A 257,419-nucleotide genomic window follows, 5' to 3' on the forward strand; every position below is an offset into this window, starting at 1 on the left:
GAGTTAAGTTCGGCCGGGCCGAACTTTGGTTACTCATCAACAGACTCATCATCATCAGACTCATAATCCGGTGAAAAATTCATAATTTTGCACCTATAGCGGCTATATATAGTCCAATTTTGACTAAATTCGGCACAGATATTTAATAATAAGTACAAGTCATTGTCCAATTTTAAAGACTGTAGCGTGATTTCAACACGTTTTTACTTGTTTCATATAATTTCGACAAATCTCGTTAAGATATCTGTCCTAGATGGTGGATATCCAATTGGTGGTGGATACCCATCTCCACTTAATACGTTATTACTCGTTTTGTTTTTTTTTCTCACCTTTTGAAATGGTCCTTTGTTCGCCGCATACAGACTTTATTCCTTATGAGTCTCCTTTAGTATTAAGGAAAAATTTAATGTCCTCGCTATTTCCTTAATCATTTCCACTTCGAATCCAGTAACACTGGGTTTCTGCCCTTTGGTGATAAATGCATATGGTGGCATTGATCGAAAAATCCCCACCAAAGGACAATTAAAAAAATTCTGGGTCTTAGGCGGAAAGTAAACAGGATGAAGCCATTTCTTTGCCACAAATTGATTGATATGCTAAGGAAGGGAGTCACCACATGTTCTCCCATCGTATGGAAAGTACGTAAACATATGTAACTCATCCAGGGCATTCTTATATTGAATATTACAGTTGATGATGTGATTTTTCCAACAATATTTAAATATTTTCTTCATATCATCGTATAGGTAGAGATCCAATTGCATTAGGAATATGTGATAGTATTCATTGATACTCATTGTCTTGGAGTAGGAGGCGATATCTATGTCACTGAAAATAAATCAAAATTGAAGATTATTAGGCTGAAAGATTATTCGAAAAAAAAGTATATCACTTAAAATATAACAAAATCAAAAATAATTTGACTTAGTAACCCTAACATTTTCGTATCCTCCAAAATAGTAAAGTCTCTCAACCCTATATCATATTAAATTTTTATTATACCCTCCACCATAAGATGGAGGGGTATACTAATTTCGTCATTCTGTTTGTAACTACTCGAAATATTCGTCTGAGACCCCATAAAGTATATATATTCTTGATCGTCGCGACATTTTATGTCGATCTAGCCATGTCCGTCCGTCTGTCCGTCCGTCCGTCCGTCTGTCTGTCTGTCGAAAGCACGCTAACTTCCGAAGGAGTAAAGCTAGCCGCTTGAAATTTTGCACAAATACTTCTCATTAGTGTAGGTCGGTTGGTATTGTAAATGGCCCATATCGGTCCATGTTTTGATATAGCTGCCATATAAACCGACCTTGGGTCTTGACTTCGTGAGCCTGTAGAGTGCGCAATTCCTTTCCGATTGGAATGAAATTTTGCACGACGTGTTTTGCTATGACTTCCAATATATGCGCCAATTGTGGTTCAAATCGGTCCATAACCTGATATAGCTGCCATATAAACCGATCTTGGGTCTTGATTTCTTGAGCCTCTAGCGTGCGCAATTCTTAAACCGATCTTGGGTCTTGACTTCTTGAGCCTCTAGAGGGCGCAATTCTTATCCGATTTGAATGAATTTTTGCACGAAGTATTTCGTTATGATATCCAACAACTGTACTAAGTATAGTTGAAATCGGTCAATAACCTGATATAGCTGTCATATAAACAGTTCTGGGGATTTGATTTCTTGAGCTTCTAGAGGGAGCAATTCCTATCCGATTTGGCTAAAATTTTGCATGACGTATTTTATTTTTACTTTCAACAAATGCGTCAAATAAGGTTCAAATCAGTTCATAACCTGATATAGCTGCCATATAAACCGATCTGGAATCTTGACTTCTTGACCCCTAGAGGTCGCAATTATTATCCGATATGCCTGAAATTTTGTATTATCCGATATGCCTGAAACAAACGTGTTTATTATGGTCTGAATCGGTCTATAGCCCGATACAGATCCCATATAAATCGTTCTCTCTATTTTACTTCGTGAGCCCCAATGGGCGCAATTCTTATACGAATTGGCTGAAATTTTACAGAGGTCTCCAACATATAATTTAATTGTGGTCCGAACCGGACCATATCTTGATATCGTTTTTATAGCAGAGCAACTCTTTTCTTATATCCTTTTTTGCTTAAGAAGAGATGCCGGGAAAAGAACTCGATAAATGCGATCCATGGTGGAGGGTATATAAGATTCGGCCCGGCCGAACTTAGCACGCTTTTACTTGTTACTTATTCATTTATCCAATGTTTAATGTCTATGTTGACCATATGTCATTTATTTTCCAAAAATTCTTATCATTTTGCTTTTTTACAACCTTTTTTTATTACCATAAAACATATTAAATTTTTTCTTCTTTTACTTACAGAAATGCTTCATACGAATCAACTAACAACAGATTATGAATCCTTAAACCTTCAATGTTTTGCATTTTGTGGTAGTCAACAAACTCTATCTGCACTTTCATATCATTGACCATAGTAAATAATTGTTCCAGCAGATTTAAGAAGAAGTAAAACGACCGCTTTCTTCGACAAGACACTATAATCATAAACGATGAAGCCATTTGCATAAAAAACTCTTCTATCACATAACTCAAGGATTGAACCACAACTTCATTCATAGCATCCCCATTGATTTGAGTTTCCTTGACTTTATTTTCATTATAATTTAAAAAATTTGTTAAATTCATATTTCAAGTTTATACCGCGCCTTATTAAACTGTTACTGCTGTGAGTACATTTCAAAATGTCATTCACTTCATAAACGATATACTCTCGAAGATGTCCTCATAAATATTTAAACCTGTTAACGTTTCTATGAAATCAAAAAAAAAAATTAATTGTTTCAGTCTGGCATATTTGTTTAGACAACACAACACTGGTAAGGTCATTATTTAGGCACTGTCATTGGCTTTGATGATTGTCCTTGATTGACCTTTCGAGAGGATTTATGAATGATGACAGTAATGTTAGTATGTTTAGGAAGCATCAATATTGAAATAAAATGTCAAAATAGATAATATAAAACAAGTCAAAACGTCTTAAGTTCGGCAGTGGCGAACTTTGAGTACCCACCACCATGGATATATTAACCCTTTAAGGACGAATGGGACATACATGTCCCACTTTGTATTTTTGTTCTAAAATCCACATTTATTAATTGATTTTTGAAAATTTCGATAGAGAACCAATGAGGGTATAACATTTCGTCACAACTATTGAATATATTTTTACCATTTCGTTTTGGAAAGATGTCAAACACAACAAGTAAAAGGGTGCAAAGTTCAGGCAGGAGGAATCTTATATACCCTTCACCATGGATCCCATTTGTCAAGTTCTTTGACCGATATTTCCTTATGGAGAACCAAAGGATAATGGATAAGAATTGCCTTGCTATTTCAACTACATCAAGTTATCAACCGATTGTGGAAATACTTGGTTTGGTTTATATTAGAGTTATATAAGGTTGTGAACCGATTTAGACCATACTTATCGCAGTTGTTGACGGTGAAGCCGAAACACTTCCATACCACACTTACGCAGTTGTTGACGGTGAAACACTTTATGCAAAATTTTAGCCTAATCGGATAATAATTGCGCCCTCTAGAGGCTCAAGAAGTCAAGATCCGAGATCGGTTTATATGGGGGCTGTACAGGTTATAACCCGATTTGAGCCATACTTGGCGCAATTGTTGATGATCAAACCAAAACATACCATGCAAAATTTCAGCCAATCTGATAAGAATTGCGCCCTCTAGAGGTTCAAGAAGCCAAGATACGATATCGCATCTTGGGATTGTAAAAGGACTGATTTGGCCCATTTACAATCCCAACCGACCTGCACTAATAAGAAGTATTTTTGCAAAATTTCAAGCACCTAGCTTTACTTCTTCCAATGTTAGAGTGCTTTCGACAGACACACGGACGGACATGGCTAGATCGACTTAAAATGACGATCAAGAGTACATACACTTTAGACGCATATTTTGAGGAGTTGCAAACGGACTGACGAAATCAGTATACCGCCCATCCTATGGTGGAGGGTATACAAATTTAACTCACTTATCTATCAAATATTCGAAGTAGACATATTTTAAAGATATGAAAAAACAAGTAAAAAGGCGTAAAAGGCCGGGCCGAACTTTGGATACCCACCACCTCGGGTATATATGTAAACCACCTATCATCAAAATCCAGTGAAAATTGCATACCTTATGTCCCATAACAGTTACATCGAAATACAATATGATCCTATTTGGACCAAATAATAATAAGTACAAGTTAATGTTCAATTGTATATAACAAAATATTGGTCATTTTAGTAGCTATATCTAAAAATAAACCGATCTGAACCATATACAACAAGGATGTCGAAAAGCCTAACATAAGTCAATGTGTCAAATTTCAGTTAAATCGGATTAGAAAGCGCCTTTTTTGGGGCCAAGACTTTACATCGAGATATCGGTCTGTATGACAGCTATATGCAAATCTCGACCGATCTAGACCAAATTGCAGAAATATGTGGAGCGGCTTAACTTAACTCTCTGTCCCAAATGTCGGCAACATCGGACAATAAATGCGCCTTTTATGGGCCCAAAACATTAAATGGAGAGATCGGTCTATATAGCAGCTATATCCAAATCTGGGCCGATCTAAGTCAAATTGAAGAAGGATGTCGAAGGGCCTACGCAACTCATTGTCCCAAATTGCGGCGACATCGGACAATAAATGCGCTTTTTCTGGTCCCAAAACCTAAAACCGAGAGATCGGTCTATATGGCAGCTATATCTAAATCTTCACCGATCTGTGCCATAATGCAGAACTATGTCAAGGGGTTTAACTTAACTCAATGTCCACAATTTCGACGACATCGGATAATAAATGCGCCTTTTATGGGCAAAAACCTTAAATCCAGAGATCGGTCTATATTGCAGCTATATCCAAATTTGAACCGATCTAGACCAAATGGACGAAGGATGTCGTAGGGCCTAACACAACTCACTGTCCCAAAATTCAGCAAAATCGGAAAATAAATGTGGCTTTTATGGGCCTAAGACCCTAAATCGGAGAATCGGTCTATATGGCAGCTATATCCAAATCTGGACCGATCTAGGCCAAATTGACGAAGGATGTCGAAGGGCCTAATACAACTCACTGTCCCAAATTTCAGCAAAATCGTATAATAAATGTGGCTTTTATGGGCCTAAGACCCTAAATCGGAGGATCGGTCTATATGGCAGCTATATCCAAATCTGGACCGATTTAGGCCAAATTGACGAAGGATGTCGAAGGGCCTAACACAACTCACTGTCCCAAATTTCAGCAAAATCGGATAATAAATGTGGCTTTTATTGACCTAAGACCCTAAATCGGCGGATCGGTCTATATGGGGGCTATATCAAGTTAAAGTCCGATATAGCTCATCTTCGAACTTAACCTGCTTATGGACAAAAAAAAAGAATCTGTGCAAAGTTTCAGCTCAATATCTCTATTTTTTAAGACTATAGCGTGATTTCAACAGACAGACGGACAGACGGACGGACATGTCTAGATCGTCTTAAATTTTTACGCTGATCAAAAATATATATACTTTATAGGGTCGGAAATGGATATTTCGATGTGTTGCGAACGGAATGACAAAATGAATATGACCCCATCCTTCGGCGGTGCGTATAAAAATCAATTTGTGTTGTTTTGTTTGTTTGTGTGTTCCTTATAGACTCAGAAACGGCTGAACCGATTTTCTTCAAATTTTCACTGTTGGTGCATAATGATCCCGTGGTGAAAATAGGGTACTACATTTTTTGATATCTGAAGGGGGGCGGACCCTCCCCCTTACCCTAATTTTTAGAAACGTCAGATTTCAGAGATGGGTGGTGCGACCCCAACCCCCAAAACACCCCTAAAACGGACATATATACCGATCATGGCAATATGGGACTCAAATGAAAGGTAGTTACGAGTAAAATACGAATCTGATATCCAAATTTGGGTCAAAGTTTCTGGGGGTACACCCCTTCCCCAAGACACCCCCAAACAGGACTTATTTACTGATCATGGCAATATGGGGCTTAAATAAAAGGTATTTTAGTGTAGAATACGAATCTGATATCCAGATGTGGGACCAAGTGTGTGGGGGGCCGCCCATCCTCGAGAACATACCCAAAAGAAGACAAATTTACGACCATTGCAATATGGAACTCAAATGAAAGGTTTTTGGAAGTAAAGCACGAATCTGATATCAATGTTCGGAGAAAGTGTCTATGGGGCCTCCTCACACCACCCTCACCATTGAAATATGAAGCTCAAATAAGAGGTATTTTGGCGTAGAACAGGAATCTGATATATATTTCGAAAGCCAAGTCACTGAGTCGCCGCCCCATCTCCCAAATCATCCCCAAACCGGTCATGTTTGTCGACTATGGAAAAATTGAGCTCAAATGAAGGGTATTTGGGAGTAGACCATGAATTTGACATCAACATTCGGGACCAACTGTCTAGGGGACATCCCACGACCATAACAACGCCCAAGTAGGACGTATTTGCTCACCAAGACAATTTGGGTCTTCAAGTCTTCAGTGGAGCTCGATATTCATAGTTTTTAGGGCCCATACCGGACATATTTGCCTGCTTTTTCAATAAGGGATTTAGGTGGCATTTGATATTAGAAAATGAATTTTATATCCAATTTTGAGGTCAACGGCAATATGGGGTTCAAATATATGAGAATAGAGCACGTTGCTGATATATTTTCTTATTGTTTGGGGGACCACTCACTCCCCAAAACACCTCTAAATCGGGCATATTTACCGACCATGTCAATGTGGGGCTTAAATGAAAAGAATTATGGGGTAGAGCAAGAATTAATACCCACTTTCGGGACCAAGTTTCTGTGGGTCTACCCCTTTCCCAAAATTACCCACAAACAGCAATTTTTTACTGACCATCGCAATATGGGGCTCAAATAAAGTTATTTGGGAGTAGAATACGAATTTGATATCCAAATATAGCACCATGTGTTTTAGGCATCACCCCTTCCCCAAAACACCCCCAAAGTAAAAGAAGGCGCAGCGGAGCGAGCCCTGTCCAGCTAGTATCTGAATATAATCTGATCTGAGTGATATTTGAGTCGGAAGGCTTAAAAAAACTCTATTTTTCAAATTTTAGCGGAATCTGATAATAAATAGAGCTTTCAGTCTCTAAATCGGCAAATATGTTTTAATGGCACTATATCTAAATATAGTCCGATCTGAACCATATTTGAGTCAAATGTCGGAAGTCTTTAAGCAAATCAATGTTTCAAATTTCAGCGAAATCGGGTAATAAATAATTCTGGGCTTCAAACCCTCAATCGGCAGACCGGTCTATATGGCAGATATATCCAAATATGATCGGATTAACCTGCATGCAGCAGGTTGTTGAGTGACTATAACAGACGGACAACGTTGTTTCGCCTTACAATTTTACGACAATCCGAAATATATATACTTTGTAGGATCGGAAGTGGATATTAATATGTGTAGCAAACTGAATGACTAAATGAATATACCCCCTATCCAAAGGTGGTGGGTATAAAAAAGTACATTCCATTGGCTGTTTTTAATCTTGAATAGTCCGTCAAATACATAAAAAACTACATCTTTTACGGTACAATAAGTCTAGGATAGGTTAAAGGAATCCATGGTGCCTTCTTTTTATACCCTCCACCATAAGATGGGGGGTATACTAATTTCGTCATTCTGTTTGTAACTACTCGAAATATTCGTCTGAGACCCCATAAAGTATATATATTCTTGATCGTCGTGACATTTTATGTCGATCTAGCCATGTCCGTACGTCTGTCCGTCCGTCCGTCCGTCCGTCTGTCAGTCGAAAGCACGCTAACTTCCGAAGGAGTAAAGCTAGCCGCTTTAAATTTTGCACAAATACTTCTTATTAGTGTAGGTCGGTTGGTATTGTAAATGGCCTATATCGGTCCATGTTTTGATATAGCTGCCATATAAACCGATCTTGGGTCTTGACTTCTTGAGCCTCTAGAGTGCGCAATTCTTATCCGAATGGAATGAAATTTTGCACGACGTTTTTTGCTATGGTATCCAATATATGCGCCAATTGTGGTTCAAATCGGTCCATAACCTGATATAGCTGCCATATAAACCGATCTTGGGTCTTGATTTCTTGAGCCTCTAGCGTGCGCAATTCTTATCCGATCAGAATGAAATTTTGCACGACGTGTTTTGTTATGATATCCAACAACTGTGCCAAGTATGGTTCAAATCGGTCCATAACCTGATATAGCTGCCATATAAACCGATCTTGGGTCTTGACTTCTTTAGCCTCTAGAGGGCGCAATTCTTATCCGATTGAAATGAAATTTTGCACGACGTGTTTTATTATTATATCCAACAACTGTGCCAAGTATGGTTCAAATCGGTCCATAACCTGATATAGCTGCCATATAAACCGATCTTGGGTCTTGACTTCTTGAGCCTCTAGAGGGCGCAATTCTTATCCGATTAGAATGGAATTTCGCACGACGTGTTTTGTTATGATATCCAACAACTGTGCCAAGTATGGTTCAAATCGGTCCATAACCTGATATAGCTGCCATATAAACCGATCTTGGGTCTTGACTTCTTGAGTCTCTAGAGGGCGCATTTCTTATACGATTTGAATGAAATTTTGCACGACGTGTTTTGTTACGATATCCAACAACTGTGCCAAGTATGGTTCAAATCGGTCCATAACCTTATATAGCTGTTAATAAACCGATCTTGGGTCTTCTTGAGCCTCTAGAGGGCGCAATTCTTATCCGATTTGAATGAATTTTTGCACGAAGTATTTCGTTATGATATCCAACAACTGTGCCAAGTATGGTTCAATCGGTTAATAATCTGATATAGCTGCCATATAAACCGATCTGGGATTTTGACTTCTTGAGCCTCCAGAGGTCGCAAATATTCTCCGATTTGCCTAAAATTTTGTACGACGGATTCTCTCATGACCAGCAACATACGTGTTTATTATGGTCTGAATCGGTCTATAGCCCGATACAGCTCCCATATAAATTGATCTCTCTATTTTACTTCTTGAGCCCCCAAAGGGCGCAATTCTTATTCGAATTGGCTAACATTTTACACAGGTCTCCAACAAATAATTTAATTGTGGTCCAAACCGGACCATATCTTGATATCGCTCTAATAGCAGAGCAAATCTTTTCTTATATCCTCTTTTGCCTAAGAAGAGATGCCGTGAAAAGAACTCGACAAATGCGATCTATGGTGGAGGGTATACAAGATTCGGCCCGGCTTAGCACGCTTTTACTTGTTTAAATCTTGAATAGTCCGTCAAATACATACAAAAACAACATCTTTTACGGTACAATAAGTCTAGGATAGGTTAAAGAAATCCATGGTGTCTTCTTTTTTCTTCTTTTGTCGTTCCTTACTTGCTTTCAAATAAAACACAATTTCATAATTTTATTTCAAATTCTGTTATATCCTAATTTCAGTTTTTTTAGATGTTTAGGTTGATGTTTCACTTTTGTCAACATTCCAAAGGCTTCAGTAAATTGTTGAGCGTTTACTCAAGGGCAATATTTATCACTTTGTGAATGCATTAATCTTTCCTTAGAGTTTACAAGATTTTTTCTTGTAGGAGAATCCACAAGCCAGACATACGCAATAAGATTTATTACCAGCGAAATTTTTTTAAAATTCATTTAACTCCGATGATGAAGACATCATTAAGCGTTTGCATTAAAGTTGAACCAAGAAATAATCCTTATGATGCGCTATGAATATCTTTATGTGTTTTCCCTTTGTGACTGCTTTCGGCAATGACCAGTTGTAGACTTCATTAATTTGCTTAAATACAAAAAGCCACATTATTCGTTTGGAGTTACCAATCAATATACATTTTTGCCTTTTCCTTACTTATACTACGAAAAGAAACAAGGACCCAAATGTTAAGGAAATAAAAAGGACGACAGTTGGATTATAATTAATAAGGACAATTGTATAAAGACAATACATCATATATTGTTTACCAACAAACAGTTGAAGCAAACGATTGTAATTAATATTTACGTAGACAGCAACATATTGACTGCCTCCTATGAATTAAGGTAATTAAGAAAATAATCCTGCAGTTAGGTAATACAAAAACTATTCTTACAATAAATGAGACATTGAAGTTCAGAAACTCATATGGAGTAATGGTGTACATGTGATACTATTTCACTCAGACCGAATAAGGTTTTTTATCAACACACACCCTAGTGTCACTACTAGCTATTCAAGCATAATTCGAGAAGAAACTCACACTTAAAGGACCTCCAAGTACATCTAACCCATATACATTTCTCCCAGCTGCTTGTATTCGATATAGGCAGTGACAACAATATCCATGAAATAATTCCCAATGAAGGTATAGAATGTAAACGCCTGAGGAACATCAAGGCAGCTGGAGCCGATAGGTTGCCAGCTGAAGTGAAGGGTATTTTATACCCACCGCCGAAGAATGGGGGTATATTCATTTTGTCATTCCGTTTGCAACACATCGAAATATCCATTTCCGATCCTATCAAGTATATATATTCTTGATCAGCGTAAAAATTGAAGACGATCTAGCCATGTCCGTCCGTCTGTCCGTTTGTTTGTTGAAATCACGCTACACTCTTTAAAAATAGAGATATTGAGCAGAAATTTTGCACAGATTCTTTTTTTGTCCATAAGCAGGTTAAGTTCGAAGATGGCCTATATCGAACTATATCTTGATATAGCCCCCATATGAACGGATCCACCGATTTAGGGTATTAGGCCCATAAAAGCCACATTTATTATCCGATTTTGTCAAAATTTGGGACAGTGAGTTAAATTAAGCCCCTTGACATCCTTTTCAATTTGGTCCAGATCGGTTCAGATTTGGATATAGCTGACATATAGACCGATCTCTCTATTTAAGGCTTTGGGCCCATAAAAAGCGGATTTCTTGTCGGATGTCGCCGAAATTTGGGACAGTGAGTTAAATTAAGCCCCTCGACATACTTTTGTAACATGGCACAAATCGATCCAGATTTGGATATTGCTGCCATATAGACCGATCTTTCGATTTAAAGTTTTCAGCCCATAAAAGGCGTATTTATTGTCCAATTTCGCCGAAATTTGGGACAGTGAGTTGTGTTAGGCTCTTCGACATTTTTCTGTAACTTGGCCCAAATCGGTCCAGATTTGGATATAGCTGCCATATTTATAATACGATTTTACTGAAATTTTACACAGTGACTTATGTTTGGCTTTTCGACATCCGTGTCGTAAATGGTTCAAATCGGTTTATTTTTAGACATAGCTACCAGAAAGACCAATATTTTGTTATACACAATTGAACAATGATGACAAATTATTAGTATTTGGTCCAAATCGGAACATATTTCGATATATCTGCTATGGGGCATAAAGTATGCATTTTTTCACCGGATTTTGACGAAAGGTGGTTTACGTATATACACGAGGTGGTGGGTATCCAAAGTTCGGCCCGGCCTTGTTTTGGCTATTATCTTTTTGGCTACACTTGTTTAAACAACCCACGAACGTTGCATGTTTTGTTTCACTGTCAAATATCTTCAGTTTGGTCTATAATTTAACCACGAATGCATGCTCTGCTAAGAAAGTTCATCGCGCGCTTCTTCCATTTTACGACGGAACTCATTTTTGGCTCAATGGGTACGCAATGCATTCAAAAACAGTCACAGTTTGGTGCGGTTTATGGGCTGGTGGCATCATTGGACTGTACTTCTTCAAAGATGATGCGAATCGTAACGTAACTGTGAATGGTGAGCCCTATCGTGAGATGATATCCAACTTTTTTTTTGCCCAAAATGCAAGAGCTTGACTTGCATGAAATGTGGTTTCAACAAGACTGTGCCACCTGTCACACAGCACGCGTAACAATAGACTTATGGAGAGGCGAGTTCGGTGAACATTTTATTTCACGTTCGGGACGTTAAGCATTGCAAGAGCTACCAATGCATTCAGAAAAAGTCAAAGTTTGGGGCGGTTTATGGGCTGGTGGCATCATTGGACTGTACTTCTTCAAAGATGATGCGAAACGTAACGTCACTGTGAATTGTGAGCGCTATCGTGAGATGATATCCCCCTTTGCCCAAAATTTAAGAGCTTGACTTACATGACATATGGTTTCAACAAGACTGTGCCACAAAGCACGCGTAACAAACGGACTTATCGAGAGGCGAGTTCGGTGAACATTTTATTTCATGTTGGGGACGTGAAGAATTGCAAGAGCTACCAATGCATACAGAAAAAGTCACAGTTTGGTGCGGTTTATGAGCTGGTGGCATCATTGGACCGTACTTCTTCAAATATGATGTGAATCGTAACGTAACTGTGAATGGTGAGCACTATCGTGAGATGATATCCAACATTTTTTCACCCAAAATGCAAGAGCTTGACTTGCATGACATGTGGTTTCAACAAGACTGTGCCACATGCCACACAGCAGGCGTAACAATGGACTTATTGAGAGGCGAGTTCGGTGAACATTTTACTTCACGTTCGGGACCGGCCAATTGACCGCCTAGATTGTGCGATTTAACGCTCTTACACTATTTTGTGCCGATTTCGTGGCACAGTTGTTGGAAGTCATAACAAAACAGTACATGCAAAATCTCAGCCAAATCGGACAAAAATTGCGGCTTCTAAGGGCTCAAGAAGTCAATTTGAGAGATCGGTTTATATGAGAGCTATATCCAAATCTGAATCGATATGGCCCATTTGCAAAATTTCAATTAGTTGGCTTTACGCGTTCGACCGCTATCGTGATTTTGACAGACGAAAGAGCGGACGGCCGGATGGACATGGCTATATCGACTCAGAATGTAGAGACGATCCAGAATATATGTACTTTATGGGATCGCAGATCAATATTACAAACGGGATGACTAGATTAGTATACCCTCATCCTATGGTGGTGGGTATAAAAATGGAAGCAAGTCAGTCACTTTTGAACAGATGGAAAGAGACAGCACGTAAATCACTGAAAAAAAGCAATTCTCTTCCAAAAAAAAAGCAAATGCAAAAAAAACAACAACAAACATGATGTCTCATTCATCTGCTTGCTTTGGCTTCATATGACACTCATCTGAGTGGTGCTCATTTGCTCATGAGAAGGAATTTTCAGCGGTGGTAATCCTCTATTAATGCTGGTGACGTCTGTGGAGTACTATGCCATGTTAAAACTTCTCCCAAAAGGGGTGTGGCACTGCAGCAAGCCGTTCAGAAAGGAGATATCGGACGGCACTCATTGACATGGGAGAAGTTTGCCTCTGTTCCCTAATGCAATTTGCAAGGGCAAATTTGCGTTTGGATTTAAAAACAAGTAGCTGGCCCAGTATGTTTCGCTACACTCATAAGTGTTTGCGGCCCCACTTTGATATGTTTAAAATTTGAAAATTATTTACATTCGCATTTAACTCTCAGATTAGAATCCCATATTGTCCCGTTTGGTATTCTACTCTCAAGTACCTTTCGTTTGAATACCGTCTTGCCCCCTTTGGTGTACATGTCCATTAGGGGTATAAGTTTGTGTTGAGGAAATCCCTCTTTTATATAAATTTCATATTCTACTCGCAAGCACCATTCGTTTTAATTGTCGGCCTACAACTTGACCGACATATTGCCTCAATTGGGAAACATGTAATTTTTGGGGGGTAGGGCCTGCCCCCATCAGTGAGCTCGAATTGTTATATCAAGTTCGTACTCTACTCTTAAATACATTTCATTTGATAACCATACTGTCCCAATCCGTAAACATGTCAGTTTGGATTGGTTTTGCCATTTAAACCGATCTGGGGGTCATGACTTCTCGAGCCTCCAGAGGGCGTAATTATTATCCGATTTGACTGAAATTTTGTACAAAGGCTTCTCCCAAACGTGTCAACTATGGTCCAAATCGGTCTATATGGCAGCTATATACAAATCTTGATCGATCTAGACCAAATTGCAGAAAAATTGGGAGAGCCTTCTTAACTCTCTGTCCCAAATTTCGGCAACATAGGACAATAAATGCGCCTTTTATGGCCCCAATACCTAAAACGCAGAGATTTGTCTATATGGCAGCTATATCCAAATCTGGACCGACCTGTGCCATATTGCAGAAGTATGTCAAGGGGCTTAACTTTACCCACTTATCCAAATTTCGGCGACATCGGACAATAAATGCTCCTTTTATGGGCCCAAAACCTTAAATCGAGGGATCGGTCTGTATAGCAGCTATATCCAAACCTGATTCGTTCAGGGCCAAATTGAATAAATACAGGGTGGCTGATGAAAGCCGCTACCAAAAAAAAATGTAATAACTTTTTTTCTATTTAATAATAATAATTTAATAATTAATTTAATTAATTAATTAATTAATTTAATTAATAATAATTTAATAATTAATTTAATAATTTAATTTAACATGAATAAAAGAAAAATGTATTCCATACACCGAAAAAAAAATGTAGCAATATTCATCATTGTAGCAATATTCATCAGCCACCCTGTATGTCGAATGGCCTAAGACAACTCACTGTCCCAAGTTTCAGCAAAATCGGATAATGAATGTGGCTTTTATGGCCCTAAGACCCTTAATCGGAGGATCGGTCTATATGGCAGCGATATCCAAATCTAGACCGATCTGAGCCAAATTGAGGAAGGATGTCGAAGGGCCTAACACAACTCACTTTCCCAAATTTCAGCAAAATCGGATAATTAATGTGGCTTTTATGGCCCTAAGACCCTAAATCGGAGGATCGGTCTATATGGCAGCTATATTCAAATCTGAACCGATCTGGGCCAAATTGACGAAGGATGTTGAAGGGTCTAGCACAACTCACTGTCCCAAATTTCAGCAAAATCGGATAATAAATGTGGCTTTTATGGGCCTAATAACCTAAATCGGAGAATCAGTCTATGTGGAAGCTATAACCAAATCTAGACCGATCCGGACCAAATTAACGAAGGATGTTGAAGGGTCTAGCACAACTCACTGTCAAAAATTTCAGCAAAATCGGACAATAAATGTGGCTTTAATGGGCCTAAGACCCTAAATCGAAGGATCGGTCTACATGGCAGCTATATCCAAATCTGGACCGATCTAGGCCAAATTGAGGAATGATGTCGAAGGGCCTAACATGACTCAGCAAAATCGGATAATATATGTGGCTTTTATTGGCCTAAGAGCCTAAATCGGCGGATCGGTCTAGAGTTGGTAGTGTGCTCGGTTTACCAGCGCGGAAGTTGTGGTTTCGATTTCCACTCTTAAAATTTGTCTAAGGGAGTCTGTAAATGCTGGCGTTATATGAAAGGTATGCAGCCACATTAAAGCTTCTCTAACAAGTAGCGTCACTAAGCGGTAAGCCAATCGGACTCGGCATAAAAAAGGTGGCCCCATGTCATTGAGCTGATGGGACTGCACTCTTTGATATGAGAGAAGTATTCGCTGTTCCTTAATGGAATATTCATGGGAAAATATGTATGAGTCTGAAAAGGACTGCTACTCTAATTTAATCTAACCTAGATAGTTATCTCCTTCTGATCTTTTCACGTTGACTAAACTTCACAAGGTGTGTTTGAATTGTCTACAGGAAGATTTTGATTTATACTTTGCTGCATTAGGACTATTCGATCCCTTCTAGTATGGCATCCTCTCCATCTACAACTTTGTCTTATTCGGTTCCAAGTTTTGAACCTTCCCCAGCAGCACGACTTCCTTCGACTTCATCTGTGTATGCACCTCGCTAGATATTGAATACATTGCAAAATAAAACAGTTCTTTTAGGGAGTGCTATGATCAATGTTGTTCACAATGGTGTTACATCTATTGCGCGAGCATTGATTGATCCTGCTTCGGAGTTGTCTTTTCTCACTAAAAAGTTTTCAGAATAGTTTGAAATTTCCAGTTCGGTCGACTAGTGGTATAGCATCAGGTGTAAGTGGCATTGTTTCGGCTATGCCACAAAGAATTTGTGGTTTAAGAAACGTTTCACCATGAGATGCATCAATTGTGATTGGAACTATGGCTTTGGTTTTACCATCAATATCTGGTAATTTGACGTCATTTATAGTTTCTGAGAACATGCAACATCATAAGCTGGCTGATCCGGATCTTTTTGTATCAAGTCTGGTGGATATTTTGCAAGAAGCACATTTGTATCCGAAAATACAATACTTGTCAATGGTTGGTTACAGAATGTGGCAGTCTCGTTAATAGCACAGAATAGTATTTTCGATAGGCTTATGGCACGGAAAATATTAATTCCTTCTTAACTACAATACAATCGGTAGAAATCTTATGATAAATCAAAAATGCGCATTTGTAAAAATTTATTAAGAACAACAAACTTTTTACCCCAAAAATGTGTACTCCATAAAATCTTGAAACAATGATCTAAGGTGAATGACTTTATATGCAATCGCCATGGCTATAGAAGTTGAACATTAATCAATCACCCAAAAAAACAACCTCAAAAACTTTTCAAGGTTTTCTAAGCAAAAGTTTATATAGCAAACAAAAGTTTGGCCAAAGAAAGACGCTTAAGCTATGACATGTGGCTATCATAACCATTTTATGGCCAACACTTTCCAAATTTCCATTCACTGCGTTAGTCAAATTTTTCATTCAAAATGACAAGAGATTTAAATATAACCAACCTTTTCAACTTTCAAATGAGGAAACTAAAAGAAACTGAAATAAATTTAGACAAAATGAATGCCTTGGTGGCTCTGTCATTGCAGTTGATCATAGTGGAATTCTTTATGGAGGTGGCAGCATCCTTTGTAATCGTGGTATCCAGTCGTACCAAACGTCCATATAACTTATTCCTACACATCCTTCAGGACATTCTAAACTTGGTGGATTACATGAACGTTCAGATTGTGTTCATCGATCACAAGCAACCGCAACGCGTTGAAGGGCCCAGAAGGCATAATCTGCTGTTAATAGATTCTTATGAAGCTTTTCTGTAAGTATTCCTTCAAAGCTAATGAAGAAACTACTATGAGAGTATTTTTTTTTTCCAGTGACATTGATATGATCTCCTATACCAAGGATTATGATGCCAGTGAATTCTATCACATATTTCTTATGCAAAAGGATGAATTGATAAACGAACATATGCAGAATATATTCAACTATTGTTGGAGCAATCAGATCATCAATTGTAATATTCAATTTCAAAATGCCCGAGGAGACTTGCATTTGTACACCTATTTCCCTTTTGATGAGGTGAATACTTGTGGCAATACGCAACCTCAACATATCAATCAATTTGTCCAAGATAATTGGCTGAATCGACCCTACTTTCTGCCCAAAACCAATAACTTCTATGGATGTCCTCTTTTGGGTGTGATTCGATCTGTTGCACCCTATGTCTACATAAATCCCAATAAGAACGATACCTACGAGGGCTTCGAAGTGGAGATGGTTAAGGAAGTGGCAAGAATTTTAAATTTTACCTTGGAGCTGAAGCTGGCACTGGCAGATGATAGAAGTAATCCAACCGAAAATGGAGCTTTATCTATGGTAAGGATAATTTTTATACCCACCACCGAAGGATGGGGGTATATTCATTTTGTCATTCCGTTTGCAACACATCGAAATATCCATTTCCGACCCTATAAAGTATATATATTCTTGATCAGCGTAAAAATATAAGACGATCTAGACATGTCCGTCCGTCTGTCTGTTGAAATCACGCTTTAAAAATTGAGATATTGAGCTGAAATTTTGCACAGGTTCTTTTTTCGTCCATAAGCAGGTTAAGTTCGTGAGTTGTGTTAGGCCCCTCAATATCCTTCGTCAATTTGGCTTAGATCGGTCCAGATTTGAATATAGCTGCCATATAGACCGATCCTCCGATTTAGCTAAGACCCTAAATCGGAGGATCGGTCTATATGGCAGCTATATTCAAGTCTGGACCGATCTAAACCAAATAAATGCCATAAATGCCACATTTATTATCCGATTTTGCTGAAATTTGGTACAGTGAGTTGTGTTAGGCCCTTCGATATCCTTCGTCAAATTGGCTCTGATCGGTTCAGATTTGGATATAGCTGCCATATAGACCGATCCTCCGATTTAAGGTCTTAGGCCCATAAAAGCCACATTTATTATATGATTTTGCTGAAATTTGGGACAGGGAGTTGTGTTAGGCCCTTCGACATTCTTCGTCAATTTGGCCCAGATCGGTCCAGATTTGGATATAGCTGCCTTATAGACCGATCCTCAGATTTAGGGTCTTAGGCCCATGAAAGCCACGTTTATTATCCGATTTTGATGAAATTTGGGACAGTAAATTTTGTTAGGCCCTTTGATATCCCTCATCAATTTGGTGCAGATCGGACCAATTTTGGATATAGCTGCCATATAGACCGATCTCTCGATTTCAGGTTTTGGGCCCATAAAAGGCACATTTATTGTCCGATGTCGCCGAAATTTGGAACAGTGAGTTAAGTTAAGCCCCTCGACATAATCCTGCAATATGGCACAGATCGGTTAAGATTTGGATATAGCTGTCATATAGACCGATCTCTCTTTTTAACGTTTTGGGCCCATAAAAGGTGCATTTATTATCCGATGTCGCCGAAATTCAGGTATACAATTTTCACCGGATTTTGATGAAAGGTGGTTTACGTATATTCCCGAGGTGGTGGGTATCCAAAGTTCGGCCCGGCCGAACTTAACGCCTTTTTACTTGTTTACAAATCTTATATAGAAAAATCAATTTGTATTTGTTTGTTTGTTCCGTATAGACTCAAAAACGGCTGAACCGATTACATTGAAATATTCACAGATTGTGTAGGTTGGTCTGGAACGAAACATAGGCTATATAATTTTTTGATATGTGGAGGGGGGCGGACCCTCCCCCTTACCCTAAAAGTACTACCCAAAAATAAGAGTCGACAGATCGGGACAATATGGGATTCAAATGAATGGTATTCAAGAGAAGAGTACAATTTTAATTGTAAAAGTAGGTTTCAAGTACATGGGGGGCCGCTCCTGCCCCAAACCCCTTAAAATTGATTTATTTGACGATCATGACAATATGGGACTCAAATGAAAGGTATTCGGGAGTAGATTACGAATATGGCCAGGAAATAGGAATAGGCTTTATAATTTATTGCTAACGGAAGGGGGCGGACCCTCCCCCGTTACCCCAAAAACACCACCCAAAATCAAAAGTGGACCGATACGGACAAAAATCAAATGAAAAGTATGCCGGAGTAGATAACGAATCTGACATACAAATTCATGTCGAAGTATAGGGAGTCAACCCACTCCCACAAAAACGCCCAAAATGGGCACATTAGCACAATCACGGATGTATGGGATTTGGTTTGTTTGTTGCGTATGTACTGAAAAACGGCAGAAACGATTTTCTCGAAATTTTATATAATTTTTCGATATAGGAAGGGGGACGGACCCTCCCCCTTATACCAAAAACACAACCCAAAATCAAAAGTGGACCGATCGCGACAATATAGGTATCAAATGAAAGGTATTGGAGAGTGGAATACGAATATCATATTAAAATTTGAGTCTAGGTACCCATCGGACCGCCCCAACCTCAAACAAACATATTGGACGCTCATCAATCAATATGGGGCTCAAATGAAAGGTATTCGGCAGTAGATTACGAATATGGCCAGGAAGTAGGAATAGGCTTTATAATTTACTGCTAACGGAAGGAGGCGGACACTCCACCGTTACCCCAAAAACACCACCCAAAATCAAAAGTGGACCGATAAGGACAAAAATCAAATGAAAAGTATGCCGGAGTAGATAACGAATCTGGCAAACAAATTCATGTCGTAGTATAGGGGGCCAACCCACCCCTACAAAAACGCCCAAAATGGGCACATTATGATACTTGGCTGAATCGATTTTCTTAATATTTCATAGTTTGTGTACGTTTGTCTGGAAGGAAACATAGGCTATATAATTTTTAGATATCTGTTGGAAATGGACCCTCCCCTTTACCCCCACCCATATCCGAAAGTGGTCCGATGGGCACAATAAGGGGTTTCAAATGAAAGCTATTGGAGACCAGAACACAAATATGGTATTAAAATTTGGGTTCAAGTACCCAGCTGTCCCCGTTCCCTCCAACCCCAAAACTCCTCTAAACAGATATATTCGAAGTTCATGTCAATATGGGACTCAAATGAAAAGTATTAGGCAGTAGATTACAAATATGACATAAAACATTAGGTTCAAGTAATGGAAGGTCGCACATCCCCAAATGGGCATATTAGCCGACCATGGAACTCAAATGAAAGGTATAAGGGAGTAGATTACGAATATGAAATTGAAATTTGGGTTCAAGTCTAGGTGGCGCTTTTCCTCCTAAAGATACGTCAAATGGGTTATTTGACCCATTATGACAATATGGGACTCAAATGAAAGGTATTTGAAAGTAGAAATCGAATTTAATATCCACTTTGGAGCCATGTGTTTTGGGGTACGCCCTAAAGCACTGAACTTCTATTCCTCAAATAGCAGATTTTTTACTAGTTTTTTTTTTTTTTTTTGATTCTATCCCACTGTGCGTCGTCTTTTACCATATGTCTGGCGCGGTTTCACCGGCTTAATACCAACCTCATTTTGGGAAACATAAACTCCCTCGCCACCGCTCTTGCGTTACTTTGAGGTGGTTGCCCTCTACAAATAGCAATCGCTATATCATTAATATCGCGTTAAGGTTTCTTTTCTTCGACAAAACTTCGTCATTTTCGTATCAAGTCGGAAACCTTTGTATTTCACGTGCCTTCTAATGGGTAAGACAAAGTCCTAAAAAACTCTGGTGGAATGTTTTTTCTCTTAAGCAGTAGCAACTCAGTCTTTTTCATTGCCAGCTGTAGTCCATGGGATTCCAAACAATGTCCAATTCCGATCATGACCATCTGTTGTCTTCGTTGCGCTCCGTGTTTTTTGCTATGATGACAGCGGCGATTTCGACTGAGTCTCCGACCATAAATGTATTTTCTGTCATCTCCATCCTCAGTATTCCCTTGTAGCTAACGTTCCAGAAATCGGTCCCGAATATGGCACATTGGGCACCATCCGACGTCATTTATACCCTAGGTGGATGCGTACAAGAGCTCCCGGTCTTTCAAATAGCTTCTCATGATCCTCATCAGATGCTCCTGCACTTTAAAGTCTATTTTAAGGGCTCGTAATACGTCTACCCGTCTGAAGCTATTGATATGCAGCGTTGCTAGCATAATAATGGTACTTACGATTACCAGTTGGCCTTGCTTGGCGAGTTAACTGGATGGAAGCCAGCGCAAAGGTTAGGATGTCCGCCCATAATGCAGAAGGCCTGAGTTCAAACCCGGGGGAAATTATCGGAAATCTTAACTATGTATCACTTCTCTATTTAGTGGTGTCTCCCTACGGCACTCCGTTCGGTCTCGGCCATAGAAAGGAGGAAATTGAACGCATGTAACACTGTGGACCTGCGAAAATCCTATAGGGAGAACCGGATTGTGAGAAGACTAGGCTATTACTGAAAGGAAGTAATAAGGAGGTCAGTATAGGTTTCGGTATCATAACGGGACACCTAGTAGTATCAGCTCACTTATGCAAAATCGGCAAGTGATAGCTTGTGGGGAAGATGATGAGACGTTCGAGCATTTTGCTATGTCATTGCCCAGCTTTCGCAGCTAACAGACACCGGCCTTTAGATGGGAACACAATAACACACATGAACCAACTTAGGGGCGTGACATGGAAAACAATTAGGGATTTTGAAAGTCGCACGGAATTCCTGACTTTTTTTCGATTTTACTTTTTAGTATTTACAACGCACAACAAGCCGATTACTGGCTTAGGTGTAAGTCCATAATGACGGATTTATATCCGCACCCACTTTTGAACCTAACCTATCATTGAGCCTAAACTTCACTTACACTTACAGATAAGAGAGAAGTATTCCCACTGTCCATGGGTCGATTTGAACCATACCTTGCGTTTCCTTCCTTAGTTTGTTTATACCCTACACCACCACTGTGGTACAGGGTATTATAATTTTGTGCATTTGTTTGCAACGCTAAGAAGGAGAAGAGCTACACCCATTGATAAGTATACCGATGGACTTAGAATCACTTTCTGATTCGATTTAGACATGTCCGTTTGTGAATCCATATATTCTTGTAATCAAAGGTCAGGTCGTATGCAGGTCGTATTTATTATCCAATCATCGCGAAATTTTGCACATATCACTTTTTTGAGCCCAGGACAAGCGCTATTGATTTTGGTAAAAATCGGTTCAGATTAAGATATAGCTCCCATATATATCTTTCATCCGATATGGCTTTTTAAGGCTGTAGAAGCCACAAATTTCGTCCGATCTTTATAAAATTTGACACTGGGTATTTTATTCGAGGTCTACATATGTGTGCAAAATTTCATAAAAATCGGTTCAGATTTAGATATAGCTCCCATATATATCTTTCATCCGATATGGCCGTTTAAGGCTGTAGAAGCCACAGTTTTAGTCCGATATTTAAAATATTTTGCGCGAGGTGTTTTATATGACGTCCTAATGTGTGTGCAAAATTTCATCAAAATCGGTTCAGATTTAGATATAGCTCCCATATATATCTTTCATCCGATATGGTCGTTTAAGGCTGTAGAAGCCACAGTTTTAGTCCGATCTTTAAAATATTTTGCGCGTGGTGTTTAATTTGACGTCCTAATATGTGTGAAAAATTTCATGAAAACCGGTCCAGATTTAGATATAGCTCCCATATATATCTTTCATCCGATATGGCCGTTTAAGGCTGTTGAAGCCACAATTTTTTACCGATCTTTACAAAATTTGGCATGGGGTGTTTTATTCGACGTCTCCATATATGCGCAAAATTTCATAAAAATCGGTTCAGATTTAGATATAGCTCCCATATAAATATATGTATCGCCCGATTTGGACTTAAATGGCCATAGTAGCTACAATTTTCAACCGATCTGCCCAAAATTTAGCACGGATTGTTTTGTTACTGATTTCAACATATCCGGAAAATTTCATCAAAATCGGTTCAGATTTAGATATAGCTCCCATATATACAGGGTGGCTGATGAAAGCCGCTACCAAAAAAAAATGTAATAACTTTTTTTCTATTTAATAATAATAATTTAATAATTAATTTAATTAATTAATTAATTAATTTAATTAATAATAATTTAATAATTAATTTAATAATTTAATTTAACATGAATAAAAGAAAAATGTATTCCATACACCGAAAAAAAAATGTAGCAATATTCATCATTGTAGCAATATTCATCAGCCACCCTGTATGTATATATATATATATATATATATATATATATATATATATATATATATATATATATATATATCGCCCGATTTGCACTTAAAAGGCCGTAGTAGCAACAATTTTCAACCGATTAGCACAAAATATAGCACGGATTGTTTTATTACAGATCTTAACATATCCGCGAGATTTCATCAAAATCGGTTAAAATTCAAATGTAGCACCCATACATAATTATCGCCGGATTTGCACTTATATGGCCGTAGTAACAACAATTTTCAAATGATATGTTTGAAAGTCGGTTCAAATTTAGATTGCAAATTGCAAATTTTGCCCATGAACATTCCACTAAGGAACAGGGGCAAACTTCTCACATATCAATGAGTGCAGTCCGTTTCAAGTTTTAAGTTCAATGATAAGGGGCCTCCTCTTTATAGCCGAGTCCGAACGGCAAGCCGCAGTGCGACACCTCTTTCGAGAGAAGTTTTACATGGCATAGTACCTCACAAATGTTGCCAGCATTAGGAGGGGAAAACCACCGTTGAAAGTTTTTTCTGATGGCCTCGCCAGGATTCGAACCCAGGCGTTCAACGTCATAGGCGGACATGCTAACCTCTGCGCTACGGTGGCAAATTTAGATATAGCTCTCATATACATTTATATTTATATATTGCCCGAATTTAGAATTGTAGCGTAGGTGTAGGGTGTTATATGGTTGGCTCCGCCTGACTTTTGCCTTTCCTTACTGGTTATTCGATAAATTTATTCTCTCTATTTCTCTCTTTCTTTCTCTCTCACTCTCACTTTTTCTCTCTTTATTCTCTTAATTTCAGCTTAACAGTCGTTCAGCTGACTTCGTCTTTGGTTATTATCGCAAACACTATTCATTATCTCTTCTCTACACCAATACCAATCCACACTATCAAAGCACTGTACTGGCAGTTATATGTCTGCGTGCCCACCTCTTTAATACATTTCAAGTTTTATTCTATCCATTTCGAATCTACACATGGTGCATCATAATTTTTATGGTCCTACTTTCGCTAATCATAACGAAGCTTGCGCATGCCTATTTTCCCAAATCATTGCCCACTTTTTCGATGATAAGCATAGCCTTTGGCATACCCATTAAGGAAAAGCCAAAATATTGGTATTCCCATCAAATGTTCACGGCATGTGTATGGGGTGCCTTGCTGCTGCGTTCAATCTACGTGGGTCTGCTGTATCATTTCTTTAGCAACGACATCTATTTACCCATGCCCAAGACTCTAGAAATGGCAACAAATGGCAGCTATGCAGCGGTGAGCAATATTTTTACAGCTCACGATCTACAGGATATCTCCTATTTTAAGCATAAACACCATGGGGCAACCACCGATATTGTCATCAACTCGACCAATGATTTTGTGGCCCTGGAATATTTAGAGAAACACACTGATAGCAATCTCTATGCCGTCATCTCCGAAGAATTGCTGATGTACTACATAGTGGCCAGTGGCAAGATCAATCTGTTCTATGTCATACCGGATGTGATAATGCAGGAGCAGCTATGCATTTATTTTCCCAAGCACACAATATTGGCTGAGAAATTCGATGTTGTCATTTCAAATCTTCAGTCGATAGGCTATCGACTGCTGTGGAAGAAGCGTTTATTCGATTCGAAAATTCTCTCCAATCTGAATAGGGAGAATCTTAAGATGATAACGCAGCAAGATCTCTATGGAATCTATATAATATGTGGCGCATGTCATTTGGCAGCATTGATGGTTTTACTCTTGGAAATGTTGTCCATGAAAATAGAAGCATTAAAAATTATCTTTAAGTGAAATATTGGGTTGCCCAAAAAGTAATTGCGGATTTTTCATATAGTCGGCGTTGACAAATTTTTCACAGCTTGTGACTCTGTAATTGCATTCTTTCTTCTGCCAGTTATCAGCTGTTTCTTTTAGCTTGCTTTAGAAAAAAAGTGTAAAAAAGTATATTTGATATAAGTTCATTCTAAGTTTTATTAAAAATGCATTTACTTTCTTTTAAAAAATCCGCAATTACTTTTTGGAAACCCAATATGTTTAATAAAATTGTAGATTGCTTGGAATGTTAGAGCTAGAAATAAATTTTTAACTTGATTTTGATAAAGGATGTTTGATTTAAGCGTAACTCAGCGAAGAAGGGAAAGTCCTCCATAGAGGACACTATTCGAGCGCAAGAGGACATAAAGGTTACTCTTGTGAAACTGACTGTAAACGAGCCACAATAACATACGAGTAAGTAGAAAAGTCTATTTAACTCCGATTTCTTGTGCCTTGACTATTCTAGCACTACCCGAAGAGTGAAATACTCTAAAGGAGTCCCTCAGTTATACCTTCGGTACTATCTCAACAGGTCAATTAATTTACAATCGCAATGTCCTTTAAGCAGTTGCTCAATTATTTGATCCTGCAGGACGGTAGGTATTCCGATTGAAGATGGTAATACAACAACTTTGGTTGAAGGGCCTTGAATGGGACTATAAACTCATCTCGGAGACTTTGGCTAATCAATCTAATGTTCTCACAGGGATTTGAACCCAGGCGTTCAGCGTCAACAGCGAACATGCTAACCACTGAGCTAGTTATTACCTTACCCCCAGCAATGCTATTGGCGAATTTCAGTGCAAATTTGATACTATCGAGGTTGCGCTGTGGTAAAAGTGGTAAAGTTCCTACATTCAGATGTGAAGGCACAATTCCCAACATAACGCTTGTAACTGAGAGAATCGCGTCTCAGTGTACAACGCACTGCTACAACAACAGAATCGCAGATAGGATCGACAACTGACGGGTACTGGAGACATGCACTGCAAGCGATCACCAGTACATCGACCTTTAAATAACCAATGGTCACCCTATTTCCGCGGCGATCGGTCATTTGAACCGGAACAAGCTTGCTCACTTACAGGAGCTTGACGTGGATCGCCTCCTCCACATGAAAATGTGGCTACAACAACAACCAGTACATCGACTTTTCTTTTCGGCCCAGAGATGCCATGTCAGGAAAAAGGACGAAGGTAAGCACCGAAAATTGAAGGCGAACAAGTTAGAACCATGCCTGCCCCTAGCCGAAATCGACCGATTTACGCAGGAATTCAAATCCAGCGGAAACGCCTCAATAACAGCGCACCACATTTTGTACATAATTTCTAAGGGGTGTGATAAGGCAATGCCTAGGATTAGGGGCCCAGGAAGGAAGGAAGGAAGCGGCAGTACACTGATGTAATGACTCAATCGTTGAACACAGACGTGATTGCATGCGAAAAAGGGGAAAGTTCGCCAGTGCTATACCCAGGGGCGCAACAGAAGCAGCGTATACCCAATATAAGGAGGCAAAAAAGATACTCGGGAGTGAATTCCAAATGCAAATTTGCCCTTGAACATTACTTTAAGGAACTGGGTCAATGAGTGCTGTCCGATTCAATGATAAGGGACCTCCTTTTTATAGCCGAGTTCGAACGGCGTGCCGCAGAGCGACACCTCTTTGGGGAGAAGTTTTCATATGGCAAAGTACCTCACAAATGTCACCAGCGTTAGCAAGGGATAACCACAGCTGAAAAATGTTCTGATGTTCCAGCCAGGATTCGAACCCAGGCGTTCAACGTCATAAGCGGACATGATAACCTCTGCGCTACGGTGGCCTCCAATGGGAGAGAAATGGGAAGAATTAAAAGTAGACTTCAAACGAGACCCCTGGGGACTTGGATACAAAGTCGCAATGAAAAAGCTTAGAATGGAAAGCCCAAATATGGAGATGGATGATAAAACAGTGCGGAATATTGTGACCACTACTGTAAGAGCAAACCAATTTGCTGGTTTGACAGAAGTTTGGCATGTAGAAAAGTATTATGCCCTACAACTTAATTTGTATACCCTACACCACTACTGAGGTACAGGGTATTTGTTTGTAACACCCAGAAGTAAGAGGGACAGACTCATTTATAAGTATACCAATCGAGTCAAAATCATTTTCAGATTCGATTTAGCTATGTCTGTCTGTTTGTCTGTCTGGCTGTCCGTCTGTTCAAGTTTATTTTGTGTACAAGTACAGGTCGCAGTTTTCATCCAATCGTCTTAAAATTTGGTACAGTTATGTTTTTCGGACTAGAGACAAAGCCTACTGAAATTGGAAAAAATCGGTTCAGATTTGGATATAGCTTCCATATATATGTTCGTCCGATTTGCGGTAATAATGCAATCATGTGGTCATTTGTTAACCGATTCTCTCGAAATTTGGCAGGAAGGATTTTCTCTGTACACTCGACATTACTGGTGAGTTCCATGGATATCCGTTCAGATTTAGATATAGCTCCCATATATATATCGTCCGATTTTCACTCCTAAAACCACAGCAAGCGCATTTATTGACCAATCTTCTAAAACTTCGTATGACGCTTTCTTCAACGACTCACACAGTATCTGAGAAGTTTGCTCGAAATCGGTTTAGATTTAGATATAGCTTCCATATGTATGTATCGCCCGATTTTCACTCCGAGAGCCACAGCAAGCGCATTAATTGACCAATCATCCCAAAACTTCATATAAAGCTTTCCTTGATGACTTCCACAATTTCTATAAGGTTTGCCCGATATCGGGTCAGATTTAGATATAGCTCCCATATATACGTTCGACCGATTTACAGTAATATTGCAATAAAACGGTCATTTGTTAACCGATTCTCTCAAAATTTTGCCGGAAAGATTTTCTCTGTACCCTCAACATTACTAACAAGTTTCATCGAAATCCGTTCAGATTTAGATATAGCTCTCATATATATATCGCCCGATTTTTACTCCTAGAGCCACTGTAGGCGCATTTATTGACCAATCATCCCAAAACATCGTACAAAGCTTTCCTTGTTGACTTCCACAGTGTCTATGAAGTTTGCCCGAAATCCGTTCGGATTTATATATAGTTCCCATATATATGTTCGTCCGATTTTGAGGTATTGCAATATATTGCAATAAAGTGCTCATTTTTTAACCGATTCTATCGAAATCTGGCAGGAAGAATTTTCTTATGACTCTCGACATTACTGGTGAATTTCATAGAAATCGGCCTAGATTTAGATAAAGCTGTCATATACGTATATAGCCTGATTTTCACTCCAAGAGCCAATGCAAGCGCATTGTTCGACCAATCTTGCCAAAACTTTACACAACGCTTTCCTTGACGACATTATCTGAGAAGTTTGCTCGAAATTGGTTCAGAATTAGATGTAGCTCCCATATATATGTTTGTCAGATTTTGGGTAATTATACCCTACACCACCACTGGTACATGGTATTATAGGTTTGTGTATTTGTTTGCAATGCTAAGAAGGAGAAGAGCTAGACCCATTGATAAGTATACGGATTGGCTTAGAACCACTTCCAGATTCGATATAACTATGTCCGTCTGTCTGTCTGTCTGTCCATGTATTCTTGTAATCAAATTACAGATCACATTTGTTGTCCGATTTTCACAAAATTGTGCATAAGTGTCTTTTTTGGTCCAAGGACGAACGCTATGATGATTTTGAAAAAAATCAGTACAGATTTATACATAACTTCCATATATATCTTTCATCCGATGTGCCCTTTTAAAGCTGTAGAAGCCACAATTTTAGTCCAATCCTTGCAAAATTTGGCACAAAGTCTTTTTTTTTAGTGACCCAAAATGTTTGCAAAATTTTATTGAAATCGGTCCAGATTTTGATATAGCTCCCATATATATCTTTCATCCGATATGCCTTTTTAAAGCTGTAGGAGCCACAATTTTGGTGCGATCTCTACAAAATTTGGCACGAAGTACTTTTTGTGACGTCCTAATATGTGTGCAAAATTTCATCATAATCGGATCAGATTTTTATATAGCTCCCATATATAACTTTCGTCCGATTTGACCTATTAAGGCTGTGGAAGGCACAATTTTGGTCCGATCTTTACAAAATTTGGCACGAAGTGCTTTTTGTGACGTCCCAATATGTGCGCAAAATTTCATCATAATCGGATCAGATTTATATATAGCTCCCATATATATCTTGCATCCGATATGGTCTTTTAAGGCTGCAGCAGATACAATTTTAGTCCGATCCTTGCAAAATTTGGCACGAAGTGTTTTTTTTTAACGACCCAAAATGTTTGCAAAATGTTATTGAAATCGGTCCATATTTAGATATAGCTCCCTTATATTACTTTCGTCCGATATGCCCTTTAAAAACTGTATGAGCCACAATTTTACTCCGATCCTTGCAAAATTTGGCACGAAGTGTTTTTTTTAACGACCCAAAATGTTTGTAAAATTTTATTGAAATCGGTCCAGATTCAGATATAGCTCCCATATATATCTTTCATCCGATATGCCCTTTTAAAGCTGTAGGAGCAACAATTTTCGTCCGATCTTTACAAAATTTGGCATGGAGCGTTTTATTCAACATCCTCATATGTGTGCAAAGTTCCATAAAAATCGGTCCAGATTTAGATATAGCTCCCATATATATTTTTCATCCGATCCATTTTTGGTATAACCAATCAGTTTTTTAGAAGTTCATGCTCTTTTAGTAGACACACGCCCTAAGAGACTGCTCTGAGAAACTGCTCTAAGAGACTGCTTAAAGAAGTGGCCGTACAATAACATAACGAAGCAACATCGTTCAACGTGCCCAACATACCCTACCCACCATACTGGTCTAAGTAAAAACAAGTAAAAAGGCGTTAAGTAACTTTGGATACCCACCACCTCGGGTATAAACGTAAACCACCTTTCATCAAAATCCGGTGAAAATTCCATACCTTATGTCCCATAGCAGTTATACCGAAATATTGTCCGATTTGGACCAAATACTAATAAATACAAGTCATTGTTTAATTGTGTATACCAAAATATTGGTCTTTTTAGTAGCTATATAATTTCAGTTAAATCGGATTATAAATGCGCCTTTTATGGGGCCAAGACTTTAAATCGAGATATCGGTCTATATGGCACCAATATGCAAATCTTGATCGATCTACAATAGACCGAATTGCAGAAATATGTGGATGGGCTTAAATTAACACTCTGTTCCAAATTTCTACAACATCGGAAAATAAATGTGCCTTTTTTGGGCCCAAAACTTTAAATCGAGAGATCGGTCTATATGGCTGCTATAAAAAACTCTGGACAGATCTGAGTGAAATTGAAGAAGGATGTCGAAGGGCCTAACACAACTCACTGTCCAACATTGCGTCGATATCGGACAATAACTGCGCTTTTTATGGCTCCAAAAACTAAAACCGAGAGATCGGTCTATATGGCAGCTATATCCGATCCGTGCCATAATGCAGACGTATGTCAAGGGGCTTAACTTAACTCACTGTTCCGAATTTCGGCGACATGGGCCAATAAATGCATTTTCATGGGCATAAGACCCTAAAGCGGAGGATCGGTCTATTTGGCAGCTATATCCAAATCAGGTCCGATCTGTGCCATATTGCAGAAATATGTCAATGGGCTAAACTTAACTCACTGTCCCAAATTTCGGCGATATCGGACAATAAATGCGCCTTTTATGGGCCCAAAATCTTAAATCGGAGGATCGGTCACTGTCCCAAATTTCGGCGATATCGGACAATAAATGCGCCTTTTATGGGCCCAAAATCTTAAATCGGAGGATCGGTCTATATGGCAGCTATATCCAAATCTGATCCGATCAGAGCCAAATTAAAGAAAAATGTCGTGGGGTCTAACACAACTCACTGTCCCAAATTTCAGCAAAATCAGATAATAAATGTGGCTTTTATGGGCCTTAGACCCTAAATCGGAGGATCGGTCTATATGGCAGCTATATCCAAATCTGGACCGATCTGAGCCAAATTGACGAAGAATGTCGAAGGGCCTAACACAACTCACTGTCCCAAATTTCAGCAAAATCGGATAATAAATGTGGCTTTTATGGTCCTTAGACCCTAAATCGGAGGATCAGTCTATATGGCAGCTATATCCAAATCTGGACCGATCTGAGCTAAATTGACGGAGGATATTGAAGGGCCTAACACAACTCACTGCCCCAAATTTCAGCATAATTGGATAATAAATGTGGCTTTTATGGGCCTAAGACCCTAAATCGGCGTATCGGTCTATATGGGGGCTATATCAAGATATAGTCCGATATAGCCCATCTTCGAACTTAACCTGCATATGGACAAAAAATGAATGTGTGCATAGTTTCAGCTCAATATCTCTATTTTTGAAGACTGTAGCGTGATTTCAACAGACAGACGGACGGACACGTCTAGATCGTCTTAGATTTTTACGCTGATCAAGAATATATATACTTTATGGGGTCGGAAATGGATATTTGGATGTGTTGCAAACGGAATGACATAATGAATATACCCCCATCCTTCGGTGGTGGGTATAAAAATCCAACGTTTTCACCAAACCAAAAGCTTCAGTTTCGCAGGAAAAATTCAACAGGATCCAACTCTGCCGTCAATGAAAAAACCACTCGAGCACATCAGGACTCAAACCAAGCCAATACCACCAATCGAAATTCCAATCCCCACTGCAATTGGGTTCACGATCCGGGGTCTATCCAGAATAATTTCCTGCCCAAGGACTGCCTCCCTTTCGCAAAGCTGTGGCTACAACTCTAATTAGGGCAACAAACAACAAAAATCCACCAAAAACAAGCGAATGGCTTTAAGAAACGACAACAAAAGCCTACCGCGAAGCAAACATCAACTCGTCGAGCAAATTGTCTATTTTTATATTAAAGGCCAAAATTTTTTATTATTGTAATTTTGACAAACCCTTTTGTGACTCCAACCAAAAGATAAACTATTGGGATAAGATTGAAATTGGGCTCACTAAGTTACCAAATTAAAAGTAAATATCGTTTATCTACAGGATCTTAGCCATCGTCCATCCTTTCAATCAAACATATACCAAACATAGAAGAGAAAGGGTAGATATACAAGTGCTCTCAGTCATAAATTTCTATTTACCTATTCCTAATTAAAAGAAAAACAAATCAACCACCAAGGACCTTCAGCATAAAAGGGCATTATAAATAGCCCCTAGATGTGAGCAGTCCATCATTCTGATCCTTAACATTAACGTAGTTGTAATGAATCAAACACTGAATCATACACTGTTCACAGCAGATCCGCCGCGCTTTGATAAAATTCCTCAAGATGGGGACATTGATTTTTTTGTAGCCGACTCCTTGAGGTATCTGATACAACATGTGTTAAGAAATATTGCCAACTCGTTTGTGGTGACCATATCCACAACGTTTCCAAGACCTGAATTGTGGTTTCACGATGTCATGGCTATGCTCTTTGCCACTTGGGGCTTTATGGCCGTTCAAATTGTGGTGCACGATAGGAAGTATATGGATGTCGAAGTCCCAGGAAGACGTTTCTGCAACATGATCATGGTGGATTCCTATGACAATCTGCGACGCACCAACATCTCCAAACACAATAGCCTATTCGATAGTGAGGAATATTACATTATATTCCTACAAATCCGTGACACTTGGATGCCACTGGAGAGAGAGCTGATTTTACAGCATTGCCTCGATAACTATTGGCTGCATTGCAATCTCATGACTCAGAATAGACACAAGGAAGTTTTGGTGCATACCTACTTTCCGTTCCAGGAAAACAATTGCTACAATACCGAACCGGTGTTGATTAATAAATTCGATGGCGAACGCTATGTGAATGATGTAATGTTTCCAGATAAACTAAGAAATCTACATGGCTGTCCTTTGAAGTTGAGCACCTGGGAAGTTCCTCCGTTTATCATCTATCAACCGAATGCCACGGAAACTTTGAGTGGCTTGGAGATGTACATTTTGCAATCGCTGCGAAAGGATTTGAATTTTACTATGATTGCGGAAACAGTAGCAAATGGTATCAATTTGGATACGAATCGTGTGGAGGCTTTCGAATTGGTAAGTCAAACTAGGAATTTTGAAAAAAGTTGAAATTATTTCATAGAAAATTTCGTGAAGTTTTGAATTTTTTGGAAAAAATGATAGTTTATGGATTTTTATAGAAACTCAAAATTTTATTTTTACAGTAATTTTTGTGGGTCACGGTTTTTTTAATAAAAGTCATGGGTTTTACCATGATCTCGGTAAAACCCACTTTGGCTTAGATTAGGTTGAATAAGTTGCCCACCAAGGGTGATTTCACTCGAAGGCAGTTTGGCCCATTGTGCTACCCTATAGAGAGAAAATGTGAGACCTTGTACTAGAGGTTATACACGAATGAAAACAAGCAAAAAGCCAAAAGCCATTTCGTCACAATCCGATGAAAATTGGATTAACTTATACACCCAAATTCGGCACGGACATTGAGTGGTCTTATTAATATAAGTCACTGTTGAATTTTGTATTTCAAATTTCAACATAATCGGGGAATAAATAAAGCTTTTCTGAGCTTCAGACCATCGGTTTATATGGTAGCTATATCCAAATCTGAACCGATCTGGACCACATTGAAGAGGGATGTCGAAGGGCCTAACACAACGCACTGTTCCAAATTTCGGCGAAATCGAACAATAAATGAGCATGTATGGACCCAAGACCTTAAATCGAGAGATCGGTCTATATGGCAGCTATATGCAAATTTGAACCGATCTGGACCAAATTAAAGATGGATGTCGGGGGGGGGGCTAATACAACCACTGTCCCAAATTTCGGCGACATCGTATAATTAATACACTTTTTATAGTCCAAGACCTTAAATCGAGAGATCGATCTATATGACTATTTACAAATCTGAACCGATCTGGACCAAATTGAAAAAGATTGTCGAAGGCTCTGACACACATTTCGGCGACATCGGACAATAAATTCGCTTTTTATGGGCCCAAGACCCTAATTCGAGAGATCGGTCTATAAAGCAGCTATATCCAAATCTGAACCGATCTGGGCCAAGTTGGAGAAGGATGTCAAAGAGCCTAACACAATTCACTGCCCCAAATTTCGGCGACATCGGACAATAAATTCGCTTTATATGGGCCCAAGACCCTAATTCGAGAGATCGGTCTATATAGCAGCTATATCCAAATCTTAACCGATCTGGGTCAAGTTGGAGAAGGATGTCAAAGAGCCTAACACAATTCACTGTCCCAAATTTCGGCGACATCGGGCAATAAATGCGCTTTTTAGGGGCCCAAAAGTTTAAATTGAAAAATCGATCTATATGACAGCTATATCCAAATCTGGACCGATCTGGGCTAAGTTGGAGAAAGATGTCAAAGAGCCTAACTCAACTCATTGTCCCAAATTTCGGCGACATCGGACAATAAATGCGCTTTTTATGGGTCCAAGACCTCAAATCGAGAGATCGGTCTATATGGCAGCTATATCCAAATCTGGACCGATTTGGGCCAAGTCGCAGAAAAATGTCGAGGGGCCTAACACAACTCACTGCCCCAAATTTCGGCAAAATCGGACAATAAATGCGCTTTTTATGGGTCCAAGACCTCAAATCGAGAGATCGGTCTAGTAGTAGTAGTAGTATCTTTATTCATTTCATTTTAAAAAAATAAATCGTACTTCGAATATTAGATTATGAAATAAGATATACGGCTTTGACTTAGTGTCGTCAGCCGGTAAATTTAATACAAACATTTGAGATTTGGTAAAGAGAACATTATGTTTAAATTTCATGTGAATTCAGTGATTATTAATTTTCTATACTTCAGTGCATTTTTTAAATATTTCACTACGTTTATCCAATCCAAGGCTCCTCTGCCATCTAGAATATCTATGATTTCTCTGTCAGTTAAACTAATTTTGCCAAAAAATTGCATCCGGTATCCTCGCAGTATTGGGCATATTCCTAAGAAATGCTGAATGTTTTCTTTTGCTCGCATATTACATAATGTGCATTCGGTAATTTCATTAGAATTGGCAGTGTATTGGCTTCCATTGAGGTATATCAAATCGCATCTTGCCTTTAGTATCCAAGTTATATCATCTTCAGTGTAGCGATCGGATATATATTCAGAACCCCTAGTGTAGTCTAGGTGTTTATAAATTCTTTCGTTGCTTTGTGTTGCCTTCTGTTCATATTTTGTACGACTGCACGCATTTAGATGGTTAGTGAGCGATGTTATTATTCCATTCCAGGTAGTTTCATTGATGCTTGCATCGATTACGTGGATGTCAAACTCATTTAATTCTTTAACCCAGAACAGTTGTTTGTTCAGTAGAATTTTAGATAGCTGATGCGGTAGTCGATCTCGATTATATTTAAACATAGTTCTGCCCACGTATTTCATATGCAGTTGTAGCGTATATATATGACTATTTTCTATGCAGGTTTCAAGAGCGATAGCATAATTTGGGGTGTTTTCGGGTAGCTTCAGAACTCGTTTCAGAAAAAAACGCTGTAGCTTATCTACTTCTTCAAAATTTCCAAATCCCCAGACTTGTGCGGAGTAGGACTGTATGGATCTGCTAACCGCCAGATATAAATTCCATTTTTGGCTCAAGGAAATATCTTTCTTTTGAAGAAATGCTTTCCAAGTCATGTTTATTGCACTTTTTGCTTGAGCATTACGACTTTTAACATGCTTTTGGAATTTCATTTGCGGTGTAATTATAACACCAAGATAATTATACTCAGAAACAATTTCTATCGCTTCTCCGTGAAAATACCATTTTTCGTGGTCAGATAAGCGTCCGCCGTTTCGAAAAATAATTATTTTGGATTTGTCCATGTTGACCTCCAGATTCCATTTTGCGCAATAGTATTCTAAGTTGGATATCATGTTTTGTAGTACCGTCTTGTCGTCGGCCAGAATTACAATGTCGTCCGCATATAGTAATACTCTTATGTTCAGCCATTCTATATTCAAGCCTCCTCCCAGACTATCATGTAGGTCGTTGACGTAAAGTGCAAACAGCAGTGGAGATAAAAGGCAGCCTTGTTTTACTCCCGAGATGGTATGAAAATAATCCGATAATTCTTCTCCTGTCCATATAGCTGATTGGGTGTTTTGATAGATATTTTCTATTATTGTAACAAATTTATTTGATATGCCCATTTCGTGCAATTTGTAGATAAGTAGGCTTCGGGATATCTTGTCAAATGCGGCTTTGAAGTCCACAAAAAATGCGTATACTTTTTCTTTTTTTGCCAGCTTAATGTGAACTATTGACGCTAGGTTGTATATGTTATCTGTAGTTGAGTACTTTTTTCGGAAGCCTGCCTGATATTCGACTAAAATATTTCTTTCCTCTATCCACAATTGCAGCCTTTCGTTAAGAACTCCCATGAATATTTTTGCTACAGAGTTCATGAATGATATTCCACGATAATTTTTCGTCTCATTTACATTGCCCTTTTTGTGAATTGGGAAAATTACCGTTTTGATAAAAGACTCATCCACTATTCCATTAGTATACATTGTGTTGTACACCTGTACTAGTTCCGAAATAAACTCGTCTGTAGCATTAACAAAAAATTCATAAGGAATCCTGTCCTCTCCTGGAGCTTTGTTTAGTTTAACCTTTTGTAACATTCTCTTTACTTCTTCGACCGTTATTTCCTTGTCTAATAAATGAACTGTGATAAATGAGGGAGCGTACAGAATATTCGACGTTGTCTGATCTGTATTGAGTAGCTTCATGAAGTAGTCTCTAAAAGATGACGCAGATATATTCGGGCCTATATGAAAGTGGTTATTATTAATCTCCCGTACTAATTTCCACCATTCTTTACTGTTTTTAATATTGTTGATTTGTTCGCTAATCATGCTGTAATAAGCCTTTTTGCTCGTTACGCATATCATTTTATATATACGTTGTGCTTGCAGGTATTGTTGTTTATTACATTCATTGCTACTTTTCTTAAATTTCCTCAAGCTTTTAAAGACTTTTTTCCTCGCCCAATGACATCTTTCAGTATACCACTTCTCCTTTGGCTTGTAGCTATGATTATCTGTGGTTACAGATGATTTTACTATGATGTCTGTCAGATCCTTAAGGTTGTGAACTTCGTGGGTATTCAAGACATTTTGAAGATTTATGTTCAGCATTGTTTGGTAGTTGTTTTTGTCGTTGTCTTTCCAAGAGAGTTTTGGTAAGAGCTTTAGTCTGTTTGTAACAGTTCCGTTTATATTAAATTTCATTTTCAAAGAAATGGGGAGATGGTCAGACCAAATGTTTTCTTCGACAGCAAAATTGTCCACATATTGTAGTAAACTGGAAGACATAGCACATATGTCATTAACCGACTCGCCAACCGTACTCACAAAAGTAAAGTTGCCATCTTCATCTCCTTTTGTCTGGCCATTTAGTATTACTAAGTTGTTGTCATTGCAGAACTCCAGATATGTGCGCCCTTTGCTATTAATTTCCTTATCCATCGATTTTCTTATCTTCATGCCTGCAGAGAAAGATTCTCTAAATAGCGAAACTATTTCTTGTTGACTGCTTCCAATGCGGATATTCATATCACCTATCATTATCACATCTTTGCATGGGTCTTCTTCAATTATTCGTTTCACTGCAGTAAAATCGTTGGTCCAATTTACACTGCGTAAATACAATGGTAGCATCCAGAATTTAAGTTGGCCTAGCTTTAAATATAATGCTTTTATTCCAGAAAACATAACGAATTCATATTGTAGATAGTTTCCCTTGATTGACCGTTTGATAGCTATCATTACCCCACCAATTGCTCTTCCATATCTACTTGCCCTTGTTGCATATACCCAGTCAATATCGTGATTTGGAAAATATTTCTCTGCTTGTTTAGTGTTTTCGATTGTGAGATGTGTTTCCAATAGAATAATTATATCAAAATCATTTAAAAAAGTGAAGAATATTGGGAACATATATTTGTTTGCCAAACCATTTATATTGTAAGATATTATTTTTAGCTCTAAATTACAATTTTTCTGCTCGACAGTTTGGCTAATCTGATTAGAATTTAATCTTAGTAGTTTTTTGACTGAATCTCATCAAAAATTGTGTCAAAGTTGGTTCTGGATAATTCTTCGCCATAGAGTTCTTTGAGAACTATTTCAGCATTCCTTTTTCCACACGTTAAAATGTTGTTGTTGTTCCATGTGAACCAATAATCTTTTATTTTCATTTTATCATCTCTTACTATTATTTTATGTTTTTTAGATTCCTGGAGAATATCCTTCCGTACTAAAAGCATTGCAACCTTGTTTCGCTGTCTTCTTGGACATAGATCTCGATCTACATAGATTGAAGTTCCGGATAAAAATCTTGTTTTTTGAAGTACTTCTGATGCAACAGTTTCATTATCGAATTCTACTACCACCGTTTGCACATTTCCTCGTTCAAATATAGTTTTAGCTGATTTTATGGCTGGTGTTATTTGCAGTTTTTCAGTGCACAGCTTAACAACCGGGTTTATTGCGGGTTTTTCGTTCACAATTCCCTTAAAAACAAGTTTTGTATTGCTGACCTGATTCTCTAACCATCTTATGCTACGGTCGTTATTCTCAATTTTATTTTTCAGAAGCTCTAATTCCATTTTCAATTTTGCATTTTCCGCCTTGAGATCTGAAATCTCTGATGTTGCCCATGATATGCCCGCCTTGACCTCCTCAATATCTTGTTTTGTTGGTAGATTTTGCAGTTTGTCTTCAAGCAATTCGCTCATTGTGCATTTCATCAGCTCGACTAAGTCGCTCACTTCCATATTGCCAACGGGTTTCTTCGACATATTTTGATATTCTGGCGATGTTTCCTGGAGTTTTCTTTTTGTTTGTTGGGTTGTCTGTAACAAAGTTTTCTGATTTTCTGACATTCCTTAATGACCAATAATTTGGTGGTTACTACTTTCTTGTTGATAAGATGTTACCAAAGCTATAGTCGGTTTTTATAATTTTCTGTAGTATACTTTTAGGGTTGTATATTTAATCTAATGCTGTGGTAGCAGTGGTGAATTTCTATTGCTAGTTATTTAAATCCAAACTCTGACTTTCTTTTACAATGTAAGCTCGGCCTCAAACGTAAAATACAACACTATCAAAACTGTCAAAACGTACCAGCTGTTTTCTGTTGTGCCGATTGCTGAATTTGTGCAAAACATTGACCGGTTAACATCAACAGATCTTCCTTCCAGTGATTTCACAATCTGTTTTACAAAAATTAAAACTTCTCGCAAAGAAACAAGCACTTTTCCGAACAAGGGCAGCCTCCCGAACTCGTCGCAAGATGCACAGCTTCCTGAAGTATGGATTACACGCCTCCTCCTTGCCAGAAATGTATCGGAACAGTGAATACCAGTCGAACTTATGGAGCCGCTCAAAAACACGTCTGCTCTCTTTAACAGTGATACACATCGGTCTATATGGCAGCTATATCCAAATCTGGACCGATTTGGGCCAAGTCGCAGAAAAATGTCGAGGGGCCTAACACAACTCACTGCCCCAAATTTCGGCAAAATCGGACAATAAATGCACCTTTTGTGGACCCAAGAACTTAAATCGAGAGATCGGTCTATATGGCAGCAATATCCAAATCTGGACCGATCTGAGCCAAATTAAGGAAGGATGTCGAAGGGCCTAACACAACTCACTGTCCCAAATTTCAGCAACATCGGATAATACATGTGGCTTTTATGGGCCTAAGAACCTAAATCGGCCGATCGGTCTATATGGGTGCTATATCAAGATATAGTCCAATATAGCCCATCTTCGAACTTAACCTGCTTATGGACAAAAAAAGAATCTGTGCAAAGTTTTAGTTCAATATCTCTATTTTTAAAAACTGTAGCGTGATTTCAACAGACAGACAGACAGACAGACGGACGGACATTTCTAGATCGTCTTAGATTTTTACGCTGATCAAGAATATACAAAATGAATATACCCCCATCCTTCGGTGGTGGGTATAAAAATAAGGGTATGAAGCCTATAAACTTCATACCCCTTTCCGGGAGATCGGTCTAAATGGCAGCTATATCTAAATATAGTCGTATCTAAACCATATTTGGGGCGGATGTCGGGACCTAAATCTACCCACTGTATAAAATTTCAGCGAAATCGGGTAATAAATAGGGCTATTATGGGCTTCAGACCCTTTATCGGCAGATCGGTCTATATGGCAGCTATATCTAAATATGGCTCGATTTGAACCGTTCAAGAACTTAAACAGCATGCATCAAAAAGACGTCCCCCCATCGGAACCATCCTGTTCCCTCAACAAACCTCAGGAGACATACCAGAGGTACATTTGTAAGTTCACCCAAATCACAGAAAAAAAGGCTCCCCAGAAAGGAGAGCCTACGTCCCTGCAGACCCGGACAGAAACACAGCAAGTGCTCAATACTCTCATCCTCATCGAGGCAACTCTTACAGAAGTCATATGGCACAGTGTCCCGTTATGGCCCTTGTTAAAGTTCTCATCGACTCGTTATCGAACGCCAGCAACTCCCATGTCCTCCTCCAGTCGCTGACCGGCCATAGCGTCTTCGCAGTACGGCAACCATCTACCGAGTCCAACATCGCCACCAACAATGTTGGACTCGGTAGAGTCCATAAAGTATAATTATTCTTGATCGTCTCGACGTTTTGAGTCGATCTAGCCATGCCCATGTCGAAAGCACGCTAACTTTGGAAGGAGTAAAGCTAGGCGCTTGAAATTTTGCATAAATACTTTTTATTAGTGTAGGTCGATGGGGATTGCAAATGGGCCAAATCGGTCCATGTTGTGATATAGCTGCCATATAAACCGATCTTGGGTCTTGACTTCATGAGCCTCTACAGGACCCAATTCTCGTCCAATTTGACTGATATTTTTCACGTTTTTGATATCACTTTCAATAACTGTGCTAAGTATGGTTCAAATCGGTGAATAACCTGATATAGTTGCCATACAAACTGATCTTTGGTCTTGACTTCTTGAGATTTTAGAAGGCGCAATTCTAGTCCGATTTGACTGAAATTTTGCACGTGGTGTTTCCAACAACTCTGTTAAGTATGATTCAAATCGTTTCAATACCTGATATAGCTGCCATATAAACCGATCTTGAGTCTTGACTTCTTGAGCCTCTAGAGGGCGCAATTCTTATCCTATTAGGCTGAAATTTTGCATGAATTTTGCACTGTGCTAAGTGTGGTTCTAATCAGTACATAACCTGATATAGCTGCTATATAAACCTATCTTGGATCTTAACTTCTTGAGTCTCTAGAGAACGCAATTCTCATCCGATTTGGCAGAAATTTTGCACAACGACTTCTTCCATGACCTTCAAAATACGTGTGTAATATGGTCTGAATCGATCTATAGCTTGATACAGCTCCCATATAAACCGATCTCCCGAATTTGCTTAATGAGCCCTTAGAAGGCGCAATTCTTATCCGAATGGACTGAAATATTACACAATAACTTCTACAATGTTCAGTATTTAATTCATTTATGGTCCGAAGCGGACTATAACTTGATATAGCTCCAATAGCATAATAGGGAGGGTGGGTATCTAAGATTCGGACCTGCCGAACTTAGCACGCTGTTACTTGTTATACCAACCACCAACACATAGAAATATTCATTTCCGACCCTATGAAGTATTTATATATATATATATATATATATATATATGATCAGCGTTTACAATCTAAGACGATCTAGCCATGTCCGCGCTACAGTCTTTAAAAACAGAGATATTGAACTGATACTTTGCACAGATTCTTTCTTTGTCCATAAGCAGGTTAATTTCGAAGATGAGCTATATCGGACTATATCTTGATATAGCCCCCATATAGACCGATCCGCCGATTTTGGGGCTTAGGCCAATAAAAGCCACATTTATTGCTGAAATTTGAGGCAGTGAGTTGTGTAAGACCCTTCGACATCCTTCTTCAATCTGGCCCAGATCGGTTCAGATTTGGATATAGATGCCATATAGACCGATCCACCGATTTAGGGTCTTAGGCCCATAAAAGCCACATTTATTATCTGATTTTGCTCAAATTTGGGACAGTAAATTGTGTTAGGTCATTCCACATTTTTGTTCAATTTGGCCTAGATCGGTCCAGATTTGGATATTGCTGCCATATAGTCCGATCTCTCGATTTAGGGTGTTGGGCCCATAAAAGGCGCATTTATTGTCCGATTATGCCGAAATTTGGGACAGTGAGTTGTGTAAGACCCTTTGACATTCTTCCTCAATTTCAGATCGTTCCAGACTTTAGGCCCATAAAAGGTGCATTTATTGTCCGATTTCGCTGAAATTTAGGACAGTGGGTCGTGTCAGATCCTTCGACATCCTTCTTCAATTTGGCTCAGATAGGTACAGGTTTGAATATACAATAGCTGCCATGTAGACCGATCTCTCGATTTAAGGTTTTGGGCCCATAAATGGCGCATTTATTGTCCGATGTCGCCGAAATTTGGGACAGTGGGTTGTTTTAGATCCTTCGATATCCTACCTCAATTGGTCCAGATTTGGATATAGCTGCCATATAGACCGATCGCCGATTTAAGGTCGTGGACCCATAAAAAGCCACATTTGTTGTCCGATTTTGGTGAAATTTGGTACAGTGAGTTGTATTAAGCCCCTTGACATCTCTCTGCAATTTGGCCAAGATCGGTTCAGATGTGGATATAGCTGCCATATAGCCCGATCTCACGATTTATGGTTTTGGACCCATAAAAGACGCTATTATTGTCCAATGTCGCCGAAATTCGGAACATTGAGTTGCGTTAGGGCCTTCGACATCCCTCTTCAATTTCGCCCAGATCGGTCCAGTATTGGATAAGGCTGTTATATAGACCGATCTCTCGATTTAAAGTCTTGGCCCCCTAAAAGGCGCATTTATAATTCAATTTCGCTGAAATTTGACACAGTGACTTATGTAAGGTTTTTCGACATCCGTGACGTATATAGTTCAGATCGGTCTATATTTGGATATAGCTACCAAAAAAAAAATTTGTTCTTCAAAATTGAGCAATGACTTGTACTTATTAGACCACTCAATGTTGGTGCCGAATTTTGTCCAAATCGGATCATATTGCGATATAGCTGCTATGGGGGCATACATTATGCATTTTTCACCGGATTATGAGGAAAATTGGTTATAACCGAGGTGGTGGGTATCCAAAGTTCGGCCCGGCCGAACTTCACGCCTATTACTTGTTTTTTGTTAATTATAAAATTTATTAATGTTTTTTTTCCGCAGTTTTTTTCATACATTGTTTTCGTATATAACTCCGTTTTACAGCTCAACGATCGTAAGACCAACATTACTGCTGGCTTCTTTCGACGCACTGCCGAAAGAGATGCCATAGCCAGCCCCACCTATGTGACCTTCAATCTACCAGTGGTTGCTGTTATACTGCGCCGCCAAAACGAATATCAATCACTGGAAGTTTTAACGTTCCCCTTCGACACCACCAGTTGGCTATTGTTGATACTGAGTTCCCTTATACTCATGGCCATTAATAAGATTAAGCGACGACCCCGTCGTTCTTATGTCAACAGTTGGCAAATTGTGGAAGCCCTACTGGGAATGCCATCACATGAAATGCCCGAACGATTATCTCTACGAGCTACTCTGATGATTTGGACATTGTCAACTTTGATACTTCGTTCTGTGTATCAGTCTCTGCTGTTCTATCTCTACCGCACACGCTTCTATCGTGAACCCCCAAATTCATTGTCGGAGTTGGCTGAGTCTGGCTACAGGGCTGTGTGCACCATACGATCTGAGCCAGTTCTGGATTTTATTCCCCAATTTATGGACAAATCTTTGCACCTGACCGTGCTCAACACCACCAATGAAATGGAGCCTTTGCTGTATTTGGAAACACATCCTGAGGAAAATATTGTGGCCATATCGGTGGCCGACACTGTCTACTATTATGTGCAGAAGATGTTAAGCTTGGACAATGTATTTCTCATACTCGATTTTAGAATCAACGATCAGCAGGTTAGCTACTATGTACCGAAGCATTCCTATCTCATCGATAGGTTCAACAAATACATACTGACCTTTCATCAGACGGGTTTTTTGGAATATTGGCGAAAAATGTCGCTGGAGTCATATCGCGTTTTGAGTGGTTCTGATGGTACCGAATATGAAAATGAGTTGCTTATCGATATGAAACAATTTATGGGTTTCATGTCAATTCTTTTGTTTATGCATTCGGTGGCCTTAATCGTATTCATCCTGGAAATGCTATCGAAGAGATATGCTTTTTTGCGGAAGTTTTTATAAAAAGGTTGCTTATGTATGTTGGTTTGCACAGCTTCTTTGTAAAAAAAAAATAAAAAATATTTGTTAGTATCTATTGGTTGCCCAAAAAGTAATTGCGGATTTTTTTAAAAGAAAGTAAATGCATTTTTAATAAAACTTAGAATAAACTTTAATCAAATATACTTTTTTACACTTTTGTTCTAAAGAAAGCTAAAAGTAACAGCTGATAACTGACAGAAGAAAGAATGCAATAACAGAGTCACAAGCCGTTGAAAAAATTTGTCAACGCCGACTATATGAAAAATCCGCAATTACTTTTTGGGCAACCCAATATTACAGTTATTGTCGTTGTTGTTGTAGCAGTGTGTTGTAAACTATGCCGGCTGTCTTTGCGATGAAGGACTCCATCGGGTCAGTTCGGTACATACATCCGGCTGCTATGGGGCTGCCGTCCTAGTTAGTATCTTAAGCACATACGCAAAGAATTTTAAATAAAATGTACGCAAACAATTTTCCTGAAAAACTCTGGCATACTAATTCATCTTGCAAAACATGGAGCCATCAATCTGCTCCGACGAAGCATTATTCCTTTGGTTATGGCCTAGGACTGAATGTCAAAAAGCCCAGTATGCAGCTCTGGTGAAATTTTCGTTACCATAAGAAATGCATTGAAATATCCTAAACGAAATTTTCGTTACTGATACCGTTACCGAAATTTTTGGTTTGCAGGTACGCAGTTCAAATGAAATTTTCTTTTGCGTAACAGGGTGACATAATAGGCATTGGAGTATTTTTTCATGGCGAAACAATAGCTGTGTTCGGGAACTCAAAAATTTGTGCAAATTTACATAAATTTTTAATGGAAGTCGTTCGCTTACCATTTTTGCCAGCAGAAGAGAGCGCGAGAGAGAGAGCATATTTTGACAGTTCGAAATTGGAGAACCTGCAAATTTCTACTGGGACTTTTTTGCCAGCAAAAATTTGCAACTTCGAACAGATGTTTTGTAAAGGTCAGCTGTTTTATGACAAGCACCGTTGCATGAAAATACAAAAGCTAACACTGAAATTGATCAAAAAGGCAAAGGTAGTAAAAACAAGTAAAAGCGTGCTAAATTCGGTCGGGCCAAATTTTATATACCCTCCACCATGGAACGCATTTTTCGAGTTCTTTTCCCGGCATCTCTTCTTAGGCAAAAAAGGATGCTCTGCTATTAAAACGATATCAAGATATGGTCCGGATCGGACCACAATTAAATTATATGTTGGAGACCTGTGTAAAATTTCAGCCAATTTGTATAAGAATTGCGCCCATTGGGGCTCACGAAGTAAAATAGAGAGAACGATTTATATGGGATCTGTATCGGGCTATAGACCGATTCAGACCATAATAAACACGTTTGTTGATGGTCATGAGAGGATTCGTCGTACAAAATTTCAGGCAAATCGGACAATAATTGCGACCTCTAGAGGCTCAAGAAGTCAAGATCCCAGATCGGTTTATATGGCAGCTATATCGGGTTATGAACCGATTTGAACCTTATTTGACACACTTGTTGAAAGTCATAATAAAATACGTTGTGCAAAATTTCAGCCAAATCGGATAGGAATTGCTCCCTTTAGAAGCTCAAGAAGTCAAGTCCCCAAATCTGTTTATATGACAGCTATATCTGGTTATGAACCGATTTGAACCATACTTGGCACAGTCGTTGGATATCATAACAAAATACTACGTACAAAAATTCATTCAAATCGGATAAGAATTGCGCCCTCTAGAGGCTAAAGAAGTCAAGACCCCAGATCGGTTTATATGACAGCTATATCGGGTTATAGACCGATTTAAATCATTCTTAGCACAGTTGTTGGATTTTATAACGAAACATGTCGTGCAAAATTTCATTCCAGTCGGATAAGAATTGCACACTCTGAAGGCTCAAGAAGTCAAGACCCAATATCGGTTTATATGACAGCTATATCAGGTTATGGACCGATTTAAATCATTCTTAGCACAGTTGTTGGACATCATAATAAAACACTTCGTGCAAAATTTCATTCTAATCGGATAAGAATTGCGCCCTCTAGAGGCTCATGAAGTCAAGACCCAAGATCGGTTTATATGGCAGCTATATCAAAACATGGACCGATATGGCCCATTTACAATACCAACCGACCTACACTAAGAAGAAGTATTTGTGCAAAATTTCAAGCGACTAGCTTTACTCCTTCGGAAGTTAGCGTGCTTTCGACAGACAGACGGACGGACATGGTCCGATATGTGTGGTGTTCATTGCTGTTACGAGAAGCTTAGCTGCGAGCTACCGGGGCGTCCACAGGTTGCGGATAGTGGAATGCTCCATACGGAGTAGCAGCAACAGCAGTCGCTGTCACCCAACGGTATTGAGCGGAGAGTCTCAGGGGGAAGCCGGGCGGCACCTGCTCTTGCACAAATACTGAGTGCCTATGATGCTCGATATGACAAGGCGAGCTATTAACGCCTTTAAATAACCAATGGCCAACCTGTTCCCACGGCGATCGGTCCTTTGGACCGAAACGAGCTTGCTCATGCACAGAAGCATGACGAGGATCAATGAGTATTAGACACCATATGGTATACGAATAAAATTCTTTAAATGGTTTGTCGTATAACCGTTAGAAAATCCGAGCGCTTTTGCCTTCTGTTGAATGACTAATGAAAAAACGACGTTTCCGACCACTTCCTAAATAATGACAGGCGGTAACAGGAACAAGAAGAAGCATAGCTGACAACATAAAAATTTGCAGATTCACGCATAGCAGAATTAAGAAAATAAAATAAAGTTTATTTAGGGAATAATTTGTTGTATTGCAAAGCATCAAAAAATAAGACATAATGACGACAGGTACAGTTCCTGCTGACGGAGTACGCGAAAAGGCTCTCTTTGAATATCGCAAAAAATTATTGGAACACAAAGAAGTAGAATCCAGACTGAAAGAGAGTAAGCTGTGAATAGATGGCAGGCTTTAAGACTTTTTGTTAATTAAAATTTCAAAATTTTACAGAAAGAGAAGAAATCAAAGAGCTTACGAAGCAGTATGACAAATCAGAGAATGATTTAAAGGCTTTACAAAGTGTGGGTCAAATAGTGGGCGAGGTATTGAAGCAGCTAACAGAAGATAAATGTATGTATGGCATGAGGAAATCGCACTAGGGTTTGTGATATTATTTTCCCCTTCTCTCTCTCTTATTGCAGTTATTGTCAAAGCCACCAATGGCCCCCGCTATGTGGTTGGCTGCCGCCGTCAGTTGGACAAGACCAAATTGAAGTCAGGCACTCGTGTAGCCTTGGACATGACCACTTTGACCATTATGCGTTATTTGCCCCGTGAGGTAGATCCTTTGGTCTACAATATGTCCCATGAAGATCCTGGAGATGTTAAATACTCTGCCATTGGTGGTCTTTCGGAACAAATTCGCGAATTGCGTGAAGTTATTGAACTGCCTTTGTTGAATCCCGAACTTTTCCTTCGTGTTGGCATAACACCACCCAAAGGTTGCTTGCTGTATGGACCACCTGGTACGGGTAAAACATTGTTGGCTCGTGCTGTGGCCTCACAACTTGATGCCAACTTCCTAAAAGTTGTCTCCTCTGCCATTGTGGATAAATATATTGGTGAATCTGCACGCTTGATACGCGAAATGTTCAACTATGCCCGTGATCATCAACCCTGCATTATATTTATGGATGAAATTGATGCCATTGGTGGCAGACGTTTCTCAGAGGGTACTTCAGCCGATCGTGAAATTCAACGTACACTCATGGAATTGTTGAATCAAATGGATGGTTTCGATGCTTTGGGTCAAGTGAAAATTATCATGGCCACAAATCGTCCAGATACATTAGATCCTGCGTTGTTGCGTCCCGGACGTCTAGATCGTAAAATTGAAATCCCACTGCCCAATGAGCAAGCTCGGTAGGAGATTTTTTTATAATTGTTATTAAGACATTTTTTTAATATTCTTTTGGTTTACAGTATGGAAATCATGAAAATCCATGCCCAAAAGATAGCCAAGCATGGAGAAATTGATTATGAAGCCATTGTTAAGCTATCAGATAATTTCAATGGCGCAGATTTGCGCAATGTATGCACTGAAGCTGGTCTTTTTGCCATAAGGTGATGTTCTATAGCTACCAAGAAAACTTTTTTTATTTTAACTGTCGTTTTTACAGGGCCGAACGTGAATATGTCATCCAAGAAGATTTTATGAAGGCCGTCCGCAAGGTTTCGGACAATAAAAAATTGGAAAGCAAATTAGATTATAAACCTGTTTAAATTTAAAATGCCTCATTTATTATTTTTACACATTAAAAATTAAAAAAAAAAGAAAACAATTATATAAAATCGCTTTTTCTTATAATTAATATTAATATTCAAAATGTTCCCTTCAATGTTCTCACTTTTGTTTTTCTTCGATGCGTCTTTTCTTGCGCTCCAAATACTCGCTGACATTATCGAATTTCTTTTTAAACCATGAAGAAATATCCTCTGGTGTCCAAGTTAATTCTTTAAACTGTTCTTCAACCATATTCAGCCAATTTTCTGGGGCAGCTGGACTATTTGCAGTAAGCCTTAGGGTCAAATGATCATCTACAACTCCCACAACATACAGACGTTCTTCGGCATATGTGAGGCCACAACAGATGACATCAGGAAAACTTAGTACATCTCCGGATGAGAAACTCCATACACCTTCCTGATCATGGCTTATCTCATATTGCACGACACATTCGTTGGGTTGATGTAAGAGTACAGATACTTCGTACTTCCCTGGTGCTTTCGTTTTAACCGTCATCTTGATACCCGGTGCAGGTAAATTTATGCTTCGCAGTTCTTCACCTTTCTCAAAGTCCCATAATTTTAAAGTTTTATCACCGGATATAGACATTAGAACATTTTCATTCAGCAACTCCATGGCAGCCACAAACTCCTTATGACCCAAACAGTAGGTGTGTATGTCAACAGTTTGGGGATAGTTGGTAACTCGTATTTTATCATCTCTATCACAAGTTATTATGTACTTTTCAGCTGGGGACCACAAAATGTCATAGACAATACTCAAATGGCCCAAAAGTAACTTGGGTGCCGCCACATAGTCCTCACAACTGTATTCATAGCAATCACCAGTTTTATCGCTTACCAATAAACGTTTGGAATCCTTGCTAAATGTTAAAGCACTGGAAGCCCTTGCCAAACCTCTCACACTTACTAATTTCGCATGCTCAGGTCTCAAGGTATACAGCAGTACTGCTTTTTGACCAGCTGTGGTCAACGCCAGTAATTGGCGATTTGGTGACATTTTCACATGTTGTATGGTGGGCATTTCCTTAGTTTTATTTTGCTTGGTCTTCTCGTCATCCTGATCTTGATCCTCGCCAGCGCCTTCTGTTAAACCGCATTTCGTCAAGTCCTCGGGCAGAAGAATTTCCTTAAAAATTTGCAAATCATTAGGATTTACAAAGATTACTTTCTTATTTAGGGCAATGACTAATTCTGGATCCACATAGAAAATAGTCGTCATTTTGGAACTTTCAGAGGCCGCGAAAGATAAACAAAAATAATGAAATCACGTTGCAGTTGGCAGCGGCTGACATCACAAGCACAGAGTACCCATATGTCATTGTAAAACAGAGTTGCCAGGTACTTTATCAAAAGCTCATATGTTCGTGCACTTTTTTGGCCTAAACAAATTTTTTCTTTTTGTCCCTCGATTCATTCGCCAGTTGATTGACAGCAATTTTCAACGAATCGAATGACAAAAAGAAAAAAGTTCGTCGACTACGGCCGAAAGAGAAAAAAGGTATAAACAGAATGACCGCGTTGAGAAGCGTCGCGTTGAAAAATGCAACTCTGTAAACAAATGTGAAAAGCAACTCACTAAAGTTGAACAATTTTTAACTTTGACGACCTGCTTCTACACCGAATGACGCACGGTTACAAGCAGGATTCATCTTATGAGGTATTTAGAGTCTAATGGCCTTCTTTGCGACCAACAGTATGGATTCTGCAGAAATCGCTCTACGGGAGACGTCATGATACTTCTATCGGAACGTTGGAGTCGCTCAATCCACCAGTTTGGTGAAAGATAGGATGTGGCTCTGGATATCTCCAAGGCATTTGATAGGGTCTGGCACGGTGCACTACTAACTAAGCTTATCCCATTTGGTGTCGGTAATAGCTTTCTCAGAGATCCCACTATTCGGTTCATTATAGATGGGTTCTCATCCAATCAGCATAAATTGACCGCAAGTGTACCCCAGGGCTCTTTTCTCTCTCTTTCTCCTTCTCTTTTTCTTATTTTCATCAACGATCTGTTGGGTCACACATCGAATTCGGTCTACTCATTTGCGGATGACACTAATCTCTGTCATTCGTACTCATTCGACCATAGGCCGAGTCTTCGAGAGATTGAGGACAAGAGGCGGGTTATGGACGATACACTCTGCCAGGATTTGCTGGCCATTTCCGAGTGGGGTACATTTTAATGCACGGAAGACTCAGTGCTGCTTGTCGTCACACAAACGATTCGATGACCCATTACCATCATCTTTGTCTATTAACGGTATAGATGTTGAGCAATCAGAAGCTGTTGTTAATTCATTTGTAGTTTATTCCAGACTGACTTGGTAAATTTGAATATGAGTACAATGTAATAGCGAATACAATAAAGAATGAAATATCAAAAAGGAATAGTAAAAACTAATATACACAAAAGGGAATAGAGAACACAGTGTTGCAATACAAATAATGGTTGTGACTACTTCGTACTTTCCAACACCTCCCCTCGAAGTAGGACGTCCTCTATAGAATCTCGGCCACGCCCAGTTCTCGAATATGTTGTTGATGCTTACTGGAACCAAGGCCCTTCGTGAGTACGTCAGCTGTCATATCTTCGGTCCTCTTGTACTCCAATTTAATATAACCAGAATTTCGGTACTGTTGCAAAAACTGATGTCGGACGTCGATATGCTTGGTACGAGAGTGGTATCCGACGCTTTGTATCAATTTCTGGGCACTCTGACTGTCGTTGAAGATCGTAATGCAGTTTTTCGGCAGTCTGATTTCCTCAAAGATTCGTCGAAGATACAAGGCCTCCTTTGAAGCCTCTGTAATAGCAAGGAGCTCTGCTTCTGTGCTCGATAAAGCCACGGTCCTCTGTTTTCGAGCTTCCCAACTGATTGCTCCGGAAGACATTATGAAGGCAAATCCTGAGTAGGAGCGTCTATCGGAGAGATTGGAACCCCAATCAGCGTCCACAACCGCATACAATTGAATGTTGCCTTTGGTATACTTTAGTCCATGATCGATCGTCCCTTTAAGATAGCGTAATACCCTCTTGGCGGCCTTCCAATGTTCAGTATTGTAATTCGAATTAAACTGGCTTAAGAAATTTACGGCGTACGCTATATCAGGCCGAGTGCTGACTGCTAAATACATAAGGGCACCGATCAAGCTTTGGTAGGGATGTTTTCGCATTATTGTCGCATCAGGTTCTAAAGGCTTATCCAATTTACATTGTTGTTCTAAAGGTGTCACAACCGGTTTGCAATTTTGCATGTTGAAACGTGCAAGAACGGATTCGGTATATTCCTTCTGCTTTAATGACATTTGACCATTCTCCAAATCCTGGTCAAATTCTATGCCCAAACATCTGCTGACCCTCCCAAGGTCCTTCATCTCAAAGGATTCTGCCAAAGACTTCTTTATGTGGCATAGCTGTTCCTTATCGTCCGTGGCTATTAATAAATCATCAACGTAAACAGTGACTAGCGTGATCTTCTCACCTTTCCTGTTTATGAATAAGCAAGGGTCCTGTTTCGATGGTATTAATCCAAGTTGTTGTAATCTGTGACTCAGTTTCTGGTACCACAGTAGGCCTGATTGTCGTAGACCATATATTGCCTTGACGAGTCTGCATACTGGATTTTTATATTTCTTCAAATTCCTGAGCCACGCTTCCGCAATTTCAACGGCTTTCTGATTCTTCTCCTTGCTTGTTCCAACCGTTTCTCCTCGTGACAATTTGTGCAAGACTTCCTCCAAATAATCAGGTACATGCATGAAGACTCTTTCCTTAAGATCTCCATTCAGGTATGCTGTCACAAAATCCATCTGATGGATTTCCAGGTCATTTTCGACAGCTACAGCAGACATTAGTCGAATGGTCGACGATCGAACGACGGGTGAGTAGGTGTCCGAAAAATCCTCCCCTGGCCGTTGGGAGCACCCTTTTGCGACTAGACGAGCTTTCTTCTTATCGTCCATTTTAGTGCGAAAAACGAATCTATTGGCAATCACCTTCTTGTCATCTGGTTGTTCGGTAATTTCCCAAGTACCATTTAATATCTGTGCTAAAAATTCGTCTTCAATTGCCAGTCGCCATTTGAGACCATCTGGGGAATTCATCGCCTCGCCACAGGTAGTAGGTTCGTCGTTAAAAACGGCATTAATGAATTCGCAATCTTCAAACCCCTCGAAATCATCCATGTCCTCTTCACTATCCTCTATGGCGTCAGCATTTGTGTTCTGGGTCTGAAATGTATCATTCGCGTTTTGAGATGATGTCTGGGACTGTCGTTCTCGCTGTTCCGGGTACTCCTGTTCTCCTATTGGCATTTCATACTCGTATTGTGGCTCCAAGTCTTCTCTGATTATTGGCTCAAACGCTTCTCCATAAAAGTCTTCTGTAAACTTGACGTCACGGCTAATAATTACATGACGTTTCTTTGGCGACCACAAACGATATGCTTTCGCCTCTTCAGAGTAACCCACCAAAATACATTCATCAGAACGCGAATCCAATTTCCCATTCGTCTTATCCTTGATCAAAACGTATGCCCGGGTGCCAAAAGTTCTCAAGTGTTTAATCGATGGAGTCTTACCTGTCCAAATTTTTATTGGTAATTTTCCATTCAATGATCTAGTGGGACATCGATTTCTTAAATAATTAGCGGTGTTTACGGCCTCCGCCCAAAATACCGGAGGTACTCCTGCCTGTTTCATCATGCACCTAGCCATCTCTAGCAACGTCCGGTTTTTCCTCTCCGACACGCCATTTTGTTGCGGCGTATGAGGTGCCGTCAACCTTCGTCTAATGCCGGCCTTTTCCAGGTAATCATTGAATTCTTTATTTAGATATTCGGTGCCGTTATCCGATTGGAGAAATTTAATCTTTTTGCCAGTTAATAGTTCCGATGAACTCTTAAATTTCTTAAAAGCACCCAGCACGTCAGATTTCTGCTTCAAGAAATGGACTTCACAGTATCGAGAATAGTCGTCGATGAAAGTGACAAAGTACCTTGCGTTCGAATGTGAATTAACTCTCATGGGGCCACAGACATCACTATGAACCACTTCCAATAATTCACTGGTACGATTATCACCTCGACTGCTGAAACTATTTCGTGTCTGTTTCTCACTCAAGCACACCGCACATGTTGACAATCGTTGGCCTTTCTTGATTTCAATCCCATGTGCGCCCTTAGTATCGGCAAGCAATTTCAAATCATGTTCATTAAGATGGCCTAATTTCTGGTGCCACAGGTCGATCTCACCTATTTTCTCTTCAGCTGAATTAACAGAGTCAATCGAGTTTATAAAGTAAAGATTACCTTTACGAGTTGCTCTGCAAACTTCATTTTTACCGTCCATTATAAAGGCTTCATCCCTATGGAAGTGCACCTGGTATCCCTTATTCGTCAGTTTTGAGATGGACAGCAAATTGGTGCGTAAATCTTTAACATACATTACGTCTCTTATTATAAAAGGTTGCATTTGCCCTTTGTTAGCAACTTTTATTTTGACGTCACCAATACCAGATATTTCGCTCATCTCACCGTTTGCCAAACATAAGCTTTTCCTTATGCTTTTCATTTCAACAAACCCTTCTTTGTATGCGCTCATATGAGAGGTGCAGCCGCTATCCAAACACCATTCGCTAGAGATGTCAAAACAATTTAATGTCACATCAACACAATTAAACAGCGACTTCTCTTTTCTGCCCTCGCTCTCCTCAGCATGGTTTGCGTTTGATCTGCAGTTTCTGGCATAATGCCCAAATCTTCCACATTTGAAACAACCCTGTTTTTGCCTTTGCTTTTGTGCCTTTGCATTTTCGACTTTATCCTCTCTCGCTACTCTTTCAAATTTTCCGTTGACGTTGTTTTTCTTTGGCCTTACATACATTGCATTTTGCTCATCTCGTTCTGTTTTTGCTTTACGTGATTGGTCCTCTTCGAGTATTTTCACTCTCAACACATCGGGCGTTGGCAGTGCATCCCTTGTCTCCAATGCACATCGAAATGTCTCGAACGAGTCTGGCAAGCTGTACAGAAGCAAAATGGCCAGTAAATCATCTCCGATGGTTACATTGATTTCTTTGAGTTTGGTCACTGCGTCGAAGAATTCGTTCATATGATCGCGAGCACTCTCACCCTCCTTCATACGTGCCAAAGCAACACGCTTTAGTAACGTTGCCTTCCTGGCAGGCCCCTTCGACTGGAATGTGGACTCCAATTTCAGCCATATATCCCTAGATGTTTTACACTCGGATATGAGCCCCAATTCCGATGGTGCCATTGATAACAAAATATCCGCGCTAGCTTTCTGGTCGGCGATCTTCCATTTCTCGATTTCGGCAGCTTCAGCTAACGGGCATTGTGATGCGCCACTGACATATGCCCACAAGTCATTTCTTATAAGAATTGCACGAATTTGCAATTTCCATGTATCGTAATTCTGGGAATTTAAAGGCTCAATCCGTATTACGTTGCCCGACATATTTATTTTTCATAACCGTACTCTTCGCAAATAAAAATCGATTTAATTCTTTACGCGTCTTCTTGAAAACGGAGCCTGGGCCCATAACCTGTTGTTAATTCATTTGTAGTTTATTCCAGACTGACTTGGTAAATTTGAATATGAGTACAATGTAATAGCGAATACAATAAAGAATGAAATATCAAAAAGGAATAGTAAAAACTAATATACACAAAAGGGAATAGAGAACACAGTGTTGCAATACAAATAATGGTTGTGACTACTTCGTACTTTCCAACAGAAGCTCTTGATGTTCTGGGCATGAAAATACAAAGTGATGTCCGTTGGGCTAAACATGTATTTGAAGTGTCGAAAGAAGCATTGAAGTGTTTAGGCTTCCTTAAACGGTGTAAGAATTACTTCTCTCCGTCTGATCTTCTTAACATCTTGATACGTAGCGTTGTCGTAATAGAAAATATGTGCATTAGGATTATAGATGCCCCACTTTACGTCCCATAAAATACAACCCAGATTCTGAAATGTTATCGATTGAGCTTTTAGTGAGAGTGTGAGAGAAGAACTTATTTTTGAGGAGTGGAGGTTGCTGTGACTTGATTTTGAGGAGGGATTTGAATGACAAGTGGGACTGAGACACGTGTGAAATCTGATCGAACCTCTAAGAAGGAAAGCCAAGAAAAAGTCGAAGACCTACATAACCTAACTAAAAAGAAAATATTATAAATATATTAAATAAACTTATTAATATATTAAATATAAAAAAAAAAATACATATACCTTCTTTAAAGAATAAGAAAAAAGAAAAAAAAAATTTCAAACGGAATAAACGCAAAAAACTGTTTGAGAACAATATTTAAGCACTGGGAAGCATGTGATGAACATTGAAGCCTCAAGAGGCCTTTAAAGCTAATGTTAATTTGTTAATGTATAAAATAGACGTAAAAAAAATTCATATGTTTAAAAAGAAGAAAAATATCACAACAGAAAAAGAAATAATAATTAAACAGATAAAGGTGGACAATAGTTTGTGTAAACTCCTCTAAAACATAAAATTTCCAAAAAAAAAAAAAAAAAAAGGAAAAAGAAATCAGCACTGTGGCCTGTTTCATCACCTAATAAACAAATGCTATCGACATCAAACAAAACAGTTACGAAATTATTGTTAAATTAAATTGAGCGGAATGTGTAACCCCAAAAAAAAAAAAAAAAATAAAGTAAGAAAAAGAGCTTAAAAAAAAAAAAAAAAAAAAAAAAAAGAATAACGAAAGAAGTGATTGAAGCAAAAACAAAAATGCATTAGACTACCTATTTATCACCTATGCTAAAGTATCCCCAACTTACGAGATGTGAAACCAGAAAAGAATGCCTAACTATTGCTCCATCCCCGTTGTAAGATGATCAAGGCTGTACCTAGATGGGCTGATCCGAATTTATTTTAACAAGAATTTAAATCATTAACCCATGTACATATTTACAAAAGAAAAAAAACATATAGAAAAATTAAATGTCATTTATACCTACTTATCTTTATATACATATAATTTTAGTTTATTGAATTATTTATTTTTTTTTTGCATGCATCAAATTCGCGTATAAATTTTACAAAGGAACAAAAACAAAGATGAATTAATAGAGAAAAAAAAAAGAGAATTTGCCAACGTAATATGATTTTTAAATCTCTTTTGGTTAAACTCACATAATATAGCGCTGTATTGTGGGTGAGTAATTACTTTAGGCTAAGAGAATCTAAGTGAGATTTGTTTACATAAAGAAGTTTGAAGAAAGAATGTAAAAAAAAAGGAATTACATTAATTAAGAGTAAGAATTTGTACTAAGAGAAAATTAGGAAAAGAGCAGGAATTTGAAGAAAAAAAAAAAAAAAAAAAAAATAATAATATTGAATAAGTATAATTAAGAGATTCATCTCACACTTAGATAATAAACCCAAAACAAAAATTATCAATTTTTATGCTTATCTATTGTTCTCATTTTTTTTCTATCATTTATCATACTGCCTCCTTTAAATGAATTAAATATATATATAATGACATTGAGTGGCGAATTTATGTCTTCTTCTTTTTCTTAATCATTGAGATAGAGATGTGGGAGTAGACTTCTACGGTCAAAGAGGGGGGGTGCTGGATATGGTAGGTAACAAAAGAGAGTAATGGATAATGGAACCTGTTTAATCTAAACACCATGTGAGGTGGTGATCGAAAGCATGTACGATAGGGTGCTGCCGATTTATTGCATTTTTTTATGGGCCAGGCAGTACATAGGCTGTATGTTCGCTGAACTGCAGGAGGGGTGGGAGGCTCAGTCACACAGGGGAAGACAAACAGATTGATTGGTACTACTTGGGTGCTCTCTGTTTACTTCACCTTCGATCTTCTTTGAGCAGGTTCTTGTTTTGTGTTTTTTTTTTCCTTTTGTTTTGGTTCGTTTTCTCTCTTCTATATATTTTTTTTTGTTCCTTCAAATCTTTTTGTCGCATGAAACAAAAAGGAATCTACACTTTTCTGGCACGAAAGTTTATGTTATGGTTGATACAATCTCAGATTTTGAAAGATCCCCCCCCCAAAGCTGACGAGTAGCCGGCTCAGCCACCGTGCCAAAACTACACCTTAGAGATTTATACCCTACTTTAGGCAATCGTAACATATGGCGCCCAACGAAGGAATTGTGTGTAATATTGTTTATAAACTTTCATATATCTGGATTGCATTTGAGATTATTTAGTTTTGGGTCTTAGATATGAGTTCAGAGTCTATGTTTTGATGGAATATCCCCTCTACGCCTCTGTGGTTTAGAAGGTGTGAGTTTCATATATACGTATTTTATTTGTTTCAATGGGTTCTTCTGGATATAACACAGTTGTGCCAGAGTGCCTCGTTGTGATGTGTGTGCTTTTTATGGGAATTGAGCAGCCTTGTATAATTTCTATCTAATGGGACTACCTGATGTGTTCAACCCAGGTACTTTTTGCGATGTTGTGTTTTATGTATAGATCCGAAACTTCACGATACTCAAACATTTTCCAGCACCTACCTTTGACATATTGAACTTTTTTTTAGATATCATTTTCAATCGACAAGCCATAGGCTCGTTGTGAAATTTTTGGTAACATTTACATATATGCATGAGATAATTAATATAGATAATTTTAGTTGACAAGTGAATTGAGTTTTATAAAGTGCATGGAAAGAACAGGAGCTAATCCTGAAAATCCCGTAAGTGGAATTGTTGCACATAGTAGGCGTGTGACTAGAAGTATAGCTCGCGCTCTTGAGAACCAGGTCGTGGGATCAATTCTGACACAGATAGATACGGGTATTGAGAGACCAGTAGATTTTGTTCCAACGGACTATCTGAATAGATGCGCTGATCTGATATTTGGCAGGACATCCGATTCCATAGTGAGAGTTTCCGAAGAGGTTTTAGTCAGTTCTGGTGATAATTCTTTAAGTTTCTCTAGGAAATTGGAAAGGGTGTTAGATATGTCACAAAATCAAGCCGGGGTTTCGGAGCAGCCTCAGACTTCGGCCCAAAATGCTGTGGGGAAAGACGCACCTGTTGACCAGATTTCCCAGATGATGGCAATGTTATATCAGCAAAGCCAAATAATGACAAACTGCATGAGTGAGTTGCGTCAGATGCGCGGAGATATGAATTCACTGAGTCACAGGATTGCAGAGGTCGAGCAATCAGAAAACGCGTCTGCTATTCGTCCTCCTGGGTCGAGTTCGACTCCTGAGAGAGGGACCGGTGATAAAAATTGTGGTACTGGCGTTACTGATCGTGCGAGTAGTAGGCCTGATCCCTGTGATGGAAGGGGTGCGGCAAGATCACAAGCTAATGAGGGACTGGGAGTTTCTTATAGTCCAAGGGAACTGCATACGAGAAAGCCTGTTGATTTGGATAAGTGGCATATTAAATTTGACGGCTCGGGACGGGACATGACTGTAGAGAGTTTCATCTTTAGAATTGAGAGGATGAGAGAGCACCACAACATCTCTTACGATCAATTATTTTGCGATTTTTCATCCCTATTAACCGGAAGCGCTGCACAGTGGTACTGGCAGATCCTTGAGGACAACGCAGATGATGTCGATTTCGGATATTTTTCCCTTAAAGAGGAGCTCCTCAGTCACTTTAAATCATCAGATTCTGATTATGAGATAATTAGAGAAATTATGGAGCGAAAACAGCTTCCAGGAGAGCCATTTGAAGTGTTTTACTCCGACATCCATGACTTGACATTCCGACTACGTAAAAAGATTCCCGAAGGAGAGTTAGTAAAGATTATAAGAGGCAATTTGCGCAACAACATAGCTAGCCTTATATTTTCGTCGACCATTTCGACTATGGCGGACTTAAAAAAAGAATGTAAACGGGCTGACAAGTTAATAAAGGAAGGTCGACAGAAATCTAGACCAGTAAGTGAAATATCTAATCAATGTGAAGAGGATCTGGCCATCGACGCTATCAATATTTCAAGTCGGAGTATGGATAGGACCAGACCAACATTTGGAGGACAGCCTAAGACTTTTCAGAGCGGTAATTCCAATGCCGGAAATGCGGGACAGAAAACATTTACTGCCCCATCGGAACGAAAACCTGAACTCATGAATTCTAAGCAAAGCTTTTGTTCCTCGCCATTTCACCTCAACTTATGCTTTACATGTGGAATGCCAGGAGATTTTTATAAAAAGAATGTTCAAATTATTAAACCAGAGAACGTATGCCGATCCAGCTTTCACGAGATGAAATGCTTTGCATGCGGTAAAGATGAGTCCTTTTGTGATTTCGTGTTAAAAAATCAGAATGTGGCAGAGTTATCCGGGAACCCCTGTCAGACGCCGCAAGTCCCGGATACCACAAAATAGAACTATTAAAAAGAGAGAAGCCCACGAAACCGGATGATACTAACTTCCATCCGGCTCAAAAATCGTTACATCAACGAAAAATCGAATATGAGGCTGCAAGAGCACGAATTTTTTGTGACGAAATAAAGGGTAATGGTAGAAATTATAAAAAGATTAAAAAGTTAAGAGATAAACAATTAATAATTAAGAAGGCAAAACGTATGGCAGTAGAGACTATAGTTACTGTCGGTAGTGATAATAGATTTTTCGCAAAAACCTTGGTTGGCGGAAAAGAAGTTATGGCATTATTGGACTCAGGTGCAGCTGCATGCTGCATAGGACGGAATGGATTGGAATTTTTAGAAGGTATCGGAAAGACTGTCATTAAATTACGGAATCAAAGTGTCAAGACAGCTAATGGTGGCATAGTATCTGTATTGGGTGTGGTTGCATTACCAGTGGTATGGAATAATCGCACGGAATGTTTGGACTTTCTGATTGTACCTGGCTTGGAACAGGAATTCTATTTCGGTGTGAATTTCTGGCGCGTCTTCGGTTTATCCGTGGTTGGTGAAGTTGGGTTAAAAAATGAGAGGCACGTGGATATCTCCGAGATCATTGATACTGACGGAGTTACAGAGACCGGAAACATACATGTGTTGTCAGCGGAGCAGCAATCAAGGCTACTGGAAGTTAAGTCGAAGTTTCCTTCATTCGCTGTTCTCGGTTTGGGCCGTACTACTCTTGAGGAGCATATAATTGAGGTAACCAATGAGGACATTCCGATAAAACAGAGACACTACCCCGTTTCCCCGGTCATTCAGAAACTTTTATTTGAGGAACTTGACCGTATGCTCGCCTTGGGGGTTATCGAGCCCAGTAACAGTAGCTGGAGTTCACCTGTTACACTGGTTCGGAAAGAAACAAAGAATAGGCTGTGCCTCGACGCCCGCAAGGTTAACTCGCGAACCATTAAGGACGCCTACCCTCTCCCCCACATAGAGGGTATACTGAGTCGGCTGCAGAACACGAAATTTATATCGGCGATAGACTTAAAGGACGCATTTTGGCAGATCCCGCTTGAAGAGAAGTCGAGGGAGAAGACTGCCTTTACAGTCCCTGGGCGGCCACTGTACCAGTTTACGGTCATGCCGTTTGGACTGTGCAATGCCGCCCAGAGAATGTGCAGGCTCATGGACAAAGTTATTCCTGCAGCAATCAGGAATAACGTCTTCGTCTACCTCGACGATCTTCTCGTGGTATCTGCCGATTTTGATGCTCACCTGATTCTCCTTTCGGATGTTGCCAAGAATTTATCCCGTGCTGGTCTTACTATAAATTTGCAAAAAAGTAAATTTTGCCATAAGGAGGTCCGCTATTTGGGCTTTGTGGTCGGAGAAGGTTGTATTCGGACGGACGAAAGAAAGGTGGAGGCCATTACGACTTTTCCAGTACCAAAAACACCCCGGCAGCTCAGAAGATTTTTGGGAATGTGCGGGTGGTATCGCCGATTTATTCGCGATTATGCGTCTATTGCAGCACCGCTTCACGATTGTTTGGGTAAGGAGAGAGTCAGAAAATTTTCACTTTCAAATGAGGCTTTGGAGTCGTTCGACATACTCAAATCGAGTCTGACGTCAGCACCGGTTCTGGTCAACCCGGATTTTGAACGGAGATTTTTCGTGCAGTGCGACGCATCCACTCTAGGTGTTGGAGGTGTCTTGTTTCAAGTCGACAGTGAAGGACACGAGCATCCTGTGGCCTACATGTCCGCAAAATTAAATAAAGCCCAGCGGAACTACACGATAACTGAGTTGGAATGTTATGCTGCTGTGTTAAGTGTGAAGAAATTTCGTCCATACATTGAAGGCTTGCCCTTTACGGTGATAACGGACCACGCCAGCCTTAAGTGGCTGATGGGCCAGACAGATTTGTCCGGAAGGCTGGCGAGGTGGAGCTTAAAACTTCAAAGTTTTGAGTTTGATATCCAACACCGTAAAGGATCGTTGAATGTTGTTGCTGACACCCTTTCGAGGATATATATGGAGGAATTCCAACTACAGCGGGCATTGGATGTTGATTTAAAAAGCCCATATTTTCAGTCTGAAAGCTATGAGAAACTTAAAAGTAATGTTCTGGATCGCGAATCTAACCTGCCCGATGTTTGCGTGTCCGATGGCTTCGTTTATAAACGGACATGCTTTGCGACTGGTGATGCCCTTCAGGATGAGAAGTCCTGGAAATTGTGGGTACCGGAGGAGCTCCGTGAAGGACTAGTAGTTTCCGCTCATTTTTTACCATCTGCTGGCCACGGGGGTATCCAAAAGACACTGTCGCGCCTGCGTGAACGCTACTTTTGGCCGAAAATGGTAAAGGACGTCCAGGAAGTGGTGAGAAATTGCGATGTTTGTAAAACATGCAAAACATCGAATGTTTCAAGGAGACCATTAATGGGCCAACAATTTGTAACTGAACGTCCCTATCAAAGGATATATATAGACTTCATGGGTCCCTACCCTAGAAGTAAAACCGGTTACACAGTTATTTTTGTTTGTTTGGACCACTTTAGCAAATTTGTCCATCTTGAACCCATGCGTGCAGCTACTGCTGTTAATGTGGTGAATTTTCTGGAAAAGGATGTATTCCATATTTTTGGAGTGCCAGAGTACGTCCACTCGGATAATGGAAGGCAGTTCACCTCCGACCTCTTTCAGGACTTTCTGCGCAAGTATGGTGTGAATCATATCCGGACTGGCCTATATGCACCTCAATCGAATGCAGCAGAACGAGTTAACAGATCCATATTGCAGATGATAAGGTCTTATATAGGAAAGGATCAGCGGCAGTGGGATCAGCACCTCAGCGAGGTTGCATTTGCCCTTAGAAGTGGGTATCACAGCTCAATTGGCGTCGCTCCGTACTACGCCCTTTTTGGAATAGACATGGTGCAGCACGCTTCGAAATATGACATTATAAGAAATATTGGGTCATTGAAGGACATTGACTTTACCATTGACAACACGCCAGATCGACTCCAGATTATAAGGGACAACATATTTGAGAATCTAAAGTTAGCTCATGACCGCAGTACCAAGAACTATAACCTAAGGGCAAAGGACATTAAATTTCAGAAAGGGCAGATGGTTTATCGGAAGAATTACAAACTAAGCAAGAAGGTATCCAATTTTAATTCAAAATTAGCACCGACCAGGATAAAGTGTATAGTTCTAGAAACTCTAGGTAATTCATTATACAAATTAGGTGGTTTGGATGGAAAAGTTATGGGAGTATTTCATGGACAGGACTTATTTGCTGTGTAATGTGCCCGGCTTAGAGGTGAAGTCGTGGGTCGAGGCCACACGTTTCTATTGAGGATCTTTTTGTTGGTCAATTTTTTTTTACGCACGCGTTCCATACCAGTTTCGGTATCGACGGGTGCGAGCCTGATACGTAGCGTTGTCGTAATAGAAAATATGTGCATTAGGATTATAGATGCCCCACTTTACGTCCCATAAAATACAACCCAGATTCTGAAATGTTATCGATTGAGCTTTTAGTGAGAGTGTGAGAGAAGAACTTATTTTTGAGGAGTGGAGGTTGCTGTGACTTGATTTTGAGGAGGGATTTGAATGACAAGTGGGACTGAGACACGTGTGAAATCTGATCGAACCTCTAAGAAGGAAAGCCAAGAAAAAGTCGAAGACCTACATAACCTAACTAAAAAGAAAATATTATAAATATATTAAATAAACTTATTAATATATTAAATATAAAAAAAAAAATACATATACCTTCTTTAAAGAATAAGAAAAAAGAAAAAAAAAATTTCAAACGGAATAAACGCAAAAAACTGTTTGAGAACAATATTTAAGCACTGGGAAGCATGTGATGAACATTGAAGCCTCAAGAGGCCTTTAAAGCTAATGTTAATTTGTTAATGTATAAAATAGACGTAAAAAAAAGTCATATGTTTAAAAAGAAGAAAAATATCACAACAGAAAAAGAAATAATAATTAAACAGATAAAGGTGGACAATAGTTTGTGTAAACTCCTCTAAAACATAAAATTTCCAAAAAAAAAAAAAAAAAAAAGGAAAAAGAAATCAGCACTGTGGCCTGTTTCATCACCTAATAAACAAATGCTATCGACATCAAACAAAACAGTTACGAAATTATTGTTAAATTAAATTGAGCGGAATGTGTAACCCCAAAAAAAAAAAAAAAAATAAAGTAAGAAAAAGAGCTTAAAAAAAAAAAAAAAAAAAAAAAAAAGAATAACGAAAGAAGTGATTGAAGCAAAAACAAAAATGCATTAGACTACCTATTTATCACCTATGCTAAAGTATCCCCAACTTACGAGATGTGAAACCAGAAAAGAATGCCTAACTATTGCTCCATCCCCGTTGTAAGATGATCAAGGCTGTACCTAGATGGGCTGATCCGAATTTATTTTAACAAGAATTTAAATCATTAACCCATGTACATATTTACAAAAGAAAAAAAACATATAGAAAAATTAAATGTCATTTATACCTACTTATCTTTATATACATATAATTTTAGTTTATTGAATTATTTATTTTTTTTTTGCATGCATCAAATTCGCGTATAAATTTTACAAAGGAACAAAAACAAAGATGAATTAATAGAGAAAAAAAAAAGAGAATTTGCCAACGTAATATGATTTTTAAATCTCTTTTGGTTAAACTCACATAATATAGCGCTGTATTGTGGGTGAGTAATTACTTTAGGCTAAGAGAATCTAAGTGAGATTTGTTTACATAAAGAAGTTTGAAGAAAGAATGTAAAAAAAAAGGAATTACATTAATTAAGAGTAAGAATTTGTACTAAGAGAAAATTAGGAAAAGAGCAGGAATTTGAAGAAAAAAAAAAAAAAAAAAAAAAAATAATAATATTGAATAAGTATAATTAAGAGATTCATCTCACACTTAGATAATAAACCCAAAACAAAAATTATCAATTTTTATGCTTATCTATTGTTCTCATTTTTTTTCTATCATTTATCATACTGCCTCCTTTAAATGAATTAAATATATATATAATGACATTGAGTGGCGAATTTATGTCTTCTTCTTTTTCTTAATCATTGAGATAGAGATGTGGGAGTAGACTTCTACGGTCAAAGAGGGGGGGTGCTGGATATGGTAGGTAACAAAAGAGAGTAATGGATAATGGAACCTGTTTAATCTAAACACCATGTGAGGTGGTGATCGAAAGCATGTACGATAGGGTGCTGCCGATTTATTGCATTTTTTTATGGGCCAGGCAGTACATAGGCTGTATGTTCGCTGAACTGCAGGAGGGGTGGGAGGCTCAGTCACACAGGGGAAGACAAACAGATTGATTGGTACTACTTGGGTGCTCTCTGTTTACTTCACCTTCGATCTTCTTTGAGCAGGTTCTTGTTTTGTGTTTTTTTTTCCTTTTGTTTTGGTTCGTTTTCTCTCTTCTATATATTTTTTTTTGTTCCTTCAAATCTTTTTGTCGCATGAAACAAAAAGGAATCTACACTTTTCTGGCACGAAAGTTTATGTTATGGTTGATACAATCTCAGATTTTGAAAGATCCCCCCCCCAAAGCTGACGAGTAGCCGGCTCAGCCACCGTGCCAAAACTACACCTTAGAGATTTATACCCTACTTTAGGCAATCGTAACAATCTACACCATTTTCATAAGGCCGAAAATGGAGTACAACTCACATGTATGGGCTGGAGCTTCAAAATCATCCCTGGAGCTAGTGGACCGTGTACAGAGGAGAGCGATGGCGGTGATTGGGGACAGTGGGGTATCCAAATCTATTGACTCCCTTCATCATTGTCGCTATGTGGGTTGTTTGGCGCTGTTCCATCGGTACTTTCATGGTGTGTGTTCGTCTGATATTCGTCTTCATGTTCCCGATGTAAGGATGTATGTCAGGGATACTAGACATTCCAGGAACTCACACTCATTTGTAATTGATTGGTCAGCGGACCACACAATCCATTATAGAGAAAATTCTTATTTTGCCCGAACCGTTGTATGTGTTGGCTGCCAGAAAAACAAAGGGTGGAATGAACAGTGTAGGAGGATGGATCACTGAATCATTGATATTGAGCTGTCACGCTCTTGAGATTCTGGGTATGAAATACAATGTGTTGGTCAGATAATGTATTCGTAGTGTCAAAGGAAGCATTCAATTGCGTGAGCTTTCTTTAAAGATGCAAAAATTGCGTCACTTCTTCAAATCTTCTTAATATCTAGACTATCTACATTAGGCCGAAGGTGGATAAAACTCACATAATGGGATAGGTTTTTCCAAATAATACTTTGAACTGCTGAAGACGCTGTTCGATCTATGGTTTCATGATGTGTTTCACGGATATCTGTTTTCTTATTCCTGATGAATAGGTGTTCGTTAGAAATGCAAAACTTTCGTTGAACTCACGCCCGTTTATAACCGATTGGCCAGACAACAGTTTTTTTGTTTAAAAAATTAAATTTCCGCAGCATAAACCAAACTTTATAGCACACAAAAAAGTTTTGAAAGTAAAAATGATTCGAAATTTGTAAGTGAGGAACGCTTTTCGAAATTGCCAATATATTGACGTAGTTGCCATTAAATTGTCATAATTTTGGCAAATTTTGACCACCTTCTTGATTTGCACAGCTGTTTATTTCCGACATAACTTTACTCAGCTTGCAAATATACTCTTGGCAACCCTATGCCACAATCAAAACAACACATTTGCCCATTATATCAATACGTCATATTCCAAAAAATAAAACACTTGAAGATCCTCTTAAAAATGGAGGATATTCATCCAGTGTGGTGCATTCTGGGCTCGGGTGGTCACACAGCTGAAATGTGCATCATTCTGCAGGGACTGCTGCGACAAACCAAAGATATTAGCAAGTACAAACCAATGAAATTTTTGGTAGCCAATACAGACCAAACATCCAAAGACAAAGTTCAGCTAACCATGAGTGAGCTGGAGCAGCCGGCAACAGAGGATGACTTTATTTATATACCAAGAGCGAGAGAAGTTGGCCAGAGTTGGTTTACCACAGTTTTCTCCTTCCTCTACGCCTTGTTGTGGAGTTTTTGGTTGGTGTTCAAGGAGAAGCCCCGTCTCATACTGTGTAATGGACCGGGCACATGTGTACCCTTTTGCTTGGCAGGTTTCGTGCAGAATTTGGCACGTCGATCGAAAACCAAACTCGTGTATGTAGAGAGTTTTTGTCGGGTGAACGATATTTCAATGTCCGGCAGGATATTGCTACCCTATCTGGATGTCATGATTGTTCAGTGGGAACCTCTAACGAAAATAGAATATTTGGGTTGTAAGAAAATTAAATATTTTGGCAATATTTTGTAAGCAAACACACACACACACACGCAACACGTACGAGACAAACAACAAAGATTTATTTTGTAAGGTTAACAAATAAAAATATAAAAATTCCGTTTTAACTCAAAGATATTATTGATTAATATTAATATTATAATAAATAAGTTACTTCTATGACGATGTAGCTAATGTCGTTTACTTGTTAAACACTCATCCAGATGCTCATTCATTTCTTCCTCCTCTATCTCTTGGGCACACACCGGACATTGCCGGGTAGTTTTGTAGACATTGCGCAAACGATGACGTCGGGTATTCTCATCTTCCGAAGAGGAATTCAAATCTTGCGGTGAGGAGGAGTTGGTTGGCGCATTGTTTTTGTTGCTATGGCGCTTTGTTTTAATGCCGGATCTTTGGAGAAACTCCTCCTCTTCTTCGTCCTCACTCATACTGCTGGCCGTGTGGATTTGAGACAAATCAGCTTCAGAGTAACCGGCATTGCGCAAAATATCACGTGTGGAATGAAACGAAGGTTTTGCTGGTCTTTTGGGTCTTGCCTCTTTGGAGGTAGCTGCAAGCGATTTCAAAGCTTTCTTAGAGGGTAAGTTAATTTTCCTAGCAATGCCAGTGCAACCATTGAGATGTTCCGCAAAAACAGCCCTAGCCATTTTGCCCTGACAAATGGGGCAGGTAATTATATCACTATCGGGATCAAGTTGATGACGTGAGGATGATGGCTTGCAATCATTCTCTCTTTTGAATTCCTTCAACAGAGTATCTTCGCCAAAGAACTCATCAATGATACTCGTATCGGCTAGTTCAGTTGCAGCATTAAAGTTATCATCGTACTCATCGTCGATCAGTTCTATATCGTCACCACATAAATCTATGGATTCATCCATTATTTCCTTCTTAATCATTGTCTGTCTTTGATCCATGGTCATGTTTTTATTGATTTTTGGCTTGTATGACTCGTTATCTGAATCTCCGTTGCCGTCGTTGTCATCATCATCATCATCGTCTGAAGACAATGTAATAACAGTTTGTGGTTGATCCTGCAGCATGACATCATCGTCCACCACTTCCCAAGTGTCTTTCGATACATTCTCATCAGCCACATAGCAAATTGGATTTTCGGAAGAGCTGCCATCATTAGATATACGACGTCGTTTGGCATCTCCTACAAAAGAAGGTGAGGTAACATTTTTTTCATTATTTTTTACAGAAAAATTAAATGTGATAGTAAGGTTGATTTTAATGTCTCGTCTTAAAGTACCACAATGTTCGACCACAAATCGACATAGTTCCCGCTAACATTAAGGAACAGTTAGAATGAAGCATAGCTTCACATAGAGTCAGCATTAATAAGGCTTTAGCTACAAAATTACAATGGCATAGTTCTCGCTCTGAGAACTGCTTGGACGCTACCACCTTAGACATCCTAACCAAAATATTGTAGATAGGCCACCCTAAACCCCGGGTTCAATGCTATACAAAAAGAGCCTCTAGAATCATCTTAGGACAGCCGGTTATATGCCTTGGATTAACCCGAAGGAATCCTCGTCGGCCAGGGAGAGGCTCATCCTAGAGTGTCTATTCTGGTTTATCCCGGAATTGAAAAGAAACCCGGACCCTGCTTCTGTTTGCCGGAACCTTCAACATCAACGCTCGTTGTTAGTTGTTGTAGCAGTTTATTGCGTTCTATCTGTTGTCTGCTTGATTCTGTTCAGTGTCAAGACCCAGGAACTTTGTGACTAAGACTTAGTGGGTCTGGCTGGGTAGTTAAACAGGTGACGTATACCGTGCGGTCCCTGGTTACGATTATGGCAATATGTTGTGTACTGAGGCGGCAGCGCTTGCCGATGAAGGACTTCATCGCGTCAATCCGGTACGTACAACTGGCTGCCACGGGATTGTCTATTTCTTAGCAATGTTTGCCAAAAATCGAGCATTTTTTCCCTTATTAGTACACATCGCATTACCGACTCGTAGCCACCTACTTTGTATCCTGTTTGGTCACATCAAATTTGTATCTCCCCCTCCTTATTAGGACTACATTGTGAGTTTCATGTATTCGGTTTTGCATATCCAACTCACCTGTAGGCTTCTCGTTACTTGTCCTCTTATCCCAAGAAAATTTCGAACCGCTACCATTGCCAACACCACCCCCAAAGCGTTTAGCCCAAACATCTCTCAAATGCTTTCGATCAACCTCTGCTTCAGGGCTTGATACTGAGCCGCTTGTGCTCGAGGTCAAGGACATGCCACGGCCCCAATCACCAGATGTGTTGGCATTGCTTTTAAAACCAGATACAGCACGACCAGGATTGCCGCCGCCACTTCCGTTGCCAGAGGAAGAACCACCCAACCCCCCAATATCTTTAAAGCCTACAACGTTGCGTAAATTACCCACAGGGGGTATAGCCCTAGAAGTGCCGGTATTTCGTGAAGCTGCCGTAGTACTCGTATTTAAATTTACATTGAAAGGATCAGAGGACAAGCCTGGATAAGACGAGGGTGGAAAAGCTTTTGCAATGGCAGATGTGGGCGCCTTGTTGGTGGCGGTGTTGTTATTGGTTGCTGTGGAAGTTTTGGTTTTAGGATTTAATAGCATTGTACCCCCACCATTGGTTTTGACAGGACCTGTAAGAAATGCAATTTATTAAAACCATATACCATAGATACGGCATACTAGCATAACAAAACCAACCTTTGAAGCCATTGTTTAAATTTCCAAAACCCTTGACATTTGTAGTAGTTGTTGTTGTTGTCTTTGGTGTAAAAAACTTACGTAAATCTGCAGATCCTGCCGTTGATTTTGAAGCATTTTCTTTTTCTTTATTCGAAGACTTCCCCTTTTTCATTTTCTCTGGCTCTTTTATTTTCATGAAAGTACCTCCACAGGATGCATGATGACTTGCCCACCATTGATCATTGGGACCAGGTGCTCGGTTAGATGTTCTCTTCACATAGCCAAAAAAGGGAGATCTATCCTGGCAGATGCCATTACAACGCCACCAGTGTTGTTTGTAAAGTTCCACTTCGTCATGGAATGTATGGTACACAGTTATGTTTGTGCCGGCCACCATATTTATGCCCTTCATAATCTTTTTGAAATTTGGCCCATGCCCGCCATTACCTTCACGTATATTAAGTACAAAGCAATAGGCGTGTATCATTTCGTGCAACATGGTCTCCACTAAATCTTTCCTTGATCTCAATTTCAATAAGGGTTCGCTCAAGCGTATGGTAATGTCCATGCCAAATCTATTTCTTCGGGAGTAACAAATTCCAGCACAGCTGTACATACGTTTACTCCATTCCAGAGTGACACATTTCAAACGGCTCTGAAAGAAGCGCGTATCGAATTGCCCGAACAAAGAGAATATGTCGGGAGTTGGATCCAGTGTCTCCCATTGGGGATGTACCAGATTCTGTGTGCGATTAAGGAAGTCTTCATCTAAATTAGAACGTGGATTACTACGTTTAATTTGTAATGGCTTTTTGCTGGAGGCATCGAATTTAACCGCTGGTGGCTTCTTAAAGTCTACTTCCTCGATGTCACTGTCGCCCTCACCATCCAGAGCATTGAGACGTCTTTGCATTTCCAATGCATAGAGATAGTCTGAGTCTTCAGACATTTTGTTTTCTTTTACAAATTTTTATTTTGTCAGAAAAACATAAAACAAGCCACAAAACAATTTCAATGGACAGCACTAGATCGAAAATATAAATTTTTAACGCAAAGCTGTTGTTGTGTCTAAGAATTTGGCGCATTTACCAGCTGTTTGAAAACAAAAATTTAAGTGGCTAGGGTTGCCAAGTTAGGTAAAGTTGGATATTAATAGGCTCAAGATGTATTTAATAGGGTGGCCGTATCAGCATGTCTGATGGAACTTGATATGTTAATTGATTTTTGCATTCGCCTTATAATCTCAATCGTTATCAGCTTCACTTAGAGAATATAGGTTCATTGTATCGCCCCCGAAAAAGGTTAAAAAAATCACTGAAATCATATGGTGCAATTCGCCATCTTGACATCAAGCTGATCGACGTTTTGCCAACACACTCAAAGAAATTTGTGTGCGTGCGTACATGAGCTGAAAATATGAGAGAAAGAAGATGACACCAAAGAGAACTTGGCCGGCTGCTAACAGCTGTTCACGTGAGACCACCTTTAGAAATCCGCCTTGTACCCAACATGCATGATAATAATGGGGGCCAGGCGGGCTAGAGAAGTTCCCTCCAATCTGTCATTTTAATCCCCTATTATAGTCAAGAATGACGAAAGGACTAGAAGCCAGAAAATAATTTAGATGGGAAAAATGTACTCGTTTAGCCATAATCCTGCGACTACACCCGCAATTTAAGGGCAGTGCCACAATAGGTGCTCAACCATCTATAACTCCTTTCATGATTAAAGGCTACAACAGAATGAGCTTCGCGATGAAAAATGTAATTCTGCAAACAAATACCAAAAAAGCAACGCGCAAAAGGTCTATATTCGGATTGCCATATCCAAATATAGACCGATCTGAACCATATACGACAGGGATGTCGAAAAGCCTAACATAAGTCACTGTGCCAAATTTGAGCAAAATCGGATTATTAAAGCGCCGTTTATGGGGCCAAGACTTCAAATCGAGAGATCGGTCTATATGGCAGCTATTGGGTTGCCCAAAAAGTAATTTTACAGATAATTACAGAGTCACAAGCTGTGAAAAAATTTGTCAACGCCGACTATATGAAAAATACGCAATTACTTTTTGGGCAACCCAATATATCCAAATTTGGACCGATCTGGACCAAATTGTAGAAAGTTGTCGAAGAGCCTAACGCAACTCACTGTCCCAAATTCCGGCGAAATCTGTCTATAAATGCACCTTTTATGGGCCCTTTGCAGAACTCGTTAAATGGTAAAACTTTCGGCAATGATGAGGCTATAAAATCGCACTTGGTTCAGTTTTTTGCAGATAAAGGCCAGAAGTTCTATGAGCGTGGAATACATAATTTGCCAGGAAGATGGCAAAAGGTTATCGAACAAAATGGCAATTATATATTTGATTAAAGTTCATTCTAAGTTGTATTAAAAATGCATTTACTTTCTTTTAAAAAATCCGCAATTACTTTTTGGGCAACCAATAGTTCGCGCCATTTTTCGTTGTTTGTGTATCTTAAGGTTCTTAATTATTATGCACACACACAACCTAAGCTCGTTGACAGATAGTGCACTTTGCGAGAAAAATTGTACTCAGATGTTTACGGTACACTACCTGGTAATTATGCCATATTTCTCTTTATAAAATTAGCTGTCGAGAGTCTTGAATCCGTATTTAATGAGTAGTGTAAACGGGGTTCTAGTACTGACTTCTTTCATATAGAAAATGCCTATTAAATTATTGCCAAATCTTTTGGACATTCATGACTTTTCGATTTTGTTTTTACTTCAATGTCGATTATACGACTTTTTTATTCAGTAAAAGTCGACTTAGACTTTTTTACACAAAAAGTCGATTAATCGATTAGTCGAAAATCGACTTTGGGATCCCTACATTTTACATCAATTTAATCGCATGTATGGATGTAGGAGAGATTAATCGTAAATGGAATAGGAAGAAATTTCAGTGCGTGTACAAATCGTGATAAAAAGTTTAAGAAAAAAATGTCCGGCCTTGTAAATTACAGTAGTGAGGAGGAACAGGATGATTATCCACATTTAAAAGCGGTAAATACACCAATAGATAAGAATTTTTCCATTGTTTTGAGCGTATGAAAAAAGAAAAAAAACAATGGCTGTCCAAATTATGTGATGCCTATAGTATAGAGAAAATATATCTGATTTGTACAACAAAATTAGCAATACTCATACTCAATCTTAACATATATTAACTTAAACAAAAAAAAAAAACATAAATACTAAGAGCTTATTAAGATTTTTGTTTTAAAATTAGTTTGTACTTTTTGAAATAACACCATATTTGCTGTTTCTGAATAGTTGCCAATTCCTTTAGGGTGAACAACGTGAAAGAATCGGCCGAAATCCATTGGCCGATGGCAAAAAGCTGAAACATCGTCGACGATGCTCTAGTTCTTCTGACACGGGCAGTGACAGTGATAATAAAAATGTGACACCACCTCCTTCACGCAAGGAAAGGGGTGGCGGTGGCAATGGCAGTCTAGGCAGTAGCGGCAGCAGCAGCAATAGAAATGAACGTGGAAGTGGAACCACCAACAACAGCAGCAGCAGCAGCACTTTTCACCACGATGAGGTAATAAGATTTTTATTTATGTCTATACATATAGTACTAAAAAGTATTTTTTAATTTTCAAAATCAATTTGTCAATATTTTGTTGCGAGGCGTTTCTTGTTATTGTTGCTATTTATTATTGCATAGCTTTTCTGGTCTCTTTGTCATAGTAGTTTTCGGTTTTTTTTCGTATTGTAGGAACTCAACCATAAATGGCAGGGTTATATTATTTTGCTTTAGACTGAATATCAAGGGTTGTTTTGTATTTTTATAACAATGTCTTACATTGATTTTATTTATGGATTCCCCAACATTGATGTCAAGTTCGATATCTAAGATAAATTAACATATTGATTTGTATGACTATGTAGTAATTCTTGTGAGTAATTTTACAGCCGCTGAAACATGTTCTCAATGTTTTTGCCGGTATTTGACAACACCACAGCCAAATTCAAAACAAGTCTTCTACGACATGCACCATCTAGCAGAGTAAAAGGAAGACTGGTTGTTATGGAGGCTGTATGCGATTGTTGACTGACTGCGCGACCATACTCTACACATGTTTTGGAAGTCATAACTGAAGTCTTTAAAAGAAATGTCAGCCAAATTGAAATTAAATGCCGAGAAGCCCCAGTTTTCATCAGATTTCGTTGAAAATTGGCACCAGGATTTCTGGTCAGCCTTTCAACATCAGTGACGAGTTTGATCCGAACCGGTCAATAAACTGATATATGTACCCCCATATAAACCGGTTCTCGGATTTGACTTCTTAAGCTCCTTGAAGTCTCAATTTTCATTTAATTTGGATGAAATTGGTATAAAAACTTCTGCTATGACCTCCAACATACGTGTCAAGTCTGATTCGAAACGGTCTATTGATATAGCCCCCAGTCATTTCAAGGTCCTAGAGGCCAAAATTTTCACCTGATTTGGCTGAAGTTTGACACAAAGAATTCTGCTATGAATTCTAGCATCCATGGTATGATCCGAATATGTCTATAGACTGATATAGGTCCCTCGAATACTGATTACCCTATATGACTACTTGAAACCATAGCAGCCGCTACCAATTCCGCATGATCCCAATAGGTCTATAGACTGCTATAGGTCCCTCTAATACCGATTACCCGACATGACTACTTAAAACCATAGCAGCCGCTACCAATTCCAGGTTTGATTGTTGCACAAAATTTAACTGAGTAAAGAAAGGCAAATTTGTAGCGGATTCATTGGTGGTGGGTAACCAAGATTCTGCCCAGCCGTTTTTATTTGTTAAGTTTAGGTAAGGTTGGAACAAAGGTGCAGATATTAATCAGCGCCATGCAACTATAGACATACACCTATGCCAGTAATCGGCTTGTTGTGCGTCCTAAAAACTAACAAGTAAAAAGGCATTAAGTTCGACCGGGCCCACCTCGGGAATGTATGTAAACCCCCTTTCGTCACGTGAAAATTGGATAACTTAAGCACCCAAATTCTGCACGGACATTGAGTGGTCTAATACATATGTCACTATTAAATTTTGTAGAACAAAATATTAGTCTTTTTGGCAGATATATCCAATTATAAACCGATTTGAACCATATTAAGTTCGAATATCGTGAGGTTCAGAAAACTCACTGTTTTAAATTTCAGCGAAATCGGGTAATAAATAAAGCTTTTATGGGCTTCAGTCCCCTTTTCGGCAGATCAATCTATATGGCCGCTCGATCTAAATATAGTCCGATCAGAACCATATTTAGGTCGGATATTGGGAGGTCTTAACCTACTCACTCTTTCAAAATTCAGCGAAATCGGGTAATAAATAAAGCTTTTATTATTTTATCTAAATATAGTCCAGTCTGAACCATATTTAAGTCAGGTGTCGGGAAGCTTAAAATAACCCACTGTTCTTAATTTCAGCGAAATCAGGTAATAAATAAAGCTTTTATGGGCTTCAAAACCTTTATCGGGAGATCGGTCTATATGGCAGCTATATCTATATATAGCCCGATCTTATCCATAATAAGGTCAGATGTTGGGAAGCTCAAAATGACCCACTCTTTCAAATTTCAGCAAAATCGGGTAAAAAATAAAGCTTTTATGGCCTTCAGACCCTTTATTGGGAGATCGGTCTATATGGCAGCTATATCTAAATATAGACCAATCTAATCCATAATAAGGTCAGATGTTGGGAGGCTTAAAATAACCCACTGTTTTAAATTTCAGAGAAATCGGATTAAAACTAAATATTTTATGGTCTTCAGACCCTTTATGGGGAGATCGGTCTATATGGCAGCTATATCTAAATATAGACCAATCTAATCCATATCAAGGTCAGATGTTGGGAGACTCAAAATAACCCACTCTTTGTTGTTGTTATTGCAGCAGTGTGTTATACACAGGCGGCAGCCATTGCCGATGAAGAACTCCATCGGGTCAATCCTGTGCGTACAACCGGCTGTCATGGGATTGATATATACTTTGTAGGGTCGGAATGATTTAATGAATATACCTTTTTGAGCCCTTAAGGGGCTCAAAAAGTAAAATAGGGAGATCGGTTTATATGGGTACTGTAACGGGCTATAGACCGATTCTGACCATAATTGGTACGTATGTTGAATGTCATGAGAAAAGTCGTTGTACAAAGTTTCTGCCAAATCGGATAAGAATTGCGTCCACTACAGGCTCAAGAAGTCAAGATCCCAGATCGGTTTATATGGCAGCTATATCAGTTTATATACCGATTTTTACCATACTAAACGCATTTGTTGGAAGTCATAACAAAACTCTTCATGCAAAATTTCAGTCAAATCGGACGAGAATTGCGCCTTCTAGAGGCTCAAGAAATCAAGACCCAAGATCGGTTTATATGGTAGCAATATCAGAACAAGGATTGATTTGGCCCATTTCCAATCCCAATTGACCTACACTAATAAAAAGTATTTGTGCAAAATTTCAAGCGCCTAGCTTTACTCCTTCGAAAGCTAGTGAGCTTTCGATAGGCAGACGGACGGACATGGCTAGTTCGACTTAAAATGTCATGACAATCAAGAGTATATATACTTTACTAGCCGAACCGGGCCCGCTCCGCTGCGCTTTCTTTAACTCTCTAATATCTCTTTAGGGTGGGGACACTTCGTCCTGAATGCGGATATCGAATTCGTGCCATTGTAGCCTATGACGCTGAACGTGTTCGAATCCTGGCGAGAACATCGGACAAAGCGGTGTTTATGGCCTCTTAATGTTGGCGACATTTGGGAGGTACAATGCCATACATGGTCATTTAAAAAATATTCCGCAACAGGGTGTGGCACTGCTGGACGCCATTCGGACTCGGCTATAAAAAGAGGTCCCTTATCATTGAGTTTAAACTTGAATCGGAAAGCACTCATTGATGTGTGAGAATTTGCCCTTTATCGGTTTCTGGTGGTAATGTTCTTCCTTAGGGTGATGTTATCATTAGGGGAGGGGTGGCACCTCAGACATTTCGACACAAATATGGATATTGAAATCGTTCTTAATTCCCAACGGAAATGAAGTTCAGTTTAGGGGGTGCTTTAGGACGTACCCCAAAACACTTGCTCCAAAATTGCATATCAAATAGGTTTTCTACTCTCAAATACCTTTCATTTGAGTCACATATTGTCATAATGCGTCAAATAACCCATTTGACGTATCTTTAGGAGGGAAAGCGCCACCTTGACTTGAACGCAAATTTTAATGTCATATTCGTAATTCGTTTTCTACTCTCAAATACCTTTCATTTGAGTCCCATATTGTCATAATGGGTCAAATAAACCATTTGACGTATCTTAGGAGGGAAAGCGCCACCTAGACTTTAATGCAAATGTTAATATCATATTCGTAATCTACTCCCTAATATCTTTCATTTGAGTCTCATATAGCCATGGTTGGCTAAAATGGCCATTTGGGGGTTGATATCTTGAAGGGGAAGGGCCCGCCTCCACCCGATATTTAAAAATGATACAGCCTATGTTTCATAATCTATCGGTACACAATCTATGAAAATTTTAAGAAAATCAGTTCAGCCAAGTATTATTTAGTCATAATGGGTCCAAAGGCGTTTTTGAGGGTTGGCGTGACCCGCTATACTTCGATCTGATTTTGTATGCCAGATTCGAAATCTACTCCCGAATACCTTTCATTGAAATGAACGTCCAATATGTCTTTTTGGGGTTGGGGCGGCCCGATGGGTACCTAGACTCAAAGTTTAATACCATATTCGTATTATACTCTCCAATACCTTTCATTTGATATCTATATTGTCCCGATCGGTCCACTTTTGATTTTGGGTTGTGTTTTTGGCATAAGGGCGAGGGTCCGTCCCCCTTCCGTTACCGAAAAATTATATAGCCTATGTTTCCTACCAGACCAACCTACACAATAAGCGAAAATTTCGAGAAAATCGGTTCGGCCGTACAGTCTATACGGAACAAACAAACCGAGTCCCATAAATCCGTGATTGGCTAATGTGCCCATTTTGGGCGTTTTGTGGGGGTGGGGTGACCCCCTATACTTCGACATGAATTTGTATGCCAGATTCGTTATCTACCTCCGCATACTTTTCATTTGATACCCATATTGTCCTTATCGGTCCTCTTTTGATTTTGGTTGGTGTTGTTGGGGTAACGGTGGAGTATCCACCCCTTTCCGTTATCAATAAATTATAAAGCCTATTTCTACTTCCTGACCATATTCGTAATCTACTCCCGAATATCTTTCATTTGAGTCCCATATTGTCATGATTTTCAAATAAACCTATTTTAAGGGGTTTTGGGGCTGGGGCGGTACTTGGAACCAACTTGTATTATGTAATTCGTACCCTACTCTTGAAAACCTTTCATTTGAATCCCATATTGTCCCGATCGATCCACTTTTATTTTTGGGTAGGACTTTTGGGTAAGGGGGAGGTTGCGCCCCCCTCCCGATAACAAAAAATTATATAGCCTATTCCTTCCAGACCAACCTACACAAACTGTGAAAATTTTCCAGGTAATCGGTTCAGCCGTTTTTGAGTCTATACTGAACAAACAAACAAACACAAATTGAATTTCATATATTAGATGGGGTCTTCGACGAATATTTCGAGGAGTTACAAACAGAATTACGAAATTATTGGGTTGCCCAAAAAGTAATTGCGGATTTTTTAAAAGAAAGTAAATGCATTTTTAATAAAACTTAGAATGAACTTTAATCAAATATACTTTTTTTACACTTTTTTTTAAAAGCAAGCTAAAAGTAACAGCTGATAACTGACAGAAGAAAGAATGCAATTACAGAGTCACAAGCTGTGAAAAAATTTGTCAACGCCGACTATATGAAAAATCCGCAATTACTTTTTGAATAGTATACCCCCCATCCTATGGTGGAGGGTATAAAAAATTATTAAAAAAATCTACCCATATAAGACCTATAAACAAATCGGCGCCCTTAACCACCTAAATCAACAAGAATTTTTTAAGCATCTCCATTTTTGGGCATTTTTCACTCATATTTCGTTAATGAACCAAATTGTCGATGATGTGTTGTTGTCTCTCCCCTTTCTCTTTCTTCACTTCGATGGGCCTTCGTGGTAGGGCGTTGTTTCTCCCATTTGTTTGTTTGCTTAGGCATATTTACATATACTACATACAAATACATATTTTATAATGTTGTTTATTTAGTTTTACTCATTTTTACATTATTAATTAAATATCCACTTTTGTTATTATTGTACAAAAACAACCATAAATCGAAAAGTTTTTAAACCCACAAAAACTCAACTTAAAAAAATTAAACCAAACCAAAATCTGCTACGATCACCATATTGAGATGTTCGAACATCAATCACTTCCCTATAAAATGAGTTAAAAAAAAACCATTCGATTGAAAGAAAAGAAAAAGAAACATTTTCCGTATGAGGGCCAACGTGTAAAAATAGTAAAGAGGCGCTCACTCATGGCCCGTTATTCCACGCCCCCTCTCTCTCTCTTTGAATACAAAGTCAATCACAAAGAAACACACAGACAAACTCCTTCCGATTGTGAGAGAATGAGTAGGAGATTTTTACCGAAATGACGTATGACTGTGTGAGCGGCTTCGAAACGTGAGTATGATCAATTTTATAACTAATACACATACATACACATGCCATGTGTTGTTGTTTTAATAATTCTCTTGCAGGAATATACTCGTATATTTATTAATCTAAGAACAAAAAAAAAAAACAGAAATAATAAACACACATACACATATGTATACATACATATAAGTTTAATTTTGTTGTAAATGCAAAACAAACCAAAAACAAAAAAAGAAATAGTCAAAAGGTAAAGGAGTAAAACTAAATTATTATAAATTTCATTTTGTTTGGTTGATAAAAAAAAGCAAACTCTTTATTACTAATAGACTTCGAAAGGTTGAGATTAGTTTTGTTTTAGAGAAGAAAGAGACAGTTTCAACTTTTGCAGAAAAGAATTAATACCTTAAGTATCCTTTCACTAACGTTTCTCTTACAGGATAAATACAAGTCATCAGCAGACAGGCGTGCCGACAAATACAGCAGAGATCATTCAAGAGACCGCAGAGACAACAACAACAGAGAGACGAGTAAACACTCTCGCGAGAGTCGTGGCGGCTATCGTGAGCATAGAGATGACAAGAGTTATGATAACGGCAACAATTGGCATGACAAGAAAGTAAGTGGGCAATTTTATAATTCAGCAATCAATTTGTTGGTGTTAATTCATTTTGTTTTTGTTACAGTATGATGATGGCAAACGCCACAGCAAAGATCATAAGCGTGACAACGACTACCACAGAAGCGAGAAACGTTCTCGTTATGATGATAAGAAACTTCAAGCATCTGGCTACAGCAAGGACCGTTCCTCAAATCTCTCAAAATCTCGCTATAATGATAGAAAACCCTGCGACGAACGCAAAGAAGAGCGCCGTGAAGATAAGCGAGCCAACGATGACAGGCGTAATCACAGTGGCAGCAGTTCAGCACACCGCAGAAGCGGCAATGATTACAATAATGAAAGAAAAGATTATCGTTCATCTGATGACCGTAGCACACCACGTTCCTCTGCTATGGAGAGACCCAATTCCTATTATCGTTCTAACAGCAAATACTCTCTAGATCGTCGCGGACTAGATGAGGAAAGAAAATCTCAACCACAACACTCGCGCTCCGAAGAGTCACCTGATAAATGCCAAGAGCGTAATAGCAGCTCACAACGTGAGCACCCCGCAGAAGCAATAAACACCACAACCACCACCATCATCACCCGTCCAGAAGAGCCTAATAATAAGTCCTCGTCGCCTGCCGAAGTTGTTGCCAAGAAAGTTTTACCTACAGCACGTAATTTTGAAGCCCTCTTATCTCTGCCCCTAAGCGAAACAGCACCCAAACAACCAAATGTTGTAACAGTTCCACCCATCACCGAGGCTGGTGAGGCTGAAGCTTTAACGGTACAGTTACCTAGCTACTATAATCCCAAAGTCATAAATCCCAATAAATACGCTCAGCAAATACAAAAGCGCAAACTTATATGGGGTGCCAAAAAGGCTGAGGATTCTGCTTCCAAATGGGGACATGCACAATTTTCACAAGACTCCGATGGCAAAGTTGCCTCGAAATTTATGCGTCTAATGGGCATTAAAAATGTTCCTCCACCTACGGAATCTGCGAATCCGGCCGAAACAGCAGGTCCCAGTGGTGATCAAAAGAAAAGCGATGCCGCCGCAAATCCCGACTTTAAATCCCGCGAAGCCATGTTCTCCACTATGGAACAGCAATATGAAGTTGCCCGTCAAGTCACCCATACAATGCGTGGTGTTGGTTTAGGTTTTAGTACGCAAAGACCATATTAAAGAGCTCAGTACAGAATAAAACCGAGTTCATAATAAGTTTAATTGATTGATTGATGAATGGATGAATAATACATACATATGAGAATACTAATATGTATTTATTTTAAACAGAGAACTTTTATTTAAGTACACACTACTAACAAATGACAAAAACAGAGAAATTGTATTTTTAGTTTTACATTGTAAAATTGATAAAATGTAAAGAAATCATACACACACACACACACAAAAACACAAAATAAATCAACCAAATTTAGTGAATTTAAAAATAATTAAAATAGAATTTTTATAAATGTTATTTTTTTATAGTGTCAAAATAGATTACTATCTAAGGAACTTATTTAAAGAAATTTGAACACCGCAACGGATTCATTCAAAGAATTTGGTCAAGGATCGCTGCCCCTCACATACAAATATGTGGCTATAACAATGGCTAGAGCACTGTAACTTTACTGCTGGCATTGATCCAATGGCAAATCATTCTCGAACCTTCTCAGAGGTGGCGGTGGTATCTCAGTCACTGAATCTAAGAAAATATCTAAAATGTTCAACTGAGCATCCCGATAGTGATAGAGTGAGCGAAAGGGAGAGAGATAGAGTATGCCAACACTACAGGGAGGGAGAGAGAGGTAGAGTATACCTCTACTACAACACCAACAACAACCCTTTTTGTCGATTTGTCATAACAGATCTGTAGTTCACTCATGGTCGATTTCATCTCGCTCTTTTACCACTCTGCGGAACCTAGAGACCTCGTTTACCTTTTGCCGCTACGCAAAAAAAGGCCCATAAGACCCTCTTGTACCATCGGTACGATATTGTATCAATGAGACTCGATACAATCCGGGTTTATCGATCCATTGAGAATATATTTTGCACCCAGGCAAATGAGACACCATTTTTGTCGATTCGCCATAACGAACCTAAAGGTCGCTCTTGGCCGATTTCATCTCGCTCTTGTACCACTCTTCGGAGCCTAGGAAACTCGTTTAACCTTTTGTCGCTACGCAAAAAAAGGCTCGTGAGGCCCTCTTGTACCATCGGCACGATATTGTATCAATGAGACATCGATACCATCCGGGTTTATGGATCCATTGAGCATATTTGTGCACCCAGGCAAATGTGTCACTGATTAAAATCGCCCATGTTTCTCTGTTGCTGTTGTTGTAGCAGTTTATTGTGTTCTATCTTACGTCTGCTTGATTCTGTTGAGTGTCAAGACCCAGGAACTCTGCAACTAAGATGGGGTGCGTCCACAGGAATCTGGGTCTGAGTCGAGTGGGTGTGTCTGGGCAGTTAAACAGGTGGTTACAATCGGGACATACAACTTGCACGTCGGCATCAATCCTAGCTCTGTAGGAGTCGAGTCGGCTGCATCTGCCGGAACGTAATTGAGCAAGAACTACTCTGGTTTGCCGGAGGAGGTCAATTTCTTCAGGTGCAATGTGAGGCGGTCGTTCTCCAAGGACTACATTCACCCGATAGCTATTTACCGTGTCTGCATGAATGTTGTCTAGACTCGCTTGATATGCCGCTTGACCTGGAGGTTCTCTCTTGTAGCGCTGAACCTCACGCTCTAGATTATGTAGACCTACCTTAAGGCTTCTGGGCGGTGAATATCTATCCACAAGATGATGATTTGGATGGTCTCTGCGATAACAGCCCAAAAGGTATTGCTTAGACAGCATGTAGTTATGTCTTCGCACTGGTAGGATCTTTCTCTCCTGATGGCACCTCCATCAGAACTACGGAGTCAGCCCATCGCAGTTCTGAGGGCGGCATTCTGACAGAACTGAATATTATTCCACTGCGTGTCACAGAGTTGACGAAACCACACTGGTGCTGCCTAACTTACCACATACCGGCCAATTGCTTTGTACGTGGTCAACAAGGTTTCTTTGTCTGCACCCCAAGTGCTACCAGCAAGTGACTTGAGGGCCTTGTTTCTACTTTTGACTTTATCGCAAATTGCTGTGGCATGTGGAGAGAATGTGTAAGAGCAGTCAAATGTGATGCCAAGTATTTTGGGACACTTGATGGTCGGAATCATTTCTCCATCGACCATCACTGTCAGCTCAATAACCACCGCGTATTTGTAGTGAACAATGTGGCTGCACAGTTGGTGGCAGATATCTTCAGATTTCTTGCAGCGAAATATGAGGCAAGTTCGTTGAGGTAGACGTTCAACCTATTCGCAGATGTCTCTGTTGTATCAATGTATTGTGTTTCATCCATTTATCTGCTGGTTTCTGTAAATAATCAGTTAAAGGAACATTGCGACTAATTTGGCATGCTTCCATAGCAAGGGCGTCACCAGCTAATTTGTGTGTTGGGGTGGGGGAAGCATAAAAGAGAGCAAATTTTGACAAATTCAAACATTTCTGGGTGTGCTTAGCCCACCCCCAGAGGCCTTTCTCATGATCATGATCATGATCCATAGGGATCTAGTACCAGATCGAGTACGATTGGCTGTTAAGTAAAACAGATGGTACGTGTCTTGAGGTTCCAGCAAGGCGGATTTAAAAAGGTTATCTTATACGCAAACAGCTGTTAACAGCCAGCTAGGTTTGACGGTATTGGCGTCAGATTTTTGTTTGCATTCTCTTTTTACCTTCTTTTCGATATATACTCTGCTCATATACGCACACGTATACACACACGCAAGAGGTCACCGTAGCGCAGAGGTTAACATGTCCGCCTATGACGCTAAACGCCTGGGTTCGATCCTGGCGAGACCATCAGAAAAAATTTTCAACGGTGGTTTTCCCCTCCTAATGCTGGCAACATTTGTGAGTTACTATGCCACGTAAAACTTCTCTCCAAAGAGGTGTCGCTTTGCAGCACGCCGTTCGGACTCGGCTATAAAAACGGAGGCCCCTTATCATTGAGCTTAAACTTGAATCGGACTGCACTCATTGATATGTGAGAAGTTTGCCCCTATTCCTTAGTGGAATGTTCATGGGCAAAATTTGCAATTTGCATACACACGCACACAAATTTCTTTGTGTGTGTGTTGGCAAAACGTTGATCAGCTTGATGGCAACATAGCGGATTGCACTATATGATTTGTGGTACACATGAGACCACCTTTAATTGTTTCACCACGAGGTCTCAGGCTAAAATCGGGATTCACATCCAACACTCTGGTATCAATCCTTGACTCGCTTTGTAGGAATTAAGACGGCTGCATTTGTCACAACACAATTTAGCCAGAATTATGTACTTATAAAGTACACTTTATCTTTAAATATTAAGTATTTGACGCATACACTAGCCCCTCGATTCTAATTGCATTTTAATATGGCCATATTACTTTCTATCTTCTCTTTCCCTTTTCAAAATCATTAACTAAAAAAATCCCCAATTCCGCGAACTTCAATCTGAAATAACACCAACAGTGTGGCATCTCTGCAAATGTGCTCTTTGCGCTCAGCTGTTAGCGTAAATGACATATTCCAAAATGCTGTCATCTTGACAACAACAACAACAACAAACAACAAACCAAAATAATAAATACAAGACGAATATTTTGCCATCATCATCAGAAAAAAAAAAGAAAATTGCTGTAATATTGTTCTTAAATTACAAAATTCATTGAATTAATTGTCGGGAAATCAATGTGAAAGTGCCTAAAATTGTCATTGTGCAAATATGTCGTGGTTAAATAACAGTTTAAACACCATTAAGGGTCAATTAACTACATTGGCCAATGAGATTTTGGAAGAGACCGCTGGTCCGGGCGATGCAGAATACCGAGGTGGTCCAGCGCCAAGTCTTGACCAGAAAACGGCCATTGAAATGTTGGCCGATACCCAACGGGAAAAGGAAGAATTGGATAAATTGTGCACCGACAAAGAAGTGGAGGTAAGTGCTATTTGTGGCGGAGAGGAAACTGTGTATGGAGGAAAAGTGCGTATGTGTGTTGCGCCCCCAAGTTGCAAAATATGTGTAGATAGAAAATTCGATTTTTCATTTTTCCCGAGGAACATTGAAGAGCGAGTTGTGTAAAGTAAATGTTAATTCTCGAAAAAAAAATTGTGTTTGTTGTTCCCATTCCAGCAAAAAGAAAGGTGTGCAAAGAAGTGTATCTTGGGTAAGATTTGTTTGTGGTTTGGCGCAGAAGTTTGTGGTTTTATCTTGGTTTGGTTTGAAAGTGATGTACTTTTTCAAATAAATGGATACCAACATATAAGAACACATCTGCTATATAACGCCTTAAGAAAATATTGATAGTTTCATTAAAATTTGGAGAAATCCATCTATGGCCTTTGGCAAATGAATATGGAAGTCTGAGATAAAGAGAAGGAGAAGTTTTCAACATATTGTGATTTTTAAAATTTGCCTCATAGTTCTTCAAAATCAACCCCTTCAAATCTAATTTGATATCAAATAAGAGTTCATGGTCATATGGAACTGGAAGTGACACAGACGTGATAAGATGTTTTCTTTATAAAATCCTTGATGCCTTGAATGGAAAAAATTAAATTTATTGATGGCAAAATGTCTCTTTATGATTTTAACACATCTGTAATCCCTTAAAAAGAAACTATTTTAAGGAAGGCTAACGCCAGATCGATGCGTGACTTGCTTATCACCATCGCAAGCTAATCAAGAAACTACTAATCTTGCAAAGTCGTAATGTGTGAACATTTTTCTTTTGAGCGAAATAATACAGCATACTACATACCAAACTCGGCATAATAGCACGATATCTACATATGTTGTGATTGTAACATTGTGAGATGTAACAGCAAATTTTGAAGTTGAGTTAGAACTTTGAAATGCCTAATAAGGAAACGTTTTAGCATTAAGAAGGTAGACAGGTGAAAGAAATACGGGCTAAGCGCAACGACCTTTCCATTAAGAAGGAGACTTCAGGCAAATCAATCAGTACTTTCCGCTCATAGTCTAAGCTCAATGATAGAGAACAGCTTTTCCATTCTCAATGTCATCGATAATAGAAAAGGGATCATCCCAATCCAACGGCATTCGGTTTTATGCGGCGGATTGGCTCGTCAGAGTTGTCATCGATCAGTGGCTTTCATCTCAGTATGCAAATTTAAAATTTTGCCCATGGACGTTCCATAAGGAACAGGCCCATGAGGGCTGCCGCCTCAGTGTACAACACACTGCTACAACAACAACAACCATGGAATCAAGCTCTCCTCAGTGTGCCGGGACCGCCTCCATTATTGGTCGGTGTCAATCACAGATGCGTAGGGTGGGTCCAATCCGGACGTACTCTGACCGATATTTGAAAGTATTATCATACTTACTACATTGCAATGGATCATAAGCCGAGAAATGCACCATTCCATGCATAGAATGTATGGGGTTCGCATTACACTTAAGTATAGCGTAATAAGACTGGCATATTTGTTGTGGAAAAAGATAGGTAGAGGTTAAACAGTGCCGGAGATATCAAACCGCCTTGAGGAACTCCCTGTTTCACTCTACGATGCTACGATTTCTTATCCCTAAATTCCACATATGACTGGCGACCACACAGATAATTCGCAACCCGGCGTATCAGGCCTGGCTAAAGGGACGTATTGGCGATGTCCTCAAATAGTCGAATAGTGTCGAATGCCTTCGATAGGTCCAGTGCCACGAGGACCGTTATATCACATGGCCTGGGCTGATTGAAGCCACGGCAAATGTGTGCGGTGATGGCATGCAAAGCAGTTGTTGTGCTATGCAGTCTTCGAAATCCATGCCGATGCTTCGGCGAATGGAAATTCTCCAACGAGTCTCGGGAGGAGTAATGCCTCAAGCGTTTTGGCTACTGGTGAGAGAAGGAAGATTGGTCTGTACGATTTCCCAAATTCGGGTCCTCTCCAGGCTTTAGTAGCGGGATCACTCTGCCCATTTTCCACACATTCGGAACTATAAGGGTGTTTAAAGACAAGTTGAGGATATTAGTAGATAGATAAGTAGATCCAGATTCTTCAGCATCAGTGTAGAGATTCCGTCGGGGCACAATGCCTTGGATCATATGGCGCCACGGATGACATTTGTAACTTCGGCCACGGTAAATTGTGATGGCTGCTCATCGGCTCGGAAACCGCGGATGCGACGAATGGCCTTGCCCTGTCACTCTCGGGATGCACAATGAATTTACGATTACGTCGCCAAAAGTGGCTGTCATCCCGTCTACTGGGGTTCGAGAGTGACTTAACAGTAGACCACAGCTTGCCTTAACCGGTGCCTGAGTTACACTGCTCCAAGTGTTCCATCCACAAATCCGTTTACGTTCGTTGACTATCCTGTTTACTTCCAGATTCAGCTTGCTGATTATGGGGTTATTGGGGTCCATACAACGAATCCCATCACGCTCGTCTGCGAATACCACTGCCTGCGCCGGGAAATTTGGCCGCACTTGGGGTATTCGATCCGCTGGTATAAATCGAGCGGCTGCTGCGTTAATGATGTCTCGGAATTTCTTCTCGGAAACTAGTACATCCGAGGGTGGTGGCAGTTCACTGAAGCGGCGATGGGTATACTCTCTGAAGCCAGCCCAATCGACCTTCTTCTGATTGATAAATGTCCGGCCCTCACCATGGGGAGAATTATGGGAAGGTGGTCTGACCCCAAAGAGATGTCGGCTTGCCAGGATGCGTCACTCTGGAGATCAGGGGATGTAATGGAAATGTCTGGCGAGCTGATGCACCTCTTTGTAATCCATGTGGGGGCATCCCCATTCACCGTGCAAAACGTGGAGCCTTCAATCTGCTCTGCCAAAGCTATGCCACGCTGGTCGTTACCTAGGGGGGAGAATGGCATGAAGTGTGATGCGCATTTAAGTCGCCTAGAACCAGGCGATTACGGCCAGATAGTAACCCACTTATATCGGGGTTGTAAGCTTGGCCATTAATTGGGACACAGCTACCAACCGGCGGTATGTACACGTTGTATAGCTCTATTTCGGCAGTACCAGACCTGACTGCTATCCGCATCCACTCCATGTAGCGGTCACTAGCGTCAGGCGCAGGCGAGATGAGTCTATACTGCACGGAATGGTGTATTACCAAGGCCAACACGTGTGATGCGCATTTGTGACACGCAGTGGAATAATAGTCAGATCTGTCAGAATGCCGCCCTCCGAACTGCGACGGGCTGTCTCCTCAGTTCTCATGTGGACCACCTCCATCAGGAGACAAAGATCCTACCAGTGCGAAGACATAACTACATGCTGTCTAAGCAATACCTTTTGGGCTGTTATCGCAGAAACCATCCAAATCACCATCTTGTGGGTAGATATCTACCGCCCAGAAGCCTTAAGGTAGATCTACACGATCTAGAGCGTGAGGTTCAGCGCTACAAGAGAGAACCTCTAGATCAAGCGGTATATCATGCGGGTCTAGACAACATTCATGCATACACGGTAGCAGATGCGATAAATAGCTACCAGGTGAATATCGTCCTTGGAGAACGACCGCCTTCAGTTGCACCTGAAGAAATTGATCCCCCCCGGCAAACCAGAGTAGTTCTGGCTCAATTACGTTCCGGCAATTGCAGCCGCCTCAATTCTTACAGAGCAAGGATTAATGCAGAAGTGCAAGACGTATGTCCCGATTGTTACCAAAGACCGCACGATGCACGTCACCTGTTTAACTGCCCAGACAGACCCACTCAACTCAGACCCAGATCTCTGTGGACTACCCCATCTTAGTCGCAGAGTTTCTGGGTCTTGACACTCAAGAGAATCAAGCAGATGAAAGATAGAACACTACAAACTGCTGCAACAACAACCTTCAATTGAGCCCCATATTGACAAGAACTCCTATATGTCTCTTTAAAGGAGTTTTGAAGTTGAAGCGTTCCCCTAGGCACTTGAAACCAAGTGCTGGTATCATTTTCGTATTATACTCTCCAATACCTTTCTTTTGATATCCATATTGTCTCGATAGTTTTACTTTTGTCTTTGGGTTTTTATACCCACCAGGATGGTGGGGGTGTACTAATCTAGTCATTCCGTATGCAACACCTCGAAATACTCGTCTAAGACTCCATAAAGTATGTATATTCTTGACGTCTCGACATTCTAAGTCGGTCTAGCCATGTTCGTCTGTCGAAATCACGATAGCGGTGGAACGCGTAAAGCTAGCCGCTTGAAATTTTGCGCAGATACTTAATATTGATGTAGGTCATTGGGGATTGCAAATAGGCCATATGGGTTAAGATTTAGATATAGCTGCCATATAAATCAATCTCCCGGTTTGATTTCTTGAGCCCTTACAAGCCGCAATTTTTGTCTGATTTGGTTGAAATTTTTGCACGTAGTATTCTGTAATGACTTCCAACAACTGTGCCAAGTACGGTCCAAATAGGTCTTCAACCTCATATAGCTCCCATATAAACCGATCTCCCGATTTGACTTCTTGAGCCCTTACAAACTGCAATTTTTTCCGATTTGCCTGAAATTTTGTACGTGGTGTTTTGCTAAAACTTCCAACAACTGTACCAAGAACGGTCCGAATCGATCTATACCCTGCTATAGCTCCCATATAAACCGATATCCCGATTTGACTTCTTGAGCCCTTACAAGACGCAATTTTTTCCGATTTGCCTGAAATTTTGTACGTGGTGTTTTGTTAATACTTTCATCAAATGTGCAAAGTACGGTTCGAATCGATCTATACCCTGCTATAGCTCCATATAAACCGGTCTCCCGATTTGACCTCTTGAGTCCTCACAAGTCGCAATTTTAATCCGATTTGGCTGAAATTTTGCATGTAGTGTTTTGTTATGACTTCCAACCACTGTGCCAAGTACGGTCCCAATTGGTCTATAATCTGATAAAGCTCCCATATAAACCGATCTCCCGATTGGACTTCTTGAGCCCTCACAAGCCGCAATTTTTGTTCGATATGGCATGCAGTCTTTTGTTATGACTTCCAACCACGGTGCCAAGTACGGTCCAAATCGGTCTATAACTTGATATAGCTCCTATGTTAACCGGACTCTCGATCATCTTTGTTCGATTCCTAGAAGCTTTAATTTTTGCTGGTTTGACAGAAGTTTGGCCCTTCAGATAAATTTATTTTGTATACATTTTTAGCAGAATCCATGGTGGTGGGTTCCCAAGGGTCGGCCCGACCAAACTTAGCACTCTTTTACTTTCTTTTTCAAAACGATCCATTTCGAGTTATTTTTCCCCGTAAAGATCACTTTTGTAAGAATCGCAAACGAAAAAATAGTTGAATAGCGGCGGCAAAAATCGAATTGAAACTAAATCCATTTCGACTTCTTCTGACTTTTGACTCCAAAGTCGATTATTCGACTTTTTTAAAACAGTAAAAAAAAATGTATAGGACTTGAACGCCGTGCCAGTAGCATGGACCACATCAACCTCTGAGTATGATCTAAACATATTTGAATGCAGCTGCCACATAGGCCTATTTTTCCGATTGTAGGCATTGAACGCACAAAAGATGCGTTTCCTACAAAAAATTTACGCTCGTACCAGTCACAGACAATATCTGAACTTACACCCTTCTGAAATTTGTAGCAGTGAGACCCGATTTTTTTTCGACTTGTTACTACTTTTTCAACTTGTTGACTTTTTTCGACTTTTCGGCTTCAAAGTCGATTATTCGTCATTTTTAAACAGTAGAAGTCGACTTCGACTTTTTTACACAAAAAGCCGATTAATCGATAAGTCAAAAGTCGACTTTTAGATCCCTATTTTCGACCCTACAAACTACTTAATTTATATAGGATCTAGACATGTTTGTGCTTCTGTTCGATGAAATCACTCTACAGCCTTACATTCAAAGATGCCCTATACCTTGACGTAGAACCCTTTATAGCGATCTCTCGATGATAAATCTTGAATTCAAAAAGTCGTAATTTTTCCCCGATTTTAATGAACATTCGTGCCGAGTTTGGGTAAAGCTGTTTCCCGATTTGTAGGATTTGAGCTCAGAAATGCACTTTTTCCAAAGCGCTGTGCCGGGGGTCCATGCAATCGATCCCTCAACGTCTGAGTATGGACCAGATCGAACCATATTTGCATGTAGTTGCCACATAGGCCTGTTTGTCTGATTGAAGGCATTGAACGCACAAAGCGCCGTTTTCTACCTGAGTATGGACCAGATCTAACCAAATTTGCATGTAGTTGCCACTTAGGCATGTTTATCTGATTGCACGCATTGAACGCACAAAGCTGCGTTTTCTACCCAAAATTTACGCCATTTGGAAGAGATCCCTTAACACTTGTGCTAGTAACAGTCAATATTTGAACTTATGCCCTCTCTCCTGAAATTTGTACCCCTTGTTACAGTATTTGGCCCCGTCGGTCGAATCCAAGGTTTTGTTCTGCACTTTCTTTGACATTTTTTGTTAAGGGAAAATTTCTTGAAAATTTTGTCTTTGGGAACATTTCTTGATTTTCAGTTGGGTTTTACTGTCCTGGTTTTTTCCTGTTATTATTCTTGAATCACTTACACTTGAGAAGCATTGCGCCAAGATTTTTTTTGTTTTTTTTTTGGAATTAACATATTTGCTTTTCACTCGCATATTTATGCATTTTTTGAATATTTAATACTCGTATTCACCATTGCATGCAGCATGTATTTGAGAATGAATGTGGCTCATGTCTGTTATTTACTCTTTGATTTGCAGATTGTAGCACTTCGCAAACAAATCGAAACACTATTACAAAATCAAATTAGCGACTCGGGAGGCGGCACTGGCAGAGCAAGTGGCAGTGGCAGTGTTGTTGGAGGCGGTGGCGGCGCTTCAGGCAGTGGACGCACATCAAAAACGGTAAGCTCTTCCTTTTTCTTCAAGTTTTGCATAAATTATTCAAATCCATGCAACGCCACAGACTGAGATGACGCCATGACTTTGTGACCAATCGACAGACTGAAAAAAATGAAGAAAAAATCCAAGCCACACCATGGAGACTTTATTTGGATTTGTCTATGCCATCGTTCTACAGAGCATACATGAAAATAGTGGAGATTGTGTATATTTCCGGATGGTTTTGTGATGCATTATTTAAACACAACCTACATACGGTTATGTTTGAACAAAAAAGGACACCCAACCAAAATTCAACAAAAAAACCTCAACTTTTACCTGGGCTCGAAGTGTGCATAAATATTTACACTTTGATAATGAACCACAACAAAAAATGAAAAAAAAAAACGAAATATCAACAGCGCCGATATGTAGTTCATCTTGCGTGGCATACACTCGCACACACTCCTCCCCGTGCGCACCTACTGATAAATGTACAATAATTTCAAACATGGGGATTATCTTTTCTTATCAGTGTATGATATGGAGTTTTTGTTTTCTTTCACTGAAATACCTACCTACCTACCTATATGGAATTTATAAAAATATAAAACAGGGGTCTCTAAGGGTGTTATGTGAGTCTAGGCTAGTAGCCTTAGAATTCAGGGGAAACTAATTTTTTAAAATGAAGGGGAGGCTAAAATTGGGTTTTTGTTGTTGTTGTTGTAACCACATTTTCATGTGGAGATGGCGATCCTTGTCAAGCTCCTTTAGGGGAGCAAGCTCGTTACGGACCGATCGCTGCGAGGTTATTTAAAGTCGCCAATAACTCGCCTTGTCATAGCGAGCATCGTAGCCTTGTCATAGCGCATTTGTGCAAGAGCCGGTGCCATCCGACCTCTCACTGAGACTCTCTGGTCGATATCGCTGATTGTCCGCGACTGCAGTTACAGCTACTCCGGATGCAGAATTTCACTATCCGCAACCTGTGGACGTGGCCGGTAGCTCGCAGCTAAGCTTCTCGTGACAGCACACAGATCGGACCTCAATGTTCCAGCTTGTGTGGTGCTCACAGCTATCCCTTGCCGGGTTTTTTGCTGTGGTGCTTAATTTTTTAGTTTCAGAACTAAGTTCTGTTTTATATCAAAATCTAGGAACTCTGCAATTTGGAAGGGTTGCGTTTAGGTTAGCTTAGTTTAAGTAAGCTCGCAGCTAAGCTTCTTATGATAGCAATGAACACCCAAATATCGGACCTCAATGTTCCAGCTTGTGTGGTGCTCACAGCTATCCCTTGCCGGGATTTTTGCTGTGGTGTCTTCATGCTTAATTTGTTAGCTTCAGAGCTAAGTTCTGCTATACGTCAAAATCTACGAACTCTGCAATTTGAAAGGGGTGCGTTTAGGTTAGCTTAGTTTAAGTAAGGTTTCTAGCCGCTTCCCTCGGGCTACTTAGGCCCATTTGCAAATCAACAGATCGGTCTATATGTCAGCCATATCCAAACGTGAACCGATCTGGGCTACACTTGTCGGGGATGTTGAGAGGACTAACAAAATTCCAAAATTCACTGCGCTTAATTTCAGTGATAGGGTAAAAATTGTTCGCTTTATGAGGCCCGTACCTTCAATCGGGAGATTGGTCCATGTAATTCAAATGTGGTCCGATCTAGACTATTCTCAGCATGGAAGTTGAGGGGCCTTAACCTTTGAATAGCTTAAAATTAGCAAATTTTGTTGAAAATTATGTAATTTTTATACCCACCACCATGGTTGTTGTTGTTGTTGTTGTAGCAGTTTGTAGTGTTCTTTCATTCGTCTGCTTGATTCTGTTGAGTGTCAAGACCCAGGAACTCTGCGACTAAGATGGGGTGCGTCCACAGGGATCTAGGTCTGAGTCGAGTGGGTCTGGCCGGGCAGTTAAACAGGTGACGTGTATCGTGCGGTCCCTGGTTACAATCGGGACTTACATTTTGCACGTCGGCATCAATCCTAGCTCTGTAGGAATTGAGGCGGCTGCATCTGCCGGAACGTAATTGAGCCAGAACTACTGTGGTTTGCCGGGGGAGGTCGATTTCTTCGGGTGCAATGGGTGGCGGTCGTTCTCCAAGGGTAACATTCACCCCGGAGCCGTTTACGGCATCTGCTACCGTCAAACTTGTTTTAGTGTCGTGCTTACATCGTAGACACATTGTCGCGTTATAAGTACGACCTACCAATATATGGCCCTTTAAGCCTCCACACCTAATATGGTTGAAAAGCCTTCCAACCAAAGACGAAACGCGTTCCAGTGGTTGGTGTCTTGTGATCTCTGGCTTTCCTTTTCCATAGCAAAAATCTCCGACTATTAAGCCATTTAGAGACCTAAAGAGAAACAAACGGAAAAAACCTTATTTTAAACGAAAGGCAATATGTTTGCTTTGTAATAGCATTCGCAATTTCGTTTGGCACCATACAAACTCATTGGTAGGATCTGCCAATCTCAATGATGGTCGTACGTCAAAACATTCTGAGTACGATTATGCTAGAAAATGTCAAACTTTTCAATGGAAATGTAAGATTGCACCTGCCAATACTTGGTATTGCCTAGGCCAGAAACTTATATAGCAGCCCTCGTAGTCATGCAAAACTTAACAAATCGTATGGCATACGTTTCTGCTCTTTGTAGCATAGCAGTCACTAAACCTTCCGGTCCCGACTACTTTCCCTTCTGTTATTATGTCTTCAATCAAGGGCAGTGACTAGGTACTGTGCGGTATCAAAAGGTCTTCGATAGTATCCGGGTACGTAAACCCTCGGCTATGCCTGAGCACGAAGATGATTGAGTGTGGCAGAGCTAGACATCATCCAACTTTCGTTGTCTGAATGCTGCCTAAGACATTTGTCGAGTTCTTTTCCCGGTATCTCTTTTTAGGCAAAAAAAAGGATAAAAGAAAATAATTGCTATGCTATTGTAGACCATAGTAGAAGTCATTAGGTAAAATTTCAGCCAAATCGAATAAGAATTGAGCCCTCTAGTGGCTCAAGAAATTAAGATTCAAGATCGGTTTATATAGCAGCTATATCAGCTTATGGATCGATTTCGACCACACTCAGCATAGTTGTTGGAAGTCATAACAAAACACCTTATGCAAAATTTTTGCCAAATCGGATGAGAATTGTACTTCTAAGGGCTCAAGATCCAAGATCGGTTTATATAGCAGCTATATCAAAACTTAAACCGATATGGCCCATTTACAATCCCAACCGACCTTCGCTAATAGGAAGTATTTGTGCAAATTTTCAAGCGGCTAGCTTTACTCCTTCGAAAGTTAGCGTGCTTTCGACAGACAGACGGACGGACAGACATGTCTAGATCGACTTTAAATGTCATGACGATCAACAATAAATACACTTTATGGGGCCTTAGACGAATTTTTCGAGGAGTTACAAACAGAATGATGAAATTAGTATGCCCCCATCCCATGGGGGAGGGTATAATAAGCATCGAAAAATAATAGGAAACATAGAGTGACTATACTCCCGAATTTATGATGGGCTATAGCAATTTCAGAAATGCATCCCCACCTAACAGGTACAGATCGAAGATGGATCTGAAATAGAATAGAACGAGAGTTTTGAATATAATGCCACCCCAGCATAGTGTCCCGAGCAGATATTCAGGGGCAGTTCTCTTCAATTACAAAAAGGTGTTAAGTTCGGCCGGGCCAAACTTTGGATACCCACCACCTCGGGTATATATGCAAACCACCTTTTGTCATAATCCGGGGACAAATGCATACAAGTATGCTCCCATAGCAGCTTTATCGAAATATGATCCGATTTGGACCAAATTCGACACGGATATTGAGAGACACTGTTAAATTTTGTAGAACAAAATATTGGTCTTTTTGGTAGCCATATCCAAATCTGGACCGATCTGGGCCAATTTAAAGAACGATGACGAAGGGCCTAGCACAACTCGCTGTCCCAAATTTTGGCAAAATCGGACTATAAATGCGCCTTTTATGGGCCCAAGACCTTATATCGAGAGATCGGTCTATATGGCAGCTATATCCAAATCTGGACCCACCACAAATCACTGTCCCAAATTTCGGCGAAATCTGACAATAAATGAGCCTTTAATATGCCCAAGACCCTAAATCTAAAGATCGGTCTCTATGGCAGCTACATCCAAATCTGGACCGATCTGTGCCATATTGCAGAAGTATGTCGAGGGGCTTAAGTTAACTCACTGTCCCAAATTTCGGCGACGTCGGATACTAAATGCGCCTTTTATGGGCCCATGGCCTTAAATCGGGAGATCGGACTATATGGCAGCTATATCCAAATTTGGACTGATCAAATTGAAAAAGGATGTTGACTGGCTTAACACAACTCATTGTCCTAAATTTCGGCGAAATCTGACATTAAATGCGCCATTTATGGACGCAAGACCTTAACTCGAGAGATCGGTCTATATGGCAGCTATATCCAAATCTCGACCGATCTGGGCCAAATTGAAGAAAGATGTTGACTGGCTTAACACAACTCATTGTCCCAAATTTCAGCAAAATCGGACAATAAATGCGCCTTTTATGGGCCCCGGAACTTTAAATCAAGAGATCGGTCTATATGGCAGCTATATTCAAATCTGGACCAATCTGGGCCAAATTGAAGAAGGGTGTCGAAGGGCCTAGTACAAATCACTGTCCCAAATTTCGGCGAAATCTGACAATAAATGAGCCTTTTATGGGCCAATGGCCTTATATCGAGAGATCGGTCTATATGGCAGCTATATCCAAATCTGGGCCGATCTGGGCCAAATTGAAGTAAGAAGACGAAGGGCCTAACACAACTCATTGTTCCAAATTTCGGGGAAATCTGACAATAAATGAGCCTTTAATATGCCCAAGACCCTAAATCTAGAGATCGGTCTATATGGCAGCTATATCCAAATCTGGACCGATCCGAGCCAAATTTAAGAAGAATGTTGAAGGGCCCAACACAACTCCCTATCCCGAATATCGGCGAAATCGGAAAATAAATGCGCCTTTTATGGGCCCATGACCTTAAATCGAGAGATCGGTCTATATGGCAGCTATATCCAAATCTGGGCCGATTTGGCTCAAAAATGAAGAAGAATGTCGAGTGGCCAAACACAACTCACTGTCCCAAATTTTGGCAAAATCGTACAATAAATGTGGCCTTTGTGGGCCCAAGACCTTAAATCGAAACATCGGTCTATATGGCAGCTATATCCAAATCTAGACCGATCTGACCCAGATTGAAGAAGAATGTCGAGTGGCCAAACACAACTCACTGTTTCAAATTTCAGCAAAATCGGATAATAAATGCCCCTTTTATGGGGCCAAGACCCTAAATCGGTGGATCGGTCTATTTGGCAGCTATACCCAATTTTGAACCGATCTGGGCCAAATTGAAGAAAAATGTCGAGTGGCCTTACACAACTCATTGTCCCAAATTTCAGCAAAATCGGGTAATAAAAGTGGCTTTTATGGGCCTAAGACTCTTAATTGGTGGATCGGTCTATATGTCAGCTATACCCAATTTTGAACCGATCTGGACCAAATTGAAGAAAAATGTCGAGTGGCCTAACACAACTCACTGTCTCAAATTTCAGCAAAATGGGGTAATAAATGTGGCTTTTATGGGCCTAAGACCCTAAATCGGCGGATCGGTTTATATGGGGGCTATATGAAGATAAAGTCCCATATAGCCCATCTTCGAACTTAACCTGGTTATGAACAAAAAAAACGAATCTGTGCAAAATTTCAGCTCAATAGCTCTATTTTTAAAGACTGTAGCGTGATTTCAACAGACAGACGGACGGACATGGCTAGACCATCTTAGATTTTTACGCTGATCAAGAACATATATACTTTATAGGGTCGGAAATGGACATTTCTACTGCATCTTTATCCCAAGATATTGGGATAACAAAAGAAAAGAAATTCGTCCAGAATCGTGATTAGTAACTCTGTTAAAACTTATTCAAGCTGGTACAGTTTTATTTGAATTCACATGCACATGGTTTATATGTTCATTGTAACAATTTTGTCAATTTATCTGTAAATTTGATAAGACACAGATATATTATCGCCAAAACAGACACCAACCCTAACAGCTAATTAATGTACAATTCATATCAGTTCCATATCACCCACAAAAACGAACAAAAAAAATCCAATCACTTCCCAGGTTATTTTTTTATGGTAAATTTATTAGAAATGCAAAATATGTCCTCATTTTGTATCTCCTCGGTTCACTTCATGCATACATATATATGTAGGTTGGTGGATGGGTATAGGATTACTATCTCAATATTGATTGATCTTATCTCTGTGCCACATTGTTGCTGCTGCTGCTTATCACCTGTCTAAAAATAGTAGACTTTACTAGCAGCAAGCCATGGATACATGGCGGTTGCTATAATTTTGAGGTGTTATATTGCTATACCACCCCCTATCTTTGGGGTACTTCCACTTGGCGGAAATGCCTATATAAGAGGGATCTTTACAGGGATTACATTCATTTGCATATTTTTAGCCGATTCAAAAGGACTAGCTGATTTCATAGATTTGTGGTTTCGTTCAAAAGAAAAATATATAGCAAGGATTTTGGATACAGTGTAATTGAAATATAGGCCGTCTATTGAAATCAACGAATTGGAAATTAAATATACTGGACTATTTCAACACAGTTTAATAAACAACATTTTATATTTTTTTTAATTAATTCTAATTGTGAGTGATATTTCTAAATTGTGACAAATTACATTAAAAAAGAGGTGAGTTCGAACCATGATGATACATTTACTTAAGGAACTATTTTTGTGTTAGAAAATATATTTTTAGGTTTTACTCTCACTGAGTGACCAATTATAGTTAATTTGCTTATAGCTTACAAGGGAGTTCAACTAAAAACATACATTTTCTATGTATTATTATCACTATTACTATTATACAAAAAATCATTCTGGATTTTTTAACATGCTCCCTAAAGTATGCTACATTTTTTGTAATGTGATAACATAGCACATCCTTATGTCAATAGTCAGCCATTTTAAGCTAAACTACATTCAAAGAAAAAAACATTCAAAATTCTTAGGAGTGATATTTCTGCAACTGTCACACATTTTGATGTCATATTTCCGGAAACAGTTTTGGAGTTTTGTTGCATTTGATGGTTTCTACTGGGTTTTTCAATAAGAGCGCTACAAAAGTTTTTTTTATACCCTCCACCATAGGATGGGGGCATACTAATATCGTCATTCTGTTTGTAATACCTCGGAATATGCGTCAGAGACCCCAGAAAGTATATATATTCTTGATCGTCATGACATTTTAAGTCGATTTTGGCATGTCCCTTCGTCTGTCCGTCCGTCTGTCCGTCCCTCCGTCCGTCTGTCTGTCGAAAGCACGCAAACTTTCCAAGGAGCAAAGCTGGCCGCTTGAAATTTTGCACAAATACTTTCTATTAAAGTAGGTCGGTCCATGTTTTGAAATAGCTGCCATATAAACCGATCTTGGGTCTTGACTTCTTGAGCCTCTAGAGGGCGCAATTCTCGTTCGATTTGACTGAAATTTTGCAAGTGGTATTTTGGTGTCACTTCCAATAACTGCGCTAAGTATGGTTCTAATCGGTCAATGTTTTGATATAGCTGCGATATAAACCGATGTTGGGTCCTGACTTCTTTATCCTATAGAGGGCGCAATTCTTTTCAGATTTGACTGAAATTTTTCACGTACTGTTTTGGTATCACTTCCAACAACTGTGTTAAGTATGATTCAAATCGGTTCATAATCTGGTATAGCTGTCATATAAACCGATCTTGGATCTTGACTTCTTGAGCCACTAGAGGGCGCAATTCTTATCCGATTTGGCTGAAATTTTGCATGAGGTGTTTTGTTATGACTTCCCATAACTGTGCTAAGTATGGCGCAAATCGGTGCATAACCTGATGTAGCTGCCATATAAACCGATCTGGGATCTTGACTTCTTGAGCCTCTAGAGGGCGCAATTCTCATCCGATTTGGAAGAAATTTTGAACAAATGCTTCTCTCATGACCTTCAACATACGTGTCTAATATGGTCTGAATCGATCAATAGCTTGATACAGCTCCATATAAACCGATCTCCCGATTTTGCTTCTTGAGCCCCTACAAGGCGCAATTCTTATCCGAATGAACTGAAATAGTACACAATGACTTCTACAATGTCCAGCATTCATTTATGGTCTGAATCGGACTATAACTTGATATAGCTCCAATAGCATAACAGTTCTTATTCAATATTCTTTGTTTGTCTAAAATGAGATACTGCGCATGGAACTCGACAAATGCGATCCATGGTGGAGGGTACATAAGATTCGGCCCGGCCGAACTTAGCACGCTCTTACTTGTTTTTTAAATAAAACAAAAACGGTTGTGGTTATCAATGAAATTCTTTATTTCTATGAAAGTACAGTATTTCTATAAAAGTGTATGGCCACAACAGGCACGCTTGCAGAGGTCCAGACGCTGAACCCAATTTTCGTCGGTTTTTAAGCATAAATCGGCTGACTCGGCCGAATTTCGCGTTCGATATTCGTGCGAAGTTCATTAATCGTCGCTGTCATGTAGGCATAGACCATAGATATGACGTAGCCCCACAGGAAATAGTATTGGGTTGCCCAAAAAGTAATTGCGGATTTGCGGAAGAAAGTAAATGCATTTTTAATAAAACTTAGAATGAACTTTAATCAAATATACTTTTTTTACACTTTTTTTCTAAAGCAAGCTAAAAGTAACAGCTGATAACTGACAGAAGAAAGAATGCAATTACAGAGTTACAAGCTGTGAAAAAATTTGTCAACGCCGACTATATGAAAAATCGGCAATTACTTTTTGGACAACCCAATATAAAGGCGTCAAAGTGACCAATCGGCGACCAATGCGGCCAATCGACTGGACCATTTTGTGAAATAACACGTTGTCCAAACTTGGTTCCCAATTGATTGTGACATTGTGACATTCGCTGTGTGGCTTGTGGCGCCGTCCTTTTGAAACCACATGTCCTTCAAGCCCATATCATCCAATTGGGGTCAAAAATATTCTGCTATCATTGAACAGTAGCGATTCCCTTTCACAGTAACGTGCCGGTCTTGATCATCACGGATGAAGTACGTCCCAATGACGCCGCCGGCCCATAAGCCGTATCGAAGCGTAATTTTTTTTCGGGATGCAATGATGACTCATGGAGTACGTTTGGATTGGTGTCTGATCAATAACGCATGTTTTGCTTACTGAGGAAGCCATTCAGCTAGAAATGAGCCTCATCGCTGAAAATGATTTTTCGATGAAAACAATAAGGCCACTGACTTCGAATTTCTGTAGTCTCGATTCGTCGTTGTCTCATATATTTTTTCCTCATGAAATGGACAACCTTACTGAAGTTAATTGTCAAAGGAGCGCCAAAAAAATATGGCGTCATTTGCTGTCCCTATCGGTCTTTTGTAGCGTCCCCGAAAAAAATCCCTGTATATTAAAATAACTAAAGAGTGCTATGTTCGGCCGGGAGGAAACTTATAAGCCCTCCACTATGGATGGCATTTGTCAAGTTCTTTGCCCGGTATCCCTTTATAGATAAACGAAGAAAAATTGGAGCCATATCAGGCTATGGACCGATTCGGGCAATACCTGATTTGGATGCTGGAGACCATAGTATGGGTTGCCCAAAAAGTAATTGCGCATTTTTTAAAAGAAAGTAAATGCATTTTTGATAAAACATAGAATGAACTTTAATCAAATATACTTTTTTTACACTTTTTTTCTAAAGCAAGCTAAAAGTAACAGCTGATAACTGACAGAAGAAAGAATGCAATTACAGAGTCACAAGCTGTGAAAAAAATTTGTCAACGCCGACTATATGAAAAATCCGCAATAACTTTTTGGGCAACCCAATAGAAGTTATTGTTCAAGAACTAAAATCGGGAGATCGGTTTATATGGGAGCTATATCAGGTTTTAGACCGGATTAAGCCACACTTGACACGCATGTTGAAGGTCATAGGGGAAGTTAGGAAAAGCAAAATTTCAGCCGAATCCGATAAGAATTGCTTACAATAGAGGCTTAATAAATATAATCGGAAGATCGGTATATACGGTAGCAATACCACTTGAATGTCAATGAAAACGTTGCTTTTCGAATGATATTTGGATATAGCTGCCATATATACCGGTCTTCCGATTTACGGTCTTGAACCCACAAAGGGCTCACCTATTACCCTATTTCACAGAGTTTTGGAATCTTGGGCTACGTTAAACCCTCGACTCTCGTGCTGGGTTTGGCATAAATCGGACCTGCCTGTGTAAAGTTTCAGCTCATTATCTTAATTTTTAAAGACTGTAGCCTTATTTCAACGGATAGATGGACGGACATGGCTATAAACACCCTATACAAGAATATATAAAATTTCATTAAAATTGGGCAAGAGAATCTAAGAAGAATCTATCCATGAAAATCTTGCCAGTGTCGAATAGGAACAGAACAGAGCTTCTATAGTTTCATTCTCACAGTTTCTGTAGAAATATCGTTGCTTGCCTATTAGGGAGCATTCGGAGAGACGAAGGAACCTAAACGGAGTCTAGCTGTGAGACGCATCCCCTTGGATGCTTTGACGTAGTCGGAGGATCGAACCAGCTGGATGATATCTTTAATATTTTAATTTTGTTTGTCTGTTAGGACGGTGGGACCAGTTTTTCTAATTTCGATCTGAGCTTAATGATCGAAAATGTTATACAATATTTTTTCTCTGTTTTCTCTTTGCCCTGAAAATAGATATCAATTTCGTTTTTTACTTCCAAATATCGTTGATTTGAGCTGCATATTGCTACAGTCGGAAACGAAGTTCAGTTTAGGGGGTGATTTTGGGCTTACCCCCAAACACTTGGCTCCAAAATTGGATATCAAATTCGTTTTCTACTCTGAAATACCTTTCATTTGAGTCCCATATTGCCATAGTGGGTCAATTAACCCTATTCGAGGTGTTTTTAGAAGGAAAAGCGCCACATAGACTTGGACGCAAATTTTCAAGTCTAAATCGTAATCTACTCCCAAATATCTATCATTTGAGTCCCATATAGCCATGGTCGGCTCATATGCTCATTTGGGGGTATTTGGGGGTGGGGCAACCTCCCATTACTTGGACCTAATTTTTTATGCCATATTTGTAATCTACTGTCGAATACTTTTCATTTGAGTCCCATATTAATAGAAACGTCGAATACATCTGTTTAGAGGAGTTTTGGGATTGGGGGGCCTTCAGGCTACTTGGATACTACTTGGATTGAATACAATATTCGTTATCTAGTTTCCAATAACTTTAATTTGATACCCATATTGTGCCCATCAGTTCACTTTTGGTTTTGGGTGGCGTTTTTGGGATAAAGAGGAGGGTCAGCTACCATCCGATATCTAAAAATTATATAACCTATGTTTCCTTCCACAAAAACCTGCACAATCTGTGAAAATTTTAAGAAAATCAGTTCAGCCGTTTTTGATTCTATGCAACAAATAAAGATGGGTCATATGCCCATTTGGGACGTTTTTGGGGGGTGGGATGGCCCCCTACACTTCGATCTGATTTTGTATGCCAAATACTCAATCTACTCCCGAATACCTTTCATTTGAGCCCCATTTTGATATGAACTTTAAATTTGTCTGCTTTTAGAAGTTTTGGGGTTAGGGCGACTTCCTGGGTACTTGGACCCAATTTTTAATACCATATTCCTTTTCTACTCTTCAATATCTTTTATTTGATATCCATATAGTCCTTTTCGGTCCTATTTCGATTTTGGGTGGTGTTTCTGACATATGGGGGAGGGTCCGTCCCCCTTCCGATATCAACAAATTATAAAGCCTATTCCATCTTCCTGACTATATTCGTAATCTACTCCCGAATACCTTTCATTTGAGTCCCATATTGTCAGGCTCGTCCAATAAACCTATTATAAGGTGTTTTGGGGTTGGGGCGGCCCCCCAGTTACTTGGACCCAATTTTTAATATGAAATTTGTACTCCACCCCTGAATATCTTTCATTTGAGTCCCATATTGTCCTGATCGGTACACTTTAATTTTTGTGTACTGCTTCTGGAGTAAGGGGGAGGGTCCGCCCCCCCCCTTCCGATATCAAAAAATTATGTTGTCTATGTTTCCTTCCAGACCAAATTTCATGGTAATCGGTTCAGTCGTTTTGAGTCGGTACGGAACATTTAAACTTCAATTGAGGATAATTTTTGCATGCTGTCTTTAAGTCTCTTTCGAGATGAACTTTAAGATCGAAAATTTGAATCCAATGGAAAATGAAAACTTGAGAATACCACACACCAATCATGGTATGACGAGTTTCGACCTCTTTGCAAAGGAGGTCATTATCAGTTACTGTGTTGGTTAAGAGACTTCTTAAAGGCGGTACATTGAGGGGTTGTACTTACATCGAAGACATTTTTCTACGAATTATTTCTTTCTGTGTCTAGTTTTCACATTGCGTAAAAATATATCCATGACACCACCGTCATGTCACCCCTCTACAAATTGTTACCCGTAGCAAAAAAAAAAAAAAAGTTTTGCAATGGGAATTTTTCTATTTAAAATTTCCCACCAAATATTTATCCAATGTTTGTTTTTCTACTAAACTTGATATCAAATGTTACGTAAAAAAAAAAATTGCACTCTTCTGATTTGACCGATGGCATATTTCCGTTCCATTGCTAGGGGGGGCTTTGAAAGTGACTAGAAATTGTACGTCTGCATTTGGGTTTCTTAATTGCCAATGGTTGTGGCTGGTCTTAGGCACAACTCGAAAAAAAAAACACTAAAACCAACTGAAACACGTTGACATAAATTTAAAGTAAATAAGGTTGTGTCTGAGAAGCAAACATATCGCCCATATCGACCTTCATTTAATTACCCCTTATGTAATACATTAGGGGTAATCACTTTGAACAGCTTTAAAATGGACATAGAGTAGGTGAAGTCTAAATGATTGAAGTGAAAACAAGTAAAAGCATGCCAAGTTCAACCGGGCCGAATCTTGCGAAGCCACCTTCATATATTCTGTTAAAATATAGGAGCTATATCTAATTATAGACCAATTTGGACCGTACTTGGCACAGTTGTTGAGGCGTATAACATAAAATTTCAGCCAAATCGGATGAAAATTAAGGCTTCCAGGGGCTCAAGAAGTCAAATTGAGAGATCGGTTTATATGGGGGCTATGTCATCAGACTCGTACAGTGAGTCTGATAGCAGATTGCCGTAAATTAACATAACCTAACCTGGCAAAATTGTTGGGAGTCATAACAGGAAACCATGTGCAATATTTCAGGCAATTCGGGTGAAAATTGAGGCTCAAGAAAATAAATCGAGAGATCGATTTATATGGGAGCTATATCAGTTTATAGACCGTTTCGGACCGTACTTGACACAGTTGTTGGAAGTCATAACAGATCACTATGTGCAAAATTTCAGCCAAATCGGATGATAATTGAAGCTTCCTGGGGCTCAAGAAGTCAAATCTTGAGATCGGTTTATATGGGAGCTATATCAGGTTATTGACCGATTTGGACCGTACTTGACACATTTGTTGGAAGTCGTAATAGAATACTATGTGCAAAATTTCAGCCAGACAAAAATTGAGGCTTGTAAGGGCTCAAGAAGTCAAATCGGGAGATTGGTTTATATGGGGGCGACTAGCTTTGCGCGTTCGTGATTTTGACAGACAGACGGACATGGCAAGTTCGACTCAGAATGTCTAGAAGATCAAGAATACATAAACTTTATGGGGTCCTACATCAAAATTTCGAGGTGTTACAAACAGAATAACTATTTTTATACCCACCATCCTATGGTGGTGGGTATAAAAATCTTTGAAATACTTACGGCCTTATTCACAAAACTTAATGAAGCCTTAAAATAGGATTACTTGACAGTTCTATAAAGGAAAACTGTCAAATAATTTTTTTTTAAATTTGTACATTTACATAAAGTTTTGTGAATAAGGCTGTTAAAATTTAAGATTTTTTAAATTTAACACCACAACAAAAAAAAAAACAACAAGTAAAAGCGTGCTAAGTTCGGCCGGGCCGAATCTTATATACCCTTCACCATGGATCGCATTTGTCGATTTCTATGCGCAGTATTTCTTTTTAGGCAAACAAAGAATAAGAACTGTTGTGCTATTGGAGCTTTATCAAGTTATAGTCCGACTCGGACCATAAATGAATGCTGAACATTGTAGAAGTCATGGAGTAATATTGCAGTTCATTGGGATAAGAAGTGCGCCTTGCAGGGGCTCAAGAAGCAAAATCGGGAGATCGGTTTATATGGGAGCTGTATCAAGCTATTGATCGATTCACACCATATTAGACACGTATGTTGAAGGTCATGAGAGAAGCATTTGTTCAAAATTTCTTCCAAATCGGATGAGAATTGCGCCCTCTAGAGGCTCAAGAAGTCAAGATCCCAGATCGGTTTATATGGCAGCTACATCAGGTTATGCACCGATTTGCGCCATACTTAGTACAGTTATGGGAAGTCATCACAAAACACCACCTGCAAAATTTCAGTCAAATCGGACGAGAATTGCGTCCTCTATGGGCTAAAGAAGTCAAGATCCAAGATCGGTTTGTATCATACTTAACACAGTTGTTGGAAGTGATACCAAAACACTACGTGCAGTCAAATCGGACGAGAATTGCGCCCTGTACAGGCTTCAGAAGTCAAGACCCAAGATCGGTTTATATGAAAGCTACATCAAAACATGGACCAATTTGGCCCATTTACAATCCCAACGGACCTACACTAATTAAAAGTAAATTGCAAAATTTGCCCATGAACATTCCACTAAGGAACAGGGGCAAACTTCTCACATATCAATGAGTGCAGTCCGATTCAAGTTTTAAGCTCAATGATAAGGGGCCTCTTTTTTATAGCCGAGTCTGAACGGCGTGCCGCAGTGCGACTCCTCTTTCGAGCGAAGTTTGACATGGCATAGTATCTCACAAATGTTGCCAGCATTAGGAGGGGAAAACCACCGTTGAAAATTTTTTCTGATGGTCTCGCCAGGATTCGAACCCAGGCGTTCAGCGTCATAGGCGGACATGCTAACCTCTGCGCTACGATGGCCCCCACACTAATTAAAAGTATTTGTGCAAAATTTCTAGGGGTTAGCTTTACTCCTTCGAAAATTAGCGTACTTTCGACAGACAGGCAGACGGACATGGCTAGATCGACTTACAATAACATGACGATGACCAATATATATACTTTATGGGGTCTCAGACACATATTTCGAGGGTTACAAACAGAATGGCAAAATTAGTATACCCCCATGCTATGGTGGAGGGTATAAAAAAAAAAAGAATTCAAAATTAAAAAGTTTATTTACAGCCCAAGTTCAAAATCGATTTCTTTTAAGGAAGTTTTTAGTAGAAGTAAGTTTATCTTGGCAGACTCACTTAGACAATTTTTATCCATTGTAACTATGGGTGTCCCGGTGTCGGTTCGGTAGAGTGCTCGGATTTCCAGAGAAGGGGTCTTGGATTCGATTCCCACCATATTGTCTAAGTGAGTTCGAAAAGCTGACCTTACACCACAGTAGAGACAGACTAAAGCATCTGATGGGAATCGAATCAACGATTACCGCCCTGAAGATTTGAGCTCGCTACCAACGCTCATAGTAAAGTACAACGATGTCTGTTAATTTTTCTTTTAATTCCAGTTTTATTACACTTGCCTTAAAATTAACCTGCCAGTGAATACCCCTTATTTAAATGTTTCCTACACGCCCTGCCTAAACGAAAAGGAGTTGTGTTGGCCTGTTTGCACCGTTCATACACCACTATGCACAAAAGATGCATTTGTTCAGTTTAATTTGCTCATTAGATGGGCATGCACGAGTCTAGTCAAGTAGATATCATCATTTTATGTGTCATTTTCACAAGACACTTATCGCATAATGTTCGCACACACACACACACACACACGCGCATATGTACATTACCACATACTATGTATGTATGTATGTATGGTGTACATACTTCTTAATTGTATGTTTCATACCAAACCTGCATAGTTTTAAACTAGCTTACGCGATGCAGGTACTAAACACAACATTAAAGGTGTCACTAATGCTCCAATATTTAAATAACCACTTATAAACACACCTTTGTGGCGAAATACTAACAACAACTCTGCCACATGTTTTGAATCGACCTACAAACTTACATTATTAAGTAGAACACGAAATTCCAGAATTTCTAATTTGGAACGGAAAAATTCAAAAATTTTCTGTTTTATTAAAATTTAACAAAAATTTCTTGTCTTGAATACTATTATGATCAATTTGTTACCAATATAAAATTTTTCCAATTGATAAAATTTTAAAATTTTACGAGATTACCTATCCTTACGATATATTGACAAAATCTATTATATAAAAATTAAATTGTTGCGCTTTGTTTATCTGTTCCGTATAGACTCAAAATCGGTTGAACCGATTTTCATGAAATTTTCATTACTAAATTTTTTGATATCCGAAGGGGCGGGCGGACCCTCCCCTATATCCCGATTTTCAAAAACGCCAGATCTCTGAGATGCGTGCATCGATTTAAGCGAAATATTGTATGCCACCTAACGGTACCCCAAAAACGACATTGGTAAAAAAAATTTGGGGTCAAATAACCTGGGGGGACGCCCCATCCCAAAACCCACCCGAACGGACATGTGTACCGATTGCGACAATATGGGTATAAAATGAAAGGTATTTAAGAGCAGAGTACGAATTTGGTATACAAATTTCACTCTTAATTTTCGGGGGGGTCCCCCACCCCCAAAAAAGCCCCAAGAGGACACTTTCACCGCTTTGGGCAATATGGGTGTTTAAAAGTAGAGTACGAACTTGGTATTCAAATGTTACCCGGGGGGCCCCCGGACATGTGTACCGATTGGGACAATATGGGTATCGAATGAAAGGTATGAATGAAATGTTACCCAAGTGTCGGGGACCCCACCCCCAGAAACGCCACCCATCCGCACACTTAAACCACTTTGAGCATTATGGGTATCAAATGAAAGGTAACTAAAAGTAGAATACACATCTCACACAAAAATTTGTTTTTTTGGTGTCTGAGGGCCCTCTCCACCCCCCAAAACACCCAAGCAGGACAAATTTTTCTGATTGGGACAATATGGATATCAAATGAAAGCTATTTAAAGGTAGAGTCCAATGTTGATATAATCATTTATTCCTTGGTGTCTGAGGCGCCTCCCTACCCCCCAATACCCGTCAATAGGACATATTTACCAATTGGGATAATATGGGTATCAAACGAAAGATATTTGGAAGGTAAGTACATATCTGTTATAAGAATTTGGTCCAAGGTGTCTACGGGGCCTCCCCAACCCCAAAAACCCTCAAAAACGGGCATAAATGTCTAACGTCACAAAATGAGTATCGAATGAAAGGTCTTTGGGAGTTGTCTACGAATCTGATATGCACAATTAGGACAGAATCTGGGATCGGACTACTCACTAAATATCCTTCAATAGGACGTGTAGTTCGATCGGGATAATATGTCAATTAAAAGAAAAATCTATGACAGTATATTCGAATCTTGAGTTGGTATAAGTATTCACCAATCCTCAGGACAAGTAGATCGCGACAATAAAAGACTCAAATAAATCGTCGTTTGGTTCTTAGCGGTGGGGGGGATCGACCCTCTCCACCCAATAAATACAACGTCAAACTGTCATGTAGAATATATTGCACTCAAATGAAAGGACGTGTCAGAGGGCAATTCCCCTCCCCCTATCCTATCCAAAAAAAGGTATTAAAAATAATAATTAAGATAGAAATAAATGGTCTTTTCTGCCAAATCAGATGAGAATTGCGCCCTCTAGAGGCTCAAGAAGCCAAAATCCCAGAACGCTTCATTGGCCGCTATATCAGGTTATATTCCGATTTGCGCCATTCTTAGCACGTTTATTGGAAGACTCCAATTGGAAGACCTCATGCGAAATTTCAGCCAATCGGATGATAATTGCGCGCTCTATTGGCTCCAGAAGGCAAGATCCCAGATCGGTTTATATGGCAGCTATATCAGGTTCTATACCGATTTACGCCATACTTGGCACAGTTATTGGAAGTCACAACAAAACACCTCATGCAAAATTTCAGCTAAATCGGATGAGAATTGCGTGCTCTATTGGCTCAAGAATTCAAGACCCAAGATCGGTTTATATGGCAGCTATATCAGGTTATTGACCGATTTGAACCATACTTAGCACAGTTGTTAGAAGTCATAGCGAAACACGTCGTGCAAAATTTCATTCCAATCGGACAAGAATTGCGCACTCTAGAGGTTCAAGAAGTCAAGACCCAAAATCGGTTTATATGGCAGCTATATCAAAACATGGACCGATTTGGCTCATCTACAATCTCAACCGACCTACACCAATAAAAAGTATTCGTGCAAAATTTCAAGCGGCTAGCTTTACTCCTTCGAAATTTAGCGTGTTTTCGACAGACAGGCGGACGGACGGACATGGCTAGATCGACTTAAAATGACATGACGATCCAAAATATATATAGTTTATGGGGTCTCAGACGCATATTTCGAGGTGTTACAAACAGAATGAGGAAATTAGTATACCCCCATCCTATGGTGGAGGGTATAAAAATGATACATTTCCCGGCACTGGTCTGGCAATATATGGGCTGGGATGCTGCCGTTGCGTATATTGCCGTACGGGAGAGGTCGGGTCGACAGCACCTTGCGACATATCAAGTATAATCATCTCCCGTAGTGAGGTGAGGCCAGAGCAAGATCGGAAATGTACCCACTCTATGCACCGGTTACACCTCATCGACACCGACTGATGATGGAGGCGGTTCTGGCAAACCGAACAGAACCAAGGTCCGGGGTTCTTTTCAATCCCGGCACGGACCAGAAGCGTGCGGAGAAGGCACTCCGGAATGCGCCTCTCCCATGACGAAAAAATACGAACACGTATATTGAGGCGGCAGCCCTTGCCGATGAGGGTTCCATCAGGTCAAACCGGTGCGTGCAACCGGCTGCCTAGACGGCGTGGTTTTCATAGCCTCACTCCATTGAATCTATTGTTTCGTCATTATGTTTGACTTTTTCTCTTAGCCCTCCACCATAGTTATGTGAAGTCGGTAGTCCTTTTGGGATCTAGGCCCTATTTCGTGCCTATGCACAGGGGCCAAAATCTATAAAATCTCCGCATGCTTTTGAATCATCCAGTCATCTGCTAATAAACTCTTCCATATTGAGATTTATACCCTACACCACTACTGTGGTATTATAACTTAGTGAATTAGTTTGTAACACCCAAAAGGAAGTATACCGATCGACTCAGAATCACTTTCTGATTCGATTTAGCTATGTCCGTCCGTCTGAAATGACAGACGGACAGTCCATGTTAATTTGTGTACAAACTACAGGTCGCAATTTTCATCCGATCGTCTTCAAATTTGGTATGGGCAAGTTTTTCGGCCTAGCGACGAAGCCTATTGAAATTGGAAAAAATCGGTTCAGATTTGGATATAGCTCCCATATATATGTTCGTCCGATTTGCAGTAATACAGCAATAAAATGGTCATTTGTTAGCTGATTTTCTTGAAATTTGGTAGGAAAGATTTTCTTATGACTCCCAATATAACTATTAAATTTTATAGAAATCGGTTCAGATTTGGATATAGCTCCCATATATATGTTCGTCCGATTTGCAGTAATACAGCAATAAAATGGTCATTTGTCAACCGATTCTCTCGAAATTTGGCAGGAAAGATTTTCTTATGACTCCCAATATAACTATTAAATTTTATAGATATCGGTTCAGATTTGGATATAACTCACATATATATGTTCGTCCGCTTTTGCAGTAATACAGCAATAAAATGGTCATTTGTCAACCGATTCTCTCGAAATTTGGCAGGAAAGATTTTCTTATGACTCCCAATATAACTAGTGAATTTTATAGAAATCGGTTCAGATTTGAATATAGCTCCCATATGTATGTTCGTCCGCTTTTTCAGTAATACAGCAATAAAATAGTCATTTGTTAGCCGATTCTCTCGAAATTTTGCAGGAAAGATTTTCTTATGACTCCCAATATAACTAGTGAATTTTATAGAAATCGGTTCAGATTTGGATATATATGTTCGTCCGATTTGTAGTAATACAGCAATAAAATAGTCATTTGTTAACCGATTCTCTCGATATTTGGCAGGAAGGATTTTCTTATGACTGCTGGTGGTCATTAGTTAACCGATTCTCTCGAAATTTGACAGGAAGTATTTTCTTACGACCCTCAATTTTACTGGTGAATTTTATAGAAATCGGTTCCGATTTGGATATAGCTCCCATATATATGTTCGTCCGCTTTTGCACTAATACATCAATAAAATGGTCATTTGTCAACCGATTCTCTTGAAATTTTGCAGGAAGGATTTTCTTATGACTCTCGATATTACTGGTGAATTTCATAGAAATCTGTTCAGATTTAGATATAGCTCACATAAATATATATCGCCCGATTTTCACTCCTAGACCCACTGCAAGCGCATTTATTGACCAATCTTCCCAAAATTTTGTACAAAGCTTTCCTCGGCGAATTCCGCAATATCCATAAAGTTTGATCGAAATCGGTTCAGATTTAGATATAGCTCCCATTTCACGTCATTTGTCAACCGTAGTTATTAGACTTTGAACCAATCTGAATAGATCCGCCGAGGTCCATCAAAATTGGTTCAGAATTAGATATAGTCCCACTTTTGTATTTAAAGCGTAGGTCTGGGGTATTATAAAGTCGGCACCGCCCAAATTTTGCCTTTTCTCACTGGTTCTATTTAGAAAGCACCTATGGCCCTCTTACTGACCCCTGGTTCAAAACTGCAAATTTTGACCATGAACACTCTACTAAGGAACAGGGTCAAACTTCTCACATATCAATGACTGCAGTCCGATTCAAGTTTAAGCTCAATGATAAGGGGCCTTCTTTTTATAGCCGATTTGGAGAGAAGTTTTACATGGCATAGTACCTCATATATGTTACCAGCATTAGGAGGGGAAAACCACCGTTGAAAATTTTCTCTGATGGTCTCGCCAGTGCGACACCTCTTCGGAGAGAAGTTTTACATGGCATAGTGCCTCATAAATGTTGTTAGCATTAGGAGGGGAAAACCACCGTTGAAAACTTTCTCTGATGGTCTCGCCAGGATTCGAACCCAGGCGTTCAGCGTCATAGGCGGACATGCTAGCCTCTGCGCTACGGTGGCCTCCTCCCTGGTTGTGCGCCTTTGAAATGTTATTGTCAAAACCCTCTCATCACCCTACAAAGTTATAATCCTTCCCCTAGAAGGATTATAATATTGCCTGTGTGACAGACTGGTTCAAACCCCATCACTGCAAGGATACTAAGCCGTAGTCGCAACGAAACGAGTAGTCATCTTCGGGAAGCTGTGATACCATTCCCTCCTGCTGGCATGACCTGTGGTATCCTGCTTCCCATCTTTATATTGCAAAGTTTATTCTGTGAATCTTTTTTCCGGAAAATTGGATCAGCGATAGAAATCTCCTTATGCAAATGGTTTTAATACCGATTTGGTTTCGATTTTCACTCGACCTTGACTTAAAACTAAAAATTTTTCATATAAAATATTTAATTTTTTTGTCCAGCGAATGTGGTTCGAAAAAGATTCTTATCATCTTCGGCAGCAATTACACGCAATACAAAACGCGACCTCAACAGTTTGCAGTTCACGTGTGACGATCAATCTGCTAGTCCGGTAATCGTTGAGAAATAATTTGATTTTTTTTTTTGGTGGTGGTGGTGGTGGTTTTTAGGTCAGTATGTTGCACATGTTGTTGGTGACATGCCACAATTACCTTGAATCGTTTACCTATGTGCTTAACATGCATTTGTAACTCCGAAAAGGGGGGAAAAAACCAACCATCAAACAAACGAAAATTTCTATTGTTTCGTTTCGCTAAATTATTATTAAATAATTATTAAACGGAAAACCCTGCATGTTTTTGTTGCTGATATTCCAAATGTGTTCTCAAAATTATTCAAACCCTATATGAGTGGTACTAACAAGCTGCCTATTTCATAGTTTTGGTTTTTTTTTGTTGTTTTCTACAAATTGCCACAATTTGTGGCAATTGCTGTGTGTGTTATGGACTTTGGCGCTGGGGTGGGGGCGGAGGAACTTCCATTGTTCGAGTTGACCAAGTTTTAGAAAATACTGCCATTGCTCTATGGGGCCTAAATGCGATGACGCTTTTTTGACGTTTAAAGTACTTCATAGCTGTTGCTTGCTATCGTTGTTGCTGTTGAGCTGGAACCAAGCTCATAGTTGTAGGTAAACCTTCAATGATGCCCTTTTGTTGGTTGGTCGGTCGGTCGGTCGGATATTATAAAACGACAATTTTTAACTTTTTTTTAATTTTTTTCAGCATGTGCATGTCTAATGCCATTCATTGCCTTGCCTTTGTGGAAAATGCAACAAATGCAGGTGTATATGTAGTCATGTTTCTGTGGGTGTTGCTTCGTACATCTGTATGTACCAGTATATGTCGTTTTCATTTTCAAAATATTGTTTTATTGTCATATAATTGCGATTATTACAAAATTTTCAATGTACTTTTCCATTGTAAAGACGCGTGTATGCCATCAGTTAGCTTAGTACGTATTCATGGAAGAGGCCATTTTTTACGCTTGACCGACCGCCACAAATGTTTTGTATTGTGTTTGCAGGTATATGACTCTTATATGTGGGTGATGAATAGATGCAACGATCATCTGTTCTAGCATCTTGTTTTGAGTAAACAACTCACAAGAATCCCAGTGTGACAATTTCACAAAAATCTAATTTTTTTATAAATAACTAGGTATACACGGCCCGCTCCGGGTACAGCTTTTAGTGAAATACTTCTTTCTTTAATTGGCTATGCCAGAATATTTGTTCCATTAGCCGAACGTAGAATAGCGTTCCAAGCGCCTTGATCTTCTGCGCTTATTCTAAAATCTCTGACACCAAGTTTCGAGGTGTCTCCCACAACTTGATCTTTCCATCAGGCTTTTGGTCTTCCCGGTTTGCGTGTACTACCGTGTTTGCCTTCAAAAGACTTCTTTGCTGGAGCTTCTTCATCCATTCTGACAACATTATCTATCCAACGCAGCCGTTATATTTGCTATCATCGTCATACAGCTCAAACAACTCGTGGTTCTTACGTCGCCTATATGCTCCATTAACGCAAACTGGTCCATATATTTTATGAAGAATCTTTCTCTCAAATACTCCAAACACTGCCTCATCTGCTTTCACAAATACCCATGCCTCAGAACCATATAACAGCACTGGTAGTATTAGTGTCTTGTAAAGTGTAGTCTTCGTCTGTCGAGAGGTGGCCTTGTTTCTAAACAGCTTACTTAGTACAAAGTAGCATCTGTTTGCCAGTATTATTCTTCGCTTTATCTCAAAACTGGTGTCATTCGTTTCGATTACGGCGATGCCGAGGTAGATGAAGTTACTGTCTGTCTCAAAGTTGTGGTTTCCAACTTTCTCCATTTTCTTTATCTGCTCCGTTGTGCAAGGCTTTTTGGGAGTTGAAACCATTCATTTCGTCTTATCTCCATTTACTGCCAGTCCCATTTTCACTGACTCTCTTTTGATTCTTTCAAAGGCGGCAGTTACTACTTCCAGTGACCTACCTATGATATCGATGTCGTCGGCATAGGCGAGTAACATGTGTTCTCTTGTGATTAGTGTGCCATATCTATTCACATCTGCATCTCGTATAATCTTCTTCAGCAGGATATTAATGAGATCACACGATAGGCTGTCTCCTTGTCTGAAACCTCGTTTGATACTGAATGGTTCGGAGAGATTCAAGTGTCATCCTGCAGAGTCTTATTAATTTTGCAGGGATACCAAACTCAGACATGGCTTGAAATACCTTTGAACGTAAAGGCGCTATGTAGTCAACAAAGAGATGGTAGGTGTTGATTTGTCCTTCTCGGGTCTTTTCCAGGATTTGGCGCAGTGTGAATATCTGGTCCAGTGTGGATTTACCATTGGTAGGGCCCAATTATCTCATTGACTTTAGGTTTTAATCTTTCACACAGTACGCTCGAGAGTATCTTGTATGCGATGGGGAGGAGACTTATTCCTCTGTAGTTGGCACATTCCGTCTTGTCTCCTTTCTTGTGTACGGGACATAGTATGCTGAGGTTCCAATCATCGGGTATGCGTTCTTCTAGCCAGATTGCGCAGATGAGAAGTTGATGCATTCGCCTTATCAGCGTGTCGCCTCCGGTCTTAAATAGTTCAGTGGATAACCCGTCGGTTCCTGCTGCCTTGTTGTTCTTCGGTCTGTCGGTTCACTGCTACGTGGACGTCATTCTGACTAGGAGGTAAACGTTCTATACCATCATCAGGGATTGATTCTGCGGTATTCTCTTCGTCGCCAACGTCGGACACTAGCAGTTGTGTAAAATGTTCCTTCCATATCCTCAGCATGTTATCTGTGTCAGTTACCAGATTTCCTTCTTTGTCTCTGCAGGAGGATGTGCCTGCACCAAAGCCATCGGTTTGATGTTTGATTCTTTGGTAGAATTTCCGGATTTCATTCTGACTCCTGTACATCCCAATTCGCTCACACTCACGTCTCTCCATTTCCATTTTCTTTCTGCGGAATAGACGTTTCTCCTCTCTCCTTTTCTCCCGATACTTCTCCTGCATTTGGCGCATTGCTACTGATTGTAGGGTTGCTCTATATGGCGCATTCTTGGCTTCAGTAGCATCTCGACACTCTTGGTCGTACCATGGGTTTCTTGAAGGAGGCTTCCTGTACCCAAGTACGGATTTGGCGGCATTTTCCATGGAGTGGGCAATAGTTTGCCACTGCGCCATTATATCATCGGAACAAGGAGTGCTTTCATCAAGCATTTGGGTCAGTCGAGTATAGTATGCCGCTGCCATTTGTTGTGTTTGCAGCTTTTCAATATCCAGCTTTCGTTCAGTGTCAGATCGTGCTTTTCTCACCATGTTCAAACGGGTGCGAACCTTTGCTGCAACAAGGTAATGATCCGAATCTATTGAATATTCGCTCCACGGATCGATCGTACATCTAACACGCTGGATGAATGCCTTCCATCTATCACAACGTGATCAATTTGGTTTCTCGTGTTTTGATCGGGTGACAGCCATGTGGCTTTGTGAATATTTTTATGTTGAAATCTGTTGCTACTAACTACCATGTTTTTTGCCGCCACGAAATCTATCAGGGGGGTTGGCTGGGGTCCGTTTTTACTATTCCTTTGTTTCTCTTAATAACCGCGCCGTTCCTAACCTGGGAACAGACGCTGATGTTGGTTATTTGAAGACGCCAATAACTCGCCTTGTCATCTCCAGTATCATTGGCACTCAGTATTTAATTAAGAGCCAGTGCCATCCGACTCCTCACTGAGAAGACTCTCCTCTCGAAAATCGCTGACTGCCCGCGACCGCATTCGCAGCTACTCCGGTTTGGACCACAATTACAGTTGATGTTGGAGACCTGTGTGAAATGTCAGCCAATTCGAAAAAGAATTGGGCCCTTTAGGGGCTCAAAAAGTAAAATAGAGAGATCGATTTATATGGGAGCTGTATCAAGCTATAGACCGATTCAGACCATAGTAAACACGTATGTTGACGGTCATGAGAGGATCCGTTGTACACAATTTCAGGCAAATCGGATAATAATTGCGCCCTCTAGAGGCTCATGAAGTCAAGATCCCAGATCGGTTTATATGGCAGCTATATCAGGTTATGAACCGATTTTAACTTTATTTGGCACAGTTGTTGAAAGTCATAATAAAATACGTCATGCAAAATTTCAGCCAAATCGAATAGGAATTGCGCCCTCTAGAAGTTCAAGAAGTCAAGTCCCCAGATCGGTTTATATGACAACTAGGTTATGAACCGATTTGAACTATACTTAGCATAGTTGTTGGAAGTCATAGCGAAACACGTTGTGCAAAATTTCATTCCAATCGGATAAGAATTGCGCCCTCTAGAGGCTCAAGAAGTCAAGACCCAAGATCGGTATATGTGGCAGCTATATCAGGTTATGGACCGATTTGAATCATACTTAGCACAGTTGTTGTATATCATAACGAAACACGTAGTGCAAAATTTCATTCTAATCGGATAAGAATTGCGCCCTCTAGAGGCTCAAGAAGTCAAGACCCATAATCGGTTTATATGGCAGCTATATCAGGTTATACACCGATTTGAACCATACTTGACACAGTTGTTGGATATCATAACAAAACACGTAGTGCAAAATTTCATTCTAATCGGATAAGAATTGCGCCCTCTAGAGGCTCGGGAAGTCAAGACCCAACATCGGTTTATGTGGCAGCTATATCAGGTTATGGACCGATTTGAACCATACTTGGCACAGTTGTTGGATATCATAACAAAACACGTAGTGCAAAATTTTATTCCAATCTGATAAGAATTGCGCCCTATAGAGGCTCAAGAAGTCAAGAACCAAGATCGGTTTATATGGCAGCTATATCAGGTTATTTATCGATTTGAACCATACTTGACACAGATGTTGGAAGTGATACCAAAACACGTAGTGCAAAATTTCATTCAAATCGGATAAGAATTGCGCCCTCTAGAGGCTCAAGAAGTCAAGACCCAAGATCGGTTTATATGGCAGCTATATCAAAACATGGACCGATATGGCTCATTTACAATACCAAGCCACCTACACTAATAAGAAGTATTTGTGCTAAATTTCAAGCGGCTAGCTTTACTCTTTCGAAAGTTAGCGTGCTTTCGACAGACAGAGAGACGGACGGACATGGCTAGATCGACATAAAATGTCACTACGATCAAGAATATATATACTTTATGGGGTCTCAGACGAATATTTCGAGTAGTTACAAACAGAATGATGAAATTAGAATACCCCTATCCTATGATGGAGGGTATAAAAATATATATAGCTTATTGCTCCTTCCAGGCCAACCTACTCAATGCTTGTCTTTAGCAAAAAATTTTATAGGTTTGCCCAAAAAGTAATTGCGGATTTTTCATATAGTCGGCGTTGAAAAATTTTTTCACAGCTTGTGAATCTGTAATTGCATTCTTTCTTCTGTCAGTTATCAGCTGTTACTTTTAGCTTGCTTTAGAAAAAAAGTGTAAAAAAAGTATATTTGATTAAAGTTCATTCTAAGTTTTATTAAAAATGCATTTACTTTCTTTTAAAAAATCCGCAATTACTTTTTGGGCAACCCATAGAAATTTACTCCTTTGAGAAAAATTTCATAAAAATTTAGTCTTTAGAGATAATTTTATAAACATTTTGTCTTTAGAGCAAATGCCAAAGAAATGTTGTCTTAGGGCAACATTAGCATTAACAATAGTTAGGTAAGAGATAGGTTATAGGGGCAGCCCGCAAAAAAATTTCGTTCAATACAAGTGTTAACAAGCAATTTCATATAATAAACTCATTTGGAATGAACGATCGAATGAATGCACATTGAACATTTGAGCCACAAGAAATGACAATGACAACAACATATTGTTTTGTATATAATTGATCAATTTAATAACAATGATTTGGCATAAAGTCAGATCGTCAATGGAAGACAACACAATTAGTTTTCCTTTTTGCCTGCAGCATAGCTTCAAATAGTGAAAAGATAGAAAAAAGTGATATTGAAATTTCATTCATTCATAGGTATGCATGTACAATGTGTGTATCTATGATCTCTGGGCTGAAAATAGCACGAGTCAATTGTAATTCAACCTTAGAAACACTGACCAAAAAGGTCAACCAACACACACAAATGGATAGGCAGACAGACAGACAAACAGATGGCTAGAACCTGCTTAGTAATTCAACTAAAGAGTGCTCATGTCTGTGTTCGCTCCAAGTCATTATTTTCGGTAAATGCATCACTAGATGCCAAAATTGGTGCAAACTCATTCAGCCATTGATGTGGACGAGCGACCATTTGATGAACATTAGAATACCCTGATAATCGTGATCGCACACACCACGCGCTGTTACACTCTTCAGGCGAGATAATCAGCGGCCGCCGTCAGTAGTAGTACAAGGTAACAAAAAAACCGAGATGTGTTCATGGATAACACTTAAATGTACACACGTAACAACTCATACACCTGCATACCCGTCTAAGAGTGTATCCAGTTGAATGGTTATGTTGATCTAAAATTAACACAACTAGGGGACAAAGGTTGCTGAACAGTAGTTTAGAGAGGTACAGAGAGAGAGAGGGAGAGAGAGAGAGAGAGGGAGAGAGAGAGAGAGAGAGGGAGAGAGAAAGAGAGAAAGAGAGAGAGAGGGAGAGAGAGAGAGAGAGAGGGAGAGAGAAAGAGAGAAAGAGAGAGAGAGAGTATAGAAGTATTGCCTATCACGAAAAACAGTGGAAATAATTCTGCCATTTAAGAACGAATAGAGATACTTTTATGTTGAATTAGGAAATGAAATAGCTCAGGTGGTATGATGATGAGATAAAACCTTAGTAGTGACATATTGTTCGAACTATGCATAGAAAAGGAGGCCCCTTATCCTTGAACATAAACTTCATTTTCAAGTTTTTTTGCCTGTTAGGGCGAGATCATTAAATTTTACAATTTTTGTTTGTTTCTCTTTCGAGATGAGCTCAATGATCGGAGATGCAAATGAGAAAGGAAAGCCAAAGATGGCAACACACACCAACCACTATGGGACGCATTTCGTCATTGGTTAGAAGACTTTTCAACCATACTAGGTGTAATGGCCTCAAGGACCGTGCGTATTAATAGCGAAAACGCATCTATGATAAAATTACCACATTAAACACGCTCGACAACCCTGTCTATTAGCTGTACTTTTCCCAATGCATGTATTTTTGTGTAATGCGTATTAATAGCGTGCGTATTAATAGCGAAAACGCATCTATGATACAATTAGCACATTAACCACGCTCGACAACCATGTCGATTAGCTGTACTTTTCCCAATGCATGTATTTTTTGTGTAATGACAGACAATGTTTCTGTGACAAATTACACTTTTTCCGTACTACACATGATTTTGTGCATCTAATGGAAGTTGTATTGATGGCTTCGTACGCTAAGGCAATGGCTCTCGCCGTTGCTCCGTGTGTCCACGTTCGAATCCTGGCCGGGATCTGCCGAATTTTTCATTTTTCAAGTGTTTTGCGTATTAGGGCGGCCCAGATCCGTCCAGATTTAAATATAGCTGCCATATAGACCGAACTCTCGATTTGAGGTCCCATAAAAGGCGCATTTATTGTCCGATTTCGCCGAATTTGGGACAGTGAGTTGTGATAGGTCCTTCGATATCCTTCTTCAATATGGCCCTGCCATATAGACCGATCTCTCGATTTAAGGTTTTGGGCCCATAAAAGGCGCATCTATTGTCCTATGTCGCCGAAATTTGGTATAGTGAGTTGTGTTAGACCCCTCGACATCTTTCTGCAATATGGCAGAGATCGGTCCAGATTTGGATATAGCTGCCATATAGACCGATCTCTCGATTTAAGGTCTTGGGCCCATAAAAGACGCACTTATTGTCCTATGTCGCCGAAATTTGGTATAGTGAGTTAAGTTAATCCCCTCGACATACTTCTTCAATTTGGCCCAGATCGGTTCAGATTTGGATATAGCTGCCATATTGACCGATCTCCCGATTTAAGGTTTTGGGCCCATAAAGGCGCGTTTATTATCCGATATCTCCGAAATTTGGGACAGTGAGTTGGGTTAGGTTCCCCGACATCTTTCTGCAATATGGCAGAGATCGGTCCAGATTTGGATATAGCTGCCATATAGACCGATCTCTCGATTTAAGGTCTTGGGCCCATAAAAGATGCACTTATTGTCCTATGTCGCCGAAATTTGGTATAGTGAGTTGTGTTAGGCCCCTCGCCATCTTTCTGCAATATGGCATAGATCGGTCCAGATTTGGATATAGCTGCCACATAGACCGATCCGCCGATTTAGGGTCTTAGGCCCATAAAAGGCGCATTTATTGTCCAATGTCGCCGAAATTTGGTATAGTGAGTTGTGTTAGGCCCCTCGACATCTTTTTGCAATATGGCCGAGATCAGTCCGGATTTGGATATTGCTGCCACAAAAAAGACCGATCCGCCGATTTAGGGTCCTAGGCCCATAAAAGGCGCACTTATTGTCCTATGTCGCCCAAATTTGGTATAGTGAGTTGTGTTAGGCCCCTCGACATCTTCCTGCAATATAGCATAGATCGGTCCAGATTTGGATATAGCTGCCATATAGACCGATCTCTCGAGTTTAGGTTTTGGGCCCATAAAAGCCGCATCTATTGTCCTATGTCGCCGAAATTTGGTATAGTGAGTTAAGTTAAGCCCCTCGACATATTTCTGCAATATGGCACAGATCGGTCCAGATTTGGATATAGCTGCCATATAGACCGATCTCTCTATTTAAGGTTTTGGGACCATAAGAGGCGCATCTATTGTCCGATGTAGCCGAAATTTGGGACAGTGAGTTGTGTTAGGCCCTTCGACATCTTTCTGCAATATAGCATAGATCGGTCCAGATTTGGACATAGCTGCCATATAGACCGATCTCTCGATTTAAGGTCTTGGGCCCATAAAAGATGCACTTATTGTCCTATGTCGCCGAAATTTGGTATAGTGAGTTGTGTTAGGCCCCTCGACATCTTTCTCCAATATGGCACAGATCGGTCCAGATTTGGATATAGCTGCTATATAGACCGATCTCTCGAGTTTAGGTTTTGGGCTCATAGAAGGCGCATCTTTTGTCCGATGTAGCCGAAATTTGGTATAGTGAGTTAAGTAAAGCCTCTCGACATATTTCTGCAATTTGGCCCAGATCGGTCCAGATTTGGATATAGCTGCCACATAGACCGATCTCCCGATTTAAGGTCTTGCGCCCATAAAAGGCGCGTTTATTGTTTGATTTCGCCGAAATTTGGGACAGTGAGATATGTTAGACCCCTCGACATCTTTCTGCAATATGGCACATATCGGTGCAGATTTGGATATAGCTGCCATATAGACCGATCTCTCGATTTAAGGTCTGGAGCACATAAAAGGCGCATTTATTTTCAGATTTTGCCAAAATTTGGGACAGTGAGTTGTGTTAGGCCCTTCGACATCTTTCTGCAATATGGCAGAGATCGGTCCAGATTTGGATATAGCTGCCATATAGATCGATCTCTCGATTTAAGGTTTTGGGCCCATAAAAGGCGCACTTATTGTCCTATGTCGCCGAAATTTGGTATAGTGAGTTGTGTTAGGCCCCTCGACATATTTTTGCAATATGGCACAGATCGGTCCAGATTTGGATATAGCTGACATATAGACCGATCTCTCGATTTAAGTTTTTGGGCCCATAAAAGGCGCATTTATTGTCCGATGTCGCCGAAATTTGGTATAGTGAGTTAAGTTAAGCTCCTCGACATATTTCTGCAATTTGGCCCAGATCGGTCCAGATTTGGATATATCTGCCATATAGACCGATCTCTCAATTTATGGTCTTGGGCCCATAAAAGGCGCTTTTATTGTCCGATTTTGCCAAAATTTGGGACAGGGAGTTGTGTTAGGCCCCTCGACATCTTTCTGCAATATGGCACAGATCGGTCGAGATTTGGATATAGCTGCCATATAGACCGATCTCTCGATTTAAGGTCTTAGACCCATAAAAGGCGCATCTATTGTCCGATGTAGCCGAAATTTGGGACAGTGAGTTGTGTTAGGCCCCACGACATCTTTCTGCAATATGGCACAGATCGGTCCAGATTTGGATATAGCTACCATATAGATCGATCTAAGGTTTTGGGCCCATAAAAGGCGGGTTTATGGTTTGATTTCGCCGAAATTTGGGACAGTGAGTTATGTTAGGCCCCTCGACATCTTTCTGCAATATGGCCCAGATCGGTTCAGATTTGGATATAGCTGCCAAATAGACCGATCTCTCGATTTAAGGGCTTGGGCCCATAAAAGGCGCATTTATTGTCCGATTTTGTCAAAATTTGGGACAGTGAGTTGTGTTAGGCCTCTCGACATCTTTCTGCAATTTGGCAGAGATCGGTCCAGAGTTGGATATAGCTACCATATAGATCGATCTCTCGATTTAAGGTTTTGGGTCCATAAAAGGCGCATTTATTGTCCGATGACGCCGAAATTTGGTATAGTGAGTTAAGTTAAGCTCCTCGACATATTTCTGCAATTTGGCCCAGATCGGTCCAGATTTGGATATAGCTGCCACATAGACCGATCTCCCGATTTAGGGTCTTAGGCCCTTAAAAGGCGCACGATTGTTGGAGGTCGTTGGGGATTGTAAATGGGCCACATCGGTTCAGATTTGGATATAGTTCCCATATTAAGTGGTCCTTCGACTACTTGAGCTCCTAAAAGCTTTAATAATTAACCGATTGGTCTGAAATTTACGACCTTTACGACTTCAAACAATCGCCTCAAGTATGGTCTGAATCGGTTTATCATCTAATATAGCTCCCATATAAACCGATCTCCTATTTGATATCTCGAGCAACTAAAATCGGCAGTTGTTATCCGATTTAGATGACATTTTGCACGCAGGGTTCTGTTATGACTTCCAACAATCGTGACAAATATGATCCAAATCGGTGTATAATCTGATATAGCTTCTTTATAAACCGATCTTCTGATTTTACATCTCAAGCCCCTGGAAGCCTTAATTTTCGTTCTAAGGGGCTAACATTTTGTACGAAGTGTTCTGTTACGACTTCCAATATTCGTGTCACATACGGTCCAAATCGTTTGTGTAAACTTTGTGTAGCAGAAACCATGGTGGTGGGTTTCCAAGTTTCGGCCAAGCTGAACTACGCATGCTTTTACTTGTTAAAGACTGTAGCGGATAGATAGATGGATAGTCGGAAATCTAGGTTAGGTTGAAAAGAATGTAAGCCAGTAATCGTCTTGTTGTGCTCTCTAAATAACCTCGAAAAAAGAAAATATAATTTAGGAATTCCGTGCTACTTACAAAATCCTTAATTGTTTACCATGCCACGCCCCTAAGTTGGTTCATCGCTGGCATTGTGTCCCCACCAAAGTGCCGGTATCGGTTAGATGCGAAAGCCGGGCAATGACATAGGAAGTGCTCCAATGTCTCATCATCTTCCCCGCATGCCCTACACATGCCATCACTTGCCGCACCGACTTTATATGACACATAGGACTGCGAGCTTACGAAGTCCTATGCGCCCCGTTATGATACCGAAAGCTATACTGACCTTATTCTAAGATCCTTTCAGTAATAGCCTCGTTTTCTTACGATCATGATTTCCCCATATGATTTTCGTCGTCCTACCGATTGAACGCTGTTCCACAGGTTACATGCGCATTCGTCGCCCACTCCCTTAAGTCGGACTGCTTCGAACCGAAAGGCTTTGGGTTAATCAAGTTTATTGGTGGAAACAAATACGACCTGTACCTTGATTATAAGAAGACATGGACTCACAGACGGACATGGCTAAATCGAATCAGAAAATGATTCAGAGTTCATCGGTATAGTTATCAATGGGTCTAGATCTTCTCCTTCTTAGCGTTGCAAACTAATGCACAACGTTATAATAGCCTGTACCACAGTGGTGGTGTAAGGTATAACAAGGCAACCCGCCTTCTTTCTTCCCTCCTTGAAGGACAGGAGAATTTCATTGATAGCAAAGAAACCACAAAAGAGGGTATATTAATCCCTTTTGTGGATTTTTTTTGGTCAAAATTTTCCTAATCGACCCGGTGTCAGACCTCGCAGCTTTAGTATAAACCCAATTCAGTACAATAGAGAGGGGATTTCCTCATGTCCACCCCAGACTGTATAGACTCCAACTTCACATTACTAAAATCAGTTTTCAACAATTTGCCCCTCGACACCACTGTGCTCTCTTGCCACTCGCATGTTTAGCATGCAACTATAGCTCTACATACTTACGTATGTATGTAGATTGAAGTACATAAATTTTGTGCGACAACCAATGATTAAATGATGATGAGTGGTGTGAGCGATTGATAAATGCCACTGCAAATACCTACCGCCGGCAAAGCGACAAGCTTGCTCTTCATTCATTCATTTAGGCCATACAACTGAAAAATTACAAACATTCCTAGCTTGCTGAGAAGCCGTCATTACTAACAATAATCCCAACGACTAATACCATCATAAAACCAGACTGCCATCTTCAACATGCGGGCTGTAGTCAACAAGTGGTCAAAAACTCCAATTCTCAAATAGAAAATGAAAACGTGTACTTTGTGGGGCTCGTATGACAACGTTGATGACTACGGCAGACAACGCAATGACGAGTGTTTTTGTTACTCTGCTATAACAACAACAACAACAAATGCGCTTTGCACATTTTACATTAGGTTTTTAGCCGAAATGCAATTGCACGTGTGTGAGTGTATGGCGTTTTTTTAAGTTTCCTAAACCGGAAACACGCCATGCTGGTATTATACGATTTATGTGTGTGTGTGTGTGTGCGTTCGGGCAGACTAACACACAGTAATTTGTTTGCTCTTGATGGGAACAACAAATAGTTTTATTTTTTTTTTATCTCTAATAAGTTCTTGCTCTCTCTCTGGCTTCCTCTTTCTTTTTTGAGTGTTTTTAGAGGTAGGGGGGCTCTTGATTAGAAGAGCATGAAACACCTATGGGACACTGTTAAAGTGGATTTTAATGAAAATTATGGAAGTTTACACCATGTTGTCAAATACTCATTTTGTTATGTTGTAATTTATAATTATCATCATTTTCTGTACTGTTGCCATTGTAGAGTCTAGCACAGGTTGTTGTTGGTGTTGTTGTTATTGTTTTGGACTGCCATATAATTATAAATGTTATTGGCTAAAGTAATTAGAGGAACGTGGGCGAAATATTTATTTCAAGATCTGGGGATGAGATGTACCATTTTTGTTTGTTGTGTTTGCCATGAAAATTTACATTTAAAACTTTTTGTTTTTTCCAAAAAGTTTGCTACGTTATTAGAAATTTGGTAAAATGGTGTAGGGGAAGTTTATCAACTTCCTGTTGGATGTGTTTATAGACGCGTGAAATTTTTTATTTACACTTTTTCCATGTGGTGAGAAATTGAGGTACACTCATGGCAGTTATAATGGGCACTTACTTTTGTAAAAAGTTCAAATGAGAAACTTAAATATTGAAGTTTATTTTTTTAGGCAAACGTTATATGAACTTAGTAAGTTTAGATGACTTTTACACAATATTTGATTTTAGGGACGTATTTGGAGAAAATAACTTTGTCTAAAGACAAACTTGCAAATATAAAATTTAATTTAAAATTTTTCCCTTAAGACAAAATTTCTATGAAATACCTTCTAAAGGCCACCGTAGCGCAGTGGTTAGCATATCCGCCTATGACGCTGAACGCCTTGGGTTCGAATCTTGGCGAGACCATCAGAAAAAATTTTCAGCGGTGGTTTTCCCCTCCTAATGCTGGAAACATTTATGAGGTAGTATGCCATGTAAAACTTCTCTCCAAAGAGGTGTCGCACTGTGGCTTGCCGTTCGGACTCGGCCATAAAAAGGAGGCCCCTTATTATTGAGCTTAAACCTGAATCGGTCTGCACTCATTGATATGTGAGAAGTTTGCCCCTGTTCCTTAGTGGAATGTTCATGGGCAAAATTTGCAATTTACCTTCTAAAGACAAGGTTAGGTTAGGCTTAAGTGGGAGTCTGCCATCAGACTCACTTAGACGTTTTCGTCCATTGTGATATCACAGGAACAGAAGAAGGAAGATGCCTTCTAGTTCCTACTGTTGGAACATCCAGATAGCTTTAAAAATGCCCATTAACTTGTGAGTGTTCACATCCCCTAAATCAGACAGGTTCTCAAAGAAATGAGAACCTAAAGTGGAACTCCTTTTGACTGCTAGTGCGGGACACACACACAGAAGGTATTCTATTGTCTCTTCTTCTTCGATGTCCTCACAGCTTCTGTAAAAGTCGTTGCTGGCAATCTTCAGTCTGTCAGCATGTTTTCCGATTAGACAGTGTGACCTGTCATGATGGACACAATGATTGAGACGTCTGTTCTAGCCAATGACTGCAAAGCGGTAGACTTCTTCAAGTCTAGATTAGGCCACATAGTTTTGGAATGCTCACAGCCCCCTCTTTGTAATCATCTAACATTCGTTTTCCTTCGGGCCTGGTCCCGAAAACCCAAAGTTACTCTAGGCGTAAATTCGTGCAAGACAGAAGTAGTTCTTTTCACCAGGAGATACAAGTTGCCTACAGTGGCACCTGTCTCCTTGGGAGGAGAGAATGTTCCATTTACTGAAAGCACAAAATACCTGGGTGTTTTGCTGGACAGGAAATTGAACTTCAATTCCAACATTATGGTAAGGACAAGAAAGGCAACTCGTGCCCTATACACCTTTAAGAAAGCTATTGGCAAAAGTTGGGGGCTTAGACCGTGCGTCATGCATTGGATATATACTGCAGTTGTCAGACCTATAATGCTATATGGTGTTGTGGTCTGGTGGACGGCGCTTCAAAAGTCCACCTACTATTCAATACTCAACAGAATTCAAAGGATGGCTTGTTTGTGCATCACAGTTGCACTGAGGACGACACCATCTGATGGACTGAATTTAACATATGGACATACACCAATGCCAGTAAGCGGTTTGTGTTGCGCTCTAAATACTAAATGTTAACCTCGAATAAGTAAAAGTGTGCTAAGTTTGGCCGGGCCCAACAGAAATCTATACGCAAAATTTCAACCAAATCGGATAAAAACCATGGCTTGGAAAGGCTCAAGAAGTCAAATCGAGAGATCGGTTTAATGGGAGCTATATCAGGTTCTTGACCGATTGAGGCCGTACTTAACATAGTTGTTGGAGGTCATAACGGAACACAGTGTGCAAAATTTCAGCCAAATCGGATGAAAGTTGAGGCTATCACTTGCCACGCCGATTTTGAATATGTGAGCTTGTATTCCTGAGTGCTGTTATGATAACGAAAGCTGTACTGACCTCCTTCTCTCTTCCTTCAGCAATAGTTTCGTCTTCTCACTATCTGAATCTTCCCATAGGATTTTTGCCGTCCTACTGACCCTTTTGCCTTGTAGCCGATTGTTATAAATATCTTCTCAGATAGCCAGGCAGTTATTAAATCCCTGGATAATGTATTTTTGAATTCCGAAACCGCTCTCAACTGTCTCAGATCTCTCAATGAGATGGCTGAACAATTCAATATTCAACTGTTCTGGGTTCCGGGTCGCACAAATATCCCAGGAAATTGTAAAGCGGACGAGCTTGAGAGACTAGAGACTGTCTTACACATTCCAGGGGGAACTGAAATTTTGTGGGCATGCCTCCAGCGACTTGTAGCTACGTTTTCAGAATCAGGTCAACGAATTATTAAAAGGCCAAAATTATGTGGCCCAATCTAGACTTGAAGAGGTCTACCGCTATGCTGTTACTGGCTAGAACAGACATCTCAGTCATTGTGCCCGTCATGACAGATCACTGTCTAATCGGAAAACATGCTGACAGACTGAAGGTTGTCAGCAACGACTTTTGCAGAAGCTGCGAGGACATCGAAGAAGAAGAGAAAATAAAACACCTTCTGTGTGTGTGTCCCGCACTAGCAGTCAGAAGGAGTTCCACTTTAGGTTCTCATTTCTTTGAGAACCTGTCTGATTTAGCGGATGTGAACCTTCGCAAGTTATGGGGCTTTTTAAAGCGATCTGGATGGTTCAACGGTAGGTACTAGAAGGCAACATCCATCTTCTGTTCCTGTGGTATCACAGTGGCAGACTGCCACTTAAACCTAACCTTACCTACTGAAGACCATGAGACAATATATTTATAAAGCCAAAACACTTAAAGTTTTTTGTTTTAGAACAAAAACACTTGGAACTACAATACTTTGTAAAAAACTCCATATCATAGCTTGGGATAAACTCAAAATTCACAACAAATGCAAATGTCAAGTTGCAGTAGCGAAGCAAAAAACCCCCATGGTCTTAGTACAGCTGTATTAGCGTGTCAAAAAGTAACGAAATTAATTAAGCGAGTCAACTACATTGGGCAAAGTAGACATACCCGTACCCCAAGCTACCAGGCCAGCAATCCAACAACAATTATTTATAACCAACCACATAGCAGTTAACAAAATTGACAATGTTTTACAACTCAAGCTGGGCAGTAATTTTGAATGTACAAAACCAAAGCGAAAAAACGGAAGCAATTTAATTTGAACGCTTTGAGGTTGGTTGGTTGGTTTGTTGCTTTGATATCGAGAAATCGATCAAACTATTGATCGGATATGGTGAGGGTAAATCCCCGCCACAGCTACTCAATCATGGCATCGTGCAATGGGAAATTGGCCACAGAATCTAGAAAAGCAAGCATGTGTTTGCATGTGGAGAGGCCAACACCACCACAACCACTTTACATTGTCAAAACCGAGATTATTTCTTACTTTTGTTTCTCATCACAAGCCACTCAAAAACACACACACACACACGAGCATACGTTCATACACACACTAAGCTGTGAGGCAGAATGCATGCAAAATTAATGATTTTTAAAATGCTGATGTCGTTTCGCATGGACGTGGCTACTCTGACTATAATGCGAATTGCTGTCGTGGCGTTTTGGAGTTGTAACAACAGCGTTTAACATACATTTGCCGGTAATTTGAATATGGAAATCTAACAAATAGACAAACAGACTAACAGACAGACAGACAGACATATTGAAACCGATTATCTTAGACATGAATGCGACTGGCTATATAGAGACGATCAATAGTCATGGCTCTGAGCAATTGTTGTGGTCTAATGTTAGATTGTTACACTTTTTTTTTTCATTTGTAGTCCATATACATCAAACTCAGAATTCATTACCTTGCAGTTGATTGGTTAAACTCTTAAATCTTGCCATAAATCAGTCACAGCTCTATTCACAAATGCACTTTTGCCAATTGATAAAATATGCAAAATAATTTTTAAAATCCAGATAAAGTTTATTGGCCAATTTGGAGTGTGAAAATGTTATGCAAATTTGAATGATATCGTAATTTATGTGGGGGCATGGGAATATGATAGACAACCAATTGGAAGCTAACTTGTAAATAGGCAATAAGTTCGACTATGGCGATACTTGGATACCCAACACTCAGGTTTCTTATGTTAACCACCTTTCGTCATAATCTCATGAGGAATTCATCACTTTTGAACCCATAGCAGCTATAGCGAAATATGGTCCGATTTGTATCAAATTCAGCAGGGATGTTAGGGGGTCTAATATAATTCACTGTTCAAGACGGCAAAACAGAATATTGGTCTATTCAGACGCTATATTTAAATTAAGTCCGATTTCCACCATATTCAAGAAGGATATGTTAGGGTTAAATACAACTCATTGTAACAAATTTCAGCGAAATTGGTTAAAAATAGCACTATTTATAGGCCCAAGAGCTTAAATCGAGAGATCGGTGTATATATATGGCAGCTATATCCAATTATAGATTGATCTTCACCATATGGTACAAGGATGTCCAAAAGCCTAGCGGCTCTAACTGTGCCAAATTTTAACGAAATCGAACAGTAAATGCGCCTTTAATGAGTCCAAGACCCTAAATCGAGAGATCGGTCCATATGGCTGCTATATCCAAACATGAAACGATCTGAGCCATATTAAACATGGGTATCAAAGAGCTTAACACAGCTCACTGTGTGGCAGGTGATGAAGGGAATGTGGGGAAGATGATGAGACGCTGGAGCAATTCCTATGTCATTGCCCGGCTTTCGCGGGTAAATGTCACCGGTAAATGATCGTCTCGACGTTCTGAGTCAGGGGACATAACGCAACTCATTTTGACCAATTTCAGCGAAATAGGTTAATAAATACGCCCTTAATGAGCCTAAAACATGAAATTGGGAGATATATAAAATTCTGCACCGATCAGGGCCGTATTGAACAAGGGTGTAGAGGGACCTTACACGAGACACTGTACATAATTTCAGCGAATTCGGAAAAAAATCTTTCTATTATGGGCCCAAAGCCATAAATTGAGAGATCGGTTTGTATGAAGGCAGCATAAGGACAAAAAAAAGTATCTGTGTAAAGTTTTTGCTCAATTTATCTACAATACTTTTAAAGACTGTACCGTGATTTCAGCAGACTGATAGACAGACGGACGGATGGTTAGACGGACGTACATGACTAGATCGTAGGGTTGGTAAACAAGTAGAAGAGTGCTAATTTCGGCTGGACAGAATCGTATATACCCTCCATGGATCACATTTGTCAAGTTTTTTGAATGTCCGCCTGTGGCTCAGAGTGTCAAATTGGGAGATCGGTTTATTGGCACAGTTGTTGGAAGTCATACCAAAATGACCTATGCACTCCTATGCGCTCTCTAGAAGCTCAAGAAGTCTAATCGGGAGATCGGTTTATATGGCGGCTATGTCAGGTTATGGACTGATCTGGAAGTCATACCAAAACGGCCTATGCAAAATTTCAACCAAATTGGATAAGAATTGCGCCCTCTAGGAGTTTAAGAAGTCTATTCGGGAGATCGGTTTATATGGCGGCTATATCAGGTTATAAATCGATTTGAACCATACTTAGCACAATTGTTGGAAGTCATATCTAAACACCATGTGCAAAATTTCAGCCAAATCGAATAACAATTGCGCCCTCTAGAAGCTCGAGAAGTCTAGATCTAGACCATACTTGGCACAGTTGTTGGAAGTCATTCCTCGATATGCGCAAAATTTTAGCCAAATCGTATAAGAATTGTACCCTCTAGAAACTTAAAATGTCATGACGATCAAGAATGTATATACTTTATGGGGTCTTAGACGAATATTTCGAGCCGTTACATATGAATGAGGAATGACGAAATCAGTATGCCACCATCCTATGGTGGACGGTATAAAAATTATTTGTGACAATGCTGTAGAGCGATTGTAAAAGGCAGTGTAATGGATGAACATACTAAGAGAGTGATAGATGGCCAGGTAGACGGGCGGACAGATAAACGGATGGACAGATTGGCGGACGCACAGAAAGACGGGCGGACAGATATGCATATCAACAAATAGACGAAAGGTCAGATAGACTTTCGGACAGTAAGACAGACGGACAGATAAGAAGAAGGCAGACTGACGGGAAAGTAGACGGACGGACACGTAGACAGACGGAAACGTAGACCGGACAGATAGTCCCATAGAGAAATAGACGGACGGACAAAAAAAGGACGGAAAAATAGACGGACAGGCTGATAGACGAACAGACAGTTAGACAGACGGACAGATTGGCGGGCTGACAGATAGACAGACACACAGATAGACAGGCGGACAGATAGGCGGACGGACAGATAGACAGACGGACAAATAGGCGGACGGACAGATAGACGGACGGACAAAAAAACGCACGGTCAGATAAACGGACGTAAAGATAGACGGACAGGCGGATAGACGAACGAATATTTAGACGGACAGATAGGCGAACGGACAAAAAGACGGACGGACAGAGGGAGGGGAGGACAGACAGACAAGTAACAAGTAAATAGACGAAAGAACAGATAGACCGACGTTCCAGATAGTGGGTCGAACAGAAAGACAGACGGACGGACCGACGGACATATATTCAGGCAGACTGAAAGACAGACGGAACAACAGATGGACGAAAAGACATATAGAAGGACGGGCAGATAGTGGGACGGATTGATATACTAACGGAAAGACATGCGGACACGATAATCATTCTTTGTAAATGCGAAAATGGATTTTCCATTTCTTTGTATACAAAATGATAAAAATTAAGGAAGGGGGTATACCCTTTTTTTTCCAAATTTCAAAAGCGCCAGCTCTCGTTGGTGTGTGAAGTGATGAGGGGGGAATTTTTGTTTGAATACCTATAACAACCCAAAAACATGAATCTGATCCTATTTGACAGTAGAGTACGAATATGACATTAAAAGTTTAATTGACATATCTGAAAGGTCACTTCACAACCTTAAACCTCATATCCCAAGAGCACACTACATCTCAACCCCTTATCCCGACTAAGACCGGTCGGCCCTACATGCAACTTTGGCGTCTGAAGTTTGTGTTTTGTGTCTGGGATTCCGCCCGCCCCTAAAAATCCCATTAAGAGTTAAGTTTCAGGGCAGCCTACTAACTCCTAGATTTACTATATACCGGTGTTAACAACATTTGTATACCCTCCACTATAGGATGGGGGTATAATAATCTCGTCATTGCGCTTGTAACACATTGAAATATTGATCTGAGACCCAACAAAATATATATATTCTTGATCTTCTTGACATTCTAACTCGAGTTAGCTCCATTCATCCGTCTGTCTGTCGAAAGCAGGCTAACTTTCGAAGGAATAAAGCTAGGCGCTTAAAATTTTGCACTAATACTTCCAATTAGTGTGAGTCGGCTGGGTTTGTAAATGGGCTATATTGGTCCATGTTTTGATATGGCTGCCATAGAAACCGATCTTGGGTCTTGACTTCTTGAGCCTCTAGACTACGCAATTCTTATCCGATTGGAATGAAATTTTGCACGACGTGTTTTGTTATGATATCCAACAATTGTGCCAAGTATGATTTAAATCGGTCCATAACCTGATATAGCTGTCATATAAACCGATCTTGGGTCTTGACTTCTTGAGCCTCTAGAGGGCGCACCTCTTATCCGATTTAAATGAATTTTGGCACGACGTGTTTTGTTATGATATCCAACAACTGTGCCAAGTATGGATCAAATCGGTCCGTAACCTGATATAGCTGTCATATAAACCGATCTGAGATCTTGACTTCTTGAGCCTCTAGAGGTCGCAATTCTTATCCGATTTGAATGAATTTTGGCACGACGTGTTTTGTTATGATATCCAACAACTGTGCCAAGTATGGTTTAAATCGGTCCATAACCTGATATAGCTGTCATATAACCGATCTGGGATCTTGACTTCTTGAGCCTGTAGAGGTCGCAATTATTATCCGATTGGAATGAAATTTTGGCACGACGTGTTTTGTTATGATATCCAACAACTGTGCCAGGTATGGTTGAAATCGGTTCATAACCTGATATAGCTGTCATATAAACCGATCTGGGATCTTGACTTCTTGAGCCTCTAGAGGTCGCAATTATTATCCGATTTGAATGAATTTTGGCTCGACGTGTTTTGTTATGATATCCAACAACTGTGCCAAGTATGGTTCAAATCGGTTCATAACCTGATATAGCTGCCATATAAACCGATCTTGGGTCTTGACTTCTTGAGACTCTAGACTGCGCAATTCTTATCCGATTGGAATGAATTTTTGCACGACTTGTTTTGTTATGATATCCAACAATTTTGCCGAGTATGGTTTAAATAGGTCTATAACCTGATATAGCTGTCATATAAACCGATCTTGGGTCTTGACTTCTTGAGCCTCTAGAGGTCGCAATTCTTATCCGATTGGAATGAAATTTGGCACGACGTGTTTTGTTATGATATCCAACAACTGTGCCAAGTATGGTTTAAATCGGTCCATAACCTGATATAGCTGTTATATAAACCGATCTGGGATCTTGATTTCTTGAGCCTGTAGAGGTCGCAATTATTATCCGATTTGATTGAATTTTGGCACGACGTGTTTTGTTATGATATCCAACAACTGTGCCAAGTATGGTTTAAATCGGTCCATAACCTGATATAGCTGTTATATATACCGATCTAGGGTCTTGACTTATTGAGCCTCTAGAGGTCGCAATTCTTATCCGATTGGAATGAAATTTGGCACGACGTGTTTTGTTATGATATCCAACAACTGTGCCAAGTATGGTTCAAATCGGTCCATAACCTGATATAGCTGTTATATAAACCGATCTGGGATCTTGACTTCTTGAGCCTGTAGAGGTCGCAATTATTATCCGATTTGCGTGCAATTTTGTACGACGTGTTTTGTTATGAAATCCAACAACTGTGCCAAGTATGGTTCAAATCGATTCATAAACTGATATAGCTGTCATATAAACCGATCTGGGATCTTGACTTCTTGAGCCTCTAGAGGGCGTAATTCTTATCCGATTTGAATGAGTTTTGGCACGACGTGTTTTGTTATGATATCCAACAACTGTGCCAAGTATGGTTCAAATCGGTTCATAACCTGATATAGCTGCCATATAAACCGATCTTGGGTCTTGACTTCTTGAGACTCTAGACTGCGCAATTCTTATCCGATTTGAATGAATTTTGGCACGACGTGTTTTGTTATGATATCCAACAACTGTGCCGAGTATGGTTTAAATCGGTCCATAACCTGATATAGCTGCCATAGAAACCTATCTTGGGTCTTGACTTTTTGAGCCTCTAGACTGCGCAATTCTTATCCGATTGGAATGAAATTTTGCACGACATGTTTTGTTATGATATCCAACAACTGTGCCAAGTATGGTTTAAATCGGTCCATAACCTGATATAGCTGTCATATTAACCGATCTTGGGGCTTGAGCCTCTAGAACCTCTAGATGGCGCAATTCTTATCCGATTGGGATGAAATTTTGCACGACGTGTTTTGTTGTGATATCCAACAACTGTGCCAAGTATGGTTCAAATCGGTCCATAACCTGATATAGCTGTCACATAAACCGATCTTGGGTCTTGACTTCTTGAGCCTCTAGAGTGCGCAATTCTTATCCGATTTTAATGAATTTTAGCACGACGTGTTTTGTTATGATATCCAACAACTGTGCCAAGTATGGTTTAAATCGGTCCATAACCTGATATAGCTGTTATATAAACCGATCTGGGATCTTAACTTCTTGAGCCTGTAGAGGTCGCAATTCTTATCCGATTTGAATGAATTTTGGCACGACGTGTTTTGTTATGATATCCAACAACTGTGCCAAGTATGGTTCAAATCGGTTCATAACCTGATATAGCTGTCATATAATCCGATCTGGGATCTTGACTTCTTGAGCCTCTAGAGGGCGCAATTCTTATCCGATTTGAATGAATTTTGGCACGACGGATTTTCTCATGACCATCAACATACGGGTTTATTATGGTCTGAATCGGTCTATAGCCCGATACAGCTCCCATATAAATCGATCTCTCTATTTTACTTCTTGAGACCCCATAATGCGCAATTCTTATTCGAATTGGCTGATATTTTACACAGGTCTCCAACATATAATTTAATTGTGGTCCAAACCGGACCATATCTTGATATCGATCTAATAGCAGAGCAAATCTTTTCTTATATCCTGTTTTGCCTAAGAAGAGATGCCGGGAAAAGAACTCGACAAATGCGATCCATGGTGGAGGGTATATAAGATTCGGACCGGCCTTCTTCTAGTGTTAAAGAAGAACCTGGGCGCTTGGTGTATTATTTCCAGAACACTTCACTCTGTTTTTGCCTACGATTTCTTCAGACGCAAGGGCGTAATCCCGTATGGTACCATTGCAACCAGGGCGCCCAAAAATGGGTACTTTCCAATGTTTACAACCAGCTATCCAGTTCCAGCGGCCATTTCTACAACTTGTCTTTTGAGTAAGTCATTAGCATACCCCATTCTATAGCTCGGGATTGAAATCGCCAGTTATATGTGATGTTGCTTTTAAATTTTCAATCCAAAAATTTCCAAAACATTTTCCATTTACACCCTAGATTTGACCCACAGCTTGTTAAGTATGCCTCATTTTTGTTGTAAAGGTGTTAGATGCTCTTAATCCATACATCAGGCTACGTTTGAGAGAATGTTGTAAGTTCTACTTCTGTTTGAGTTTTACATCATGGGAATTAGAGCTCTATGATAATATTTGAATATTTGAACACTGTTTACAAAACTTTTCGTGTCCATCTGCAGCCTAGATGATGGATAGATTCCGCTGCACTGCAATGCACTGCACACTCCGTCTGTATTCTTTTAACTTTAATTAGAGGCATTTGTTTGATATTTGGTCTCTAGTTTGTTGCTGACCAACAATGCTGCTGCTGCTGCTGCTGTTGCTTGCCGCTGATATTCTTGTATATTCCAAGCGTCCAATGTTTAGCCTACCTTCCTCTAGTCGAGTTCCAACAAGTATGTGTTGAAATATATTTTTAACACCCCAGTGTTAAATGAAAATCTTGAAATATATATTTCGCGCTCATAACATATGCCGGACTATGTATAGTATATACGATGGTCATAGCTAAAGAGTCTTTTTGTTTCCTTTTCTTCGCCTTTGGTCATGGGAGATGTTAGCAATGTGACGAAATATCGGTTGCCTGGGTTGTTATATACTCCACTTATAATGGAAGTGGTCTTAGTTGTTTACTTTGTTTTTGCTGAAGAAGAAGAGGATGAGAATGCCAAGAGAACTTTGTATCCAAGTTGTGTTTAGAGAAGAAATTGGATCTACGGAAGCATGATTAGGAGAACAAGGCATTTGTCATACTTGAACATTTGTCTTTGGTTCAAGACCAATACTTTCAAAGAGTTCTTGTTGTTGTTTATTTTTAAACATTTTTTTTTTTTGCTAGTCTATGTTTGAAACTTTTTGCTCTACAGTGGAGTTGAGTAAAGGAAAATTGGCTAAAATTTATTTTCATAGATGGTTAGTTTATACTGAAGTAGCCTACTAATAAGGTGAGTTTACTCGCAGACCAGGAGAACAAGTAAAAAGGCGTTAAGTTCGGCCGGGCCGAATTTTGGATACCCACCACTCTCCGTCATAATCCGGTGAAAAATGCATAATTTAAGCCCCCATAGCAGCTTTATCGCAATATGATCCGTTTTGGACCAAATTCGACAGAACAAAATATGGGTATTTTTGATAGCCATATTCAAATGTAGTCCAATCCGAACCATATACAAGAGGGATGTCGAAAAGCCTAACATAAGTCACTGTGTCAAATTTCTGCGAAATCGGTTTATATGGCATCTATATCAAAATCTTAACCGATATGGGCCAAATTGGAGAAGGCTGACAAGGGGCCTAACATAACTCACTGTCCCAAATTTCGGCGAAATCGGTCAATAAATGCGCCTTATATGGGCTCAAAACCGTAAATCGAGAGATCGGTATATATGGCAGCTATATCCAAAACTGCACCAATAAGAGCCAAATTGAAAAAGAATGTCAAGGGGCCCAACACAACTCACTGTCCCAAATTTCGGCGAAATCGGACAATAAATGCGCCTTATATGGGCTCAAAACCGTAAATCGAGAGATCGGTCTATATGGCAGCTATATCCAAAACCGGACCAATCGGAGCCAAATTGAAGAATAATGTTGAAGGGCCTAACACAACTCACTGTCCCAAATTTCGGTCACATCGGACAATAAATGCGCCTTATATGGGCTCAAAACCTTAAATCGAGAGATCGGTTTATATGGCAGCTATATCCAAATCTGGACCGATCTGGGCCAAATTGAAGAAGTATGTCGAAGGTTCTAACATAACTCACTGTCCCAAATTTCGGTCACATCGGACAATAAATGCGCCTTATATGGGCTCAAAACCTTAAATCGAGAGAACGATCTATATGGCAGCTATATCCAAATCTGGACCGATCTGGGCCAAATTGAAGAAGGATGTCGAAGGTTCTAACATAACTCACTGTCCCAAATTTTGGAGTAATCGGACAATAAATGCGCCTTATATGGGCTCAAAACCTTAAATCGAGAGAACGATCTATATGGCAGCTATATCCAAAATTGGACCAATCGGAGCCAAATTGAAGAAGAATGTTGAAGGGCCTTACACAACTCACTGTCCCCAATTTCAACAAAATCGGATAATAAATGTGTCTTTTATGGGCCTAAGACCCTAAATCGGATAATCGGTCTATATGGCAGCTATATCCAAATCTAGACTGATCTGAGCCAAATTGAAGGAGGGTGTCGAAAGGCTTGACACAACTCACTGTCCCAAATTTCAACAAAATGGGATGATAAATGTGGCTTTTATGGGCCTAAGACCCTAAACCGGCGGATCGGTCCATATGGGGGCTATATCAAGATATAGTCCGATTTAGCCTATCTTCGTACCTAACCTGCTTACGAACAAAAAAAGAATCTGTGCAAAATTTCAGCTCAATATCTCTATTTTTAAAGACTGTAGCATGATTTCAACAGACGGCCAGACGGACAGACGCACGGACATGGCTATATCGTCTTAGATTTATTCCCTGATCAAGAATATATATGGCTAATCAACTTTATTCGTCCCTTGCCGTAGCCTCTCAGGGGTGTGTTTGAAATATCATTTAGATGGAAGAAGAACCGTATCCTCACCAAGAAAGCTTGAACAGTTATCAGTATGAGAGCCCTATAGCCTGACGCGTGGTGTCCGGCTATTACACCCGCTTTAGTACTGGAGGCGACCGTAGCGCAGAAGTTGGCATGCCCGCCTATGACGCTGAACACCTGGGTTCGAATCCTTGCGAGAACATGAGAATACATTTTCAGCGGTGGTTATCCCCTCCTAATGCTGGCGACATTTGTAAGGTACTGTACCATTTGGTATGGCAGCCATGTAAAAACTTCCCACAAAGAGGTGTCTCACAGCGGCACGCCGTTCGGACTCGGCTATTAAAAGGAGGCCCCTTATTATTGAGCTTAAACTTGAATCGAACCGTATTCATTGATATACGAGAAGTTTGGCCCTGTTCCTTAATGGAATGTTCATGGTCAAATTGGAAATTTCCAATAGTACTCGACGATCTATTGCACGCAAGTCATGACAACCCAGTGCAGATTTCCTGCTTACAATGCAGCCACCGCATTAGAAGGGATTCCCACCAATTTTTTTCAAAATGTAATTTTCAGAGCTCAGTTTTTCCTTTTTGCGGATTATCTTACTTTTGCCCTCAGCATTACTTTGTGAACGTGTGCAAGTACATGCAAATAACAAAGCTCTTTGGCTTGTTTGAGTTCTTTCTTTAAGTTGTATTTTTGTTCGCAATTTGTTTATTTTGCTTTATGTCTGCAGTTCATTAGCATCCTCCTTAGTCTGCCGTTAAGCCATTGGGACACTTGTATATGGGACGCTTATTTCATGTGCATTGACTTTGTTCGGAATTCTATGCAACTTCTGTTATGTCAACAGATCAAAGTGTTTGGTCGTAAACGGATTACTTGGGCGTTGGAAATTTTTGGCAATTGTCAATGATAAGGGACCTCCTTTTTATAGCCGAGTCCGAACGGCGCCCCGCAGTGCGACACCTCTTTGGGGAGAAGCTTTTACATAGCATAGTACTTCACAAATATCGCCAGCATAAGGAGGGGATAACCACCGCTGAACATTTTTTCTGATGTTCTCGCCAGGATTCTAACCCAAGTGTTCAGCGTCTAGGCGGACTTGCTAACCTCTGCGCTACGGTGGCCTCCAATGGGCCATTCTGGTCCATATAGTGATATAGCTGTCCTATAAACCGATCTCGGATCTTGACCTTTTTAGCCTTTAGAGGGCGCATTTCTTATCCGATTTAGCTGAATTTTGTATGAAATATTTTTTTATGACTTCTAAAAACTGGGTCAAGCATGGGTTCAATCAGTTCAAGCTTGATATAGTTGCCCTATAAACCGATCTCCGATCTTAATTTCTTCAGCCTCTAGAGGGCGCAATTATCCGATTTGGCTTAAATTTAGCCTAAAGTGTTTCGTTTTGACTTCCAAAAACTGTGCTAAGTATGGTTAATAACATGATATAGCCGCCTTATAAACCGATCTCGGATCTTGACGGATCCTCTAGAGGGCGCATTTCTTATCCCATTTGTTGAAATTTTGTATGAAGTGTTTCGGTTTGATTTCCCTCAACTGGGCCAAGCATGGGTTAAATCAGTTCATTACCTGATATAGCCACCATATCAACCGATCTCGGATCTTAATTTCTTGAGCGCAATTATCCGATTTGGCTGAAATTTAGCATTTCGTTATGACTTCCAAAAACTGTGCTAAGCATGGTTTATAACCTGATATAGCCGCCCTATAAACCGATCTGGGACCTTGACGGATCCTCTAGAGGGCGCAATTCTTATCCCATTTTGGTGAAATTTTGCATGAAGTATTTAGTTTCGATTTCCAACAACTTGGCCTATAATGGGTTACATCGGTTCATAACCTGATATAGTCGCCATATAAACCGATCTCGGATCTTAATTTCTTGAGCCTCTAGAAGGCGCAATTATCCGATTTGGCTGAAATTTAGCATTTCGTTATGACTTTCAACAACTGTGCTAAGTATGGTTCATAACCTGATACAGCCGCTCTATAAACCGATCTCGGATCTTGATGGATCCTCTAGAGGGCGCAACTCTTATTCCATTTTGGTGAACTTTTGCATGAAGTATTTCGTTTTGATTTCCAACAACTGGGCCTAGCATGGGTTAAATCAGTTCATAACCTGATATGGCTGCCATATAAATCGATCTCTGATCTTGATTTCTTGAGCCTCCAGAGGGCGCAATTCTCCTGAGCCTCTAGAGGGGGCTTTCTCATCCATCCAAGCATGGGTTAAATCGGTTCATAAATTGCTAAAGCGGTCACAACATTTTATCTCGATTTTTTGACTTCTTTTACCTCTACAGGACGCAATTTTCATCCGATTTGTGTTTTGACTTCCAACAGCTGTGCTAAGTATGGTTTAAATCGGTTTATAATCTGATATAGCTGGCTTATAAACCGATTTTCTGACTGGTCTTCTTGAGTCTCTAGAAGGCGCAATCATCACCCGATTTGACTGAAATTTTGCATGTAAAGTTTTGCTTTTACTTTCAATAGCTGGGCCAAGCAGGGGTTAAATCGGTTCATAACCTGATATGGCCGCCATAAAAATCGATCTCGGATCTTGATTTCTTGAGCCTCTATTTGGCTGAAATTTAGCATGAAGTGTTTCGTTTTGACTTTCAACAAGTGATTCACCCGATTTGACTGAAATTTTGCACTTAAAGTTTTATTTTTACTGTCAATAGCTGTATCAAGAGTGGTTCAAATAGGTTCATAACCTGATATAGCTTCTATATCCACCGATTTAGGGTCTTAAGCCTATTAAAGTTGCATTTATTTCCCGATTCCGCTGAAACTAGTCACAATGAGTTGCTTTAAGCCTCCCATCAACTGACCCCAATATGATCCAGATTGGATCATATTTAGAAATAGCTGCCATATAGACCGATCTGCTGACATAGGATCTAAAATCTGCATTTATTATCTGATTGCGTTGGAATTTTTAATAGTGAGTGAGATGATTTTGGGTCTATGTGATACAGGGTTGCCATACTGTCAGGAATCAAACTACTCAACAAAATAATTTTCGAGCAGCTATAACATTCAGGTTTGTTTGGAAAAAATCGTAGAGACCACAAAGGGTTAAAAATTAAAAAAAAAAAATGTTTTTAATTTTTGATATATAACTTTAAAATGCAGCATATTCTGTGGAAAAGCTCTTTCGTGCCATACTGCCAGGATGTTCTGCAGTGACGTTCTATTTTTAAAAATATTTTTAACTTTTTTTATTTTTGTTTTCTATTTTCAGGTAAGAAAATAAAATATAAAAACTGTATAAACGAATTAAGGTAAACATATATAATATTTTTCTATGCCATTTTAAGGTAAACATATATAATATTTTTCTATCCCACAACTGCTTATCGAAAATAGCACAAGATAAGCTGTTTTTTTTGTTCAAATGAGAGCTTATACGGTCTAGGAATGCCAGTCTTATACACAATAAATTAAAAAATAAAAAAAGTATTAAAAAAAATTAAAAAAAAAGATATAAAACAGGCAACCCTAAAATAGAAATGAAAAATTCGGCTGAGACAGGTTGTGGTTTGAAAGCAGAATTTTCGGCACCAATGATCGGTTGCCGTCATCTTAGCTTTCTAAGTCATCAACACAAGTAGTTGGACGAAGTGTCGAGCTTGGTTAGTTTTGTATGCATTTCATAGCCGTGCTTTCGCAATCAAGCTAAATATAACCTACCAGCTGTGCGGCCTTTGAAGCTCCCCACACCTAAAGATGTCTGATGTTGTTGTTGGAGGTAACATAAAAAGTCATTGTACAAAATTTCAACCAAACCGAATAAGAATTACGCCTTTGCCAAAGTTAGGGGTTGAAATCACCTCTCATGCACTGACTGCGTACTACAGTTGTTAGATCAATAATGGTGTATGGTGTTGTGGTCTGGTGGATGACGCATCATATGTCCATCTACTGTTCAATATTCAGTTGGATCTCAAGGCCGCATGAGTCGCTATTTGATAGAAAAAAGAATTGATTTGAACCATACTTAGCACCGTTGTTAGAAGTCATAACAAAACAAGTCATGCGAAAATTTCAGTTAAATCGGATAAGTATTGCGCCCTCTAGTGGCTCAAGAAGTCACGATTCAAGATCGGTTTATATGACAGCTTTACACGTTGTGCAAAATTTCAGCCAAATCGGATAGTAATTGCGCCATCTAGACGCTCAAGAAGTCAAGACCCCAGATAGGTTTATATGACAGCTATATCAGGTTATGAATCGATTTGAACCATACTTGACACAGTTGTTGAAAGTCATAGCGAAACACGTCGTGCAAAATTTCATTCCAATCGGACGAGAATTGCGCCCTCTAGTGGCTCAAGAAGTCAAGATCCAAGATCGGTTTATATAGCAGCTATATCAAAACATGGACCGATATGGCCCATTTACAATCCCAACTAATAAGAAGTATTTGTACAAAATTTCAAGCGGCTAGCTTTACTCCTTCGACAGACGGACGGACGGACATGGCTAGATTGACTTAAAGTGCCATCACAATATACAATACTTATATAGCAGCTATATCTAAATCTGGGCCGATTTCTATGAAATTCACCAGTATCGTCGAGAGTTATAAGAAAGTCCCCCCTGCCAAATTACGAGAAAATAAGTTAACAAATGAGCATTTTATTGCAATATTTCTCAAAATCCGACGAACATATACATGGGAGCTATATCTAAATATGAACCGATTTGGAGCAAACTTCTCAGATTTTGTGGAAGTCATCGAGAAAAGCGTTGTACAAAATTTTGGCAAGATGGGTCAATAAATGCGCTTGCAGTCGCTCTAGAAGTGAAAATCGGGCGATATACTTATATAGCAGCTATATGTAAATCTGGGCCGATTTTTATGAAATTCACCAGTATCGTCGAGAGTCATAAGAAAATCCCTCCTGCCAAATTACGAGAGAATTGGTTAACAAATGAACACTTTATTGCAATATTTCTCAAAATCGGACGAACATATGTATTGAAGCTATATCTAAATCTGAACCGATTTTGAGCAAACTTCTCAGATATTGTTGAAGTCGTTGAGGAAAGCGTTGTACAAATTTTTTGGCAAGATGGGTCAATAAATGCGCTTGCAGTGGTTCTTGGAGTGAAAATCGGGCGATATACATATATGGCAGCTATATCTAAATCTGAACCGATTTCTATAAAATTCATCAGTAGTGTCGATAGTAACAAGAAAATCCCCCCTGCCAAATTACGAGAGAATCGGTTAATAAATGAGCACTTTATTGCAATATTTTTCAAAATCAGACCAACCTATATATGGGAGCTATATCTAAATCTGAACCGATTTGGAGCAAACTTCTCAGATATTGTGGAAGTCATCGAGGAAAGCGTTGTACAATTTTTTGGCAAGATGGGTCAATAAATGCGCTTGCAGTGGTTCTTGGAGTGAAAATCGGGCGATATACTTATATAGCAGCTATATGTAAATCTGGGCCGATTTTTATGAAATTCACCAGTAACGTCGAGAGTCATAAGAAAATCCCTCCCGCCAAATTACGAGAATTTTAGTTAACAAATGAGCACTTTATTGCAATATTTCTCAAAATCGGACGAACATATGTATGGGAGCTATATCTAAATCTGAACCGATTTGGAGCAAGCTTCTCAGATATTGTGGAAGTCGTCGAGGAAAGCGTTGTACAAAATTTTGGCAAGATTGGTCAATAAATGCGCTTGCAGTGGTTTTTGGAGTGAAAATCGGGCGATATACATATATGGCAGCTATATCTAAATCTGAACCGATTTCTATAAAATTCACCAGTAATGTCGAGAGTCATAAGAAAATCCCTCCCGCCAAATTACGAGAGAATCGGTTAATAAATGAGCACTTTATTGCAATATTTTTCACAATCGGACCAACCTATATATGGGAGCTATATCTAAATCTGAACCGATTTTGAGCAAACTTCTCAGATATTGTTGAAGTCGTCGAGGAAAGCGTTGTACAAATTTTTGGCAAGATGGGTCAATAAATGCGCTTGCAGTGGTTCTTGGAGTGAAAATCGGGCGATATACTTATATAGCAGCTATATCTAAATCTGAACCGATTTCTATAAAATTCACCAGTAGTGTCGAAAGTTACAAGAAAATCCCACCTGCCAAATTACAAGAAAATCGGTTAATAAATGAGCACTTTATTGCAATATTTTTATACCCTCCACCATAAGAAGGGGGGTATACTAATTTCGTCATTCTGATTGTAACTACTCGAAATATTCGTCTGAGACCCCATAAAGTATATATATTCTTGATCGTCGTGAAATTTTATGTCGATCTAGCCATGTCCGTCCGTCTGTCCGTCCGTCTGTCTGTCGAAAGCACGCTAACTTCCGAAGGAGTAAAGCTAGCCGCTTGAAATTTTGCACAAATACTTCTTATTAGTGTAGGTCGGTTGGTATTGTAAATGGGCCATATCGGTCCATGTTTTGATATAGCTGCCATATAAACCAATCTTGGGTCTTGACTTTTTGAGCCTCTAGAGTGCGCAATTCTTATCCGATTGGGATGAAATTTGGCACGACGTGTTTTATTATGATATCCAACAACTGTGCCAAGTATGGTTCAAATCGGTGTATAACCTGATATAGCTGCCATATAAACCCATCTTGGGTCTTGACTTCTTGAGCCTCTAGAGAGCGCAATTCTTATCCGATTGGAATGAAATTTTGCACGACGTGTTTCGTTATTATATCCAACAATTGTGCCAAGTATGGTTCAAATCGGTCCATAACCTGATATAGCTGCCACATAAACCGATCCGGGGTCTTGACTTCTTGAGCCTCTAGAGTGCGCACTTCTTATCCGATTGGAATAAAATTTTGCACAACGTGTTTTGTTACGATATCCAATAACTGTGCCGAGTATGGTTCAAATCGGTCCATAACCTTATATAGCTGTCATATAAACCGATCTTGGGTCTTGACTTCTTGAGCCTCTAGAGTGCGCAATTCTTATCCAATTTGAATGAATTTTGGCACGTAGTATTTTGTTATAATATCCAACAACTGTGCCAAATATGGTTCAAATCGGTCCATAACCTGATATAGCTGTCATATAAACAGATCTGGGGACTTGTCTTCTTGAGCTTCTAGAGGGCGCAATTCCTATCCGATTTTTCTGAAATTTCGCAAGACGTTTTTTTATTGTTACTTTCAACAACTGTGTCAAATAAAGTACAAGTCGGTTCATAACCTGATATAGCTGCCATATAAACCGATCTGGGATCTTGACTTCTTGAGCCTCTAGAGGTCGCAATTATTATCAGATTTGCCTGAAATTTTGTACGACGGATTCTTTCATGACCATCAACATACGTGTTTATTATGGTCTGAATCGGTCCATAGCCCGATACAGCTCCCATATAAACCGATCTCCATATTTTACTTTTTGAGCTCACAAAGGGCGCAATTCTTATTCGAATTGGCAGACATTTTACACAGGTCTCCAGGTCTCGCTCTAATAGCAGAGCAAATCTTCTCTTATATCCTATTTTTTGCATAAGAAGAGATGCCGGGAAAAGAACTCGACAAATGCGATCCATGGTGGAGGGTTTATAAGATTCGGCCAGGCCGAACTTAGCACGCTTTTACTTGTTCAAAATCGGATCAATAAATGCGCTTGCAGTGGCTCTAGAAGTGAAAATCGGGCGATATACATATATGGCAACTATATCTAAATCTAAACCGATTTCTATAAAATTCACCAGTAGTGTCGAAAGTTACAAGAAAATCCCCCCTGCCAAATTACGAGAGGATCGGCACTTTATTGCAATATTTTTCAAAATCCGACCAACTTATATATGGGAGCTATATCGAAATCTAAACCGATTTTTCCAGTTTCGATAAGCTTCTTCTCTAGGTCGAAAAACATGCATGTACCCAATTTCAAGACGATCAGATGAAAACTGCGACCTGTACTTTGCATACAGATTATCATGGACAGACGGACAGACAGATAGACAGACGTGAGTCCGATATACCACCACAGGCTCTGGTCTGTTGTTACAAAACAAAGACTCTGGCATCACATTGGAATGAAATAGTCAAAGTAAGTCTCTTTAACCACCCCTTTAAGAAACTCTTTAACTACACACAGACCACATAAAAAAAGTTTGAAGAAAATGCGTTTTTTTTGGCCGATAGAAACACCTGTATTTCAACAACATATCTTTGGTCGATGTTGAATGAACTGCATCACATTTCTTTGTTCTTTATAGAATTTGTTTAATATTTACCTTTCGTGGCAGCTAACAATTAAAAGATATTTAAAAAAACATATTGTTTTTCATCTTTGCGACTCAATAAAACGATAAAAGTTTGTATAAAGCATTTGTGTATATATATTTGGTCGTTATACGCTACAATATTCTGTTGTTATTGGATAAAAAAAGAGAAAAAACGAAAAATTTAATACAAATTTCAATTATGAACATTCAAAAGATGGTAGGAAATATGGCTATTGGCCCAATGGACTGACATTTATTCATACATGTGTAGATTATTGAGAGAAAAAAATGCCGAGTGCAAAGTTAATTAACGCCTAGCTAACATTGGTGATGTTCGTAATGAGTTCTATTCATACACACACACAAAAGAATTTGACACACACATACAAGTGCAGATAGACAAATTAAAAAAAAAAGGAGAAAAAAACTTTTTAATAAGAGTTGCCGTTGCCACTGACTGGCATAGCTGCCAAAATACCAGCAGATTACATTCGTGCAGGTGGCATCTCGTTTTTTGACTGAGTCAGAGCAATAGCCAAGGCAATAGGTGGTCATATCGCGTAAAAGTGAATGGATTCTGGAATTTAGGTTAGGTTAGGTTTAAGTGGCAGTCTGCCATCAGACTCACTTAGACGGTTTTCGTCCATTGTGATACCACAGGAGCAGAAGAAGAAAGATGCCTTCTAGCTCCTACCGTTGAACCATCCAGATCGCTTTAAAAAGCCCAGTAACTTGTGAATGTTCAGATCCGCTAAATCAGACAGGTTCTCAAAGAAATGAGCGCCTAAAGTGGAACTCTTTCTAACTGCTAGTGCGGAACACACACACAGAAGGTGTTCTATAGTCTCTTCTTCCTGTCCCTACAGCTTCTGCAAAAGTCGTTGCTGGCAACCTTCAGTCTGTCAGCATGAATTCCGTTTAGACAGTGACCTGTCATGACGGACACAATGACTGAGACGTCTGTTCTAGCCAATGACAGCAAAACAGTAGACCTCTTCAAGTCTAGATGAGGCCACATAGTTTTGGAATGTCCCCTCTTTGTGACCATCTATCATTCATTGTCCTTTGGGCCTAGTCCTGAAAACTTAGCTTTCATGTCGCTAGAGGCATACCCACAGATTCCAGTATCCCTGGAATGTGTAGGGTAGTTCCTTCTAGTCTCGCAAGCTCGTCTGTTTTAGAATTCCCTGGGATATCTCTGTGGCCCCGCACCCAGAACAGGTGAATTTTGAACTTTTCAGCCATCTCGTTGAGAGATCTGCGAGAGTCGGGGGCGGTTTTTGTGTTCAGAAATACGTTCGCCAGGGATTTAATGGCTGCCTGGCTGTCTGAGAACATGTTTGTCGATATGGCATTACATCTTAGCCATTCCACCACTTCCTTAATTGCAAGGATCTTCGCTTGATACACACTGCAGTGGTCGGGTAACCTTTGTCGATACGACCAGTTCTAGATGTTTAGAGTACACCCCAAAGCCCACTTGGTCGTTTTGTTTGGAACCATCCGCATAGAAATCTATGTAACTTCTGTTACCAGGCATATCGTAGGTCCAATCGGTTCCATCAGGAATAGTGGTACAGTAATTTTTATCAAAAAGCGGCTCAGGTGGGGTTTAATCCACACTGCCTGGGACATCGGATATTGTATCAAGTATAACACAGTGTCCGTGGCCGCCACATGACCAAAGAAAAAGCTTCCTTTGCCTCACGGCAGTGGACCCAGCAATTTGGGTAGCCACAATGTCCAGAGGCATTAGATGTAGCATTAAATTCAGTGCATCAGATGGTGTCGTCCTCAATGCGGCTGTGATGCACAAACAAGCCATCCTTGGGATCCGGTTAAGTATTGAACAGTAGGCGAATTTTTGAAACGCCGTCCCCCAGACCACAACACCATATAGCATAATAGGTCTGACTACTGCAGTCCGGAGTCCGATTTCGCCGAAATTTGGGACAGTGAGTTGCGTTAGGCTATTCGACAACTTTCTGCAATTTGGCCCAGATTTGTCCAGATTTGGATATAGCTGCCATATAGACCAATCTTTCGATTTAAGGTTTTGAGCCCATGAAAGGCGCATTTATTGTTCGATTTCGCCGAAATTTGGGACAGTGAGTTGTGTTAGGCCCTTAGACATCTCTCTTTAATTTGGCCCAGATCGGTTCAGATTTGAATATAGCTGCCATATACATCGATCTCTCGATTTTAAGTCTTGGCCCCATAGGAGGCACATTTATAATCCGATTTCGCTGAAATTTGACACAGAGACTTGTGTTAGGCTTTTCGACATCCGTGTCGCATATGATTCAGATCGGTCTATATTTGGATATGGCTTCCAAAAGAGTTGTACTTATTAGACCTCTCAATATCCGTGTCGAATTTAGTCCAAATCGGACCATATTTCGATAAAGCTGCTATGGGGGCATACATAATGCATTTTCCCCAGATTATGACAAAAGGTGGTTTACATATATACCCAAGGTGGTGGGTATTGGCCAGGCCGAATTTAATGCCTTTTTACTTGTTATAATTTGATATTTTGTTACACTGCGTATCAGCTACCCTGTATAGCCTTATGACCTCCATAAAGTCATTATAAACATTCAAAGTCCTCTAGTCTGCCCAACACCTTGTGTCTAAATATTTTTAAATATTGGGTTGCCCAAAAAGTAATTGCGGATTTTTCATATAGTCGGCGTTGACAAATTTTTTCACAGCTTGTGACTCCGTAATTGCATTCTTTCTTCTGTCAGTTATTAGCTGTTACTTTTAGCTTGCTTTAGAAAAAAAGTGTAAAAAAAAGTATATTTGATTAAAGTACATTCTAAGTTTTATTAAAAATGCATTTACTTTCTTTTAAAAAATCCGCAATTACTTTTTGGGCAACCCAATATATGGGCCAACACCAACATGTTCCTGGAAGCAAATTTCCTCCTTTACTAGAACATTTTGTATTGTTCAGATTCGTGGATCAAAAGTTGTGGACTTATTTTCGTTTTTTTCCGTTTGGACCCCTATGCGATGCCATATGAACCAATCCTCCAATTTAGCCTTCATTCATGGCAGTGATATAGAAATGTAACCCAGTCAAACTTAGTGATGTTGTTATACCCACCACCATACCAAGGGGGTATACTAACCTAGTCCTTCCGTTCGTAACACCTCGAAATATTCGGCTAAGACCTCTTAAAGTTTATATATTTTTGATCGCCTCGACATTCTGGGTCGATCTAACCATGGCCGTCTATCGAAATCACGATAGCGGTCGAACGCGTAAAGCAAGCCGTTTGAAATTTTGCACAGATACTTACTATTGATGTAGATCGTTGGGGATGGAAAATTGGTCATATCGGTTCAGATTTGGATATAGCCCTTATATAAACCGATCCCCGGATTTGACTTCTTCACCCCTTGGATATAGGCCCCATATAAACCGATCCCCGGATTTGACTTTTTGGCCCCTTCGAAGCTTCAATTTTCATCCGATTTGGCTGAAATATGGAACCAAGACTTGTGTTATGAATTTCAACATGCATGCCAAGTATGATCCGTATCGGTCTGTAAACAGATATAGCCCCCATATAAACCGATCCCCGGATTTGACTTCTTGGGCCTTTGGAAGCTGCAATTTTCATCCGATTTGACTGAAATTAGGAACAAAGACTTGAGTTATAATTTCTAACATCTATGTCAAGTATGATTCGAATCGGTCCACAAACAGATATAGCCCCCATATAAACCCATCCCCGGATTCGATTTTTTGGGCCTTTGGAAGCTTCAATTTTCATCCGATTTGGTTAAAATTTGGAACAAAGACTTATAGTATGATTTTCAACAACTGTGCCAAGTACGGTTCAAATCGGTCTATAACCTGATATAGCTCCTAAATAAACCAATCTCCGCATTTGACTTCTTAAGCCCTTACAAGCCTCAAGTCTTGTCCGATATTGCTGAAATTTTGCATGTAGTGCTCTGATATGATTTCCAACAACTGTGGCAAGTACGGTCCAATTCGGTCTATAATTTGATATAGCTCCCATGTAAACCGATCGCCCGATTTGACTTTTTGAATCCTTACAAGCCGCTATTTTTATTCGATTTGGCTGACATTTTGCATGTAGTGCTCTGATATGACTTCCTACAACTGTGGCAAGTACGGTCCAAATCGGTCTATACTTTGATATAGCTCCCATGTAAACCGATCTCCCGATTTTACTTCTTGAATCCTTACAATCAGCTATTTTTATTCGATTTGGCATGCGGTGTTCTGCTATGACTTTCAACACCTGTGCCGAGTACGGTCCAAATCCAAATAGCTTCCATATAAACCGATATCCGAAATTGACTTCTTTAGCCCTTAGAAGCCACAATTTTTGCTCGATTTGGCTGAAATTATGCATGTGGTGTTCCGTTATGACTTCCAACAACGGTCCAAATCAATCATAACCTGATATAGCTCCCATATAGATCTGTTGCTCGATTATCCATGTTCGGTTCCTAGAAGCTTGAATTTTTGCCGTTCATGCCCTTAAACTAAATTTATTGGGTGGGTTCCCAAGATTCGGTCCGGCCCAACTTAGCACGCTTTTACTTGTTTTTTTTTATAAATTTCTGTGTATTTCCATTAAATTTTTTTTGTTCTTATTCAAAAACATTTTTTTTGCACCAAACACTACTTTGGCAACTCTATTTCCCATATACCATTAAGCCTTTTTTGTATTTAGTTATTCGAATAAAACACTTCACACAATTATCGGTGTTTATGGGAAATATGAACGAACGCTCTCGTATTTCTTTTGCCAGTCCCTATGTACATACGTGTGAATTGTATTTATTGGTAATGGTTATCTGTTAATTAAACATTTACAACTGGAAAGAAAGATAGCAATACAAAAATAATAACAACAACAACAACATCATCAACAAAAACAAACACTGAAAGAGACTCTAGAAAATGATTAAAACCACGTTAACTAAACGTTTGTGCTCCCTCCCAAACCCAACACCCGTTGCAGCAAAGATAAACAGTGAATGCATGCACTCACTCATTTAGTTACAGGCTTGGGAGTACACATGTAGCAATGCACCAACCATAGTACAGCTGTTGGGTGGCGGTGGTGGTGTATTTGTGTGTATTCTCACCTTTAGCTCTCTCCCACTCTTTCTCTGTGCATTAAATTGCCGGCGTTTTTTTTGTATGGCAACCTAGGCCCACCACACACGCACAGACCTTAGCTCTCATTCAAAATTCTTTTTATGATCTCTCTTACCTTCATCAAATATCAGAGAGTAGCAAATGCTGCTGGCATATGGGTTTTTCCCCTTCCCTTATTTCTTGAGGGCTTTATATGTGTGTGCGTGTGTGTGTGTTTTGTACTGAGTTGGAGTTGTGTTTGGTGTGGTGCATTTGTTTTGTTTGTCTGTTTCTTATTTGTATTTGTTTTAATTTAAACCTGATAAGTGTGTTGAACGTTTAAGCATGGTTTCGTCCTATATTTAACAAATTTCCACAAAAAACCAAAACCAAATGAATTTTTTCTTAAAAAAAAGAACTCTGGTATCTTGGCTTGGTGTTTTTGGTTCGATGGCAGAGTTGTTTTAAGAGTGTTTTCAGTTTATGAAAGCATTCCAATTTCTTGTAATACAGTCAAACCTTGCAATAGGGGCATTATAAGGTGTATGGGCTGTTTCACTATAGAGGGCTCCGACTTAATATCCCTAAATACCTAATAGGACTGGCGGATATACAGAAAATTCATAATTCAACGTTTTAGGCCTGGCTCGAGAGAGAGTGGGAGTGGGCAATGTCCTTAAAATGCGTGGCAATGCTGAGCGTTTTGGAGACTTTCGATCGACAAAGAGTAGGAAAGAGCGTCCTATGACATGACTTGACCTGGTTGAGATCTCGGCCAAAGATTAAATGTCAGTGTAATTTTCTCTAAAGACAAAATTTCAGTAAAATTTTCATTAAAGACAAACTATTAGTGAAATTTTCTCTACAGACAAAGTTTTATTGAAATTTTCTCTGCAAACCAATTTTTATTGAAATTTTTTCTTTACTTTAATTGGCTCTGACAGAATATTTGTCCCATTAGCTGAACTTAGGCTAGCGTTCCAAGCTCCTCGATCTTCTGCGCTCCCCTTAAAAATCTCTGACACCAAGTTTTGAGATGTCTTTCACCCACTTGATCTTTTCATCGGGCTTTGGTCGTCACGGTTTGCGTGTATCACCGTGATCGCCTTCAAAAGGGTTTTTCGCTGGAGCTTCTTTATTCCTTCTGACAACCTAGCCAAGTCACCGTTGTATTATGATACGTTAAACTATACTGACGTTATTCATACAGTTCGTGGTTCATACGACGCCGATACTCTCCATCCATACAAACTGGTTCATCAATTTTACGAAAAATCTTTCTTTCAAACACTCCAAGCACTGCCTCGTCTGCTTTCTTGGTACCATATAACAACACGAGTAGTATAGGTGTTACGTATTGATTGTCGGCAATATTGTCGGCATAGGCGAGTATTTTGTACGTGATGGGGAGAAGACTTATTCCTCTGTAGTTGGCACATTCCGTTTTGTCTCCTATCTTGTGTACGGGACAAAGTATGCTGAAACTCTAATCATCGGTTATGCGTTCTTCCAGCCAGATTGCGCAGACAAGCTGATGCATACGCCTTATCAGGGTGTCGCCTCCAGTCTTAAATAGTTCAGCGGGTAACCCGTCGGCTTCTGCTGCCTTGTTGTTCTTCAGTCGCGTCATTGCTACTTGGACCTCATTCTGACTAGGAGGTAAACATTCTATACCATAATCAGGGATTGGTTCTGCGGTATACTCTTCACCGCAATCGTCGGACATTGGCAGCTGGGTAAAATGTTCTTTCCATATACTCAGCACACTATCTGTATCAGTTGCCAGATTTCCTTCTTTATCTCTGCAAGAGGGTTCACCTGCACCAAAGCCATCGGTTTGGAAGAATTTGCGGACTTCATACTGCCTCACCAACATCTCAATTCGCTTACACTCACATTCTTCCATTTCCTTTTCCGTTCTGCGGAATAGACGTTTCTCCCCTCTCCCTTTATTGCGATACCACGCCTTCCGCTGGCACGTTGCCACTGATTGCAGGGTTGCAATATATGCCGTATTTCGGCACTCTTGGTCGTATCATGGATTTCTTGGCAGAGGCTGCTGGTACAAAAGTACGGATTTCGCGGCATTTTACATGAAGTGGGCAATGGATTGCCGCTGCTCCGTTATATCATCGAGACAAGGAGTGTTTTCATCAAGCAGTTGGTTCAGTCAAGTGGAGAATGCCGGTGCTTCCAGCTTCCGTTCAGTGTCGGATCGTTTTTTCTCGGTATACTAAAATGAGTGCGAATCTTTGCTGCAAAAAGTTAAAGATCCACTGAAACTTTGTCGTTACGAAACGTTTCGTTAGAGAAAATGTCACTGAAATTTTTTCGTGAGAGAAAATTTCACCGAAATTGGTTTTTAATTAAAATTTTTCTCTAGAGAAAAATTCACTGAAATTTTTTCTTCTGAGAAAATTTCACTGAAATTTTGTCTTTAGGGAAAATTTCACTGAAATTTTGTCTTTAGAGAAAATTTCACTGAAATTTTGTCTTTAGAGAAAATTTCACTGAAATTTTGTCTTTAGAGAAAATTTCACTGAAATTTTGTCTTTAGAGAAAATTTCACTGAAATTTTGTCTTTAGAGAAAATTTCACTGAAATTTTTTCGTTGGAGAAAATTTCACTGAAATTTTGTCGTTAGAGAAAATGTCACCGAAATTTTTTCGTTAGAGAAAATGTCACTGAAATTTTTTCGTGAGAGAAAATTTCACCGAAATTTGTTTTTCATTAAAATTTTTCTCTAGAGAAAAATTCACTGAAATTTTTTCTTCAGAGAAAATTTCACTGAAATTTTGTCTTTAGAGAAAATTTCACTGAAATTTTGTCTTTAGAGAAAATTTCATTGAAATTTTGTCTTTAGAGAAAATTTCATTGAAATTTTGTCTTTAGAGAAAATTTCATTGAAATTTTGTCTTTAGAGAAAATTTCATTGAAATTTTGTCTTTAGAGAAAATTTCATTGAAATTTTGTCTTTAGAGAAAATTTCACTGAAATTTTGTATTTAGAGAAATTTCACTGAAATTTTGTCCTTAGAGAAAATTTCACTGAAATTTTGTCGTTAGAGAAAATTTCACTGAAATTTAGTCATTAGAGAAAATTTCACTGAAATTTTGTCTTTGGAAGAAATTTCACTGAAATTTCGCCTTTAGAGAAAATTTCACTAAAATTTTGTCTTTAGAGAAAATTTCACTGAAATTTTGTCGTTAGAGAAAATTTCATGGAAATTTTGTCGTTAGAGAAAATTTCACTGAAATTTTGTCTTTATCGAAAATTTCACTGAAATTTTGTTTTTAGAGAAAATTTCACTGAAATTTTGTCTTTATCGAAAATTTCACTGAATTTTTTTTTTTAGAAAATCCTTTTGCTTAGCTGTTGAAGGGAAGTAGAATCTACGCCCTTGTCTTCCGTTTTTGTTGGCGGCTCGCTAAATCACTTTAACTCTAACCTAAATAATCCACTTTTGAGTTCAATATACCACTGTCCAACTTATGCCTTCCAAAAAGAAAAAACACATTTCCTTTCCGACCAACACTATCGCTTAGCGGTGTGGCTTATTATAGTCGTTCCAACCAACTATTATTCCGAGGAAAAGATAACGCTTTGCCATCGTTCTGGTCGTTGTTGTCTTTTTAACGAAAAGCTAAGCAAACAAACAAATAAATACCAGCTCAGAGGAGTAAAAATTAAAAAAAAAGTCAAAAAATACCTACGTAAAACATAAGCAAATAATAAGGCCGTTCGTTGTCGGCCGGCCGATCGTGCAATTGGGTAGTTAGCCTTATGTGTGTGTGCGTGTGTGTGTGTGTTTCAGACTGATACGATAGAGTAAACAAACACGGTTACGCCGTCATTGCGTTTGTCGCCGGTCCCATGCAAAAGCATTGGGGCATTGTCGTACCCCAGAATTTGGTGGATATGTCTTAACGAAACGGTATATGAAAAAAAAAAAGAAAATTATAATGGTATTATCTTTAGTTTCTGTTGTCTCTGTGTAGTTTAATGCACTGTGCAAATACTAGATATCAATGGGGACAAAAAGGAAAACGTAAAAGAATGTGTGTGAGAGAGAGAGAGAAACAGTGTTGCCATGTTTACTTTTCCAAATGTAGGGACATTTACACGTGCACGTTCTATCTAATCTGTGTTTAAACGCCTATGCTGTGGATATTTAATGGCTTGTAAACAAGAACCTATTAATCATAATGTCAATGGACAGTCATACCTGTTGTAGGGATAGTTGTTTGACAAAATGTTATTCTTGGTGGACAATGTAGGAAGCATGTTAAAAATGTACTTGAAATGGAGAATTATATAACGAAATGATCGTAATTAACGAAAAAAGTTGATTTCATCAAACTTTGCGGGCTTGTAAGCTTTAACTACCGATTAGTATCCATTTTTTGGTCTTCCAGTCTTTCTTACATAAAAAAATCGATATTGTTGTTGTTGTTGTATACACATTTTCATGTGGAGGTGGCGATCCTCGTCAAGCTCCTGTAGGTGAGCAACCTCGTTCCGGTCCAAAAAACCGATCGCCGCGGGAACTGGGTGGCCATTGGTTATTTAAAGGCGCCAAGAACTCGCCTTGTCATATCGAGCATCATAGGCACTCAGTATTTATGCAAGAAACGGTGCCACCCGGCCTACCACTGGGACTCTCTACTGATTGTACGCGACTGCCGTTGCAGCTACTCCGTATGGAGCATTCCTTTATCCGCACCCGGTAACTCGCAGCTAAGCTTCTCGTGACAGCAATAAACCTCACATAAAATGAAGCTCAATGTTCGGGCCTGTCTGGTGCTCACAGCTATCCCTTGCCGGGACACTGATTCTTAAATAATGTGAGTTGCCAAGTATCTGGAGGTAGACCGATCCCCAAAAACTCTTGAACAGACATGTATGCCGATGGAGAACTTATGAGACTAATGTAAGATTTGGTTGCCTGGTAGCCGAGTTGGCAGCGAGCTTGGATTGCCAGTGGGGGATTTGTGGGTTCGATTTCCACCATAGGCATTGGTCTGTCGCTACTGTGGTATTACAATGGACTTCAAATTGTCTAAGTGAGTCTTTAAAGGACTGCCACTCTTACCTAACCTAGGGTACTTGTCTAGCACCATCGTTTGTTTTTCGCTTGGCTCGGCCTACAAGAGAAGATATAGTTAAGAAGTGGAGATAAGATCGCAAAGATGATTAGAAAAAAGAGAAGATCAGAGAGAAGATCGGAATAAAGAGAAGATCAGGTGATGAGACGATCAGAGGGAAGAAAAGATTACGGAGAAGTTAAGATCAAGGAAAAGAGATCATTGAGAAGAGAAGATTAAGAAAAAGAGAAGATAAGAGATAAGAGAAAAACAGAGAGAAGGGAATATCAAAGAGAAGTAAAAATCAAAGAAAAGAGAAAATCAAAGAGAAGTGAATATCGTAAAGAAGATTGAGTGACGAAAATGAAAGAAAAGGTCACTTGCCCTTCAAGAGAAGAGGTAAGAAGTGAAGAAAAGATCGGAAAGAAGGTCAGAGAGAAGAGAAGATCGGAGCGATGAAAAGATCACTTCACTAGCCCTACAAAAGAAGATACAAAAAGTGAAGATACGATCAGAGAGATGAGAAGAAAATATCATAGGGACGAGAAGATCAGAGTAATGAGAACATCAGACAGATGTGAAGGACTAAGAGAAGATAAGAGAGAAGAGAAAAACAAAGAGAAGGGAATATCAAAGAGAAGTGAAAATCAAAGAAAAGAGAAAATCAAAGAGAAGTGAATATCGTAAAGAAGATTGAAGTGACGAAAATGAAAGAAAAGGTCACTTGCCCTTCAAGAGAAGAGGTAAGAAGTGAAGAAAACAGACAGATGTGAAGGTCAGAGATGAAAAGACCAGAGAAAACGGAATATTAGGCAAAAGAGAAGTTCAGAGAGAAGAGAACAATAGAATTGTAGGCCAATTGAAACAATAAGAGACTAAAGTAAGATTAGGTTGCCTCGGTAGCCGAGTTAGTTGTGTTGTCGCTACTGTGGTATCACAATGGACTTAAAATTGTCTAAGTGAGTCTGCCATTCTTACCTAACCTAACCTAAGATTAGGTCACATTTGTAGGGCACTCATCTAGAATCATCGTTTGCTTTCCGTTTCACTCCGCTTCAGAGAAAAGAGAAGATCAGAGAGAAAAGAAGATCAGGTGATGAGACGATCAGGGAAAAGAGAAGATTAGCGAGAAGTAAGATCAGGGAAAAGAGAGGAGAAGTTTATTGAAAAGAGAATATTACAGAGAGGAGAAGAACAGAGAGAAGAGGATATCTGAGAGAAGTGAATATCAGAGGAAAGAGAAAATGAGGGAGAAGAGAAAATCAAAGAGAATATTGGAGTGAAGAAAATGTAAGAAGAAATCACTTGCCCTTCAAGAGAATTGGTAAGAAGTGAAGAAAAGATCGGAAAAAGGTCGGAGATAAGAGAAGATCGGAGCGATGAAAAGATCGGGCAGAATATCAGTATTTATGTCAGAAATACCCCCAGGTATTCAAATAAAGTCTTTGGGGGCAGAGTACAATTCATACACCCAATTTTGCCAAGTATCGTTTGAGGATTCTAAAAAATCATGAAGGCCGATCGAGATAATGTGGGCCTAAGGTAGGGTTAGGAAACATTGCAAGGAAAGTCGTCTAACAGCCTCGTTTCCTATCCCCCTTATTAGCCCTACGAAAGAAGACATAAGAAGTGAAGATAAGATCAGAGAGATGATAAGAAAAAATCAGAGGGACGAGAGGAGGAGAGAAATGAAAGATCAGACGGATGTGAAGGTCAGAGAGATAAAAAGACCAGAGAAAACGGAATATCAGGGAGAAGAGAAGTTCAGAGAGAAGAGAAGAACAGAGTGTAGGCCGATTGGAAAAATATGAGACTAAAGTAAGATTAGGTTGTCCCGGTAGCCGAGTTGGTAGCGTGCTCGGATTACTATTGCGGAGATTGATTCCCACCATACTCCTTGGTCTTTATAGAATCAAAGTCAAGTTCTTTGGAAGGTGGAGATAAGATCGGAAAGATGATTAGAGAAAACAGAAGATCAGAGAGAAGATCGCAGGGAAGAGAAGATCAATAGGTGAGACGATTAGAAAAAGAGAAGATTAGGTAAAAGTTAAGATCAGGAAAAAGAGATCATAGTCAAGAGTAGATTTAGGAAAAGAGAAGAGAAGAGAATAACAGAGACAAGATAATATCAAAGAGAAGTGTATATCAGAGAAAAGAGAAGATTAGTGAGGAGCGAAAATCAAAGAGAAGAAATTGAAGATGGTACAGAAGATTGGAGTGAAGAAAATGTAAAAGGAGGACACTCGCCCTTCAAGAAAAGAGGTACGAAGTGAAGAAAAAATTGGAGAGAAGGTCAAAGAGAAGAGAAGATCGGAGAGATGAGAACATCAGGCAGGAGATCAGTATTTATGTCAGAACCGCCCTACAGGGAGTCAAGTAAAATCTTTGGGGGCAGAGTACAATTTTTACACCCAATTTTGTCAAGTATCTGGGGCAAACTGATTCTCAAAAACCCTCAAACGAACATGTAGGCCGATTGAGGCAATATGGGCCTAAAGTAGGATTAGGTTACATTAGAAGAGCAGTCGTCTAGCAACCTCATTTCCTATATGCTTCACTAGCCCTGCAAAAGAAGATATAAGAAGTGAAGATAAGATCAAAGAGATAAAAACATCAGAGAGATGAAAACATCAGAGAGAAGAAAAGATCAGAGTGATTAGAAAATCAAACAGATATTAAGGTCAGAGAGAAGAGAGGACCAGAGAAAAGGAAATATTAGGGGAAAGAGAAGATTAGAGAGAAGAGAAGATCAGGTGATGAGAGGATCAGAGAAAGAGAAGATTAGGGAGAAGTTAATATCAGGGAAAAGAGATCATAGAGAAGAAAATATCAAGGAAAAGAGAAGCACAGAGAAGAAAAGAATAGATCAAAGAAATGTTCAGAGAGTAGTAAAGATCGTAAAGAAGAATGGAGTGAAAAAAATGTAAAACGAAATCACTTGCCCTTTACGAGAAGAGGTTAGAAGTAGGGAAATGATCGAAGAGAAGAAGATTCAAGAGAAGAGGAAAGAAGTAGAGAAACAATCGAAGAGAAGGTGAGAGAGAAGAGAAGATCGGAGATATGAGATCAGGCTGAAGATCACTAAAAAGTCTTGTGGGATAGAGAATAAATCTTTCACAAATTTTGCCTAGCCCACTCTCCGTTGGCCTTTCTACGCTTATGGCCAGAGGTGAAGAGAAACGCAGAGAGAAGATAAGATTGGAGGGAAGGTCAATTAATTCTAATGTCAAAACTTCCCCCAGAATGTGACTATGGGGGTAGAGTACAATTCTTGGTAAAAAAAATTTATGCGGGAAACTGTTGGCCCTTTTAGTGTTATAAGACATGCGAGGGCTGCTATATAAATTTCTGGCCTGGCAATGAAAATGCAAATGGTTTTATTGTCATACGGGAAACTGTTGTCCCTTTATTGTTATAAGACATACGAGGGCTGCTATCTAAATTTCTGGCCTGATAATGAAAATGCAAATGATTTTATTGCTTTATTGTTATCCAGAAAGCTGTCGGCCCTTTATGGTTATAAGCCATACGAGGGCTGCTATATAGCAAAGAAGAGACTGAAGGCATTAGCGAAGCCAGCCCAGCTTTCTTGGGGGGCTAAAACCCTTCGAATGGCAACAGAATTAGGAAATTTTTATCAAAAACATGAAATTTTTAAAATTCTAAGTGGGCTAAAAATTTTCTGAAGATCGCTTAGCCCACTTCTCAGGGGCATTTCTACGCTTATGGCTAGAGGTGAAGAGAAAACCAGAGAGAAGATAAGATTGGAGAAAAGATAATTCTATTGTATGAACATCCCCAGAATGTGACTATGGGGGAAGAGTACAATTCTTGTTTAAAAAAAATGCATCCAGAGAACTGTTAACCCTTTATAGTTATAAGACATACAAGGGCTGCTATATTTCTACCCTGATAATGAAAAATAATAATCTTCGCTTTGACAGGGAAAAAAACTTGAAAAACTAGATTCGGCGGAGCCCGACCAGAATTCGAACTTGGGCGAGAGCCGCTGTCGTTGTCTGGCGTTCGAAGCCATTGACACAACTTCTGAGAGATGCACAAAACATGTGTATGCCATGGGAGTAGTGTAGTTGAGTAGACAACAAATTTGCAACTATACACACAAACACATGCATTGGGAATAGAACAGCTACCAGACAAGGTGTCGAGCGTATTAGTGTGGTACTTATATCATAGAGGCGTTTTCCCAAATAATTCGATATAAGTAGTTGTACTTATATCGAATTATTTATACCAACGCACGGTCCTTGAAGCCTTCACCTCTAAAAGTACCGATGAGATTTCCACCAAGTATCGAAATGCGTCATGCTATGGTTGGTGTTGTGGTATCTTTTGGCTTTACTTTTCTATTGCAAAATACTTCGAACATACTAACCTAGTCTTTCCGTTTGTAACATCTCGATATACTGATCTAGCACCCTCGACCGACTCGATATTTTGAATCGATTTAGCCATGCCCATCTTATCGTCTGTCGAAGTCACGATAGCGCTCGAATGAATGAATGAAGATATCCGCTTTAAATTCTGCACAGATACTTTTTATTAATATAGGTAGTTGGGGATGGCAAATGGGCCATATCGGTTCAGATTTGGATATAGCTCCCCTATAATACGATCTCCCGATTTGACATCTTGAGCTCAAGGGAGCAGCAATTTTTCTACGATTTCAATGAAATGTTTTGTTATGATTTTCAACAAATGTGTCAAGTACGATGAAAATTGCCCAATAGACTCATAAGCGACCCTATAATCCGATCTTCCAATGAGTCTTCTACGGCCCTTAGGATCTACATTTTGTACCTGATTGGGCAGAAATTTGGTACGTAAAATACACATATGTCTTCAATTAAGTTCATTTGTGGAAAGTTTTTGCAGATTCCTTGGTGATGGGTTCCCAAGATTCGGCCCTGCCACATTTTCACTTGATATATGCACTTTTGCTTTCGCTCAAACCAATTGCCGAAGCACTTTTTCCACTCCAACTGAGACACCTCCAAAACATGGTTATTGAACGCTTCAACAGAATTTTCTGGCCACAAAAATCATTGACCACACATTTTTAGCTTTATGTGGGGGAACAAAAAGCAGTCATTCAGTGCCAAGTAAGAGCTGTGCGGCAGATGATCCATCAATTCAACATTTTGGCCGAACAAAAAAGCGCTGGTTTGAGACGATGTGTGAGAACTCGCATTGTTATGTTGAACAATGATTCGTCTTGTTGGTTTTTCGAATTTCTCACAAGACTTCAGGCAATCCAATTGTGATGTACCACTCACAATTGACCTTGCTACGTTGCCTAATCAGAACATTTGTCACATGACCAGTTTTGCCGAAGAAACAGGCGACCATTTAAAATGGTCGCCTGTTTCGTTGGATTTTGCTCGACTTTGAAGACTTTAATAGACGTATCAGTCATTGTGTCCGTCATTACAGGTCATTGTCTAATCAGAATGTCAGCATGTTTTCTTATTAGACTGACCTGTAATGACGGACATAATGACTGATACGTCTATTCAAGCCAGTGACAGCAAATCGATAGGCTTCTTCAAGTAGAGATTAGGCCACATAGTTTTGGAATGCTCACAGCTCCCTCTTTGTGACCATCTATCATTCGTTGTTCTTCGGGACTGATCTTGAAAACTTAGCTTACATGTCGCTAGAGGCATACCCACAGATTCCCGTGTCCCTGGACTGAAGGTTGGCAGCAACGACTATTGCAGAAGCTGTGAGGGCATCGAAGAAGAAGAGACTGTGTGTGTGTGTCCCGCACTAGCAGTCAGAAGGAGTTCCCCTTTAGGTTCTCATTTCTTTGAAAACCTGTCTGATTCGGCGGATGTGAACATTCGCTAGTTATTGGGCTTTTTAAAGCGGTCTGATTAGTTCAACGGTAGAAATTAGAAGGCATCTTCCTTCTTCTGTTCCTGTGGTATCACAATGGACGAAAACGTCTAAGTGAGTATGATGGCAGACTACCACTTAAACCTAACCTAACCCAGCTAAAATATTGCACATAGTCTTCTGTTACGACTTCCAACAACTGTGCCATGAACGGTTCAAATAGGTTAGTGGAGTATTTTGAGAAAATTGGTCCCCAAAGTGGGTATCAGTTCTTGCTCTGCCCCCCAATACCTTTCATATAAGCCCCACATTGACATGGTCGGTAAATATGCCCGATTTAGGGGGTTGGGGTGGTCCAATCACTAAACCCTGAAAATATATCAGCAACGTGCTCTATTCTCGTATATTTGAATCCCATATTGCCATTGGCACTGGATATTAAATACGTTTTCTTATCTCAAATACCATTCACTTAAATCCCTTATTGAAAAAGCCAGCAAATATGTCCGGCTTGGGGTATGGGCTCTAAAAACTATGAATATCGAGCTCCACAGTCTTGAAGACCCAAATTGTCTTGGTTAGCAAATACGTCCTACTTGGGGGTTGTTATGGTGAAGGGACGTTCCCTAGACAGTTGGTTCCGAATGTTGATGTCAGATTCATGGTCTACTCCCAAATAGCCTTCATTTGAGCTCCATTTTTCCCATAGTCGGCAAACATAACCGGTTTGGGGGATGGGGCGGCCACTCAGTGATTTGGCTTTGAAAATATAATCAGATTCGTATTTGAGCCTCATATTGCAATGGTCAGCAAATAATTACTATTTGGGTGGTGTTATGGGGGTGGGGTGGCCCCATAGACGCTTTTCCCAAACATTGATATCAGATTCGTGCTTTACTTCCAAAGACCTTTCATTTGAGCCCCATATTGCTTTGGTCGTAAATTTGTCTTCTTTAGGGTATGTTCTCGGGTATGGGCGGCCCCCCAAACACTTGGTCCCACATCTGGATATCAGATTCGTATTCTACACTCAAATACCTTCTATTTAAGCCCCATATTGCCAAAGTCAGTAAATAAGTCCTGTTTGGGGGGTGTTTTAGGGAAGGGTGGACCCCCAAAAACTTAGTCCCCAATTTGGATATCAGATTCGCATTTTACTTGAAAATACCTTTCATTTGAGTTCCATATTGCCATGGTCGGTAAATATGTCCGATTTAGGGTTGTTTTGGGGGTTGGGGTGGTCTCCCAAACACTTGGTCTGACAATTGGATATCAGATACGTTTTCTTATCCTAAATACCTTTCATTTGAGTCCCATATTGTCGTGATTGGTGTATATATATATTTGGTAGATTTTTGGGGTGGGGCGCCCCCCCTAGGTACCCCATACAAAATCGGGATATCAAATTTTTTTTGTAGGTTACTATAAGAGGGCATACAAAATTTCGCTTAAATCGCACCACCAATTTCCGAGATCTGGCGTTTTTAGAAATTAGGGTAAGGGGGAGGGTCCCCTCCCCCTTCAGATATCAAAAAATTTAGTACCATATTTCCACAACGGGATCATTGTGCACCATCTGTGAAAATTTCAAGAAAATCGGTTCAGTCTATAAGAAACACACAAACAAACGCAAATTGATTTTTATAACCTCCACCATAGGTTTGAGGTATACTAATTTCGTCATTCTGTTTGTAACACCTCGAAATATGCGTCTAAGACCCCATATATTCTTGATAGTCGTGACATTTTAAGTCGAACTAGCCATGTCCGTCCGTCTGTCTGTCGAAAGCACGCTAACTTTTGAAGGAGTAGAACTAGCCGCTTGAAATTTTGCACAAATACTTTTTATTAATGTAGGTCGGTTGGGATTGTAAATCGGCCATATCGGTCTTTGTTGTGATATAGCTGTCATATAAACCAATCTTGGGTCTTGACTTCTTGAGACACTAGAGGGCGCAATTCTCGTCGGATTTGACTGAAATTTGGCACATAGTGTTTTGATATCACTTCCAACAACTGTGCGTAGTATGGTCCTAATCCGGCTATAACCTGATATAGCTGCCATATGAACCGATCTTGGGTCTTGACTTCTTGAGCCTCTAGAGGGCGCAATTCTCATCCGATTGGAATGAAATTTGGCACATAGTGTTTTGTTATGATATTCAACAACTGTGCCCAATATGATTCAAATCGGTTCATAACCTGATATAGCTGCCATATAACCGATCTGGGATCTTGACTTCTTGAGCCTCTAGAGGGCGCAATTCTTATCCGATTGGAATGAAATTTTGCACATAGTGTTTTGATATCACTTCCAACAACTGTGCGAAGTATGGTCCTAATCGTTCTATAACCTGATATAGCTGCCATATGAACCGATCTTGGGTCTTGACTTTTTGAGCCTCTAGAGGGCGCAATACTTATCCGATTGGAATGAAATTTTGCAAGACGTGTTTCGCTATGACTTCCAACAACTGTGCCCAATAAGCTTCAAATCGGTTCATAACCTGATATAGCTGCCATATAAACCGATCTGGGATCTTGACTTCTTGAGCGTGTAGAGCTCGTAATTATTATCCGATGTGCCTGAAATTTTGTACGACGGATCCTCTCATGACCATCAACATACGTGTTTATTATGGTCTGAATCGGTGTATAGCCTGATACAGCTCCCATATAAATCGATCTCTCTATTTTACTTCTTGAGCCCCCAAAGGGCGCAATTGGGTGACATTTTACGCAGGTCGCCAACATATAATTTAATTGTGGTCCGAACCGGACCATATCTTGATATCGCTCTTAGAGCAGAGCAAATATTTTCTTTTATCCTTTTTTTTTTTGTCTAAGAAGAGATGCCGGGAAAGGAACTCGCCAAATGCGATCCATGGTGGAGGGTATATGAGTTTCGGCCCGGCCGAACTAAGCACGCTTTTACTTGTTGTATAATAGATATAGCTCCCGTGTCGCTCGATTATCCTTGTTCGGTTCGTAGAAGCTTTAATTTTTGCTAGTTTGACATAAGTTTGATATGTAAAATAAAATTAGGCCCTTCAATTGAATTTATTTTGTATTCATTTATAGCAGAATCCATGGTGGTGGGTTGCTTAGATTTCGCCCGGCCGATCGTACCACGCTTTTACTTGTTATTCAAAAAAATTCATTGAAAGGATTTAACCCCACAATTTGCCATGTTGCCAAGTTTTCTTGCTTATAAAAATTCCAAGTTTTCAAATCATGCTTTATCTCCTTGCGGTATTTTACGATCCGATTATGTTCTATGTTTACTTGGTGCGTTGCCGAGCATTTCTAAGAATCAATGAACTCTTTCTAATAGAGTAAAAAACAAAGAATTATAAATATTTTATTATATATAACTATAAATAAATATGTGTGAGTGTGTGTGTGTGAGTGAGTTTATTAAGAAGCATAAAGCCTTATCATGAAAAAAAAAAAAAATTTAAGGAAAATGTGCTCCCCATACATAATTGACCACAAATAAAGACGTCCAGCAATGGAACTTCTTGGATTTATATATGAGTGGGTATAAAAAAAAAACAAGAAACCGCAAAAAATTATGAGACGACTTGGGGGAGAGTTAGAAGGAGGGGGTAGTAGGAGGACTAGAAGAAACAAAATGCAATTTGCCAAAAATACACAAAAAAATCTTTGTATGTGTGAATCTATTTTGATTTCTGAAAATATAATGAAAATTAAATATAGTTTCGAACCAATACTTTTACCGAAACAAGCTCTTCCCCATAGCTTTGCCTCTCTTGAATGGTAGTGTTTGAGTGTTTTTAGCTGATTAAGGCTTAAAACAACATTTTGCTGTTTCATTCATATTGTCATTTTACCGGCAAGTCTTTGCTCTTAACAATGCCATGACTAGTTTTTTGCCGCCGCCGCCAAGAATAATTTAAATTTGGACGGCGTGGCAGTTTTTCGCAGTTACTATTACAAGTGCTACGCTAGATCAGCAACAATAACACTTTGATCATACACACGACAAGCACTCTTGGCACACTTACACCAACACACACTTTCAACACTCTCATGACCAATACCAACAGGGGCCAAGCGCTAAGAGGACTTGTTGCATTCTTTTATACAATAACTGTGAGTGGCGGAGAGAGCATTGTGATATAATAGAACCTAAGCAACATCTCTCTCTCCCTTTCTCTCTCACACACATCTACCTAGGCCTTATGGGCTCTTATCATCATTCTCTCCTGCTATTCGTAAGAGTCTGGCATGATGAGTGTAAACCCTACTCATACAGTTACACTGGGTATGGTGGTGAGGTAGCTGTAGTTAAGCCACAGTTTGGTTTTGTCATTCGTCGATCACAAGAGCAAACGTTAACAACGTGTGCCACAAGGGCTAAAATAAAACAAAAGCGCGCGTTTAAAACAAAAATTAAGAATTAAAAAAAACATCAACAATTGTTTGATATAAACTGAACCGAAAAAGCAACTCAAATTATAAACAACAAAAATGTTGTGTTCAAAAAATCTGAAAAAACGAGGTCTATAAACAATCTTATAAGGAAAAAAAGTGTTTTAATCAAATTTTCTGCCATTCAAGTCAAACAACTCATTTGCTCCTGTTTTTAGACTGTGTTCTTGTTGTCGCTTTCAATTTACATGTCTTTGGTTCGCCTCGTTTTCGGCAACATTTTTGTTGAATTCTGCGGTTATTTGACACCAGTCCGTCTCAACCAGCAACGCTCGTTTATTCGTTATTCTGCATTTAGCACTTTAGACTTTTGTAAAGCGATTTTTTGCTGAATCAACAAACTCAGCTTAGACAGAAGAAGTCTTCAGCCAGCGAAAAAAGAGGCCAATAAGATTTTTAAAGTTGTATAAACTTTTCCTAAAGTGATTTCTCAAAAAGCAACAACGACAAAAAATTGACTCAAATAAAAACTGAAATAATTTCTTGCATAAGTTTTAATTATACCACCTGTGTGACTGTGTGTTTGCTCGTGTTTTTTTTTGCTTGCCTCGATTGATTGCATCTATAATTAATTTGTATATTAAAGTATATGACGTTTGATTAAAAACGAAAAAAAAAAACAAAACCAAAGACACCAGCCGAGAACAAAACCAACCACCTCTAATTACGAATCAAACAAAAACAATGAAAATAATCTAAAATATCAACAAGTGGCTTTTTGACAAACATTTCAAGTTTATAAAGGTAAGATTGCTGTTAATTTTTTTCTGCTGCTCGAAACCATAACTTTTTTTTAATAGCCTATATCAACGGTAAATGAAATTTTTTTCAAAGACATGTTAGGTATTAGCGAAAGTTTTCTGCCAAGAGATCTATAAGACCCAATTTTTCTGAAATTTACCTAAAGGACATGTATAAGACCCCGGAAAAGCTCGATACGGTCAAAATCAAACGGCATTGGAATATAGTATAAATGCCATATAAGTAGGTCGAAAGACTTTTTGAGGTCACAAAAGTAGTGCAGGAACCAAATGCCACCCTAATGTTTTAGTTTCCTTGTCCTGTAGACCCATTTTTTAGAAAGACAATCGAAATAAGACCAAATTTGAATATAGCTTCCTTTTCTCGATTTTTCGATTTCTCTACACAACTCTTGGCTATGGTATAAAATCTGGTGGTAGATATTTCAAGTACCGCCCAGCACATTTTACTGTAATTTTTTCTTTACCCTCGTTTCTCACACCTTGTCAACTACCAGTCGGCCACTACTAGAAATTCTGCTCTATTTTTAATGGCTAAAACCTTGGGATCCTGAAGAAAAATAATATAAAAGAGTGTTAAGTTGGAACGAGCCGAACCTTATGTTCCCACCAGCCAGAAATGAATAAAAGTTTAACGAGACCCCTTCTAAATGCTGGCAACATTTGTGAGGTAATATGCCATGGAAAACTTCTCTCCGAAGAGGTGTCGGCACCCTATTCGTACTCGGCTATAAAAAGGACGCCCCTTATCATTGAGCTTAAACTTGAATCGGACTGCACTCATTGATAGGTGAGAAGTTTGCCCCTGTTCCTTAATGGAATGTTAATGGGCAAATTTGCAATTTGCAATTTTTTGCAGTATAAATTTGCCCATGAATCTGCTCGGTTGTACAAGGCGTTTTGGATGTTGAAACCATCCATTTCGTCTTATCTCCATTTACTGCCAGACCCATTTTCACTGATTCTCTTTTGATTCTTACAAAGGCTTCAGTTACTACTTCCGTTGACCGACCTATGATGCCGATGTCGTCGGCATAGGCGGATAGCATGTGTTCACTTGTGATTAGTGTGTGATATATATTCACATCTGCATCTCGTATAATCTTCTCCCGCAGGATATTAAAGAGATCACACGATAGGCTGTCTCCTTGTCTGAAACCTCGTTTAAATGGTTCGGAGAGATTCTTTCCTATTCTTACTGAGGAACGCGTATCGGCAAGTGTCATTCTGCAGAGTCTTATTAATTTTGCAGGGATACCAAACTCAGACATGGCTTGAAATACCTTTGAATGTAAAGAGGTATCGATAGCGTCTATGTTGTCAACAAAAAGATGGTAGGTGTTGATTTGTCCTTCTGGGGTCTTTTCCAGGATTTGGCGCAGTTTGAATTTTTGGTCCAGGGTGGATTTACCAGGTCTAAAGCCGCATTGATAGGGCCCAATTATCTCATTGACCTTAGGTTTTAATCTTTCACACAGTACGCTCAAGAGTATATCGTATGCGATGGGGAGGAGACTTATTCCTGTAGTTGGCACATTCCGTCTTGTCTCCTTTCTTGTGTACGGAACATAGTATACTGAGGTTCCAATCATCGGGTATGCGTTCTTCTAGCCAGATTGCGCAGATAAGCTGATGCACATGCCTTATCAGGGTGACTCCTCCGGTTTTAAATACTTCAGTGGGTAACCCGTCGGCTCCTGCTGCCTTGTTGTTCTTTAGTCGGGTCACTGCTACTTGGACCTCATTCTGACCAGGAGTTAAACATTCAATACCATCATCATTGATTGGTTCTGCGGTATCCTTTTCGCCGCCAACGTCGGACACTAACATTTGGGTAAAATGTTCTTTTCATATCCTCAGCATGTTATCTGTGTCAGTTATCAGATTTCTTTCTTTGTCTCTGCAGGAGGATGTGCCTTTACCAAAGCTATTGAGTTGATGTTTAATTCTTTGGTCGAATTTCCAGACTTCATTCTGACTCCTGTACATCTCAATTCGCGCACACTCACCTGTTTCCATGTATTTTTTCTTTCTGCGGAATAGCTGTTTCTCCTCGGCTTTGTAGTCAATAAAGAGATGGTAGGTGTTGATTTGTTCGTCTCGGGTATTTTCCAGGATTTGGCACAATGTGAATTTTTGATCCAGGATGGATTTACCAGGTCTAAAGCCTCATTGATAGTGACTACAATTCGGTGTTTTGGCCGATCAAAGAGGCGTTGGTTCGAGCCGATTTGTGAGAGCTCGCATTGTCATGGTGAACAATGATTCATCTTCTCTTTTTAATTCGAATTTCTCACTAGACATCAGGTAATAGAATAGTAGGTATCACTTAGAAATGACTCCTTACAAAAGTCGCCACATGACCAGTTTTGCCGAAGAAATCGACGGCCACTTGCTTCGAAGTGCTTCTTCCACGAACAACTTTCGTTGGATTTGTTTCGATTTTAAAGACCCACTCTGTCGATTGTTGTTGTTTTTTTCGTTTCTCCACTTGTGACCATCTTATCTTGTAAACGTATTTTGAAGCACCGGGATCGTTTTTTTTTTGAACTTTTCTTCGCACTAATCAAAGAGCGATTGTCATTTTGTGGGGCAACAAACCTTTTTTGCTGCCAGATGTTCATGCAATATCGAATGTATGCTGGTGGAAGAAATGCCCAAGGATGCCTCTATGTCACGGTTTGTCACATGGCGATCTTGGATTATAAGTTGATGCACGGCATCAATGTTCTCTAGTACACCGGCTTTTTTGGACGACTTTCACCTTTTTCACTTTCAGTTTCAGTTTTTACAGTGCTATATTGGTGTTGGTTAGCATGGTTGGTTGGTTGATTAGCATGTCCGCCTATGACGCTGAACGCCTGGGTTCGAATCCTGTTGGTTATCCCCTCCTAATGCTGGCAAAATTTGTGAGGTACTTTGCCATGTAAAAACGTCTGTTTGTAACTCCTCGATCGTCATGATATTTTAAATCGATCTAGCCATGTCCGTCGGTCCGTCTGTCGAAAGCACGTGGTGTTTTGGTATCACTTTCAATCCATGCGCTAAGTAAAGTTCAAATCTATATATAGCTGCCATATAAACCGATCTTGGGTCTTGACTTCTTGAGCCAATAGAGGGTGCAATTTTCACACGATTTGGCTGAAATTTTGCATGAGGTGTTTTGTTATGACTTCCAATAACTGTGCTAAGCATGGCGCAAATCGGTACATAACCCGGTATAGCTGCCATATAAACCGATCTGGGATCTTGACTTCTTGAGCCAATAGAGGGCGCAATTCTCATGCGATTTGGCTGAAATTTTGCATGAAGTGTTTTGTTATGACTTCCAATAACTGTGCTAAGTATGGCGCAAATCGGTACATAGCCCGATATAGCTGCCGTATAAACCGATCTGGGATCTTGACTTCTTGAGCCTCTGGAGGGCGCAATTCTCATACGATTTGGAAGAAATTCTGTACAACGGTTTTGACCTTCAACATACTTGTCAATTATGGTCTAAATCGATCAATAGCTTAATACAGCTCCCATATAAACTGATCTCCCAATTTTGCAAAGCGTTAGTCTTATCCGAAAGAACTGAATTATTACACAATAGCATATTCCTATTCAATATTCTTTGTTTGCCTAAAAAGAGATACCGCGCATAGAACTCGACAAATGCGATCCATGATGGAGGGTATATAAGATTTGGCGCGAACTTACAAACTCTTGCTAGTTACTTATTATACTGATACTGCTTCTAATGTTATTAGAAAATATTTTAGTTTTTATATATTGAATGACAAAAAACCTTTTAAATACATTACATGTATAGTGGTTGGTTATTATAACTATTATTGTACAATCTCCAGTGGAGGTAGTCAATAAATATTTATTTTTATTAGGCTTTTCCCGGTAATACGACGATTAAATAATCTAACGTCGTCTGACTTAACTTTAAGCCATATAATCATTGTGATTATCAATTGAATGAAAGAAAAAAAACTACAAAAATTGTTTAGTATCAGATAACCTGTCTTTCTTCAAAATACCTTAGGTTGTTAGTTATGACGAAGGTTTCTCTTTCCATTATGTGTAAAATTTAATAATAAAATAATTACTTTTATTTTCCATCAGATAGAACTTTTCTTAGTGTCGGTATCTCATTCATTAGATAAGATAGTATGTAATTAATGGGCAAAAAATACAAAAGAAATCAATAGAAGAAACTCAACTTGTAAATTATCAATAAGTGGGACAATTTTTCCGTCATTCAATTGAATAAGTGGTTAATATTAGCTACAGACATTTAAAAAAAAAACGTAATAGCTTTTAAAATGAAAATTAAAACACTAGGTAACCAGAATAGAACTCTGAGGAAGCCATAACATGGTACAGGTTTAGATAGATCTAAGAGATTAGCAATTCGTAGTAAAGTTGAAGATATCATATCATATCATTGTATCATAGTTAGAGAAAAGCCTTTTCGATGTCAATGCATAGCGTCAATGTGTAGGTCTTGGCATGGAAGGATTCTTCTATTATTTACGTAAACTCTTGCAGGGCATTCTCCACCGACTTTCCTTGACATAGGCATGCTGTTTGTATTTGAGAACTTCGGTGGATGTACTACTCTTTATCATGGTATTCACAATACCTTCTGTGGTTTTAAGTAGAAACGACTTAAGACTTATAGGTCTACAGGCCTTTGGTGTCGCATAGCATGTCTTTCAGAGCTTGAGTAAGAATACTACCCTTGGCTCCTGCCAGGCTTTCGGAACATATGCAAGTCTTAGATACGCTGTGAAAATAGCGGCCAGATAGTCGATCTCCTTTTGTAGTAACATCAGGTCCAGGTAACTTTTCTGTAGTGATAAACCTGCAATCAACCTCATTATTCCAAGATTCCGAGTCTCATCGTCTCCGTGAGACCCATTGTATACGTTTTTTTCGGAAAGCCTCAACAAGTCCTCCGTTGTCTTTCTTCTTACATGCCAATATCGTCTACTGAAGTTTCAGTTTGGACTTGGGTTTTTGAGAACAAATTTTTCATCTTGCCGGCATCGCTAACGTTTTGCCACTCTGATCATCTTATTGCATTCCTTGTATCGTGTGTAATACACATCCCAATAAACTGCCGCTTTATTATGACTTGCTCTGTTATAAAGTCTGCGGACCTCTTCCACAATGTTGTGAATCTCCCTGGTCATCCAGGGTTTTTCTTAGACTGATTTCCTTTACCGAAGAGAATAACTATCTTCGAAAGACCCCACTATTGCTCTGTTATAAAGTCTGCGAACCTCTTCCACAATCCCTCCCCGGTCATCCAGGGTTTTTCTTAGGCGGATTTCCGAAGAGGACAACTATCTTCGAAAGACCTCACCATTGCTCTGTTATAAAGTCTGCGAACCTCTTCCACAACCTCTCCCCGGTCATCCAGGGTTTTTCTTAGGCGGATTTCCGAAGAGGACAACTATCTTCGAAAGACCTCACCATTGCATTTCGTAATCCTGTGGGCATTGTCGTCAATGTCTTCCTTTCTTGGACAATTTAAAGTATATTGCCCAAGTATTCCTCTGAGTAGTCTTCCGAATTTGGTCACATTGATTTTCAACTTATTGTAGGATTCGGGGATGGTCAGGCCATCACTAAATCTCATATAGTGATGGCCTGAGAAGGAGTGCTAGATGAAAACTCTCCAATTCCTAAACTTCATCGGTGAGATTTTCCGAACATATTGTCACATTTAAAACCTCTTCCCTAATCCTACAAAGATAGCGGTGTTACCACTACGCATTACGGCAAGTTTGGGGTCTGTGGATCTAAAAAGAACTCCCCTAGGAGGTTTACTGTCTCCTCTACTTTGGAATATGGCCTTTAACAATACATTATTGTCTCTGTGGAAGAAAAAGGTGTAAAATGGTAGCGTTTACTGATGACATGGCTATGGCGGTTAGGGGAAAGTTTTTCAACACTCTAAGAGATATACTTCAGGAAGTTCTACGTGCAACAGCGAAGTAGGCTACCGACTAGGTAGCTAGGGGTAAATCCGTGCCAGGCAGAAGTAGCACCTGTTTCCTTGGGAGAAGCGAATGTTCCATTAACTGAAAGCGCAAAATACCTGGGTGTTGTGCTGGAGAGGAAATTTAACTTCAAATCGAACACATTTTTGAAAGGAAAAGAAAGGCAACTCTTGCCCTATACACCTGCAGGAGAGCCATTGGCAAAAGTTGGGCGCTTAGACTCGCGCGTCAGACCTATAATGCTATATGGTGTTGTGATCTGGTGGACGGCGCTTCAAAAGTACACCTACTATTCAATAGTCATGCGCATCCAAAAGATGGCTTGTTTGTGCATTACAGCCGCCCTGAGGACGACACCATCTGATGCACTGAATTTAATGCTACATCAAATATCTCTGGACATTGTGCCTAGAAAAATTGCTGAGACCAATGCCGTGAGGCTAAGGGAGCTTTCTCTTTGGTCATGTGGCGGCTACGGACAGTGTGTTATCTTTGATGCAATATCCGATGTTCCAGGCAGTGTGGATTACACCTTACCTGAGCCTCATTTTGATAAAAGGTATTGTACAACTATTCCTGATAGAACCGATTGGAACTACAATAACCCTGGTAATAGAAGTTTCATAGACTTCTATGGTTCCAAACTAGACGACCAAGTGGGCTTTGGGATGTACTCTAAAGATCTAGAACTGGTCATATCGAAAAGGTTACCCGAACACTGCAGTATGTATCAAGCGCAGATCCTTGCAATTAAGGAAGTGGTGGAACGGCTGAGATATTTTGTCATAACGACGAAAACAGGAAATCATTAAATCCCTGGAGAACGTCTTTCTGAACACCAAAACCACTTCGACTGTCGCAGATCTTCCAACCAGATGGCTGAACAGTTCAATATTCATCTGTTCTGGGTGTCGGGCCACAGAGATATACCCGGGAATTGGAACTATCTTACCCATTCCAGGGATACTGGAATCTGTGGGTATGCCTCTAGAGACATGTAAGCAAGATTTTCAGTATCAGACCCGAAGGGCAACGAGTGATAGATGGTCACAAAGAAGGGGCTGTGAGAGTTCCAAAACTATGTGGCCTTATCGAGACTTGAAGAGGTCTACCGCTTTGCTGTCACTGGGTAGAGCAGACGTCTCAGTCATTGTGTCCGTCATGATAAGTCACTGTCTAGTCGGAAAACATACTGACAGACTGAAGGGTGCCAGTAATGACTTTTGCAGTTGTTGTGAGGACATCGACTGGCCCGCACTGTCAGTCAGAAGGAGTTCCACTTCAGTCTTTTGTATTAGCTTTTAAATATTTGTTAAAACATATTTAAAGAAAAAAATTTTTTTTTGACTCTGAATGCCTGGGTTCGAATCCTGGCAGGAACGTCAGAAAAATTTGCAGCGGTGGTTATGCCCTCCTAATGCTGGCGACACTTGTGAGGTACTTTGCCATGTAAAAACTTCTCTCCAAAGAGGTGTCGCTCTGCAGCATGCCGTTCGGACTCGGCTATAAAAAGGAGGTCCCTTATCATTGAGCTTCAATTTGAATCGGACTGCACTCATTGATAGGTGAGAAGTTTGCCCCTGTTCCTTAGTGGAATGTTCATGGGCAAATTTGCAATTTGCAAAATTTTCCTAAATGCCAGAATAGTGGATCCTTAATCTTACTTTACAGTTTTTTTACTAAATTAAAAAAAAGGATTTTTTTAAATTTTTAAGTAAATTTTGCTTTGTTGAAAGATTTTTTACTTGGAATTAGGGAGTATTTTCTTAAATGCTAGTATAGGGGATTCCTAACTTTGTCCAAACTTTAAGGATTTGTTAAACTAAATATAAAGAATAGCATTTTTTTCAATTTGTTACGTTGAAATATATCTTTTACTTAATATAAGGGAATATTTTCGTAAATGGTAGTATAGTGGATCCTTAACTTTGTCCTTACTCTAAAGATTAGTTTACCTAATTTGAAAATATGTTTTTTTTTAATTTTTTAAGTAAAATTGGTTTTGTTGAAAAGTTCTTTGTTTAATGTTAGTAAGTATTTTCCTAAATGTTAGTATATTGGTTCCTAAACTCTGTCCTGACTTAAATGATTTTTTAAACTTAATTTAAAGGAAAGCAACTGTCCAAATGTTAAAGTAAAATTTAATTTTTTGAAACATTTTGTACTTAATATTAGGGAGTAGTTTACTAAATGGTAGTATAGTGGATATTTAACTTTTTTCTAGCTTTAAAGTTTGGTAAACTAAATGTAAAGACAACCCTTTTTTTAGTTTTTAAAATAAAATTTACTTTGTTGAAAATTGTTGTACTTTATTTTACGGAGTATTTTCCTAAATGGTAGTAAAGTGGATCCTAAACTTTGTTCTTACTTTAAAGATTAGTTAAACTAAATAAAAAAAAAACGTTTTTATTTAATTTTTTTTATTGAAATTTGTTTTGTTCAAAGATTTTTTTCTTAATATTAGGGAGTATTTTCCTAAATGTTGGTATAGTGGTTCCTAAACATAGTCCTGTCTTTGAAGATTTGTTAAACTAAATTTAAAGAACAGCGTTTGTCCAAATTTTTAACTAACATTTACTTTGTGGAACAATTTTGTACTCTATCTAAGGAAGTAGTTTACTAAATGTTAATACCGTGGATCCTAAGCTTTGATCTAACTTCAAAAAGATTTGTTAAACTAAATTTAAAGAAATTTTTTGTAAATTTTATTGTAAAATTTACTTCATTGAAAATTTTTTTACTTAATATTAGGGAATATTTTCCTAAATGGTAGTATTATATATCCTTAACTTTGTCATAACTTCAAAGTTTTGTTAAACTTAATTTAAAGAACCCATTTTTCCCATTTTTTAATTCAATTTGCTTTGTTGAAACTTTTATTACTTAATATTAGGAAGAATTTTCCTAAAGGGTATTATAGTAGATGCTTAACTAGGTCCTAACTTTAAAGGTTTGTTAAACTAAATTTAAAGAATAGCATTGTACAATTTTTTAAGGAAAATTTGTTTTGTTAAAAAATTTTTTGCTTAATATTAGGTAGTATTTTACTAACTGGTAGTATTGTGGGTCCCTATATCTAAGTTGTAATATTACTAAAAGTAAAAATTTTTAAGTAAAGTTCATAATAAAGTATTTCCATTTTTTTAAAGTAAAATTTACTTTGTTAAAAGATTTTTTGCTTAATATTAGGGAGTATTTTACTAACTGGTAGTATTGTGGGTCCCTATATCTAAGTTGTAATATTACTAAAAGTAAACATTTTTAAGTAAAGTTCATAATAAAGTTTTTTCCAATTTTTGAAGTAAAATTTGCTTTGTTAAAAAATTTTTTGCTTACTATTAGGTAGTATTTTACTAACTGGTAGTATTGTGGATCCCTATTTCTGAGTTGTAATATTACTAAAAATAAAAATTTTTAAGTAAAGTTCAAAATAAAGTTTTTCCATTTTTTCGAAGTAAAATTTGCTTTGTTAAAAGATTTTTATACCCTCCACCATAAGATCCCCCATCTTATGGTGGAGGGTATAAAAATCTATACTAATTTCGTCATTCTGTTTGTAACTACTCGAAATATTCGTCTGAGACCCCATAAAGTATATATATTCTTGATCGTCGTGACATTTTATGTCGATCTAGCCATGTCCGTCCGTCCGTCTGTCCGTCCGTCCGTCTGTCTGTCGAAAGCACGCTAACTTCCGAAGGAGTAAAGCTAGCCGCTTGAAATTTTGCACAAATACTTCTTATTAGTGTAGGTCGGTTGGTATTGTAAATGGGCCATATCGGTCCATGTTTTGATATAGCTGCCATATAAACCGATCTTGGGTCTTGACTTCTTGAGCCTCTAGAGTGCGCAATTCTTATCCGATTGGGATGAAATTTTGCACGACGTGTTTTGTTATGATATCCAACAACTGTGCTAAGTATGGTTAAAAACGGTTCATAACCTGATATAGCTGCCATATAAACCGATCTTGGGTCTTGACTTCTTGAGCCTCCAGCGTGCGCAATTCTAATCCGATTGAAATGAAATTTTGCACGACGTGTTTTGTTAGTATATCCAACAACTGTGCCAAGTATGGTTCAAATCGGCCCATAACCTGATATAGCTGCCATATAAACCGATCTGAGGTCTTGACTTCTTGAGCCTCTAGAGGGCGCAATTCTTATCCGAATGGAATGGAATTTCGCACGACGTGTATTGTTATGATACCCAACAACTGTGCCAAGTATGGTTTAAATCGGTCCATAACCTGATATAGCTGCCATATAAACCGATCTTGGGTCTTGACTTCTTGAGCCTCTAGAGGGCACAATTCTTATCAGATTTGAATGAATTTTTGCACGAAGTATTTCGTTATGATATCCAACAACTGTGCCAAGTATGGTTGAAATCGGTTCATAACCTGATATAGCTGTCATATAAACAGATCTGGGGATTTGACTTCTTGAGCTTTTAGAGGCCGCAATTCCTATCCGATTTGGCTGAAATTTTGCATGACGTATTTTATTTTTACTTTCAACAACTGTGTCAAATAAGGTTCAAATCGGTTCATAACCTGATATAGCTGCCATATAAACCGATCTGGGATCTTGACTTCTTGACCCCTAGAGGTCGCAATTATTATCCGATATGCCTGAAATTTTGTACGACGGATCCTCTCATGACCATCAACAAACGTGTTTATTATGGTCTGAATCGGTCTCTACCCCGATACAGATCCCATATAAATCGTTCTCTCTATTTTACTTCGTGAGCCGCAATGGGCGCAATTCTTATACGAATTGGCTGAAATTTTACACAGGTCTCCAACATATAATTTAATTGTGGTCCGAACCGGACCATATCTTGATATCGTTTTAATAGCATAGCAACACTTTTCTTATATCCTTTTTTGCCTAAGAAGAGATGCCGGGAAAAGAACTCGACAAATGCGATCCATGGTGGAGGGTATATAAGATTCGGCCCGGCCGAACTTAGCACGCTTTTACTTGTTTTGCTTAATTTTAGGGCGTATTTTACTAACTCGTAGTATTGTGGATCCCTATATCTGAGTTGTAATATTACTAAAAATAAAAATTTTTAAGTAAATTTCAAAATAAAGTTTTTCCGTTTGTTTGAAGAAAAATTTGTTTTGTTAAAAGATTTTTTTGCTTAATATTAGGGAGTATTTTACTAACGGGTAGTATTGTGGATCCCTATTTCTGAGTTGTTATATTACTAAAACTAAAAAAAATTTTAATTAAAGCTCAAAATAAAGTTTTTCCGTTTTTGAAGTAAAATTTACTTTGTTAAAGGATTTTTTGCTTAATATTAGGGAGTATTTTACTAATTGGTAGTATTGTGGATCCCTATATCTGAGTTGTAATATTACTAAAAATAAAAATGTTTAATTAAAGTTCAAAATATCGTTGAAGGATGGGAAAGTGACTAAGATCAAGATTTGGGGATTTTGTAAGCAACACGAAGTTCCTGACTTAAATTTAGTTTGCTTTTTAGTGTTTAGAGTGCCTAACAAGCCGATTACTGGCTTAGGTGTATGTCCATAATGGCAGGGGGCGTGATTAATATCCGCACCCTCTTTTCAACCTAACTTAAACTAACCTTAGTATGATACGTTTCGACTTCTTGGTTAAGGAAGTCTCATCGGATACTTTTAGGTAGGAAGACCTCAAGGGCTTTAAGTTGTTAGGTTGTACTTATATCGAATTCCTTGCGAAAACGCCTTTATGATATATAAGTACGACACTGACTAAGCTCGATAACCTGTCTTCTATAGATGTTCTTTTCTTTTTCCAATGCAAGTGTTTGTGTGTTGTAGTGATAGATTTTTTTTTGTCCACGCAACTACAATGACTTCCATAGCTAAAGAAACGGAACAAATAAACTAACATTAAGTTAAGGAAGAAGGAAAAAATTCTTAATTTTTAGTAAATTTTTTCTTGTATAGAGGAGAGGCCATCGTGGTGCAGAGGTTAGCATGACGCCGAACGCCCGGGTTCAAATCCCGGCGTGAAGATCAGAAAACTTTTCATCTGTGGTTATTCCCTTACTAATGCTGGCTACATTTGTAAGGTATACCACCATGTTAAAACTTCTCTAGCAAGTGTTGGCTCTAAGCACCGGCACACCGTTCGAACTCGGCATGAAAAAAGAAGGCCCCTTATCATTGACCTTAGCTTTAATCGGACTTCACTCGTTGATATGAGAGAAGTTTGCTCCTGTTCCTTGGAATGGAATGTTCATGGGAAGTTTGGTAGTTTCTTGTATTGAGGAATACTTGATTGCAAGTAGTGAGCATTTGGGGAATTTTACCATTTTTGGGTAGGTTAGTGTAAAAATTTTTCCATTCCACCAAAAAAAAAACCAAAAAAATGTTATCAATTTTTATCAATGATGACTCAATCAGTCTGAGTTTTTTGTAAGTTCGTAATATGACTTTTTATGATTCCTTCTAATTAACCACCTGAACTACAGTGAAGTGTTTGTGTGTTGTTGGTTTTTTTTTCATGTGCATTGCTGTGTTTTGTGATAAGTCTTATCGCTCATAAAAGTAATATTGGATTTTTGTTTATTAGAATTGTTTTTTTTTTTATATACATATGAACACCTTGTTTAATTCTCACACAAATATTCTAATGAAAGCTTTTAGAGGGGACTTTATCTTATCTAGATAAAGTGCAAAGAAAGAAAAACAAAAACAAAAATGAGCCTCAATATGGTGGTGCCATATACACGAGGGTTTTACCATTCAGGTCATGAAACTGAAAGTTGAAGGAAAAGCTGTTATATATGAGCTCACATATATACAAAAATTATAACCCTCCCCATATGAGTAATTAAGGGAATTTTATTTATTTTTTACTGTGTTTTTTTTTTTATATACAAAAATTATTTCTGTTTATTTTGGGACTTTTATTTAAAGTTCTTTGTCATATTTGAAACTTGTTCAAACCTCAAATTGGGTTAAATACCTAAATGTGTCACACGCTTTTTCCAAATAGCAACCGAATAACAAAAAAAAACTGAATAACATATTTGAAATGAACAATTGACACCTTTATGCTCCATTACTGGCACTGTACTTGACGGTGGAGAAGAGTCAATAAATGATGAAGGCAACAACAACAACCGCAGCAACTATCAACCAACACCTGTCTAATCATACAATATTTAGTTAACAACTCAGACTACAACGACCGAAACGTAGTAAAAAACTCATTGTTTCATTAGTCATTTTATTGGGTTGCCCAAAAAGTAATTGCGTATTTTTTTAAAAGAAAGTAAATGCATTTTTAATAAAACTTAGTATGAACTTTAATCAAAAATACTTTTTTACACTTTTTTTTCTAAAGCAAGCTAAAAGTAACAGCTGATAACTGACAGAAGAAAGAATGCAATTACAGAGTCACAAGCCGTTGAAAAAATTTGTCAACGCCGACTATATGAAAAATCCGCAATTACTTTTTGGGCAACCCAATAGATACTTTGGAGAAATATTTTCCAGAGTCCTATAGAAATTTAATGTTAGAATTCCCCGGAATAAAACTGTTGTAACACCATAGGCAGTTGTGAATCATACGTTTTGATAAGTTGGGAAAAATAGTCTGACAGCTACTTGAAGGCTATCGAAACACAGCGATAACATGGCTACAGTTTCTAAGAAAGTTGAGATAATTTAAATATTCATAACTAGTTTTGTCAATAGATAAACAATCTTATGATAAAAGCTTCATGATAAGGGGTAAACTTTTTATACAATAGCAGCACCTGAATGCTCTGAGGCGTATTAAAAATTAGTCTGATTTTTACCATTTTTAAGAATACCAGTTTAAGGCTGTTTAACCGCTGGATTCCCATCTAAATCCAGTGTCATATATATTTTTATACCCACCACCGGATAAATGGGGGTCTATTCATTCTATCAATCCATTTGCAACACATCGAAATATCCATTTCCGACCCTCTAGAGTATATATTGGGTTGCCCAAAAAGTAATTGCGGATTTTTTAAAAGAAAGTAAATGCATTTTTAATAAAACATAGAATGAACTTTAATCAAATATAATTTTTTTACACTTTTTTTCTAAAGCAAGCTAAAAGTAACAGCTGATAACTGACAGAAGAAAGAATGCAATTACAGAGTCACAAGCTGTGAAAAAATTTGTCAACGCCGACTATATGAAAAATCCGCAATTACTTTTTGGGCAACCCAATATATTCTTGATCAGCGTAAAAATCTAAGACGATCTAGCTCTGTCCGTCCATCTGTCTGTTGAAATCACTCTACAGTCTTTAAAATTAGAGATGCAAATGGCAAATTTTGCCCATGTGACATTCCACTAAGGAACAGAGGGCAAACTTCTCACCTATCAATGAGTGCAGTCCGATTCAAGTTTAAGCTCAATGATTAGGGGGCCTCCTTTTATTATAGCCGAGTCCGAACGGCGTGCCACAGTGCGACACCTCTTTGGAGAGAAGTTTTACATGGCATAGTACCTCACAAATGTTGCTAGCATTAGGAGGGGAAAACCACCGCTGAAAATTTTTTTCTGATGATCTCGCCAGGATTCGAACCCAGGCGTTCGGCGTCATAGGCGGACATGCAGACCTCTGCGCTACGATGGCCTCCATTAAAAATAGAGATATTGAACTGAAACTTTGCACAGATTTTTTTTTTGTCCTTAAACAGGTTAAGTTCGAAGATGGGCCATACCGGAGTATATCTTGATATAGCCCCCATATAGACCGATCCGCCGATTTAGGGTCTTTGGCCCATAAAAGCCACATTTATTATCCGATTTTGGTGAAATTTGAGAGAGTGAGTTGTCTTAGGACCTTCGACTTCATTCTTTAATTTGGCTCAGATCGGTCCAGATTTGGATATAGCTGCCATATAGACCGATCTGTCGATTTAGGGTCTTAAGCCCATAAAAGCCACATTAACTATCCGATTTTGTTGAAATTTGGGACAGTGAGTTGTCTTAGGCCTATAGACATCTTTCTTTAATTTGGCCAAGATCGGTCCAGATTTGGATATAGGTGCCATATAGACCGATCCTCCGATTTAAGGTCTTGGGCCCATGAGGGCGCATTTATTGTCCGATTTCGCCGAAATTTGGGACAATGAGTTGTGTAAGGCTCTTCGACAACTTTCTTCATGTTGGCCTAGATCGGTCCAGATTTGGATATAGCTGCCATATAGACCGATCTCTCGATTTAAGGTTTTGGGTGCATAAAAGGCGCATTTAATGTCCGATGTCGTCGAAATTTGGGACAGTGAGTTGTGTTGGGCCCTTCGTCAGCCCTCTTCAATTTGTCCCTGATCGGTTCAAATTTGGATATAGCTGCCATATAAACCGATCTTTCGATTTAAGGTTTTGGTCCTATAAAAGGCGCACTTTTTGTCCGATGTCGCCAAAATTTAGGACAGTGAATTAAGTTAAGCTCCTTGACATACTTCAGCAATATGGCAGAGATCGGTCCAGATTTGGATACAGGTGCCATATAGACCGGTCCTCCGATTTAGGGCCTTAGGCCCATAAAAGCCACGTTTATTGTCCAATTTTGCCAAAATTTCGGACAGTGAGTTGTGTTAGGCCCTTCGTCAGCCCTTTCCAATTTGGCCCAGATCGGTCCAGATTTAGATATAGCTGCCATATAGAATTGCAAATGGGCCATATCGGTTCAGATTTAGATATAGCCCACTACTACTTGCCTCATCGATTTTGTATAAGTGAGCTCGTAGTCCTATGTGTCCCGTTATGATACCAAAAGCTATACTGACCTCCTTTTCACTTCCTTTTAGTAATAGCTCGTCCTCTCACGATTCGGATCAACCCATAGGGGTTTCGCCGTTTCACCGACTGTTTTGCTGTTCCACAAGCGTTCGTCGCCCGCATCCTTAACGCCGACTGCGTCGATTCGAAAGCCTTCGGGTTAATCAAGTTTATTGACGGCGTTTCTCTGGCCCTCACCGCCAAATCGTCTGCCCTTTCATTCCCCTTACTCCGTTATGGCCCGTCACCCAAACAATGCGGATTGTGCCATCTCCTTCCTACACTAAAATACTGTTCATGACCCTACCGTCCTGGTTTTTATTGGCCTTTTGGCCATTTTACTGTCCGTAAAGATGTTTACACTTGACGTCCTTGCGCTAGCACCACACCACCTTAAGCATTCCGTGATCGCCCGGATCTCCGCCTTCAGGACCGTTGTATGATCAGGCAGTCTAAAACAGATCTCAGTCTCTGGGGTTCTCAATGAAGACCCCCAGGCCCACTCTGTCCTCTAGCTTTAATCCATCCGTGTAACATGATCTTCCAGATGGCAATACTAGGATTCCGTCAGTTCAGGACTGTGCCGCTGGCAGCAGTGCCTTGCACTTGAGCTTAATTATCGTCTCAAGTATTCGATCGGAAACCTCTTGCCTTCCTTCCAGGTTTCCTATCGTCACCTCGATTATATCGCTGTGGTATGAACTGCTCCTATCCTTAATCCCATTCTCCCATCGCCTTAAGTCTCATAGCCGCAGTGGCTGCCTTGCACTTAGTCTGTATGTCAATGGGTCGGATATCTAGAATGGTCTCCAGTGCCCTAATGCGCGTGATCCTTGTCGCTCCGCCTATGCAACATGTTCTCTGAACCTGTTGTCTGGTCCTTAAGTTGCACTTTTTCTCCATAGCAGTCAACAAAACTGCTGAGGCGTAAGTATTGGTCTAATCACGTTCCTGGAGAGCTAGTGGACCATTCTTGGATTCAGGCCCCATTTTGAGCCTACGACCCGTCCAACGTCCATGCCAAGTATAATCCGAATCGGGCTATAAACAGAAGTAGCCCCATATCAACCGACCCAGCCGCGCTTTATCCTCATCCCTTAGGAACCAAATCCAGGAACCCAATCCAGTCACACCGAGGAAGATCTTCGATGACCAAGACGAAGTGAATACCTAAAGAAAGAAGGTAACAGAATAGTTCAACCTTGGGCATCTACACAAGATAAGCCAGCGATGCTGTATGCTGTGTCAGTAAAAGGTTCTTCATTTACAGATAACACGCCTATGGCTAAGGTCAGTAAGGACTATCCTACATGAGATAGTGCAGAGGATAGAAGAGTCCTTCAATGTTAAAATCTAAAAGTTTCATGCGTTCATTGACATTGAGGGGGTAAACCACTTCTAAGACATAGATGGATGGAAAGACTAATGAAGGATAGGCCGTAGGGGGAATTGACTACTAAAAATTGTCTGAGGGAAAAAATCGTAATAATTTGGTGTTGTTTAATGTCTTGTCTTGAAGGGAAATATGTCGCCAATATTTTTTAGGAGACCACCGTAGCGCAGAGATTAGCATGTCCGTCTATGGCGCTGAACGCACGGGGTTCGAATCCTGGCGAGAACATCATGAACATTTTCAGCGAAGATTATCCCGTCCTAAAGCTGGCGACATTTGGGGGGTACTGTACCATTTGGTATGGCAGCCATATAAAAACGTCTCCACAAAGAGGTGTCGCACTGAGGCATACTGTTCAGACTCGGCTATAAATAGGAGGCTCCTTATCATTGAGCTGAAACTTGAATCGGACAGCACTCATTGTTATCTGAGGTGTTTTCTTAACAGACAAAATTTTAAATTTTGAATGAACCCTTTCTTAGGCAGTATATTTTCTCCGTGCACTTGTCTACCTCCACAAATAACTGTTTATACGTTGTGTATAACGGGCACATAGATAAATATACAACAACAATAAACTACGTCTACTTGAAGTATGAAACAAAAAAAAACAAAAACTTTGACAAACACTTGACTAAACAGCAATGATAAAAGGGGAATTTTGAAAATAAACAAAAGAAATGAAACAAAAACAATGCAAGCACCTAATTTTCTTCAGAAAAAAATCATTGGTCCCGCTCCCCACCACATACCGATAACAATTTACACATATATTCACTTGCGGTTAAGGTACTTTAATCTACAATTATAAATTATAGGTTGCCCAAAAAGTAATTGCGGATTTTTTAAAAGAAGGTAAATGCATTTTTAATAAAACTTAGAATGAACTTTAATCAAATATACTTTTTTTACACTTTTTTTCTAAAGCAAGCTAAAAGTAACAGCTGATAACTGACAGAAGAAAGAATGCAATTACAGAGTCGAAAGCTGTGAAAAAAATTTGTCAACGCCGACTATATGAAAAATCCGCAATTACTTTTTGGGCAACCCACTACTGTGATATGTATGTAGGGCTTATATGTCTACGATGCAACACAATCAAGTTGTTGCAACATTTTATTAAAATTACTTTAATTAAAACAAAAAAAAGTTTGAAGTGGTAAAATGGCAAGAGATCAGCATATTGCCTTACATAATTTATTGTTAGTAGTGTGGTAATCTTGCTTGGTTCCTTTGAAAATCGAGAGTTACTCTCTTTCTTGAGAGAGAATGAGATTTCATTGTTTATTTTATGAATTAGCTAGCCGAACCGGGCCTGCTCCGCTGCGCCTTCCTTAACTCTCTAATATCTTTTTTGGGTGGGGACACTTCGCCCTGAACGGGGATATCGACTTCGTGCCATTGTAGCCTATAACGCTGAACGCGTTCGAATCCTGGCGAGAATATCGAACAAAGCGGTCTTTATTCCCTCTTAATGTTGGCAAAAATTGCGAGGTACAATGCCATGCGTGGTCATTTAAAAAATTTTCCCTAAAGAGGTGTCGCACTGTGGTATGCCGTTCGGACTCGGCTATAACAAAAGGTCCCTTATCATTGAGTTTAAACTTGAATCGGAAAACACTCATTGATGTGTGAGAATATGCCCCTTCTCGGTTCCTGGTGGCAATGTTCTTCCTTAGGGTAATGTTCTCAGTAGGGGAAGGATGGCACCTCAGACATTTCGACTGAAATATGGATATCAAATTCATGCTGCACTTCCAAATCCCTTTAATTTGAGCCCCATATTGCCATGGCTGGTAAATATGATTGTGTTTTTGGCATAAGGGGGAGGGTCCGTCCCCCTTCCGATACCGAAAAATTTTATAGCCTATGTTTCCTTCCAGACCATCCTACACAATATGCGAAAATCGGTTCTGCCGTTTATCAGTCTTTAGGGAACAAACAAACCGAGTCCCATATATCCGTGATTGGCTAAAGTGTCCATTTTGGGCGTCCGGGTGGGTCCGCGCCCCTCCCGATATCAATAATACCAACCTACACAATCTGTGAAAATTTCAAGGTAATCGGTTCAGCCGTTTTTGAGTCTATACAGAACAAACAAACACAAATTGAATTTTATATATAAGAAGATGAGGAGAGGCTCTCTCTTTCAGCAAATGCAGGCTAGTTTTTATACCCACCACCATAAAATGGTAGATATGCTGATCTTGTCATTCTGTTTGTAACACCTCGAAATATTGATCTGCGACCTCATAAACGATATATATTCTTGATCGTCTCGACATTATAAATCGATCTATGTCCGTCCGTCCTTCTGTCCCTCAGTCCATACGTCTGCGGAATTTACGATAGCGATCAAAGCTAGCCGCTCGAAATTTTGCACAGATGCTTCTTATTGATGTCGGCTGTTGGGGATTGCAAATGGGTCATATCGGTTCAGATTTGTATATATCTCCAATATAAAGTGGTCCTTCGACTTTAACTTCTAGAGCTTTTGGAGGACGCAATTATTATCCAATTGGGCTGAAATTTTGCATGTAATGTTCTGTTATGAATTTAAGCAATTATGACAAGCATTGTCGACATCGGTATACCCTAATATAGCTCCCAGATATTACGATCTCCCGATTAGTCTACGGCAGAGATATTCAATTGAAATGTTTGCCCTTTGTTTGTCTTTTCCGTATAAACTCAAAAACGGCTGAACCGATTTTCATGAAATTTTCCCAGATGGTAGAGTTTGAGCCCCCGCCTGAAAATAGGCTACTACATTTTTTGATATCCGAAAGGGGGGCGGACTCTCCCCTTAACATTATTTTCAAAAAGGTCTGATCGTGGAGATGGCTGCACCGATTGATGCCTAAAAAACTCGAAATTGGTATACAAATTTGGGATCAAATAACCAGGGGGGACGCCCCATCCTAAAAACTACCCGAACGGACATGTTTACCGATTGGGACAATATGGGTTTCAAATGATAGGTATTTAAGAGCAGAGTAAGAACTTGGCATAAAAAAGTCAAACTAAGTGTCGGGGGGTCCCCCCTCCCCCCAAAAAACACCACCCACTTTTACCGTTTTTGGGAAATATGGATTTTTTGATATACGAAGGGGGGGGGGGGGGGGCGGACCCTCCCCCTTACCACCATTTTCAACAACGTCAGATCAAGGAGATGGCTGCACCGATTTACTCGAAATTTTGTATGCCCCAAAATCACGAAATTGGTATCAAATTATGGAGTCAAAAAAACGGAGGGGAGACGCCCCATCCCAAAACCTACCCAAACGGACATGTTTACCGTTTACCGGGGCAATATGGGTATCAAATGAAAGTTATTTCAGAGTAGAGGACGAACTTGTCATAAAAAAGACACACAAAGTGACGGGAGGGTACCCACCTCCAAAAACGCCAACCAACAGGACACTTTTACCGCTTTGGGCAATATGGATTTCGAATGAAAGGTATTTAAAAGTAGTGCACAAATCTGACATAAAAATGTATTCCTTGGTGCCTGAGGGGCCTTCCCACCCCAAAATCCTCCAACAGGACTTATTTACCGATTGGGACAAAATGAAACTCAAATGAAAGATTTTTATGAGTTAAATACGAATATGGTATTAAAAGATGGGTTCAAGTACTTAAAAGGAGGAGGATCGGGACAAAATGGTTCTCAAATAAAAGGTATTTGGGAGTAGAGTATAAATATGATATTTAAAACTGGGTCCAAGTACCTAGCGAGATGCCCAAAGCCCAAAATCACCCCACAAATACCACCAAAAATCTAAGTGGACCGATCGGTACACTATGGAACTCAAGTCAAAGGTTTTCCGGAGTAGAATATGAATATGGTGTCAACATTGGATTCAAGTAATTAGGGTGACGCTTTAAAAGTACCGCCCAAAATAAAAAGTGGACCGGGATCGGGACAAAATAGAACCCCAATGAAAGGTATTCGGGAGTAAACTACGAATATGATTATCGACTATTAAAAATTGGGAATAAATACCAAGGGGGCCGCCCCAAACCAAAACCGTTCCAAGTGGGCATATTAGACCATCATGACAATATGTGACTCTAATAAAAGGTTTTCGGGAGTAGATTACATATATGGTTAAAAATGAGGGTCAAGTTGTAGGAGGTTGCATTCTCCTCAAAACACCTCCCAAAATGTGAACATATATCAATAATGGCTATATGGGATGCAATAAAAGGAATTTGGTAGTAGATAAACAAATTGTACTGGAGAGATATGGCTGAGATGATATGTATGGAGAGATATGTAGGAAACTTTTGTTCGCGTGGTGCTAATAAAGGCGCAGCAGAGCGGGCTGGGTACATCAAGACTTCTTATATATCAAAATCATTTTTTGTGTTTGTTTGTTTGTCTGTTCCGTAAAGACTCAAAAACGGCTGAACCGATTTTCATTTCACAGATGGTGCATAATGTTCCGGGGTGAGAATAGGATAGTACATTTTTTGATTTCTGAAGAGGGGGCGGACCCTCCCCCTTAGCTCAATATTCAGAAACGCCAGATCTTGGAGATCGGTGGTGCGATTTAAATTTTGCGCAATCTCTTATAGTAACTTAAAAACAAAAATTTGGTATCCAATTTCCGGATAGGGTACTTAGGGGGGACGCCCCACCCCAAAACCTACCCCTATAGTTGGTGGGTTTTGGGGTGGTATAGACCAATCACGACACTATGGGACTCAAATGAAAGGTATTTAAGATTAGAAAATATGTCTGATGTCCAATTTTCTGTCCAAGTGTTTGGGGGACCACCCCAACCCCACAAAACACCCCTAACTTTACTGACCATGGCAATATAAGGATAGTTTTGTTCCATATAAAGTAAAAGAAGACACAGCGGAGCGGGCCGAGTTCAGCTAGTTTAGTATATAAAGTACGCATATGCGCTTCAATTAAGTTCTAACTTTAGAGAACATATGTCCCATTAACCGAACTTAGAATAGCGTCTCAAGCGCCTCGGTTTTCTGCGCTTTTTCTAAAACCTCTGATACCAAGCTTAAACATGTCTTTCACCACCTGATCGCCTTCACAAGACTTCCTCCCTGGAGCTTCTTCATTCATTCTGACAACATGACCTTACCAACGCAGCCGTTGCATAGTGATACGTTCACCTAAGTTCATTAAGGCAAAGTTTTTAGCAGAATCCATGGTTGCGGGCCAAGATTTGGCCCGACCGAACTTTGCTGAGGCAGCGCGACATGCAAATAGAGGATTGGCATGGCCTCAGTTCTATTCTAGATGAGGAAGAGAGGCTAAGAAAGGTCTTAGACTAACTGGGACCAAAGCGATATGGGCCACTAATTCGGTAGAAGGTTGTAGATAGAAATAGGCGTTTTAGGGCGTTAGAGTAGTTCTAACCAGTGAACAACGAAGACGGAATCACGCTGAGGCTAACACCAACGACAGACGTGAAAGCGATGCTCAATATAAGACTGACTGAGATTGCCGAACATGTGGTGGACTTCTGGCAAAGATTTATGCTTATTTCATAGCAACTATTGAAATGCTGGGAACAGATTTCCCACTCTTGGAATTCAGAATTTAAGTCGTCAGTATAGCGACGCTTAAGGCCTAGGATTGGAGAACATTGAGGTCTAGGTGCGTTTCGGAATGTTTAGCCTGGATCATGATATATTGCTGTGTAAGGTTACCGAATATGGCCATATAAAATATCGTATCTTGGTGAACTTGTAATTGTATCTCTAAGAGCCTACTTGAGAAAGTGAGAGAGCGAGAAAGGGGAGAGAGAAAGAGTGATAGCAAGAGGACAGAAAGAGAGACAAAGAAAGATAGAAAGAGGGAGAGATAGAGAAAGAGAAAGAAAGAAAGAAGGAGAGAAAGAAATAGGGAGGCAGGAAGAGGGAGAAAAAAAGAGGGGAATAGAAAGAGGGTGAGAGAAAGAGAGAGAGATAGAGAAAGAAGGAGAGAGGGAAAGAGAAGAGATAGTGAAAGAAATAGAGGGAAAGCGAGGGAACTATAGAGTGAGGAAGGAAAGTGTGAGAAAAAGAGAGTGTGAAGAAGAGAAAGAAAGTGAAATAGAGAGAGAGAGAAAGAAAGTGAAATAGAGAGAGAGAGAAAGAAAGTGAAATAGAGAGAGAGAGAAAGAAAGTGAAAGAGAGAGAGACAACGAAAGAAAAAATTAAGGGAAAGAAAACGAGAGAAAAAGGAAGAGAGAGAAAACAAGAGAAAACCAAGTAAAAAGGCGTTAAGTTCGGCCGGGCCGAACTTTGGATACCCACCACCTCGGGTATATATGAAAACCACCTTCCGTCAAAATCCGGTGCAAAACTCATACCTTATGTCCTATAGCAGAAATATGTGGAGGGGCTTAACTTAACTCTTTGTCCCAAATTTCGGCAACATCGGACAATAAGAGCGCTTTTTATGGCCCCAAAACCTAAAACCGAGAGATCGGTCTATATGGCAGCTATATCCAAATCTAGACCGATCAGTGCGATAATGCAGAAGTATGTCAAGGGGCTTAACTTAACTCACTGTCCCAAATTTCGGCGACATCGGACTATAAATGCGTGTTTTATGGTCCTAAGACCCAAAATCGGAGGATCGGTTATATGGTAGCTATATCCAAATCTGGACCGATCTGAGCCAAATTCACGGAGGACGTCGGAGGGCCACACAATGTCCCAAATTTCAGCAAAATCGGATAACAAATGTGGCTTTTAAAGGCCTAAGACCTTAAATCGAGAGATCGGTGTATATGGCAGCTATATCCAAATCTAGACCGATCTGAGCCAAATTGACGGAGGATATCTAAGGGCCTAACACAACTCACTGACTCAAATTATAGCAAAATCGGATAATAAATGTGGCTTTTATGGGCCTAAGACCCTAAATTTGAAGATCGGTCTATATGGCAGCTATATCCAAATCTGAACCGATCTGAGCCAAATTGAAGGAGGATGTCGAAGGGCCTAAGACAACTCACTGTCATAAATTTCAGCAAAATCGGATAATAAATGTGGCTTTTATGGGCCTAAGACCCTAAATTGGAGGATCGGTCTATATGGCAGCTATATCCAAATCTAGACCGATCTAAGCCAAATTGATGGAGGATGTCGAAGGGCCTAACACAACTCACTGTCCCAAATTTCACCAAAATCGGATAATAAATGTGACTTTTATAAGCCTAAGACCCTAAATCGGCCGATCGGTCTATATGGGGGCTATATCAAGATATAGTCCGATATAGCCCATCTTCGAACTTAACCTGCTTATGGACAAAAAAAGAATCTGTGCAAAGTTTCAGCTCAATATCTCTATTTTTAAAGGCTGTAGCGTGATTTCAACAGACAGACGGACGGACATGTCTAGATCGTCTTAGATTTTTACGCTGATCAAGAATATATATACTTTATAGGGTCAGAAATGGATATTTCGATGTGTTGCAAACGGAATGACAAAATGAATATACCCCCATCCTTCGGTGGTGGGTATAATTAAGAGAGAGAATAAGAGAGAAAAAGCAAGAGAGAACGGAGAAAAATTATGAGAGAGTAAGAGAGAAAGAGCACCACCGCAGCGCAGAGGTTAGCATGTCCGCCTATGACGCTGAACGCCTGGGTTCGAATCCTGGCGAGACCATCAGAAAAAATTTTAGTTTTCCCCTCTCAATGCTGGCAACATTTGTGAGGTACTATGCCATGTAAAACTTCTTTTGAAAGAGGTGTCGCACTGCGGCATGCCGTTCGGACTCGGCTATTAAAAGGAGGCCCCTTATCATTGAGCTTAAAACTTGAATCGGACTGCACTCATTGATATGTGAGAAGTTTGACCCTGTTCCTTAGTGGAATGTTCATGGGCAAAATTTGCATTTGCAAGAGAGAAAGAGTGTGAGAAAGAGAGAGGGAGAAAAAGAGAGCACGAGAAAGAGAGAGAGGAAGATAAAGAGCAAAAGAGGGAGCAAGAGAAAGAGAGAGGGAGAGAGAAATTTGTCTTAAAAGAATTCTAGATCCTGTTGGAAAAAGTCATTCCAATGCGGTTTCTATTGGCATAAAGTGGACGAATTAAAAAACATAAAAAAAATGTTGCCCTCATAAATGGTCATGTTTTGGGACAAAATTTGGCAAACATTTGGGTAAAAGTCAGAAATTTTAGAAAGCTTCAAAAATCCAAATAAAATTTTTCTGTAAACTTTAGGACGAATTTATGTCAGAGATAATAAAATCGTATTTGATAATAACATTTTTTCTACAAAAAAATTTCGTTTTCGATTTGCTTTTTTTTATTTCAAAAATTAAAAAATTTTAAAATTTTTTTACATGTTTTTTTTTGTCAATTTTTGTCTTAAAAACTTTTTTTTTCTAAATTTGCAACAGACAATTTTTGTTGTCTAAAATTGTTTTTTTTTTTTACAATTTTTTTAACAGAGGTGAGAGGACTTTGGGCATGACAGTTAGCATATTATTGGGTTGCCCAAAAAGTAATTGCGGATTTTTTAAAAGAAAGTAAATGCATTTTTAATAAAACTTAGAATGAACTTTAATCAAATATACTCTTTTTACACTTTTTTTCTAAAGCAAGCTAAAAGTAACAGCTGATAACTGACAGAAGAAAGAATGCAATTACAGAGTCACAAGCTGTCAACGCCGACTATATGAAAAATCCGCAATTACTTTTTGGGCAACCCAATATATGCAATCCAAAAATTTTTAAAATTTTATAAATTCTTTACAAATGTTTTTCTATTTTTTTTTTAATGTTTTCAATGTTATTTTAAATATTTTTTAAATTTGATAATTTAATAATTTTTAATTTTTATATTTCAATACGTACCATAGGATGGGGGTGTACTAATTTTGTCATTCCGTTTGGAACACCTCGAAATATGCGTTTAAGAGTCTTCATGACACTTTAAGTCGATCTAGCCATGTCCGTCCGTCTGTCTGTCAAAAGCACGCGTACTTTCGAAGCATTAAAGCTAGGCGCTTGAAATTTTGTACAAATATTTCTTATTAGTGTAGGTCAATTGGGATTGTAAACGGGCCAAATCGGTCCATGTATTGATATAGCTGCAATATAAACAGATCTTGGGTCTTGGCTTCTCGAGCCTCTAGGGGGCGCAATTCTCATTTGATTTGACTGAAATTTTGCATGTCGTGTGTTGGTTTCATTTTCAACAATTGTGCTAAGTATGGCTCCAATCGGTCAATATCCTGATATAGCTGTCATATAAACCAATCTCCCGATTAGACTCTAGATTAGCTTCTTGAGGGCGCATTTATTATCACATTTGGCTGAAATTTTGCACATATCGTTGAGGAATGTCTTCCAACAACTGTACCATGTGTGCTCTGAATCAGTCCATAACCTGATATAGCCGTCATATATACCCATATCCCGATTGAACTTCTTGAGCATCTAGAGGGCGCAATTCGTATCCAATTTGATTGAAATTTTACATACGTCGTTTTGGTATGACTTCCAAGAGTTGTGCAAAGTATGGTCTAAATCGGTGGATAACTTGATATAGCTCTCATGTAAACCGATCTCCAAATTTGACGCTCTAGCCGCTGGATTGTGCAATTTTCACTCGATTTGCCTGAAATTTTGGAGGTGATATTTTTCTATGACTTTTAACAGTCAAGACAAGTATGGTGCTATCGGTCAATAACTCGATGTAGCTCATATATTGTGTTGCCCAAAAAGTAATTGCGGATTTTTCATATAGTCGGCGTTGACAAATTTTTTCACAGCTTGTGACTCATTCTTTCTTCTGTCAGTTATCAGCTGTTAATTTTAGCTTGCTTTAGAAAAAAGTGTAAAAAAGTATATTTGATTAAAGTTCATTCTAAGTTTTATTAAAAATGCATTTACTTTCTTTTAAAAAATCCGCAATTACTTTTTGGGCAACCCAATATATCATTCAAAGAACTTGACAAATGCGATCCATGGTGAGGAGTATATAAGATTTCGCCCGGAGAGTATATAAGATTAAAGTAAATAAATAAATATGAAAAAAATAAATAATAAAATATTACAAAAAAATTTTAAATAAAAAAATTAAAAATATATAAAATAAAAAGAAACTGGTTAAGGCGTGCTTAATTCAGGCTTTAACTTGTTTCTTTTTATTTTATATATTTTTAAATTTTTTTATTTAAAATTTTGTTGTAATTTTTTATTATTTATTGTATATATATGCATATATTTTTCCAAATTAATTTTTTTTTTAATTTTTTTTTTAGTCCAAAAAATTAAAAAAACGCTTCAATATAAATGTTCTAAACCATTAAATTTCAACAAAATCAGACATGAGAATCGAGTTAACCAAAGTAATATATGGTGCCATATTTCAATCTCTTAATTTGTAAATACTTTTGTATATTACAACAGACAAATGGACGTACATTAGTCCCAATTAAAAATTATTTTTAATTGGCACAAACTTTATTGTCATAGGTCTCCCTATATACTACTTGTTCCTCATTTGTTTATTATTTTTTTTTTATTATTGAAAGATTACACAATGACTTTTATATTCTCCCCGTCACCCCGCTGTGGGTAAACCACTAATTTTACCTGTTAAAGATGCTGGTAATACGAGTATCTGCATATACGTTTTGATTTTTTGCTCTTTGAGCAACCTGTGTGAATTCATTGTTAATTTAAACGTCTGTCACATGTAGAAATATACACAAACACACATACATTTATCTTTCAATTAAAATATTTAATTTATAATGCAATTAAGTTTTTCCTTTTGTACTCAATGCCCCCCCCCCCCGAATGTAGAAATGTTTGTTGTTGCTGCTCATATGCAAAAGTGTTTCTCACCGCCTCGCCGGCGATAGTGGTTTGTCATTAATTTTTGTTTTATTTTCTAAACTTTTAACACTGACCTGAATGATATTTTTCAGAAGCAACAACAAATGCTGCAGTTTTGTTGTTTCATCAGCCGCACCACGAACGCATGTGAGAAGAATACGAATGTTATGCTCTTAAGCAAACAGCAGCCGGCTGCTGTGTGTGCATTTTTTTTTTTTTTGCCTACAATTACAACTGTCAGTTAGTTGCTAGCTTGTTATTGTTGTTGGCAATAATTATGATCCAACATTGTGTTTTATTATTGCCACCATGGTGGCTCTTGTTGTTATTGTGCGTTATGAGCTAGCCAGCAACCTGTTGACTTGCAAACAAAACAACAACACAGCCACCATTAATATTAAAGTTAGTACAAAGAGATCTTTGCCATAGAGCAAAGGTGTAAAGTTCACATGAACAAATGCACCAATGTGGTGCTCGTATATCTCTGCACATATGTGTGTGTGCGTAGTATTATGCATTTAATTGTGATTTTATTCTCTTAGATGTACGTGACCTCAAAGTTGTTTGGGTGAGTGGTATCTTAGAGAATAAATTTTTCTGGGGGGGTTTGGAGCATTGTGTGAGGTCATAAACAGAAGAGTCTGTAGGAGAGAGAGAGAGAGAGGGAGGAATGCACTGAGATAACCATATTTTTGACAATATAATTGTTGAACTAGATATCCAATGAGTGTTGAATACTTGTTGAACAACTTGTTGAATAACAAATTCTATACTTCTTGAACAGTTGTTATTTTAATTTAAAGCTTTGCTTGTTAAAGCTATTACAATTTAAACCCAATTACTTGGAAACTGTTTAACGATTGCCTAACAAAATAGTCTTGTCAATAAAATTCAAGACTTTCTTTGGTTAAAGGGCAAACCCCCTCTCACTGTCTCTCTTCCCTTTTTTGAATTATGACAATTACGTTGAGTGCTTTACTTTGGTGTCCAAATAAGGAATGTATGAAATGACGCATCAACGGCCCAAGCATTACTGTAAACTGTAAGTTACTGTAACTGTAAGTTACTGTAAACAACACAAATAGCGCTCGTATGTCAAAACGTTCTAAGTACGTATAACCTCAAAAATGTCAAGCTTTTCGATAGAGCTATCAGTTGGCAGATTGCAACAAAAGGGTTGTCCAATCCCGAAATATTGGGTTGCCCAAAAAGTAATTGCGGATTTTTCATACAGTCGGCGTTGACAAATTTTTTCACAGCTTGTGACTCTGTAATTGCATTCTTTCTTCTGTCAGTTATCAGCTGTTACTTTTAGCTTGCTTTAGAAAAAAAGTGTAAAAAAAGTATATTTGATTAAAGTTCATTCTTAGTTTTATTAAAAATGCATTTACTTTCTTTTAAAAAATCCGCAATTTCTTTTTGGGCAACCCAATATAATAGGCAATTCTTGTATGGGAATGATCGTAACTTCAATGAAAAGTAAATTTCCTCTGCTTCGCCTTCCTTGCGGATTCCAGACTAGAATATTTCTCGCTATTTCATCGCGGTCGTCCAAGACCCCACGAAGTATTCTTGATCGTTATGACATTTTATGTCGATCTAGCCATGTCCGTCCGTCTGTCTATCCGTCTGTCTGTCGAAAGCACGCTAACTTTCGAAGGTGTTATGCTAGCCACTTGCACAATTTTGCACAAATACTTCTAATAAGTGTATGTCGGTTGGGATTGTAAATGGGCCATATCGATCCATGTTTTTATATAGCTGCCATATAAACCGTTCTTGGATCTTGACTTCTTGAGCCACTAGAGGGCGCAATTCTTATCTGATTGGGCTGAAATTTTGCGTGAGGTATTTTGTTGTGACTTCCAACAACTGTGCTAATTAGGGTTCAAATCGGTTCATAACCTGATATAGCTCCCATATAAGCCGATCTCCCGATTTCCATTCTTGAGCCCCTGGAAGCCGACATTTTTGTTCGATTTGGCTGAAATTTTGCACGTAGTGTTCTATTATGACTTCGAACAACTGTGCGTAGTACGGTCCAAATCGGTTTATAACCTGATATAGCTCCCATGTAAACCGATCTCCCGATTTGACTTCTTAAGTCCTTACAAGCCGCAATTTTTGTCCGATTTGGCTGAAATTTTGCATGCGATGTTCTATAACGACTTTCAATTACTGAGCCAAGTACGGTCCGAATGGGTTTATAACCTGATATAGCTCCCATATAAACCGATCTCCCGATTTGGCTTCTTGAGTCCTTACAAGCCGCAATTTTTGTCCGATTTGGCTGACATTTTGTATGCGGTGTTCTATTACGACTTTCAACAACTGAGCCAAGTACGGTCCGAATGGGTCTATAACCTGATATAGCTCCCATATAAACCGATCTCCCGATTTGGCTTCTTGAGTCCTTACAAGCCGCAATTTTTGTCCGATTTGGCTGAAAATTTGCATGCGGGGTTTTATTACGACTTTCAACAACTGAGCCAAGTACGGTCGGAATAGGTCTATAACCTGATATAGCTCCCATATAATCCGATCGCCCGATTTGATGTCTTGAGCCCTTACAAGCCGCAATTTTCATCCGATTAAGTTAACATTTAGAACGTGGTGTTCCTTTATGACTTCCAACAACTGAGCCAGTTGTAATTAATGTCCGATTTGGCTGAAAATTTGCATGCGGTATTTTGTTGCGACTTCCAACAACTGTGCCAAGTATGGTCTAAATCGGCCTATACCCTGATATAGCTTCCATATAAACCGGTCTCTCGATTATCCCGGTTCGGTTCCTAGAAGCTATAATTTTTGCTGGTTTGACAGGAGTTTGCTATGTATAATAAATGTATGCCCTTCAACTAAATTTATTTTGTGTAAAATTTTTTGCAGAATCCATGGTGCTGGGTTCTCAAGATTCGGCCCGGCCAAACTTTGCACGCTTTTACTTGTTTAGATTTTTTTATTTAATACCATTTTTTGTCACAAAAAAATTTCATTTTCTTTTATTATTCCTAGAATTACCTTTTGCTTTCTTAACAGCTCAAACATTTGTTTTCGCTTATTTAACCCAAATAATCACATTTTCTCTTGGCCCAATGAGATTTAATAGGCTCTTGATGGAGTAGCCATTCCACTCATAACTGCAATTCAATACTAATAACAAGCAAGCGCGCATGCGTGCAACTGCATACTAAATATTTGTGTGCATTTTATGAGCTCAACTCGTCATATGTCAACTAAAACGACGTTTAATGTTGTCCCAGTTGCTACTCGGTTTAGTGATGATCATGACTGGCTGCCCGGTGGCGATGTTGGTTAATGCATACGCCCGCCTCTCTGAACTTGTGTTTAACAAAACCATTGAAGCACATCCAACTTACTTAACAACATAATCATCAGAAACATAAACATTTGAAAACTCTATAACATAAAATCTTTAAAAATTGGAGAGCATTATTCTCGTGGAATTGTAGGGTGATGGTATTCAATGGGTTTGGGCATTATCCCAAATGAGTTTTGAAAAGAACTATTTTGAATTACTTTTTTCTGACACATATGTTGAAGGTCATAAGAGAAGCCGTTGTACAAAATTTCAGCCAAATCGGATAATAATTGCGCCCTCTAGAGGCTCAAGAAATCTAGACCCCAGATCGGTTTGTATGGCAGCTACATCAGGTTATTGACCAATTTAGTCCATATTTGACACAGTTGTTGAAAGCCATAACAAAACACGTCAAAATTTCAGCTTTATCAGATAAGAATTGCGCCCTCTAGAGGCTCAAGAAGTCAAGATTCAAGATCGTTTATATGACAGCTATATCAGGTTATGTACCGATTTGAACCCCACTTAGCATATTTGTTGGAAGTCATAACGAAACACGTCATGCAAAATTTCAGCCAAATGGGATAGGAACTGCGCCCTCTGGAGGCTCAAGAAGTCAAGACCCCAGATCGGTTTAAATGGCAGCTATATTATGTTCTTTACCGATTTGGACCATACTTGGCACAGTTGTTGGGAGTCATAACAGAAGACCATGTACAAAATTTCAGCTAAATCTGATGAAAATTGAGGGTTCCAGGCGCTTTAGAAGTAAAATGGGGAGATCGGTTTATATGGGAGCTATATCAGGTTATAGGCCGATTTGGACCGTTTATTGCACAGTTATTGGAAGTCATAACAGAGCACCATGTACAAAATTACAGCCAAATCGGACAAATATTGAAGCTTCCATGCGCTCAAGAAGTAAAATCGGGAGATAGGTTTATATGGGAGCTATATCAGGTTATAGACCAATTTCGACCGTACTTGGCACAGTTGTTGGAAGTCATAACAGAACACTATGTGCAAAATTTCAGCCAAATTGGACAAAAATTGTGGCTTCCATGGGCTCAAGAAGTCAAATCGGAAGTTCGGTTTATATGGGAGCTATATCAGGTTCTTGACCGATTTCTACTGTACTTGGCACAGTTGTTGGGAGTCATAACAGAAGACCATGTACAAAATTTCAGCTAAATCTGATGAAAATTGAAGCTTCCATGCGCTCAAGAAGTCAAATCTGAAGATTGGTTTATATGGGAGCTATATCCAAATCTGAACCGATATGGCCCATTTGTAATCCCCAACGACCTACATCAATTTTAAGTATCTTTGCAAAATGTCATGCGGCTAGCTCTACGCGTTCGACCGCTATCGTTATTTCGACAGACGGACGGATGGACGGACATGGCTAGTGTATGGGGTCCAAGATCAATATTTCGATCTAGGATCCCATAGGTGTATATCCCCATGTTATGGAGGTGGGCATAATAACCTTCCCTCTGTTTCTTAATGGGACGTTCCTGGCAAAATTTTCTAAATTTATATAAAATTTGGTACAAATTTTACCATTTGGTGTGGGGATATTTATAAAAGTATCCCCGTTGTTCCTTTAGGAATGTTCATGGGCAAATTTTCAGTATCTTAAGGTATGACATGGAGGCCGCCGTGGCACAGAGTTTATTTTCCGGCGTGAACATCAACAAGATTTTCAACGGTGTTTTATCCCCTTACTTGTTTGAACCGTTGAGTAGAGCGGACGTTTTGTTATTTCGCTCCGCAAGAATTTTCCTGTAACTCGTAATAGGTCATTATTTTTGAAAGAGAAAATTTAAGTCACTCCAGCATAGCTGCGATAGAGGTATCCATTAGACGGTTGATGATCTGCGTCTGTTTCGAGTGGAGTGGCAGATCTAGAGACCGGGAATAGGCTTAGAAACGGTCTCCAAAGACCCAACAGCTGTGGTGGTGGTATCAGGCCGTAGCATGTTGTCAGCTACTGAAACCTCGACTGGTGGAGCGGCTGTTCCAGGCTCCACTAGCCGACACACGACTGGTCAGCAGGGGCTTTTGACGAATACATCTGGTTCGAGTCTAAAGGACAAGGCCGAACCTATTCTTTCTTCGCATGCCTATAATTTGCCTAGGACATCGGCCTACCCCGTTACGTTCTTTAAGAGGTTGGAATAATAGAAAAAGCATCGCTCTCAGGTTTACCAAGAGGCTTGAAGCGAATGATCCTAAAACTCTCACTAATAGGGAGAGAGACTCCCTAAATTGGGCTCGGGAATTCGCTGCATAGGCTACCCCAAGGACTACACGTCTAGATTCGGAAACTGCACCGCGGTCAGTCAAGAGGCTGCGGTCATCTGGAGGGCATCCCATGCTTAAAAGGACTAGGGCGAACAATAGTAGGATGGGTCACAGAACCTTTGCTAATGATGGTAGTTGTCGACTTGGGAGAAGTACAGTGCTGCATACCTAGGAATAGTTGGAGTGGGATAGTCCATACCTGGGGTTTTTGTTTTAGAAAGGGCAAGTAAGGCAACTTTTGCCCTATACACCTGTAAGAGAGTCATTGGCAAAAGTTGGGAGTTAAGACCGCGTGTCATGCTTTGGATATATACAGCATTTGTCGGACCTATAATGCTATATGGTATAGTAGTCTGGTGGACGGCGCTTCAAAAGTCCAACTACTGCTCAATACTTAACCGGATCCCAAGGACACAAACGCATTGAGGATGATACCATCTGATGCACTGAATTTATTGCTACATCTGGATGGTTCAACGGTAGGAACCAGAAGACATCTTCCTTCTTCTGTTCCTGGACAATGGACGAAAACGTCCAAGTGAGTCTGATGGCAGACTGCCACTTAAACCTAACCTAACCTAACAATGGCTAGACCAACAAATGCAAATTTTGTATTTTGCAAACTTAAACCTAACCTAACCTTATCCCCTTACTAATGCTGGCTACATTTGTAAGGCATCCTGCCATGTTAAAACTTCTCTACCAAGTGGTGTTGCTATGCGGCTCGCCGTTTGGACACGGTCGCTACTTAACGTTGAACTTAAACTTTGATCGGACTGCATTTATTGATATGAGAAAAGTATCCCCCGTTCCCCAAGGAAATATTCATGGGAAATTTAGTATTTAGTATAAGGTACGAAGGAGGCCACCGCAGCGCAGAGGTTAACATGCACGCCTATGACGCTGAACGTCCGGGTTCGAATCCTGGCAGGACCATCAGAATATTTGTCGGCGGTGGTTATCCCCTCGTAATGTTGGCGATACTTGTGAGATACTTGCCATGTAAAAACGCTTGAAAACGCTAAAGCGCTTGAAATTTTGCACAAATACTTCTTATTAGTGCAGGTCGGTTGGGATTGCAAATGGGCCATATCGGTCCATGTTTTGGTATAGCTGCCATATAAACCGATCTGGGATCTTGACTTCTTGAGCTTCTAGAGTGCGCAATTCTTATCCGATTGGATTAAAATTTTGCCCGACGTGTTTTGTTATGATATCTAACAACTGTGCCATGTATGGTTCAAATCGGTTCATAACCTGATATAGCTGTCATATAAACCGATCTTGGGTCTTGACTTCTTAAGCCTCTAGAGTGCGCAATTCTTATCCGATTGGAATGAAATTTTGCACGACGTGCTTTATTATGATATCCAACAACTGTGCCAAGTATGGTTCAAATCGGTTCATAACCTGATATAGCTGCCATATAAACCGATCTTGGGTCTTGACTTCTTGAGCCTCTAGACTGCGCAATTCTTATCCGATTGAAGTGAAATTTTGCACGACGTGCTTTGTTATGACTTTCAATAACTGTGTCAAATAAGGTTCAAATCGGTTCATAACCTGATATAGCTGTCATATAAACCGATCTGGGATCTTGACTTCTTGAGCCTCTAGAGTTCGCAATTATTATCCGATTTGCCTGAAATTTTGTACGACAGATTCTCTCATGACCATCAACATACGTGTGTACTATGGTCTGAATCGGTCTATAGCCCGATACAGCTCCCATATAAATCGATCTCTCTATTTTACTTCTTGAGCCCCCAAAGGGTGCAATTCTTATTCGAATTGGCTGACATTTTACACAGGTCTCGAACATCAACTTTAATTGTGGTCCAAACTGGACCATATCTTGATATCGGTCTAATAGCAGAGCAAAGCTTTTCTTATATCCTTTTTTTGTGCCTAAGAAGAGATGCCGGGAAAAAAACTCAACAAATGCGGTCCATGGTGGAGGTGGGTATATAAGATTCGGCCCGGTCGAACTTAGCACGCTTTTACTTGTTTTTATACCCTACACGACTATTGTGGTACAGGGTATTATAAGTTAGTGAATTAGTTTGTAACACCCAAAAGGAAGAGAGATAGACCCATTGATAAGTATACGGATCGACTCAGAATCACTTTCTGATTCGATTTAGCTATGTCCGTCTGTCTGTCTGTCCATGTTAATTTGGGTACAAACTACAGGTCGCAATTTTCATCCGATCGTCTTCAAATTTGGTATGGGCGTGTCTTTCGGCCTAGAGACGAAGCCTATTGGAAATTGGAAAAAATCGGTTCAGATTTGGATATAGTTCCCATATATATGTTCGCCCGATTTGCAGTAATACTGCAATAAAATTGTCATTTGTTAACCGATTTTCTCGAAATTTGGTATGGGCATGTTTTTCAGCCTAGAGACGAAGCCTATTGAAATTGGAAAAAATCGATTCAGATTTGGATATAGCTCCCTTATATATGTTCGACCGATTTGCAGTAATACTGCAGTAAAATGGTCATTTGTTACCCGATTTTCTCGAAATTTGGCAGAAACGATTTTCTTATGACTCCCGACATTACTAGTAAATTTCATGGAAATCGGTTCAGATTTGAATATAGCTCCCTTATATATGTTCGTCCGATTTGCAGTAATAATGCAATAAAATTGTCATTTGTTAACCGATTTTCTCGAAATTTGCTATGGGCGTGGTTTTCAGTCTAGAGACGAAGCCTATTGAAATTGGAAAAAATCGATTCAGATTTGGATATAGCTCCCATATATATGTTCGTCCGATTTGCAGTAAAAATACAATAAAATTGTCATTTGTTACCCGATTCTCTTGAAATTTTGCAGGAAGGATTTTCTTATGACTCCCGACATTACAGGTTTATTTCATAAAAATCGGTTCAGATTTGGATATAGCTCCCATATATATGTTCGCCCGATTTGCAGTAATACTACAATAAAATTGTCATTTGTTAACCGATTTTCTCGAAATTTGGTATGGGCGTGTTTTTCAGCCTAGAGACGAAGCCTATTGAAATTTGTAAAAAATCGATTCAGTTTTGGATATAGCTCCCATATATATTTCGTCCGACTTGCAGTAATAATGCAATAAAATTGTCATTTGTTACCCGATTCTCTCGAAATTTTGCAGGAAGGATTTTCTTATGACTCTCGACATTACTGGTCATGGAAATCGGTTCAGTATTAGTTAAAGCTCCCTTATATATGCTCGTCAGATTTTGGGTAATTCGCAATAATGTTGTCATTTGTCAATCGTAGTTATTACAGTTTGCACATATTTTTGCTCGCCGAGGTCCTTCAAAATTGGTTCAGAATTGGATATAGCCCCCACATTGTACTTATAGAGTAGGTGTAGGGTTTTATACGGTCGGCACCGCCCGACTTTTGCCCTTCCTTACTGGTTTTTTTTTTCATGTAATAAGTTCTTCTCAACTCATTGGCCAGTGGCTGTCATTGTGACTATGGTTAATCAACCATCACCAAGCATTTAACCATTCAGGCGACTGACTGACCATTGCTTTTCATACTCTAACTCTAATGGATGACCATTCAAAATGTAGTTCGTCACAGGCCATTGTGCAGAATAATTTCATACAGAGGAGTAGTAGCAAAAAATTTTAAGTTTAAAATCCAACAAAACACAAAGTTGTAATACAAAGCTCACAATAATTGAAAACCAAACTAAATTTTCGAAAAAAAAACACAACCAGTAGCAAAATCACATTCACAAGTGGTTTTCCATAAAAAAACAACAACAAACAAACCACAACAGCATTATGGAATGACGTGGTATTCACTAATCTGAACCAACCAGCTGCATGTTCTAAATTGTGAAACAAAAAGCAGAGCAGAGATCATCTTTTGATAAAGCTTTTCGAAAAAAAAATTGAAGTTGTGTGCAAAAAAAAAAAAAAAATCCATTTTAATGCTCAACAATAATTGCCTGTCAACAATTTGTTAATTTTATTATCTTTTCGTTTTTTTTTTGGTTGAAGCTACCAAATCCCAAACCAGTGTCGCCAGAAACCGCAGCAACAATTTAATTATTTTTTTTTTTATTTGAGACTGCTTCAGTTTATATTTTTTTTTATTTAAATTATTTATGTTTTCGTTTTATTTTATACTGATTTTGATTTATAAATAATTAATTGTGGTTTAGCTGAGTGGTATTGCACATGTCGAAGACACTTGGATAAAATCTGAGATTGTTTTTCTCAGCTCAGTTCAACTTTGGTGAACTAAATTTTTCCCGCCCTTCACCATTGGGGTATTCCCCATTTCCTAAATAATCAAGATATCGGTTAAACATTAGCATTTACATATTTTTTTTTTTTGTATTAGATGTTTAAGAGGTGTGGTTAATGATTGCTGCTACAAAAAAATGTGGTTATGAGCTTATGATGTAAATAATTACAAAAACGTGTTTCAATGCGAACTTTCTGTTTGAGAAGCGAAAAAAAATAATATTTTAAAAAATTTACTCAAGCCGATAATTGTGAAGAATCTAAAGAAAATTGTGGTGTTAGTAGTAACCCTAGGGGAAATGTGTAATCATTTGCTCCAAATATACCGGCACTCAACTGGAGAATTACTTCCCTGTCACCGGACATATCCTACAGGGAATGAAAAGTTTCAATTGTCATAGCTTATGATTCTTAATTATTTTTTAAAAAGTCGCTTAATTTGCCTATCCCTTAAATATATTTGCCAGCTAATGTTATATCCCTTAAAAATACTTGCAAAGTATGCGCATCCTTTTCGAACTGTCCCAGGACCTATCCTACGGTGTTAGAATGGTGGCAAATTCGTCACCTCGAACGACAAACCCTTACAAAAGTGATAGGTTTTTTCAACGAAAGGGAATGAGAACTGGGACCGGTCCCTATCACCAGAGTACCTGTCCCATTTCCTGTAGGGAACCTGTATGATACCTGTCCCATTTCCTGTTGGGACCTGTCCCATTTCCTGTAGGGAAGAAACAAGAGGCGTATTTTATGTTATCCACCATTTTGTTGGGATTATGTATTGTACTTTCGAAGGACAGTGGTAAAAAGGAGAAAAAAGAGGAAATAGGCTACAACTTTAAATCCATTGATCCGACAAAATATTCTAAACATTCATAGATGAAGACACAGCCCTCCATTTATAGATGAGAATACAGCCCACTTCTTACCTCTCTGGAGACAAGGTTAAGTTATGTTAGGTTAGGTTGAAAAGAGCTGCGGATGTTTATCCACACCATGCTACTATGGTCATACACATAAGCCAGGAATCGACTTGTTGTGCGCTCTAAGTACTAGCAAGTAAAAAGGCGTTAAGTTGGGCCGGGTCCAAAAATTTGGAAACCCACCACCTCGAGTATATATGTAAACCATCTTTTGTCATAATCCGGTGAAAATTGCATGCCTTAAGTCCCATAGCAGCTATATCGAAATATGATCCGATTTAGACCGAATTCGACACGCATATTGAGTAGTCTAATAAGTACAAGGACAAGATGGAGGCCAACGTAGCGCAGAGGTTAGCATGTCCGCCTATGACGCTGAATGCCTGGGTTCGAATCCTGGCGAGACCATCATAAAATTTTCAGCAGTGATTATCGCCTTTAGCCTCTTCTTAAAAGAGGTATCACACTACGGCAAGCCGTTCGGACTCGGTTATAAAAAGGAGGTCCCTTATCATTGAGCTTTAACTGGAATCGGACTGCACTCATATGTGAGGAGTTTGCCCCTGTTCTTTAGTGGAATGTTCATGGGCAAATTTAGCATTTTGCAAAATTTTTCCAATGTTCTCGCCAGGATTTGAATTCACGCGTTTAGTTTCATTGGCGGACTTGCTTACCTCTGCGCTTCAATGGCACGAATTCGATTTTCACATTCGGGTTGAAATGTCCCCATTTTAAAAGTTTGCCAAATCAGGACTTATATATCGACCATGGCAATATGGGGCTCAAATAAGAGGTAAAAAGACATTAAAGAAGGCACTGTGGAGCAGGATCGGTTTGGCTTGTACCATATAAGGGTTGCCAGTTGTTATACAGATCAAGAGAATATTGAATTACTCCCAGGAATCAAAAATACGGTAATTAACTCTTTGGAATTATATAATGGCTTTGACTTTGGCTCCTAGCATTTCTAGTTGATGTATTGGGTTGCCCAAAAAGTAATTGCGGATTTTTTTTAAAGAAAGTAAATGCATTTTTAATAAAACTTAGAATGAGCTTTAATCAAATATACTTTTTTATACCCTCCACCATAGGATGGGTGGTATACTAATTTCGTCATTCTGTTTGTAACTAGTCGAAATATTCGACTGAGACCCCATAAAGTATATATATTCTTGATCGTCGTGAAATTTTATGTTGATCTAGCCATGTCCGTCCGTCTGTCCGTCCGTCCATCCGTCTGTCGAAAGCACGCTAACTTCCGAAGGAGTAAAGCTAGCCTCTTGAAATGTTGCACAAATACTTCTTATTAGCGTAGGTCGGTTGGTATTGTAAATGGGCCATATCGGTCCATGTTTTGATATAGCTGCCATATAAACCGATCTTGGGTTTCGACTTATTGAGCCTCTAGAGTGCGCAATTCTTAACCGATTGGAATAAAATTTAGCACGACGTGTTTTCTTATGATATCCAACCACTGTGCCGAGTATGGTTCAAATCGGTTCATAACCTGATATAGCTGCCATATAAACCGATCTTGGGTCTTGACTTATTGAGCCTCTAGAGTGCGCAATTCTTAACCGATTGGAATGAAATTTTGCACGACGTGTTTTCTTATGATATCCAACCACTGTGCCGAGTATGGTTCAAATCGGTTCATAACCTGATATAGCTGCCATATGAACCGATCTTGGGTCTTGAGTTCTTGAGCCTCTAGAGTGCGTAATTCTTATCCGATTGGGATGAAATTTTGCACGACGTGTTTTGTTATGATATGCAACAACTGTGCCAAGTATGGTTCAAATCGGTTCATAACCTGATATAGCTGCCATATAAACCGATCTGGGGTCTTGACTTCTTGAGCCTCTAGAGTGCACAATTCTTATCCGATTGGGATGAAATTTTGCACGACGTGTTTTGTTATGATATCCAACAACAGTGCCAAGTATGGTTCAAATCGGTTCATAACCTGATATAGCTGCCATATAAACCGATCTGGGATCTTGACTTCTTGAGCCTCTAGAGTGCGCAATTCGTATCCGATTGGAATGAAATTTTGCACGACGTGTTTTGTTATGATATCCAACAACTGTGCCAAGTATGGTTCAAATCGGTTCATAACCTGATATAGCTGCCATATAAACCGATCTGGGATCTTGACTTCTTGAGCCTCTAGAGTGCGCAATTCGTATCCGATTGGAATGAAATTTTGCACGACGTGTTTTGTTATGATATCCAACAACTGTGCCAAGTATGGTTCAAATCGGTTCATAACCTGATATAGCTGTCATATAAACTGATCTGGGGTCTTGACTTCTTGAGCCTCTAGAGTGCGCAATTCTTATCCGATTGGAATGAAATTTTGCACGACGTGTTTTGTTATGATATCCAACAACTGTGCCAAGTATGGTTCAAATCGGTTCATAACCTGATATAGCTGTCATATAAACCGATCTGGGATCTTGACTTCTTGAGCCTCTAGAGGTCGCAATTATTATCCGATTTGTCTGAAATTTTGTTTCATACATGTTTATTATGGTCTGAATCGGTCTATAGCCCAATACAGCTCCCATATAAATCGATCTCTCTATTTTACTTCATGAGCCCCCAAAGGGCGCAATTCTTTTTCGAATTGGCTGACATTTTACACAGGTCTCCAACATATAATTTAATTGTGGTCCAAACCGGACCATATCTTGATATCGCTCTAATAGCAGAGCAAATCTTTTCTTAAATCCTTTTTTTTTTTGCCCAAGAAGAGATGCCGGGAAAAGAACTCGGCAAATGCGATCCATGGTGGAGGGTATATGAGATTCGGCCCGGCCGAACTTAGCACGCTTTTACTTGTATTACACTTTTTTTCTAAAGCAAGCTAACAATTACAGCTGATAACTGACAGAAGAAAGAATGCAATAACAGAGTCACAAGCTGTGAAAAAATTTGTCAACTATATGAACTATATGAAAAATCCGCAATTACTTATTGGGCAACCCAATAGCAGTGTGTCCAATGAGTCCATCGGGTTTCTTGTATACTGTCTGCTGCCTGCTAATATGGTTACCATTGTCGATCTCATATTCACCATCGCTATGGGAATTTGAGAACAAGAATTTGCTTAAAGGCTTCTAACATTTCTGTCGCTCATAGTCTCTTCCGCTTTGCATTTAATGCCATCTGTTGGAGTTTCTGAGAAACTTAAACTTTTTGATAGGTTTAGAAACACATTTCCACATTACTACTAAAGTTTTTACAGCTTCTCCCCAACAATTTCCAATGATGATGTCACTTTGCACTGAACTCCATTTAAAATCAATTAAAATTAGTCCAAAGGAAATGGAAAATTTTGAGACATTTGCCTATATTTAATGATTGGAAACATTTGCATGAAAAAAAAAACACTGCAAACAAACAAAAGCTTGGCCATAAAATTAGCAGAGAATATTTTACAGTTGACAGAAACCTGACAATGCATTTTAAATTTGTAATAATTTTTGCCATTATCTTCAGAAGATGAGTGGGTTGTAATAATGAATTTGAGATTTTATGTCTCACGGCAGACGCTTAAATGCTATGCCAAGAAAAGTCATAAAAATCAGCCATAAAAAAAAAATTGTAAATAAAAAAATTAAAATTATTAACATTCATGTCCTCAGTCTAGTGAAAGCTAAAGTTTCTCTTCTCCCTCTTCTTATCTCTTTGCGCAGCCCACCGATAACAATAATGCCACAAATTTGGAAGACAGTTGGTGCTGGGAGCCAGATAATGCCAAAAATGACAATGATCACAGTTCGGAAACCTCGTCGGGTAATGGCAATGAAATCGTCAACATTACCTTGGAGGAGGTACCACTGGGCGCCACCGCCAAGCCAGGGGGGAAAACCAAAATCCATCGCCTGGGTGGTGGTGGCGGAGCCTCTGCTGATCAACAGAAGCGCATACGCGAGCTGGAGGAGGAGAATAGACAGCTGAATAGCTCTCTGGAAGAGTTGGATACCCAACACAATGTGGCCATGCAAAATATGTTGGAGCTAAAGACAGAGCTTCAGGAAAAGCTCAATAAAGTCTCACATGACCACGAAGCTTTGAAGAAAGCTCAAGAGGATAAATTCATAGCCACCGAATTGGAAATGGCTAAGCTGAGAAGGCAGCAAGAGGCCTCGCAAAATGAGAAGCTCATTGTACTTACTGAGAATCAAGAGCTACGACAAAAGCTGAACGAAAGCTCTGAGGAGGTAAAGCGAGCCCTAGAAGAAATGGCCGATTTGCAGAGCTTGTTGGAGAAGAAGAGCCACGACAATCAGGAACTTATTTTAAGGATTAAGGAAGTGACGCAGGAGGCCCAACAGGACAAAGAGGATTTAAATCAAAAATTAGATATCATGGCCCAAGAATTGGAGCAGTTGAAAATGAGCAAAGCCAAAAAGACCTCAGAGTCCTCGAACAGCAGCTCCACGGGCAAGCAAAGTGAGGATGAGTTCATAGTGGTCACCGAAAAGGATGCCAATTCCTCCACGGCAGTCACTCCACCTTCCCAGGAGGGTCTTAAGGATCACATGGTTGAGCTGGAGAATCGTGTCTCTGAACTGACTTTGGAAAATGGCAGCCTTTCGCTCAAGCTGCAAGATCGTGAAATGGAGAAGGAAATAGCCTTGAAAGCTTTAAAAGAGAACATGAAAGCTCTGCAAGAGGAAAATGATGAGCTTAATGAGAAGCTTAGAATGTCCTTGATGGACATGGAGGATCAGCAATTGAAAATAGCCGACTTGAAAGAGAAGGCGGCCGATGCCCTCATAGCCCAAGAGCAATTGAAAGCTTTAAGTGAAGAGAAGCTGAAAATAGCCGATGAGATAGCCAAGATGAAGGAGAGCATTAAGAACTCCTTGGAGTTGGAGAAACGTTTGCTGATCTCCGAGCAAGAGAAGGAGGCCTTGCAGGTGGAATTGCAAAGCGTTAAGAACTCCATGGGGCGCATCAATGGCTTGGAGCAGAAGATACAGACATTGACCTATGAAAACCAACAGCTCAAACTCAATGCCGAGGCTGAGACTGAGACTCTCAACAACAGCAATGAGTTGGAGCAAAAGCTCAAGGAGATGAGTGTGGAGAATGATAGTTTGAAAACCGAATTGGAGAGGCTCAACGAGGGAGGCTTCTCTCGCTCCTCCCTTAGCTCCAAGAAGCAATGCGTCACCGACTTGGATGAAGATGATGATGATGACAGCTTCTCGCTGGATAGGCTAAAGAATCTACTCAAAGTTTTCTCCTCTGCTGAAGATCCAAAGGATCTTAACGTGGAGGAGCATGAAAAATTCTATCGAAATTTGAGAGAAAAGCTAACGAAAATCGACTCTTTGCAACGCGACTTGGCCCACATGTCTGCCGAGGTTATGGATCTGCAGGACAGCAAGCTAATGTGGGATCATGAGAAGAAAACCCTGGAGGCTGATATCTCGCAATACATTCTACAATGTGATGAACTAATGAAGAACAACGAGATACTGCTCAACGAATTGGAGAACTACAAACGCAACAAACTCGAGACCATACACGAAAACAATGAAGAGAATGTGGTGCAATTGGAAACCCAGCTGGATGAGTGCAACAAGCTGAATCGCACTCTGGAGCAGGAGTACATAGAACTGAATGAGAAAATCGAAGAGTTGGAGAAGGAGAATCAGGCGCTTAACGCAAAGCTGAGAACGGCCCAACAACAGCAAGAGAGCCTCCTAACCAAAGAGAAGGATCTCAATCTGCAGGTGGAGACTTTGGAGTTGGAGAAATGCAATCTCTTGCTGAAATTCAATGATTTCGATTGCCAGCGTGAGCAGAGTGCCAGAGAAACCAAAGAGCTGCTAGAGTATCGTGAGAAATGCCTGGATCTGGAGAAACAATTGTCCAGCTTGGCCAAGGATCATGCGGACTTGGTGAATGCCTTGCAAAAGCAAAAGGACACTCTCAGGGAGAACATACAAGCCAAGGAGGAGGCTGAAAAATTGGTTCGCATGCATGAAATGACCATGCGAACAAAAGTGGAAGTTGATGCTTCGGCAAAACAGGAGTTGGAACAGAAACTCAAAACCTCTCAGTCAGAAGCCCAGAAATATCAACATGAACTAATGGCCAAGAATATAGTGTGTGATAGCTTAAAGGAAGAAATAAAGGTTTTGCAGACCTATGTCCAAGGGGCCGAAACACTGGCCAATGAGAAACTGCTGCTGGAGGAAAAACTCATGGAAAAAGAGCAACATATCAAGGAGTTTAACGAAAAGTTACAACAAGTTGCAGAAGAAAAACAAACATTGAGCAAGCAACTGGAGGAAATTACAACAGAGAAGGAGAAATTGGAAACCTCTTCGTCCTTAGCCGGTAATGAAACGAAAACCGAAGACATTAACCACATAAGCCGCATTGCTGAGTTGGAGGCTAAACTTTTGGCCACGGCAGATTTGCAAAATTCTCTGGATACCTTGAATTTCGAGAAACAAGAGCTCATCAAAGCCCTACAACAGAAACATGCCGAAAATATGCAATACTACATGGAAATTCAGCGACTCACTCCTTTGGTCAATCAAACGGCCACTCAGAGTCAGGGACCTTGTGAGAAATGTCCTCAATTGGAGCAAACCCTCAGTGAGCTTAGGAAGCAACAGGAGAAATTCCAAGACCAAATCAATTTCCTTAAAGAAAAATCCGATATTCTAACCACCAACCTATTGACGGAGCAAACCAATCAGAAATTGGTGCAAGAAGAGAAGGCCGATGTTATGGAACAGAATGCCACTTTGCGTAAAGATGTTGAACGCTTGCGAGCCCATCTATTGGAAATCGAAGATATGCATACTCAGGAAACGGTGGAAATGCAAAAGGAATTGGATGAGACCAAGGCGAGAATGAATGCTCTGGCAATGGAGGTGTCCAAGTCCAGTAATGCCTACACATCGGCAAGGTAAGTTAAACAATGTGGTGTTAAATATGAGAATCTAACTTGGGTGGGGTGAGCACAGATTGATTTGGTTGTTAGTCGAGTGTAATTGACCTGACTGATATGGGAGAGAGGTGTGATCAATCTGGCCGTCGCATACCTGAATAACTTCTCACAGACCGGCCAATTGTTTTGTACGTGGCCAACAAGGTTTCATTGTCGGTGCTCCAAGTGCTGCCGGCAAGTGACTTGAGGTCGTTGTTTCTATTTCTGACCATTTCAGTGGCATGTGAGGAGTATGTGTAAAAGCTGTCAAATGTGACACCAAGTATTTCTGGACACTTGATGGTCGGAATCGTTTCTCCATCGAACATCAGCATTCACCTCACACGTATTTGTAGTGAACAATGTGGCTGAAGATATGGAGGTACATATTGGGTTGCCCAAAAAGTAATTGCGGATTTTTCATATAGTCGGCGTTGACAAAATTTTTTCACAGCTTGTGACTCTGTAGTTGCATTCTTTCTTCTGTCAGTTATCAGCTGCTACTTTTAGCTTGCTTTAGAAAAAAAGTGTAAATAAAGTATATTTGATTAAAGTTCATTCTAAGTTTTTTTTTTAAATGCATTTACTTTCTTTTAAAAAATACGCAATTACTTTTTGGGCAACCTAATATCTTCAAATCTCTTGCAGCGAAATAACCTATCACAGATGTTCAACCTATCGCAGATGTCATCAATGGGTGGGGGGTCTGATGCCATGACCCACATATGATGCGATCTCTATGCCTTCTGGAGGGGGTGGAATGGAGGATAGGTAGAGGTTAAACCGTGTCGGAAATATCATCTCGCCTCGGGGAACTCCCTGTTTCACTCTACGAGGTTTCGATTTCTTATTCCTGAATTTTACATACGACTGGCGATCACACAGGAAATTCGCGACCCAGCGTTTCAGCCCTGGCTGGAGGGACGTTAAGGCAATGTTCTCAAATAGTTTGGCATGGCTGACCATGTCGATATGCCTTCGATAGGTCCAGTGCCACAGACACCGTCCTATCACATGGCCTGAGCTGATTGAGGCCAAGGCAAATGTGTGCGGTGATGACATGCAAAGCAGTTGTTGTGCTATGCAGTCTTCGTAGTCCATGATGATACTCGTCGAATGAAAATTCTCCAACAAGACTCTGGTGGAGTATTCCCTCAATCATCTTGGCTACTGATGAGAGAAGGCAGATCGGTCTGTACGACTCCCCCTTATTCGGGTCCTTTCCAGGCTTCAGTAGAGGCATGGGCAAAATATCTTCCACTATTCTATTCCCTCAAGCGTCTTGACTACTGATGAGAGAAAGGAGATCGGTCCATACGACTCCCCCTTATTCGGTTTTTTTCCGGGCTTCAGTAGAGGCATCACTCTACCCATCTTCTATATTTCTGGAAGATATTCTGCCCATGCCCCTACTGAAGCCTGGAAAGGACCCGAGTATAGGGGAGTCGTACACGCCGATCTCCCTTCTCTCACCAGTAGCCAAGACGCTTGAGGGACTAAAGTTTTTAAAGACAGGTTGGGGACAGTTGTAAGGTACTCAACTCCAGTTTGATCCAGATTCTTCAGCATCTGTGTAGAGATTCCTTCGGGGCTCAAGGCCTTGATTTGGTGCCACGGATGACATTCGTAACGGTAATTTGTGATGGCTGTCCATCGACTCGGAGACCACTGATACGACGAATGGCTCTGCCACTCTCGGGATGCACAATAAATTGGTGGTTGAATAATATGGCGCATCTTTTCGGATCAGCCACTGTGACTGAGGTCCCGTCACCCGGTCTACCGTGGTTCGAGAGTGTCTAAACAATAGACCACAGCTTGACTCAAGCGGTACCTAAGTTACATTGCTCTAAGTGTTTCAGCCACAAATTCCGCTTATTTCCAGATTCAGCTCGTTGATTCTTAGGTGAGTGGGGTCCGTGCAACGAATGCAATTACGGTCGTCTGCGAGTACCACTGCCTGCGCCGGAAAATTGGGCCTCACTTGGGGTATTCGACCGGCTGGTATAAAGCGAGCGGCTGCTGCGTTAATGCCGCCGAAATTTGGGACAATTAGTTTTGTTAGGGCCTTCGACATCCCCTTTCTTTTTGGTCCAGATCGGTCCAGATTTGGATATAGCTGCCATATAGACCGATCTCTTGATTTAAGGTTTTGGGCCCATAAAAGGTTTATTTACTGTCCGATGTCGCCGATATTTGGGACAGTGTGTTGGCTTCGGCTCTTCGATATCCTTCTTCACTTTGGCCCAGATCGGTCCAGATTTGGATATAGCTGCCATATAGACCGATCTCTCGATTTAAGGTTTTGGGCCCATAAAAGCGCATTTATTGTCCTATGTCGCCGAAATTTGGGACAGTTAGTTGTGTTAGGGCCTTCGACATTCCTTTTCTATTTGGTCCAGATCGGTCCAGATTTGGATATAGCTGCCATATACACCGATCTCTCGATTTAAGGTTTTGGGCTTATAAAAGGCGCATTTATTATCCGAAATCGTCGAAATTTGTCCCGATTTGGATATAGCTGCCGTATAGACCGATATCTCGATTTAAGCTTTTGGGGCCATATTGTCCGATTCGGCGGAAACTTAGGACAGTCAGTTGTGTTAGGCCACTCGATATCCTTCTTCAATTCAGTGACAGCTACTCTGGATGGAACATTCCACTATCGGCAACCTGTGGACGCGCCCGGTAGCTCGCAGCTTAGCTTCTCGTGACAGCAATAATCACCACACATATCGGACCTCAATGTTCCAGCTTGTGTGGTGCTCACAGCTATCCCGTGCCGATTTAGATATAGCTCCCATATAAACCGATCTCCCGATTTGACTTCTTGAGCCCCTAGAAGCCACAGTTTTTGTACAATTTGGCTGAAATTTTACATGTAGTGTTCTGTTATGACTTTCAACAACTGTGCCAAGAATGGTCCAAATCGGTTTATAACCTTGGGTCTTGACTTCTTGAGCCTCTAGAGGGCGCAATTCTCGTCCGCTTTGACAGAAATTTTGCACGTAGTGTTTTGGTGTCACTTCTAACATCTGTGTTAAGTATGGTTAAAATCGGTCCATGTTTTGATATAGCTGCCATATAAACCGATCTTGGGTCTTGACTTCTTGAGCCTCTAGAGGGCGCAATTCTTATCCGATTTGGCTGAAATTTTGCACGACGTGTTTTGCTATGACTTCCAACAACTATACCAAGTATGGTTCAAATCGGTCCATGTTTTGATATAGCTGTCATATTAACGGATCTTGGGTCTTGACTTCTTGAGCCTCTAGAGGGCGCAATTCTAGTCCGTTTCGACTGAAATTTTGCACGAGGTGTTTTGTTATCACTTCCAACAACTGTGCTAAGTATGGTTAAAATCGGTCCATGTTTTGATATAGCTTCCATATAAACCGATCTTGGGTCTTGATTTCTTGAGCCTCTAGAGGGCGCAATTCTCGTCCGTTTTGACTGAAATTTTGCATGAGGTGTTTTGTTATGACTTTCAATAATTGTGCTAAGTATGGTGCCATATAAACCGATCTGGGATCTTGTCTTCTTGAGCCTCTAGAGGGCGCAATTCGCATCCGATTTGACAGAACCTTCACCATGCGTTTCTAATATGGTCTGAATCGATCAATAGCTTGTTTTCTTTTTAGTTTTTTTTTTTATAATTTTGTTTCATGACATTTTATTTTTTTATTCATTATTTTCTTTAATTCTTTGCCTTTCTTTGTTTTTTTTTTAATTTAAATAACCCTATGAGGGTAATAGAACTCTTTTTTATGAATTATCTCCATTTTGTTTTTTTTTTATCATAAAACGAGATATCTGCTACAAATACACCCACATGTTTACCCATAAAAAAAAATGAGTATACAAAAAAAATTGACGTTAATTAACCGCAGCAAAGAGCTACGAATTCGTTTGGCTTTTTGGCTGCATAGTAACGGCATACCATCTCCCTAAACCATAGCTAAGCAACCCACGAGCCAGTCAACCAACCTGCCTTCAGCACCTGCCAACTGGGTAAATTTTCAAAAACTATTATCGTCTAATTATAGCAAATAGTTAAGGAAAATGGCACAAAGAAGCCAACCGGCATGACCCAAAAACAAAAACGAAAAAAAAGCGATAGACTTGACTATAGGAACAAGAGCATTTTTTTTTTTCAAAATTATTGACGCCATATTGTCGGCCATTTTGCTGTCGCAGTCGTCATCAACAGCATGACTATTTTGTGGAGACGTGTATTTGACATAAAAAAAAAAGTTATTAGCATTTTTGTGCATTAACGAATTCCTTATCGCGTCCACTAACAAAACTGCCAGCGAAAAAAAAATCTATTATTCATTTAAAGCGTTTCGCAGCAGAGGTGTTAAAAACCCTAAAAAAAAGAATAAAGATTTGGTTTACATTTTTTTACGATTCTCCTGCGACACATGAAACTTATATGGGAATTATTTAAATTTCAATGAATTTTTGTTTTACAGCATTCGTGCCAATCAGCATGCGGAAACGTTACAGGCCCAATATGCTTTGGTGGTACAACAGCGAGACCAACTGTTGCATAAACTATCGCAGGCCGAAGATCGCGAATCGAAAAATCAAGCCGCCTTAACGAATTTACAATGTGCCCTGGAACAGTTTCAGAATGGTGAGTAAGAAACAAAAAGAAAACCTAAAATCTTTGTAGACTTGAAGAATTTTGTCTCTTCTCTCCTATAGACAAAGAAAACGATATTAAACTATCCACTCAGCGGCTGCGCAAGGAATTACAACAACATGTGGACAAGGAATCCCAACTGCATTTGGATATTGAACAATTGCAACAACAGTTGGCCGATGCCACTCAAGGTCTGAATGCTGCCGCCCGTCTCTCCGATCAATTGGAATCATGTCAACAGACCATAAATGTCTTGCGTGAAGAGGGTGAGTTAGTGCATATAAAGAGAGAATTGGATAGAGAGAGAGAGCATAACTAAAGGTTAAAGGGTATTGAGAATGTAACTAAACTACAATCATTGTTTTAATGTGTGAACTAACTTTTCAACTGTTATCCACCAATCCACCAAACAAAAAAAAAAATGAGAGAAAGAGAGAGAGAGTTTAAAAATCTGAGTATGAGTATGAGTATGTGCAATGTATAAAAGAGATGGCAATAGTGCAATGTGGAGAGATATTGAAACTCTCCACCGTATAAAATTAGATACTAAGTGGAGCAGAAAAGTTTCAGTGCGGATTGGAAAAGTTTTAGAAACTTTTAGGCTCCTAATAAACAATATTTATATAACGACTGCATTTTATAACAAGTAAAAGCGTGCTAAGGTCGGCCGGGCCGAATCTTACATACCCTCCACCATGGATCGCATTTGTCGAGTTCTTTTCCCGGCATCTCTTCTTAGGCAAAAAAGGATATAAGAAAAGATTTGCTCTGCCATGAGAGCGATAACAAGATAGGGTCCGGTTTGGACCACAATTAAATTATATGTTGGAGACCTGTGTAAAATGTCAGCCAATTCGAATAAGAATTGCGCCCTTTGGGGGCTCAAGAAGTAAAATAGAGAGATCGATTTATATGGGAGCTGTATCGGGCTATAGACCGATTCAGACCATAATTAACACGTATGTTGATGGTCAAGAGAGGATACGTCGTACAAAATTTCAGGCAAACCGGATAATAATTGCGACCTCTAGAGGCTCAAGAAGTCAAGATCCCAGATCGGTTTATATGGCAGCCATATCAGGTTATGAACCGATTTAAACCTCATTTGACACAGTTGTTGAAAGAAAAAATAAAAAACGTCATGCAAAATTTCAGCCAAATCAGATTGGAATTGCGCCCTCTAGAGACTCAAGAAGTCAAGACCCAAGATCGGTTTATATGACAGCTATATCAGGTTATGAACCGATTTGAGCTATACTTGGCACACTTGTTGGATATCATAAAAAAACATGTCGTGCAAAATTTCATTCCAATCGGATAAGAATTGCGTCCTCTAGTGGCTTAAGAAGTCAAGACCCAAGGTCAGTTTATATGGCAGCTATATCAGGTTGTGAACCGATTTGAACCATACTTATCGCAGTTGTTGGATATCATAACAAAACACGCCATGCAAAATTTCAGCCAAATCGGATAAGAACTGCGCACTCTAGAGGCTTAAGAAGCCAAGACCCAAGGTCAGTTTATATAGCAGCTATATCAGGTTCTGGACCGATTTGAAATATATTTGACACAGTTATTGAAAGCCATAATAAAACACGCCATGCAAAATTTCAACCAAATCTGATAAGAATTGCGCCCTCAAGAAGCTATAGAAGTCAAGACCTAAGGTCGGTTTATATGGCAGCTATATCAGGTTATCAACCGATTTAGACCATACAGTTGTCGGAAGTGATATCAAAACGCCACGTGGAAAATTTCAGCCAAATCGGATTGGAATTGCGCTCTCTAGAAGCTCAAGAAGTCAAGATCGGTTTATATGCCAGCTAAATAGAAACAAGGACCGATTTGGCCTATTTACAATCCCAACCGACCTACACTAATAAGAAGTATTTGGGCAAAATTTCAAGTGCTTAGCTTTACTCCTCCGAAAGTTATCGTGCTTTCTGACGTACGGGCGGACAGACTTGATCAGCATAAAAATCTAAGACGATCTAGTCAAGACCGTCCGTCTGTCTGTTGGAATCACGCTACACTCTTTAAAAATAGAGATATTGAGCTGAAACTTTGCACAGATTCTGTTTTGTCCATAAGCAGGTTAAGTTCGAAGATGGGCGATATGGGACTATATCTTGATATGGCCCCCCTATATACACGTTCGGCCGATTTAGGGTTTTAGGCCCATAAAAGCCACATTTATTATCCGATTTTGCTGAAATTTGGGATAGTAAGTTGTGTTAGGACCTTCGACATCCTTCGTTAATTTGGCTCAGATCGGTCCAGATTTGGTTATAGCTGCCATATAGACCGATCTCTCGGTTTTAGGTTTTGGGGCCATAAAAGGCGCATTTATTATACGATTTTGCTGAAATTTGGGATAGTGAATTGTGTTAGGCTACTCGACATCCCACTTCAATTTGGCCCAGATCGGTACAGATTTGGATATAGCTGCCATATAGACCGATCCTCCAATTTAGGGTCTTAGGCCCATAAAAGCCACATTTGTTATACGATTTCGCTGAAATTTGGGACAGTGGGTTGTGTTAGGTCCCTTGACATACTTCTGCAATATGGAATAGATCGGTACAGATTTGGATATAGCTGCCATATAGACCGATCCCTCGGTTTTAGGTTTTGGGGCCATAAAAGGCGCATTTACTGTCCGATTTTGCCAAAATTTGAGACAGTGAGTTGTGTTAGGCTCTTCGACGTCTTTCATCAATTTGGCCCAAATCGGTCCAGATTTGGATATAGCTGGCAAATAGACCGATCTCTCGATTTAAGGTTTTGGGCTTATAAAAGGCGTATTTATCGTCTGATGTTGCCAAAATTTAGGACAGTGAATTAAGTTAAGTTCCTTTACATACTTCTGCAATATGGCAGAGATCGGTCCAGATTTGGATATAGGTGCCATATAGACCGTTCTCTCGATTTAAGGTTTTGGGCCCATAAAAGGCTCATTTATTTTCCGATGTGGCCAAAATTTGGGACAGTGAGTTGTCTTAGGCCTATCGACATCTTTCTTCATTTTGACCCTGATCGGTTCAAATTTGGATATAGCTGCCATATAGACCGATCTCGTGATTTAAAATTTTGGGCCTATAAAAGGCGCATTTTTTGTCCGATGTCGTCAAAATTTAGGACAGTGAATTAAGTTAAGCCCCTTGACACACTTCTGCAATATGGCAGAGATCGGTCCAGATTTGTATATAGCTGTCATATAGACCGATCTCTCGGTTTTAGGTTTTGGGCCCATAAAAGGCTTATTTATTTTCCGATGTGGCCAAAATTTGAGACAGTGAGTTGTGTTAGGCTCTTCGACATTTTTCTGCAACTTGGCCCAAATCGGTCCAGATTTGGATATAGGTGCCATGTAGACCGATTTCTCGATTTAAGGTTTTTGGGCCTATAAAAGGCGCACTTTTTGTCCGATGTCGCCAAAACTTAGGACAATGAATTATGTTAAGCCCCTTGACATACTTCTGCAATATGGCAGAGATCGGTCCAGATTTACATATAGCTGATCCATATAGACCGATCCCTTTGTTTTAGGTTTTGGGGCCATAAAAGGCGCATTTATTGTCCGATTTTGCCAAAATTTGAGACAGTGAGTTGTCTTAAGCTTGTCGACATCTTTCTTCATTTTGGCTCTGATCGGTTCAAATTTAGATATAGCTGCCATATAAACCGATCTCTCGATTTATGGTTTTGGCCCTGTAAAAGGCGCATTTATTGTCCGATGTCGCCAAAATTTGGGACAGTGAGTTGTGTTAGGCCCTTCGACAGCGCTCTTCAGTTTGGCCCAGATCGATTGAGATTTGGATATAGCTGCCATATAGACCGATCCTCCTATTTAGGGTCTTAGGCCCATAAAAGCCACATTTATTATACGATTTTGCTAAAATTTGTGACAATGAGTTGTCTTAGGCCTATCGACATCTTTCTTCATTTTGGCCCTGATCGGTTCAAATTTGGATATAGCTGCCATATAGACCGATCTCTCGATTTAAGGTTTTGGGCCTATAAAAGGCGCATTTATTGTCCGATGTCGCCGATGTAACTTGTTTTATGTAAGATTTATTTTTAAAACAAAGAGTTTTAAGGATTGTAAAGAGTGATTAAACGTTATATAGTGATAGAGTGTTATAGGGAAACATATTACAGCGAATTTGGCTTATTACGAAAGACTAAAAATTGGAGATTTTAGGAGAAAAGGAGGCTTTTTTTTATTGCCTTAGGATATTAAGGGTTATGTGTACTACACCGTGGCGCAGAGGTTAGCAAGTCCGCCTGTGACGCTGAACGCCATGGTTCGAATCCTGGCACGACCATCAGAAAAAATTTTCAGCTGTGGCTTTCTCCTTCTAATGCTGGCAACAATTGTGAGGTACTATGCCATGTAAAACTTCTCTCCAAACAGGAGTCGCACTGTGGCACGTAGTTCGGACTCGGCTATATAAAGGAGGCCCTTTATCATGGAGCTTAAACTTGAATCGGACTGCACTCATTGATAGGTGAGAAGTTTGCCATGTTCCTTAGTGGAATATTCATGGGCAAAATTTGCATTGCATTGCATTTGTGTGCTATAAGATCATCTCTATTATACATTGCACTCTCAATATAACTCCAACAAAAAGGGTAAACAAATATATAATCCCAAAAAAAACATTATTTTATAAAGATAAAAACATATGCACTCCCCTTTCCACCATCACCAACGATTGATCCTTTTGTTCTAATAATCACCATTTCATCACCATTAAGAAAATACACCATTACCACCATCACCACCACCACCAAACCCACCTCCACTGTTACAAAAATATAAAACAATACAAAAGGAAAAGCAAAAACGCAAAAGATCCAATGCAAAAAACCTATATTTATACATATATATGTTTATGATGTGATTCTTAAAAATAAATATCAGCTGGTAATTCTGGGATTTATATACGTTTGCATCCCCCGGAATTTCAGTTGGTATCAGTTTTTTCGAATTAATTTCTTACACCATAATTAATCTATACAGCAAATGCAAAAAACATCCATGATGCAAACGTCAATCAGCGATTAATAAATTGTGAATTATTTTAAATCCATTGATAATAATTTGGTTTTTCTAAAAAAAAGTTGCAAACATTTTCTATAATATTTTTGTTTTAGTTTTATTAACATTTATTTTTTTTTTTAATTTTTTTAAATTTATTTCCTTGATTTTTCGAATGTTTATATATGTGTGTTTCTTTTCTCCTTTAGATTTTAATTATTATTTTTATTTGTGTTGTACATTTTCATATAACCATGTTTACTAATATTTTTGATAGTTATATTGGTTGCCCAAAAAGTAATTGCGGATTTTTCATATAGTCGGCGTTGACAAATTTTTTCACAGCTTGTGACTCTGTAATTGCATTCCTTCTTCTGTCAGTTATCAGCTGTTACTTTTAGCTTGCTTTAGAAAAAAAGTGTAAAAAAAGTATATGTGATTAAAGTTCATTCTAAGTTTTATTAAAAATGCATTTACTTTCTTTAAAAAAATCCGCATTAACTTTTTGGGCAACCCAATCACAGAAAATTGAAAATAGTTTGGGGTAATTGTACGATTTTATAGATTTTAGGTGAAATTGTTTAAAACAAAATTGCCATGAAATTTTCTTAAAAGACAACATTTCTATGAAATTTTCTCCAAATACAAAATTTCTATGAAATTTTCTCCAAATACAAAATTTCTATGAAATTTTCTCTAAAGACAAAATTTCTATGAAATTTTCTCCAAATACAAAATTTCTATGAAATTTTCTCTAAAGACAAAATTTCTATGAAATTTTCTCTAAAGAAAAAATGTCTATGAAATTTTCTCTAAAGTCAACATTTCTATGGAATTTTCTCTAAAGAAAAAATGTCTATGAAATTTTCTCTAAAGACAAAATTTCTACGAAATTTTCCCTAAAGACAAAATGTCAATAAAAAAAAACCATAGCCTTAGCTTGAATGGGTAACCCACCACAAAGGTGAGTTCGTCATGCTAGGACCACTGCAGTACCATAGAAAGAAATGAAATATAGGTGAGAAGGGAAAGGAAAAGTATAAGTCCCCTGATAAGACGTGACGACGAGTCCGAGAGATTTAAAACAAGTGAAAGCGCTTTAAGTTTGGCCGGGCCGAATCTTATAAACCTACCCTTCACCATGGATCGCATGCGACAAGCCTTTTGAATGGCTTTTTCAAATATATAAGAGCTTTATCAAGGACCGTACTTGTCTTGGCTCTTAGAAGTCATAGAAAAATACCACCTCCAAGATTTCAGGCAAATCGACTAATAATCGCGCCCTCCAGAGGCTTAGGAAGTCATGTTCGGTTCGGTTTATATGGCAGCTATACGAGGGTTGCCTTTTATATTTCGGGATTGGACAACCCTTGTGTTGCAATCTGTCAATTGACAGCTTTATCGTAAAGCTTGACATTTTTGATGTTATACGTACTCAGAACGTTTTGTTTACAATAACTGAAAAGATTCATCTCGCGCATAAATTTAATTAAATCGTGAACATTTTTGTGCGATTATTTTTTACAACTTTCGACGTGGTTTAACTCAACAACAGTGTATCGATGAACTTTATTCAGTTTTTTAATATGAAACTCCTTCAAGGACCAGTGTTTATTGATGGTATGTTAAATTCAACCGAGTTCGTAGTTCATTTCAAGACGAATTTCGTGAAGGTCGTCCAAAATCATTGTCATGTGACCTATTGTGAGATTGAGACAATCGTAGGCACCCGTCTTCTTGGGTGTATAGAATGTTCCATTTACAGAAAGCGCAAAATACCTGGGTGTTTTGCTGGACAGGAAATTGAACTTCAATCCAACATTTTAGAAAGGGCAAGGCAGGCAATTCTTGCCCTATACACCTGCAAAAGAGCCGTTGGCAAAAGTTGGATGATTAGACAGCACGTTTTGCACCGGGTATATACTGCAGTTGTCAGACCTGTAATGCTATATGGTGTTATGGTCTGGTGGACGGCGCTTCAAAAGTCCACCTACTGTTCAATACTCTCCCAGATCCAAAGGATGGCTTTTTTATGTATCACAGCCGCACATAGGACTACACCTTCTGATGCACTGAATGTAATTGCATAAATATCTTCTCAGACAGCCAACGGCCATTAAATTACTGGAGAACGTATTTCTGAACATTAAAACCGCCCTCGACTGCTGCAGATCTCTCGAAGAGATGGCTGAACAGTTCAATATTCACCTGTTCTGGTCGCCGGGCCACAGAGATATCTTAGGGAATTGTAAAATGGACGAGCTTGCGAGACTAGGAACTACCTTACACACTCCAGGGACATTGGAATCTGTGGGTATGCCTCTAGCGACATGTAAGCTAAGTTTTTAGGAATGTTCAAATTTGCATTGATAACTGCAGTGTGCCCCTGTCCAAAGACGGAAGTCTAAAATCCGGCATTTGATATCTTCGATGGAACAGGCTGGAACATTGAGGTCCCATTTGTGTGGTATTATTTGCTGTCACGAGAAGCTTAGCTGCGAGCTACCGGGCGCGTTCACATGTTGCAGATTGTGGAATGCTCCATGCGAAGTAGCTGCAACGGCAATCGCGAACAATCAGCGGTATCGAGCGGATAGTCTCAGTGAGAGGTCGGGCGGCACCGGCTCTTGCACAAATGCTGAGTGCCTGTGATGCTCGATATGATAAGGCGAGTTATTGGCGCCTATAAATAACCAATGGCCACCCTGTGCCCGCGCGATCGATCCCTTGGACCGCTTGCTTGCTCACCTACATAAGCTTGACGAGGATCGCTACCTCTACTCGCAATGTGGCTACAACAAGTATGAAGTATGCGTGTTGTGCCCCACTAAAGTTTTCCGTTGATAGTCTCTCCCTCGCCTTCAGGTCTTTCACTCTTCCAGAGTATTGAGTAAAAAAGATGACAGATTGATGGGCCTTTGTCGTGCTGGAGAGAGATCGATTTATATGTGAGCTGTATCAGGCTATAGACTGATTTAGATCATAAAAAACACGTATGTTGATGGTGATGAGAGAATCCGTCGTACATACGTAGGCAAATCGGATAATAATTGCGACCTCCAGCGGCTCAAGAAGTCAAGACCCCAGATCGGTTTATATGGCAGCTATATCCGTTTATTGACCGATTTGAACCTAATTTAGCACAGTTGTTGCTAAATTAGGATAAAAGTTGCGCCCTCTAGGGACTCAAAAAGTCAAGATTCAAGATCGGTTTATATGGCAGATATATCGGATTTTGGACCGATTTGAACCATACTTGGCACAGTTGTTGAATATCATAACAAAAGACGTCGTGCAAAATTTCATTTCAATCCCACCAATTTGATCCCAATTTAGCACAGTTGTTGGAAGTCATAGCGAAACACGTCGTGAAAAATTTCATTCCAATCGGATAAGAATTGCGCCCTCTAGAGGCTCAAGAAGTCAAGACCCAAGATCGGTTTAGTGGCAGCTATATCTAAACATGGACCGATATGGCCCATATACAATCCCAACCGACCTACAAAGTATTTGTGCAAAATTTCAAGCGGCTAGCTTTACTCCTTCGAGAGTTAGCGTTTTTTCGACAGAGAGACGGACAGGCAGACGGACGGACATGGCTAGATCGACATAAAATGTTACGACTATCAAGTAAATATACACTTTATGGGGTCTCAGACGAATATTTCGAGTAGTTACAAACAGAATGACGATATTAGTATACCCCCATCCTTTTTATACTCTCCACCATAGTGGAGGGTATAAAAAGGACGAACGGACAGACAAATGAACGGAGAGACAGACATATAAACGGACGGATAGAAAAGAAATACGGACGGACAGAAATACGAATGGACAGACAGGGAGCGGATGAACAGACAGAATTACAGACGGGACATACGTATAGGCAGACAGACAGGCAAAACTGATAGCCAGAAAAACAGAAGGACTGACTAAAAATTAGACGGATGGACAGAATAGAAATACGTATGGATAGACAGAAAAATAGACGGACAGGCAGTAAAACTGATGGATAAATAGAAAAAAGGACGAACGGACAGACAAATGGGGAGAGACATTTAAAAGGACGGATAGAATAGAAATGCGGACGGACAGAAATACGAATGGACAGACAGAAAAAAAACTGGACATACGTATAGGCAGACAGACAGGCAAAACTGATAGCCAGAAAAACAGAAGGACTGACTAAAAATTGGACGGACAGACAGAAAAGAAATACGAATGGATGGATGGATAGACAGAAAAATAGACGGACAGGCAGAAAAACTGATGGATAAATAGAAAAAAGGACGAACGGACAAACAAATGGGGACAGACATATAAATGGAGGGATAGAAAAGAAATACGGACGGACAGAAGATGGACAGGCAGAGAAACGGATGGACAGAGAGAAAAACAGACGGGATATACGTATAGGCAGACAGACAGGCAAGTATAAAAAAAAACGGATAGCCAGAAAGACAGAAGGACTAACTAAAAATTGGACTGACGGGCAGAAAAGAAATACGGGCGGACGGACAGAAATACGGGTGGATAGACAGAAAATTAGACGGACAGACAAAAAAGGACAGATAAATAGAAAAAAGGACGGACGGACAGACAAAAAAGGACAGATAAATAGAAAAAGAACGAACCGACAGACAAATGGAGACAGATATATGAATGGACGGATAGAACAGAAATGCGGACGGACAAAAATATGAATGGACAGACAGGGAAACGGATGGACAGACAGAAAACAGAAGGAACATACGTATGGCAGACAGACAGGCCAAACTGATAGCCAGAAAGACAGAAGGACTGACTAAACATTGGGCGGACAGATAGAAAAGAAATACGGACGGACGGCCAGAAATACGGATGGATAGACAGAAAAGTAGACGTACAGACAAAAAACGGACGGATAAATAGAAAAAAGGAAGGACGGACAGACAAACGGATGAACAGACAGACATATAACTAGAAGGATAAAAAAGAAATGCGGATGGACAGAAATACGAAGGTACAGACTGAGAAACAGATGGTCGGAAAACCGACGGACAGACAGAAAAACGGATGGATAAACTGAAAAATGGACAGATAAATGGAAAAAAACGGATGGAGAGACAGACGGACGGATGGATAGACAAATGGACGAACAGACAGAGATTTAAACGGGCGGATAGAAAAGAAATGCGGAAGGATAGAAATACGAAAGGATAGACAGAGAAACAGATGGACAGAAAAACCGACGGACAGACAGAAAAACGGACGGATAAACTGAAAAATGGACAGATAAACGGAAAAAACGGACGGAGAGACAGACGGACGGATGAATAGCCAGACGGACGGACGAACAGACAATCATATAAATGGATGTAATGAAGGATAGACGGATGGATGGACGGGGGGACGGGCAGAAAGACAGATTGGCACAGACTTACAGATCAACATTGTCAGTTCGTCTTGAAATATTTCAACGATGATAATATAAATTCTATATGGGATTGGAAATGAATATTTCGATGTGTTACAATGGGAATGGTAGGAAGTGTATACCCCATCCTATTTATGGTGGTGGCTATCAAAAGGATTTTTTATTAAATTGTAAAATAAGTTTCATTAACGGGAAATGGGTATTACTTTATATGTAAGGCTATTACTCTGTAGCTCTAACCAGGTATTAGGTATTCCTACATTACATACATACATATGTACATTAAACATCAATTTGCTACTCATCTGTTCATGCTTCATTATAACTACCTTACCAAACATAACTTTTTTAATTTTTTTTTTATAAAAATCAGTTACAGTTTGTATCATTATTTTTTTTTTGAATTAAACTTTGTTTCGATAATAACTCTTCTTCGACTTGAAAAAAAAAAAAAAATGGTATATTATTTATCTCTAAAACCAAATGTCCGTTTTCAAGCAATCTCATTATGTAATGTGATGATACCAAAATTTTTCCGATCACGTTGCATGTGGAGATTACTTGGCCTGACATTGAAGACTTCATTTTGTTTTGAGTTTCGTTTGTATTTTTTTCATTAGTTTTTTCGCTATCCTCTAATTTTGGTTTTTGAAATTGTGTTTGTCCCCCTTTTTTTTTGTAAAATAAAAATTAAAAAAAAAAATTAATTATTAATTTAATTTTTGTTAATTTCTGAGCATGATTTGAAAAAAAAGCTTTTCTTTTTCCTAATATTAAAAAACAAGCAACTTTGTGGGTTAAGCCCTTAGGCAGTGTTCGTGTGATGACCCGCTACCGGTTGGAGAAACTGCTTTCGTCTGGGAGAGTATTACATTAGGTACTGGTGTGCTATTGTTCAAAGTTTGTTTGTACAACAAAATCTAAACTGACCAGTACTTATGTCATACTTACAGTCAGATGGAATGTATATAACAACGCATGGAATCGAACTTCGCCCCCCCCCCCCCCAAAAAAAAAAAAAAAAAAAAAAAAAACCAAGTGAATGATATTTTTAAGAAAATATAAAAAAAAGTGTGCAACGAAAGCATGAATAGTCATCCAAAAAGAAAAAAAAAGTGAAGTTTCAAAAAAAAAGTTTTTCCATCCCTTATTTCCTCATTGATAAACTCTCCTTGATTTCATCCATTTAAAATTAAATTTTCTTTCTCTCCCCTTTTTCTTCTATTTTCTTTAGTGGAAACCCTGAAACACCAAAATCTGACCTTGGAACAGAAATTAACCTCTGCGGAATCTAGTCAATCGGATAAAATTGAAAAAACCCTCATTAAGAGTCTCTTAATTGGCTATGTGGTCAGCACGAATCCCAATGACAAGCAGCAGATATTGCGCATGATATCCTCTGTGTTGGACTTCAATCAAGGTGAAACCGATAAAGTGGGTCTCAACAAACAGCAGGGTGGTTGGTTGGGTTCACTGTTGGGAGGAGGCGGAGGTGGTTCATCAGGTAAATATTCAAATTTTGTATTAGCAAAAATTCCAAGAAGTTGGAATTTAAATAAAAATTTCTTGGAATGTGTGTTAAAGAAATAAAAATTAGAGAAACACAAGTAAAATGGCGTTACGTTCGGCCGGGCCGAACTTTGGATACCCTCAACCTTTGGTATATATGTAAACCACCTTCCGTCAAAATCCGGTGAAAAATGCATACCTTATGCCAAATAGCAGCTATATAGAAATATGTTCCGATTTGGACCAAATACTAATAAGTACAAGTCATTGTTCAATTGTGTATAGCAAAATATTGGTCTTTTTAGTAGCTATATCTAAAAATAAACCGACCTGAAACATAAGCGACACAGACGTCGAAAAGCCTAACATAGGTCACTGTGTCACATTTCAGTGAAATCGGATTTTAAAAGCGCCTTTTATTGGGCCAAGGTTTTTCATCGAGATATTGGTCTATATGGCAGCTATATGCAAATCTGAACCGATTTTGGTCAAGTTGCAGAAAAATGTTGAAGATCCTAACACAACGCACTGTCCCAAATTTTGGCGAAATTGGACAATAAATGCGCCTTATATGGCCCAAAACCTTAAATCGAGAGATCGGTCTATATGGTAGCTATATTCAAATCTGGACCAATCTGGGCCAAATTGAAAAATAATATCGAAAGTTTTATCACAACTCACTGTCCCAAATTTCAGCAACTTCGGACAAAAAATGCGCCTTTTATGGCCTCAAAACCTAAAACCGAGAGATCGGTCTTTATGGCAGCTATATCCAAATCTGCACCGATCTAAGCCAAATTAAAGAAGGATGTTGAAGAGCCCAACACAACGCACTGTCCCAAATTTTAAAAAAATCGGGTAATAAATGTGGCTTTTATGGGCCTTAGACCCTAAATCGGAGAATCGGTCTATATGACAGCTATAGCCGAATCTAGACCGATCTTGGCCAAATTGGCGAATGATGTCGAAGGGCCTAACACAACTCACTGTCCCAAATTTCAGCAAAATCGGATAATAAACGCGACTTATATGGGTCAAAGACCTTAAATCGAGTGATCGGTCTATATGGCAGCTATATACAACTCTGGACCGATCTGTGCCATATTGCAGAAGTATGTCAAGGGACCTAACACAACCCACTGTAACAAATTTCAGCAAAATCGAGTAATAAATGTGGCCTTTAAGGACCTAAGACCGTAAATCGGCGGATCGGTCTATATGGGGGCTATATCGAGATATAGTCCGATATAGCCCATCTTCGAACTTAACCTGCTTATGGACTAAAAAAGAATCTGTGCAAAGTTTCAGCCCAATATCTCTATTTTTTTAAGGACTGTAGCGTGATTTCAACAGACAGACGGACGGAAATGTCTAGATCGTCTTAGATTTTTACGCTGATCAAGAATATATATATTATATAGGGTCGGAAATGGATATTTCGATGTGTTCCAAACGGAATGACAAAATGAATATACCCCTATCCTTCGGTGGTGGGTATAACAAGTAAAAGCGTGCTAAGCTCGGCCGGGCCGAATCTTATATACCCTCCACCATGGATCGCATCTGTCGCGTTCTTTGCGCAGTATCTCTTTTTAGGAAAAACAAAGAATAATGAATATGGACGGAGGAGGAGCGATATCAAGTTATAGTCCGATTCGGGGCTCAAGAAGCAAAATCGGGAGATCGCAAAATCGGATAGGAATTGCGCCTTCTAAAAGTTCAAGGAATCAAGACCCCCGATTGGTTTATATAGCAGCTATCGCACAGTTATTGGAAGTGATATCGAAACACCTCATGCAAAATTTCAGCCAAATCGGATAAGAATTGCGGCCTCTAGAGGTTCAAGACGTCAAGATTCCAGATCGGTTTATATGGCAGCTATATCAGGTTCTATACCGACTTACGCCATACTTAGCACAGTTATTGCAAGTCATAACAAAACACCTCATGCGAATTCGGATGAGAATTGCGCCCTCTAGAGGCTCAAGAAGTCAAGACCCATGATCGGTTTATATGTCAGCTATATCAGATTATAGACCGTTTTGAACCGTACTTCGCACAGTTATTGGAAATGACATCAAAACACTATGTGCAAAATTTCAGTCAAATTGGATGAGAATTGCGCCCTCTAGAGGCTCAAGAAGTCAAGACCCAAGATCGGTTTATATGGCAGCTATATCAAAACATGGACCGATTAAAACCGTACTAAGCGTAGTTGTTGGAAGTCATATCAAAACACCTCATGCGAAATTTCAGCCAAATCGGATGAGAATTGCGCCCTTTAGGGGCTCAAGAAGTCAAGACCCAAGATCAGTTTATATAGCAGCTATATCAAAACATGAACCGATTTAAACCATACTTAGTGTTGTTGTTGGAAATGCTACCAAAGCACTACGTGCAAAATTTCAATAAAATCGTATAGAAATTGCGCCCTCTAGAGGCTCAAGAAGTCAAGACCCAAGATCGGTTTAGAGGGCAGCTATACCAGGTTATAGACCGATTTGAACCATACTTAGCACAGTTGTTAAAAGAGATATCAAAACACTATGTGCAAAATTTCAGTCAAATCGGACAAGAATTGCGTCCTCTAGAGGCTCAAGAAGTCAAGACCCAAGATCGGTTTATATGGCAGCTATATCAAAACATGGACCGATTAAAACCATACTTAGCGTAGTTGTTAGAAGTCATATCAAAACACTATGTGCAAAATTTTAGTTAAATCAGATGAGAATTGCGCCCTCTAGAGGCTCAAGAAGTCGAGACCCAAGGTCGGTTTATATGGCAGCTATATCAAAACATGGACCTTTTAAAACCATACTTTGCGTAGGTGTTGGAAGTGATATCAAAAGACTATGTGAAAAATTTCGGTCAAATCGGACGAGAATTTCCATTTGGCCCATTTACAATTCCAACCGACCTTCGCTAATAAGAAGTATTTGTGCAAAATTTCAAGCGGCTAGCTTTACTCCTTCAAAAGTTAGCGTGCTTTCGACAGACAGACGGACGGACAGACGGACGTACAGACGGACGGACAGATGGACGGACATGGCTACTTCGACTTAAAATGTCACGACGATCAAGATTATATATACTTTATAGGGTTTTAGACGCATATTTCGAGGTGTTGCAAACAGAATGACGAAATTAGTATACGCCCATCCAATGGTGGAGGGTATACAAATTAACAAAATTTTGTCTTTTTGGAAAAAAATGAGACATTTTGCCCTTAAAAAAAATTTCTCGAAAACTCAATTTTTTTTTTAAATTTTTTATAAGGGCAAAATGTCGCAGACAAAATTTCTTACAAATTTCTTGGACATGGTCTGTTGAAATTGAAAATTTTGCTTTATAGAAAATTTTATTAAAAATTTTGTCTTTGGAGAAAATTTCATAAAAAATTTTGTGTTTAGATTTTTTTTTTTTATAAAATAAAATTTCTATTATTTGTACTATTTGTGTTTAGAGACAATTTTTTAAAAATTGTTTCTGTTTTAATAATCTTTTCAAATAAACAACATGGCGAAGAAACCTGTAGGAAATATGGACGTAAGTGATTTGATGGAGTTAATGAAAACTACAATGAATGGACTGTTGGAGGAAAAGCTTGCCAATCTTCCTACAAAACAAGATATAGAAGAAGTAAAAGATGGAGTATTAGCTGCCAAAGCCGAAATTGCACAACTAAAAGCTGAAAATCAAATGTTGAAAGATGAGATAAGCACATTGAGGGTCAAAATGCAGGAAGGTGAAGATAGTTTACGTTGGCTGGAACACCAAATATCGAACTCAAGACTCATTTTCAAAGGAATATCAAACATAAAACCACCGCTAAATGCTGTTATGCAGATATGCACGGAAAGATTGAATATCTCGCCTACAATCACATCAGCCCGCACAATTTTCGAACGAAATGGTACGCAAACCGTAATTGCCGATTTTGGAAATGAGAGTAATGCAATGGAAGTGCTCCGAAATACAAGAAATTTAGCAGGTACATCCATTTCGATAGATCGAGACCTTAATCCAAGAAGGCAGAAGAACAAAGTAGCCATGTTAATGGTCAGAAAGGAAATTTTAAACGAATCTAAAAAGTTTAAAATTATTGTAAGAGAGGACAGAATGAAGATCAATACCAAATGGTTCACCTGGGACAGTCGTAGTAATCTAATGTGTGGACGTGAAAAAGCCGAATCCGTTCTCAAGTCATTGTACGGAGAAGATATACGTACAACTTGCTTTAACAACATTTTTGAGAAAATTAATTCAAAAAACTAAAAACAAGGCGCGCTAAAGATAAAATAAAAATTCCCCATGATAATAAAAACAGCTTTAAACTTAAGATAATCTCCTATAACATCAATGGATTGTCTAATAAATATTTGTATCCACTTTTTTTTACGTATTTAAATGAATTCGATATTATTATTCTATTGGAAACCCATCTTATCATGGAAAATACAAGACAGGCAGAAAAATACTTTCCCGATCATTGTATAAACTGGATAAATGCTACAAGATTAAGCCGATTTGGAAGGGCAATTGGTGGAGTTATGATAGGTGTAAAAAGGTCATTAACAAAATATAACATCAGCTACCACTTTCATAGCACCAATGAAGTACAATGCTTGCATATCAAAACTGCCTACTCCACGCTGCGAATAATACCATTATATCTGAGAAGCGCAAACTGGTCTAATGATTACTCGATTGTTAAGAACTTCGTGGAACAGTCAGATTGCGATAATTACATTCTAATCGGAGACTTAAATATACGTATAGGCAATTTACAGCAAGATATTGCTCCACTATATAGAGAGCTATTTCCTGCTGGAAAAGCAATAAGAAAATCCAAAGATGAGGAAATAAATGCAAAGGGCCGAACATATTTGGAATTCTGCAACGAAAATAATCTGATGATTCTAAATGGGCAAACCAGAGGTGATGAAAATGGGAATCTTACGTTTATTAGTACTGTTGGGGAATCTGTGAATGATATCTGTTCAGTATCTCAATCTTTGTTGAAATATGTGGAAGGCTTTCATGTTGATGAAAAAATATGGTCTGACCATCTACCAATAGTTCTAACATTGGAATTAAACTCGCCGAATAATGCTGAAAAAAAGTTGAAATTATTACCTAAATTGCACTGGAAGGATGCAGATAAATATATTTACCAGAGCAAGCTTAATAGAAATTTGCAAACTATTCTGGAAAACAATGAAAGAATATGTCTAAAAGATTTGACTGGAGTTATAACAGCATCATCAGAAGCGACAATCACGTCAAAATTCACACCAAAGATGAAATGGTTCAATGAAACATGTCATTGGGCCAGAAGAAAGGTTTTTGAAAACTTGCGCAAATTTAGAAAAAATAACAATGAAATACAGAAGCAAAAATACTTAAGCGCAAAAAAGAAGTACAAAGAAGTATGTGAGATGAGCAAACGTAGGTACTTTTGTCTCATTAATGAAAAAATTAACAATATTAAAAATGGCAAAGAATGGTGGAAGCTAGTAAAAGAAATAAATAATCAAGAGCTTAAAATAAGTCATAAAATCTCAGTCGACATGTTAAAAGACTACTTCATACGGCTTTTGAATCCTGAGCAGACTTCATTACCAATACTATATGCCCCAATGCTAGCAACAGACCACTTGTTGGATATGGATATTACAGTGGACGAAGTTAAAGATATGCTACAAAATGTTAAACTGCACAAAGCGCCAGGGGAGGACAGAATTCCGTATGAATTTTTCATACACGCCACTGAAGGGTTTCTATCGGAATTAGCTCGTGGATACAACAAAGTGTATGAAAATGCAGATGTGGAAGATACATTTATAAAGACCATAATATTCCCGATCCACAAAAAAGGTTGTCTTAGTGATGTTTCGAATTATAGAGGAATCTCCTTTATGAACTGCGTTGCTAAAATCTTCATGGGAATCCTCAATGAAAGGCTTATTACCTGGATTGAAACACGAAAGTTACTGCTGGAATATCAGGCTGGATTTCGCAGAAATTATTCAGCCGCAGACAACATTTATAACCTTGCTGCAATAGTTAATATCAAGATGGCAGAAAAAAAGAAAGTATATGCCTTCTTCGTTGACTTCAAGGCTGCATTTGATAATGTCAGTCGAAGTCTACTAATTTATAAACTACATGAACTTGGTATTTCCTATAAATTTGTTAAAATGGTAGAAAGCATTTATAAAAACACAAAATCAGCAGTTTGGGCAGGTGAGGAAATATCTGAATATTTTGATACATTATCGGGCGTGAAACAAGGCTGTCTGTTATCCCCGCTGCTTTTCGCGTTATATCTCAATGACCTCCATGATTTTTTAAAAGGTGGCTTGTATATAGAGGGCTTGAATATAAGATTATTGCTATACGCCGACGATATCGTTATTTTGGCTGAGGATAAACAGATACTTCAACTTATGATAACGAATTTAGAAAAGTATTGCTCTAAATGGAATTTAACGGTCAACATGGCAAAGTCGAAGATAATTGTATTTCGAAAAGGAGGCAGATTAGCCGAACAAGAAAAATGGGTTTTTAAAGGAGAACAAATTGAGATAGTTTCACAATATAACTACCTTGGAGTAATTGTAACGCCACAAATGTCCTTTTTAAAACATATACAAAATCGAAATAGCCAATCGAAGAGTGCCATAAACGTCACATGGAAGAATTTTATAAATAAAGATGAGGTGCCCTTGGCCCAAAAGTGGAACATGTATCAAGCTGTGTGCAGGGCAATCCAATCATATGCTGCGCAAGTGTGGGGCCATTTACATTTTGACGAAGTAGATAAACTACAACGATTTTTTCTAAAACGTGTTCTGAGATTACCTGAATCAACACCAAACTACGCTATTTCAATTGAAACAGGTCTTGATGCTGGCCACATTTATACACTTAAACTGCACTTAAATTATATTTGGAGGACATTGTTTCAATATAACCAAGAAAGGTTACCGTGTCAATTAAGTAAAATAATAATTCGGAAACAGCTATTTTGGGTTAGATCCTTAAATGATTTATTAACCGAACTGGATATGCAGACAATAGAGGAAAATATTTCACCAAATGTCTGGAAATTTATGGAAGCGGCTCTTATAGAACGTGTAGCAACCAATAACAGAACAAAGGATTTGCGTAGAGCACGGCAAAGTAACTCACGTATCTATAAACACTTAGATCTAACACGAGGCACATGTTATTTCAATGGTAATTTCAACAGACAAGAAATCTCCTGGATTTTTAAAGCAAGGTGCGACCTAATTTGTCTTAGTGGAAATCGTTATATATCAGGCACAGATGAAAACAACAACTGTACTATTTGCAATATAAATGAAAAGGAAACACTTCAGCACTTTCTCGGTAACTGTCCAATTCTCAGAGAAATTAGAATACAAATATTTGGTAAACCCCACCTTCAACAACACGAAATCGTATCAATACTAGATGGACATGATGGGGCTGATTGGAAAAAATTAGTGTCTTATCTTATATCGGCGCTTAGATATCGAAAACTTATACTTAATGAATACAATTAAAACAAAACATAACGAAAAAGCCAAACAAACAAGAAACAAGAATATATGCTCTCTTTAACATATAAGTAAATGTACATATTTTTACCGACTGACGACATAATGTCATAGTCGTGAATCCACTTTATTTTTTTGTTTTGCCCAATTGTAATTAAAATTACATTTATATTTAAGAAAATTTTGAATTGTACCAATTATTAAGAAGAAATAAAGTGATACTACTACTACTACTACTACTAATCTTTTCAAATTTTGTTCCAGAGAAAATTTCCAAGAAATTTAACTTTTAGGGGAAATTTCTTTGGAAATTTAGAGAAAGTTTTTTTTTTAACATTTTTATGCTCACCACCATAGGATGGGGGTATACTAATCTAGTCATTCCGTTTATAACACCTCGTCTAATATTCGTCTAAGACCCCATAAAGTTTATATATTCTTGATGATCTCGACGTTCTGAGTCGATCTAGCCCTGTTCGTCCGTCCGTCCGCCTTTCGAAATTATGATAGAGGTCGAAGGCGTAAAGCTAGCCGATTGAAATTTTGCACAGATTCTGAATATTGTTTTAGGTCGTTGGGGATTGCAAATGGGCCATATCGGTTCAGATTTAGATATAGCCCCCATATAAACCGATCTCCCATTTGGACTTCTTGAGCACTTGGAAGCCTTAACTTTCATCCGATTTGGCTGAAATTTTGCATGTGGTGTTCTGTTATGTCTTCCAACAATTGTTCTTAGTACGGTCCGAATCAGTTTATAACCTGATATATCTCCCATATAAACCGATCTCCCGATTTGACTTCTTGAGCCCCTGGAAGCCGCAATTTTTGTCCAATTTGGCTGAAATTTTGAATGTTGTGTTTTATTATGACTATTAACAACTATGCCAAGTACGGTTCAAATCGGTCTTTAACCTGATATAGCTGCCATATAAACCGATGTCCCGAAATGACTTCTTGTGCCCTTACAAGCCGCAATTTTAGTCCGAGTTGGTTGTTATGACTTCCAACAAATGTGCCAAGTACGGTTCAAATCGGTCTATAACCTGATAAAGGTCCCATATAAACCGATCTCCCGATATGATATCTTGAAGCCCTGCAAGCCCCAGGTTTTGTCCGATTTGGTTGACATTTTCTTTGTTTCTTCCAACAACTGTGCCAAGTATGGTCCAAATCGATCTATAACATGGTGTAGATCCCATGTAGACCGGTCTCTCGATCACCTTGTTCGGTTCCTAGAAGCTTTAGTTTTTGCTGGTTTGACAGAAGTTTGGTATGTAAAATAAAATTATGCCCTACATCAAATTTTTTTTTTGTATAAAATCCATGGTGGTGGGTTCCCAAGATTCCGCCCGTCTGAACTTATCACGCTTTTACTTGTTAGTATTTAGATAAATTTTGTTTTAGAAAGAAATTCTTAAAAATTTTGTCTTTAGAGAAAAGTTTTTAGAAAAAAAATTTTAAGGGGAAATTCTTAAAACTTTTATTTTTGGGGAAAATTTCTTTAAAATTATGTTTGAAGAGAAAATTGGTTTGAAGTTTTGCTTTTAGAGAATATTTTGTGTTTTTGCTAAAGACAAAATTTCTAAGAATTTTCCTCTATTAACTTTTTTAAATTTTTGAATTTTGAGAAAATTTCTTAAAAACTATCAGAGAAATTGTAGAGAAAATTTCTTAGAAATTTTGTCTCTATAGTAAATTCAAAAAAAAAAAAATTGTTTTCAGAAAATATTTCCCATCATAGAAACCTTTTTTATACATAATTTTTTTCTTGTTTTCCCCTCTCTTTCCGAATACAGGTTCCCATTCAAAGGAGAATTTAGTGCAGGCATTTGTTCAATTCCTTGAACAGGAATCTCAACCACAAACGCAGCAACAACAAATGCCCAATCTATTGAACATCACACAACATTCCTCCTCGCAGGGCAGCACCACCGGGGCAACTGGGGCCACACCGGCAACCTCAAGACGCTCTTCAAATATCACAAATCCCGCATTATCACAACAATCAAGTGGGGGTAACGCCACAGCGACAGCCCATAACACACCAGTGCCCATACAGCCTTTACTACTCACCTCCACGGTCTTGGATGATTTTTCGCCAACACGCAACTCAAGTTCCATACTGAAAGATATTCTAAGTGATTCCTGATTATTGTAATAGATTTAAGTTTTAAACCTTTCCTCCTTTGATTGATCCTTTCGCTTTAATTGCCCTAATTGCCCAATGTTTTGTAACGACGACAACGACAATTTTCCGAAACTTGACAATTTTTGTTCAATGGCAATGCCAGCTAATCATTCACACTACACATTGTGTGATTTATATATCCCTGCTGTTTTTTTGTCAATTATTTAATTTTTTTATGTATAAAATGTTATATCGTCAATTGTGCAACTTTTTTCTGTTTTTTTGTTTTTGCCTCCTCACTTTCCGTAGAGTTTTTGTTTTCGTTTCCGTTTCCGTTTTTTCCATTGGTCGTCCTGAATATGTTAATTACATAATTTTGAACGCCTGTATGTACGATTTGTAAATAAAAAAATTTTTGTTTTTTCTGAAAGACATTTTTATTATATAGAATTTAAATAAATTATATTGTATACAATATATATAAAAAAAACTACAATAATCTTATTATGATAGAATCAAATTAAAAATCTTCTAAATAAATAAAGATTTAAATTTTTAGATAAATGACAAAATGTCTTTAATTGAAGATTTTATTCATAACAGTATTATCACTATGTTAGGTTAGGTTGAAGAGAGGGTGCTGATATTAATCCACCTAATGCCACTATGGACATACACCTAAGCCAGTAATCGGCTATAAAGTAACCTCTAAAAAGAAAATTTTAAGTTAGGAATTCCGTGCTACTTACAAAACCCTTAATTGTTTTCAATACCACTCCCCTAAGTTGGTTCATGTCTGATATTATTACTCCACCTAAGTACCTGTTGGACGCGAAAGCCAGGCAATGACAAAGTAAATGCTCCAACGTCTCTTCATATTCCCCGCATGCCCCACATATCCAATGTGTCCCGTTATCATACCAATAGCTATACTGACCTCCTTCTTGCTTCCTTTCGGTGATAGCTTCGTCTTCTCACGATCTGGATCCTCCCATAGGATTTTCGCCGTCCTAGCGACCATTTCGCTGTTCCACAATGCTCCATGCGCATTCGTCGTCCGCTCCCTTAACTCTGACTGCGTTGACCCGAAAGGCTTCGGGTTAACCAAGTTTATTGACGGCAGTCCTCTGGCCTTAACCGCCCTTATGGGAATTTTAGTGTCGGAGGCCACCGTAGCATTCTCCCCTAGGTAACGACCAGCGTGGCATAGCTTTGGCAGAGCAGATAGATAGCTCCACGTTTTGCACGGTGAATGAGGATGCCCCCACTAGGTTAACGAGGAGGTGCAGCAGCTCGCCAGACATCTGCTATGTGCTATGGACCCCGCTAAACCCAGAATCAGCGAGCTGAATCTGGAAATAAACAGGGTAGTCAACGAATATAAGCGGAATTTGTGGCTGGAACACTTGGAGCCATGTAACTTAGGCACCGGTGCAGGCAAACTGTGGGCCACTGTTAAGTCACTCTCAGTCACTTTTGGCGAGATAACCGTGACTGATCCGAAAAGATGCGCCAGGTTGTTCAACCGTAAATTTATTGTGCATCCCGAGAGAGACAGGGCAAGGAGGAGAGCCATTCGCCGTATTCGTGGTGTCCGAGCCGATGAACAGCCATCACAATTTACCGTGGCGAAGTTACGAATGTCATCCGTGGCGCGAAATCTTCTAAGGCGTTGGGCCCCGACGGAATCTTTACATTGATGTTGAAGAATCTGGATTCACCTGGAGTTGAGTACCTTACCACTGTCCTCAACCTGTCATTGCTCACTCTTATAGTTCCCAATGTCTGGAAAATGGGCAGAGTGATCCCGTTACTGAAGCCTGGAAAAGACCCGACTTTGGGGGAGTCGTACAGAGCGATCTCCCTTCTCTCACCAGTGGCAAAGACGCTTGAGGCATTACTCCTTCCGAGCCTCGTAGGAGAATTTCCATTCGCCGAGCATCAACATGGATTTCGGAGACTACACAGCACAACAACAGCTTTGCATGCCATCACCACACCCATTTGACGTGGCTTCAATCAGCCCTGGCCATGTGTAGGACGGTGTTTGTGGCACTGGGCCTATCGACATGGTCAGCCATGCCAAACTATTTGAGGACATCGTTAACACGTCTCTTCAGTCAGACCTGAAACGCTGGGTCGCGAATTATCATTTGTGGAATTTAGGGATAAGAAGTCGAAACACCGTAGAGTGAAACAGGGAGTTCCTCATGGTGGGGTGATATCTCCGGCACTGTTCAACCTCTACCTATCCTCCATTCCACCCCCTCCAGACGGCATAGAGATCGTATCATATGCGGACGATTGTACGATCATGGCATCAGGCCCCCACCCATTGAGAGAACCTCTAGATCAAGCGGCATATCAAGCGGGTCTAAATAACATTCATGCAGACACGGTAGCAGATGCGGTTATTGGCTACCGGGTGAATGTAGTCCTTGGAGAACGACTGCCACCCATTGCAACCGAAGAAATAGACCTCTCCCGGCAAACCAGAGTGGTTCTGGCTCAATTACGTACCGGCAGATGCAGCCGCCTAAATTCCCACAGAGCTAGGATTGATGCCGACGTGCAAGATGTATGTCCCGATTGTAACCAGGGACCGCACGATACACGTCACCTGTTTAACTGCCCGGCCAGACCCACTCGACTCAGACCCAGATCCCTGTGGACGCACCCTATCTTAGTCGCAGAGTTCCTGGATCTTGACACTCAACAGAATCAAGCAGACGAAAGATAGAACACAATAAACTGCTACAACAACAACAACAACCCCAATCTCCGCCTGCAGGACCGTATTATGGTTAGGCAGTCTAAAACAGATCTCAGTCCCTGTTATTGCCCATATGGCAATTTTACTGTCCGTAAAGATGTTCACACTCGACATCCTCGCGTTAACACCACACCACTTCACGCATTCCGTGAACGCCCGGATCTCCGCCTGCAGGACCGTATTATGGTTAGGCAGTCTAAAACAGATCTCAATCCCTGGGTTCTAAATGTAAACCCCCAGGCCCACACTGTCCCCTAGCTTTAATCCATCCGTGTTGCATGATCTTCAAGATGGCAATACTAGGGTTCCGTCAATCCCAGACTGTGCCGATGGCAGCAGTGCCTCGCACTCGACTTCAAGGTTCATCTCAGGTATCCGATTGGAAACCTCTTCCCTTCATTCTAGGTTTCCTATAGTCAACTGGATTATATCACGATGGTGTGAGCTGCTTCCATCCTCAATCCATTCTCCCATCGCCTTAAGTCTCATAGCCGCAGTGGCTACCTAACACTTAATCTGTAAGTCAATAGGTCGGATATCCAGAATAGTGTCCAGTGCCTTAGTGGACGTGGTCCAAATCGCTCTACATATGCCAAGACAACATATTCTCTGAATCTGTTGTATGGTCCTTATGTTGCACTTTTTCTCCATAGCAGTCCACCCGGCCGATATGGACACCACAGATGTGGTGTCCATCGTTACCACGGGAAGCTTAGCTGAAAGCTAACGGGCGCGTCCACAGTTTGCGGATGGTGGAAAGCTCCATTTTTATGCGGAGTAGCTGCAAATGCGGCCGCGGGCAGTCAGCGATTTTCGAGAGGAGAGGTGGTGGGTATAATGTAAATATAAAATATAATGCAAGGGTCGTGGGTTCGATTCTCGCCAGAAGCCTTGCTCTGTCGCTACTGTCCATTAAGGAACATGGACAAATTTCTCACATATCAGCGCTTTCAACTCTTTTCTCGATGACTACCACAACATCAATGTATGTTGGTCAAAATCGGTTCAGATTTAGATATAGCACCCATAAATATGTTCATCCGATTTGCAGTAATATTGCAATAAAATGGTCATTTGTTAACCGATTTTCCCGAAATTTGGCAGGAGGGATTTTCTCTTGACTCTCAATATTACTGGTGAATTACATTGAAATCGGTTCAGGTTTAGATATAAATAGCTCTCATATATATATCGCCCGATTTTAACTTCAAGAGTCACAGCAGGCGCATTTTTTTACCCATCTTGCCAAAATTGTGCGAAACGCTTTCCGCGACGACTGCCACAGTATCTGAGAAGTTAGCCCGAAATCGGTTCAGATTTAGGTATAGCTCTCACATATATGTTCGTCCGATTTTGAGAAATATTGCAAAAAAGTGATCATTTGTTATCCGATTCTGTCGAAATTTTGCAGGAACAATTTTCTTATGACTCTCGACATTACAGGTGTATTTCATAAAAATCGGTTCCGATTTGGATATAGCTCCCATATATATGTTCGACCGATTTGCAGTAATACTGCAGTAAAATGGTCATTTGTTACCCGATATTCTCGAAATTTGGTATGGGCGTGTTTTTCAGCCTAGAGACAAAGCCTATTGAAATTGGAAAAAACTCAGTTCAGATTTGGATATAGCTCTCATATATATGTGTGTCCGATTTGCAGTAATAATGCAATAAAATGGTCATTTGTTAAACGATTCTCTTGAAATTTGACAGAAAGGGTTTCAAAGGGCTTATGACTCTCGATATTACTGGTGAATTTCATAGAAATCGGTTTAAATTTTGATATAGCTCCCATATATATATTCGTCCGATTTCCAGTAATGAAGCAGTAAAATGGTCATTTGTCGACCAATTCTCTTGAAACTTGTTGAATAGGATATTTTTCTGACTCTCAATACTACTGGTGAATTTGGTAAAAATCGGTTAAGATTTGGATATAGCTCTCATATATATTTTCGTCCGATTTGCACTAATACAGCAATAGAATGGTAATTTGTCAACCGATTTTGTCGAAATTTGGCAGGAAGGATTTTCTTATGTCTCTCAATATTACTGGTGAATTTCATAGAAATCGGTTCAGATTTGGATATAGCTCCCATATATATGTTCGTCCGATTTGGAGTAATACAGCAATAGAATGGTAATTTGTGAACGGATTCTCTCGAAATTTGGCAGGAAGGATTTTCTTACGACTCTCAATATTACTGGTGAATTTCATGGAAATCGGTTAAGATTTGGATATAGCTCCCATATATATTTTCGTCCGATTTGGAATAATACAGCAATAGAATGGTCATTTGTTAACCGATTCTCTCGAAATTCGACAGGAACGATTTTCTTATGACTCTCGATATTACTGGTGAATTTCATAGAAATCGGTTAGAATTTTGATATAGCTCCGATATATAAAGGGTGATTTTTTTGAGGTTAGGATTTTCATGCATTAGTATTTGACAGATCACGTGGGATTTCAGACATGGTGTCAAAGAGAAAGATGCTCAGTATGCTTTGACATTTCATCATGAATAGACTTACTAACGAGCAACGCTTGCAAATCATTGAATTTTATTACCAAAATCAGTGTTCGGTTCGAAATGTGTTCATTCACCGTAACGTTGCGTCCAACAGCATCTTTGAAAAAATACGGTCCAATGATTCCACCAGCGTACAAACCACACCAAACAGTGCATTTTTCGGGATGCATGGGCAGTTCTTGAACGGCTTCTGGTTGCTCTTCACTCCAAATGCGGCAATTTTGCTTATTTACGTAGCCATTCAACCAGAAATGAGCCTCATCGCTGAACAAAATTTGTCGATAAAAAAGCGGATAGTATGGTAATTTGTCAACCGATTTTGTCGAAAATTGGCAGGAAGGATTTTCTCATGACTCTCAATATTACTGGAGAATTTGATAAAAATCGGTTAAGATTTGGATATAGTTCTCATATATATTTTCGTCCGATTTGCAGTAATACAGCAATAGAATGGTAATTTGTTAACCGATTCTCTCGAAATTTGGCAGGAAGGATTTTCTTATGACTCTCAATACTACTGGTGAATTTAACAGAAATCGGTTCAGATTTGGATATAGCTCTTATATATATTTTCGTCCGATTTGCAATAATACAGCAATAAAATGGTTATTAGTTAACCGATTCTCTCGAAATTTGGCACGAAGGATTTTCTTATGTCTCTCAATATTACTGGTGAATTTCATAGAAATCGGTTTACATTTTGATATAGCTTCCATATATATGTTCGTCCGATTTGCAGTAATACAGCAATAGAATTGTAATTTGTCAACCGATTTTGTCGAAATTTGGTAGGAAGGATTTTCTTATAACTCTCGATATCACTGGTGAATTTCGTAGAAATTTGTTCATATATATATATATATATATATATATATATATATATATATATATATATATATATATATATATATATATATATACCGTTATTCACTCCTACACCCACTGCAAGCGCATTTATTGACCAATCTTCCTAAAATTTTGTACAACGCTTTCCTTTCCTCGAAATCGGTTCAGATTTAGATATAGCTCTCATGTATTTGTTCGTCCAATTTTGGATACTTTGTTGTCATTTGTCAACCGTAGTTATTACATTTTGAACATATTTGCTTTGCTTTTAATAATCAATCTGGATACATCCGCCAAAATCCATCAAATTTGTTTCAGAATTTGATGTAGCCCTCCCTTTTGTGTTTATAGGGTAGGTGTAGGGTATTATAAAGTCGGCACCGCCCGACTTTTGCCTTTCCTTACTGGTTTTTCTCATGGTCTCGCCCGGGCGTTCAGCGCCATAGCTCTACGCTACGGTGGTGGATATAATGAATATAATAAATTTTGCATCTATTTTCAGGCGTGCCGCCCCACCCTAAAACTATGCACCAAAAAAACATGTACAGCGAATGGACAAGTTGTGACTCAACCTGTCGTTTGAGAGTAGAATTAGAGAATTATTTACAAAATTTGGGTTCAATCTTGGGGTTTCTAATGAAAGTTAAATACGAATATAAGTAATTTTCAAATTTTGTAGTAAAGCACATTCGACTAGCTAGTATTTCGTAAAGGACAATATAAGGATTGACACTGTTTACCAACCTGTCGCCTTAAAAAATTTAAAACACGTAATAATTTTTTTTAATGACATTCAAAATATATTTGATGGATGCATTATTTGGTTTTGTTTGTTTTTTTTATTATTTGTTCTCTAATAATGGTTTTTATGGCTTTTGGACCAGTTGTATCCATGACAATTTGTAATCAGTATTAATTTTTTTCAAAATTTTTTTAGTTTCTTCTTCTTATATAAATGTTGTACAATATTTTGTGTGTTTTAAATATGTTCTCTCTTTGTTTTGGAATATCATTAGTATTTCTTAAATATCTTCCTTGCATGTAGTTTTTTTTTTTTTTTTTTTTTTTTTTTTTTTTTTTTTGATTCTTCAAAAATTTATGAAAAAATTAGAAATTTTCTTGAAATATAAATAATGACAAGTTGTAGTTCGGTTGTTTCTAGTTTATTATTTGGCTAATTGCTAACAAGGATATACAAAAAAAAAATTGGAGATATCAACTAGAGGTATAAATATAAAAATTCTAATAACAATAAAAAAAAAAAATTTACATTAAAACAAAATTTTGTATAAAGATTAGGGTTTTAATAGAATGCAAATAAATATGTTACAAAGGTTAGGAGTTTGTATTTTTCGATTTTGTTTTTGGGGAGATGAAATATTTAAAGATTTTTATATTCTAGTTTATTTGAAAACTTATAACAACAAATTATAAAGAAAAAATAGTGTATGTACATTAAAAAAGAGACAAGAAAAGAATGACAAGAGTTTGCAGAGAAATTAGTTGAGCTAAATAATATTAAGAAGAAGATTTATATACAATACTACTACTGAAATTAATGAATACTTAATTGAATTAGTAACAGTGTTTTTTATGCGTTTAGACATAGAATTCGTACTTTTGCTTTTTATTTGTTAACATTTTGTTTTGTTTTACCACATTTAAAGTTCACGTTTTTTTTCTCCTTATAACAGTTGCATTGTTATATAAATAATATTTTTTTTAATATTTTTTTTCATATGGATGTTTGACATATACTTTAAGTTTTTTCTTTTGTGATTTCATTTTTTTTACAGTGTCTTATTTTTTTTATAAAATTTTAGGAGTGTAACAGCTTTGTTCAGGTGTAGACATAGAATAAATAAAATATTTTCTCTTTTTTTTTATTATATTTTAAAAATATATATATTGTATGTATGTGTGTATATATATATTAGTATGTATGTATGTATGCTTTGTTGCTTAAAACAGTTTTAAACTTGAGTTCGTTTCATTCCATGTGTGTTATTTTGGTTTGTTCTTTCTTTTGTTATTTGAGCTTTTTGTTTTGAATTTTTTTAGAGGACATGTGTTTATGGATTTTAAATATATATTAAATTCCCAGAACTTTGCAAATCGTTGATCTATTTTGAGATTAATTTTTTAAAGATTTTCATTAAAATTTAGTTGCTTTAAATAATTTTTTTTAATTTTAGTTTTTATTTTTTTTTTTAATTTCGTTCTCAGTTCCGTAAAATGGACTTGTATTCTGAATTTTATTTTAATTCAAACTTTAATTTTATTTAAAATTTTTTGTTCCCCACTGTGTGACAAAGTGAAGCGTGCCCAACTTATTGATTATTCTTTCTTTCCGAAAATAATGGTCTTACGAAATGTCTTTAACTCAGTATCCCCAATACAAGAAGATGCTGCTTAGACCAGATTCAGTAAGCGGTAAGGTCTAAACACGAGCATATGTAAACTAAACTGTCCCAAAAACAAAACAAAAACCAGTAAGGAAGGGCAAAAGTTGGGCGGTGCCGACTTTATAATACCCTACACCTACCCTATAAACACAAAAGGGAGGGCTACATCTAATTCTGAAACAAATTTGATGGACCTTGGCGGATGTATCCGAATTGATTATCAAAAGCAAAGCAAATATGTTGAAAATGTAATAACTACGGTTGCCAAATGACAACAAAGTATCCAAAAGCTGACGAACAAATACATGGGAGCTATATCTAAATCTGAACCGAATTCGACCAAACTTCCAGTATTACTGGAAATCGGACGAACATATATATGGAAGCTATATCCAAATCTGAACCGATTTCTATGAAATTTACCAGTGATATCGAGAGTCATAAGAAAATTCTTCCTGCCACATTTCGAGAAAATCGTTTAATAAATGACTATTTTATTGCATTATTACTGCAAATCGGACGAACATATATATGGAAGCTATACCCAAATCTGAACCGATTTCCTCCAATTTCAATAGGCTTCGTCTCTAGGGCGAAAAACATACCCATACCAAATTAAAAGACGATCGGATGAAAATTGCGACCTGCAGTTTGTACACAAAAATAACATGGACAGACAGACGGACGGACAGACAGATCGACAGACGGACATAGCTAAATCGAATCAGAAAGTGATTCTGAGTCGATCGGTATACTAATCAATGGGTCTATCTCTCTTCCTTTTGGATGTTACAAACTAATTCACTAAGTTATAATACCCCGTACCACAGTAGTGGTTTAGGGTATAAAAAAAACAGCAAGTAAAAAAGGCATTAAGTTCGGCCGGGCCGAATTTTGGATACCCACTACCTCGGGTGTATATGTAAACCCCATTTGGTCACAATCCGGTGATAACTTAAACTTGGATAACTTAAACACCCACATTAAATTTTGGAGAACAAAATATTGCTCTTTTTGGCAGATATATCCAATTATAAACCGATCTGAATCATATTAAGGTCGGATATTATGAGGCTCAGAAAAACTCACTGTTTCAGCGAAATTGTCTGAAAAATAAAGCTTTTATGGACTTTAGATCCTTAATCGGGAGATCGGTCTATATGGCAACTATGTCTAAATATAGTCCAATCAGAACCATATTTAGGTCGGATGTTGGGAGGTCTTAATCTACTCACTGTTTTAAATTTCAGCAAAATCGGATGAAAAATATAGCTTTTATGGGCATTAGACCCTTTATCGGGAAATCGGTCTATATAGCAGCTATATTCAAATATAATCCGATTTGGCCCGTTCAAGAACTTAACCAACGTACATCAAAAAGACGTATCTGTGCCAAACTTCAGCTCAATGTCTCAATTTTTGAAGGCTCTAGAGTGATTACAACAGACGGACGCACAGACTGGACATCGTTAAATCGTCTTAGAATTTTACGACGATCCGAAATATATACAAACATTGACATTTCGATGTGTTGCAAACGGAATGACTAAATGAATATACTCCCTATCCTACGGTGGTGCATATAAAAAGGAAATGGAAAGACATGAGTGTGAGCGAATTTAGATGTACAGAAGTCAGAATAAAGTCAGGAAATTCTACCAAAGAATTAAACATCAAACCGATGGTTGTGTTGCGGGCACATCCTCCTACAGAGACAAAGAGGGAAATCTGGTAAATGACACAGATTTCCTTAGTGGAATGTTCATGAACAAAATTTGCAAAATTAGCCATTTTGACACAGATAGCATGCCGAGTATATGGAAAGAACAACAAGGCAGCAGGAGCCGACGGGTTACCCGCTGAACTATTTAAGACCGGAGGCGCCACGATGATAAGGCGTATGTATCAGCTTATCTGCGCAATCTGGCTAGAAGAACGCATACCCGATGACTGAAACGGGACAGCAGACGGAATGTGCCGACTACAATGGAATAAGTCTTCTCCCCTTCGCATACAAGATACTCTCGTATGCGAGCGTACTGTGTGTTGAAGATTAAAACCTAAAGGCAGTGAGACAATTGGGCCCTATCAATGCGGCTTTAGACCTGGTAAATCCACCCTGGACCAGATATTCACCCTGCGCCAAATCCTGGAAAAGACCCGGGTAGGACAAATCAACACCTACCATCCCTTTGTTGACTACAGAGTCGCCTTTGATACCCATTTACGTTCAAAGGTATTTCAAGCCATGTCTGAGTTTAGTATCCCTGCAAAATTAATAAAACCCTGCAGGATGACACTTGCTGATACGCGTTACTCTGTCAAAATAGAAAAGAATCTCTCGGAACCTTTTAATACCAAACGAGGTTTCAGACAAGGAGACAGCCTATCTTGTGATCTCTTTAATATCCTGCTGGAGAAGCTTATACGAGATGCAGATGTGAATACATATGGCACACTAATCACAAGAGACCAAGTGCTATTCGCCTATGGCGACGACATCGCTATCATAGGTCGGTCATCGAAAGTAGTAACTGCAGCCTTTGGATCGAATCGAATGAGAGTCGGTGTAAATGTGTCGGGCAGTAAATGGAGATAAGACGAAATGGATGGTTTCAACTCCCAAAAAGCCTTGCACAACCGAGCAAATAAAGAAAATGTTGGGAACCACAACTTTGAGATAGTCAGCAACTTTACCCACCTCGGTACCGCCGTATCCGAAACCAATGACACCAGTTTTGAGCTAAAGCGTAGACTAATACTGGCAAACAGATGCATATTTTGGATTATGTTAGCAGTTTAGAAACATGGCCAGCTCTCGACAGATGAAGATTACACTAAACAAGATAGCCCCCATATGGACCGATCCTCCAATTTAGGGTCTTAGCCCCATAAAAGCCGCATTTATTATCTGATTTTGTTGAAATTTGCGACACTTAATTGTCGTAGATCCTTCGACATCTTTTTGCAGTTTGGTTCCGATCGGTCCAGATTTGGACATAGCTACCATATGGACCGATCTTCCGATTTAGGGTCTTAGGCCCATAAAAGCCACATTTATTATCCGATTTTGCTGAAATTTGCGACAGTTAGTTGTCGTAGGCCCTTCGACATCCTTCGTTAATTTGGCTCAGATCGGTCCAGATTTGGATATAGCTACCCTATGGACCGATCCTCCGATTTAGGGTCTTAGGCCCATAAAAGCCACATTTATTATCCAATTTTGCGACACTTAGTTGTCGTAGGCCTTTCGAGATTCTTCGTCAAATTGGCCCAGATCGGTCCAGATTTGGATAAAGCTGCCATATAGACCGATCCTCCGATTAAGGGTCTTAGGCCCATAAAAGCCATATTTATTATCCGCTTTTGCTGAAATTTGCGACAGTTAGTTGTCGTAGGCCCTTCGGCATCTTTTTGCAGTTTGGCCCCGGTCGGTTCAGATTTGGATATAGCTACCATATAGACCGATTTTCCGATTTAGGGTCTTAGGCCCATAAAAGCCACATTTATTATCCGATTTTGCTGAAATTTGGGACATTGAGTTGTTTTAGTCTCTTGGACATCCTTTGTCAATTTGGCCCAGATCGGTCCAGATTTGGATATAGCTGCCATATAGACCGATCCTCCGACTTAGGGTCTTAGGCCCATAAAAGCCACATTTATTTTCCGATTTTGCTGAAATTTGGGACAGTGAGTTGTCTTAGGCCCTTCGACATTTTTCTTCAATTTGATCCTGATCAGTTCAGATTTGGATATAGCTACCACATAGACCGAACTCTCGATTTAAGGTTTCAGGCCCATGAAAGGCTCATTTATTGTCCGATGTCGCCAAAATTTGGGACAGTGAATTAAATTATACCCCTTGAGATACTTCTGCAATATGGTACAGATCGGTCCAGATTTGGATATAGCTGCCACATAAACCATTTTCTCGATTTTAGGTTTTGGGGTCATAAAAGGGGCATTTATTGTCCGATGTCGCCGAAATTTGGGACAGTGAGTTGTGTTAGGCCCCTCCACATATTTCTGCAATTTGTTCTAGATCGATGAAGATTTGCATATATAGACCGATATCTAGATTTAAAATCTTGGCCCCAAAAAAGGGGCATTTATAATCCGATTCAACTGAAATTTGACACATTGACTTATGTTAGGCTTTTCGACATCCATATTGTATATGGTTCAGATCGGTTTATTTTTAGATATAGCTACTAAAAAGACCAATATTTTGTTATACACAATTGAACAATGACTTGTACTTATTATATTTCGATATAACTGCTATAGGACATAAGGTATGCATAAACACGGTGGTACAAGCAAACCGGGACGACCAAAAGCCCGATGAAAAGATCAAATGGTGGGAGACGCCTCGAAACTTGGTATCAGAGATCATAGAACGAACGCAGAAGATCGAGGCGCTTTTAAAAATTTTATTAAAATTTTGTCTTTAGAGAAACATTTTGTCTTTCATAATAATTTTTTTTCAGCAAACCATATCCGAATGCTTTTTGCGCTAATGAATGTTGTCTGTGAAAAAAGGATATGCTGCTCTACTTTTGACTTCATCTTAGGTTTATTCATAAAATTTTAAAAGATTTTAGTTTTTTTTAAAAAAAAAACTCATTTTTTCGAGTAGTACGAAAACCGGTTTTAGAAAAAAGACGGGTATATAGGATAGACCCAGCCGAATTTATCACTCGTTCACTTGTTCATTTTGAAGTTTATTATCTTCAAGATTTATTTTCTTAAAATTTTTATTTTTTTTATAAATTGTATTATAACTCAAAAAAAAAAATAAATAAATATTTAATGATAAACTTTTTTTATTTTGATTTTTGATAATTTGAAAATTTTAGTTTCTATTCATTATTGTTGTCAACGATTTGCAATGCTTCGAGAATTTATTCAAAATGTGTATAACTTGGTTGTTGCTGTCAAGTGTTATTAACATTCAATACAATAATTATAAACTTTTTTTCTGCTTTTGTTTTTCTTCTCTTGTAAATAATCTGTTTGTCTTGAATACCTTGTAGTATTTGGATAAAATCTACCATTAAATATTTATGTTGTCAGCATTTTATGTTAATTTAAGACATTCATATATATGTGTAAATATAAAATATTGTTGAAGGTTTCATTCGCATTTTTATAAGATTTTTAAATAAGTGGATGTGTTTGTGTGTTTGTGTTTTTTTCTATAAAAAATTGCAAAACATATTTTTGTAAAACTTTTATGAGAAATATTTTCTATTAAGGTTCTAACGGCAAGATGTGTAAAAAATTTTTTTGATTACAATGAAGGAGTATATATTTCGATTTTCTGTTTAATTTTTGGTTTTTATAACTGTCTATGTTTTTTTTTTGTAATTAAAAAAAAAAATGTTTGGAAAAAATAAATATTTGTGAAAGATGTGTCAGCCATATCTATTGGGTTTTAAATTGGTTTTGATTGGAATTCAAGAAAAAAAAATACATTAAAAAATATATTATCCAAAATAAAATGAAATGTAATAAAATTAAATAAAATAATATAAAAAAATTAAAAAAAAACGAAATAAAATAATATAATCTTCTAATATGTAAAAATAAAATTGTTGCGCTTTGTTAGTTTGTTTGTCTGTTCCGTATAGACTCAAAAACGGATGAACCGATTATCATGAAATTTTCACAAGCGGCAGAGTTTGAAAATAGGGTACTAAATTTTTTGATATCCGAGAGGGGGGGTGGACTCTCCCCCTTACCCTAATTTTCAAAAACGTCAGATCTAGGAGATGGGTGCACCGAATTAAGCGAAATTTGGCATTCCACCTTATGGTACCCCAAAAAACACGAAATTGGTATAAAATGTTGGGGGAACGCCCCACCCGAACGGACATGTTTACCGACTAGGACAATATGGGTATAATGAAAGGTATTTAAGAGTAGAGTACGAACTTGGTATAAAAATGTCACCCTTCGTATTGTGGGATAATATTTTTCATATCACAAGGGGGACGTAGCCTTTCCCTTATGTCAAAAACACCACGAAAAATCAAAAGTGAACCGATCACGACAATATGGGTATCAAATAAAAGGTATTGGAGAGTAGAATACGAATATGGTATTGAAATTAGGGTCTAAGTAACCATCGTACTTAGTACCCGCCCAACCCCAAAACTCACCCTAACAGACGTATTGGACATTCATTTTAATATGGGCCTCAAACGATAGGTATTCGGGAGTAGATTACAAAAATGGCATACAAAATCGGAACCAAATTGAAAAAGAATGTCGAAGGGCCTAACACAACTCACTGTACCAAATTTCAGCAAAATCGGATAATAAATGCGCCTTTTATGGGTTCAAGACTTTAAATCCGGAGATCGGTCTATATGGCAACTATATCCAAATCTGGACCGATCTGAGCCAAATTGAAGGAGGGTGTCAAAGGGCTTGA

At 39.2% G+C, this 257,419-nt stretch overlaps 8 protein-coding genes across 9 annotated transcripts; 6 read left to right on the top strand and 2 right to left on the bottom strand.

Annotated features, from left to right (window-relative positions):
- Positions 1–16,685: 16,685 nt before the first annotated feature.
- LOC106085023 (uncharacterized) lies at positions 16,686–25,234 on the top strand. The gene is made up of 3 exons (XM_059367313.1): positions 16,686–17,023; positions 17,082–17,583; positions 24,173–25,234. Exons 1-3 carry the CDS (start codon positions 16,686–16,688, stop codon positions 25,163–25,165), a joined length of 1,833 nt encoding a protein of 610 aa, XP_059223296.1. The 3' UTR covers positions 25,166–25,234.
- A 7,222-nt stretch (positions 25,235–32,456) lies between these two features.
- LOC106085025 (uncharacterized) lies at positions 32,457–44,557 on the top strand. Its single transcript, XM_013249023.2, has 2 exons — positions 32,457–33,290; positions 43,562–44,557. Exons 1-2 carry the CDS (start codon positions 32,457–32,459, stop codon positions 44,555–44,557), a joined length of 1,830 nt encoding a protein of 609 aa, XP_013104477.2.
- A 2,720-nt stretch (positions 44,558–47,277) lies between these two features.
- Positions 47,278–48,911, top strand: LOC106085035 (26S proteasome regulatory subunit 10B). Its single transcript, XM_013249034.2, has 5 exons — positions 47,278–47,508; positions 47,573–47,692; positions 47,764–48,484; positions 48,545–48,685; positions 48,742–48,911. The coding sequence occupies exons 1-5, from the start codon at positions 47,403–47,405 to the stop codon at positions 48,842–48,844; spliced, it is 1,191 nt and encodes a 396-aa protein (XP_013104488.1). The 5' UTR covers positions 47,278–47,402; the 3' UTR covers positions 48,845–48,911.
- On the bottom strand, positions 48,840–50,179 carry LOC106085036 (tRNA (guanine-N(7)-)-methyltransferase non-catalytic subunit wuho). Its single transcript, XM_013249035.2, has one exon. The coding sequence runs from the start codon at positions 50,088–50,090 to the stop codon at positions 48,966–48,968; it is 1,125 nt and encodes a 374-aa protein (XP_013104489.2). The 5' UTR covers positions 50,091–50,179; the 3' UTR covers positions 48,840–48,965.
- Positions 50,180–66,934: 16,755 nt separating this feature from the next.
- Positions 66,935–67,680, top strand: LOC106085033 (UDP-N-acetylglucosamine transferase subunit ALG14 homolog). The gene has a single exon (XM_013249033.2). The coding sequence runs from the start codon at positions 67,016–67,018 to the stop codon at positions 67,583–67,585; it is 570 nt and encodes a 189-aa protein (XP_013104487.2). The 5' UTR covers positions 66,935–67,015; the 3' UTR covers positions 67,586–67,680.
- LOC106085032 (uncharacterized) lies at positions 67,614–71,351 on the bottom strand. The gene is made up of 3 exons (XM_013249032.2): positions 70,266–71,351; positions 69,653–70,198; positions 67,614–68,735 (listed from the first exon to the last, which is right to left on the bottom strand). The coding sequence occupies exons 1-3, from the start codon at positions 71,194–71,196 to the stop codon at positions 67,744–67,746; spliced, it is 2,469 nt and encodes an 822-aa protein (XP_013104486.2). The 5' UTR covers positions 71,197–71,351; the 3' UTR covers positions 67,614–67,743.
- A 1,752-nt stretch (positions 71,352–73,103) lies between these two features.
- On the top strand, positions 73,104–81,890 carry LOC106085030 (arginine/serine-rich coiled-coil protein 2). Its single transcript, XM_013249029.2, has 4 exons — positions 73,104–73,280; positions 73,567–73,824; positions 80,304–80,483; positions 80,551–81,890. Exons 1-4 carry the CDS (start codon positions 73,218–73,220, stop codon positions 81,658–81,660), a joined length of 1,611 nt encoding a protein of 536 aa, XP_013104483.2. The 5' UTR covers positions 73,104–73,217; the 3' UTR covers positions 81,661–81,890.
- A 3,260-nt stretch (positions 81,891–85,150) lies between these two features.
- LOC106085029 (thyroid receptor-interacting protein 11) lies at positions 85,151–242,693 on the top strand. Of its 2 annotated transcripts, none has more exons than XM_059367981.1 (7): positions 85,151–85,524; positions 92,287–92,430; positions 212,844–216,085; positions 220,582–220,745; positions 220,817–221,020; positions 232,449–232,718; positions 242,088–242,693. In XM_059367981.1, exons 1-7 carry the CDS (start codon positions 85,312–85,314, stop codon positions 242,438–242,440), a joined length of 4,590 nt encoding a protein of 1,529 aa, XP_059223964.1. In that variant the 5' UTR covers positions 85,151–85,311; the 3' UTR covers positions 242,441–242,693. The 2 variants fall into 2 exon arrangements, with proteins under 2 accessions (XP_059223964.1, XP_059223965.1); XM_059367982.1 differs by lacking the exon at positions 85,151–85,524 and adding an exon at positions 85,644–85,730.
- Positions 242,694–257,419: the final 14,726 nt, after the last annotated feature.

Source organism: Stomoxys calcitrans, chromosome 4 (assembly GCF_963082655.1).
Source record: "Stomoxys calcitrans chromosome 4, idStoCalc2.1, whole genome shotgun sequence".
Classification (NCBI taxonomy): domain Eukaryota; kingdom Metazoa; phylum Arthropoda; class Insecta; order Diptera; family Muscidae; genus Stomoxys; species Stomoxys calcitrans.

Bases quoted from the DNA above. Each gene is read 5' to 3' on its own strand.
- LOC106085023 (XM_059367313.1), top strand. From the start codon at position 16,686: ATGACAAGAGATTTAAATATAACCAACCTTTTCAACTTTCAAATGAGG. The intron at 17,024-17,081 runs GTAAGTATTCCT...TTTTTTTTCCAG, and splicing joins GATTCTTATGAAGCTTTTCT to TGACATTGATATGATCTCCT. The intron at 17,584-24,172 runs GTAAGGATAATT...TCTTAATTTCAG, and splicing joins AAAATGGAGCTTTATCTATG to CTTAACAGTCGTTCAGCTGA.
- LOC106085035 (XM_013249034.2), top strand. From the start codon at position 47,403: ATGACGACAGGTACAGTTCCTGCTGACGGAGTACGCGAAAAGGCTCTC. The intron at 47,509-47,572 runs GTAAGCTGTGAA...AAAATTTTACAG, and splicing joins AGAATCCAGACTGAAAGAGA to AAAGAGAAGAAATCAAAGAG. The intron at 47,693-47,763 runs GTATGTATGGCA...CTCTTATTGCAG, and splicing joins GCAGCTAACAGAAGATAAAT to TTATTGTCAAAGCCACCAAT.
- LOC106085036 (XM_013249035.2), bottom strand. From the start codon at position 50,090: ATGACGACTATTTTCTATGTGGATCCAGAATTAGTCATTGCCCTAAAT.
- LOC106085029 (XM_059367981.1), top strand. From the start codon at position 85,312: ATGTCGTGGTTAAATAACAGTTTAAACACCATTAAGGGTCAATTAACT. The intron at 220,746-220,816 runs GTGAGTAAGAAA...TCTCTCCTATAG, and splicing joins CCTGGAACAGTTTCAGAATG to ACAAAGAAAACGATATTAAA. The intron at 232,719-242,087 runs GTAAATATTCAA...TTCCGAATACAG, and splicing joins AGGCGGAGGTGGTTCATCAG to GTTCCCATTCAAAGGAGAAT.
- LOC106085033 (XM_013249033.2), top strand. From the start codon at position 67,016: ATGGAGGATATTCATCCAGTGTGGTGCATTCTGGGCTCGGGTGGTCAC.
- LOC106085030 (XM_013249029.2), top strand. From the start codon at position 73,218: ATGTCCGGCCTTGTAAATTACAGTAGTGAGGAGGAACAGGATGATTAT. The intron at 73,825-80,303 runs GTAATAAGATTT...TTTCTCTTACAG, and splicing joins GCACTTTTCACCACGATGAG to GATAAATACAAGTCATCAGC. The intron at 80,484-80,550 runs GTAAGTGGGCAA...TTTTTGTTACAG, and splicing joins ACAATTGGCATGACAAGAAA to TATGATGATGGCAAACGCCA.
- LOC106085032 (XM_013249032.2), bottom strand. From the start codon at position 71,196: ATGTCTGAAGACTCAGACTATCTCTATGCATTGGAAATGCAAAGACGT. The intron at 70,199-70,265 runs GTTGGTTTTGTT...CATTTCTTACAG, and splicing joins TTTAAACAATGGCTTCAAAG to GTCCTGTCAAAACCAATGGT. The intron at 68,736-69,652 runs GTGAGTTGGATA...CTTCTTTTGTAG, and splicing joins AAGTAACGAGAAGCCTACAG to GAGATGCCAAACGACGTCGT.
- LOC106085025 (XM_013249023.2), top strand. From the start codon at position 32,457: ATGAATCAAACACTGAATCATACACTGTTCACAGCAGATCCGCCGCGC. The intron at 33,291-43,561 runs GTAAGTCAAACT...TCCGTTTTACAG, and splicing joins GTGTGGAGGCTTTCGAATTG to CTCAACGATCGTAAGACCAA.